This window comes from Camellia sinensis, chromosome 12 (assembly GCF_055761805.1).
Source record: "Camellia sinensis isolate YWXY chromosome 12, ASM5576180v1, whole genome shotgun sequence".
NCBI classification, from domain to species: Eukaryota; Viridiplantae; Streptophyta; class Magnoliopsida; order Ericales; family Theaceae; genus Camellia; species Camellia sinensis.
Genome location: NC_138972.1, coordinates 6,878,153 through 7,166,510, shown reverse-complemented (window position 1 = coordinate 7,166,510; position 288,358 = coordinate 6,878,153).

Below are 288,358 nucleotides of genomic sequence, written 5' to 3'. Positions count from 1 at the left end.
TTCGAGTGTTCGAACCGTAATGCGCAAGAAATGGTACGGAAACCCCGTATTTACATATCTGCCACTGTGCAGGAGAATCCGTATAGGTGTTCGAGTGTTCGAACCGTAATGCGGAAGAAATGGTACGGAAACCCCGTATTTACATATCTGCCACTGTGCAGGAGAATCCGTATAGGTGTTCGAAAGTTCGCACCGTAATGCGCAAGAAATGGTACGGAAACCCCGTATTTACATATCTGCCACTGTGCAGGAGAATCCGTATAGGTGTTCGAGTGTTCGAACCGTAATGCGCAAGAAATGGTACGGAAACCCCGTATTTACATATCTGCCACTGTGCAGGAGAATCCGTATAGGTGTTCGAGTGTTCGAACCGTAATGCGCAAGAAATGGTACGGAAACCCCGTATTTACATATCTGCCACTGTGCAGGAGAATCCGTATAGGTGTTCGAGTGTTCGAACCGTAATGCGCAAGAAATGGTACGGAAACCCCGTATTTACATATCTGCCACTGTGCAGGAGAATCCGTATAGGTGTTCGAGTGTTCGAACCGTAATGCGCAAGAAATGGTACGGAAACCCCGTATTTACATATCTGCCACTGTGCAAGAGAATCCGTATAGGTGTTCGAGTGTTCGAACCGTAATGCGCAAGAAATGGTACGGAAACCCCGTATTTACATATCTGCCACTGTGCAGGAGAATCCGTGTAGGTGTTCGAGTGTTCGAACCGTAATGCGCAAGAAATGGTACGGAAACCCCGTATTTACATATCTGCCACTGTGCAGGAGAATCCGTATAGGTGTTCGAGTGTTCGCACCGTAATGCGCAAGAAATGGTACGGAAACCCCGTATTTACATATCTGCCACTGTGCAGGAGAATCCGTATAGGTGTTCGAGTGTTCGAACCGTAATGCGCAAGAAATGGTACGGAAACCCCGTATTTACATATCTGCCACTGTGCAGGAGAATCCGTATAGGTGTTCGAGTGTTCGAACCGTAATGCGCAAGAAATGGGACGGAAACCCCGTATTTACATTTCTGCCACTGTGCAGGAGAATCCGTATAGGTGTTCGAGTGTTCGAACCGTAATGCGCAAGAAATGGTACGGAAACCCCGTATTTACATATCTGCCACTGTGCAGCAGAATCCGTATAGGTGTTCGAGTGTTCAAACCGTAATGCGCAAGAAATGGTACGGAAACCCCATATTTACATATCTGCCACTGTGCAGGAGAATCCGTATAGGTGTTCGAGTGTTCGAACCGTAATGCGCAAGAAATGGTCCGGAAACCCCGTATTTACATATCTGCCACTGTGCAGGAGAATCCGTATAGGTGTTCGAGTGTTCGAACCGTAATGCGCAAGAAATGGTACGGAAACCCCATATTTACATATCTGCCACCGTGCAGGAGAATCCGTATAGGCGTTCTAGTGTTCGAACCGTAATGCGCAAGAAATGGTACGGAAACCCCGTATTTACATATCTGCCACTGTGCAGGAGAATCCGTATAGGTGTTCGAGTGTTCGCACCGTAATGCGCAAGAAATGGTACGGAAACCCCGTATTTACATATCTGCCACTGTGCAGGAGAATCCGTATAGGTGTTCGAGTGTTCGAACCGTAATGCGCAAGAAATGGTACGGAAACCCCGTATTTACATATCTGCCACTGTGCAGGAGAATCCGTATAGATGTTCGAGTGTTCGAACCGTAATGCGCAAGAAATGGTACGGAAACCCCGTATTTACATATCTGCCACTGTGCAGGAGAATCCGTATAGGTGTTCGATTGTTCGAACCGTAATGCGCAAGAAATGGTACGGAAACCCCGTATTTACATATCTGCCACTGTGCAGGAGAATCCGTATAGGTGTTCGAGTGTTCGAACCGTAATGCGCAAGAAATGGTACGGAAACCCCGTATTTACATATCTGCCACTGTGCAGGAGAATCCGTGTAGGTGTTCGAGTGTTCGAACCGTAATGCGCAAGAAATGGTACGGAAACCCCGTATTTACATATCTGCCACTGTGCAGGAGAATCCGTATAGGTGTTCGAGTGTTCGAACCGTAATGCGCAAGAAATGGTACGGAAACCCCGTATTTACATATCTGCCACTGTGCAGGAGAATCCGTATAGGTGTTCGAGTGTTCAAACCGTAATGCGCAAGAAATGGTACGGAAACCCCATATTTACATATCTGCCACTGTGCAGGAGAATCCGTATAGGTGTTCGAGTGTTCGAACCGTAATGCGCAAGAAATGGTCCGGAAACCCCGTATTTACATATCTGCCACTGTGCAGGAGAATCCGTATAGGTGTTCGAGTGTTCGCACCGTAATGCGCAAGAAATGGTACGGAAACCCCGTATTTACATATCTGCCACCGTGCAGGAGAATCCGTATAGGCGTTCTAGTGTTCGAACCGTAATGCGCAAGAAATGGTACGGAAACCCCGTATTTACATATCTGCCACTGTGCAGGAGAATCCGTATAGGTGTTCGAGTGTTCGCACCGTAATGCGCAAGAAATGGTACGGAAACCCCGTATTTACATATCTGCCACTGTGCAGGAGAATCCGTATAGGTGTTCGAGTGTTCGAACCGTAATGCGCAAGAAATGGTACGGAAACCCCGTATTTACATATCTGCCACTGTGCAGGAGAATCCGTATAGATGTTCGAGTGTTCGAACCGTAATGCGCAAGAAATGGTACGGAAACCCCGTATTTACATATCTGCCACTGTGCAGGAGAATCCGTATAGGTGTTCGATTGTTCGAACCGTAATGCGCAAGAAATGGTACGGAAACCCCGTATTTACATATCTGCCACTGTGCAGGAGAATCCGTATAGGTGTTCGAGTGTTCGAACCGTAATGCGCAAGAAATGGTACGGAAACCCCGTATTTACATATCTGCCACTGTGCAGGAGAATCCGTGTAGGTGTTCGAGTGTTCGAACCGTAATGCGCAAGAAATGGTACGGAAACCCCGTATTTACATATCTGCCACTGTGCAGGAGAATCCGTATAGGTGTTCGACTGTTCGAACCGTAATGCGCAAGAAATGGTACGGAAACCCCATATTTACATATCTGCCACTGTGCAGGAGAATCCGTATAGGTGTTCTAGTGTTCGAACCGTAATGCGCAAGAAATGGTACGGAAACCCCGTATTTACATATCTGCCACTGTGCAGGAGAATCCGTATAGGTGTTCTAGTGTTCGAACCGTAATGCGCAAGAAATGGTACGGAAACCCCGTATTTACATATCTGCCACTGTGCAGGAGAATCCGTATAGGTGTTCGAGTGTTCGCACCGTAATGCGCAAGAAATGGTACGGAAACCCCGTATTTACATATCTGCCACTGTGCAGGAGAATCCGTGTAGGTGTTCGAGTGTTCGAACCGTAATGCGCAAGAAATGGTACGGAAACCCCGTATTTACATATCTGCCACTTGCAGGAGAATCCGTATAGGTGTTCGAGTGTTCGAACCGTAATGCGCAAGAAATGGTACGGAAACCCCATATTTACATATCTGCCACTGTGCAGGAGAATCCGTATAGGTGTTCTAGTGTTCGAACCGTAATGCGCAAGAAATGGTACGGAAACCCCGTATTTACATATCTGCCACTGTGCAGGAGAATCCGTATAGGTGTTCGAGTGTTCGAACCGTAATGCGCAAGAAATGGTACGGAAACCCCGTATTTACATATCTGCCACTGTGCAGGAGAATCCGTATAGGTGTTCGAGTGTTTGAACCGTAATGCGCAAGAATTGGTACGGAAACCCCGTATTTACATATCTGCCACTGTGCAGGAGAATCCGTATAGGTGTTCGAGTGTTCGCACCGTAATGCGCAAGAAATGGTACGGAAACCCCATATTTACATATCTGCCACCGTGCAGGAGAATCCGTATAGGCGTTCTAGTGTTCGAACCGTAATGCGCAAGAAATGGTACGGAAACCCCGTATTTACATATCTGCCACTGTGCAGGAGAATCCGTATAGGTGTTCGAGTGTTCGCACCGTAATGCGCAAGAAATGGTACGGAAACCCCGTATTTACATATCTGCCACTGTGCAGGAGAATCCGTATAGGTGTTCGATTGTTCGAACCGTAATGCGCAAGAAATGGTACGGAAACCCCGTATTTACATATCTGCCACTGTGCAGGAGAATCCGTATAGGTGTTCGAGTGTTCGAACCGTAATGCGCAAGAAATGGTACGGAAACCCCGTATTTACATATCTGCCACTGTGCAGGAGAATCCGTGTAGGTGTTCGAGTGTTCGAACCGTAATGCGCAAGAAATGGTACGGAAACCCCGTATTTACATATCTGCCACTGTGCAGGAGAATCCGTATAGGTGTTCGAGTGTTCGAACCGTAATGCGCAAGAAATGGTACGGAAACCCCATATTTACATATCTGCCACTGTGCAGGAGAATCCGTATAGGTGTTCTAGTGTTCGAACCGTAATGCGCAAGAAATGGTACGGAAACCCCGTATTTACATATCTGCCACTGTGCAGGAGAATCCGTATAGGTGTTCTAGTGTTCGAACCGTAATGCGCAAGAAATGGTACGGAAACCCCGTATTTACATATCTGCCACTGTGCAGGAGAATCCGTATAGGTGTTCGAGTGTTCGCACCGTAATGCGCAAGAAATGGTATGGAAACCCCGTATTTACATATCTGCCACTGTGCAGGAGAATCCGTATAGGTGTTCGAGTGTTCGAACCGTAATGCGCAAGAAATGGTACGGAAACCCCGTATTTACATATCTGCCACTTGCAGGAGAATCCGTATAGGTGTTCGAGTGTTCGAACCGTAATGCGCAAGAAATGGTACGGAAACCCCATATTTACATATCTGCCACTGTGCAGGAGAATCCGTATAGGTGTTCTAGTGTTCGAACCGTAATGCGCAAGAAATGGTACGGAAACCCCGTATTTACATATCTGCCACTGTGCAGGAGAATCCGTATAGGTGTTCGAGTGTTCGAACCGTAATGCGGAAGAAATGGTACGGAAACCCCGTATTTACATATCTGCCACTGTGCAGGAGAATCCGTATAGGTGTTCGAAAGTTCGCACCGTAATGCGCAAGAAATGGTACGGAAACCCCGTATTTACATATCTGCCACTGTGCAGGAGAATCCGTATAGGTGTTCGAGTGTTCGAACCGTAATGCGCAAGAAATGGTACGGAAACCCCGTATTTACATATCTGCCACTGTGCAGGAGAATCCGTATAGGTGTTCGAGTGTTCGAACCGTAATGCGCAAGAAATGGTACGGAAACCCCGTATTTACATATCTGCCACTGTGCAGGAGAATCCGTATAGGTGTTCGAGTGTCCGAACCGTAATGCGCAAGAAATGGTACGGAAACCCCGTATTTACATATCTGCCACTGTGCAGGAGAATCCGTATAGGTGTTCGAGTGTTCGAACCGTAATGCGGAAGAAATGGTACGGAAACCCCGTATTTACATATCTGCCACTGTGCAGGAGAATCCGTATAGGTGTTCGAAAGTTCGCACCGTAATGCGCAAGAAATGGTACGGAAACCCCGTATTTACATATCTGCCACTGTGCAGGAGAATCCGTATAGGTGTTCGAGTGTTCGAACCGTAATGCGCAAGAAATGGTACGGAAACCCCGTATTTACATATCTGCCACTGTGCAGGAGAATCCGTATAGGTGTTCTAGTGTTCGAACCGTAATGCGCAAGAAATGGTACGGAAACCCCGTATTTACATATCTGCCACTGTGCAGGAGAATCCGTATAGGTGTTCGAGTGTTCGAACCGTAATGCGCAAGAAATGGTACGGAAACCCCGTATTTACATATCTGCCACTGTGCAGGAGAATCCGTATAGGTGTTCGAATGTTCGCACCGTAATGCGCAAGAAATGGTACGGAAACCCCGTATTTACATATCTGCCACTGTGCAGGAGAATCCGTATAGGTGTTCGAGTGTTCGAACCGTAATGCGCAAGAAATGGTACGGAAACCCCGTATTTACATATCTGCCACTGTGCAGGAGAATCCGTATAGGTGTTCGAGTGTTCGAACCGTAATGCGCAAGAAATGGTACGGAAACCCCGTATTTACATATATGCCACTGTGCAGGAGAATCCGTATAGGTGTTCGATTGTTCGAACCGTAATGCGCAAGAAATGGTACGGAAACCCCGTATTTACATATCTGCCACTGTGCAGGAGAATCCGTATAGGTGTTCGAGTGTTCGAACCGTAATGCGCAAGAAATGGTACGGAAACCCCGTATTTACATATCTGCCACTGTGCAGGAGAATCCGTGTAGGTGTTCGAGTGTTCGAACCGTAATGCGCAAGAAATGGTACGGAAACCCCGTATTTACATATCTGCCACTGTGCAGGAGAATCCGTATAGGTGTTCGACTGTTCGAACCGTAATGCGCAAGAAATGGTACGGAAACCCCATATTTACATATCTGCCACTGTGCAGGAGAATCCGTATAGGTGTTCTAGTGTTCGAACCGTAATGCGCAAGAAATGGTACGGAAACCCCGTATTTACATATCTGCCACTGTGCAGGAGAATCCGTATAGGTGTTCGAGTGTTCGAACCGTAATGCGCAAGAAATGGTACGGAAACCCCATATTTACATATCTGCCACTGTGCAGGAGAATCCGTATAGGTGTTCGAGTGTTCGCACCGTAATGCGCAAGAAATGGTACGGAAACCCCGTATTTACATACCTACCACTGTGCAGGAGAATCCGTGTAGGTGTTCGAGTGTTCGAACCGTAATGCGCAAGAAATGGTACGGAAACCCCGTATTTACATATCTGCCACTTGCAGGAGAATCCGTATAGGTGTTCGAGTGTTCGAACCGTAATGCGCAAGAAATGGTACGGAAACCCCATATTTACATATCTGCCACTGTGCAGGAGAATCCGTATAGGTGTTCTAGTGTTCGAACCGTAATGCGCAAGAAATGGTACGGAAACCCCGTATTTACATATCTGCCACTGTGCAGGAGAATCCGTATAGGTGTTCGAGTGTTCGAACCGTAATGCGCAAGAAATGGTACGGAAACCCCGTATTTACATATCTGCCACTGTGCAGGAGAATCCGTATAGGTGTTCGAATGTTCGCACCGTAATGCGCAAGAAATGGTACGGAAACCCCGTATTTACATATCTGCCACTGTGCAGGAGAATCCGTATAGGTGTTCGAGTGTTCGAACCGTAATGCGCAAGAAATGGTACGGAAACCCCGTATTTACATATCTGCCACTGTGCAGGAGAATCCGTATAGGTGTTCGAGTGTTCGAACCGTAATGCGCAAGAAATGGTACGGAAACCCCGTATTTACATATATGCCACTGTGCAGGAGAATCCGTATAGGTGTTCGAGTGTTCGAACCGTAATGCGCAAGAAATGGTACGGAAACCCCGTATTTACATATCTGCCACTGTGCAGGAGAATCCGTATAGGTGTTCGAGTGTTCGAACCGTAATGCGCAAGAAATGGTACGGAAACCCCGTATTTACATATCTGCCACTGTGCAAGAGAATCCGTATAGGTGTTCGAGTGTTTGAACCGTAATGCGCAAGAATTGGTACGGAAACCCCGTATTTACATATCTGCCACTGTGCAGGAGAATCCGTGTAGGTGTTCGAGTGTTCGAACCGTAATGCGCAAGAAATGGTACGGAAACCCCGTATTTACATATCTGCCACTGTGCAGGAGAATCCGTATAGGTGTTCGAGTGTTCGCACCGTAATGCGCAAGAAATGGTACGGAAACCCCGTATTTACATATCTGCCACTGTGCAGCAGAATCCGTATAGGTGTTCGAGTGTTCGAACCGTAATGCGCAAGAAATGGTACGGAAACCCCGTATTTACATATCTGCCACTGTGCAGCAGAATCCGTATAGGCGTTCGAGTGTTCGAACCGTAATGCGCAAGAAATGGTACGGAAACCCCATATTTACATATCTGCCACTGTGCAGGAGAATCCGTATAGGTGTTCGAGTGTTCGAACCGTAATGCGCAAGAAATGGTCCGGAAACCCCGTATTTACATATCTGCCACTGTGCAGGAGAATCCGTATAGGTGTTCGAGTGTTCGAACCGTAATGCGCAAGAAATGGTACGGAAACCCCATATTTACATATCTGCCACCGTGCAGGAGAATCCGTATAGGCGTTCTAGTGTTCGAACCGTAATGCGCAAGAAATGGTACGGAAACCCCGTATTTACATATCTGCCACTGTGCAGGAGAATCCGTATAGGTGTTCGAGTGTTCGCACCGTAATGCGCAAGAAATGGTACGGAAACCCCGTATTTACATATCTGCCACTGTGCAGGAGAATCCGTATAGGTGTTCGAGTGTTCGAACCGTAATGCGCAAGAAATGGTACGGAAACCCCGTATTTACATATCTGCCACTGTGCAGGAGAATCCGTATAGGTGTTCGAATGTTCGCACCGTAATGCGCAAGAAATGGTACGGAAACCCCGTATTTACATATCTGCCACTGTGCAGGAGAATCCGTATAGGTGTTCGAGTGTTCGAACCATAATGCGCAAGAAATGGTCCGGAAACCCCGTATTTACATATCTGCCACTGTGCAGGAGAATCCGTATAGGTGTTCGAGTGTTCGAACCGTAATGCGCAAGAAATGGTACGGAAACCCCATATTTACATATCTGCCACCGTGCAGGAGAATCCGTATAGGCGTTCTAGTGTTCGAACCGTAATGCGCAAGAAATGGTACGGAAACCCCGTATTTACATATCTGCCACTGTGCAGGAGAATCCGTATAGGTGTTCGAGTGTTCGCACCGTAATGCGCAAGAAATGGTACGGAAACCCCGTATTTACATATCTGCCACTGTGCAGGAGAATCCGTATAGGTGTTCGAGTGTTCGAACCGTAATGCGCAAGAAATGGTACGGAAACCCCGTATTTACATATCTGCCACTGTGCAGGAGAATCCGTATAGGTGCCCGAGTGTTCGAACCGTAATGCGCAAGAAATGGTACGGAAACCCCGTATTTACATATCTGCCACCGTGCAGGAGAATCCGTATAGGCGTTCGAGTGTTCGAACCGTAATGCGCAAGAAATGGTACGGAAACCCCATATTTACATATCTGCCACTGTGCAGGAGAATCCGTATAGGTGTTCGAGTGTTCGAACCGTAATGCGCAAGAAATGGTCCGGAAACCCCGTATTTACATATCTGCCACTGTGCAGGAGAATCCGTATAGGTGTTCGAGTGTTCGAACCGTAATGCGCAAGAAATGGTACGGAAACCCCATATTTACATATCTGCCACCGTGCAGGAGAATCCGTATAGGCGTTCTAGTGTTCGAACCATAATGCGCAAGAAATGGTACGGAAACCCCGTATTTACATATCTGCCACTGTGCAGGAGAATCCGTATAGGTGTTCGAGTGTTCGCACCGTAATGCGCAAGAAATGGTACGGAAACCCCGTATTTACATATCTGCCACTGTGCAGGAGAATCCGTATAGGTGTTCGAGTGTTCGAACCGTAATGCGCAAGAAATGGTACGGAAACCCCGTATTTACATATCTGCCACTGTGCAGGAGAATCCGTATAGGTGTTCGAGTGTTCGAACCGTAATGCGCAAGAAATGGTACGGAAACCCCATATTTACATATCTGCCACTGTGCAGGAGAATCCGTATAGGTGTTCTAGTGTTCGAACCGTAATGCGCAAGAAATGGTACGGAAACCCCGTATTTACATATCTGCCACTGTGCAGGAGAATCCGTATAGGTGTTCGAGTGTTCGAACCGTAATGCGCAAGAAATGGTACGGAAACCCCATATTTACATATCTGCCACTGTGCAGGAGAATCCGTATAGGTGTTCGAGTGTTCGCACCGTAATGCGCAAGAAATGGTACGGAAACCCCGTATTTACATACCTACCACTGTGCAGGAGAATCCGTGTAGGTGTTCGAGTGTTCGAACCGTAATGCGCAAGAAATGGTACGGAAACCCCGTATTTACATATCTGCCACTTGCAGGAGAATCCGTATAGGTGTTCGAGTGTTCGAACCGTAATGCGCAAGAAATGGTACGGAAACCCCATATTTACATATCTGCCACTGTGCAGGAGAATCCGTATAGGTGTTCTAGTGTTCGAACCGTAATGCGCAAGAAATGGTACGGAAACCCCGTATTTACATATCTGCCACTGTGCAGGAGAATCCGTATAGGTGTTCGAGTGTTCGAACCGTAATGCGCAAGAAATGGTACGGAAACCCCGTATTTACATATCTGCCACTGTGCAGGAGAATCCGTATAGGTGTTCGAATGTTCGCACCGTAATGCGCAAGAAATGGTACGGAAACCCCGTATTTACATATCTGCCACTGTGCAGGAGAATCCGTATAGGTGTTCGAGTGTTCGAACCGTAATGCGCAAGAAATGGTACGGAAACCCCGTATTTACATATCTGCCACTGTGCAGGAGAATCCGTATAGGTGTTCGAGTGTTCGAACCGTAATGCGCAAGAAATGGTACGGAAACCCCGTATTTACATATATGCCACTGTGCAGGAGAATCCGTATAGGTGTTCGAGTGTTCGAACCGTAATGCGCAAGAAATGGTACGGAAACCCCGTATTTACATATCTGCCACTGTGCAGGAGAATCCGTATAGGTGTTCGAGTGTTCGAACCGTAATGCGCAAGAAATGGTACGGAAACCCCGTATTTACATATCTGCCACTGTGCAAGAGAATCCGTATAGGTGTTCGAGTGTTTGAACCGTAATGCGCAAGAATTGGTACGGAAACCCCGTATTTACATATCTGCCACTGTGCAGGAGAATCCGTGTAGGTGTTCGAGTGTTCGAACCGTAATGCGCAAGAAATGGTACGGAAACCCCGTATTTACATATCTGCCACTGTGCAGGAGAATCCGTATAGGTGTTCGAGTGTTCGCACCGTAATGCGCAAGAAATGGTACGGAAACCCCGTATTTACATATCTGCCACTGTGCAGCAGAATCCGTATAGGTGTTCGAGTGTTCGAACCGTAATGCGCAAGAAATGGTACGGAAACCCCGTATTTACATATCTGCCACTGTGCAGCAGAATCCGTATAGGCGTTCGAGTGTTCGAACCGTAATGCGCAAGAAATGGTACGGAAACCCCATATTTACATATCTGCCACTGTGCAGGAGAATCCGTATAGGTGTTCGAGTGTTCGAACCGTAATGCGCAAGAAATGGTCCGGAAACCCCGTATTTACATATCTGCCACTGTGCAGGAGAATCCGTATAGGTGTTCGAGTGTTCGAACCGTAATGCGCAAGAAATGGTACGGAAACCCCATATTTACATATCTGCCACCGTGCAGGAGAATCCGTATAGGCGTTCTAGTGTTCGAACCGTAATGCGCAAGAAATGGTACGGAAACCCCGTATTTACATATCTGCCACTGTGCAGGAGAATCCGTATAGGTGTTCGAGTGTTCGCACCGTAATGCGCAAGAAATGGTACGGAAACCCCGTATTTACATATCTGCCACTGTGCAGGAGAATCCGTATAGGTGTTCGAGTGTTCGAACCGTAATGCGCAAGAAATGGTACGGAAACCCCGTATTTACATATCTGCCACTGTGCAGGAGAATCCGTATAGGTGTTCGAATGTTCGCACCGTAATACGCAAGAAATGGTACGGAAACCCCGTATTTACATATCTGCCACTGTGCAGGAGAATCCGTATAGGTGTTCGAGTGTTCGAACCATAATGCGCAAGAAATGGTCCGGAAACCCCGTATTTACATATCTGCCACTGTGCAGGAGAATCCGTATAGGTGTTCGAGTGTTCGAACCGTAATGCGCAAGAAATGGTACGGAAACCCCATATTTACATATCTGCCACCGTGCAGGAGAATCCGTATAGGCGTTCTAGTGTTCGAACCGTAATGCGCAAGAAATGGTACGGAAACCCCGTATTTACATATCTGCCACTGTGCAGGAGAATCCGTATAGGTGTTCGAGTGTTCGCACCGTAATGCGCAAGAAATGGTACGGAAACCCCGTATTTACATATCTGCCACTGTGCAGGAGAATCCGTATAGGTGTTCGAGTGTTCGAACCGTAATGCGCAAGAAATGGTACGGAAACCCCGTATTTACATATCTGCCACTGTGCAGGAGAATCCGTATAGGTGCCCGAGTGTTCGAACCGTAATGCGCAAGAAATGGTACGGAAACCCCGTATTTACATATCTGCCACCGTGCAGGAGAATCCGTATAGGCGTTCGAGTGTTCGAACCGTAATGCGCAAGAAATGGTACGGAAACCCCATATTTACATATCTGCCACTGTGCAGGAGAATCCGTATAGGTGTTCGAGTGTTCGAACCGTAATGCGCAAGAAATGGTCCGGAAACCCCGTATTTACATATCTGCCACTGTGCAGGAGAATCCGTATAGGTGTTCGAGTGTTCGAACCGTAATGCGCAAGAAATGGTACGGAAACCCCATATTTACATATCTGCCACCGTGCAGGAGAATCCGTATAGGCGTTCTAGTGTTCGAACCGTAATGCGCAAGAAATGGTACGGAAACCCCGTATTTACATATCTGCCACTGTGCAGGAGAATCCGTATAGGTGTTCGAGTGTTCGCACCGTAATGCGCAAGAAATGGTACGGAAACCCCGTATTTACATATCTGCCACTGTGCAGGAGAATCCGTATAGGTGTTCGAGTGCTCGAACCGTAATGCGCAAGAAATGGTACGGAAACCCCGTATTTACATATCTGCCACTGTGCAGGAGAATCCGTATAGGTGTTCGAGTGTTCGAACCGTAATGCGCAAGAAATGGTACGGAAACCCCATATTTACATATCTGCCACTGTGCAGGAGAATCCGTATAGGTGTTCGATTGTTCGAACCGTAATGCGCAAGAAATGGTACGGAAACCCCGTATTTACATATCTGCCACTGTGCAGGAGAATCCGTATAGGTGTTCGAGTGTTCGAACCGTAATGCGCAAGAAATGGTACGGAAACCCCGTATTTACATATCTGCCACTGTGCAGGAGAATCCGTATAGGTGTTCGAGTGTTCGAACCGTAATGCGCAAGAAATGGTACGGAAACCCCGTATTTACATATCTGCCACTTGCAGGAGAATCCGTATAGGTGTTCGAGTGTTCGAACCGTAATGCGCAAGAAATGGTACGGAAACCCCATATTTACATATCTGCCACTGTGCAGGAGAATCCGTATAGGTGTTCTAGTGTTCGAACCGTAATGCGCAAGAAATGGTACGGAAACCCCGTATTTACATATCTGCCACTGTGCAGGAGAATCCGTATAGGTGTTCGAGTGTTCGAACCGTAATGCGGAAGAAATGGTACGGAAACCCCGTATTTACATATCTGCCACTGTGCAGGAGAATCCGTATAGGTGTTCGAAAGTTCGCACCGTAATGCGCAAGAAATGGTACGGAAACCCCGTATTTACATATCTGCCACTGTGCAGGAGAATCCGTATAGGTGTTCGAGTGTTCGAACCGTAATGCGCAAGAAATGGTACGGAAACCCCGTATTTACATATCTGCCACTGTGCAGGAGAATCCGTATAGGTGTTCGAGTGTTCGAACCGTAATGCGCAAGAAATGGTACGGAAACCCCGTATTTACATATCTGCCACTGTGTAGGAGAATCCGTATAGGTGTTCGAGTGTTCGAACCGTAATGCGCAAGAAATGGTACGGAAACCCCGTATTTACATATCTGCCACTGTGCAGGAGAATCCGTATAGGTGTTCGAGTGTTCGAACCGTAATGCGCAAGAAATGGTACGGAAACCCCGTATTTACATATCTGCCACTGTGCAAGAGAATCCGTATAGGTGTTCGAGTGTTCGAACCGTAATGCGCAAGAAATGGTACGGAAACCCCGTATTTACATATCTGCCACTGTGCAGGAGAATCCGTGTAGGTGTTCGAGTGTTCGAACCGTAATGCGCAAGAAATGGTACGGAAACCCCGTATTTACATATCTGCCACTGTGCAGGAGAATCCGTATAGGTGTTCGAGTGTTCGCACCGTAATGCGCAAGAAATGGTACGGAAACCCCGTATTTACATATCTGCCACTGTGCAGGAGAATCCGTATAGGTGTTCGAGTGTTGGAACCGTAATGCGCAAGAAATGGTACGGAAACCCCGTATTTACATATCTGCCACTGTGCAGGAGAATCCGTATAGGTGTTCGAGTGTTCAAACCGTAATGCGCAAGAAATGGTACGGAAACCCCGTATTTACATATCTGCCACTGTGCAGGAGAATCCGTATAGGTGTTCGAGTGTTCGAACCGTAATGCGCAAGAAATGGTACGGAAACCCCGTATTTACATATCTGCCACTGTGCAGCAGAATCCGTATAGGTGTTCGAGTGTTCGAACCGTAATGCGCAAGAAATGGTACGGAAACCCCGTATTTACATATCTGCCACTGTGCAGGAGAATCCGTATAGGTGTTCGAGTGTTCGAACCGTAATGCGCAAGAAATGGTACGGAAACCCCGTATTTACATATCTGCCACTTGCAGGAGAATCCGTATAGGTGTTCGAGTGTTCGAACCGTAATGCGCAAGAAATGGTACGGAAACCCCATATTTACATATCTGCCACTGTGCAGGAGAATCCGTATAGGCGTTCTAGTGTTCGAACCGTAATGCGCAAGAAATGGTACGGAAACCCCGTATTTACATATCTGCCACTGTGCAGGAGAATCCGTATAGGTGTTCGAGTGTTCGCACCGTAATGCGCAAGAAATGGTACAGAAACCCCGTATTTACATATCTGCCACTGTGCAGGAGAATCCGTATAGGTGTTCGAGTGTTCGAACCGTAATGCGCAAGAAATGGTACGGAAACCCCGTATTTACATATCTGCCACTGTGCAAGAGAATCCGTATAGGTGTTCGAGTGTTCGAACCGTAATGCGCAAGAAATGGTACGGAAACCCCGTATTTACATATCTGCCACTGTGTAGGAGAATCCGTATAGGTGTTCGAGTGTTCGAACCGTAATGCGCAAGAAATGGTACGGAAACCCCGTATTTACATATCTGCCACTGTGCAGGAGAATCCGTATAGGTGTTCGAGTGTTCGAACCGTAATGCACAAGAAATGGTACGGAAACCCCGTATTTACATATCTGCCACTGTGCAGGAGAATCCGTGTAGGTGTTCGAGTGTTCGAACCGTAATGCGCAAGAAATGGTACGGAAACCCCGTATTTACATATCTGCCACTGTGCAGGAGAATCCGTATAGGTGTTCGAGTGTTCGAACCGTAATGCGCAAGAAATGGTACGGAAACCCCGTATTTACATATCTGCCACTGTGCAGGAGAATCCGTATAGGTGTTCGAGTGTTCGAACCGTAATGCGCAAGAAATGGTACGGAAACCCCGTATTTACATATCTGCCACTGTGTAGGAGAATCCGTATAGGTGTTCTAGTGTTCGAACCGTAATGCGCAACAAATGGTACGGAAACCCCGTATTTACATATCTGCCACTGTGCAGGAGAATCCGTATAGGTGTTCGAGTGTTCGCACCGTAATGCGCAAGAAATGGTACGGAAACCCCATATTTACATATCTGCCACTGTGCAGGAGAATCCGTATAGGCGTTCTAGTGTTCGAACCGTAATGCGCAAGAAATGGTACGGAAACCCCGTATTTACATATCTGCCACTGTGCAGGAGAATCCGTATAGGTGTTCGAGTGTTCGCACCGTAATGCGCAAGAAATGGTACGGAAACCCCATATTTACATATCTGCCACTGTGCAGGAGAATCCGTATAGGTGTTCGAGTGTTCGAACCGTAATGCGCAAGAAATGGTACGGAAACCCCGTATTTACATACCTACCACTGTGCAGCAGAATCCGTATAGGTGTTCGAGTGTTCGAACCGTAATGCGCAAGAAATGGTACGGAAACCCCATATTTACATATCTGCCACTGTGCAGGAGAATCCGTATAGGTGTTCGAGTGTTCGCACCGTAATGCGCAAGAAATGGTACGGAAACCCCGTATTTACATATCTGCCACTGTGCAGGAGAATCCGTATAGGTGTTCGAGTGTTCGCACCGTAATGCGCAAGAAATGGTACGGAAACCCCGTATTTACATATCTGCCACTGTGCAGGAGAATCCGTATAGGTGTTCGAGTGTTCGAACCGTAATGCGCAAGAAATGGTACGGAAACCCCGTATTTACATATCTGCCACTGTGCAGGAGAATCCGTATAAGTGTTCGAGTGTTCGAACCGTAATGCGCAAGAAATGGTACGGAAACCCCGTATTTACATATCTGCCACTGTGCAAGAGAATCCGTATAAGTGTTCGAGTGTTCGAACCGTAATGCGCAAGAAATGGTACGGAAACCCCGTATTTACATATCTGCCACTGTGCAGGAGAATCCGTATAGGTGTTCGAGTGTTCGAACCGTAATGCGCAAGAAATGGTACGGAAACCCCGTATTTACATATCTGCCACTGTGCAGGAGAATCCGTGTAGGTGTTCGAGTGTTCGAACCGTAATGCGCAAGAAATGGTACGGAAACCCCGTATTTACATATCTGCCACTGTGCAGGAGAATCCGTATAGGTGTTCGAGTGTTCGAACTGTAATGCGCAAGAAATGGTACGGAAACCCCGTATTTACATATCTGCCACTGTGCAGGAGAATCCGTATAGGTGTTCGAGTGTTCGAACCGTAATGCGCAAGAAATGGTACGGAAACCCCGTAATTACATATCTGCCACTGTGCAGGAGAATCCGTATAGGTGTTCGAGTGTTCGCACCGTAATGCGCAAGAAATGGTACGGAAACCCCATATTTACATATCTGCCACTGTGCAGGAGAATCCGTATAGGCGTTCTAGTGTTCGAACCGTAATGCGCAAGAAATGGTACGGAAACCCCGTATTTACATATCTGCCACTGTGCAGGAGAATCCGTATAGGTGTTCGAGTGTTCGCACCGTAATGCGCAAGAAATGGTACGGAAACACCATATTTACCTGTCTGCCACTGTGCAGGAGAATCCGTATAGGTGTTCGAGTGTTCGAACCGTAATGCGCAAGAAATGGTACGGAAACCCCGTATTTACATACCTACCACTGTGCAGCAGAATCCGTATAGGTGTTCGAGTGTTCGAACCGTAATGCGCAAGAAATGGTACGGAAACCCCATATTTACATATCTGCCACTGTGCAGGAGAATCCGTATAGGTGTTCGAGTGTTCGCACCGTAATGCGCAAGAAATGGTACGGAAACCCCGTATTTACATATCTGCCACTGTGCAGGAGAATCCGTATAGGTGTTCGAGTGTTCGCACCGTAATGCGCAAGAAATGGTACGGAAACCCCGTATTTACATATCTGCCACTGTGCAGGAGAATCCGTATAGGTGTTCGAGTGTTCGAACCGTAATGCGCAAGAAATGGTACGGAAACCCCGTATTTACATATCTGCCACTGTGCAGGAGAATCCGTATAAGTGTTCGAGTGTTCAAACCGTAATGCACAAGAAATGGTACGGAAACCCCGTATTTACATATCTGCCACTGTGCACTGTGCAGGAGAATCCGTATAGGTGTTCGAGTGTTCGCACCGTAATGCGCAAGAAATGGTACGGAAACCCCGTATTTACATATCTGCCACTGTGCAGGAGAATCCGTATAGGTGTTCGAGTGTTCGCACCGTAATGCGCAAGAAATGGTACGGAAACCCCGTATTTACATATCTGCCACTGTGCAGGAGAATCCGTATAGGTGTTCGAGTGTTCGAACCGTAATGCGCAAGAAATGGTACGGAAACCCCGTATTTACATATCTGCCACTGTGCAGGAGAATCCGTATAGGTGTTCGAGTGTTCGAACCGTAATGCGCAAGAAATGGTACAGAAACCCCGTATTTACATATCTGCCACTGTGCAAGAGAATCCGTATAGGTGTTCGAGTGTTCGAACCGTAATGCGCAAGAAATGGTACGGAAACCCCGTATTTACATATCTGCCACTGTGCAGGAGAATCCGTATAGGTGTTCGAGTGTTCGAACCGTAATGCGCAAGAAATGGTACGGAAACCCCGTATTTACATATCAGCCACTGTGCAAGAGAATCCGTGTAGGTGTTCGAGTGTTCGAACCGTAATGCGCAAGAAATGGTACGGAAACCCCGTATTTACATATCTGCCACTGTGCAGGAGAATCCGTATAGGTGTTCGAGTGTTCGGACCGTAATGCGCAAGAAATGGTACGGAAACCCCGTATTTACATATCTGCCACTGTGCAGGAGAATCCGTATAGGTGTTCGAGTGTTCGAACCGTAATGCGCAAGAAATGGTACGGAAACCCCGTATTTACATATCTGCCACTGTACAGGAGAATCCGTATAGGTGTTCGAGTGTTCGAACCGTAATGCGCAAGAAATGGTACGGAAACCCCGTATTTACATATCTGCCACTGTGCAGGAGAATCCGTATAGGTGTTCGAGTGTTCGCACCGTAATGCGCAAGAAATGGTACGGAAACCCCATATTTACATATCTGCCACTGTGCAGGAGAATCCGTATAGGCGTTCTAGTGTTCGAACCGTAATGCGCAAGAAATGGTACGGAAACCCCGTATTTACATATCTGCCACTGTGCAGGAGAATCCGTATAGGTGTTCGAGTGTTCGCACCGTAATGCGCAAGAAATGGTACGGAAACCCCATATTTACATATCTGCCACTGTGCAGGAGAATCCGTATAGGTGTTCGAGTGTTCGAACCGTAATGCGCAAGAAATGGTACGGAAACCCCGTATTTACATATTTGCCACTGTGCAGGAGAATCCGTATAGGTGTTCTAGTGTTCGAACCGTAAAGCGCAAGAAATGGTACGGAAACCCCGTATTTACATATCTGCCACTGTGCAGGAGAATCCGTATAGGTGTTCGAGTGTTCGAACCGTAATGCGCAAGAAATGGTACGGAAACCCCGTATTTACATATCTGCCACTGTGCAGGAGAATCCGTATAGGTGTTCGAGTGTTCGAACCGTAATGCGCAAGAAATGGTCCGGAAACCCCGTATTTACATATCTGCCACTGTGCAGGAGAATCCGTATAGGTGTTCGAGTGTTCGAACCGTAATGCGCATGAAATGGTACGGAAACCCCATATTTACATATCTGCCACTGTGCAGGAGAATCCGTATAGGTGTTCTAGTGTTCGAACCGTAATGCACAAGAAATGGTACGGAAACCCCGTATTTACATATCTGCCACTGTGCAGGAGAATCCGTATAGGTGTTCGAGTGTTCGAACCGTAATGCGCAAGAAATGGTACGGAAACCCCGTATTTACATATCTGCCACTGTGCAGGAGAATCCGTATAGGTGTTCGAGTGTTCGAACCGTAATGCGCAAGAAATGGTCCGGAAACCCCGTATTTACATATCTGCCACTGTGCAGGAGAATCCGTATAGGTGTTCGAGTGTTCGAACCGTAATGCGCATGAAATGGTACGGAAACCCCATATTTACATATCTGCCACTGTGCAGGAGAATCCGTATAGGTGTTCTAGTGTTCGAACCGTAATGCACAAGAAATGGTACGGAAACCCCGTATTTACATATCTGCCACTGTGCAGGAGAATCCGTATAGGTGTTCGAGTGTTCGCACCGTAATGCGCAAGAAATGGTACGGAAACCCCGTATTTACATATCTGCCACTGTGCAGGAGAATCCGTATAGGTGTTCGAGTGTTCGAACCGTAATGCGCAAGAAATGGTCCGGAAACCCCGTATTTACATATCTGCCACTGTGCAGGAGAATCCGTATAGGTGTTCGAGTGTTCGAACCGTAATGCGCAAGAAATGGTACGGAAACCCGATATTTACATATCTGCCACGGTGCAGGAGAATCCGTATAGGTGTTCTAGTGTTCGAACCGTAATGCGCAAGAAATGGTACGGAAACCCCGTATTTACATATCTGCCACTGTGCAGGAGAATCCGTATAGGGGTTCGAGTGTTCGAACCGTAATGCGTAAGAAATGGTACGGAAACCCCGTATTTACATATCTGCCACTGTGCAAGAGAATCCGTATAGGTGTTCGAGTGTTCGAACCGTAATGCGCAAGAAATGGTACGGAAACCCCGTATTTACATATCTGCCACTGTGCAGGAGAATCCGTGTAGGTGTTCGAGTGTTCGAACCGTAATGCGCAAGAAATGGTACGGAAACCCCGTATTTACATATCTGCCACTGTGCAGGAGAATCCGTATAGGTGTTCGAGTGTTCGCACCGTAATGCGCAAGAAATGGTACGGAAACCCCGTATTTACATATCTGCCACTGTGTAGGAGAATCCGTATAGGTGTTCGGGTGTTTGAACCGTAATGCGCAAGAAAAGGTACGGAAACCCCGTATTTACATATCTGCCACTGTGCAGGAGAATCCGTATAGGTGTTCGAGTGTTCGAACCGTAATGCGCAAGAAATGGGACGGAAACCCCGTATTTACATATCTGCCACTGTGCAGGAGAATCCGTATAGGTGTTCGAGTGTTCGAACCGTAATGCGCAAGAAATGGTACGGAAACCCCGTATTTACATATCTGCCACTGTGCAGCAGAATCCGTATAGGTGTTCGAGTGTTCGAACCGTAATGCGCAAGAAATGGTACGGAAACCCCATATTTACATATCTGCCACTGTGCAGGAGAATCCGTATAGGTGTTCGAGTGTTCGAACCGTAATGCGCAAGAAATGGTCCGGAAACCCCGTATTTACATATCTGCCACTGTGCAGGAGAATCCGTATAGGTGTTCGAGTGTTCGAACCGTAATGCGCAAGAAATGGTCCGGAAACCCCGTATTTACATATCTGCCACTGTGCAGGAGAATCCGTATAGGTGTTCGAGTGTTCGAACCGTAATGCGCAAGAAATGGTACGGAAACCCGATATTTACATATCTGCCACGGTGCAGGAGAATCCGTATAGGTGTTCTAGTGTTCGAACCGTAATGCGCAAGAAATGGTACGGAAACCCCGTATTTACATATCTGCCACTGTGCAGGAGAATCCGTATAGGGGTTCGAGTGTTCGAACCGTAATGCGTAAGAAATGGTACGGAAACCCCGTATTTACATATCTGCCACTGTGCAAGAGAATCCGTATAGGTGTTCGAGTGTTCGAACCGTAATGCGCAAGAAATGGTACGGAAACCCCGTATTTACATATCTGCCACTGTGCAGGAGAATCCGTGTAGGTGTTCGAGTGTTCGAACCGTAATGCGCAAGAAATGGTACGGAAACCCCGTATTTACATATCTGCCACTGTGCAGGAGAATCCGTATAGGTGTTCGAGTGTTCGCACCGTAATGCGCAAGAAATGGTACGGAAACCCCGTATTTACATATCTGCCACTGTGTAGGAGAATCCGTATAGGTGTTCGAGTGTTTGAACCGTAATGCGCAAGAAAAGGTACGGAAACCCCGTATTTACATATCTGCCACTGTGCAGGAGAATCCGTATAGGTGTTCGAGTGTTCGAACCGTAATGCGCAAGAAATGGTCCGGAAACCCCGTATTTACATATCTGCCACTGTGCAGGAGAATCCGTATAGGTGTTCGAGTGTTCGAACCGTAATGCGCAAGAAATGGTACGGAAACCCCGTATTTACATATCTGCCACTGTGCAGCAGAATCCGTATAGGTGTTCGAGTGTTCGAACCGTAATGCGCAAGAAATGGTACGGAAACCCCATATTTACATATCTGCCACTGTGCAGGAGAATCCGTATAGGTGTTCGAGTGTTCGAACCGTAATGCGCAAGAAATGGTCCGGAAACCCCGTATTTACATATCTGCCACTGTGCAGGAGAATCCGTATAGGTGTTCGAGTGTTCGAACCGTAATGCGCAAGAAATGGTACGGAAACCCCATATTTACATATCTGCCACTGTGCAGGAGAATCCGTATAGGCGTTCTAGTGTTCGAACCGTAATGCGCAAGAAATGGTACGGAAACCCCGTATTTACATATCTGCCACTGTGCAGGAGAATCCGTATAGGTGTTCGAGTGTTCGCACCGTAATACGCAAGAAATGGTACGGAAACCCCGTATTTACATATCTGCCACTGTGCAGGAGAATCCGTATAGGTGTTCGAGTGTTCGAACCGTAATGCGCAAGAAATGGTACGGAAACCCCGTATTTACATGTCTGCCACTGTGCAGGAGAATCCGTATAGGTGTTCGAGTGTTCGAACCGTAATGCGCAAGAAATGGTACGGAAACCCCGTATTTACATATCTGCCACTGTGCAGGAGAATCCGTATAGGTGTTCGAGTGTTCGAACCGTAATGCGCAAGAAATGGTACGGAAACCCCGTATTTACATATCTGCCACTGTGCAGGAGAATCCGTATAGGTGTTCGAGTGTTCGAACCGTAATGCGCAAGAAATGGTACGGAAACCCCGTATTTACATATCTGCCACTGTGCAGGAGAATCCGTGTAGGTGTTCGAGTGTTCGAACCGTAATGCGCAAGAAATGGTACGGAAACCCCGTATTTACATATCTGCCACTGTGCAGGAGAATCCGTATAGGTGTTCGAGTGTTCGAACCGTAATGCGCAAGAAATGGTACGGAAACCCCATATTTACATATCTGCCACTGTGCAGGAGAATCCGTATAGGTGTTCTAGTGTTCGAACCGTAATGCGCAAGAAATGGTACGGAAACCCCGTATTTACATATCTGCCACTGTGCAGGAGAATCCGTATAGGTGTTCTAGTGTTCGAACCGTAATGCGCAAGAAATGGTACGGAAACCCCGTATTTACATATCTGCCACTGTGCAGGAGAATCCGTATAGGTGTTCGAGTGTTCGCACCGTAATGCGCAAGAAATGGTACGGAAACCCCGTATTTACATATCTGGCACTGTGCAGGAGAATCCGTATAGGTGTTCGAGTGTTCGAACCGTAATGCGCAAGAAATGGTAAGGAAACCCCGTATTTACATATCTGCCACTGTGCAGGAGAATCCGTATAGGTGTTCGAGTGTTCGAACCGTAATGCGCAAGAAATGGTACGGAAACCCCATATTTACATATCTGCCACTGTGCAGGAGAATCCGTATAGGTGTTCTAGTGTTCGAACCGTAATGCGCAAGAAATGGTACGGAAACCCCGTATTTACATATCTGCCACTGTGTAGGAGAATCCGTATAGGTGTTCGAGTGTTCGAACCGTAATGCGCAAGAAATGGTACGGAAACCCCGTATTTACATATCTGCCACTGTGCAAGAGAATCCGTATAGGTGTTCGAATGTTCGCACCGTAATGCTCAAGAAATGGTACGGAAACCCCGTATTTACATATCTGCCACTGTGCAGGAGAATCCGTATAGGTGTTCGAGTGTTCGAACCGTAATGCGCAAGAAATGGTACGGAAACCCCGTATTTACATATCTACCACTGTGCAGGAGAATCCGTATAGGTGTTCGAGTGTTCGAACCGTAATGCGCAAGAAATGGTACGGAAACCCCGTATTTACATATCTGCCACTGTGCAGGAGAATCCGTATAGGTGTTCGAGTGTTCGAACCGTAATGCGCAAGAAATGGTACGGAAACCCCGTATTTACATATCTGCCACTGTGCAGGAGAATCCGTATAGGTGTTCGAGTGTTCGAACCGTAATGCGCAAGAAATGGTACGGAAACCCCGTATTTACATATCTGCCACTGTGCAGGAGAATCCGTATAGGTGTTCGAGTGTTCGAACCGTAATGCACAAGAAATGGTACGGAAACCCCGTATTTACATATCTGCCACTGTGCAGGAGAATCCGTATAGGTGTTCGAGTGTTCGAACCGTAATGCGCAAGAAATGGTACGGAAACCCCATATTTACATATCTGCCACTGTGCAGGAGAATCCGTATAGGCGTTCTAGTGTTCGAACCGTAATGCGCAAGAAATGGTACGGAAACCCCGTATTTACATATCTGCCACTGTGCAGGAGAATCCGTATAGGTGTTCGAGTGTTCGCACCGTAATACGCAAGAAATGGTACGGAAACCCCGTATTTACATATCTGCCACTGTGCAGGAGAATCCGTATAGGTGTTCGAGTGTTCGAACCGTAATGCGCAAGAAATGGTCCGGAAACCCCGTATTTACATATCTGCCACTGTGCAGGAGAATCCGTATAGGTGTTCGAGTGTTCGAACCGTAATGCGCAAGAAATGGTACGGAAACCCCGTATTTACATATCTGCCACTGTGCAGCAGAATCCGTATAGGTGTTCGAGTGTTCGAACCGTAATGCGCAAGAAATGGTACGGAAACCCCATATTTACATATCTGCCACTGTGCAGGAGAATCCGTATAGGTGTTCGAGTGTTCGAACCGTAATGCGCAAGAAATGGTCCGGAAACCCCGTATTTACATATCTGCCACTGTGCAGGAGAATCCGTATAGGTGTTCGAGTGTTCGAACCGTAATGCGCAAGAAATGGTACGGAAACCCCATATTTACATATCTGCCACTGTGCAGGAGAATCCGTATAGGCGTTCTAGTGTTCGAACCGTAATGCGCAAGAAATGGTACGGAAACCCCGTATTTACATATCTGCCACTGTGCAGGAGAATCCGTATAGGTGTTCGAGTGTTCGCACCGTAATACGCAAGAAATGGTACGGAAACCCCGTATTTACATATCTGCCACTGTGCAGGAGAATCCGTATAGGTGTTCGAGTGTTCGAACCGTAATGCGCAAGAAATGGTACGGAAACCCCGTATTTACATGTCTGCCACTGTGCAGGAGAATCCGTATAGGTGTTCGAGTGTTCGAACCGTAATGCGCAAGAAATGGTACGGAAACCCCGTATTTACATATCTGCCACTGTGCAGGAGAATCCGTATAGGTGTTCGAGTGTTCGAACCGTAATGCGCAAGAAATGGTACGGAAACCCCGTATTTACATATCTGCCACTGTGCAGGAGAATCCGTATAGGTGTTCGAGTGTTCGAACCGTAATGCGCAAGAAATGGTACGGAAACCCCGTATTTACATATCTGCCACTGTGCAGGAGAATCCGTGTAGGTGTTCGAGTGTTCGAACCGTAATGCGCAAGAAATGGTACGGAAACCCCGTATTTACATATCTGCCACTGTGCAGGAGAATCCGTATAGGTGTTCGAGTGTTCGAACCGTAATGCGCAAGAAATGGTACGGAAACCCCATATTTACATATCTGCCACTGTGCAGGAGAATCCGTATAGGTGTTCTAGTGTTCGAACCGTAATGCGCAAGAAATGGTACGGAAACCCCGTATTTACATATCTGCCACTGTGCAGGAGAATCCGTATAGGTGTTCTAGTGTTCGAACCGTAATGCGCAAGAAATGGTACGGAAACCCCGTATTTACATATCTGCCACTGTGCAGGAGAATCCGTATAGGTGTTCGAGTGTTCGCACCGTAATGCGCAAGAAATGGTACGGAAACCCCGTATTTACATATCTGGCACTGTGCAGGAGAATCCGTATAGGTGTTCGAGTGTTCGAACCGTAATGCGCAAGAAATGGTAAGGAAACCCCGTATTTACATATCTGCCACTGTGCAGGAGAATCCGTATAGGTGTTCGAGTGTTCGAACCGTAATGCGCAAGAAATGGTACGGAAACCCCATATTTACATATCTGCCACTGTGCAGGAGAATCCGTATAGGTGTTCTAGTGTTCGAACCGTAATGCGCAAGAAATGGTACGGAAACCCCGTATTTACATATCTGCCACTGTGTAGGAGAATCCGTATAGGTGTTCGAGTGTTCGAACCGTAATGCGCAAGAAATGGTACGGAAACCCCGTATTTACATATCTGCCACTGTGCAAGAGAATCCGTATAGGTGTTCGAATGTTCGCACCGTAATGCTCAAGAAATGGTACGGAAACCCCGTATTTACATATCTGCCACTGTGCAGGAGAATCCGTATAGGTGTTCGAGTGTTCGAACCGTAATGCGCAAGAAATGGTACGGAAACCCCGTATTTACATATCTACCACTGTGCAGGAGAATCCGTATAGGTGTTCGAGTGTTCGAACCGTAATGCGCAAGAAATGGTACGGAAACCCCGTATTTACATATCTGCCACTGTGCAGGAGAATCCGTATAGGTGTTCGAGTGTTCGAACCGTAATGCGCAAGAAATGGTACGGAAACCCCGTATTTACATATCTGCCACTGTGCAGGAGAATCCGTATAGGTGTTCGAGTGTTCGAACCGTAATGCGCAAGAAATGGTACGGAAACCCCGTATTTACATATCTGCCACTGTGCAGGAGAATCCGTATAGGTGTTCGAGTGTTCGAACCGTAATGCACAAGAAATGGTACGGAAACCCCGTATTTACATATCTGCCACTGTGCAGGAGAATCCGTATAGGTGTTCGAGTGTTCGAACCGTAATGCGCAAGAAATGGTACGGAAACCCCATATTTACATATCTGCCACTGTGCAGGAGAATCCGTATAGGCGTTCTAGTGTTCGAACCGTAATGCGCAAGAAATGGTACGGAAACCCCGTATTTACATATCTGCCACTGTGCAGGAGAATCCGTATAGGTGTTCGAGTGTTCGCACCGTAATACGCAAGAAATGGTACGGAAACCCCGTATTTACATATCTGCCACTGTGCAGGAGAATCCGTATAGGTGTTCGAGTGTTCGAACCGTAATGCGCAAGAAATGGTACGGAAACCCCGTATTTACATATCTGCCACTGTGCAGGAGAATCCGTATAGGTGTTCGAGTGTTCGAACCGTAATGCGCAAGAAATGGTACGGAAACCCCGTATTTACATATCTGCCACTGTGCAGGAGAATCCGTATAGGTGTTCGAGTGTTCGAACCGTAATGCGCAAGAAATGGTACGGAAACCCCGTATTTACATATCTGCCACTGTGCAGGAGAATCCGTGTAGGTGTTCGAGTGTTCGAACCGTAATGCGCAAGAAATGGTACGGAAACCCCGTATTTACATATCTGCCACTGTGCAGGAGAATCCGTATAGGTGTTCGAGTGTTCGAACCGTAATGCGCAAGAAATGGTACGGAAACCCCATATTTACATATCTGCCACTGTGCAGGAGAATCCGTATAGGTGTTCTAGTGTTCGAACCGTAATGCGCAAGAAATGGTACGGAAACCCCGTATTTACATATCTGCCACTGTGCAGGAGAATCCGTATAGGTGTTCTAGTGTTCGAACCGTAATGCGCAAGAAATGGTACGGAAACCCCGTATTTACATATCTGCCACTGTGCAGGAGAATCCGTATAGGTGTTCGAGTGTTCGCACCGTAATGCGCAAGAAATGGTACGGAAACCCCGTATTTACATATCTGCCACTGTGCAGGAGAATCCGTATAGGTGTTCGAGTGTTCGAACCGTAATGCGCAAGAAATGGTAAGGAAACCCCGTATTTACATATCTGCCACTGTGCAGGAGAATCCGTATAGGTGTTCGAGTGTTCGAACCGTAATGCGCAAGAAATGGTACGGAAACCCCATATTTACATATCTGCCACTGTGCAGGAGAATCCGTATAGGTGTTCTAGTGTTCGAACCGTAATGCGCAAGAAATGGTACGGAAACCCCGTATTTACATATCTGCCACTGTGCAGGAGAATCCGTATAGGTGTTCGAGTGTTCGAACCGTAATGCGCAAGAAATGGTACGGAAACCCCGTATTTACATATCTGCCACTGTGCAAGAGAATCCGTATAGGTGTTCGAATGTTCGCACCGTAATGCTCAAGAAATGGTACGGAAACCCCGTATTTACATATCTGCCACTGTGCAGGAGAATCCGTATAGGTGTTCGAGTGTTCGAACCGTAATGCGCAAGAAATGGTACGGAAACCCCGTATTTACATATCTGCCACTGTGCAGGAGAATCCGTATAGGTGTTCGAGTGTTCGAACCGTAATGCGCAAGAAATGGTACGGAAATCCCGTATTTACATATCTGCCACTGTGCAGGAGAATCCGTATAGGTGTTCGAGTGTTCGAACCGTAATGCGCAAGAAATGGTACGGAAACCCCGTATTTACATATCTGCCACTGTGCAGGAGAATCCGTATAGGTGTTCGAGTGTTCGAACCGTAATGCGCAAGAAATGGTACGGAAACCCCGTATTTACATATCTGCCACTGTGCAGGAGAATCCGTATAGGTGTTCGAGTGTTCGAACCGTAATGCGCAAGAAATGGTACGGAAACCCCGTATTTACATATCTGCCACTGTGCAGGAGAATCCGTATAGGTGTTCGAGTGTTCGAACCGTAATGCGCAAGAAATGGTACGGAAACCCCATATTTACATATCTGCCACTGTGCAGGAGAATCCGTATAGGTGTTCTAGTGTTCGAACCGTAAAGCGCAAGAAATGGTACGGAAACCCCGTATTTACATATCTGCCACTGTGCAGGAGAATCCGTATAGGTGTTCGAGTGTTCGAACCGTAAGGCGCAAGAAATGGTACGGAAACCCCGTATTTACATATCTGCCACTGTGCAGGAGAATCCGTATAGGTGTTCGAGTGTTCGAACCGTAATGCGCAAGAAATGGTCTGGAAACCCCGTATTTACATATCTGCCACTGTGCAGGAGAATCCGTATAGGTGTTCGAGTGTTCGAACCGTAATGCGCAAGAAATGGTACGGAAACCCCATATTTACATATCTGCCACTGTGCAGGAGAATCCGTATAGGTGTTCTAGTGTTCGAACCGTAATGCGCAAGAAATGGTACGGAAACCCCGTATTTACATATCTGCCACTGTGCAGGAGAATCCGTATAGGTGTTCGAGTGTTCGCACCGTAATGCGCAAGAAATGGTACGGAAACCCCGTATTTACATATCTGCCACTGTGCAGGATAATCCGTATAGGTGTTCGAGTGTTCGAACCGTAATGCGCAAGAAATGGTCCGGAAACCCCGTATTTACATATCTGCCACTGTGCAGGAGAATCCGTATAGGTGTTCGAGTGTTCGAACCGTAATGCGCAAGAAATGGTACGGAAACCCCATATTTACATATCTGCCACTGTGCAGGAGAATCCGTATAGGTGTTCTAGTGTTCGAACCGTAATGCGCAAGAAATGGTACGGAAACCCCGTATTTACATATCTGCCACTGTGCAGGAGAATCCGTATAGGTGTTCGAGTGTTCGAACCGTAATGCGCAAGAAATGGTACGGAAACCCCGTATTTACATATCTGTCACTGTGCAGGAGAATCCGTATAGGTGTTCGAATGTTCGCACCGTAATGCTCAAGAAATGGTACGGAAACCCCGTATTTACATATCTGCCACTGTGCAGGAGAATCCGTATAGGTGTTCGAGTGTTCGAACCGTAATGCGCAAGAAATGGTACGGAAACCCCGTATTTACATATCTGCCACTGTGCAGGAGAATCCGTATAGGTGTTCGAGTGTTCGAACCGTAATGCGCAAGAAATGGTACGGAAACCCCGTATTTACATATCTGCCACTGTGCAGGAGAATCCGTATAGGTGTTCGAGTGTTCGAACCGTAATGCGCAAGAAATGGTCCGGAAACCCCGTATTTACATATCTGCCACTGTGCAGGAGAATCCGTATAGGTGTTCGAGTGTTCGAACCGTAATGCGCAAGAAATGGTACGGAAACTCCGTATTTACATATCTGCCACTGTGCAGGAGAATCCGTATAGGTGTTCGAGTGTTCGAACCGTAATGCGCAAGAAATGGTACGGAAACCCCATATTTACATATCTGCCACTGTGCAGGAGAATCCGTATAGGCGTTCTAGTGTTCGAACCGTAATGCGCAAGAAATGGTACGGAAACCCCGTATTTACATATCTGCCACTGTGCAGGAGAATCCGTATAGGTGTTCGAGTGTTCGCACCGTAATACGCAAGAAATGGTACGGAAACCCCGTATTTACATATCTGCCACTGTGCAGGAGAATCCGTATAGGTGTTCGAGTGTTCGAACCGTAATGCGCAAGAAATGGTACGGAAACCCCGTATTTACATATCTGCGACTGTGCAGGAGAATCCGTATAGGTGTTCGAGTGTTCGAACCGTAATGCGCAAGAAATGGTACGGAAATCCCGTATTTACATATCTGCCACTGTGCAGGAGAATCCGTATAGGTGTTCGAGTGTTCGAACCGTAATGCGCAAGAAATGGTACGGAAACCCCGTATTTACATATCTGCCACTGTGCAGGAGAATCCGTATAGGTGTTCGAGTGTTCGAACCGTAATGCGCAAGAAATGGTACGGAAACCCCGTATTTACATATCTGCCACTGTGCAGGAGAATCCGTATAGGTGTTCGAGTGTTCGAACCGTAATGCGCAAGAAATGGTACGGAAACCCCGTATTTACATATCTGCCACTGTGCAGGAGAATCCGTATAGGTGTTCGAGTGTTCGAACCGTAATGCGCAAGAAATGGTACGGAAACCCCATATTTACATATCTGCCACTGTGCAGGAGAATCCGTATAGGTGTTCTAGTGTTCGAACCGTAAAGCGCAAGAAATGGTACGGAAACCCCGTATTTACATATCTGCCACTGTGCAGGAGAATCCGTATAGGTGTTCGAGTGTTCGAACCGTAAGGCGCAAGAAATGGTACGGAAACCCCGTATTTACATATCTGCCACTGTGCAGGAGAATCCGTATAGGTGTTCGAGTGTTCGAACCGTAATGCGCAAGAAATGGTCTGGAAACCCCGTATTTACATATCTGCCACTGTGCAGGAGAATCCGTATAGGTGTTCGAGTGTTCGAACCGTAATGCGCAAGAAATGGTACGGAAACCCCATATTTACATATCTGCCACTGTGCAGGAGAATCCGTATAGGTGTTCTAGTGTTCGAACCGTAATGCGCAAGAAATGGTACGGAAACCCCGTATTTACATATCTGCCACTGTGCAGGAGAATCCGTATAGGTGTTCGAGTGTTCGCACCGTAATGCGCAAGAAATGGTACGGAAACCCCGTATTTACATATCTGCCACTGTGCAGGATAATCCGTATAGGTGTTCGAGTGTTCGAACCGTAATGCGCAAGAAATGGTCCGGAAACCCCGTATTTACATATCTGCCACTGTGCAGGAGAATCCGTATAGGTGTTCGAGTGTTCGAACCGTAATGCGCAAGAAATGGTACGGAAACCCCATATTTACATATCTGCCACTGTGCAGGAGAATCCGTATAGGTGTTCTAGTGTTCGAACCGTAATGCGCAAGAAATGGTACGGAAACCCCGTATTTACATATCTGCCACTGTGCAGGAGAATCCGTATAGGTGTTCGAGTGTTCGAACCGTAATGCGCAAGAAATGGTACGGAAACCCCGTATTTACATATCTGTCACTGTGCAGGAGAATCCGTATAGGTGTTCGAATGTTCGCACCGTAATGCTCAAGAAATGGTACGGAAACCCCGTATTTACATATCTGCCACTGTGCAGGAGAATCCGTATAGGTGTTCGAGTGTTCGAACCGTAATGCGCAAGAAATGGTACGGAAACCCCGTATTTACATATCTGCCACTGTGCAGGAGAATCCGTATAGGTGTTCGAGTGTTCGAACCGTAATGCGCAAGAAATGGTACGGAAACCCCGTATTTACATATCTGCCACTGTGCAGGAGAATCCGTATAGGTGTTCGAGTGTTCGAACCGTAATGCGCAAGAAATGGTCCGGAAACCCCGTATTTACATATCTGCCACTGTGCAGGAGAATCCGTATAGGTGTTCGAGTGTTCGAACCGTAATGCGCAAGAAATGGTACGGAAACTCCGTATTTACATATCTGCCACTGTGCAGGAGAATCCGTATAGGTGTTCGAGTGTTCGAACCGTAATGCGCAAGAAATGGTACGGAAACCCCATATTTACATATCTGCCACTGTGCAGGAGAATCCGTATAGGCGTTCTAGTGTTCGAACCGTAATGCGCAAGAAATGGTACGAAAACCCCGTATTTACATATCTGCCACTGTGCAGGAGAATCCGTATAGGTGTTCGAGTGTTCGCACCGTAATACGCAAGAAATGGTACGGAAACCCCGTATTTACATATCTGCCACTGTGCAGGAGAATCCGTATAGGTGTTCGAGTGTTCGAACCGTAATGCGCAAGAAATGGTACGGAAACCCCGTATTTACATATCTGCGACTGTGCAGGAGAATCCGTATAGGTGTTCGAGTGTTCGAACCGTAATGCGCAAGAAATGGTCCGGAAACCCCGTATTTACATATCTGCCACTGTGCAGGAGAATCCGTATAGGTGTTCGAGTGTTCGAACCGTAATGCGCAAGAAATGGTACGGAAACCACATATTTACATATCTGCCACTGTGCAGGAGAATCCGTATAGGTGTTCCAGTGTTCGAACCGTAATGCGCAAGAAATTGTACGGAAACCCCGTATTTACATATCTGCCACTGTGCAGGAGAATCCGTATAGGTGTTCGAGTGTTCGCACCGTAATGCGCAAGAAATGGTACGGAAACCCCGTATTTACATATCTGCCACTGTGCAGGAGAATCCGTATAGGTGTTCGAGTGTTCGAACCGTAATGCGCAAGAAATGGTCCGGAAACCCCGTATTTACATATCTGCCACTGTGCAGGAGAATCCGTATAGGTGTTCGAGTGTTCGAACCGTAATGCGCAAGAAATGGTACGGAAACCCCATATTTACATATCTGCCACTGTGCAGGAGAATCCGTATAGGTGTTCTAGTGTTCGAACCGTAATGCGCAAGAAATGGTACGGAAACCCCGTATTTACATATCTGCCACTGTGCAGGAGAATCCGTATAGGTGTTCGAGTGTTCGAACCGTAATGCGAAAGAAATGGTACGGAAACCCCGTATTTACATATCTGCCACTGTGCAGGAGAATCCGTATAGGTGTTCGAGTGTTCGCACCGTAATGCGCAAGAAATGGTACGGAAACCCCGTATTTACATATCTGCCACTGTGCAGGAGAATCCGTTTAGGTGTTCGAGTGTTCGAACCGTAATGCGCAAGAAATGGTAAGGAAACCCCGTATTTACATATCTGCCACTGTGCAGGAGAATCCGTATAGGTGTTCGAGTGTTCGAACCGTAATGCGCAAGAAATGGTACGGAAACCCCATATTTACATATCTGCCACTGTGCAGGAGAATCCGTATAGGTGTTCTAGTGTTCGAACCGTAATGCGCAAGAAATGGTACGGAAACCCCGTATTTACATATCTGCCACTGTGCAGGAGAATCCGTATAGGTGTTCGAGTGTTCGAACCGTAATGCGCAAGAAATGGTACGGAAATCCCGTATTTACATATCTGCCACTGTGCAGGAGAATCCGTATAGGTGTTCGAATGTTCGCACCGTAATGCGCAAGAAATGGTACGGAAACCCCGTATTTACATATCTGCCACTGTGCAGGAGAATCCGTATAGGTGTTCGAGTGTTCGAACCGTAATGCGCAAGAAATGGTACGGAAACCCCGTATTTACATATCTGCCACTGTGCAGGAGAATCCGTATAGGTGTTCGAGTGTTCGAACCGTAATGCGCAAGAAATGGTACGGAAACCCCGTATTTACATATCTGCCACTGTGCAGGAGAATCCGTATAGGTGTTCGAGTGTTCGAACCGTAATGCGCAAGAAATGGTACGGAAACCCCGTATTTACATATCTGCCACTGTGCAGGAGAATCCGTATAGGTGTTCGAGTGTTCGAACCGTAATGCGCAAGAAATGGTACGGAAACCCCGTATTTACATATCTGCCACTGTGCAGGAGAATCCGTATAGGTGTTCGAGTGTTCGAACCGTAATGCGCAAGAAATGGTACGGAAACCCCGTATTTACATATCTGCCACTGTGCAGGAGAATCCGTATAGGTGTTCGAGTGTTCGAACCGTAATGCGCAAGAAATGGTACGGAAACCCCATATTTACATATCTGCCACTGTGCAGGAGAATCCGTATAGGTGTTCTAGTGTTCGAACCGTAATGCGCAAGAAATGGTACGGAAACCCCGTATTTACATATCTGCCACTGTGCAGGAGAATCCGTATAGGTGTTCGAGTGTTCGCACCGTAATGCGCAAGAAATGGTACGGAAACCCCGTATTTACATATCTGCCACTGTGCAGGAGAATCCGTATAGGTGTTCGAGTGTTCGAACCGTAATGCGCAAGAAATGGTCCGGAAACCCCGTATTTACATATCTGCCACTGTGCAGGAGAATCCGTATAGGTGTTCGAGTGTCCGAACCGTAATGCGCAAGAAATGGTACGGAAACCCCATATTTACATATCTGCCACTGTGCAGGAGAATCCGTATAGGTGTTCTAGTGTTCGAACCGTAATGCGCAAGAAATGGTACGGAAACCCCGTATTTACATATCTGCCACTGTGCAGGAGAATCCGTATAGGTGTTCGAGTGTTCGCACCGTAATACGCAAGAAATGGTACGGAAACCCCGTATTTACATATCTGCCACTGTGCAGGAGAATCCGTATAGGTGTTCGAGTGTTCGAACCGTAATGCGCAAGAAATGGTACGGAAACCCCGTATTTACATGTCTGCCACTGTGCAGGAGAATCCGTACAGGTGTTCGAGTGTTCGAACCGTAATGCGCAAGAAATGGTACGGAAACCCCGTATTTACATATCTGCCACTGTGCAGGAGAATCCGTATAGGTGTTCGAGTGTTCGAACCGTAATGCGCAAGAAATGGTACGGAAACCCCGTATTTACATATCTGCCACTGTGCAGGAGAATCCGTATAGGTGTTCGAGTGTTCGAACCGTAATGCGCAAGAAATGGTACGGAAACCCCGTATTTACATATCTGCCACTGTGCAGGAGAATCCGTGTAGGTGTTCGAGTGTTCGAACCGTAATGCGCAAGAAATGGTACGGAAACCCCGTATTTACATATCTGCCACTGTGTAGGAGAATCCGTATAGGTGTTCGAGTGTTCGAACCGTAATGCGCAAGAAATGGTACGGAAACCCCGTATTTACATATCTGCCACTGTGCAGGAGAATCCGTATAGGTGTTCGAGTGTTCGAACCGTAATGCGCAAGAAATGGTACGGAAACCCCGTATTTACATATCTGCCACTGTGCAGGAGAATCCGTATAGGTGTTCGAGTGTTCGAACCGTAATGCGCAAGAAATGGTACGGAAACCCCGTATTTACATATCTGCCACTGTGCAGGAGAATCCGTATAGGTGTTCGAGTGTTCGAACCGTAATGCGCAAGAAATGGTACGGAAACCCCGTATTTACATATCTGCCACTGTGCAGGAGAATCCGTATAGGTGTTCGAGTGTTCGAACCGTAATGCGCAAGAAATGGTACGGAAACCCCGTATTTACATATCTGCCACTGTGCAGGAGAATCCGTATAGGTGTTCGAGTGTTCGAACCGTAATGCGCAAGAAATGGTACGGAAACCCCATATTTACATATCTGCCACTGTGCAGGAGAATCCGTATAGGCGTTCTAGTGTTCGAACCGTAATGCGCAAGAAATGGTACGGAAACCCCGTATTTACATATCTGCCACTGTGCAGGAGAATCCGTATAGGTGTTCGAGTGTTCGCACCGTAATACGCAAGAAATGGTACGGAAACCCCGTATTTACATATCTGCCACTGTGCAGGAGAATCCGTATAGGTGTTCGAGTGTTCGAACCGTAATGCGCAAGAAATGGTACGGAAACCCCGTATTTACATATCTGCCACTGTGCAGGAGAATCCGTATAGGTGTTCGAGTGTTCGAACCGTAATGCGCAAGAAATGGTACGGAAACCCCATATTTACATATCTGCCACTGTGCAGGAGAATCCGTATAGGTGTTCTAGTGTTCGAACCGTAATGCGCAAGAAATGGTACGGAAACCCCGTATTTACATATCTGCCACTGTGCAGGAGAATCCGTATAGGTGTTCGAGTGTTCGCACCGTAATGCGCAAGAAATGGTACGGAAACCCCGTATTTACATATCTGCCACTGTGCAGGAGAATCCGTATAGGTGTTCGAGTGTTCGAACCGTAATGCGCAAGAAATGGTCCGGAAACCCCGTATTTACATATCTGCCACTGTGCAGGAGAATCCGTATAGGTGTTCGAGTGTCCGAACCGTAATGCGCAAGAAATGGTACGGAAACCCCATATTTACATATCTGCCACTGTGCAGGAGAATCCGTATAGGTGTTCTAGTGTTCGAACCGTAATGCGCAAGAAATGGTACGGAAACCCCGTATTTACATATCTGCCACTGTGCAGGAGAATCCGTATAGGTGTTCGAGTGTTCGCACCGTAATACGCAAGAAATGGTACGGAAACCCCGTATTTACATATCTGCCACTGTGCAGGAGAATCCGTATAGGTGTTCGAGTGTTCGAACCGTAATGCGCAAGAAATGGTACGGAAACCCCGTATTTACATGTCTGCCACTGTGCAGGAGAATCCGTACAGGTGTTCGAGTGTTCGAACCGTAATGCGCAAGAAATGGTACGGAAACCCCGTATTTACATATCTGCCACTGTGCAGGAGAATCCGTATAGGTGTTCGAGTGTTCGAACCGTAATGCGCAAGAAATGGTACGGAAACCCCGTATTTACATATCTGCCACTGTGCAGGAGAATCCGTATAGGTGTTCGAGTGTTCGAACCGTAATGCGCAAGAAATGGTACGGAAACCCCGTATTTACATATCTGCCACTGTGCAGGAGAATCCGTGTAGGTGTTCGAGTGTTCGAACCGTAATGCGCAAGAAATGGTACGGAAACCCCGTATTTACATATCTGCCACTGTGCAGGAGAATCCGTATAGGTGTTCGAGTGTTCGAACCGTAATGCGCAAGAAATGGTACGGAAACCCCGTATTTACATATCTGCCACTGTGCAGGAGAATCCGTATAGGTGTTCGAGTGTTCGAACCGTAATGCGCAAGAAATGGTACGGAAACCCCGTATTTACATATCTGCCACTGTGCAGGAGAATCCGTATAGGTGTTCGAGTGTTCGAACCGTAATGCGCAAGAAATGGTACGGAAACCCCGTATTTACATATCTGCCACTGTGCAGGAGAATCCGTATAGGTGTTCGAGTGTTCGAACCGTAATGCGCAAGAAATGGTACGGAAACCCCGTATTTACATATCTGCCACTGTGCAGGAGAATCCGTATAGGTGTTCGAGTGTTCGAACCGTAATGCGCAAGAAATGGTACGGAAACCCCGTATTTACATATCTGCCACTGTGCAGGAGAATCCGTATAGGTGTTCGAGTGTTCGAACCGTAATGCGCAAGAAATGGTACGGAAACCCCATATTTACATATCTGCCACTGTGCAGGAGAATCCGTATAGGCGTTCTAGTGTTCGAACCGTAATGCGCAAGAAATGGTACGGAAACCCCGTATTTACATATCTGCCACTGTGCAGGAGAATCCGTATAGGTGTTCGAGTGTTCGCACCGTAATACGCAAGAAATGGTACGGAAACCCCGTATTTACATATCTGCCACTGTGCAGGAGAATCCGTATAGGTGTTCGAGTGTTCGAACCGTAATGCGCAAGAAATGGTACGGAAACCCCGTATTTACATATCTGCCACTGTGCAGGAGAATCCGTATAGGTGTTCGAGTGTTCGAACCGTAATGCGCAAGAAATGGTACGGAAACCCCGTATTTACATATCTGCCACTGTGCAGGAGAATCCGTATAGGTGTTCGAGTGTTCGAACCGTAATGCGCAAGAAATGGTACGGAAACCCCGTATTTACATATCTGCCACTGTGCAGGAGAATCCGTATAGGTGTTCGAGTGTTCGAACCGTAATGCGCAAGAAATGGTACGGAAACCCCGTATTTACATATCTGCCACTGTGCAGGAGAATCCGTATAGGTGTTCGAGTGTTCGAACCGTAATGCGCAAGAAATGGTACGGAAACCCCATATTTACATATCTGCCACTGTGCAGGAGAATCCGTATAGGCGTTCTAGTGTTCGAACCGTAATGCGCAAGAAATGGTACGGAAACCCCGTATTTACATATCTGCCACTGTGCAGGAGAATCCGTATAGGTGTTCGAGTGTTCGCACCGTAATACGCAAGAAATGGTACGGAATCCCCGTATTTACATATCTGCCACTGTGCAGGAGAATCCGTATAGGTGTTCGAGTGTTCGAACCGTAATGCGCAAGAAATGGTACGGAAACCCCGTATTTACATATCTGCCACTGTGCAGGAGAATCCGTATAGGTGTTCGAGTGTTCGAACCGTAATGCGCAAGAAATGGTACGGAAACCCCGTATTTACATATCTGCCACTGTGCAGGAGAATCCGTATAGGTGTTCGAGTGTTCGAACCGTAATGCGCAAGAAATGGTACGGAAACCCCGTATTTACATATCTGCCACTGTGCAGGAGAATCCGTGTAGGTGTTCGAGTGTTCGAACCGTAATGCGCAAGAAATGGTACGGAAACCCCGTATTTACATATCTGCCACTGTGCAGGAGAATCCGTATAGGTGTTCGAGTGTTCGAACCGTAATGCGCAAGAAATGGTACGGAAACCCCATATTTACATATCTGCCACTGTGCAGGAGAATCCGTATAGGTGTTCTAGTGTTCGAACCGTAATGCGCAAGAAATGGTACGGAAACCCCGTATTTACATATCTGCCACTGTGCAGGAGAATCCGTATAGGTGTTCTAGTGTTCGAACCGTAATGCGCAAGAAATGGTACGGAAACCCCGTATTTACATATCTGCCACTGTGCAGGAGAATCCGTATAGGTGTTCGAGTGTTCGCACCGTAATGCGCAAGAAATGGTACGGAAACCCCGTATTTACATATCTGCCACTGTGCAGGAGAATCCGTATAGGTGTTCGAGTGTTCGAACCGTAATGCGCAAGAAATGGTAAGGAAACCCCGTATTTACATATCTGCCACTGTGCAGGAGAATCCGTATAGGTGTTCGAGTGTTCGAACCGTAATGCGCAAGAAATGGTACGGAAACCCCATATTTACATATCTGCCACTGTGCAGGAGAATCCGTATAGGTGTTCTAGTGTTCGAACCGTAATGCGCAAGAAATGGTACGGAAACCCCGTATTTACATATCTGCCACTGTGCAGGAGAATCCGTATAGGTGTTCGAGTGTTCGAACCGTAATGCGCAAGAAATGGTACGGAAACCCCGTATTTACATATCTGCCACTGTGCAAGAGAATCCGTATAGGTGTTCGAATGTTCGCACCGTAATGCTCAAGAAATGGTACGGAAACCCCGTATTTACATATCTGCCACTGTGCAGGAGAATCCGTATAGGTGTTCGAGTGTTCGAACCGTAATGCGCAAGAAATGGTACGGAAACCCCGTATTTACATATCTGCCACTGTGCAGGAGAATCCGTATAGGTGTTCGAGTGTTCGAACCGTAATGCGCAAGAAATGGTACGGAAATCCCGTATTTACATATCTGCCACTGTGCAGGAGAATCCGTATAGGTGTTCGAGTGTTCGAACCGTAATGCGCAAGAAATGGTACGGAAACCCCGTATTTACATATCTGCCACTGTGCAGGAGAATCCGTATAGGTGTTCGAGTGTTCGAACCGTAATGCGCAAGAAATGGTACGGAAACCCCGTATTTACATATCTGCCACTGTGCAGGAGAATCCGTATAGGTGTTCGAGTGTTCGAACCGTAATGCGCAAGAAATGGTACGGAAACCCCGTATTTACATATCTGCCACTGTGCAGGAGAATCCGTATAGGTGTTCGAGTGTTCGAACCGTAATGCGCAAGAAATGGTACGGAAACCCCATATTTACATATCTGCCACTGTGCAGGAGAATCCGTATAGGTGTTCTAGTGTTCGAACCGTAAAGCGCAAGAAATGGTACGGAAACCCCGTATTTACATATCTGCCACTGTGCAGGAGAATCCGTATAGGTGTTCGAGTGTTCGAACCGTAAGGCGCAAGAAATGGTACGGAAACCCCGTATTTACATATCTGCCACTGTGCAGGAGAATCCGTATAGGTGTTCGAGTGTTCGAACCGTAATGCGCAAGAAATGGTCCGGAAACCCCGTATTTACATATCTGCCACTGTGCAGGAGAATCCGTATAGGTGTTCGAGTGTTCGAACCGTAATGCGCAAGAAATGGTACGGAAACCCCATATTTACATATCTGCCACTGTGCAGGAGAATCCGTATAGGTGTTCTAGTGTTCGAACCGTAATGCGCAAGAAATGGTACGGAAACCCCGTATTTACATATCTGCCACTGTGCAGGAGAATCCGTATAGGTGTTCGAGTGTTCGCACCGTAATGCGCAAGAAATGGTACGGAAACCCCGTATTTACATATCTGCCACTGTGCAGGATAATCCGTATAGGTGTTCGAGTGTTCGAACCGTAATGCGCAAGAAATGGTCCGGAAACCCCGTATTTACATATCTGCCACTGTGCAGGAGAATCCGTATAGGTGTTCGAGTGTTCGAACCGTAATGCGCAAGAAATGGTACGGAAACCCCATATTTACATATCTGCCACTGTGCAGGAGAATCCGTATAGGTGTTCTAGTGTTCGAACCGTAATGCGCAAGAAATGGTACGGAAACCCCGTATTTACATATCTGCCACTGTGCAGGAGAATCCGTATAGGTGTTCGAGTGTTCGAACCGTAATGCGCAAGAAATGGTACGGAAACCCCGTATTTACATATCTGTCACTGTGCAGGAGAATCCGTATAGGTGTTCGAATGTTCGCACCGTAATGCTCAAGAAATGGTACGGAAACCCCGTATTTACATATCTGCCACTGTGCAGGAGAATCCGTATAGGTGTTCGAGTGTTCGAACCGTAATGCGCAAGAAATGGTACGGAAACCCCGTATTTACATATCTGCCACTGTGCAGGAGAATCCGTATAGGTGTTCGAGTGTTCGAACCGTAATGCGCAAGAAATGGTACGGAAACCCCGTATTTACATATCTGCCACTGTGCAGGAGAATCCGTATAGGTGTTCGAGTGTTCGAACCGTAATGCGCAAGAAATGGTCCGGAAACCCCGTATTTACATATCTGCCACTGTGCAGGAGAATCCGTATAGGTGTTCGAGTGTTCGAACCGTAATGCGCAAGAAATGGTACGGAAACTCCGTATTTACATATCTGCCACTGTGCAGGAGAATCCGTATAGGTGTTCGAGTGTTCGAACCGTAATGCGCAAGAAATGGTACGGAAACCCCATATTTACATATCTGCCACTGTGCAGGAGAATCCGTATAGGCGTTCTAGTGTTCGAACCGTAATGCGCAAGAAATGGTACGGAAACCCCGTATTTACATATCTGCCACTGTGCAGGAGAATCCGTATAGGTGTTCGAGTGTTCGCACCGTAATACGCAAGAAATGGTACGGAAACCCCGTATTTACATATCTGCCACTGTGCAGGAGAATCCGTATAGGTGTTCGAGTGTTCGAACCGTAATGCGCAAGAAATGGTACGGAAACCCCGTATTTACATATCTGCGACTGTGCAGGAGAATCCGTATAGGTGTTCGAGTGTTCGAACCGTAATGCGCAAGAAATGGTCCGGAAACCCCGTATTTACATATCTGCCACTGTGCAGGAGAATCCGTATAGGTGTTCGAGTGTTCGAACCGTAATGCGCAAGAAATGGTACGGAAACCACATATTTACATATCTGCCACTGTGCAGGAGAATCCGTATAGGTGTTCCAGTGTTCGAACCGTAATGCGCAAGAAATGGTACGGAAACCCCGTATTTACATATCTGCCACTGTGCAGGAGAATCCGTATAGGTGTTCGAGTGTTCGCACCGTAATGCGCAAGAAATGGTACGGAAACCCCGTATTTACATATCTGCCACTGTGCAGGAGAATCCGTATAGGTGTTCGAGTGTTCGAACCGTAATGCGCAAGAAATGGTCCGGAAACCCCGTATTTACATATCTGCCACTGTGCAGGAGAATCCGTATAGGTGTTCGAGTGTTCGAACCGTAATGCGCAAGAAATGGTACGGAAACCCCATATTTACATATCTGCCACTGTGCAGGAGAATCCGTATAGGTGTTCTAGTGTTCGAACCGTAATGCGCAAGAAATGGTACGGAAACCCCGTATTTACATATCTGCCACTGTGCAGGAGAATCCGTATAGGTGTTCGAGTGTTCGAACCGTAATGCGAAAGAAATGGTACGGAAACCCCGTATTTACATATCTGCCACTGTGCAGGAGAATCCGTATAGGTGTTCGAGTGTTCGCACCGTAATGCGCAAGAAATGGTACGGAAACCCCGTATTTACATATCTGCCACTGTGCAGGAGAATCCGTTTAGGTGTTCGAGTGTTCGAACCGTAATGCGCAAGAAATGGTAAGGAAACCCCGTATTTACATATCTGCCACTGTGCAGGAGAATCCGTATAGGTGTTCGAGTGTTCGAACCGTAATGCGCAAGAAATGGTACGGAAACCCCATATTTACATATCTGCCACTGTGCAGGAGAATCCGTATAGGTGTTCTAGTGTTCGAACCGTAATGCGCAAGAAATGGTACGGAAACCCCGTATTTACATATCTGCCACTGTGCAGGAGAATCCGTATAGGTGTTCGAGTGTTCGAACCGTAATGCGCAAGAAATGGTACGGAAATCCCGTATTTACATATCTGCCACTGTGCAGGAGAATCCGTATAGGTGTTCGAATGTTCGCACCGTAATGCGCAAGAAATGGTACGGAAACCCCGTATTTACATATCTGCCACTGTGCAGGAGAATCCGTATAGGTGTTCGAGTGTTCGAACCGTAATGCGCAAGAAATGGTACGGAAACCCCGTATTTACATATCTGCCACTGTGCAGGAGAATCCGTATAGGTGTTCGAGTGTTCGAACCGTAATGCGCAAGAAATGGTACGGAAACCCCGTATTTACATATCTGCCACTGTGCAGGAGAATCCGTATAGGTGTTCGAGTGTTCGAACCGTAATGCGCAAGAAATGGTACGGAAACCCCGTATTTACATATCTGCCACTGTGCAGGAGAATCCGTATAGGTGTTCGAGTGTTCGAACCGTAATGCGCAAGAAATGGTACGGAAACCCCGTATTTACATATCTACCACTGTGCAGGAGAATCCGTATAGGTGTTCGAGTGTTCGAACCGTAATGCGCAAGAAATGGTACGGAAACCCCGTATTTACATATCTGCCACTGTGCAGGAGAATCCGTATAGGTGTTCGAGTGTTCGAACCGTAATGCGCAAGAAATGGTACGGAAACCCCATATTTACATATCTGCCACTGTGCAGGAGAATCCGTATAGGTGTTCTAGTGTTCGAACCGTAATGCGCAAGAAATGGTACGGAAACCCCGTATTTACATATCTGCCACTGTGCAGGAGAATCCGTATAGGTGTTCGAGTGTTCGCACCGTAATGCGCAAGAAATGGTACGGAAACCCCGTATTTACATATCTGCCACTGTGCAGGAGAATCCGTATAGGTGTTCGAGTGTTCGAACCGTAATGCGCAAGAAATGGTCCGGAAACCCCGTATTTACATATCTGCCACTGTGCAGGAGAATCCGTATAGGTGTTCGAGTGTCCGAACCGTAATGCGCAAGAAATGGTACGGAAACCCCATATTTACATATCTGCCACTGTGCAGGAGAATCCGTATAGGTGTTCTAGTGTTCGAACCGTAATGCGCAAGAAATGGTACGGAAACCCCGTATTTACATATCTGCCACTGTGCAGGAGAATCCGTATAGGTGTTCGAGTGTTCGCACCGTAATACGCAAGAAATGGTACGGAAACCCCGTATTTACATATCTGCCACTGTGCAGGAGAATCCGTATAGGTGTTCGAGTGTTCGAACCGTAATGCGCAAGAAATGGTACGGAAACCCCGTATTTACATGTCTGCCACTGTGCAGGAGAATCCGTATAGGTGTTCGAGTGTTCGAACCGTAATGCGCAAGAAATGGTACGGAAACCCCGTATTTACATATCTGCCACTGTGCAGGAGAATCCGTATAGGTGTTCGAGTGTTCGAACCGTAATGCGCAAGAAATGGTACGGAAACCCCGTATTTACATATCTGCCACTGTGCAGGAGAATCCGTATAGGTGTTCGAGTGTTCGAACCGTAATGCGCAAGAAATGGTACGGAAACCCCGTATTTACATATCTGCCACTGTGCAGGAGAATCCGTGTAGGTGTTCGAGTGTTCGAACCGTAATGCGCAAGAAATGGTACGGAAACCCCGTATTTACATATCTGCCACTGTGCAGGAGAATCCGTATAGGTGTTCGAGTGTTCGAACCGTAATGCGCAAGAAATGGTACGGAAACCCCATATTTACATATCTGCCACTGTGCAGGAGAATCCGTATAGGTGTTCTAGTGTTCGAACCGTAATGCGCAAGAAATGGTACGGAAACCCCGTATTTACATATCTGCCACTGTGCAGGAGAATCCGTATAGGTGTTCTAGTGTTCGAACCGTAATGCGCAAGAAATGGTACGGAAACCCCGTATTTACATATCTGCCACTGTGCAGGAGAATCCGTATAGGTGTTCGAGTGTTCGCACCGTAATGCGCAAGAAATGGTACGGAAACCCCGTATTTACATATCTGCCACTGTGCAGGAGAATCCGTATAGGTGTTCGAGTGTTCGAACCGTAATGCGCAAGAAATGGTAAGGAAACCCCGTATTTACATATCTGCCACTGTGCAGGAGAATCCGTATAGGTGTTCGAGTGTTCGAACCGTAATGCGCAAGAAATGGTACGGAAACCCCATATTTACATATCTGCCACTGTGCAGGAGAATCCGTATAGGTGTTCTAGTGTTCGAACCGTAATGCGCAAGAAATGGTACGGAAACCCCGTATTTACATATCTGCCACTGTGCAGGAGAATCCGTATAGGTGTTCGAGTGTTCGAACCGTAATGCGCAAGAAATGGTACGGAAATCCCGTATTTACATATCTGCCACTGTGCAGGAGAATCCGTATAGGTGTTCGAATGTTCGCACCGTAATGCTCAAGAAATGGTACGGAAACCCCGTATTTACATATCTGCCACTGTGCAGGAGAATCCGTATAGGTGTTCGAGTGTTCGAACCGTAATGCGCAAGAAATGGTACGGAAACCCCGTATTTACATATCTGCCACTGTGCAGGAGAATCCGTATAGGTGTTCGAGTGTTCGAACCGTAATGCGCAAGAAATGGTACGGAAACCCCGTATTTACATATCTGCCACTGTGCAGGAGAATCCGTATAGGTGTTCGAGTGTTCGAACCGTAATGCGCAAGAAATGGTACGGAAACCCCGTATTTACATATCTGCCACTGTGCAGGAGAATCCGTATAGGTGTTCGAGTGTTCGAACCGTAATGCGCAAGAAATGGTACGGAAACCCCGTATTTACATATCTGCCACTGTGCAGGAGAATCCGTATAGGTGTTCGAGTGTTCGAACCGTAATGCGCAAGAAATGGTACGGAAACCCCGTATTTACATATCTGCCACTGTGCAGGAGAATCCGTATAGGTGTTCGAGTGTTCGAACCGTAATGCGCAAGAAATGGTACGGAAACCCCATATTTACATATCTGCCACTGTGCAGGAGAATCCGTATAGGTGTTCTAGTGTTCGAACCGTAAAGCGTAAGAAATGGTACGGAAACCCCGTATTTACATATCTGCCACTGTGCAGGAGAATCCGTATAGGTGTTCGAGTGTTCGAACCGTAATGCGCAAGAAATGGTACGGAAACCCCGTATTTACATATCTGCCACTGTGCAGGGGAATCCGTATAGGTGTTCGAGTGTTCGAACCGTAATGCGCAAGAAATGGTCCGGAAACCCCGTATTTACATATCTGCCACTGTGCAGGAGAATCCGTATAGGTGTTCGAGTGTTCGAACCGTAATGCGCAAGAAATGGTACGGAAACCCCATATTTACATATCTGCCACTGTGCAGGAGAATCCGTATAGGTGTTCTAGTGTTCGAACCGTAATGCGCAAGAAATGGTACGGAAACCCCGTATTTACATATCTGCCACTGTGCAGGAGAATCCGTATAGGTGTTCGAGTGTTCGCACCGTAATGCGCAAGAAATGGTACGGAAACCCCGTATTTACATATCTGCCACTGTGCAGGAGAATCCGTATAGGTGTTCGAGTGTTCGAACCGTAATGCGCAAGAAATGGTCCGGAAACCCCGTATTTACATATCTGCCACTGTGCAGGAGAATCCGTATAGGTGTTCGAGTGTCCGAACCGTAATGCGTAAGAAATGGTACGGAAACCCCATATTTACATATCTGCCACTGTGCAGGAGAATCCGTATAGGTGTTCTAGTGTTCGAACCGTAATGCGCAAGAAATGGTACGGAAACCCCGTATTTACATATCTGCCACTGTGCAGGAGAATCCGTATAGGTGTTCGAGTGTTCGAACCGTAATGCGCAAGAAATGGTACGGAAACCCCGTATTTACATATCTGCCACTGTGCAGGAGAATCCGTATAGGTGTTCGAGTGTTCGAACCGTAATGCGCAAGAAATGGTACGGAAACCCCGTATTTACATATCTGCCACTGTGCAGGAGAATCCGTATAGGTGTTCGAGTGTTCGAACCGTAATGCGCAAGAAATGGTACGGAAACCCCGTATTTACATATCTGCCACTGTGCAGGAGAATCCGTATAGGTGTTCGAGTGTTCGAACCGTAATGCGCAAGAAATGGTACGGAAACCCCATATTTACATATCTGCCACTGTGCAGGAGAATCCGTATAGGTGTTCTAGTGTTCGAACCGTAATGCGCAAGAAATGGTACGGAAACCCCGTATTTACATATCTGCCACTGTGCAGGAGAATCCGTATAGGTGTTCTAGTGTTCGAACCGTAATGCGCAAGAAATGGTACGGAAACCCCGTATTTACATATCTGCCACTGTCCAGGAGAATCCGTATAGGTGTTCGAGTGTTCGCACCGTAATGCGCAAGAAATGGTACGGAAACCCCGTATTTACATATCTGCCACTGTGCAGGAGAATCCGTATAGGTGTTCGAGTGTTCGAACCGTAATGCGCAAGAAATGGTAAGGAAACCCCGTATTTACATATCTGCCACTGTGCAGGAGAATCCGTATAGGTGTTCGAGTGTTCGAACCGTAATGCGCAAGAAATGGTACGGAAACCCCATATTTACATATCTGCCACTGTGCAGGAGAATCCGTATAGGTGTTCTAGTGTTCGAACCGTAATGCGCAAGAAATGGTACGGAAACCCCGTATTTACATATCTGCCACTGTGCAGGAGAATCCGTATAGGTGTTCGAGTGTTCGAACCGTAATGCGCAAGAAATGGTCCGGAAACCCCGTATTTACATATCTGCCACTGTGCAGGAGAATCCGTATAGGTGTTCGAGTGTCCGAACCGTAATGCGCAAGAAATGGTACGGAAACCCCATATTTACATATCTGCCACTGTGCAGGAGAATCCGTATAGGTGTTCTAGTGTTCGAACCGTAATGCGCAAGAAATGGTACGGAAACCCCGTATTTACATATCTGCCACTGTGCAGGAGAATCCGTATAGGTGTTCGAGTGTTCGCACCGTAATACGCAAGAAATGGTACGGAAACCCCGTATTTACATATCTGCCACTGTGCAGGAGAATCCGTATAGGTGTTCGAGTGTTCGAACCGTAATGCGCAAGAAATGGTACGGAAACCCCGTATTTACATGTCTGCCACTGTGCAGGAGAATCCGTATAGGTGTTCGAGTGTTCGAACCGTAATGCGCAAGAAATGGTACGGAAACCCCGTATTTACATATCTGCCACTGTGCAGGAGAATCCGTATAGGTGTTCGAGTGTTCGAACCGTAATGCGCAAGAAATGGTACGGAAACCCCGTATTTACATATCTGCCACTGTGCAGGAGAATCCGTATAGGTGTTCGAGTGTTCGAACCGTAATGCGCAAGAAATGGTACGGAAACCCCGTATTTACATATCTGCCACTGTGCAGGAGAATCCGTGTAGGTGTTCGAGTGTTCGAACCGTAATGCGCAAGAAATGGTACGGAAACCCCGTATTTACATATCTGCCACTGTGCAGGAGAATCCGTATAGGTGTTCGAGTGTTCGAACCGTAATGCGCAAGAAATGGTACGGAAACCCCATATTTACATATCTGCCACTGTGCAGGAGAATCCGTATAGGTGTTCTAGTGTTCGAACCGTAATGCGCAAGAAATGGTACGGAAACCCCGTATTTACATATCTGCCACTGTGCAGGAGAATCCGTATAGGTGTTCTAGTGTTCGAACCGTAATGCGCAAGAAATGGTACGGAAACCCCGTATTTACATATCTGCCACTGTCCAGGAGAATCCGTATAGGTGTTCGAGTGTTCGCACCGTAATGCGCAAGAAATGGTACGGAAACCCCGTATTTACATATCTGCCACTGTGCAGGAGAATCCGTATAGGTGTTCGAGTGTTCGAACCGTAATGCGCAAGAAATGGTAAGGAAACCCCGTATTTACATATCTGCCACTGTGCAGGAGAATCCGTATAGGTGTTCGAGTGTTCGAACCGTAATGCGCAAGAAATGGTACGGAAACCCCATATTTACATATCTGCCACTGTGCAGGAGAATCCGTATAGGTGTTCTAGTGTTCGAACCGTAATGCGCAAGAAATGGTACGGAAACCCCGTATTTACATATCTGCCACTGTGCAGGAGAATCCGTATAGTTGTTCGAGTGTTCGAACCGTAATGCGCAAGAAATGGTACGGAAACCCCGTATTTACATATCTGCCACTGTGCAGGAGAATCCGTATAGGTGTTCGAATGTTCGCACCGTAATGCTCAAGAAATGGTACGGAAACCCCGTATTTACATATCTGCCACTGTGCAGGAGAATCCGTATAGGTGTTCGAGTGTTCAAACCGTAATGCGCAAGAAATGGTACGGAAACCCCGTATTTACATATCTGCCACTGTGCAGGAGGATCCGTATAGGTGTTCGAGTGTTCGAACCGTAATGCGCAAGAAATGGTACGGAAACCCCGTATTTACATATCTGCCACTGTGCAGGAGAATCCGTATAGGTGTTCGAGTGTTCGAACCGTAATGCGCAAGAAATGGTACGGAAACTCCGTATTTACATATCTGCCACTGTGCAGGAGAATCCGTATAGGTGTTCGAGTGTTTGAACCGTAATGCGCAAGAAATGGTACGGAAACCCCATATTTACATATTTGCCACTGTGCAGGAGAATCCGTATAGGTGTTCTAGTGTTCGAACCGTAATGCGCAAGAAATGGTACAGAAACCCCATATTTACATATCTGCCACTGTGCAGAAGAATCCGTATAGGTGTTCTAGTGTTCGAACCGTAATGCGCAAGAAATGGTACGGAAACCCCGTATTTACATATCTGCCACTGTGCAGGAGAATCCGTGTAGGAGTTCGAGTGTTCGAACCGTAATGCGCAAGAAATGGTACGGAAACCCCGTATTTACATATCTGCCACTGTGCAGGAGAATCCGTATAGGTGTTCGAGTGTTCGCACCGTAATGCGCAAGAAATGGTACGGAAACCCCGTATTTACATATCTGCCACTGTGCAGGAGAATCCGTATAGGTGTTCGAGTGTTTGAACCGTAATGCGCAAGAAAAGGTACGGAAACCCCGTATTTACATATCTGCCACTATGCAGGAGAATCCGTATAGGTGTTCGAGTGTTCGAACCGTAATGCGCAAGAAATGGGACGGAAACCCCGTATTTACATATCTGCAACTGTGCAGGAGAATCCGTATAGGTGTTCGAGTGTTCGAACCGTAATGCGCAAGAAATGGTACGGAAACCCCGTATTTACATATCTGCCACTGTGCAGCAGAATCCGTATAGGTGTTCGAGTGTTCGAACCGTAATGCGCAAGAAATGGTACGGAAACCCCATATTTACATATCTGCCACTGTGCAGGAGAATCCGTATAGGTGTTCGAGTGTTCGAACCGTAATGCGCAAGAAATGGTCCAGAAACCCCGTATTTACATATCTGCCACTGTGCAGGAGAATCCGTATAGGCGTTCTAGTGTTCGAACCGTAATGCGCAAGAAATGGTACGGAAACCCCGTATTTACATATCTGCCACTGTGCAGGAGAATCCGTATAGGTGTTCGAGTGTTCGAACCGTAATGCGCAAGAAATGGTACGGAAACCCCGTATTTACATATCTGCCACTGTGCAGGAGAATCCGTATAGGTGTTCGAGTGTTCGCACCGTAATACGCAAGAAATGGTACGGAAACCCCGTATTTACATATCTGCCACTGTGCAGGAGAATCCGTATAGGTGTTCGAGTGTTCGAACCGTAATGCGCAAGAAATGGTACGGAAATCCCGTATTTACATATCTGCCACTGTGCAGGAGAATCCGTATAGGTGTTCGAGTGTTCGAACCGTAAAGCGCAAGAAATGGTACGGAAACCCCGTATTTACATATCTGCCACTGTGTAGGAGAATCCGTATAGGTGTTCGAATGTTCGCACCGTAATGCGCAAGAAATGGTACGGAAACCCCGTATTTACATATCTACCACTGTGCAGGAGAATCCGTATAGGTGTTCGAGTGTTCGAACCGTAATGCGCAAGAAATGGTCCGGAAACCCCGTATTTACATATCTGCCACTGTGCAGGAGAATCCGTATAGGTGTTCGAGTGTTCGAACCGTAATGCGCAAGAAATGGTACGGAAACCCCGTATTTACATATCTGCCACTGTGCAGGAGAATCCGTGTAGGTGTTCGAGTGTTCGAACCGTAATGCGCAAGAAATGGTACGGAAACCCCGCATTTACATATCTGCCACTGTGCAGGAGAATCCGTATAGGGGTTCGAGTGTTCGAACCGTAATGCGCAAGAAATGGTACGGAAACCCCATATTTACATATCTGCCACTGTGCAGGAGAATCCGTATAGGTGTTCTAGTGTTCGAACCGTAATACGCAAGAAATGGTACGGAAACCCCGTATTTACATATCTGCCACAGTGCAGGAGAATCCGTATAGGTGTTCTAGTGTTCGAACCGTAATGCGCAAGAAATGGTACGGAAACCCCGTATTTACATATCTGCCACTGTGCAGGAGAATCCGTATAGGTGTTCGAGTGTTCGCACCGTAATGCGCAAGAAATGGTACGGAAACCCCGTATTTACATATCTGCCACTGTGCAGGAGAATCCGTATAGGTGTTCGAGTGTTCAAACCGTAATGCGCAAGAAATGGTACGGAAACCCCGTATTTACATATCTGCCACTGTGCAGGAGAATACGTATAGGCGTTCTAGTGTTCGAACCGTAATGCGCAAGAAATGGTACGGAAACCCCGTATTTACATATCTGCCACTGTGCAGGAGAATCCGTATAGGTGTTCGAGTGTTCGAACCGTAATGCGCAAGAAATGGTACGGAAACCCCATATTTACATATCTGCCACTGTGCAGGAGAATCCGTATAGGCGTTCTAGTGTTCGAACCGTAATGCGCAAGAAATGGTACGGAAACCCCGTATTTACATATCTGCCACTGTGCAGGAGAATCCGTATAGGTGTTCGAGTGTTCGAACCGTAATGCGCAAGAAATGGTACGGAAACCCCGTATTTACATATCTGCCACTGTGCAGGAGAATCCGTATAGGTGTTCGAGTGTTCGAACCGTAATGCGCAAGAAATGGTACGGAAACCCCGTATTTACATATCTGCCACTGTGCAGGAGAATCCGTATAGGTGTTCGAGTGTTCGAACCGTAATGCGCAAGAAATGGTACGGAAACCCCGTATTTACATATCTGCCACTGTGCAGGAGAATCCGTGTAGGTGTTCGAGTGTTCGAACCGTAATGCGCAAGAAATGGTACGGAAACCCCGCATTTACATATCTGCCACTGTGCAGGAGAATCCGTATAGGGGTTCGAGTGTTCGAACCGTAATGCGCAAGAAATGGTACGGAAACCCCATATTTACATATCTGCCACTGTGCAGGAGAATCCGTATAGGTGTTCTAGTGTTCGAACCGTAATACGCAAGAAATGGTACGGAAACCCCGTATTTACATATCTGCCACTATGCAGGAGAATCCGTATAGGTGTTCGAGTGTTCGAACCGTAATGCGCAAGAAATGGTACGGAAACCCCGTATTTACATATCTGCCACTGTGCAGGAGAATCCGTATAGGTGTTCGAGTGTTCGAACCGTAATGCGCAAGAAATAGTACGGAAACCCCATATTTACATATCTGCCACTGTGCAGGAGAATCCGTATAGGTGTTCGAGTGTTCGAACCGTAATGCGCAAGAAATGGTACGGAAACCCCGTATTTACATATCTGCCACTGTGCAGGAGAATCCGTATAGGTGTTCGAGTGTTCGAACCGTAATGCGCTAGAAATGGTACGGAAACCCCGTATTTACATATCTGCCACTGTGCAAGAGAATCCGTATAGGTGTTCGAGTGTTCGAACCGTAATGCGCAAGAAATGGTCCGGAAACCCCGTATTTACATATCTGCCACTGTGCAGGAGAATCCGTATAGGTGTTCGAGTGTTCGAACCGTAATGCGCAAGAAATGGTACGGAAACCCCGTATTTACATATCTGCCGCTGTGCAGGAGAATCCGTATAGGTGATCGAGTGTTCGAACCGTAATGCGCAAGAAATGGTCCGGAAACCCCGTATTTACATATCTGCCACTGTGCTGGAGAATCCGTATAGGTGTTCGAGTGTTCGAACCGTAATGCGCAAGAAATGGTACGGAAACCCCATATTTACATATCTGCCACTGTGCAGGAGAATCCGTATAGGTGTTCTAGTGTTCGAACCGTAATGCGCAAGAAATGGTACGGAAACCCCGTATTTACATATCTGCCACTGTGCAGGAGAATCCGTATAGGTGTTCTAGTGTTCGCACCGTAATGCGCAAGAAATGGTACGGAAACCCCGTATTTACATATCTGCCACTGTGCAGGAGAATCCGTATAGGTGTTCGAGTGTTCGAACCGTAATGCGCAAGAAATGGTCCGGAAACCCCGTATTTACATATCTGCCACTGTGCAGGAGAATCCGTATAGGTGTTCGAGTGTTCAAACCGTAATGCGCAAGAAATGGTACGGAAACCCCGTATTTACATATCTGCCACTGTGCAGGAGAATCCGTATAGGCGTTCGAGTGTTCGAACCGTAATGCGCAAGAAATGGTACGGAAACCCCGTATTTACATATCTGCCACTGTGCAGGAGAATCCGTATAGGTGTTCGAGTGTTCGAACCGTAATGCGCAAGAAATGGTACGGAAACCCCATATTTACATATCTGCCACTGTGCAGGAGAATCCGTATAGGGGTTCGAGTGTTCGAACCGTAATGCGCAAGAAATGGTACGGAAACCCCATATTTACATATCTGCCACTGTGCAGGAGAATCCGTATAGGTGTTCTAGTGTTCGAACCGTAATACGCAAGAAATGGTACGGAAACCCCGTATTTACATATCTGCCACTGTGCAGGAGAATCCGTATAGGTGTTCTAGTGTTCGAACCGTAATGCGCAAGAAATGGTACGGAAACCCCGTATTTACATATCTGCCACTGTGCAGGAGAATCCGTATAGGTGTTCGAGTGTTCGAACCGTAATGCGCAAGAAATGGTACGGAAACCCCGTATTTACATATCTGCCACTGTGCAGGAGAATCCGTATAGGTGTTCGAGTGTTCGAACCGTAATGCGCAAGAAATGATCCGGAAACCCCGTATTTACATATCTGCCACTATGCAGGAGAATCCGTATAGGTGTTCGAGTGTTCGAACCGTAATGCGCAAGAAATGGTACGGAAACCCCGTATTTACATATCTGCCACTGTGCAGGAGAATCCGTATAGGTGTTCGAGTGTTCGAACCGTAATGCGCAAGAAATAGTACGGAAACCCCATATTTACATATCTGCCACTGTGCAGGAGAATCCGTGTAGGTGTTCGAGTGTTCGAACCGTAATGCGCAAGAAATGGTACGGAAACCCCGTATTTACATATCTGCCACTGTGCAGGAGAATCCGTATAGGTGTTCGAGTGTTCGAACCGTAATGCGCAAGAAATGGTACGGAAACCCCGTATTTACATATCTGCCACTGTGCAGGAGAATCCGTATAGGTGTTCGAGTGTTCGAACCGTAATGCGCAAGAAATGGTCCGGAAACCCCGTATTTACATATCTGCCACTATGCAGGAGAATCCGTATAGGTGTTCGAGTGTTCGAACCGTAATGCGCAAGAAATGGTACGGAAACCCCGTATTTACATATCTGCCACTGTGCAGGAGAATCCGTATAGGTGTTCGAGTGTTCGAACCGTAATGCGCAAGAAATAGTACGGAAACCCCATATTTACATATCTGCCACTGTGCAGGAGAATCCGTATAGGTGTTCGAGTGTTCGAACCGTAATGCGCAAGAAATGGTACGGAAACCCCGTATTTACATATCTGCCACTGTGCAGGAGAATCCGTATAGGTGTTCGAGTGTTCGAACCGTAATGCGCTAGAAATGGTACGGAAACCCCGTATTTACATATCTGCCACTGTGCAAGAGAATCCGTATAGGTGTTCGAGTGTTCGAACCGTAATGCGCAAGAAATGGTCCGGAAACCCCGTATTTACATATCTGCCACTGTGCAGGAGAATCCGTATAGGTGTTCGAGTGTTCGAACCGTAATGCGCAAGAAATGGTACGGAAACCCCGTATTTACATATCTGCCGCTGTGCAGGAGAATCCGTATAGGTGATCGAGTGTTCGAACCGTAATGCGCAAGAAATGGTCCGGAAACCCCGTATTTACATATCTGCCACTGTGCTGGAGAATCCGTATAGGTGTTCGAGTGTTCGAACCGTAATGCGCAAGAAATGGTACGGAAACCCCATATTTACATATCTGCCACTGTGCAGGAGAATCCGTATAGGTGTTCTAGTGTTCGAACCGTAATGCGCAAGAAATGGTACGGAAACCCCGTATTTACATATCTGCCACTGTGCAGGAGAATCCGTATAGGTGTTCGAGTGTTCGCACCGTAATGCGCAAGAAATGGTACGGAAACCCCGTATTTACATATCTGCCACTGTGCAGGAGAATCCGTATAGGTGTTCGAGTGTTCGAACCGTAATGCGCAAGAAATGGTCCGGAAACCCCGTATTTACATATCTGCCACTGTGCAGGAGAATCCGTATAGGTGTTCGAGTGTTCGAACCGTAATGCGCAAGAAATGGTACGGAAACCCCATATTTACATATCTGCCACTGTGCAGGAGAATCCGTATAGGTGTTCTAGTGTTCGAACCGTAATGCGCAAGAAATGGTACGGAAACCCCGTATTTACATATCTGCCACTGTGCAGGAGAATCCGTATAGGTGTTCGAGTGTTCGCACCGTAATGCGCAAGAAATGGTACGGAAACCCCGTATTTACATATCTGCCACTGTGCAGGAGAATCCGTATAGGTGTTCGAGTGTTCGAACCGTAATGCGCAAGAAATGGTCCGGAAACCCCGTATTTACATATCTGCCACTGTGCAGGAGAATCCGTATAGGTGTTCGAGTGTTCGAACCGTAATGCGCAAGAAATGGTACGGAAACCCCATATTTACATATCTGCCACTGTGCAGGAGAATCCGTATAGGTGTTCTAGTGTTCGAACCGTAATGCGCAAGAAATGGTACGGAAACCCCGTATTTACATATCTGCCACTGTGCAGGAGAATCCGTATAGGTGTTCGAGTGTTCGCACCGTAATGCGCAAGAAATGGTACGGAAACCCCGTATTTACATATCTGCCACTGTGCAGGAGAATCCGTATAGGTGTTCTAGTGTTCGAACCGTAATGCGCAAGAAATGGTACGGAAACCCCGTATTTACATATCTGCCACTGTGCAGGAGAATCCGTATAGGTGTTCGAGTGTTCGCACCGTAATGCGCAAGAAATGGTACGGAAACCCCGTATTTACATATCTGCCACTGTGCAGGAGAATCCGTATAGGTGTTCGAGTGTTCAAACCGTAATGCGCAAGAAATGGTACGGAAACCCCGTATTTACATATCTGCCACTGTGCAGGAGAATCCGTATAGGTGTTCGAGTGTTCGAACCGTAATGCGCAAGAAATGGTACGGAAACCCCATATTTATATATCTGCCACTGTGCAGGAGAATCTGTATAGGTGTTCCAGTGTTCGAACCGTAATGCGCAAGAAATGGTACGGAAACCCCGTATTTACATATCTGCCACTGTGCAGGAGAATCCGTATAGGTGTTCTAGTGTTCGAACCGTAATGCGCAAGAAATGGTACGGAAACCCCGTATTTACATATCTGCCACTGTGCAGGAGAATCCGTATAGGTGTTCGAGTGTTCGCACCGTAATGCGCAAGAAATGGTACGGAAACCCCGTATTTACATATCTGCCACTGTGCAGGAGAATCCGTATAGGTGTTCGAGTGTTCGAACCGTAATGCGCAAGAAATGGTCCGGAAACCCCGTATTTACATATCTGCCACTGTGCAGGAGAATCCGTATAGGTGTTCTAGTGTTCGAACCGTAATGCGCAAAATATGGTACGGAAACCCCGTATTTACATATCTGCCACTGTGCAGGAGAATCCGTATAGGTGTTCGAGTGTTCGCACCGTAATGTGCAAGAAATGGTACGGAAACCCCGTATTTACATATCTGCCACTGTGCAGGAGAATCCGTATAGGTGTTCGAGTGTTCGAACCGTAATGCGCAAGAAATGGTCCGGAAACCCCGTATTTACATATCTGCCACTGTGCAGGAGAATCCGTATAGGTGTTCGAGTGTTCGAACCGTAATGCGCAAGAAATGGTACGGAAACCCCGTATTCTGCCACTGTGCAGGAGAATCCGTATAGGTGTTCGAGTGTTCGAACCGTAATGCGCAAGAAATGGTCCGGAAACCCCGTATTTACATATCTGCCACTGTGCAGGAGAATCCGTATAGGTGTTCGAGTGTTCGAACCGTAATGCGCAAGAAATGGTACGGAAACCCCGTATTCTGCCACTGTGCAGGAGAATCCGTATAGGTGTTCGAGTGTTCGAACCGTAATGCGCAAGAAATGGTCCGGAAACCCCGTATTTACATATCTGCCACTGTGCAGGAGAATCCGTATAGGTGTTCGAGTGTTCGAACCGTAATGCGCAAGAAATGGTACGGAAACCCCGTATTTACATATCTGCCACTGTGCAGGAGAATCCGTATAGGTGTTCGAGTGTTCGAACCGTAATGCGCAAGAAATGGTACGGAAATCCCGTATTTACATATCTGCCGCTGTGCAGGAGAATCCGTATAGGTGTTCGAGTGTTCGAACCGTAATGCGCAAGAAATGGTCCGGAAACCCCGTATTTACATATCTGCCCCTGTGCAGGAGAATCCGTATAGGTGTTCGAGTGTTCGAACCGTAATGCGCAAGAAATGGTACGGAAACCCCGTATTTACATATCTGCCACTGTGCAGGAGAATCCGTATAGGTGTTCGAGTGTTCGAACCGTAATGCGCAAGAAATGGTCCGGAAACCCCGTATTTACATATCTGCCACTATGCAGGAGAATCCGTATAGGTGTTCGAGTGTTCGAACCGTAATGCGCAAGAAATGGTACGGAAACCCCGTATTTACATATCTGCCACTGTGCAGGAGAATCCGTATAGGTGTTCGAGTGTTCGAACCGTAATGCGCAAGAAATAGTACGGAAACCCCATATTTACATATCTGCCACTGTGCAGGAGAATCCGTATAGGTGTTCGAGTGTTCGAACCGTAATGCGCAAGAAATGGTACGGAAACCCCGTATTTACATATCTGCCACTGTGCAGGAGAATCCGTATAGGTGTTCGAGTGTTCGAACCGTAATGCGCTAGAAATGGTACGGAAACCCCGTATTTACATATCTGCCACTGTGCAAGAGAATCCGTATAGGTGTTCGAGTGTTCGAACCGTAATGCGCAAGAAATGGTCCGGAAACCCCGTATTTACATATCTGCCACTGTGCAGGAGAATCCGTATAGGTGTTCGAGTGTTCGAACCGTAATGCGCAAGAAATGGTACGGAAACCCCGTATTTACATATCTGCCGCTGTGCAGGAGAATCCGTATAGGTGATCGAGTGTTCGAACCGTAATGCGCAAGAAATGGTCCGGAAACCCCGTATTTACATATCTGCCACTGTGCTGGAGAATCCGTATAGGTGTTCGAGTGTTCGAACCGTAATGCGCAAGAAATGGTACGGAAACCCCATATTTACATATCTGCCACTGTGCAGGAGAATCCGTATAGGTGTTCTAGTGTTCGAACCGTAATGCGCAAGAAATGGTACGGAAACCCCGTATTTACATATCTGCCACTGTGCAGGAGAATCCGTATAGGTGTTCGAGTGTTCGCACCGTAATGCGCAAGAAATGGTACGGAAACCCCGTATTTACATATCTGCCACTGTGCAGGAGAATCCGTATAGGTGTTCGAGTGTTCGAACCGTAATGCGCAAGAAATGGTCCGGAAACCCCGTATTTACATATCTGCCACTGTGCAGGAGAATCCGTATAGGTGTTCGAGTGTTCGAACCGTAATGCGCAAGAAATGGTACGGAAACCCCATATTTACATATCTGCCACTGTGCAGGAGAATCCGTATAGGTGTTCTAGTGTTCGAACCGTAATGCGCAAGAAATGGTACGGAAACCCCGTATTTACATATCTGCCACTGTGCAGGAGAATCCGTATAGGTGTTCGAGTGTTCGCACCGTAATGCGCAAGAAATGGTACGGAAACCCCGTATTTACATATCTGCCACTGTGCAGGAGAATCCGTATAGGTGTTCTAGTGTTCGAACCGTAATGCGCAAGAAATTGTACGGAAACCCCGTATTTACATATCTGCCACTGTGCAGGAGAATCCGTATAGGTGTTCGAGTGTTCGCACCGTAATGCGCAAGAAATGGTACGGAAACCCCGTATTTACATATCTGCCACTGTGCAGGAGAATCCGTATAGGTGTTCGAGTGTTCAAACCGTAATGCGCAAGAAATGGTACGGAAACCCCGTATTTACATATCTGCCACTGTGCAGGAGAATCCGTATAGGTGTTCGAGTGTTCGAACCGTAATGCGCAAGAAATGGTACGGAAACCCCATATTTACATATCTGCCACTGTGCAGGAGAATCTGTATAGGTGTTCCAGTGTTCGAACCGTAATGCGCAAGAAATGGTACGGAAACCCCGTATTTACATATCTGCCACTGTGCAGGAGAATCCGTATAGGTGTTCTAGTGTTCGAACCGTAATGCGCAAGAAATGGTACGGAAACCCCGTATTTACATATCTGCCACTGTGCAGGAGAATCCGTATAGGTGTTCGAGTGTTCGCACCGTAATGCGCAAGAAATGGTACGGAAACCCCGTATTTACATATCTGCCACTGTGCAGGAGAATCCGTATAGGTGTTCGAGTGTTCGAACCGTAATGCGCAAGAAATGGTCCGGAAACCCCGTATTTACATATCTGCCACTGTGCAGGAGAATCCGTATAGGTGTTCTAGTGTTCGAACCGTAATGCGCAAAATATGGTACGGAAACCCCGTATTTACATATCTGCCACTGTGCAGGAGAATCCGTATAGGTGTTCGAGTGTTCGCACCGTAATGTGCAAGAAATGGTACGGAAACCCCGTATTTACATATCTGCCACTGTGCAGGAGAATCCGTATAGGTGTTCGAGTGTTCGAACCGTAATGCGCAAGAAATGGTCCGGAAACCCCGTATTTACATATCTGCCACTGTGCAGGAGAATCCGTATAGGTGTTCGAGTGTTCGAACCGTAATGCGCAAGAAATGGTACGGAAACCCCGTATTCTGCCACTGTGCAGGAGAATCCGTATAGGTGTTCGAGTGTTCGAACCGTAATGCGCAAGAAATGGTCCGGAAACCCCGTATTTACATATCTGCCACTGTGCAGGAGAATCCGTATAGGTGTTCGAGTGTTCGAACCGTAATGCGCAAGAAATGGTACGGAAACCCCGTATTCTGCCACTGTGCAGGAGAATCCGTATAGGTGTTCGAGTGTTCGAACCGTAATGCGCAAGAAATGGTCCGGAAACCCCGTATTTACATATCTGCCACTGTGCAGGAGAATCCGTATAGGTGTTCGAGTGTTCGAACCGTAATGCGCAAGAAATGGTACGGAAACCCCGTATTTACATATCTGCCACTGTGCAGGAGAATCCGTATAGGTGTTCGAGTGTTCGAACCGTAATGCGCAAGAAATGGTACGGAAATCCCGTATTTACATATCTGCCGCTGTGCAGGAGAATCCGTATAGGTGTTCGAGTGTTCGAACCGTAATGCGCAAGAAATGGTCCGGAAACCCCGTATTTACATATCTGCCCCTGTGCAGGAGAATCCGTATAGGTGTTCGAGTGTTCGAACCGTAATGCGCAAGAAATGGTACGGAAACCCCGTATTTACATATCTGCCACTGTGCAGGAGAATCCGTATAGGTGTTCGAGTGTTCGAACCGTAATGCGCAAGAAATGGTCCGGAAACCCCGTATTTACATATCTGCCACTGTGCAGGAGAATCCATATAGGTGTTCGAGTGTTCGAACCGTAATGCGCAAGAAATGGTACGGAAACCCCGTATTTACATATCTGCCACTGTGCAAGAGAATCCGTATAGGTGTTCGAGTGTTCGAACCGTAATGCGCAAGAAATGGTCCGGAAACCCCGTATTTACATATCTGCCACTGTGTAAGAGAATCCGTACAGGTGTTCGAGTGTTCGAACCGTAATGCGCAAGAAATGGTACGGAAACCCCGTATTTACATATCTGCCACTGTGCAGGAGAATCCGTATAGGTGTTCGAGTGTTCGAACCGTAATGCGCAAGAAATGGTCCGGAAACCCCGTATTTACATATCTGCCACTGTGCAGGAGAATCCGTATAGGTGTTCGAGTGTTCGAACCGTAATGCGCAAGAAATGGTCCGGAAACCCCGTATTTACATATCTGCCACTGTGCAGGAGAATCCGTATAGGTGTTCGAGTGTTCGAACCGTAATGCGCAAGAAATGGTCCGGAAACCCCGTATTTACATATCTGCCACTGTGCAGGAGAATCCGTATAGGTGTTCGAGTGTTCGAACCGTAATGCGCAAGAAATGGTACGGAAACCCCATATTTACATATCTGCCACTGTGCAGGAGAATCCGTATAGGTGTTCTAGTGTTCGAACCGTAATGCGCAAGAAATGGTACGGAAACCCCGTATTTACGTATCTGCCACTGTGCAGGAGAATCCGTATAGGTGTTCGAGTGTTCGCACCGTAATGCGCAAGAAATGGTACGGAAACCCCGTATTTACATATCTGCCACTGTGCAGGAGAATCCGTATAGGTGTTCGAGTGTTCGAACCGTAATGCGCAAGAAATGGTACGGAAACCCCGTATTTACATATCTGCCACTGTGCAGGAGAATCCGTATAGGTGTTCGAGTGTTCGAACCGTAATGCGCAAGAAATGGTCCGGAAACCCCGTATTTACATATCTGCCACTGTGCAGGAGAATCCGTATAGGTGTTCGAGTGTTCGAACCGTAATGCGCAAGAAATGGTACGGAAACCCCATATTTACATATCTGCCACTGTGCAGGAGAATCCGTATAGGTGTTCGAGTGTTCGAACCGTAATGCGCAAGAAATGGTCCGGAAACCCCGTATTTACATATCTGCCACTGTGCAGGAGAATCCGTATAGGTGTTCGAGTGTTCGAACCGTAATGCGCAAGAAATGGTACGGAAACCCCATATTTACATATCTGCCACTGTGCAGGAGAATCCGTATAGGTGTTCTAGTGTTCGAACCGTAATGCGCAAGAAATGGTACGGAAACCCCGTATTTACGTATCTGCCACTGTGCAGGAGAATCCGTATAGGTGTTCGAGTGTTCGCACCGTAATGCGCAAGAAATGGTACGGAAACCCCGTATTTACATATCTGCCACTGTGCAGGAGAATCCGTATAGGTGTTCGAGTGTTCGAACCGTAATGCGCAAGAAATGGTCCGGAAACCCCGTATTTACATATCTGCCACTGTGCAGGAGAATCCGTATAGGTGTTCGAGTGTTCGAACCGTAATGCGCAAGAAATGGTACGGAAACCCCATATTTACATATCTGCCACTGTGCAGGAGAATCCGTCTTGGTGTTCGAGTGTTCGAACCGTAATGCGCAAGAAATGGTACGGAAACCCCGTATTTACATATCTGCCACTGTGCAGGAGAATCCGTATAGGTGTTCGAGTGTTCGAACCGTAATGCGCAAGAAATGGTCCGGAAACCCCGTATTTACATATCTGCCACTGTGCAGGAGAATCCGTATAGGTGTTCGAGTGTTCGAACCGTAATGCGCAAGAAATGGTACGGAAACCCCGTATTTACATATCTGCCACTGTGCAGGAGAATCCGTATAGGTGTTCGAGTGTTCGAACCGTAATGCGCAAGAAATGGTACGGAAACCCCGTATTTACATATCTGCCACTGTGCAGGAGAATCCGTATAGGTGTTCGAGTGTTCGAACCGTAATGCGCAAGAAATGGTCCGGAAACCCCGTATTTACATATCTGCCACTGTGCAGGAGAATCCGTATAGGTGTTCGAGTGTTCGAACCGTAATGCGCAAGAAATGGTACGGAAACCCCGTATTTACATATCTGCCACTGTGCAGGAGAATCCGTATAGGTGTTCGAGTGTTCGAACCGTAATGCGCAAGAAATGGTACGGAAATCCCGTATTTACATATCTGCCGCTGTGCAGGAGAATCCGTATAGGTGTTCGAGTGTTCGAACCGTAATGCGCAAGAAATGGTCCGGAAACCCCGTATTTACATATCTGCCCCTGTGCAGGAGAATCCGTATAGGTGTTCGAGTGTTCGAACCGTAATGCGCAAGAAATGGTACGGAAACCCCGTATTTACATATCTGCCACTGTGCAGGAGAATCCGTACAGGTGTTCGAGTGTTCGAACCGTAATGCGCAAGAAATGGTCCGGAAACCCCGTATTTACATATCTGCCACTGTGCAGGAGAATCCGTATAGGTGTTCGAGTGTTCGAACCGTAATGCGCAAGAAATGGTCCGGAAACCCCGTATTTACATATCTGCCACTGTGCAGGAGAATCCGTATAGGTGTTCGAGTGTTCGAACCGTAATGCGCAAGAAATGGTCCGGAAACCCCGTATTTACATATCTGCCACTGTGCAGGAGAATCCGTATAGGTGTTCGAGTGTTCGAACCGTAATGCGCAAGAAATGGTCCGGAAACCCCGTATTTACATATCTGCCACTGTGCAGGAGAATCCGTATAGGTGTTCGAGTGTTCGAACCGTAATGCGCAAGAAATGGTACGGAAACCCCATATTTACATATCTGCCACTGTGCAGGAGAATCCGTATAGGTGTTCTAGTGTTCGAACCGTAATGCGCAAGAAATGGTACGGAAACCCCGTATTTACGTATCTGCCACTGTGCAGGAGAATCCGTATAGGTGTTCGAGTGTTCACACCGTAATGCGCAAGAAATGGTCCGGAAACCCCGTATTTACATATCTGCCACTGTGCAGGAGAATCCGTATAGGTGTTCGAGTGTTCGAACCGTAATGCGCAAGAAATGGTACGGAAACCCCGTATTTACATATCTGCCACTGTGCAGGAGAATCCGTATAGGTGTTCGAGTGTTCGAACCGTAATGCGCAAGAAATGGTCCGGAAACCCCGTATTTACATATCTGCCACTGTGCAGGAGAATCCGTATAGGTGTTCGAGTGTTCGAACCGTAATGCGCAAGAAATGGTACGGAAACCCCGTATTTACATATCTGCCACTGTGCAGGAGAATCCGTATAGGTGTTCGAGTGTTCGAACCGTAATGCGCAAGAAATGGTCCGGAAACCCCGTATTTACATATCTGCCACTGTGCAGGAGAATCCGTATAGGTGTTCGAGTGTTCGAACCGTAATGCGCAAGAAATGGTACGGAAACCCCATATTTACATATCTGCCACTGTGCAGGAGAATCCGTATAGGTGTTCTAGTGTTCGAACCGTAATGCGCAAGAAATGGTACGGAAACCCCGTATTTACGTATCTGCCACTGTGCAGGAGAATCCGTATAGGTGTTCGAGTGTTCGCACCGTAATGCGCAAGAAATGGTACGGAAACCCCGTATTTACATATCTGCCACTGTGCAGGAGAATCCGTATAGGTGTTCGAGTGTTCGAACCGTAATGCGCAAGAAATGGTCCGGAAACCCCGTATTTACATATCTGCCACTGTGCAGGAGAATCCGTATAGGTGTTCGAGTGTTCGAACCGTAATGCGCAAGAAATGGTACGGAAACCCCATATTTACATATCTGCCACTGTGCAGGAGAATCCGTCTTGGTGTTCGAGTGTTCGAACCGTAATGCGCAAGAAATGGTACGGAAACCCCGTATTTACATATCTGCCACTGTGTAGGAGAATCCGTATAGGTGTTCGAGTGTTCGAACCGTAATGCGCAAGAAATGGTCCGGAAACCCCGTATTTACATATCTGCCACTGTGCAGGAGAATCCGTATAGGTGTTCGAGTGTTCGAACCGTAATGCGCAAGAAATGGTCCGGAAACCCCGTATTTACATATCTGCCACTGTGCAGGAGAATCCGTATAGGTGTTCGAGTGTTCGAACCGTAATGCGCAAGAAATGGTACGGAAACCCCGTATTTACATATCTGCCACTGTGCAGGAGAATCCGTACAGGTGTTCGAGTGTTCGAACCGTAATGCGCAAGAAATGGTCCGGAAACCCCGTATTTACATATCTGCCACTGTGCAGGAGAATCCGTATAGGTGTTCGAGTGTTCGAACCGTAATGCGCAAGAAATGGTCCGGAAACCCCGTATTTACATATCTGCCACTGTGCAGGAGAATCCGTATAGGTGTTCGAGTGTTCGAACCGTAATGCGCAAGAAATGGTCCGGAAACCCCGTATTTACATATCTGCCACTGTGCAGGAGAATCCGTATAGGTGTTCGAGTGTTCGAACCGTAATGCGCAAGAAATGGTCCGGAAACCCCGTATTTACATATCTGCCACTGTGCAGGAGAATCCGTATAGGTGTTCGAGTGTTCGAACCGTAATGCGCAAGAAATGGTACGGAAACCCCATATTTACATATCTGCCACTGTGCAGGAGAATCCGTATAGGTGTTCTAGTGTTCGAACCGTAATGCGCAAGAAATGGTACGGAAACCCCGTATTTACGTATCTGCCACTGTGCAGGAGAATCCGTATAGGTGTTCGAGTGTTCACACCGTAATGCGCAAGAAATGGTCCGGAAACCCCGTATTTACATATCTGCCACTGTGCAGGAGAATCCGTATAGGTGTTCGAGTGTTCGAACCGTAATGCGCAAGAAATGGTACGGAAACCCCGTATTTACATATCTGCCACTGTGCAGGAGAATCCGTATAGGTGTTCGAGTGTTCGAACCGTAATGCGCAAGAAATGGTCCGGAAACCCCGTATTTACATATCTGCCACTGTGCAGGAGAATCCGTATAGGTGTTCGAGTGTTCGAACCGTAATGCGCAAGAAATGGTACGGAAACCCCGTATTTACATATCTGCCACTGTGCAGGAGAATCCGTATAGGTGTTCGAGTGTTCGAACCGTAATGCGCAAGAAATGGTCCGGAAACCCCGTATTTACATATCTGCCACTGTGCAGGAGAATCCGTATAGGTGTTCGAGTGTTCGAACCGTAATGCGCAAGAAATGGTACGGAAACCCCATATTTACATATCTGCCACTGTGCAGGAGAATCCGTATAGGTGTTCTAGTGTTCGAACCGTAATGCGCAAGAAATGGTACGGAAACCCCGTATTTACGTATCTGCCACTGTGCAGGAGAATCCGTATAGGTGTTCGAGTGTTCGCACCGTAATGCGCAAGAAATGGTACGGAAACCCCGTATTTACATATCTGCCACTGTGCAGGAGAATCCGTATAGGTGTTCGAGTGTTCGAACCGTAATGCGCAAGAAATGGTCCGGAAACCCCGTATTTACATATCTGCCACTGTGCAGGAGAATCCGTATAGGTGTTCGAGTGTTCGAACCGTAATGCGCAAGAAATGGTACGGAAACCCCATATTTACATATCTGCCACTGTGCAGGAGAATCCGTCTTGGTGTTCGAGTGTTCGAACCGTAATGCGCAAGAAATGGTACGGAAACCCCGTATTTACATATCTGCCACTGTGTAGGAGAATCCGTATAGGTGTTCGAGTGTTCGAACCGTAATGCGCAAGAAATGGTCCGGAAACCCCGTATTTACATATCTGCCACTGTGCAGGAGAATCCGTATAGGTGTTCGAGTGTTCGAACCGTAATGCGCAAGAAATGGTACGGAAACCCCGTATTTACATATCTGCCACTGTGCAGGAGAATCCGTATAGGTGTTCGAGTGTTCGAACCGTAATGCGCAAGAAATGGTACGGAAACCCCGTATTTACATATCTGCCACTGTGCAGGAGAATCCGTATAGGTGTTCGAGTGTTCGAACCGTAATGCGCAAGAAATGGTCCGGAAACCCCGTATTTACATATCTGCCACTGTGCAGGAGAATCCGTATAGGTGTTCGAGTGTTCGAACCGTAATGCGCAAGAAATGGTACGGAAACCCCGTATTTACATATCTGCCACTGTGCAGGAGAATCCGTATAGGTGTTCGAGTGTTCGAACCGTAATGCGCAAGAAATGGTACGGAAATCCCGTATTTACATATCTGCCGCTGTGCAGGAGAATCCGTATAGGTGTTCGAGTGTTCGAACCGTAATGCGCAAGAAATGGTCCGGAAACCCCGTATTTACATATCTGCCCCTGTGCAGGAGAATCCGTATAGGTGTTCGAGTGTTCGAACCGTAATGCGCAAGAAATGGTACGGAAACCCCGTATTTACATATCTGCCACTGTGCAGGAGAATCCGTATAGGTGTTCGAGTGTTCGAACCGTAATGCGCAAGAAATGGTCCGGAAACCCCGTATTTACATATCTGCCACTGTGCAGGAGAATCCATATAGGTGTTCGAGTGTTCGAACCGTAATGCGCAAGAAATGGTACGGAAACCCCGTATTTACATATCTGCCACTGTGCAGGAGAATCCGTATAGGTGTTCGAGTGTTCGAACCGTAATGCGCAAGAAATGGTCCGGAAACCCCGTATTTACATATCTGCCACTGTGTAAGAGAATCCGTATAGGTGTTCGAGTGTTCGAACCGTAATGCGCAAGAAATGGTACGGAAACCCCGTATTTACATATCTGCCACTGTGCAGGAGAATCCGTATAGGTGTTCGAGTGTTCGAACCGTAATGCGCAAGAAATGGTACGGAAACCCCGTATTTACATATCTGCCACTGTGCAGGAGAATCCGTATAGGTGTTCGAGTGTTCGAACCGTAATGCGCAAGAAATGGTCCGGAAACCCCGTATTTACATATCTGCCACTGTGCAGGAGAATCCGTATAGGTGTTCGAGTGTTCGAACCGTAATGCGCAAGAAATGGTCCGGAAACCCCGTATTTACATATCTGCCACTGTGCAGGAGAATCCGTATAGGTGTTCGAGTGTTCGAACCGTAATGCGCAAGAAATGGTACGGAAACCCCATATTTACATATCTGCCACTGTGCAGGAGAATCCGTATAGGTGTTCTAGTGTTCGAACCGTAATGCGCAAGAAATGGTACGGAAACCCCGTATTTACGTATCTGCCACTGTGCAGGAGAATCCGTATAGGTGTTCGAGTGTTCGCACCGTAATGCGCAAGAAATGGTACGGAAACCCCGTATTTACATATCTGCCACTGTGCAGGAGAATCCGTATAGGTGTTCGAGTGTTCGAACCGTAATGCGCAAGAAATGGTCCGGAAACCCCGTATTTACATATCTGGCACTGTGCAGGAGAATCCGTATAGGTGTTCGAGTGTTCGAACCGTAATGCGCAAGAAATGGTCCGGAAACCCCGTATTTACATATCTGCCACTGTGCAGGAGAATCCGTATAGGTGTTCGAGTGTTCGAACCGTAATGCGCAAGAAATGTTACGGAAACCCCGTATTTACATATCTGCCACTGTGCAGGAGAATCCGTATAGGTGTTCGAGTGTTCGAACCGTAATGCGCAAGAAATGGTCCGGAAACCCCGTATTTACATATCTGCCACTGTGCAGGAGAATCCGTATAGGTGTTCGAGTGTTCGAACCGTAATGCGCAAGAAATGGTACGGAAACCCCATATTTACATATCTGCCACTGTGCAGGAGAATCCGTATAGGTGTTCTAGTGTTCGAACCGTAATGCGCAAGAAATGGTACGGAAACCCCGTATTTACGTATCTGCCACTGTGCAGGAGAATCCGTATAGGTGTTCGAGTGTTCGCACCGTAATGCGCAAGAAATGGTACGGAAACCCCGTATTTACATATCTGCCACTGTGCAGGAGAATCCGTATAGGTGTTCGAGTGTTCGAACCGTAATGCGCAAGAAATGGTCCGGAAACCCCGTATTTACATATCTGCCACTGTGCAGGAGAATCCGTATAGGTGTTCGTGTGTTCGAACCGTAATGCGCAAGAAATGGTACGGAAACCCCATATTTACATATCTGCCACTGTGCAGGAGAATCCGTCTTGGTGTTCGAGTGTTCGAACCGTAATGCGCAAGAAATGGTACGGAAACCCCGTATTTACATATCTGCCACTGTGCAGGAGAATCCGTATAGGTGTTCGAGTGTTCGAACCGTAATGCGCAAGAAATGGTCCGGAAACCCCGTATTTACATATCTGCCACTGTGCAGGAGAATCCGTATAGGTGTTCGAGTGTTCGAACCGTAATGCGCAAGAAATGGTACGGAAACCCCGTATTTACATATCTGCCACTGTGCAGGAGAATCCGTATAGGTGTTCGAGTGTTCGAACCGTAATGCGCAAGAAATGGTACGGAAACCCCGTATTTACATATCTGCCACTGTGCAGGAGAATCCGTATAGGTGTTCGAGTGTTCGAACCGTAATGCGCAAGAAATGGTCCGGAAACCCCGTATTTACATATCTGCCACTGTGCAGGAGAATCCGTATAGGTGTTCGAGTGTTCGAACCGTAATGCGCAAGAAATGGTACGGAAACCCCGTATTTACATATCTGCCACTGTGCAGGAGAATCCGTATAGGTGTTCGAGTGTTCGAACCGTAATGCGCAAGAAATGGTCCGGAAACCCCGTATTTACATATCTGCCACTGTGCAGGAGAATCCGTATAGGTGTTCGAGTGTTCGAACCGTAATGCGCAAGAAATGGTACGGAAACCCCGTATTTACATATCTGCCACTGTGCAGGAGAATCCGTATAGGTGTTCGAGTGTTCGAACCGTAATGCGCAAGAAATGGTACGGAAACCCCGTATTTACATATCTGCCACTGTGCAGGAGAATCCGTATAGGTGTTCGAGTGTTCGAACCGTAATGCGCAAGAAATGGTCCGGAAACCCCGTATTTACATATCTTCCACTGTGCAGGAGAATCCGTGTAGGTGTTCGAGTGTTCGAACCGTAATGCGCAAGAAATGGTACGGAAACCCCGTATTTACATATCTGCCACTGTGCAGGAGAATCCGTATAGGTGTTCGAGTGTTCGAACCGTAATGCGCAAGAAATGGTACGGAAACCCCATATTTACATATCTGCCACTGTGCAGGAGAATCCATATAGGTGTTCTAGTGTTGGAACTGTAATGCGCAAGAAATGGTACGGAAACCCCGTATTTACATATCTGCCACTGTGCAGGAGAATCCGTATAGGTGTTCTAGTGTTCGAACCGTAATGCGCAAGAAATGGTACGGAAACCCCGTATTTACATATCTGCCACTGTGCAGGAGAATCCGTATAGGTGTTCGAGTGTTCGCACCGTAATGCGCAAGAAATGGTACGGAAACCCCGAATTTACATATCTGCCACTGTGCAGGAGAATCCGTATAGGTGTTCGAGTGTTCGAACCGTAATGCGCAAGAAATGGTACGGAAACCCCGTATTTACATATCTGCCACTGTGCAGGAGAATCCGTATAGGTGTTCGAGTGTTCGAACTGTAATGCGCAAGAAATGGTACGGAAACCCCATATTTACATATCTGCCACTGTGCAGGAGAATCCGTATAGGTGTTCTAGTGTTCGAACCGTAATGCGCAAGAAATGGTACGGAAACCCCGTATTTACATATCTGCCACTGTGCAGGGGAATCCGTATAGGTGTTCGAGTGTTCGCACCGTAATGCGCAAGAAATGGTACGGAAACCCCGTATTTACATATCTGCCACTGTGCAGGAGAATCCGTACAGGTGTTCGAGTGTTCGAACCGTAATGCGCAAGAAATGGTCCGGAAACCCCGTATTTACATATCTGCCACTGTGCAGGAGAATCCGTACAGGTGTTCGAGTGTTCGAACCGTAATGCGCAAGAAATGGTCCGGAAATCCCGTATTTACATATCTGCCACTGTGCAGGAGAATCCGTATAGGTGTTCGAGTGTTCGAACCGTAATGCGCAAGAAATGGTACGGAAACCCCATATTTACATATCTGCCACTGTGCAGGAGAATCCGTATAGGTGTTCTAGTGTTCGAACCGTAATGCGCAAGAAATGGTACGGAAACCCCGTATTTACGTATCTGCCACTGTGCAGGAGAATCCGTATAGGTGTTCGAGTGTTCACACCGTAATGCGCAAGAAATGGTCCGGAAACCCCGTATTTACATATCTGCCACTGTGCAGGAGAATCCGTATAGGTGTTCGAGTGTTCGAACCGTAATGCGCAAGAAATGGTACGGAAACCCCGTATTTACATATCTGCCACTGTGCAGGAGAATCCGTATAGGTGTTCGAGTGTTCGAACCGTAATGCGCAAGAAATGGTCCGGAAACCCCGTATTTACATATCTGCCACTGTGCAGGAGAATCCGTATAGGTGTTCGAGTGTTCGAACCGTAATGCGCAAGAAATGGTCCGGAAACCCCGTATTTACATATCTGCCACTGTGCAGGAGAATCCGTATAGGTGTTCGAGTGTTCGAACCGTAATGCGCAAGAAATGGTACGGAAACCCCATATTTACATATCTGCCACTGTGCAGGAGAATCCGTCTTGGTGTTCGAGTGTTCGAACCGTAATGCGCAAGAAATGGTACGGAAACCCCGTATTTACATATCTGCCACTGTGTAGGAGAATCCGTATAGGTGTTCGAGTGTTCGAACCGTAATGCGCAAGAAATGGTCCGGAAACCCCGTATTTACATATCTGCCACTGTGCAGGAGAATCCGTATAGGTGTTCGAGTGTTCGAACCGTAATGCGCAAGAAATGGTACGGAAACCCCGTATTTACATATCTGCCACTGTGCAGGAGAATCCGTATAGGTGTTCGAGTGTTCGAACCGTAATGCGCAAGAAATGGTCCGGAAACCCCGTATTTACATATCTGCCACTGTGCAGGAGAATCCGTATAGGTGTTCGAGTGTTCGAACCGTAATGCGCAAGAAATGGTACGGAAACCCCATATTTACATATCTGCCACTGTGCAGGAGAATCCGTCTTGGTGTTCGAGTGTTCGAACCGTAATGCGCAAGAAATGGTACGGAAACCCCGTATTTACATATCTGCCACTGTGTAGGAGAATCCGTATAGGTGTTCGAGTGTTCGAACCGTAATGCGCAAGAAATGGTCCGGAAACCCCGTATTTACATATCTGCCACTGTGCAGGAGAATCCGTATAGGTGTTCGAGTGTTCGAACCGTAATGCGCAAGAAATGGTACGGAAACCCCGTATTTACATATCTGCCACTGTGCAGGAGAATCCGTATAGGTGTTCGAGTGTTCGAACCGTAATGCGCAAGAAATGGTACGGAAACCCCGTATTTACATATCTGCCACTGTGCAGGAGAATCCGTATAGGTGTTCGAGTGTTCGAACCGTAATGCGCAAGAAATGGTCCGGAAACCCCGTATTTACATATCTGCCACTGTGCAGGAGAATCCGTATAGGTGTTCGAGTGTTCGAACCGTAATGCGCAAGAAATGGTACGGAAACCCCGTATTTACATATCTGCCACTGTGCAGGAGAATCCGTATAGGTGTTCGAGTGTTCGAACCGTAATGCGCAAGAAATGGTACGGAAATCCCGTATTTACATATCTGCCGCTGTGCAGGAGAATCCGTATAGGTGTTCGAGTGTTCGAACCGTAATGCGCAAGAAATGGTCCGGAAACCCCGTATTTACATATCTGCCCCTGTGCAGGAGAATCCGTATAGGTGTTCGAGTGTTCGAACCGTAATGCGCAAGAAATGGTACGGAAACCCCGTATTTACATATCTGCCACTGTGCAGGAGAATCCGTATAGGTGTTCGAGTGTTCGAACCGTAATGCGCAAGAAATGGTCCGGAAACCCCGTATTTACATATCTGCCACTGTGCAGGAGAATCCATATAGGTGTTCGAGTGTTCGAACCGTAATGCGCAAGAAATGGTACGGAAACCCCGTATTTACATATCTGCCAATGTGCAGGAGAATCCGTATAGGTGTTCGGGTGTTCGAACCGTAATGCGCAAGAAATGGTCCGGAAACCCCGTATTTACATATCTGCCACTGTGTAAGAGAATCCGTATAGGTGTTCGAGTGTTCGAACCGTAATGCGCAAGAAATGGTACGGAAACCCCGTATTTACATATCTGCCACTGTGCAGGAGAATCCGTATAGGTGTTCGAGTGTTCGAACCGTAATGCGCAAGAAATGGTACGGAAACCCCGTATTTACATATCTGCCACTGTGCAGGAGAATCCGTATAGGTGTTCGAGTGTTCGAACCGTAATGCGCAAGAAATGGTCCGGAAACCCCGTATTTACATATCTGCCACTGTGCAGGAGAATCCGTATAGGTGTTCGAGTGTTCGAACCGTAATGCGCAAGAAATGGTCCGGAAACCCCGTATTTACATATCTGCCACTGTGCAGGAGAATCCGTATAGGTGTTCGAGTGTTCGAACCGTAATGCGCAAGAAATGGTACGGAAACCCCATATTTACATATCTGCCACTGTGCAGGAGAATCCGTATAGGTGTTCTAGTGTTCGAACCGTAATGCGCAAGAAATGGTACGGAAACCCCGTATTTACGTATCTGCCACTGTGCAGGAGAATCCGTATAGGTGTTCGAGTGTTCGCACCGTAATGCGCAAGAAATGGTACGGAAACCCCGTATTTACATATCTGCCACTGTGCAGGAGAATCCGTATAGGTGTTCGAGTGTTCGAACCGTAATGCGCAAGAAATGGTCCGGAAACCCCGTATTTACATATCTGGCACTGTGCAGGAGAATCCGTATAGGTGTTCGAGTGTTCGAACCGTAATGCGCAAGAAATGGTCCGGAAACCCCGTATTTACATATCTGCCACTGTGCAGGAGAATCCGTATAGGTGTTCGAGTGTTCGAACCGTAATGCGCAAGAAATGTTACGGAAACCCCGTATTTACATATCTGCCACTGTGCAGGAGAATCCGTATAGGTGTTCGAGTGTTCGAACCGTAATGCGCAAGAAATGGTCCGGAAACCCCGTATTTACATATCTGCCACTGTGCAGGAGAATCCGTATAGGTGTTCGAGTGTTCGAACCGTAATGCGCAAGAAATGGTACGGAAACCCCATATTTACATATCTGCCACTGTGCAGGAGAATCCGTATAGGTGTTCTAGTGTTCGAACCGTAATGCGCAAGAAATGGTACGGAAACCCCGTATTTACGTATCTGCCACTGTGCAGGAGAATCCGTATAGGTGTTCGAGTGTTCGCACCGTAATGCGCAAGAAATGGTACGGAAACCCCGTATTTACATATCTGCCACTGTGCAGGAGAATCCGTATAGGTGTTCGAGTGTTCGAACCGTAATGCGCAAGAAATGGTACGGAAACCCCATATTTACATATCTGCCACTGTGCAGGAGAATCCGTATAGGTGTTCTAGTGTTCGAACCGTAATGCGCAAGAAATGGTACGGAAACCCCGTATTTACGTATCTGCCACTGTGCAGGAGAATCCGTATAGGTGTTCGAGTGTTCGCACCGTAATGCGCAAGAAATGGTACGGAAACCCCGTATTTACATATCTGCCACTGTGCAGGAGAATCCGTATAGGTGTTCGAGTGTTCGAACCGTAATGCGCAAGAAATGGTCCGGAAACCCCGTATTTACATATCTGCCACTGTGCAGGAGAATCCGTATAGGTGTTCGTGTGTTCGAACCGTAATGCGCAAGAAATGGTATGGAAACCCCATATTTACATATCTGCCACTGTGCAGGAGAATCCGTCTTGGTGTTCGAGTGTTCGAACCGTAATGCGCAAGAAATGGTACGGAAACCCCGTATTTACATATCTGCCACTGTGCAGGAGAATCCGTATAGGTGTTCGAGTGTTCGAACCGTAATGCGCAAGAAATGGTCCGGAAACCCCGTATTTACATATCTGCCACTGTGCAGGAGAATCCGTATAGGTGTTCGAGTGTTCGAACCGTAATGCGCAAGAAATGGTACGGAAACCCCGTATTTACATATCTGCCACTGTGCAGGAGAATCCGTATAGGTGTTCGAGTGTTCGAACCGTAATGCGCAAGAAATGGTACGGAAACCCCGTATTTACATATCTGCCACTGTGCAGGAGAATCCGTATAGGTGTTCGAGTGTTCGAACCGTAATGCGCAAGAAATGGTCCGGAAACCCCGTATTTACATATCTGCCACTGTGCAGGAGAATCCGTATAGGTGTTCGAGTGTTCGAACCGTAATGCGCAAGAAATGGTACGGAAACCCCGTATTTACATATCTGCCACTGTGCAGGAGAATCCGTATAGGTGTTCGAGTGTTCGAACCGTAATGCGCAAGAAATGGTCCGGAAACCCCGTATTTACATATCTGCCACTGTGCAGGAGAATCCGTATAGGTGTTCGAGTGTTCGAACCGTAATGCGCAAGAAATGGTACGGAAACCCCGTATTTACATATCTGCCACTGTGCAGGAGAATCCGTATAGGTGTTCGAGTGTTCGAACCGTAATGCGCAAGAAATGGTACGGAAACCCCGTATTTACATATCTGCCACTGTGCAGGAGAATCCGTATAGGTGTTCGAGTGTTCGAACCGTAATGCGCAAGAAATGGTCCGGAAACCCCGTATTTACATATCTGCCACTGTGCAGGAGAATCCGTGTAGGTGTTCGAGTGTTCGAACCGTAATGCGCAAGAAATGGTACGGAAACCCCGTATTTACATATCTGCCACTGTGCAGGAGAATCCGTATAGGTGTTCGAGTGTTCGAACCGTAATGCGCAAGAAATGGTACGGAAACCCCATATTTACATATCTGCCACTGTGCAGGAGAATCCATATAGGTGTTCTAGTGTTGGAACTGTAATGCGCAAGAAATGGTACGGAAACCCCGTATTTACATATCTGCCACTGTGCAGGAGAATCCGTATAGGTGTTCTAGTGTTCGAACCGTAATGCGCAAGAAATGGTACGGAAACCCCGTATTTACATATCTGCCACTGTGCAGGAGAATCCGTATAGGTGTTCGAGTGTTCGCACCGTAATGCGCAAGAAATGGTACGGAAACCCCGTATTTACATATCTGCCACTGTGCAGGAGAATCCGTATAGGTGTTCGAGTGTTCGAACCGTAATGCGCAAGAAATGGTACGGAAACCCCGTATTTACATATCTGCCACTGTGCAGGAGAATCCGTATAGGTGTTCGAGTGTTCGAACTGTAATGCGCAAGAAATGGTACGGAAACCCCATATTTACATATCTGCCACTGTGCAGGAGAATCCGTATAGGTGTTCTAGTGTTCGAACCGTAATGCGCAAGAAATGGTACGGAAACCCCGTATTTACATATCTGCCACTGTGCAGGGGAATCCGTATAGGTGTTCGAGTGTTCGCACCGTAATGCGCAAGAAATGGTACGGAAACCCCGTATTTACATATCTGCCACTGTGCAGGAGAATCCGTACAGGTGTTCGAGTGTTCGAACCGTAATGCGCAAGAAATGGTCCGGAAACCCCGTATTTACATATCTGCCACTGTGCAGGAGAATCCGTACAGGTGTTCGAGTGTTCGAACCGTAATGCGCAAGAAATGGTCCGGAAATCCCGTATTTACATATCTGCCACTGTGCAGGAGAATCCGTATAGGTGTTCGAGTGTTCGAACCGTAATGCGCAAGAAATGGTACGGAAACCCCATATTTACATATCTGCCACTGTGCAGGAGAATCCGTATAGGTGTTCTAGTGTTCGAACCGTAATGCGCAAGAAATGGTACGGAAACCCCGTATTTACGTATCTGCCACTGTGCAGGAGAATCCGTATAGGTGTTCGAGTGTTCACACCGTAATGCGCAAGAAATGGTCCGGAAACCCCGTATTTACATATCTGCCACTGTGCAGGAGAATCCGTATAGGTGTTCGAGTGTTCGAACCGTAATGCGCAAGAAATGGTACGGAAACCCCGTATTTACATATCTGCCACTGTGCAGGAGAATCCGTATAGGTGTTCGAGTGTTCGAACCGTAATGCGCAAGAAATGGTCCGGAAACCCCGTATTTACATATCTGCCACTGTGCAGGAGAATCCGTATAGGTGTTCGAGTGTTCGAACCGTAATGCGCAAGAAATGGTACGGAAACCCCGTATTTACATATCTGCCACTGTGCAGGAGAATCCGTATAGGTGTTCGAGTGTTCGAACCGTAATGCGCAAGAAATGGTCCGGAAACCCCGTATTTACATATCTGCCACTGTGCAGGAGAATCCGTATAGGTGTTCGAGTGTTCGAACCGTAATGCGCAAGAAATGGTACGGAAACCCCGTATTTACATATCTGCCACTGTGCAGGAGAATCCGTATAGGTGTTCTAGTGTTCGAACCGTAATGCGCAAGAAATGGTACGGAAACCCCGTATTTACGTATCTGCCACTGTGCAGGAGAATCCGTATAGGTGTTCGAGTGTTCGCACCGTAATGCGCAAGAAATGGTACGGAAACCCCGTATTTACATATCTGCCACTGTGCAGGAGAATCCGTATAGGTGTTCGAGTGTTCGAACCGTAATGCGCAAGAAATGGTCCGGAAACCCCGTATTTACATATCTGCCACTGTGCAGGAGAATCCGTATAGGTGTTCGAGTGTTCGAACCGTAATGCGCAAGAAATGGTACGGAAACCCCATATTTACATATCTGCCACTGTGCAGGAGAATCCGTCTTGGTGTTCGAGTGTTCGAACCGTAATGCGCAAGAAATGGTACGGAAACCCCGTATTTACATATCTGCCACTGTGTAGGAGAATCCGTATAGGTGTTCGAGTGTTCGAACCGTAATGCGCAAGAAATGGTCCGGAAACCCCGTATTTACATATCTGCCACTGTGCAGGAGAATCCGTATAGGTGTTCGAGTGTTCGAACCGTAATGCGCAAGAAATGGTACGGAAACCCCGTATTTACATATCTGCCACTGTGCAGGAGAATCCGTATAGGTGTTCGAGTGTTCGAACCGTAATGCGCAAGAAATGGTACGGAAACCCCGTATTTACATATCTGCCACTGTGCAGGAGAATCCGTATAGGTGTTCGAGTGTTCGAACCGTAATGCGCAAGAAATGGTCCGGAAACCCCGTATTTACATATCTGCCACTGTGCAGGAGAATCCGTATAGGTGTTCGAGTGTTCGAACCGTAATGCGCAAGAAATGGTACGGAAACCCCGTATTTACATATCTGCCACTGTGCAGGAGAATCCGTATAGGTGTTCGAGTGTTCGAACCGTAATGCGCAAGAAATGGTACGGAAATCCCGTATTTACATATCTGCCGCTGTGCAGGAGAATCCGTATAGGTGTTCGAGTGTTCGAACCGTAATGCGCAAGAAATGGTCCGGAAACCCCGTATTTACATATCTGCCCCTGTGCAGGAGAATCCGTATAGGTGTTCGAGTGTTCGAACCGTAATGCGCAAGAAATGGTACGGAAACCCCGTATTTACATATCTGCCACTGTGCAGGAGAATCCGTATAGGTGTTCGAGTGTTCGAACCGTAATGCGCAAGAAATGGTCCGGAAACCCCGTATTTACATATCTGCCACTGTGCAGGAGAATCCATATAGGTGTTCGAGTGTTCGAACCGTAATGCGCAAGAAATGGTACGGAAACCCCGTATTTACATATCTGCCAATGTGCAGGAGAATCCGTATAGGTGTTCGAGTGTTCGAACCGTAATGCGCAAGAAATGGTCCGGAAACCCCGTATTTACATATCTGCCACTGTGTAAGAGAATCCGTATAGGTGTTCGAGTGTTCGAACCGTAATGCGCAAGAAATGGTACGGAAACCCCGTATTTACATATCTGCCACTGTGCAGGAGAATCCGTATAGGTGTTCGAGTGTTCGAACCGTAATGCGCAAGAAATGGTACGGAAACCCCGTATTTACATATCTGCCACTGTGCAGGAGAATCCGTATAGGTGTTCGAGTGTTCGAACCGTAATGCGCAAGAAATGGTCCGGAAACCCCGTATTTACATATCTGCCACTGTGCAGGAGAATCCGTATAGGTGTTCGAGTGTTCGAACCGTAATGCGCAAGAAATGGTCCGGAAACCCCGTATTTACATATCTGCCACTGTGCAGGAGAATCCGTATAGGTGTTCGAGTGTTCGAACCGTAATGCGCAAGAAATGGTACGGAAACCCCATATTTACATATCTGCCACTGTGCAGGAGAATCCGTATAGGTGTTCTAGTGTTCGAACCGTAATGCGCAAGAAATGGTACGGAAACCCCGTATTTACGTATCTGCCACTGTGCAGGAGAATCCGTATAGGTGTTCGAGTGTTCGCACCGTAATGCGCAAGAAATGGTACGGAAACCCCGTATTTACATATCTGCCACTGTGCAGGAGAATCCGTATAGGTGTTCGAGTGTTCGAACCGTAATGCGCAAGAAATGGTCCGGAAACCCCGTATTTACATATCTGCCACTGTGCAGGAGAATCCGTATAGGTGTTCGAGTGTTCGAACCGTAATGCGCAAGAAATGGTCCGGAAACCCCGTATTTACATATCTGCCACTGTGCAGGAGAATCCGTATAGGTGTTCGAGTGTTCGAACCGTAATGCGCAAGAAATGTTACGGAAACCCCGTATTTACATATCTGCCACTGTGCAGGAGAATCCGTATAGGTGTTCGAGTGTTCGAACCGTAATGCGCAAGAAATGGTCCGGAAACCCCGTATTTACATATCTGCCACTGTGCAGGAGAATCCGTATAGGTGTTCGAGTGTTCGAACCGTAATGCGCAAGAAATGGTACGGAAACCCCATATTTACATATCTGCCACTGTGCAGGAGAATCCGTATAGGTGTTCTAGTGTTCGAACCGTAATGCGCAAGAAATGGTACGGAAACCCCGTATTTACGTATCTGCCACTGTGCAGGAGAATCCGTATAGGTGTTCGAGTGTTCGCACCGTAATGCGCAAGAAATGGTACGGAAACCCCGTATTTACATATCTGCCACTGTGCAGGAGAATCCGTATAGGTGTTCGAGTGTTCGAACCGTAATGCGCAAGAAATGGTCCGGAAACCCCGTATTTACATATCTGCCACTGTGCAGGAGAATCCGTATAGGTGTTCGAGTGTTCGAACCGTAATGCGCAAGAAATGGTACGGAAACCCCGTATTTACATATCTGCCACTGTGCAGGAGAATCCGTATAGGTGTTCTAGTGTTCGAACCGTAATGCGCAAGAAATGGTACGGAAACCCCGTATTTACGTATCTGCCACTGTGCAGGAGAATCCGTATAGGTGTTCGAGTGTTCGCACCGTAATGCGCAAGAAATGGTACGGAAACCCCGTATTTACATATCTGCCACTGTGCAGGAGAATCCGTATAGGTGTTCGAGTGTTCGAACCGTAATGCGCAAGAAATGGTCCGGAAACCCCGTATTTACATATCTGCCACTGTGCAGGAGAATCCGTATAGGTGTTCGAGTGTTCGAACCGTAATGCGCAAGAAATGGTACGGAAACCCCATATTTACATATCTGCCACTGTGCAGGAGAATCCGTCTTGGTGTTCGAGTGTTCGAACCGTAATGCGCAAGAAATGGTACGGAAACCCCGTATTTACATATCTGCCACTGTGTAGGAGAATCCGTATAGGTGTTCGAGTGTTCGAACCGTAATGCGCAAGAAATGGTCCGGAAACCCCGTATTTACATATCTGCCACTGTGCAGGAGAATCCGTATAGGTGTTCGAGTGTTCGAACCGTAATGCGCAAGAAATGGTACGGAAACCCCGTATTTACATATCTGCCACTGTGCAGGAGAATCCGTATAGGTGTTCGAGTGTTCGAACCGTAATGCGCAAGAAATGGTACGGAAACCCCGTATTTACATATCTGCCACTGTGCAGGAGAATCCGTATAGGTGTTCGAGTGTTCGAACCGTAATGCGCAAGAAATGGTCCGGAAACCCCGTATTTACATATCTGCCACTGTGCAGGAGAATCCGTATAGGTGTTCGAGTGTTCGAACCGTAATGCGCAAGAAATGGTACGGAAACCCCGTATTTACATATCTGCCACTGTGCAGGAGAATCCGTATAGGTGTTCGAGTGTTCGAACCGTAATGCGCAAGAAATGGTCCGGAAACCCCGTATTTACATATCTGCCACTGTGCAGGAGAATCCGTATAGGTGTTCGAGTGTTCGAACCGTAATGCGCAAGAAATGGTACGGAAACCCCATATTTACATATCTGCCACTGTGCAGGAGAATCCGTCTTGGTGTTCGAGTGTTCGAACCGTAATGCGCAAGAAATGGTACGGAAACCCCGTATTTACATATCTGCCACTGTGTAGGAGAATCCGTATAGGTGTTCGAGTGTTCGAACCGTAATGCGCAAGAAATGGTCCGGAAACCCCGTATTTACATATCTGCCACTGTGCAGGAGAATCCGTATAGGTGTTCGAGTGTTCGAACCGTAATGCGCAAGAAATGGTACGGAAACCCCGTATTTACATATCTGCCACTGTGCAGGAGAATCCGTATAGGTGTTCGAGTGTTCGAACCGTAATGCGCAAGAAATGGTACGGAAACCCCGTATTTACATATCTGCCACTGTGCAGGAGAATCCGTATAGGTGTTCGAGTGTTCGAACCGTAATGCGCAAGAAATGGTCCGGAAACCCCGTATTTACATATCTGCCACTGTGCAGGAGAATCCGTATAGGTGTTCGAGTGTTCGAACCGTAATGCGCAAGAAATGGTACGGAAACCCCGTATTTACATATCTGCCACTGTGCAGGAGAATCCGTATAGGTGTTCGAGTGTTCGAACCGTAATGCGCAAGAAATGGTACGGAAATCCCGTATTTACATATCTGCCGCTGTGCAGGAGAATCCGTATAGGTGTTCGAGTGTTCGAACCGTAATGCGCAAGAAATGGTCCGGAAACCCCGTATTTACATATCTGCCCCTGTGCAGGAGAATCCGTATAGGTGTTCGAGTGTTCGAACCGTAATGCGCAAGAAATGGTACGGAAACCCCGTATTTACATATCTGCCACTGTGCAGGAGAATCCGTATAGGTGTTCGAGTGTTCGAACCGTAATGCGCAAGAAATGGTCCGGAAACCCCGTATTTACATATCTGCCACTGTGCAGGAGAATCCATATAGGTGTTCGAGTGTTCGAACCGTAATGCGCAAGAAATGGTACGGAAACCCCGTATTTACATATCTGCCAATGTGCAGGAGAATCCGTATAGGTGTTCGAGTGTTCGAACCGTAATGCGCAAGAAATGGTCCGGAAACCCCGTATTTACATATCTGCCACTGTGTAAGAGAATCCGTATAGGTGTTCGAGTGTTCGAACCGTAATGCGCAAGAAATGGTACGGAAACCCCGTATTTACATATCTGCCACTGTGCAGGAGAATCCGTATAGGTGTTCGAGTGTTCGAACCGTAATGCGCAAGAAATGGTACGGAAACCCCGTATTTACATATCTGCCACTGTGCAGGAGAATCCGTATAGGTGTTCGAGTGTTCGAACCGTAATGCGCAAGAAATGGTCCGGAAACCCCGTATTTACATATCTGCCACTGTGCAGGAGAATCCGTATAGGTGTTCGAGTGTTCGAACCGTAATGCGCAAGAAATGGTCCGGAAACCCCGTATTTACATATCTGCCACTGTGCAGGAGAATCCGTATAGGTGTTCGAGTGTTCGAACCGTAATGCGCAAGAAATGGTACGGAAACCCCATATTTACATATCTGCCACTGTGCAGGAGAATCCGTATAGGTGTTCTAGTGTTCGAACCGTAATGCGCAAGAAATGGTACGGAAACCCCGTATTTACGTATCTGCCACTGTGCAGGAGAATCCGTATAGGTGTTCGAGTGTTCGCACCGTAATGCGCAAGAAATGGTACGGAAACCCCGTATTTACATATCTGCCACTGTGCAGGAGAATCCGTATAGGTGTTCGAGTGTTCGAACCGTAATGCGCAAGAAATGGTCCGGAAACCCCGTATTTACATATCTGCCACTGTGCAGGAGAATCCGTATAGGTGTTCGAGTGTTCGAACCGTAATGCGCAAGAAATGGTCCGGAAACCCCGTATTTACATATCTGCCACTGTGCAGGAGAATCCGTATAGGTGTTCGAGTGTTCGAACCGTAATGCGCAAGAAATGTTACGGAAACCCCGTATTTACATATCTGCCACTGTGCAGGAGAATCCGTATAGGTGTTCGAGTGTTCGAACCGTAATGCGCAAGAAATGGTCCGGAAACCCCGTATTTACATATCTGCCACTGTGCAGGAGAATCCGTATAGGTGTTCGAGTGTTCGAACCGTAATGCGCAAGAAATGGTACGGAAACCCCATATTTACATATCTGCCACTGTGCAGGAGAATCCGTATAGGTGTTCTAGTGTTCGAACCGTAATGCGCAAGAAATGGTACGGAAACCCCGTATTTACGTATCTGCCACTGTGCAGGAGAATCCGTATAGGTGTTCGAGTGTTCGCACCGTAATGCGCAAGAAATGGTACGGAAACCCCGTATTTACATATCTGCCACTGTGCAGGAGAATCCGTATAGGTGTTCGAGTGTTCGAACCGTAATGCGCAAGAAATGGTCCGGAAACCCCGTATTTACATATCTGCCACTGTGCAGGAGAATCCGTATAGGTGTTCGTGTGTTCGAACCGTAATGCGCAAGAAATGGTACGGAAACCCCATATTTACATATCTGCCACTGTGCAGGAGAATCCGTCTTGGTGTTCGAGTGTTCGAACCGTAATGCGCAAGAAATGGTACGGAAACCCCGTATTTACATATCTGCCACTGTGCAGGAGAATCCGTATAGGTGTTCGAGTGTTCGAACCGTAATGCGCAAGAAATGGTCCGGAAACCCCGTATTTACATATCTGCCACTGTGCAGGAGAATCCGTATAGGTGTTCGAGTGTTCGAACCGTAATGCGCAAGAAATGGTACGGAAACCCCGTATTTACATATCTGCCACTGTGCAGGAGAATCCGTATAGGTGTTCGAGTGTTCGAACCGTAATGCGCAAGAAATGGTACGGAAACCCCGTATTTACATATCTGCCACTGTGCAGGAGAATCCGTATAGGTGTTCGAGTGTTCGAACCGTAATGCGCAAGAAATGGTCCGGAAACCCCGTATTTACATATCTGCCACTGTGCAGGAGAATCCGTATAGGTGTTCGAGTGTTCGAACCGTAATGCGCAAGAAATGGTACGGAAACCCCGTATTTACATATCTGCCACTGTGCAGGAGAATCCGTATAGGTGTTCGAGTGTTCGAACCGTAATGCGCAAGAAATGGTCCGGAAACCCCGTATTTACATATCTGCCACTGTGCAGGAGAATCCGTATAGGTGTTCGAGTGTTCGAACCGTAATGCGCAAGAAATGGTACGGAAACCCCGTATTTACATATCTGCCACTGTGCAGGAGAATCCGTATAGGTGTTCGAGTGTTCGAACCGTAATGCGCAAGAAATGGTACGGAAACCCCGTATTTACATATCTGCCACTGTGCAGGAGAATCCGTATAGGTGTTCGAGTGTTCGAACCGTAATGCGCAAGAAATGGTCCGGAAACCCCGTATTTACATATCTGCCACTGTGCAGGAGAATCCGTGTAGGTGTTCGAGTGTTCGAACCGTAATGCGCAAGAAATGGTACGGAAACCCCGTATTTACATATCTGCCACTGTGCAGGAGAATCCGTATAGGTGTTCGAGTGTTCGAACCGTAATGCGCAAGAAATGGTACGGAAACCCCATATTTACATATCTGCCACTGTGCAGGAGAATCCATATAGGTGTTCTAGTGTTGGAACTGTAATGCGCAAGAAATGGTACGGAAACCCCGTATTTACATATCTGCCACTGTGCAGGAGAATCCGTATAGGTGTTCTAGTGTTCGAACCGTAATGCGCAAGAAATGGTACGGAAACCCCGTATTTACATATCTGCCACTGTGCAGGAGAATCCGTATAGGTGTTCGAGTGTTCGCACCGTAATGCGCAAGAAATGGTACGGAAACCCCGTATTTACATATCTGCCACTGTGCAGGAGAATCCGTATAGGTGTTCGAGTGTTCGAACCGTAATGCGCAAGAAATGGTACGGAAACCCCGTATTTACATATCTGCCACTGTGCAGGAGAATCCGTATAGGTGTTCGAGTGTTCGAACTGTAATGCGCAAGAAATGGTACGGAAACCCCATATTTACATATCTGCCACTGTGCAGGAGAATCCGTATAGGTGTTCTAGTGTTCGAACCGTAATGCGCAAGAAATGGTACGGAAACCCCGTATTTACATATCTGCCACTGTGCAGGGGAATCCGTATAGGTGTTCGAGTGTTCGCACCGTAATGCGCAAGAAATGGTACGGAAACCCCGTATTTACATATCTGCCACTGTGCAGGAGAATCCGTACAGGTGTTCGAGTGTTCGAACCGTAATGCGCAAGAAATGGTCCGGAAACCCCGTATTTACATATCTGCCACTGTGCAGGAGAATCCGTACAGGTGTTCGAGTGTTCGAACCGTAATGCGCAAGAAATGGTCCGGAAACCCCGTATTTACATATCTGCCACTGTGCAGGAGAATCCGTATAGGTGTTCGAGTGTTCGAACCGTAATGCGCAAGAAATGGTATGGAAACCCCGTATTTACATATCTGCCACTGTGCAGGAGAATCCGTATAGGTGATCGAGTGTTCGAACCGTAATGCGCAAGAAATGGTACGGAAACCCCGTATTTACATATCTGCCACTGTGCTGGAGAATCCGTATAGGTGTTCGAGTGTTCGAACCGTAATGCGCAAGAAATGGTACGGAAACCCCATATTTACATATCTGCCACTGTGCAGGAGAATCCGTATAGGTGTTCTAGTGTTCGAACCGTAATGCGCAAGAAATGGTACGGAAACCCCGTATTTACATATCTGCCACTGTGCAGGAGAATCCGTATAGGTGTTCGAGTGTTCGCACCGTAATGCGCAAGAAATGGTACGGAAACCCCGTATTTACATATCTGCCACTGTGCAGGAGAATCCGTATAGGTGTTCGAGTGTTCGAACCGTAATGCGCAAGAAATGGTCCGGAAACCCCGTATTTACATATCTGCCACTGTGCAGGAGAATCCGTATAGGTGTTCGAGTGTTCGAACCGTAATGCGCAAGAAATGGTACGGAAACCCCATATTTACATATCTGCCACTGTGCAGAAGAATCCGTATAGGTGTTCTAGTGTTCGAACCGTAATGCGCAAGAAATGGTATGGAAACCCCGTATTTACATATCTGCCACTGTGTAGGAGAATCCGTATAGGTGTTCGAGTGTTCGCACCGTAATGCGCAAGAAATGGTACGGAAACCCCGTATTTACATATCTGCCACTGTGCTGGAGAATCCGTATAGGTGTTCGAGTGTTCGAACCGTAATGCGCAAGAAATGGTCCGGAAACCCCGTATTTACATATCTGCCACTGTGCAGGAGAATCCGTATAGGTGTTCGAGTGTTCGAACCGTAATGCGCAAGAAATGGTACGGAAACCCCGTATTTACATATCTGCCACTGTGCAGGAGAATCCGTATAGGTGTTCGAGTGTTCGCACCGTAATGCGCAAGAAATGGTACGGAAACCCCGTATTTACATATCTGCCACTGTGCAGGAGAATCCGTATAGGTGTTCGAGTGTTCGAACCGTAATGCGCAAGAAATGGTCCGGAAACCCCGTATTTACATATCTGCCACTGTGCAGGAGAATCCGTATAGGTGTTCGAGTGTTCGAACCGTAATGCGCAAGAAATGGTACGGAAACCCCGTATTTACATATCTGCCACTGTGCAGGAGAATCCGTATAGGTGTTCGAGTGTTCGAACCGTAATGCGCAAGAAATGGTCCGGAAACCCCGTATTTACATATCTGCCACTGTGCAGGAGAATCCGTATAGGTGTTCGAGTGTTCGAACCGTAATGCGCAAGAAATGGTACGGAAACCCCGTATTTACATATCTGCCACTGTGCAGGAGAATCCGTATAGGTGTTCGAGTGTTCGAACCGTAATGCGCAAGAAATGGTACGGAAATCCCGTATTTACATATCTGCCGCTGTGCAGGAGAATCCGTATAGGTGTTCGAGTGTTCGAACCGTAATGCGCAAGAAATGGTCCGGAAACCCCGTATTTACATATCTGCCACTGTGCAGGAGAATCCGTATAGGTGTTCGAGTGTTCGAACCGTAATGCGCAAGAAATGGTACGGAAACCCCGTATTTACATATCTGCCACTGTGCAGGAGAATCCGTATAGGTGTTCGAGTGTTCGAACCGTAATGCGCAAGAAATGGTCCGGAAACCCCGTATTTACATATCTGCCACTGTGCAGGAGAATCCGTATAGGTGTTCGAGTGTTCGAACCGTAATGCGCAAGAAATGGTACGGAAACCCCGTATTTACATATCTGCCACTGTGCAGGAGAATCCGTATAGGTGTTCGAGTGTTCGAACCGTAATGCGCAAGAAATGGTCCGGAAACCCCGTATTTACATATCTGCCACTGTGCAGGAGAATCCGTATAGGTGTTCGAGTGTTCGAACCGTAATGCGCAAGAAATGGTACGGAAACCCCGTATTTACATATCTGCCACTGTGCAGGAGAATCCGTATAGGTGTTCGAGTGTTCGAACCGTAATGCGCAAGAAATGGTACGGAAACCCCGTATTTACATATCTGCCGCTGTGCAGGAGAATCCGTATAGGTGTTCGAGTGTTCGAACCGTAATGCGCAAGAAATGGTCCGGAAACCCCGTATTTACATATCTGCCACTGTGCAGGAGAATCCGTATAGGTGTTCGAGTGTTCGAACCGTAATGCGCAAGAAATGGTACGGAAACCCCGTATTTACATATCTGCCACTGTGCAGGAGAATCCGTATAGGTGTTCGAGTGTTCGAACCGTAATGCGCAAGAAATGGTCCGGAAACCCCGTATTTACATATCTGCCACTGTGCAGGAGAATCCGTATAGGTGTTCGAGTGTTCGAACCGTAATGCGCAAGAAATGGTCCGGAAACCCCGTATTTACATATCTGCCACTATGCAGGAGAATCCGTATAGGTGTTCGAGTGTTCGAACCGTAATGCGCAAGAAATGGTCCGGAAACCCCGTATTTACATATCTGCCACTGTGCAGGAGAATCCGTATAGGTGTTCGAGTGTTCGAACCGTAATGCGCAAGAAATGGTACGGAAACCCCGTATTTACATATCTGCCACTGTGCAAGAGAATCCGTATAGGTGTTCGAGTGTTCGAACCGTAATGCGCAAGAAATGGTCCGGAAACCCCGTATTTACATATCTGCCACTGTGCAGGAGAATCCGTATAGGTGTTCGAGTGTTCGAACCGTAATGCGCAAGAAATGGTACGGAAACCCCGTATTTACATATCTGCCACTGTGCAGGAGAATCCGTATAGGTGTTCGAGTGTTCGAACCGTAATGCGCAAGAAATGGTCCGGAAACCCCGTATTTACATATCTGCCACTGTGCAGGAGAATCCGTATAGGTGTTCGAGTGTTCGAACCGTAATGCGCAAGAAATGGTACGGAAACCCCGTATTTACATATCTGCCACTGTGCAGGAGAATCCGTATAGGTGTTCGAGTGTTCGAACCGTAATGCGCAAGAAATGGTACGGAAACCCCGTATTTACATATCTGCCACTGTGCAGGAGAATCCGTATAGGTGTTCGAGTGTTCGAACCGTAATGCGCAAGAAATGGTCCGGAAACCCCGTATTTACATATCTGCCACTGTGCAGGAGAATCCGTATAGGTGTTCGAGTGTTCGAACCGTAATGCGCAAGAAATGGTACGGAAACCCCGTATTTACATATCTGCCACTGTGCAGGAGAATCCGTATAGGTGTTCGAGTGTTCGAACCGTAATGCGCAAGAAATGGTCCGGAAACCCCGTATTTACATATCTGCCACTGTGCAGGAGAATCCGTATAGGTGTTCGAGTGTTCGAACCGTAATGCGCAAGAAATGGTACGGAAACCCCGTATTTACATATCTGCCACTGTGCAAGAGAATCCGTATAGGTGTTCGAGTGTTCGAACCGTAATGCGCAAGAAATGGTCCGGAAACCCCGTATTTACATATCTGCCACTGTGCAGGAGAATCCGTATAGGTGTTCGAGTGTTCGAACCGTAATGCGCAAGAAATGGTACGGAAACCCCGTATTTACATATCTGCCACTGTGCAGGAGAATCCGTATAGGTGTTCGAGTGTTCGAACCGTAATGCGCAAGAAATGGTACGGAAACCCCGTATTTACATATCTGCCACTGTGCAGGAGAATCCGTATAGGTGTTCGAGTGTTCGAACCGTAATGCGTAAGAAATGGTACGGAAACCCCATATTTACATATCTACCACTGTGCAGGAGAATCCGTATAGGTGTTCTAGTGTTCGAACCGTAATGCGCAAGAAATGGTACGGAAACCCCGTATTTACATATCTGCCACTGTGCAGGAGAATCCGTATAGGTGTTCGAGTGTTCGAACCGTAATGCGCAAGAAATGGTACGGAAACCCCGTATTTACATATCTGCCACTGTGCAGGAGAATCCGTATAGGTGTTCGAGTGTTCGAACCGTAATGCGCAAGAAATGGTACGGAAACCCCGTATTTACATATCTGCCACTGTGTAGGAGAATCCGTATAGGTGTTCGAGTGTTCGAACCGTAATGCGCAAGAAATGGTCCGGAAACCCCGTATTTACATATCTGCCACTGTGCAGGAGAATCCGTATAGGTGTTCGAGTGTTCGAACCGTAATGCGCAAGAAATGGTACGGAAACCCCGTATTTACATATCTGCCACTGTGCAGGAGAATCCGTATAGGTGTTCGAGTGTTCGAACCGTAATGCGCAAGAAATGGTCCGGAAACCCCGTATTTACATATCTGCCACTGTGCAGGAGAATCCGTATAGGTGTTCGAGTGTTCGAACCGTAATGCGCAAGAAATGGTACGGAAACCCCATATTTACATATCTGCCACTGTGCAGGAGAATCCGTATAGGTGTTCTAGTGTTCGAACCGTAATGCGCAAGAAATGGTACGGAAACCCCGTATTTACATATCTGCCACTGTGCAGGAGAATCCGTATAGGTGTTCGAGTGTTCGAACCGTAATGCGCAAGAAATGGTCCGGAAACCCCGTATTTACATATCTGCCACTGTGCAGGAGAATCCGTATAGGTGTTCGAGTGTTCGAACCATAATGCGCAAGAAATGGTCCGGAAACCCCATATTTACATATCTGCCAATGTGCAGGAGAATCCGTATAGGCGTTCGAGTGTTCGAACCGTAATGCGCAAGAAATGGTACGGAAACCCCATATTTACATATCTGCCACTGTGCAGGAGAATCCGTATAGGCGTTCTAGTGTTCGAACCGTAATGCGCAAGAAATGGTACGGAAACCCCGTATTTACATATCTGCCACTGTGCAGGAGAATCCGTATAGGTGTTCGAGTGTTCGCACCGTAATGCGCAAGAAATGGTACGGAAACCCCGTATTTACATATCTGCCACTGTGCAGGAGAATCCGTATAGGTGTTCGAGTGTTCGAACCGTAATGCGCAAGAAATGGTACGGAAACCCCGTATTTACATATCTGCCGCTGTGCAGGAGAATCCGTATAGGTGTTCGAGTGTTCGAACCGTAATGCGCAAGAAATGGTCCGGAAACCCCGTATTTACATATCTGCCACTGTGCAGGAGAATCCGTATAGGTGTTCGAGTGTTCGAACCGTAATGCGCAAGAAATGGTACGGAAACCCCGTATTTACATATCTGCCACTGTGCAGGAGAATCCGTATAGGTGTTCGAGTGTTCGAACCGTAATGCGCAAGAAATGGTCCGGAAACCCCGTATTTACATATCTGCCACTGTGCAGGAGAATCCGTATAGGTGTTCGAGTGTTCGAACCGTAATGCGCAAGAAATGGTACGGAAACCCCGTATTTACATATCTGCCACTGTGCAGGAGAATCCGTATAGGTGTTCGAGTGTTCGAACCGTAATGCGCAAGAAATGGTACGGAAACCCCGTATTTACATATCTGCCACTGTGCAGGAGAATCCGTATAGGTGTTCGAGTGTTCGAACCGTAATGCGCAAGAAATGGTACGGAAACCCCGTATTTACATATCTGCCACTGTGCAGGAGAATCCGTATAGGTGTTCGAGTGTTCGAACCGTAATGCGCAAGAAATGGTCCGGAAACCCCGTATTTACATATCTGCCACTGTGCAGGAGAATCCGTATAGGTGTTCGAGTGTTCGAACCGTAATGCGCAAGAAATGGTACGGAAACCCCGTATTTACATATCTGCCACTGTGCAAGAGAATCCGTATAGGTGTTCGAGTGTTCGAACCGTAATGCGCAAGAAATGGTCCGGAAACCCCGTATTTACATATCTGCCACTGTGCAGGAGAATCCGTATAGGTGTTCGAGTGTTCGAACCGTAATGCGCAAGAAATGGTACGGAAACCCCGTATTTACATATCTGCCACTGTGCAGGAGAATCCGTATAGGTGTTCGAGTGTTCGAACCGTAATGCGCAAGAAATGGTACGGAAACCCCGTATTTACATATCTGCCACTGTGCAGGAGAATCCGTATAGGTGTTCGAGTGTTCGAACCGTAATGCGCAAGAAATGGTACGGAAACCCCATATTTACATATCTACCACTGTGCAGGAGAATCCGTATAGGTGTTCTAGTGTTCGAACCGTAATGCGCAAGAAATGGTACGGAAACCCCGTATTTACATATCTGCCACTGTGCAGGAGAATCCGTATAGGTGTTCGAGTGTTCGAACCGTAATGCGCAAGAAATGGTACGGAAACCCCGTATTTACATATCTGCCACTGTGCAGGAGAATCCGTATAGGTGTTCGAGTGTTCGAACCGTAATGCGCAAGAAATGGTACGGAAACCCCGTATTTACATATCTGCCACTGTGTAGGAGAATCCGTATAGGTGTTCGAGTGTTCGAACCGTAATGCGCAAGAAATGGTCCGGAAACCCCGTATTTACATATCTGCCACTGTGCAGGAGAATCCGTATAGGTGTTCGAGTGTTCGAACCGTAATGCGCAAGAAATGGTACGGAAACCCCGTATTTACATATCTGCCACTGTGCAAGAGAATCCGTATAGGTGTTCGAGTGTTCGAACCGTAATGCGCAAGAAATGGTACGGAAACCCCGTATTTACATATCTGCCACTGTGCAGGAGAATCCGTATAGGTGTTCGAGTGTTCGAACCGTAATGCGCAAGAAATGGTACGGAAACCCCGTATTTACATATCTGCCACTGTGCAGGAGAATCCGTATAGGTGTTCGAGTGTTCGAACCGTAATGCGCAAGAAATGGTACGGAAACCCCGTATTTACATATCTGCCACTGTGCAAGAGAATCCGTATAGGTGTTCGAGTGTTCGAACCGTAATGCGCAAGAAATGGTCCGGAAACCCCGTATTTACATATCTGCCACTGTGCAGGAGAATCCGTATAGGTGTTCGAGTGTTCGAACCGTAATGCGCAAGAAATGGTACGGAAACCCCGTATTTACATATCTGCCACTGTGCAGGAGAATCCGTATAGGTGTTCGAGTGTTCGAACCGTAATGCGCAAGAAATGGTACGGAAACCCCGTATTTACATATCTGCCACTGTGCAGGAGAATCCGTATAGGTGTTCGAGTGTTCGAACCGTAATGCGCAAGAAATGGTACGGAAACCCCATATTTACATATCTACCACTGTGCAGGAGAATCCGTATAGGTGTTCTAGTGTTCGAACCGTAATGCGCAAGAAATGGTACGGAAACCCCGTATTTACATATCTGCCACTGTGCAGGAGAATCCGTATAGGTGTTCGAGTGTTCGAACCGTAATGCGCAAGAAATGGTACGGAAACCCCGTATTTACATATCTGCCACTGTGCAGGAGAATCCGTATAGGTGTTCGAGTGTTCGAACCGTAATGCACAAGAAATGGTACGGAAACCCCGTATTTACATATCTGCCACTGTGTAGGAGAATCCGTATAGGTGTTCGAGTGTTCGAACCGTAATGCGCAAGAAATGGTCCGGAAACCCCGTATTTACATATCTGCCACTGTGCAGGAGAATCCGTATAGGTGTTCGAGTGTTCGAACCGTAATGCGCAAGAAATGGTACGGAAACCCCGTATTTACATATCTGCCACTGTGCAGGAGAATCCGTATAGGTGTTCGAGTGTTCGAACCGTAATGCGCAAGAAATGGTCCGGAAACCCCGTATTTACATATCTGCCACTGTGCAGGAGAATCCGTATAGGTGTTCGAGTGTTCGAACCGTAATGCGCAAGAAATGGTACGGAAACCCCATATTTACATATCTGCCACTGTGCAGGAGAATCCGTATAGGTGTTCTAGTGTTCGAACCGTAATGCGCAAGAAATGGTACGGAAACCCCGTATTTACATATCTGCCACTGTGCAGGGGAATCCGTATAGGTGTTCGAGTGTTCGAACCGTAATGCGCAAGAAATGGTCCGGAAACCCCGTATTTACATATCTGCCACTGTGCAGGAGAATCCGTATAGGTGTTCGAGTGTTCGAACCGTAATGCGCAAGAAATGGTCCGGAAACCCCATATTTACATATCTGCCAATGTGCAGGAGAATCCGTATAGGCGTTCGAGTGTTCGAACCGTAATGCGCAAGAAATGGTACGGAAACCCCATATTTACATATATGCCACTGTGCAGGAGAATCCGTATAGGCGTTCTAGTGTTCGAACCGTAATGCGCAAGAAATGGTACGGAAACCCCGTATTTACATATCTGCCACTGTGCAGGAGAATCCGTATAGGTGTTCGAGTGTTCGCACCGTAATGCGCAAGAAATGGTACGGAAACCCCGTATTTACATATCTGCCACTGTGCAGGAGAATCCGTATAGGTGTTCGAGTGTTCGAACCGTAATGCGCAAGAAATGGTACGGAAACCCCGTATTTACATATCTGCCGCTGTGCAGGAGAATCCGTATAGGTGTTCGAGTGTTCGAACCGTAATGCGCAAGAAATGGTCCGGAAACCCCGTATTTACATATCTGCCACTGTGCAGGAGAATCCGTATAGGTGTTCGAGTGTTCGAACCGTAATGCGCAAGAAATGGTACGGAAACCCCGTATTTACATATCTGCCACTGTGCAGGAGAATCCGTATAGGTGTTCGAGTGTTCGAACCGTAATGCGCAAGAAATGGTCCGGAAACCCCGTATTTACATATCTGCCACTGTGCAGGAGAATCCGTATAGGTGTTCGAGTGTTCGAACCGTAATGCGCAAGAAATGGTACGGAAACCCCGTATTTACATATCTGCCACTGTGCAGGAGAATCCGTATAGGTGTTCGAGTGTTCGAACCGTAATGCGCAAGAAATGGTACGGAAACCCCGTATTTACATATCTGCCACTGTGCAAGAGAATCCGTATAGGTGTTCGAGTGTTCGAACCGTAATGCGCAAGAAATGGTCCGGAAACCCCGTATTTACATATCTGCCACTGTGCAGGAGAATCCGTATAGGTGTTCGAGTGTTCGAACCGTAATGCGCAAGAAATGGTCCGGAAACCCCGTATTTACATATCTGCCACTGTGCAGGAGAATCCGTATAGGTGTTCGAGTGTTCGAACCGTAATGCGCAAGAAATGGTACGAAAACCCCGTATTTACATATCTGCCACTGTGCAGGAGAATCCGTATAGGTGTTCGAGTGTTCGAACCGTAATGCGCAAGAAATGGTCCGGAAACCCCGTATTTACATATCTGCCACTGTGCAGGAGAATCCGTATAGGTGTTCGAGTGTTCGAACCGTAATGCGCAAGAAATGGTACGGAAACCCCATATTTACATATCTGCCACTGTGCAGGAGAATCCGTATAGGTGTTCTAGTGTTCGAACCGTAATGCGCAAGAAATGGTACGGAAACCCCGTATTTACGTATCTGCCACTGTGCAGGAGAATCCGTATAGGTGTTCGAGTGTTCGCACCGTAATGCGCAAGAAATGGTACGGAAACCCCGTATTTACATATCTGCCACTGTGCAGGAGAATCCGTATAGGTGTTCGAGTGTTCGAACCGTAATGCGCAAGAAATGGTACGGAAACCCCGTATTTACATATCTGGCACTGTGCAGGAGAATCCGTATAGGTGTTCGAGTGTTCGAACCGTAATGCGCAAGAAATGGTCCGGAAACCCCGTATTTACATATCTGCCACTGTGCAGGAGAATCCGTATAGGTGTTCGAGTGTTCGAACCGTAATGCGCAAGAAATGGTACGGAAACCCCGTATTTACATATCTGCCACTGTGCAGGAGAATCCGTATAGGTGTTCGAGTGTTCGAACCGTAATGCGCAAGAAATGGTCCGGAAACCCCGTATTTACATATCTGCCACTGTGCAGGAGAATCCGTATAGGTGTTCGAGTGGTCGAACCGTAATGCGCAAGAAATGGTACGGAAACCCCATATTTACATATCTGCCACTGTGCAGGAGAATCCGTATAGGTGTTCTAGTGTTCGAACCGTAATGCGCAAGAAATGGTACGGAAACCCCGTATTTACGTATCTGCCACTGTGCAGGAGAATCCGTATAGGTGTTCGAGTGTTCGCACCGTAATGCGCAAGAAATGGTACGGAAACCCCGTATTTACATATCTGCCACTGTGCAGGAGAATCCGTATAGGTGTTCGAGTGTTCGAACCGTAATGCGCAAGAAATGGTCCGGAAACCCCGTATTTACATATCTGCCACTGTGCAGGAGAATCCGTATAGGTGTTCGAGTGTTCGAACCGTAATGCGCAAGAAATGGTACGGAAACCCCATATTTACATATCTGCCACTGTGCAGGAGAATCCGTCTTGGTGTTCGAGTGTTCGAACCGTAATGCGCAAGAAATGGTACGGAAACCCCGTATTTACATATCTGCCACTGTGCAGGAGAATCCGTATAGGTGTTCGAGTGTTCGAACCGTAATGCGCAAGAAATGGTCCGGAAACCCCGTATTTACATATCTGCCACTGTGCAGGAGAATCCGTATAGGTGTTCGAGTGTTCGAACCGTAATGCGCAAGAAATGGTACGGAAACCCCGTATTTACATATCTGCCACTGTGCAGGAGAATCCGTATAGGTGTTCGAGTGTTCGAACCGTAATGCGCAAGAAATGGTACGGAAACCCCGTATTTACATATCTGCCACTGTGCAGGAGAATCCGTATAGGTGTTCGAGTGTTCGAACCGTAATGCGCAAGAAATGGTCCGGAAACCCCGTATTTACATATCTGCCACTGTGCAGGAGAATCCGTATAGGTGTTCGAGTGTTCGAACCGTAATGCGCAAGAAATGGTACGGAAACCCCGTATTTACATATCTGCCACTGTGCAGGAGAATCCGTATAGGTGTTCGAGTGTTCGAACCGTAATGCGCAAGAAATGGTCCGGAAACCCCGTATTTACATATCTGCCACTGTGCAGGAGAATCCGTATAGGTGTTCGAGTGTTCGAACCGTAATGCGCAAGAAATGGTACGGAAACCCCGTATTTACATATCTGCCACTGTGCAGGAGAATCCGTATAGGTGTTCGAGTGTTCGAACCGTAATGCGCAAGAAATGGTACGGAAACCCCGTATTTACATATCTGCCACTGTGCAGGAGAATCCGTATAGGTGTTCGAGTGTTCGAACCGTAATGCGCAAGAAATGGTCCGGAAACCCCGTATTTACATATCTGCCACTGTGCAGGAGAATCCGTGTAGGTGTTCGAGTGTTCGAACCGTAATGCGCAAGAAATGGTACGGAAACCCCGTATTTACATATCTGCCACTGTGCAGGAGAATCCGTATAGGTGTTCGAGTGTTCGAACCGTAATGCGCAAGAAATGGTACGGAAACCCCATATTTACATATCTGCCACTGTGCAGGAGAATCCATATAGGTGTTCTAGTGTTCGAACTGTAATGCGCAAGAAATGGTACGGAAACCCCGTATTTACATATCTGCCACTGTGCAGGAGAATCCGTATAGGTGTTCTAGTGTTCGAACCGTAATGCGCAAGAAATGGTACGGAAACCCCGTATTTACATATCTGCCACTGTGCAGGAGAATCCGTATAGGTGTTCGAGTGTTCGCACCGTAATGCGCAAGAAATGGTACGGAAACCCCGTATTTACATATCTGCCACTGTGCAGGAGAATCCGTATAGGTGTTCGAGTGTTCGAACCGTAATGCGCAAGAAATGGTACGGAAACCCCGTATTTACATATCTGCCACTGTGCAGGAGAATCCGTATAGGTGTTCGAGTGTTCGAACTGTAATGCGCAAGAAATGGTACGGAAACCCCATATTTACATATCTGCCACTGTGCTGGAGAATCCGTATAGGTGTTCTAGTGTTCGAACCGTAATGCGCAAGAAATGGTACGGAAACCCCGTATTTACATATCTGCCACTGTGCAGGGGAATCCGTATAGGTGTTCGAGTGTTCGCACCGTAATGCGCAAGAAATGGTACGGAAACCCCGTATTTACATATCTGCCACTGTGCAGGAGAATCCGTACAGGTGTTCGAGTGTTCGAACCGTAATGCGCAAGAAATGGTCCGGAAACCCCGTATTTACATATCTGCCACTGTGCAGGAGAATCCGTACAGGTGTTCGAGTGTTCGAACCGTAATGCGCAAGAAATGGTCCGGAAACCCCGTATTTACATATCTGCCACTGTGCAGGAGAATCCGTATAGGTGATCGAGTGTTCGAACCGTAATGCGCAAGAAATGGTACGGAAACCCCGTATTTACATATCTGCCACTGTGCTGGAGAATCCGTATAGGTGTTCGAGTGTTCGAACCGTAATGCGCAAGAAATGGTACGGAAACCCCATATTTACATATCTGCCACTGTGCAGGAGAATCCGTATAGGTGTTCTAGTGTTCGAACCGTAATGCGCAAGAAATGGTACGGAAACCCCGTATTTACATATCTGCCACTGTGCAGGAGAATCCGTATAGGTGTTCGAGTGTTCGCACCGTAATGCGCAAGAAATGGTACGGAAACCCCGTATTTACATATCTGCCACTGTGCAGGAGAATCCGTATAGGTGTTCGAGTGTTCGAACCGTAATGCGCAAGAAATGGTCCGGAAACCCCGTATTTACATATCTGCCACTGTGCAGGAGAATCCGTATAGGTGTTCGAGTGTTCGAACCGTAATGCGCAAGAAATGGTACGGAAACCCCATATTTACATATCTGCCACTGTGCAGGAGAATCCGTATAGGTGTTCTAGTGTTCGAACCGTAATGCGCAAGAAATGGTATGGAAACCCCGTATTTACATATCTGCCACTGTGTAGGAGAATCCGTATAGGTGTTCGAGTGTTCGCACCGTAATGCGCAAGAAATGGTACGGAAACCCCGTATTTACATATCTGCCACTGTGCTGGAGAATCCGTATAGGTGTTCGAGTGTTCGAACCGTAATGCGCAAGAAATGGTCCGGAAACCCCGTATTTACATATCTGCCACTGTGCAGGAGAATCCGTATAGGTGTTCGAGTGTTCGAACCGTAATGCGCAAGAAATGGTACGGAAACCCCGTATTTACATATCTGCCACTGTGCAGGAGAATCCGTATAGGTGTTCGAGTGTTCGCACCGTAATGCGCAAGAAATGGTACGGAAACCCCGTATTTACATATCTGCCACTGTGCAGGAGAATCCGTATAGGTGTTCGAGTGTTCGAACCGTAATGCGCAAGAAATGGTCCGGAAACCCCGTATTTACATATCTGCCACTGTGCAGGAGAATCCGTATAGGTGTTCGAGTGTTCGAACCGTAATGCGCAAGAAATGGTACGGAAACCCCGTATTTACATATCTGCCACTGTGCAGGAGAATCCGTATAGGTGTTCGAGTGTTCGAACCGTAATGCGCAAGAAATGGTCCGGAAACCCCGTATTTACATATCTGCCACTGTGCAGGAGAATCCGTATAGGTGTTCGAGTGTTCGAACCGTAATGCGCAAGAAATGGTACGGAAACCCCGTATTTACATATCTGCCACTGTGCAGGAGAATCCGTATAGGTGTTCGAGTGTTCGAACCGTAATGCGCAAGAAATGGTACGGAAATCCCGTATTTACATATCTGCCGCTGTGCAGGAGAATCCGTATAGGTGTTCGAGTGTTCGAACCGTAATGCGCAAGAAATGGTCCGGAAACCCCGTATTTACATATCTGCCACTGTGCAGGAGAATCCGTATAGGTGTTCGAGTGTTCGAACCGTAATGCGCAAGAAATGGTACGGAAACCCCGTATTTACATATCTGCCACTGTGCAGGAGAATCCGTATAGGTGTTCGAGTGTTCGAACCGTAATGCGCAAGAAATGGTCCGGAAACCCCGTATTTACATATCTGCCACTGTGCAGGAGAATCCGTATAGGTGTTCGAGTGTTCGAACCGTAATGCGCAAGAAATGGTACGGAAACCCCGTATTTACATATCTGCCACTGTGCAGGAGAATCCGTATAGGTGTTCGAGTGTTCGAACCGTAATGCGCAAGAAATGGTCCGGAAACCCCGTATTTACATATCTGCCACTGTGCAGGAGAATCCGTATAGGTGTTCGAGTGTTCGAACCGTAATGCGCAAGAAATGGTACGGAAACCCCGTATTTACATATCTGCCACTGTGCAGGAGAATCCGTATAGGTGTTCGAGTGTTCGAACCGTAATGCGCAAGAAATGGTACGGAAACCCCGTATTTACATATCTGCCGCTGTGCAGGAGAATCCGTATAGGTGTTCGAGTGTTCGAACCGTAATGCGCAAGAAATGGTCCGGAAACCCCGTATTTACATATCTGCCCCTGTGCAGGAGAATCCGTATAGGTGTTCGAGTGTTCGAACCGTAATGCGCAAGAAATGGTACGGAAACCCCGTATTTACATATCTGCCACTGTGCAGGAGAATCCGTATAGGTGTTCGAGTGTTCGAACCGTAATGCGCAAGAAATGGTCCGGAAACCCCGTATTTACATATCTGCCACTGTGCAGGAGAATCCGTATAGGTGTTCGAGTGTTCGAACCGTAATGCGCAAGAAATGGTACGGAAACCCCGTATTTACATATCTGCCACTGTGCAGGAGAATCCGTATAGGTGTTCGAGTGTTCGAACCGTAATGCGCAAGAAATGGTCCGGAAACCCCGTATTTACATATCTGGCACTGTGCAGGAGAATCCGTATAGGTGTTCGAGTGTTCGAACCGTAATCCGCAAGAAATGGTACGGAAACCCCGTATTTACATATCTGCCACTGTGCAAGAGAATCCGTATAGGTGTTCGAGTGTTCGAACCGTAATGCGCAAGAAATGGTCCGGAAACCCGTATTTACATATCTGCCACTGTGCAGGAGAATCCGTATAGGTGTTCGAGTGTTCGAACCGTAATGCGCAAGAAATGGTACGGAAACCCCGTATTTACATATCTGCCACTGTGCAGGAGAATCCGTATAGGTGTTCGAGTGTTCGAACCGTAATGCGCAAGAAATGGTCCGGAAACCCCGTATTTACATATCTGCCACTGTGCAGGAGAATCCGTATAGGTGTTCGAGTGTTCGAACCGTAATGCGCAAGAAATGGTACGGAAACCCCGTATTTACATATCTGCCACTGTGCAGGAGAATCCGTATAGGTGTTCGAGTGTTCGAACCGTAATGCGCAAGAAATGGTCCGGAAACCCCGTATTTACATATCTGCCACTGTGCAGGAGAATCCGTATAGGTGTTCGAGTGTTCGAACCGTAATGCGCAAGAAATGGTACGGAAACCCCGTATTTACATATCTGCCACTGTGCAAGAGAATCCGTATAGGTGTTCGAGTGTTCGAACCGTAATGCGCAAGAAATGGTCCGGAAACCCCGTATTTACATATCTGCCACTGTGCAGGAGAATCCGTATAGGTGTTCGAGTGTTCGAACCGTAATGCGCAAGAAATGGTACGGAAACCCCGTATTTACATATCTGCCACTGTGCAGGAGAATCCGTATAGGTGTTCGAGTGTTCGAACCGTAATGCGCAAGAAATGGTACGGAAACCCCGTATTTACATATCTGCCACTGTGCAGGAGAATCCGTATAGGTGTTCGAGTGTTCGAACCGTAATGCGCAAGAAATGGTACGGAAACCCCATATTTACATATCTGCCACTGTGCAGGAGAATCCGTATAGGTGTTCTAGTGTTCGAACCGTAATGCGCAAGAAATGGTACGGAAACCCCGTATTTACATATCTGCCACTGTGCAGGAGAATCCGTATAGGTGTTCGAGTGTTCGAACCGTAATGCGCAAGAAATGGTACGGAAACCCCGTATTTACATATCTGCCACTGTGCAGGAGAATCCGTATAGGTGTTCGAGTGTTCGAACCGTAATGCGCAAGAAATGGTACGGAAACCCCGTATTTACATATCTGCCACTGTGCAGGAGAATCCGTATAGGTGTTCGAGTGTTCGAACCGTAATGCGCAAGAAATGGTCCGGAAACCCCGTATTTACATATCTGCCACTGTGTAGGAGAATCCGTATAGGTGTTCGAGTGTTCGAACCGTAATGCGCAAGAAATGGTACGGAAACCCCGTATTTACATATCTGCCACTGTGCAGGAGAATCCGTATAGGTGTTCGAGTGTTCGAACCGTAATGCGCAAGAAATGGTCCGGAAACCCCGTATTTACATATCTGCCACTGTGCAGGAGAATCCGTATAGGTGTTCGAGTGTTCGAACCGTAATGCGCAAGAAATGGTACGGAAACCCCATATTTACATATCTGCCACTGTGCAGGAGAATCCGTATAGGTGTTCTAGTGTTCGAACCGTAATGCGCAAGAAATGGTACGGAAACCCCGTATTTACATATCTGCCACTATGCAGGAGAATCCGTATAGGTGTTCGAGTGTTCGAACCGTAATGCGCAAGAAATGGTCCGGAAACCCCGTATTTACATATCTGCCACTGTGCAGGAGAATCCGTATAGGTGTTCGAGTGTTCGAACCGTAATGCGCAAGAAATGGTCCGGAAACCCCATATTTACATATCTGCCAATGTGCAGGAGAATCCGTATAGGTGTTCGAGTGTTCGAACCGTAATGCGCAAGAAATGGTACGGAAACCCCATATTTACATATCTGCCACTGTGCAGGAGAATCCGTATAGGCGTTCTAGTGTTCGAACCGTAATGCGCAAGAAATGGTACGGAAACCCCGTATTTACATATCTGCCACTGTGCAGGAGAATCCGTATAGGTGTTCGAGTGTTCGCACCGTAATGCGCAAGAAATGGTACGGAAACCCCGTATTTACATATCTGCCACTGTGCAGGAGAATCCGTATAGGTGTTCGAGTGTTCGAACCGTAATGCGCAAGAAATGGTACGGAAACCCCGTATTTACATATCTGCCGCTGTGCAGGAGAATCCGTATAGGTGTTCGAGTGTTCGAACCGTAATGCGCAAGAAATGGTCCGGAAACCCCGTATTTACATATCTGCCACTGTGCAGGAGAATCCGTATAGGTGTTCGAGTGTTCGAACCGTAATGCGCAAGAAATGGTACGGAAACCCCATATTTACATATCTGCCACTGTGCAGGAGAATCCGTATAGGTGTTCTAGTGTTCGAACCGTAATGCGCAAGAAATGGTACGGAAACCCCGTATTTACATATCTGCCACTGTGCAGGAGAATCCGTATAGGTGTTCGAGTGTTCGAACCGTAATGCGCAAGAAATGGTCCGGAAACCCCGTATTTACATATCTGCCACTGTGCAGGAGAATCCGTATAGGTGTTCGAGTGTTCGAACCGTAATGCGCAAGAAATGGTCCGGAAACCCCATATTTACATATCTGCCAATGTGCAGGAGAATCCGTATAGGTGTTCGAGTGTTCGAACCGTAATGCGCAAGAAATGGTACGGAAACCCCATATTTACATATCTGCCACTGTGCAGGAAAATCCGTATAGGCGTTCTAGTGTTCGAACCGTAATGCGCAAGAAATGGTACGGAAACCCCGTATTTACATATCTGCCACTGTGCAGGAGAATCCGTATAGGTGTTCGAGTGTTCGCACCGTAATGCGCAAGAAATGGTACGGAAACCCCGTATTTACATATCTGCCACTGTGCAGGAGAATCCGTATAGGTGTTCGAGTGTTCGAACCGTAATGCGCAAGAAATGGTACGGAAACCCCGTATTTACATATCTGCCGCTGTGCAGGAGAATCCGTATAGGTGTTCGAGTGTTCGAACCGTAATGCGCAAGAAATGGTCCGGAAACCCCGTATTTACATATCTGCCACTGTGCAGGAGAATCCGTATAGGTGTTCGAGTGTTCGAACCGTAATGCGCAAGAAATGGTACGGAAACCCCATATTTACATATCTGCCACTGTGCAGGAGAATCCGTATAGGTGTTCTAGTGTTCGAACCGTAATGCGCAAGAAATGGTACGGAAACCCCGTATTTACATATCTGCCACTGTGCAGGAGAATCCGTATAGGTGTTCGAGTGTTCGAACCGTAATGCGCAAGAAATGGTACGGAAACCCCGTATTTACATATCTGCCACTGTGCAGGAGAATCCGTATAGGTGTTCGAGTGTTCGAACCGTAATGCGCAAGAAATGGTACGGAAACCCCGTATTTACATATCTGCCACTGTGCAGGAGAATCCGTATAGGTGTTCGAGTGTTCGAACCGTAATGCGCAAGAAATGGTCCGGAAACCCCGTATTTACATATCTGCCACTGTGTAGGAGAATCCGTATAGGTGTTCGAGTGTTCGAACCGTAATGCGCAAGAAATGGTACGGAAACCCCGTATTTACATATCTGCCACTGTGCAGGAGAATCCGTATAGGTGTTCGAGTGTTCGAACCGTAATGCGCAAGAAATGGTCCGGAAACCCCGTATTTACATATCTGCCACTGTGCAGGAGAATCCGTATAGGTGTTCGAGTGTTCGAACCGTAATGCGCAAGAAATGGTACGGAAACCCCATATTTACATATCTGCCACTGTGCAGGAGAATCCGTATAGGTGTTCTAGTGTTCGAACCGTAATGCGCAAGAAATGGTACGGAAACCCCGTATTTACATATCTGCCACTGTGCAGGAGAATCCGTATAGGTGTTCGAGTGTTCGAACCGTAATGCGCAAGAAATGGTCCGGAAACCCCGTATTTACATATCTGCCACTGTGCAGGAGAATCCGTATAGGTGTTCGAGTGTTCGAACCGTAATGCGCAAGAAATGGTCCGGAAACCCCATATTTACATATCTGCCAATGTGCAGGAGAATCCGTATAGGTGTTCGAGTGTTCGAACCGTAATGCGCAAGAAATGGTACGGAAACCCCATATTTACATATCTGCCACTGTGCAGGAGAATCCGTATAGGCGTTCTAGTGTTCGAACCGTAATGCGCAAGAAATGGTACGGAAACCCCGTATTTACATATCTGCCACTGTGCAGGAGAATCCGTATAGGTGTTCGAGTGTTCGCACCGTAATGCGCAAGAAATGGTACGGAAACCCCGTATTTACATATCTGCCACTGTGCAGGAGAATCCGTATAGGTGTTCGAGTGTTCGAACCGTAATGCGCAAGAAATGGTACGGAAACCCCGTATTTACATATCTGCCGCTGTGCAGGAGAATCCGTATAGGTGTTCGAGTGTTCGAACCGTAATGCGCAAGAAATGGTCCGGAAACCCCGTATTTACATATCTGCCACTGTGCAGGAGAATCCGTATAGGTGTTCGAGTGTTCGAACCGTAATGCGCAAGAAATGGTACGGAAACCCCGTATTTACATATCTGCCACTGTGCAGGAGAATCCGTATAGGTGTTCGAGTGTTCGAACCGTAATGCGCAAGAAATGGTCCGGAAACCCCGTATTTACATATCTGCCACTGTGCAGGAGAATCCGTATAGGTGTTCGAGTGTTCGAACCGTAATGCGCAAGAAATGGTACGGAAACCCCGTATTTACATATCTGCCACTGTGCAGGAGAATCCGTATAGGTGTTCGAGTGTTCGAACCGTAATGCGCAAGAAATGGTACGGAAACCCCGTATTTACATATCTGCCACTGTGCAAGAGAATCCGTATAGGTGTTCGAGTGTTCGAACCGTAATGCGCAAGAAATGGTACGGAAACCCCGTATTTACATATCTGCCACTGTGCAGGAGAATCCGTATAGGTGTTCGAGTGTTCGAACCGTAATGCGCAAGAAATGGTCCGGAAACCCCGTATTTACATATCTGCCACTGTGCAGGAGAATCCGTATAGGTGTTCGAGTGTTCGAACCGTAATGCGCAAGAAATGGTACGAAAACCCCGTATTTACATATCTGCCACTGTGCAGGAGAATCCGTATAGGTGTTCGAGTGTTCGAACCGTAATGCGCAAGAAATGGTCCGGAAACCCCGTATTTACATATCTGCCACTGTGCAGGAGAATCCGTATAGGTGTTCGAGTGTTCGAACCGTAATGCGCAAGAAATGGTACGGAAACCCCATATTTACATATCTGCCACTGTGCAGGAGAATCCGTATAGGTGTTCTAGTGTTCGAACCGTAATGCGCAAGAAATGGTACGGAAACCCCGTATTTACGTATCTGCCACTGTGCAGGAGAATCCGTATAGGTGTTCGAGTGTTCGCACCGTAATGCGCAAGAAATGGTACGGAAACCCCGTATTTACATATCTGCCACTGTGCAGGAGAATCCGTATAGGTGTTCGAGTGTTCGAACCGTAATGCGCAAGAAATGGTCCGGAAACCCCGTATTTACATATCTGCCACTGTGCAGGAGAATCCGTATAGGTGTTCGAGTGTTCGAACCGTAATGCGCAAGAAATGGTACGGAAACCCCATATTTACATATCTGCCACTGTGCAGGAGAATCCGTATTGGTGTTCTAGTGTTCGAACCGTAATGCGCAAGAAATGGTACGGAAACCCCGTATTTACATATCTGCCACTGTGCAGGAGAATCCGTATAGGTGTTCGAGTGTTCGAACCGTAATGCGCAAGAAATGGTCCGGAAACCCCGTATTTACATATCTGCCACTGTGCAGGAGAATCCGTATAGGTGTTCGAGTGTTCGAACCGTAATGCGCAAGAAATGGTACGGAAACCCCGTATTTACATATCTGCCACTGTGCAGGAGAATCCGTATAGGTGTTCGAGTGTTCGCACCGTAATGCGCAAGAAATGGTACGGAAACCCCGTATTTACATATCTGCCACTGTGCAGGAGAATCCGTATAGGTGTTCTAGTGTTCGAACCGTAATGCGCAAGAAATGGTACGGAAACCCCGTATTTACATATCTGCCACTGTGCAGGAGAATCCGTATAGGTGTTCGAGTGTTCGAACCGTAATGCGCAAGAAATGGTCCGGAAACCCCGTATTTACATATCTGCCACTGTGCAGGAGAATCCGTATAGGTGTTCGAGTGTTCGAACCGTAATGCGCAAGAAATGGTACGGAAACCCCGTATTTACATATCTGCCACTGTGCAGGAGAATCCGTATAGGTGTTCGAGTGTTCGAACCGTAATGCGCAAGAAATGGTCCGGAAACCCCGTATTTACATATCTGCCACTGTGCAGGAGAATCCGTATAGGTGTTCGAGTGTTCGAACCGTAATGCGCAAGAAATGGTACGGAAACCCCATATTTACATATCTGCCACTGTGCAGGAGAATCCGTATAGGTGTTCTAGTGTTCGAACCGTAATGCGCAAGAAATGGTACGGAAACCCCGTATTTACATATCTGCCACTGTGCAGGAGAATCCGTATAGGTGTTCGAGTGTTCGAACCGTAATGCGCAAGAAATGGTCCGGAAACCCCGTATTTACATATCTGCCACTGTGCAGGAGAATCCGTATAGGTGTTCGAGTGTTCGAACCGTAATGCGCAAGAAATGGTCCGGAAACCCCATATTTACATATCTGCCAATGTGCAGGAGAATCCGTATAGGTGTTCGAGTGTTCGAACCGTAATGCGCAAGAAATGGTACGGAAACCCCATATTTACATATCTGCCACTGTGCAGGAGAATCCGTATAGGCGTTCTAGTGTTCGAACCGTAATGCGCAAGAAATGGTACGGAAACCCCGTATTTACATATCTGCCACTGTGCAGGAGAATCCGTATAGGTGTTCGAGTGTTCGCACCGTAATGCGCAAGAAATGGTACGGAAACCCCGTATTTACATATCTGCCACTGTGCAGGAGAATCCGTATAGGTGTTCGAGTGTTCGAACCGTAATGCGCAAGAAATGGTACGGAAACCCCGTATTTACATATCTGCCGCTGTGCAGGAGAATCCGTATAGGTGTTCGAGTGTTCGAACCGTAATGCGCAAGAAATGGTCCGGAAACCCCGTATTTACATATCTGCCACTGTGCAGGAGAATCCGTATAGGTGTTTGAGTGTTCGAACCGTAATGCGCAAGAAATGGTACGGAAACCCCGTATTTACATATCTGCCACTGTGCAGGAGAATCCGTATAGGTGTTCGAGTGTTCGAACCGTAATGCGCAAGAAATGGTCCGGAAACCCCGTATTTACATATCTGCCACTGTGCAGGAGAATCCGTATAGGTGTTCGAGTGTTCGAACCGTAATGCGCAAGAAATGGTACGGAAACCCCGTATTTACATATCTGCCACTGTGCAGGAGAATCCGTATAGGTGTTCGAGTGTTCGAACCGTAATGCGCAAGAAATGGTACGGAAACCCCGTATTTACATATCTGCCACTGTGCAAGAGAATCCGTATAGGTGTTCGAGTGTTCGAACCGTAATGCGCAAGAAATGGTACGGAAACCCCGTAGTTACATATCTGCCACTGTGCAGGAGAATCCGTATAGGTGTTCGAGTGTTCGAACCGTAATGCGCAAGAAATGGTCCGGAAACCCCGTATTTACATATCTGCCACTGTGCAGGAGAATCCGTATAGGTGTTCGAGTGTTCGCACCGTAATGCGCAAGAAATGGTACGGAAACCCCGTATTTACATATCTGCCACTGTGCAGGAGAATCCGTATAGGTGTTCGAGTGTTCGAACCGTAATGCGCAAGAAATGGTCCGGAAACCCCGTATTTACATATCTGCCACTGTGCAGGAGAATCCGTATAGGTGTTCGAGTGTTCGAACCGTAATGCGCAAGAAATGGTACGGAAACCCCATATTTACATATCTGCCACTGTGCAGGAGAATCCGTATAGGTGTTCTAGTGTTCGAACCGTAATGCGCAAGAAATGGTACGGAAACCCCGTATTTACGTATCTGCCACTGTGCAGGAGAATCCGTATAGGTGTTCGAGTGTTCGCACCGTAATGCGCAAGAAATGGTACGGAAACCCCGTATTTACATATCTGCCACTGTGCAGGAGAATCCGTATAGGTGTTCGAGTGTTCGAACCGTAATGCGCAAGAAATGGTCCGGAAACCCCGTATTTACATATCTGCCACTGTGCAGGAGAATCCGTATAGGCGTTCTAGTGTTCGAACCGTAATGCGCAAGAAATGGTACGGAAACCCCATATTTACATATCTGCCACTGTGCAGGAGAATCCGTATTGGTGTTCTAGTGTTCGAACCGTAATGCGCAAGAAATGGTACGGAAACCCCGTATTTACATATCTGCCACTGTGCAGGAGAATCCGTATAGGTGTTCGAGTGTTCGAACCGTAATGCGCAAGAAATGGTACGGAAACCCCGTATTTACATATCTGCCACTGTGCAGGAGAATCCGTATAGGTGTTCGAGTGTTCGAACCGTAATGCGCAAGAAATGGTACGGAAACCCCGTATTTACATATCTGCCACTGTGCAGGAGAATCCGTATAGGTGTTCGAGTGTTCGAACCGTAATGCGCAAGAAATGGTCCGGAAACCCCATATTTACATATCTGCCACTGTGCAGGAGAATCCGTATAGGCGTTCTAGTGTTCGAACCGTAATGCGCAAGAAATGGTACGGAAACCCCGTATTTACATATCTGCCACTGTGCAGGAGAATCCGTGTAGGTGTTCGAGTGTTCGAACCGTAATGCGCAAGAAATGGTACGGAAACCCCGTATTTACATATCTGCCACTGTGCAGGAGAATCCGTATAGGTGTTCGAGTGTTCGAACCGTAATGCGCAAGAAATGGTACGGAAACCCCATATTTACATATCTGCCACTGTGCAGGAGAATCCGTATAGGTGTTCTAGTGTTCGAACCGTAATGCGCAAGAAATGGTACGGAAACCCCGTATTTACATATCTGCCACTGTGCAGGAGAATCCGTATAGGTGTTCGAGTGTTCGAACCGTAATGCGCAAGAAATGGTCCGGAAACCCCGTATTTACATATCTGCCACTGTGCAGGAGAATCCGTATAGGTGTTCGAGTGTTCGAACCGTAATGCGCAAGAAATGGTCCGGAAACCCCATATTTACATATCTGCCAATGTGCAGGAGAATCCGTATAGGTGTTCGAGTGTTCGAACCGTAATGCGCAAGAAATGGTACGGAAACCCCATATTTACATATCTGCCACTGTGCAGGAGAATCCGTATAGGCGTTCTAGTGTTCGAACCGTAATGCGCAAGAAATGGTACGGAAACCCCGTATTTACATATCTGCCACTGTGCAGGAGAATCCGTATAGGTGTTCGAGTGTTCGCACCGTAATGCGCAAGAAATGGTACGGAAACCCCGTATTTACATATCTGCCACTGTGCAGGAGAATCCGTATAGGTGTTCGAGTGTTCGAACCGTAATGCGCAAGAAATGGTACGGAAACCCCGTATTTACATATCTGCCGCTGTGCAGGAGAATCCGTATAGGTGTTCGAGTGTTCGAACCGTAATGCGCAAGAAATGGTCCGGAAACCCCGTATTTACATATCTGCCACTGTGTAGGAGAATCCGTATAGGTGTTCGAGTGTTCGAACCGTAATGCGCAAGAAATGGTACGGAAACCCCGTATTTACATATCTGCCACTGTGCAGGAGAATCCGTATAGGTGTTCGAGTGTTCGAACCGTAATGCGCAAGAAATGGTCCGGAAACCCCGTATTTACATATCTGCCACTGTGCAGGAGAATCCGTATAGGTGTTCGAGTGTTCGAACCGTAATGCGCAAGAAATGGTACGGAAACCCCGTATTTACATATCTGCCACTGTGCAGGAGAATCCGTATAGGTGTTCGAGTGTTCGAACCGTAATGCGCAAGAAATGGTCCGGAAACCCCGTATTTACATATCTGCCACTGTGCAAGAGAATCCGTATAGGTGTTCGAGTGTTCGAACCGTAATGCGCAAGAAATGGTACGGAAACCCCGTAGTTACATATCTGCCACTGTGCAGGAGAATCCGTATAGGTGTTCGAGTGTTCGAACCGTAATGCGCAAGAAATGGTCCGGAAACCCCGTATTTACATATCTGCCACTGTGCAGGAGAATCCGTATAGGTGTTCGAGTGTTCGCACCGTAATGCGCAAGAAATGGTACGGAAACCCCGTATTTACATATCTGCCACTGTGCAGGAGAATCCGTATAGGTGTTCGAGTGTTCGAACCGTAATGCGCAAGAAATGGTCCGGAAACCCCGTATTTACATATCTGCCACTGTGCAGGAGAATCCGTATAGGTGTTCGAGTGTTCGAACCGTAATGCGCAAGAAATGGTACGGAAACCCCGTAGTTACATATCTGCCACTGTGCAGGAGAATCCGTATAGGTGTTCGAGTGTTCGAACCGTAATGCGCAAGAAATGGTCCGGAAACCCCGTATTTACATATCTGCCACTGTGCAGGAGAATCCGTATAGGTGTTCGAGTGTTCGCACCGTAATGCGCAAGAAATGGTACGGAAACCCCGTATTTACATATCTGCCACTGTGCAGGAGAATCCGTATAGGTGTTCGAGTGTTCGAACCGTAATGCGCAAGAAATGGTCCGGAAACCCCGTATTTACATATCTGCCACTGTGCAGGAGAATCCGTATAGGTGTTCGAGTGTTCGAACCGTAATGCGCAAGAAATGGTACGGAAACCCCATATTTACATATCTGCCACTGTGCAGGAGAATCCGTATAGGTGTTCTAGTGTTCGAACCGTAATGCGCAAGAAATGGTACGGAAACCCCGTATTTACGTATCTGCCACTGTGCAGGAGAATCCGTATAGGTGTTCGAGTGTTCGCACCGTAATGCGCAAGAAATGGTACGGAAACCCCGTATTTACATATCTGCCACTGTGCAGGAGAATCCGTATAGGTGTTCGAGTGTTCGAACCGTAATGCGCAAGAAATGGTCCGGAAACCCCGTATTTACATATCTGCCACTGTGCAGGAGAATCCGTATAGGCGTTCTAGTGTTCGAACCGTAATGCGCAAGAAATGGTACGGAAACCCCATATTTACATATCTGCCACTGTGCAGGAGAATCCGTATTGGTGTTCTAGTGTTCGAACCGTAATGCGCAAGAAATGGTACGGAAACCCCGTATTTACATATCTGCCACTGTGCAGGAGAATCCGTATAGGTGTTCGAGTGTTCGAACCGTAATGCGCAAGAAATGGTACGGAAACCCCGTATTTACATATCTGCCACTGTGCAGGAGAATCCGTATAGGTGTTCGAGTGTTCGAACCGTAATGCGCAAGAAATGGTACGGAAACCCCGTATTTACATATCTGCCACTGTGCAGGAGAATCCGTATAGGTGTTCGAGTGTTCGAACCGTAATGCGCAAGAAATGGTCCGGAAACCCCATATTTACATATCTGCCACTGTGCAGGAGAATCCGTATAGGCGTTCTAGTGTTCGAACCGTAATGCGCAAGAAATGGTACGGAAACCCCGTATTTACATATCTGCCACTGTGCAGGAGAATCCGTGTAGGTGTTCGAGTGTTCGAACCGTAATGCGCAAGAAATGGTACGGAAACCCCGTATTTACATATCTGCCACTGTGCAGGAGAATCCGTATAGGTGTTCGAGTGTTCGAACCGTAATGCGCAAGAAATGGTACGGAAACCCCATATTTACATATCTGCCACTGTGCAGGAGAATCCGTATAGGTGTTCTAGTGTTCGAACCGTAATGCGCAAGAAATGGTACGGAAACCCCGTATTTACATATCTGCCACTGTGCAGGAGAATCCGTATAGGTGTTCGAGTGTTCGAACCGTAATGCGCAAGAAATGGTCCGGAAACCCCGTATTTACATATCTGCCACTGTGCAGGAGAATCCGTATAGGTGTTCGAGTGTTCGAACCGTAATGCGCAAGAAATGGTACGGAAACCCCATATTTACATATCTGCCACTGTGCAGGAGAATCCGTATAGGTGTTCTAGTGTTCGAACCGTAATGCGCAAGAAATGGTACGAAAACCCCGTATTTACATATCTGCCACTGTGCAGGAGAATCCGTATAGGTGTTCGAGTGTTCGAACCGTAATGCGCAAGAAATGGTCCGGAAACCCCGTATTTACATATCTGCCACTGTGCAGGAGAATCCGTATAGGTGTTCGAGTGTTCGAACCGTAATGCGCAAGAAATGGTACGGAAACCCCGTATTTACATATCTGCCACTGTGCAGGAGAATCCGTATAGGTGTTCGAGTGTTCGAACCGTAATGCGCAAGAAATGGTCCGGAAACCCCGTATTTACATATCTGCCACTGTGCAGGAGAATCCGTATAGGTGTTCGAGTGTTCGAACCGTAATGCGCAAGAAATGGTACGGAAACCCCGTATTTACATATCTGCCACTGTGCAGGAGAATCCGTATAGGTGTTCGAGTGTTCGAACCGTAATGCGCAAGAAATGGTCCGGAAACCCCGTATTTACATATCTGCCACTGTGCAGGAGAATCCGTATAGGTGTTCGAGTGTTCGAACCGTAATGCGCAAGAAATGGTACGGAAACCCCATATTTACATATCTGCCACTGTGCAGGAGAATCCGTATAGGTGTTCTAGTGTTCGAACCGTAATGCGCAAGAAATGGTACGGAAACCCCGTATTTACATATCTGCCACTGTGCAGGAGAATCCGTATAGGTGTTCGAGTGTTCGAACCGTAATGCGCAAGAAATGGTCCGGAAACCCCGTATTTACATATCTGCCACTGTGCAGGAGAATCCGTATAGGTGTTCGAGTGTTCGAACCGTAATGCGCAAGAAATGGTCCGGAAACCCCATATTTACATATCTGCCAATGTGCAGGAGAATCCGTATAGGTGTTCGAGTGTTCGAACCGTAATGCGCAAGAAATGGTACGGAAACCCCATATTTACATATCTGCCACTGTGCAGGAGAATCCGTATAGGCGTTCTACTGTTCGAACCGTAATGCGCAAGAAATGGTACGGAAACCCCGTATTTACATATCTGCCACTGTGCAGGAGAATCCGTATAGGTGTTCGAGTGTTCGCACCGTAATGCGCAAGAAATGGTACGGAAACCCCGTATTTACATATCTGCCACTGTGCAGGAGAATCCGTATAGGTGTTCGAGTGTTCGAACCGTAATGCGCAAGAAATGGTACGGAAACCCCGTATTTACATATCTGCCGCTGTGCAGGAGAATCCGTATAGGTGTTCGAGTGTTCGAACCGTAATGCGCAAGAAATGGTCCGGAAACCCCGTATTTACATATCTGCCACTGTGCAGGAGAATCCGTATAGGTGTTCGAGTGTTCGAACCGTAATGCGCAAGAAATGGTACGGAAACCCCGTATTTACATATCTGCCACTGTGCAGGAGAATCCGTATAGGTGTTCGAGTGTTCGAACCGTAATGCGCAAGAAATGGTCCGGAAACCCCGTATTTAGATATCTGCCACTGTGCAGGAGAATCCGTATAGGTGTTCGAGTGTTCGAACCGTAATGCGCAAGAAATGGTACGGAAACCCCGTATTTACATATCTGCCACTGTGCAGGAGAATCCGTATAGGTGTTCGAGTGTTCGAACCGTAATGCGCAAGAAATGGTCCGGAAACCCCGTATTTAGATATCTGCCACTGTGCAGGAGAATCCGTATAGGTGTTCGAGTGTTCGAACCGTAATGCGCAAGAAATGGTACGGAAACCCCGTATTTACATATCTGCCACTGTGCAAGAGAATCCGTATAGGTGTTCGAGTGTTCGAACCGTAATGCGCAAGAAATGGTACGGAAACCCCGTAGTTACATATCTGCCACTGTGCAGGAGAATCCGTATAGGTGTTCGAGTGTTCGAACCGTAATGCGCAAGAAATGGTCCGGAAACCCCGTATTTACATATCTGCCACTGTGCAGGAGAATCCGTATAGGTGTTCGAGTGTTCGAACCGTAATGCGCAAGAAATGGTACGGAAACCCCGTATTTACATATCTGCCACTGTGCAGGAGAATCCGTATAGGTGTTCGAGTGTTCGAACCGTAATGCGCAAGAAATGGTCCGGAAACCCCGTATTTACATATCTGCCACTGTGCAGGAGAATCCGTATAGGTGTTCGAGTGTTCGAACCGTAATGCGCAAGAAATGGTACGGAAACCCCGTATTTACATATCTGCCACTGTGCAGGAGAATCCGTATAGGTGTTCGAGTGTTCGAACCGTAATGCGCAAGAAATGGTACGGAAACCCCATATTTACATATCTGCCACTGTGCAGGAGAATCCGTATAGGTGTTCTAGTGTTCGAACCGTAATGCGCAAGAAATGGTACGGAAACCCCGTATTTACATATCTGCCACTGTGCAGGAGAATCCGTATAGGTGTTCGAGTGTTCGAACCGTAATGCGCAAGAAATGGTCCGGAAACCCCATATTTACATATCTGCCACTGTGCAGGAGAATCCGTATAGGCGTTCTAGTGTTCGAACCGTAATGCGCAAGAAATGGTACGGAAACCCCGTATTTACATATCTGCCACTGTGCAGGAGAATCCGTGTAGGTGTTCGAGTGTTCGAACCGTAATGCGCAAGAAATGGTACGGAAACCCCGTATTTACATATCTGCCACTGTGCAGGAGAATCCGTATAGGTGTTCGAGTGTTCGAACCGTAATGCGCAAGAAATGGTACGGAAACCCCATATTTACATATCTGCCACTGTGCAGGAGAATCCGTATAGGTGTTCTAGTGTTCGAACCGTAATGCGCAAGAAATGGTACGGAAACCCCGTATTTACATATCTGCCACTGTGCAGGAGAATCCGTATAGGTGTTCGAGTGTTCGAACCGTAATGCGCAAGAAATGGTCCGGAAACCCCGTATTTACATATCTGCCACTGTGCAGGAGAATCCGTATAGGTGTTCGAGTGTTCGAACCGTAATGCGCAAGAAATGGTACGGAAACCCCATATTTACATATCTGCCACTGTGCAGGAGAATCCGTATAGGTGTTCTAGTGTTCGAACTGTAATGCGCAAGAAATGGTACGAAAACCCCGTATTTACATATCTGCCACTGTGCAGGAGAATCCGTATAGGTGTTCGAGTGTTCGAACCGTAATGCGCAAGAAATGGTACGGAAACCCCATATTTACATATCTGCCACTGTGCAGGAGAATCCGTATAGGTGTTCTAGTGTTCGAACCGTAATGCGCAAGAAATGGTACGGAAACCCCGTATTTACATATCTGCCACTGTGCAGGAGAATCCGTATAGGTGTTCGAGTGTTCGAACCGTAATGCGCAAGAAATGGTCCGGAAACCCCATATTTACATATCTGCCACTGTGCAGGAGAATCCGTATAGGTGTTCGAGTGTTCGAACCGTAATGCGCAAGAAATGGTACGGAAACCCCATATTTACATATCTGCCACTGTGCAGGAGAATCCGTATAGGTGTTCTAGTGTTCGAACCGTAATGCGCAAGAAATGGTACGGAAACCCCGTATTTACATATCTGCCACTGTGCAGGAGAATCCGTATAGGTGTTCGAGTGTTCGAACCGTAATGCGCAAGAAATGGTCCGGAAACCCCGTATTTACATATCTGCCACTGTGCAGGAGAATCCGTATAGGTGTTCGAGTGTTCGAACCGTAATGCGCAAGAAATGGTACGGAAACCCCATATTTACATATCTGCCACTGTGCAGGAGAATCCGTATAGGTGTTCTAGTGTTCGAACCGTAATGCGCAAGAAATGGTACGGAAACCCCGTATTTACATATCTGCCACTGTGCAGGAGAATCCGTATAGGTGTTCGAGTGTTCGAACCGTAATGCGCAAGAAATGGTCCGGAAACCCCGTATTTACATATCTGCCACTGTGCAGGAGAATCCGTATAGGTGTTCGAGTGTTCGAACCGTAATGCGCAAGAAATGGTCCGGAAACCCCATATTTACATATCTGCCAATGTGCAGGAGAATCCGTATAGGTGTTCGAGTGTTCGAACCGTAATGCGCAAGAAATGGTACGGAAACCCCATATTTACATATCTGCCACTGTGCAGGAGAATCCGTATAGGCGTTCTACTGTTCGAACCGTAATGCGCAAGAAATGGTACGGAAACCCCGTATTTACATATCTGCCACTGTGCAGGAGAATCCGTATAGGTGTTCGAGTGTTCGCACCGTAATGCGCAAGAAATGGTACGGAAACCCCGTATTTACATATCTGCCACTGTGCAGGAGAATCCGTATAGGTGTTCGAGTGTTCGAACCGTAATGCGCAAGAAATGGTACGGAAACCCCGTATTTACATATCTGCCGCTGTGCAGGAGAATCCGTATAGGTGTTCGAGTGTTCGAACCGTAATGCGCAAGAAATGGTCCGGAAACCCCGTATTTACATATCTGCCACTGTGCAGGAGAATCCGTATAGGTGTTCGAGTGTTCGAACCGTAATGCGCAAGAAATGGTACGGAAACCCCGTATTTACATATCTGCCACTGTGCAGGAGAATCCGTATAGGTGTTCGAGTGTTCGAACCGTAATGCGCAAGAAATGGTCCGGAAACCCCGTATTTAGATATCTGCCACTGTGCAGGAGAATCCGTATAGGTGTTCGAGTGTTCGAACCGTAATGCGCAAGAAATGGTACGGAAACCCCGTATTTACATATCTGCCACTGTGCAGGAGAATCCGTATAGGTGTTCGAGTGTTCGAACCGTAATGCGCAAGAAATGGTACGGAAACCCCGTATTTACATATCTGCCACTGTGCAAGAGAATCCGTATAGGTGTTCGAGTGTTCGAACCGTAATGCGCAAGAAATGGTACGGAAACCCCGTAGTTACATATCTGCCACTGTGCAGGAGAATCCGTATAGGTGTTCGAGTGTTCGAACCGTAATGCGCAAGAAATGGTCCGGAAACCCCGTATTTACATATCTGCCACTGTGCAGGAGAATCCGTATAGGTGTTCGAGTGTTCGCACCGTAATGCGCAAGAAATGGTACGGAAACCCCGTATTTACATATCTGCCACTGTGCAGGAGAATCCGTATAGGTGTTCGAGTGTTCGAACCGTAATGCGCAAGAAATGGTCCGGAAACCCCGTATTTACATATCTGCCACTGTGCAGGAGAATCCGTATAGGTGTTCGAGTGTTCGAACCGTAATGCGCAAGAAATGGTACGGAAACCCCATATTTACATATCTGCCACTGTGCAGGAGAATCCGTATAGGTGTTCTAGTGTTCGAACCGTAATGCGCAAGAAATGGTACGGAAACCCCGTATTTACATATCTGCCACTGTGCAGGAGAATCCGTATAGGTGTTCGAGTGTTCGCACCGTAATGCGCAAGAAATGGTACGGAAACCCCGTATTTACATATCTGCCACTGTGCAGGAGAATCCGTATAGGTGTTCGAACCCCGTATTTACGTATCTGCCACTGTGCAGGAGAATCCGTATAGGTGTTCGAGTGTTCGCACCGTAATGCGCAAGAAATGGTACGGAAACCCCGTATTTACATATCTGCCACTGTGCAGGAGAATCCGTATAGGTGTTCGAGTGTTCGAACCGTAATGCGCAAGAAATGGTCCGGAAACCCCGTATTTACATATCTGCCACTGTGCAGGAGAATCCGTATAGGCGTTCTAGTGTTCGAACCGTAATGCGCAAGAAATGGTACGGAAACCCCATATTTACATATCTGCCACTGTGCAGGAGAATCCGTATTGGTGTTCTAGTGTTCGAACCGTAATGCGCAAGAAATGGTACGGAAACCCCGTATTTACATATCTGCCACTGTGCAGGAGAATCCGTATAGGTGTTCGAGTGTTCGAACCGTAATGCGCAAGAAATGGTACGGAAACCCCGTATTTACATATCTGCCACTGTGCAGGAGAATCCGTATAGGTGTTCGAGTGTTCGAACCGTAATGCGCAAGAAATGGTACGGAAACCCCGTATTTACATATCTGCCACTGTGCAGGAGAATCCGTATAGGTGTTCGAGTGTTCGAACCGTAATGCGCAAGAAATGGTCCGGAAACCCCATATTTACATATCTGCCACTGTGCAGGAGAATCCGTATAGGCGTTCTAGTGTTCGAACCGTAATGCGCAAGAAATGGTACGGAAACCCCGTATTTACATATCTGCCACTGTGCAGGAGAATCCGTGTAGGTGTTCGAGTGTTCGAACCGTAATGCGCAAGAAATGGTACGGAAACCCCGTATTTACATATCTGCCACTGTGCAGGAGAATCCGTATAGGTGTTCGAGTGTTCGAACCGTAATGCGCAAGAAATGGTACGGAAACCCCATATTTACATATCTGCCACTGTGCAGGAGAATCCGTATAGGTGTTCTAGTGTTCGAACCGTAATGCGCAAGAAATGGTACGGAAACCCCGTATTTACATATCTGCCACTGTGCAGGAGAATCCGTATAGGTGTTCGAGTGTTCGAACCGTAATGCGCAAGAAATGGTCCGGAAACCCCGTATTTACATATCTGCCACTGTGCAGGAGAATCCGTATAGGTGTTCGAGTGTTCGAACCGTAATGCGCAAGAAATGGTACGGAAACCCCATATTTACATATCTGCCACTGTGCAGGAGAATCCGTATAGGTGTTCTAGTGTTCGAACCGTAATGCGCAAGAAATGGTACGAAAACCCCGTATTTACATATCTGCCACTGTGCAGGAGAATCCGTATAGGTGTTCGAGTGTTCGAACCGTAATGCGCAAGAAATGGTCCGGAAACCCCGTATTTACATATCTGCCACTGTGCAGGAGAATCCGTATAGGTGTTCGAGTGTTCGAACCGTAATGCGCAAGAAATGGTCCGGAAACCTCATATTTACATATCTGCCACTGTGCAGGAGAATCCGTACAGGTGTTCGAGTGTTCGAACCGTAATGCGCAAGAAATGGTACGGAAACCCCATATTTACATATCTGCCACTGTGCAGGAGAATCCGTATAGGCGTTCTAGTGTTCGAACCGTAATGCGCAAGAAATGGTACGGAAACCCCGTATTTACATATCTGCCACTGTGCAGGAGAATCCGTATAGGTGTTCGAGTGTTCGCACCGTAATGCGCAAGAAATGGTACGGAAACCCCGTATTTACATATCTGCCACTGTGCAGAAGAATCCGTATAGGTGTTCGAGTGTTCGAACCGTAATGCGCAAGAAATGGTACGGAAACCCCGTATTTACATATCTGCCACTGTGCAGGAGAATCCGTATAGGCGTTCTAGTGTTCGAACCGTAATGCGCAAGAAATGGTACGGAAACCCCGTATTTACATATCTGCCACTGTGCAGGAGAATCCGTATAGGTGTTCGAGTGTTCGCACCGTAATGCGCAAGAAATGGTACGGAAACCCCGTATTTACATATCTGCCACTGTGCAGGAGAATCCGTATAGGTGTTCGAGTGTTCGAACCGTAATGCGCAAGAAATGGTCCGGAAACCCCGTATTTACATATCTGCCACTGTGCAGGAGAATCCGTATAGGTGTTCGAGTGTTCGAACCGTAATGCGCAAGAAATGGTACGGAAACCCCGTATTTACATATCTGCCACTGTGCAGGAGAATCCGTATAGGTGTTCGAGTGTTCGAACCGTAATGCGCAAGAAATGGTCCGGAAACCCCGTATTTACATATCTGCCACTGTGCAGGAGAATCCGTATAGGTGTTCGAGTGTTCGAACCGTAATGCGCAAGAAATGGTACGGAAACCCCATATTTACATATCTGCCACTGTGCAGGAGAATCCGTATAGGTGTTCTAGTGTTCGAACCGTAATGCGCAAGAAATGGTACGGAAACCCCGTATTTACATATCTGCCACTGTGCAGGAGAATCCGTATAGGTGTTCGAGTGTTCGAACCGTAATGCGCAAGAAATGGTACGGAAACCCCGTATTTACATATCTGCCACTGTGCAGGAGAATCCGTATAGGTGTTCGAGTGTTCGAACCGTAATGCGCAAGAAATGGTACGGAAACCCCGTATTTACATATCTGCCACTGTGCAGGAGAATCCGTATAGGTGTTCGAGTGTTCGAACCGTAATGCGCAAGAAATGGTCCGGAAACCCCGTATTTACATATCTGCCACTGTGCAGGAGAATCCGTATAGGTGTTCGAGTGTTCGAACCGTAATGCGCAAGAAATGGTACGGAAACCCCGTATTTACATATCTGCCACTGTGCAGGAGAATCCGTATAGGTGTTCGAGTGTTCGAACCGTAATGCGCAAGAAATGGTCCGGAAACCCCGTATTTACATATCTGCCACTGTGCAGGAGAATCCGTATAGGTGTTCGAGTGTTCGAACCGTAATGCGCAAGAAATGGTACGGAAACCCCGTATTTACATATCTGCCACTGTGCAGGAGAATCCGTATAGGTGTTCGAGTGTTCGAACCGTAATGCGCAAGAAATGGTCCGGAAACCCCGTATTTACATATCTGCCACTGTGCAGGAGAATCCGTATAGGTGTTCGAGTGTTCGAACCGTAATGCGCAAGAAATGGTACGGAAACCCCATATTTACATATCTGCCACTGTGCAGGAGAATCCGTATAGGTGTTCGAGTGTTCGAACCGTAATGCGCAAGAAATGGTACGGAAACCCCGTATTTACATATCTGCCACTGTGCAGGAGAATCCGTATAGGTGTTCGAGTGTTCGCACCGTAATGCGCAAGAAATGGTACGGAAACCCCGTATTTACATATGTGCCACTGTGCAGGAGAATCCGTATAGGTGTTCGAGTGTTCGAACCGTAATGCGCAAGAAATGGTACGGAAACCCCGTATTTACATATCTGCCACTGTGCAGGAGAATCCGTATAGGTGTTCGAGTGTTCGAACCGTAATGCGCAAGAAATGGTCCGGAAACCCCGTATTTACATATCTGCCACTGTGCAGGAGAATCCGTATAGGTGTTCGAGTGTTCGAACCGTAATGCGCAAGAAATGGTACGGAAACCCCGTATTTACATATCTGCCACTGTGTAGGAGAATCCGTATAGGTGTTCGAGTGTTCGAACCGTAATGCGCAAGAAATGGTCCGGAAACCCCGTATTTACATATCTGCCACTGTGCAGGAGAATCCGTATAGGTGTTCGAGTGTTCGAACCGTAATGCGCAAGAAATGGTACGGAAACCCCATATTTACATATCTGCCACTGTGCAGGAGAATCCGTATAGGTGTTCTAGTGTTCGAACCGTAATGCGCAAGAAATGGTACGGAAACCCCGTATTTACATATCTGCCACTGTGCAGGAGAATCCGTATAGGTGTTCGAGTGTTCGAACCGTAATGCGCAAGAAATGGTCCGGAAACCCCGTATTTACATATCTGCCACTGTGCAGGAGAATCCGTATAGGTGTTCGAGTGTTCGAACCGTCATGCGCAAGAAATGGTCCGGAAACCCCATATTTACATATCTGCCAATGTGCAGGAGAATCCGTATAGGTGTTCGAGTGTTCGAACCGTAATGCGCAAGAAATGGTACGGAAACCCCATATTTACATATCTGCCACTGTGCAGGAGAATCCGTATAGGCGTTCTAGTGTTCGAACCGTAATGCGCAAGAAATGGTACGGAAACCCCGTATTTACATATCTGCCACTGTGCAGGAGAATCCGTATAGGTGTTCGAGTGTTCGCACCGTAATGCGCAAGAAATGGTACGGAAACCCCGTATTTACATATCTGCCACTGTGCAGGAGAATCCGTATAGGTGTTCGAGTGTTCGAACCGTAATGCGCAAGAAATGGTACGGAAACCCCGTATTTACATATCTGCCGCTGTGCAGGAGAATCCGTATAGGTGTTCGAGTGTTCGAACCGTAATGCGCAAGAAATGGTCCGGAAACCCCGTATTTACATATCTGCCACTGTGCAGGAGAATCCGTATAGGTGTTCGAGTGTTCGAACCGTAATGCGCAAGAAATGGTACGGAAACCCCGTATTTACATATCTGCCACTGTGCAGGAGAATCCGTATAGGTGTTCGAGTGTTCGAACCGTAATGCGCAAGAAATGGTACGGAAACCCCGTATTTACATATCTGCCGCTGTGCAGGAGAATCCGTATAGGTGTTCGAGTGTTCGAACCGTAATGCGCAAGAAATGGTCCGGAAACCCCGTATTTACATATCTGCCACTGTGCAGGAGAATCCGTATAGGTGTTCGAGTGTTCGAACCGTAATGCGCAAGAAATGGTACGGAAACCCCGTATTTACATATCTGCCACTGTGCAGGAGAATCCGTATAGGTGTTCGAGTGTTCGAACCGTAATGCGCAAGAAATGGTCCGGAAACCCCGTATTTACATATCTGCCACTGTGCAGGAGAATCCGTATAGGTGTTCGAGTGTTCGAACCGTAATGCGCAAGAAATGGTACGGAAACCCCGTATTTACATATCTGCCACTGTGCAGGAGAATCCGTATAGGTGTTCGAGTGTTCGAACCGTAATGCGCAAGAAATGGTACGGAAACCCCGTATTTACATATCTGCCACTGTGCAAGAGAATCCGTATAGGTGTTCGAGTGTTCGAACCGTAATGCGCAAGAAATGGTACGGAAACCCCGTAGTTACATATCTGCCACTGTGCAGGAGAATCCGTATAGGTGTTCGAGTGTTCGAACCGTAATGCGCAAGAAATGGTCCGGAAACCCCGTATTTACATATCTGCCACTGTGCAGGAGAATCCGTATAGGTGTTCGAGTGTTCGCACCGTAATGCGCAAGAAATGGTACGGAAACCCCGTATTTACATATCTGCCACTGTGCAGGAGAATCCGTATAGGTGTTCGAGTGTTCGAACCGTAATGCGCAAGAAATGGTCCGGAAACCCCGTATTTACATATCTGCCACTGTGCAGGAGAATCCGTATAGGTGTTCGAGTGTTCGAACCGTAATGCGCAAGAAATGGTACGGAAACCCCATATTTACATATCTGCCACTGTGCAGGAGAATCCGTATAGGTGTTCTAGTGTTCGAACCGTAATGCGCAAGAAATGGTACGGAAACCCCGTATTTACGTATCTGCCACTGTGCAGGAGAATCCGTATAGGTGTTCGAGTGTTCGCACCGTAATGCGCAAGAAATGGTACGGAAACCCCGTATTTACATATCTGCCACTGTGCAGGAGAATCCGTATAGGTGTTCGAGTGTTCGAACCGTAATGCGCAAGAAATGGTCCGGAAACCCCGTATTTACATATCTGCCACTGTGCAGGAGAATCCGTATAGGCGTTCTAGTGTTCGAACCGTAATGCGCAAGAAATGGTACGGAAACCCCATATTTACATATCTGCCACTGTGCAGGAGAATCCGTATTGGTGTTCTAGTGTTCGAACCGTAATGCGCAAGAAATGGTACGGAAACCCCGTATTTACATATCTGCCACTGTGCAGGAGAATCCGTATAGGTGTTCGAGTGTTCGAACCGTAATGCGCAAGAAATGGTACGGAAACCCCGTATTTACATATCTGCCACTGTGCAGGAGAATCCGTATAGGTGTTCGAGTGTTCGAACCGTAATGCGCAAGAAATGGTACGGAAACCCCGTATTTACATATCTGCCACTGTGCAGGAGAATCGGTATAGGTGTTCGAGTGTTCGAACCGTAATGCGCAAGAAATGGTCCGGAAACCCCATATTTACATATCTGCCACTGTGCAGGAGAATCCGTATAGGCGTTCTAGTGTTCGAACCGTAATGCGCAAGAAATGGTACGGAAACCCCGTATTTACATATCTGCCACTGTGCAGGAGAATCCGTGTAGGTGTTCGAGTGTTCGAACCGTAATGCGCAAGAAATGGTACGGAAACCCCGTATTTACATATCTGCCACTGTGCAGGAGAATCCGTATAGGTGTTCGAGTGTTCGAACCGTAATGCGCAAGAAATGGTACGGAAACCCCATATTTACATATCTGCCACTGTGCAGGAGAATCCGTATAGGTGTTCTAGTGTTCGAACCGTAATGCGCAAGAAATGGTACGGAAACCCCGTATTTACATATCTGCCACTGTGCAGGAGAATCCGTATAGGTGTTCGAGTGTTCGAACCGTAATGCGCAAGAAATGGTCCGGAAACCCCGTATTTACATATCTGCCACTGTGCAGGAGAATCCGTATAGGTGTTCGAGTGTTCGAACCGTAATGCGCAAGAAATGGTACGGAAACCCCATATTTACATATCTGCCACTGTGCAGGAGAATCCGTATAGGTGTTCTAGTGTTCGAACCGTAATGCGCAAGAAACGGTACGAAAACCCCGTATTTACATATCTGCCACTGTGCAGGAGAATCCGTATAGGTGTTCGAGTGTTCGAACCGTAATGCGCAAGAAATGGTCCGGAAACCCCGTATTTACATATCTGCCACTGTGCAGGAGAATCCGTATAGGTGTTCGAGTGTTCGAACCGTAATGCGCAAGAAATGGTCCGGAAACCTCATATTTACATATCTGCCACTGTGCAGGAGAATCCGTATAGGGGTTCGAGTGTTCGAACCGTAATGCGCAAGAAATGGTACGGAAACCCCATATTTACATATCTGCCACTGTGCAGGAGAATCCGTATAGGCGTTCTAGTGTTCGAACCGTAATGCGCAAGAAATGGTACGGAAACCCCGTATTTACATATCTGCCACTGTGCAGGAGAATCCGTATAGGTGTTCGAGTGTTCGCACCGTAATGCGCAAGAAATGGTACGGAAACCCCGTATTTACATATCTGCCACTGTGTAGAAGAATCCGTATAGGTGTTCGAGTGTTCGAACCGTAATGCGCAAGAAATGGTACGGAAACCCCGTATTTACATATCTGCCACTGTGCAGGAGAATCCGTATAGGTGTTCGAGTGTTCGAACCGTAATGCGCAAGAAATGGTACGGAAACCCCGTATTTACATATCTGCCACTGTGCAGGAGAATCCGTATAGGCGTTCTAGTGTTCGAACCGTAATGCGCAAGAAATGGTACGGAAACCCCGTATTTACATATCTGCCACTGTGCAGGAGAATCCGTATAGGTGTTCGAGTGTTCGCACCGTAATGCGCAAGAAATGGTACGGAAACCCCGTATTTACATATCTGCCACTGTGCAGGAGAATCCGTATAGGTGTTCGAGTGTTCGAACTGTAATGCGCAAGAAATGGTCCGGAAACCCCGTATTTACATATCTGCCACTGTGCAGGAGAATCCGTATAGGTGTTCGAGTGTTCGAACCGTAATGCGCAAGAAATGGTACGGAAACCCCGTATTTACATATCTGCCACTGTGCAGGAGAATCCGTATAGGTGTTCGAGTGTTCGAACCGTAATGCGCAAGAAATGGTCCGGAAACCCCGTATTTACATATCTGCCACTGTGCAGGAGAATCCGTATAGGTGTTCGAGTGTTCGAACCGTAATGCGCAAGAAATGGTACGGAAACCCCATATTTACATATCTGCCACTGTGCAGGAGAATCCGTATAGGTGTTCTAGTGTTCGAACCGTAATGCGCAAGAAATGGTACGGAAACCCCGTATTTACGTATCTGCCACTGTGCAGGAGAATCCGTATAGGTGTTCGAGTGTTCGCACCGTAATGCGCAAGAAATGGTACGGAAACCCCGTATTTACATATCTGCCACTGTGCAGGAGAATCCGTATAGGTGTTCGAGTGTTCGAACCGTAATGCGCAAGAAATGGTCCGGAAACCCCGTATTTACATATCTGCCACTGTGTAGGAGAATCCGTATAGGTGTTCGAGTGTTCGAACCGTAATGCGCAAGAAATGGTACGGAAACCCCATATTTACATGTCTGCCACTGTGCAGGAGAATCCGTATTGGTGTTCTAGTGTTCGAACCGTAATGCGCAAGAAATGGTACGGAAACCCCGTATTTACATATCTGCCACTGTGCAGGAGAATCCGTATAGGTGTTCGAGTGTTCGAACCGTAATGCGCAAGAAATGGTCCGGAAACCCCGTATTTACATATCTGCCACTGTGCAGGAGAATCCGTATAGGTGTTCGAGTGTTCGAACCGTAATGCGCAAGAAATGGTACGGAAACCCCGTATTTACATATCTGCCACTGTGCAGGAGAATCCGTATAGGTGTTCGAGTGTTCGAACCGTAATGCGCAAGAAATGGTCCGGAAACCCCGTATTTACATATCTGCCACTGTGCAGGAGAATCCGTATAGGTGTTCGAGTGTTCGAACCGTAGTGCGCAAGAAATGGTACGGAAACCCCGTATTTACATATCTGCCACTGTGCAGGAGAATCCGTATAGGTGTTCGAGTGTTCGAACCGTAATGCGCAAGAAATGGTCCGGAAACCCCGTATTTACATATCTGCCACTGTGCAGGAGAATCCGTATAGGTGTTCGAGTGTTCGAACCGTAATGCGCAAGAAATGGTACGGAAACCCCATATTTACATATCTGCCACTGTGCAGGAGAATCCGTATAGGTGTTCTAGTGTTCGAACCGTAATGCGCAAGAAATGGTACGGAAACCCCGTATTTACGTATCTGCCACTGTGCAGGAGAATCCGTATTGGTGTTCGAGTGTTCGCACCGTAATGCGCAAGAAATGGTACGGAAACCCCGTATTTACATATCTGCCACTGTGCAGGAGAATCCGTATAGGTGTTCGAGTGTTCGAACCGTAATGCGCAAGAAATGGTCCGGAAACCCCGTATTTACATATCTGCCACTGTGCAGGAGAATCCGTATAGGTGTTCGAGTGTTCGAACCGTAATGCGCAAGAAATGGTACGGAAACCCCATATTTACATATCTGCCACTGTGCAGGAGAATCCGTATTGGTGTTCTAGTGTTCGAACCGTAATGCGCAAGAAATGGTCCGGAAACCCCGTATTTACATATCTGCCACTGTGCAGGAGAATCCGTATAGGTGTTCGAGTGTTCGAACCGGAATGCGCAAGAAATGGTACGGAAACCCCGTATTTACATATCTGCCACTGTGCAGGAGAATCCGTATAGGTGTTCGAGTGTTCGAACCGTAATGCGCAAGAAATGGTACGGAAACCCCGTATTTACATATCTGCCACTGTGCAGGAGAATCCGTATAGGTGTTCGAGTGTTCGCACCGTAATGCGCAAGAAATGGTACGGAAACCCCGTATTTACATATCTGCCACTGTGCAGGAGAATCCGTATAGGTGTTCGAGTGTTCGAACCGTAATGCGCAAGAAATGGTACGGAAACCCCGTATTTACATATCTGCCACTGTGCAGGAGAATCCGTATAGGTGTTCGAGTGTTCGAACCGTAATGCGCAAGAAATGGTACGGAAACCCCGTATTTACATATCTGCCACTGTGCAGGAGAATCCGTATAGGTGTTCGAGTGTTCGAACCGTAATGCGCAAGAAATGGTCCGGAAACCCCGTATTTACATATCTGCCACTGTGCAGGAGAATCCGTATAGGTGTTCGAGTGTTCGAACCGTAATGCGCAAGAAATGGTACGGAAACCCCATATTTACATATCTGCCACTGTGCAGGAGAATCCGTATAGGTGTTCTAGTGTTCGAACCGTAATGCGCAAGAAATGGTACGAAAACCCCGTATTTACATATCTGCCACTGTGCAGGAGAATCCGTATAGGTGTTCGAGTGTTCGAACCGTAATGCGCAAGAAATGGTCCGGAAACCCCATATTTACATATCTGCCACTGTGCAGGAGAATCCGTATAGGTGTTCGAGTGTTCGAACCGTAATGCGCAAGAAATGGTCCGGAAACCTCATATTTACATATCTGCCACTGTGCAGGAGAATCCGTATAGGTGTTCGAGTGTTCGAACCGTAATGCGCAAGAAATGGTCCGGAAACCCCATATTTACATATCTGCCACTGTGCAGGAGAATCCGTATAGGCGTTCTAGTGTTCGAACCGTAATGCGCAAGAAATGGTACGGAAACCCCGTATTTACATATCTGCCACTGTGCAGGAGAATCCGTATAGGTGTTCGAGTGTTCGCACCGTAATGCGCAAGAAATGGTACGGAAACCCCGTATTTACATATCTGCCACTGTGCAGGAGAATCCGTATAGGTGTTCGAGTGTTCGAACCGTAATGCGCAAGAAATGGTACGGAAACCCCGTATTTACATATCTGCCACTGTGCAGGAGAATCCGTATAGGTGTTCGAGTGTTCGAACCGTAATGCGCAAGAAATGGTACGGAAACCCCGTATTTACATATCTGCCACTGTGCAGGAGAATCCGTATAGGTGTTCGAGTGTTCGAACCGTAATGCGCAAGAAATGGTACGGAAACCCCGTATTTACATATCTGCCACTGTGCAGGAGAATCCGTGTAGGTGTTCGAGTGTTCGAACCGTAATGCGCAAGAAATGGTACGGAAACCCCGTATTTACATATCTGCCACTGTGCAGGAGAATCCGTATAGGTGTTCGAGTGTTCGAACCGTAATGCGCAAGAAATGGTACGGAAACCCCATATTTACATATCTGCCACTGTGCAGGAGAATCCGTATAGGTGTTCTAGTGTTCGAACCGTAATGCGCAAGAAATGGTACGGAAACCCCGTATTTACATATCTGCCACTGTGCAGGAGAATCCGTATAGGTGTTCGAGTGTTCGAACCGTAATGCGCAAGAAATGGTCCGGAAACCCCGTATTTACTTATCTGCCACTGTGCAGGAGAATCCGTATAGGTGTTCGAGTGTTCGAACCGTAATGCGCAAGAAATGGTCCGGAAACCCCATATTTACATATCTGCCACTGTGCAGGAGAATCCGTATAGGCGTTCTAGTGTTCGAACCGTAATGCGCAAGAAATGGTACGGAAACCCCGTATTTACATATCTGCCACTGTGCAGGAGAATCCGTATAGGTGTTCGAGTGTTCGCACCGTAATGCGCAAGAAATGGTACGGAAACCCCGTATTTACATATCTGCCACTGTGCAGGAGAATCCGTATAGGTGTTCGAGTGTTCGAACCGTAATGCGCAAGAAATGGTACGGAAACCCCGTATTTACATATCTGCCACTGTGCAGGAGAATCCGTATAGCTGTTCGAGTGTTCGAACCGTAATGCGCAAGAAATGGTACGGAAACCCCGTATTTACATATCTGCCACTGTGCAGGAGAATCCGTATAGGTGTTCGAGTGTTCGAACCGTAATGCGCAAGAAATGGTACGGAAACCCCGTATTTACATATCTGCCACTGTGCAGGAGAATCCGTATAGGTGTTCGAGTGTTCGAACCGTAATGCGCAAGAAATGGTACGGAAACCCCGTATTTACATATCTGCCACTGTGCAGGAGAATCCGTGTTGGTGTTCGAGTGTTCGAACCGTAATGCGCAAGAAATGGTACGGAAACCCCGTATTTACATATCTGCCACTGTGCAGGTGAATCCGTATAGGTGTTCGAGTGTTCGAACCGTAATGCGCAAGAAATGGTACGGAAACCCCATATTTACATATCTGCCACTGTGCAGGAGAATCCGTATAGGTGTTCTAGTGTTCGAACCGTAATGCGCAAGAAATGGTACGGAAACCCCGTATTTACGTATCTGCCACTGTGCAGGAGAATCCGTATAGGTGTTCGAGTGTTCGCACCGTAATGCGCAAGAAATGGTCCGGAAACCCCGTATTTACATATCTGCCACTGTGCAGGAGAATCCGTATAGGTGTTCGAGTGTTCGAACCGTAATGCGCAAGAAATGGTACGGAAACCCCGTATTTACATATCTGCCACTGTGCAGGAGAATCCGTATAGGTGTTCGAGTGTTCGAACCGTAATGCGCAAGAAATGGTACGGAAACCCCGTATTTACATATCTGCCACTGTGCAGGAGAATCCGTGTAGGTGTTCGAGTGTTCGAACCGTAATGCGCAAGAAATGGTACGGAAACCCCGTATTTACATATCTGCCACTGTGCAGGAGAATCCGTATAGGTGTTCGAGTGTTCGAACCGTAATGCGCAAGAAATGGTACGGAAACCCCATATTTACATATCTGCCACTGTGCAGGAGAATCCGTATAGGTGTTCTACTGTTCGAACCGTAATGCGCAAGAAATGGTACGGAAACCCCGTATTTACATATCTGCCACTGTGCAGGAGAATCCGTATAGGTGTTCGAGTGTTCGCACCGTAATGCGCAAGAAATGGTACGGAAACCCCGTATTTACATATCTGCCACTGTGCAGGAGAATCCGTGTAGGTGTTCGAGTGTTCGAACCGTAATGCGCAAGAAATGGTACGGAAACCCCGTATTTACATATCTGCCACTGTGCAGGTGAATCCGTATAGGTGTTCGAGTGTTCGAACCGTAATGCGCAAGAAATGGTACGGAAACCCCGTATTTACATATCTGCCACTGTGCAGGAGAATCCGTATAGGTGTTCGAGTGTTCGAACCGTAATGCGCAAGAAATGGTACGGAAACCCCGTATTTACATATCTGCCACTGTGCAGGAGAATCCGTATAGGTGTTCGAGTGTTCGAACCGTAATGCGCAAGAAATGGTCCGGAAACCCCGCATTTACATATCTGCCACTGTGCAGGAGAATCCGTATAGGTGTTCGAGTGTTCGAACCGTAATGCGCAAGAAATGGTACGGAAACCCCATATTTACATATCTGCCACTGTGCAGGAGAATCCGTATAGGTGTTCTAGTGTTCGAACCGTAATGCGCAAGAAATGGTACGGAAACCCCGTATTTACGTATCTGCCACTGTGCAGGAGAATCCGTATAGGTGTTCGAGTGTTCGCACCGTAATGCGCAAGAAATGGTACGGAAACCCCGTATTTACATATCTGCCATTGTGCAGGAGAATCCGTATAGGTGTTCGAGTGTTCGAACCGTAATGCGCAAGAAATGGTACGGAAACCCCATATTTACATATCTGCCACTGTGCAGGAGAATCCGTATAGGTGTTCGAGTGTTCGAACCGTAATGCGCAAGAAATGGTCCGGAAACCCCGTATTTACATATCTGCCACTGTGCAGGAGAATCCGTATAGGTGTTCGAGTGTTCGAACCGTAATGCGCAAGAAATGGTACGGAAACCCCGTATTTACATATCTGCCACTGCGCAGGAGAATCCGTATAGGTGTTCGAGTGTTCGAACCGTAATGCGCAAGAAATGGTCCGGAAACCCCATATTTACATATCTGCCACTGTGCAGGAGAATCCGTATAGGTGTTCGAGTGTTCGAACCGTAATGCGCAAGAAATGGTACGGAAACCCCGTATTTACATATCTACCACTGTGCAGGAGAATCCGTATAGGTGTTCGAGTGTTCGAACCGTAATGCGCAAGAAATGGTACGGAAACCCCGTATTTACATATCTGCCACTGTGTAGGAGAATCCGTATAGGTGTTCGAGTGTTCGAACCGTAATGCGCAAGAAATGGTACGGAAACCCCATATTTACATATCTGCCACTGTGCAGGAGAATCTGTATAGGTGTTCTAGTGCTCGAACCGTAATGCGCAAGAAATGGTCCGGAAACCCCGTATTTACATATCTGCCACTGTGCAGGAGAATCCGTATAGGTGTTCGAGTGTTCGAACCGTAATGCGCAAGAAATGGTCCGGAAACCCCATATTTACATATCTGCCACTGTGCAGGAGAATCCGTATAGGTGTTCGAGTGTTCGAACCGTAATGCGCAAGAAATGGTACGGAAACCCCGTATTTACATATCTACCACTGTGCAGGAGAATCCGTATAGGTGTTCGAGTGTTCGAACCGTAATGCGCAAGAAATGGTACGGAAACCCCGTATTTACATATCTGCCACTGTGTAGGAGAATCCGTATAGGTGTTCGAGTGTTCGAACCGTAATGCGCAAGAAATGGTACGGAAACCCCATATTTACATATCTGCCACTGTGCAGGAGAATCTGTATAGGTGTTCTAGTGCTCGAACCGTAATGCGCAAGAAATGGTACGGAAACCCCGTATTTACATATCTGCCACTGTGCAGGAGAATCCGTATAGGTGTTCGAGTGTTCGAACCGTAATGCGCAAGAAATGGTACGGAAACCCCGTATTTACATATCTGCCACTGTGCAGGAGAATCCGTATAGGTGTTCGAGTGTTCGAACCGTAATGCGCAAGAAATGGTCCGGAAACCCCGTATTTACATATCTGCCACTGTGCAGGAGAATCCGTATAGGTGTTCGAGTGTTCGAACCGTAATGCGCAAGAAATGGTCCGGAAACCCCGTATTTACATATCTGCCACTGTGCAGGAGAATCCGTATAGGTGTTCGAGTGTTCGAACCGTAATGCGCACGAAATGGTCCGGAAACCCCATATTTACATATCTGCCACTGTGCAGGAGAATCCGTATAGGTGTTCGAGTGTTCGAACCGTAATGCGCAAGAAATGGTACGGAAACCCCGTATTTACATATCTACCACTGTGCAGGAGAATCCGTATAGGTGTTCGAGTGTTCGAACCGTAATGCGCAAGAAATGGTACGGAAACCCCGTATTTACATATCTGCCACTGTGTAGGAGAATCCGTATAGGTGTTCGAGTGTTCGAACCGTAATGCGCAAGAAATGGTACGGAAACCCCATATTTACATATCTGCCACTGTGCAGGAGAATCTGTATAGGTGTTCTAGTGTTCGAACCGTAATGCGCAAGAAATGGTACGGAAACCCCGTATTTACATATCTGCCACTGTGCAGGAGAATCCGTATATGTGTTCGAGTGTTCGAACCGTAATGCGCAAGAAATGGTACGGAAACCCCGTATTTACATATCTGCCACTGTGCAGGAGAATCCGTATAGGTGTTCGAGTGTTCGAATCGTAATGCGCAAGAAATGGTCCGGAAACCCCGTATTTACATATCTGCCACTGTGCAGGAGAATCCGTATAGGTGTTCGAGTGTTCGAACCGTAATGCGCAAGAAATGGTCCGGAAACCCCGTATTTACATATCTGCCACTGTGCAGGAGAATCCGTATAGGTGTTCGAGTGTTCGAACCGTAATGCGCAAGAAATGGTACGGAAACCCCGTATTTACATATCTGCCACTGTGCAGGAGAATCCGTATAGGTGTTCGAGTGTTCGAACCGTAATGCGCAAGAAATGGTACGGAAAACCCGTATTTACATATCTGCCACTGTGCAGGAGAATCCGTATAGGTGTTCGAGTGTTCGAACCGTAATGCGCAAGAAATGGTACGGAAACCCCGTATTTACATATCTGCCACTGTGCAGGAGAATCCGTATAGGTGTTCGAGTGTTCGAACCGTAATGCGCTAGAAATGGTCCGGAAACCCCGTATTTACATATCTGCCACTGTGCAGGAGAATCCGTATAGGTGTTCGAGTGTTCGAACCGTAATGCGCAAGAAATGGTACGGAAACCCCGTATTTACATATCTGCCACTGTGCAGGAGAATCCGTGTAGGTGTTCGAGTGTTCGAACCGTAATGCGCAAGAAATGGTCCGGAAACCCCGTATTTACATATCTGCCACTGTGCAGGAGAATCCGTATAGGTGTTCGAGTGTTTGAACCGTAATGCGCAAGAAATGGTACGGAAACCCCATATTTACATATCTGCCACTGTGCAGGAGAATCCGTATAGGTGTTCTAGTGTTCGAACCGTAATGCGCAAGAAATGGTACGGAAACCCCGTATTTACGTATCTGCCACTGTGCAGGAGAATCCGTATAGGTGTTCGAGTGTTCGCACCGTAATGCGCAAGAAATAGTACGGAAACCCCGTATTTACATATCTGCCACTGTGCAGGAGAATCCGTATAGGTATTCGAGTGTTCGAACCGTAATGCGCAAGAAATGGTCCGGAAACCCCGTATTTACATATCTGCCACTGTGCAGGTGAATCCGTATAGGTGTTCGAGTGTTCGAACCGTAATGCGTAAGAAATGGTACGGAAACCCCATATTTACATATCTGCCACTGTGCAGGAGAATCCGTATAGGTGTTCTAGTGTTCGAACCGTAATGCGCAAGAAATGGTACGGAAACCCCGTATTTACATATCTGCCATTGTGCAGGAGAATCCGTATAGGTGTTCGAGTGTTCGCACCGTAATGCGCAAGAAATGGTACGGAAACCCCGTATTTACATATCTGCCACTGTGCAGGAGAATCCGTATAGGTGTTCGAGTGTTCGAACCGTAATGCGCAGGAAATGGTCCGGAAACCCCGTATTTACATATCTGCCACTGTGCAGGAGAATCCGTATAGGTGTTCGAGTGTTCGAACCGTAATGCGCAAGAAATGGTACGGAAACCCCGTATTTACATATCTGCCACTGTGCAGGAGAATCCGTATAGGTGTTCGAGTGTTCGAACCGTAATGCGCAAGAAATGGTCCGGAAACCCCGTATTTACATATCTGCCACTGTGCAGGAGAATCCGTATAGGTGTTCGAGTGTTCGAACCGTAATGCGCAAGAAATGGTACGGAAACCCCGTATTTACATATCTGCCACTGTGTAGGAGAATCCGTATAGGTGTTCGAGTGTTCGAACCGTAATGCGCAAGAAATGGTCCGGAAACCCCGTATTTACATATCTGCCACTGTGCAGGAGAATCCGTATAGGTGTTCGGGGGTTCGAACCGTAATGCGCAAGAAATGGTACGGAAACCCCATATTTACATATCTGCCACTGTGCAGGAGAATCCGTATAGGTGTTCTAGTGTTCGAACCGTAATGCGCAAGAAATGGTACGGAAACCCCGTATTTACATATCTGCCACTGTGCAGGAGAATCCGTATAGGTGTTCGAGTGTTCGCACCGTAATGCGCAAGAAATGGTACGGAAACCCCGTATTTACATATCTGCCACTGTGCAGGAGAATCCGTATAGGTGTTCGAGTGTTCGAACCGTAATGCGCAAGAAATGGTCCGGAAACCCCGTATTTACATATCTGCCACTGTGCAGGAGAATTCGTATAGGTGTTCGTGTTCGAATCGTAATGCGCAAGAAATGGTCCGGAAACCCCATATTTACATATCTGCCACTGTGCAGGAGAATCCGTATAGGTGTTCGAGTGTTCGAACCGTAATGCGCAAGAAATGGTACGGAAGCCCCATATTTACATATCTGCCACTGTGCAGGAGAATCCGTATAGGCGTTCTAGTGTTCGAACCGTAATGCGCAAGAAATGGTACGGAAACCCCGTATTTACATATCTGCCACTGTGCAGGAGAATCCGTATAGGTGTTCGAGTGTTCGCACCGTAATGCGCAAGAAATGGTACGGAAACCCCGTATTTACATATCTGCCACTGTGCAGGAGAATCCGTATAGGTGTTCGAGTGTTCGAACCGTAATGCGCAAGAAATGGTACGAAAACCCCGTATTTACATATCTGCCACTGTGCAGGAGAATCCGTATAGGTGTTCGGGTGTTCGAACCGTAATGCGCAAGAAATGGTACGGAAACCCCATATTTACATATCTGCCACTGTGCAGGAGAATCTGTATAGGTGTTCTAGTGTTCGAACCGTAATGCGCAAGAAATGGTACGGAAACCCCGTATTTACATATCTGCCACTGTGGAGGAGAATCCGTATAGGTGTTCGAGTGTTCGAACCGTAATGCGCAAGAAATGGTACGGAAACCCCGTATTTACATATCTGCCAGTGTGCAGGAGAATCCGTATAGGTGTTCGAGTGTTCGAACCGTAATGCGCAAGAAATGGTCCGGAAACCCCGTATTTACATATCTGCCACTGTGCAGGAGAATCCGTATAGGTGTTCGAGTGTTCGAACCGTAATCCGCAAGAAATGGTACGGAAACCCCATATTTACATATCTGCCACTGTGCAGGAGAATCCGTATAGGTGTTCTAGTGTTCGAACCGTAATGCGCAAGAAATGGTACGGAAACCCCGTATTTACATATCTGCCACTGTGCAGGAGAATCCGTATAGGTGTTCGAGTGTTCGCAAAGTAATGCGCAAGAAATGGTACGGAAACCCCGTATTTACATATCTGCCACTGTGCAGGAGAATCCGTATAGGTGTTCGAGTGTTCGAACCGTAATGCGCAAGAAATGGTCCGGAAACCCCGTATTTACATATCTGCCACTGTGCAGGAGAATCCGTATAGGTGTTCTAGTGTTCGAACCGTAATGCGCAAGAAATGGTACGGAAACCCCATATTTACATATCTGCCACTGTGCAGGAGAATCCGTATAGGTGTTCTAGTGTTCGAACCGTAATGCGCAAGAAATGGTACGGAAACCCCGTATTTACATATCTGCCACTGTGCAGGAGAATCCGTATAGGTGTTCGAGTGTTCGCACCGTAATGCGCAAGAAATGGTACGGAAACCCCGTATTTACATATCTGCCACTGTGCAGGAGAATCCGTATAGGTGTTCGAGTGTTCGAACCGTAATGCGCAAGAAATGGTCCGGAAACCCCGTATTTACATATCTGCCACTGTGCAGGAGAATCCGTATAGATGTTCGAGTGTTCGAACCGTAATGCGCAAGAAATGGTACGGAAACCCCGTATTTACATATCTGCCACTGTGCAGGAGAATCCGTATAGGTGTTCGAGTGTTCGAACCGTAATGCGCAAGAAATGGTACGGAAACCCCGTATTTACATATCTGCCACTGTGCAGGAGAATCCGTATAGGTGTTCGAGTGTTCGAACCGTAATGCGCAAGAAATGGTACGGAAACCCCATATTTACATATCTGCCACTGTGCAGGAGAATCCGTATAGGTGTTCTAGTGTTCGAACCGTAAAGCGCAAGAAATGGTACGGAAAACCCGTATTTACATATCTGCCACTGTGCAGGAGATCCGTATAGGTGTTCGAGTGTTCGAATCGTAATGCGCAAGAAATGGTACGGAGACCCCGTATTTACATATCTGCCACTGTGCAGGAGAATCCGTATAGGTGTTCGAGTGTTCGAACCGTAATGCGCAAGAAATGGTCCGGAAACCCCGTATTTACATATCTGCCACTGTGTAGGAGAATCCGTATAGGTGTTCGAGTGTTCGAACCGTAATGCGCAAGAAATGGTACGGAAACCCCATATTTACATATCTGCCACTGTGCAGGAGAATCCGTATAGGTGTTCTAGTGTTCGAACCGTAATGCGCAAGAAATGGTACGGAAACCCCGTATTTACATATCTGCCACTGTGCAGGAGAATCCGTATAGGTGTTCGAGTGTTCGCACCGTAATGCGCAAGAAATGGTACGGAAACCCCGTATTTACATATCTGCCACTGTGCAGGAGAATCCGTATAGGTGTTCGAGTGTTCGAACCGTAATGCGCAAGAAATGGTCCGGAAACCCCGTATTTACATATCTGCCACTGTGCAGGAGAATCTGTATAGGTGTTCGAGTGTTCGAACCGTAATGCGCAAGAAATGGTACGGAAACCCCATATTTACATATCTGCCACTGTGCAGGAGAATCCGTATAGGTGTTCTAGTGTTCGAACCGTAATGCGCAAGAAATGGTACGGAAACCCCGTATTTACATATCTGCCACTGTGCAGGAGAATCCGTATAGGTGTTCGAGTGTACGAACTGTAATGCGCAAGAAATGGTACAGAAACCCCGTATTTACATATCTGCCACTGTGCAGGAGAATCCGTATAGGTGTTCGAGTGTTCGAACCGTAATGCGCAAGAAATGGTACGGAAACCCCGTATTTACATATCTGCCACTGTGCAGGAGAATCCGTGTAGGTGTTCGAGTGTTCGAACCGTAATGCGCAAGAAATGGTACGGAAACCCCGTATTTACATATCTGCCACTGTGCAGGAGAAACCGTATAGGTGTTCGAGTGTTGGAACCGTAATGCGCAAGAAATGGTACGGAAACCCCGTATTTACATATCTGCCACTGTGCAGGAGAATCCGTATAGGTGTTCGAGTGTTCGAACCGTAATGCGCAAGAAATGGTACGGAAACCCCGTATTTACATATCTGCCACTGTGCAGGAGAATCCGTATAGGTGTTCGAGTGTTCGAACCGTAATGCGCAAGAAATGGTACGGAAACCCCGTATTTACATATCTGCCACTGTGCAGGAGAATCCGTATAGGTGTTCGAGTGTTCGAACCGTAATGCGCATGAAATGGTACAGAAACCCCGTATTTACATATCTGCCACTGTGCTGGAGAATCCGTATAGGTGTTCGAGTGTTCGAACCGTAATGCGCAAGAAATGGTACGGAAACCCCGTATTTACATATCTGCCACTGTGCAGCAGAATCCGTATAGGTGTTCGAGTGTTCGAACCGTAATGCGCAAGAAATGGTACGGAAACCCCGTATTTACATATCTGCCGCTGTGCAGGAGAATCCGTATAGGTGTTCGAGTGTTCGAACCGTAATGAGCTAGAAATGGTACGGAAACCCCGTATTTACATATCTGCCACTGTGCAGGAGAATCCGTATAGGTGTTCGAGTGTTCGAACCGTAATGCGCAAGAAATGGTACGGAAACCCCGTATTTACATATCTGCCACTGTGCAGGAGAATCCGTATAGGTGTTCGAGTGTTCGAACCGTAATGCGCAAGAAATGGTACGGAAACCCCGTATTTACATATCTGCCACTGTGCAGGAGAATCCGTGTAGGTGTTCGAGTGTTCGAACCGTAATGCGCAAGAAATGGTACGGAAACCCCGTATTTACCTCTCTGCCACTGTGCAGGAGAATCCGTATAGGTGTTCGAGTGTTCGCACCGTAATGCGCAAGAAATGGTACGGAAACCCCGTATTTACATTTCTGCCACTGTGCAGGAGAATCCGTATAGGTGTTCGAGTGTTCGAACCGTAATGCGCAAGAAATGGTCCGGAAACCCCGTATTTACATATCTGCCACTGTGCAGGAGAATCTGTATAGGTGTTCGAGTGTTCGAACCGTAATGCGCAAGAAATGGTACGGAAACCCCATATTTACATATCTGCCACTGTGCAGGAGAATCCGTATAGGTGTTCTAGTGTTCGAACCGTAATGCGCAAGAAATGGTACGGAAACCCCGTATTTACATATCTGCCACTGTGCAGGAGAATCCGTATAGGTGTTCGAGTGTACGAACTGTAATGCGCAAGAAATGGTACAGAAACCCCGTATTTACATATCTGCCACTGTGCAGGAGAATCCGTATAGGTGTTCGAGTGTTCGAACCGTAATGCGCAAGAAATGGTACGGAAACCCCGTATTTACATATCTGCCACTGTGCAGGAGAATCCGTGTAGGTGTTCGAGTGTTCGAACCGTAATGCGCAAGAAATGGTACGGAAACCCCGTATTTACATATCTGCCACTGTGCAGGAGAAACCGTATAGGTGTTCGAGTGTTGGAACCGTAATGCGCAAGAAATGGTACGGAAACCCCGTATTTACATATCTGCCACTGTGCAGGAGAATCCGTATAGGTGTTCGAGTGTTCGAACCGTAATGCGCAAGAAATGGTACGGAAACCCCGTATTTACATATCTGCCACTGTGTAGGAGAATCCGTATAGGTGTTCGAGTGTTCGAACCGTAATGCGCAAGAAATGGTACGGAAACCCCGTATTTACATATCTGCCACTGTGCAGGAGAATCCGTATAGGTGTTCGAGTGTTCGAACCGTAATGCGCATGAAATGGTACAGAAACCCCGTATTTACATATCTGCCACTGTGCTGGAGAATCCGTATAGGTGTTCGAGTGTTCGAACCGTAATGCGCAAGAAATCGTACGGAAACCCCGTATTTACATATCTGCCACTGTGCAGCAGAATCCGTATAGGTGTTCGAGTGTTCGAACCGTAATGCGCAAGAAATGGTACGGAAACCCCGTATTTACATATCTGCCGCTGTGCAGGAGAATCCGTATAGGTGTTCGAGTGTTCGAACCGTAATGAGCTAGAAATGGTACGGAAACCCCGTATTTACATATCTGCCACTGTGCAGGAGAATCCGTATAGGTGTTCGAGTGTTCGAACCGTAATGCGCAAGAAATGGTACGGAAACCCCGTATTTACATATCTGCCACTGTGCAGGAGAATCCGTATAGGTGTTCGAGTGTTCGAACCGTAATGCGCAAGAAATGGTACGGAAACCCCGTATTTACATATCTGCCACTCTGCAGGAGAATCCGTGTAGGTGTTCGAGTGTTCGAACCGTAATGCGCAAGAAATGGTACGGAAACCCCGTATTTACCTCTCTGCCACTGTGCAGGAGAATCCGTATAGGTGTTCGAGTGTTCGCACCGTAATGCGCAAGAAATGGTACGGAAACCCCGTATTTACATTTCTGCCACTGTGCAGGAGAATCCGTATAGGTGTTCGAGTGTTTGAACCGTAATGCGCAAGAAATGGTACGGAAACCCCGTATTTACATATCTGCCACTGTGCAGGAGAATCCGTATAGGTGTTCGAGTGTTCGAACCGTAATGCGCAAGAAATGGTACGGAAACCCCGTATTCACATATCTGCCACTGTGCAGCAGAATCCGTATAGGTGTTCGAGTGTTCGAACCGTAATGCGCAAGAAATGGTACGGAAACCCTATATTTACATATCTGCCACTGTGCAGGAGAATCCGTATAGGTGTTCGAGTGTTCGAACCGTAATGCGCAAGAAATGGTCCGGAAACCCCGTATTCACATATCTACCACTGTGCAGGAGAATCCGTATAGGTGTTCGAGTGTTCGAACCGTAATGCGCAAGAAATGGTACGGAAACCCCATATTTACATATCTGCCACTGTGCAGGAGAATCCGTATAGGTGTTCTAGTGTTCGAACCGTAATGCGCAAGAAATGGTACGGAAACACCGTATTTACATATCTGCCACTGTGCAGGAGAATCCGTATAGGTGTTCGAGTGTTCGCACCGTAATGCGCAAGAAATGGTACGGAAACCCCGTATTTACATATCTGCCACTGTGCAGGAGAATCCGTATAGGTGTTCGAGTGTTCGAACCGTAATGCGCAAGCAATGGTACGGAAACCCCATATTTACATATCTGCCACTGTGCCGGAGAATCCGTATAGGTGTTCTAGTGTTCGAACCGTAATGCGCAAGAAATGGTACGGAAACCCCGTATTTACATATCTGCCACTGTGCAGGAGAATCCGTATAGGTGTTCGAGTGTTCGCACCGTAATGCGCAAGAAATGGTCCGGAAACCCCGTATTTACATATCTGCCACTGTGCAGGAGAATCCGTATAGATGTTCGAGTGTTCGAACCGTAATGCGCAAGAAATGGTACGGAAACCCCGTATTTATATATCTGCCACTGTGCAGGAGAATCCGTATAGGTGTTCGAGTGTTCGAACCGTAATGAGCTAGAAATGGTACGGAAACCCCGTATTTACATATCTGCCACTGTGCAGGAGAATCCGTATAGGTGTTCGAGTGTTCGAACCGTAATGCGCAAGAAATGGTACGGAAACCCCGTATTTACATATCTGCCACTGTGCAGGAGAATCCGTATAGGTGTTCGAGTGTTCGAACCGTAATGCGCAAGAAATGGTACGGAAACCCCGTATTTACATATCTGCCACTGTGCAGGAGAATCCGTGTAGGTGTTCGAGTGTTCGAACCGTAATGCGCAAGAAATGGTACGGAAACCCCGTATTTACCTCTCTGCCACTGTGCAGGAGAATCCGTATAGGTGTTCGAGTGTTCGCACCGTAATGCGCAAGAAATGGTACGGAAACCCCGTATTTACATTTCTGCCACTGTGCAGGAGAATCCGTATAGGTGTTCGAGTGTTTGAACCGTAATGCGCAAGAAATGGTACGGAAACCCCGTATTTACATATCTGCCACTGTGCAGGAGAATCCGTATAGGTGTTCGAGTGTTCGAACCGTAATGCGCAAGAAATGGTACGGAAACCCCGTATTCACATATCTGCCACTGTGCAGCAGAATCCGTATAGGTGTTCGAGTGTTCGCACCGTAATGCGCAAGAAATGGTACGGAAACCCCGTATTTACATATCTGCCACTGTGCAGGAGAATCCGTATAGGTGTTCGAGTGTTCGAACCGTAATGCGCAAGAAATGGTCCGGAAACCCCGTATTCACATATCTGCCACTGTGCAGGAGAATCCGTATAGGTGTTCGAGTGTTCGAACCGTAATGCGCAAGAAATGGTACGGAAACCCCGTATTTACATATCTGCCACTCTGCAGGAGAATCCGTGTAGGTGTTCGAGTGTTCGAACCGTAATGCGCAAGAAATGGTACGGAAACCCCGTATTTACCTCTCTGCCACTGTGCAGGAGAATCCGTATAGGTGTTCGAGTGTTCGCACCGTAATGCGCAAGAAATGGTACGGAAACCCCGTATTTACATTTCTGCCACTGTGCAGGAGAATCCGTATAGGTGTTCGAGTGTTTGAACCGTAATGCGCAAGAAATGGTACGGAAACCCCGTATTTACATATCTGCCACTGTGCAGGAGAATCCGTATAGGTGTTCGAGTGTTCGAACCGTAATGCGCAAGAAATGGTACGGAAACCCCGTATTCACATATCTGCCACTGTGCAGCAGAATCCGTATAGGTGTTCGAGTGTTCGAACCGTAATGCGCAAGAAATGGTACGGAAACCCTATATTTACATATCTGCCACTGTGCAGGAGAATCCGTATAGGTGTTCGAGTGTTCGAACCGTAATGCGCAAGAAATGGTCCGGAAACCCCGTATTCACATATCTACCACTGTGTAGGAGAATCCGTATAGGTGTTCGAGTGTTCGAACCGTAATGCGCAAGAAATGGTACGGAAACCCCATATTTACATATCTGCCACTGTGCAGGAGAATCCGTATAGGTGTTCTAGTGTTCGAACCGTAATGCGCAAGAAATGGTACGGAAACACCGTATTTACATATCTGCCACTGTGCAGGAGAATCCGTATAGGTGTTCGAGTGTTCGCACCGTAATGCGCAAGAAATGGTACGGAAACCCCGTATTTACATATCTGCCACTGTGCAGGAGAATCCGTATAGGTGTTCGAGTGTTCGAACCGTAATGCGCAAGCAATGGTACGGAAACCCCATATTTACATATCTGCCACTGTGCCGGAGAATCCGTATAGGTGTTCTAGTGTTCGAACCGTAATGCGCAAGAAATGGTACGGAAACCCCGTATTTACATATCTGCCACTGTGCAGGAGAATCCGTATAGGTGTTCGAGTGTTCGCACCGTAATGCGCAAGAAATGGTCCGGAAACCCCGTATTTACATATCTGCCACTGTGCAGGAGAATCCGTATAGATGTTCGAGTGTTCGAACCGTAATGCGCAAGAAATGGTACGGAAACCCCGTATTTACATATCTGCCACTGTGCAGGAGAATCCGTATAGGTGTTCGAGTGTTCGAACCGTAATGAGCTAGAAATGGTACGGAAACCCCGTATTTACATATCTGCCACTGTGCAGGAGAATCCGTATAGGTGTTCGAGTGTTCGAACCGTAATGCGCAAGAAATGGTACGGAAACCCCGTATTTACATATCTGCCACTGTGCAGGAGAATCCGTGTAGGTGTTCGAGTGTTCGAACCGTAATGCGCAAGAAATGGTACGGAAACCCCGTATTTACCTCTCTGCCACTGTGCAGGAGAATCCGTATAGGTGTTCGAGTGTTCGCACCGTAATGCGCAAGAAATGGTACGGAAACCCCGTATTTACATTTCTGCCACTGTGCAGGAGAATCCGTATAGGTGTTCGAGTGTTTGAACCGTAATGCGCAAGAAATGGTACGGAAACCCCGTATTTACATATCTGCCACTGTGCAGGAGAATCCGTATAGGTGTTCGAGTGTTCGAACCGTAATGCGCAAGAAATGGTACGGAAACCCCGTATTCACATATCTGCCACTGTGCAGCAGAATCCGTATAGGTGTTCGAGTGTTCGCACCGTAATGCGCAAGAAATGGTACGGAAACCCCGTATTTACATATCTGCCACTGTGCAGGAGAATCCGTATAGGTGTTCGAGTGTTCGAACCGTAATGCGCAAGAAATGGTCCGGAAACCCCGTATTCACATATCTGCCACTGTGCAGGAGAATCCGTATAGGTGTTCGAGTGTTCGAACCGTAATGCGCAAGAAATGGTACGGAAACCCCGTATTTACATATCTGCCACTGTGCAGGAGAATCCGTATAGGTGTTCGAGTGTTCGAACCGTAATGCGCAAGAAATGGTACGGAAACCCCGTATTCACATATCTGCCACTGTGCAGCAGAATCCGTATAGGTGTTCGAGTGTTCGCACCGTAATGCGCAAGAAATGGTACGGAAACCCCGTATTTACATATCTGCCACTGTGCAGGAGAATCCGTATAGGTGTTCGAGTGTTCGAACCGTAATGCGCAAGAAATGGTCCGGAAACCCCGTATTCACATATCTACCACTGTGCAGGAGAATCCGTATAGGTGTTCGAGTGTTCGAACCGTAATGCGCAAGAAATGGTACGGAAACCCCATATTTACATATCTGCCACTGTGCCGGAGAATCCGTATAGGTGTTCTAGTGTTCGAACCGTAATGCGCAAGAAATGGTACGGAAACCCCGTATTTACATATCTGCCACTGTGCAGGAGAATCCGTATAGGTGTTCGAGTGTTCGCACCGTAATGCGCAAGAAATGGTACGGAAACCCCGTATTTACATATCTGCCACTGTGCAGGAGAATCCGTATAGGTGTTCGAGTGTTCGAACCGTAATGCGCAAGCAATGGTACGGAAACCCCATATTTACATATCTGCCACTGTGCCGGAGAATCCGTATAGGTGTTCTAGTGTTCGAACCGTAATGCGCAAGAAATGGTACGGAAACCCCGTATTTACATATCTGCCACTGTGCAGGAGAATCCGTATAGGTGTTCGAGTGTTCGCACCGTAATGCGCAAGAAATGGTCCGGAAACCCCGTATTTACATATCTGCCACTGTGCAGGAGAATCCGTATAGATGTTCGAGTGTTCGAACCGTAATGCGCAAGAAATGGTACGGAAACCCCGTATTTACATATCTGCCACTGTGCAGGAGAATCCGTATAGGTGTTCGAGTGTTCGAACCGTAATGCGCAAGAAATGGTACGGAAACCCCGTATTTACATATCTGCCACTATGCAGGAGAATCCGTATAGGTGTTCGAGTGTTCGAACCGTAATGCGCAAGAAATGGTACGGAAACCCCATATTTACATATCTGCCACTGTGCAGGAGAATCCGTATAGGTGTTCTAGTGTTCGAACCGTAAAGCGCAAGAAATGGTACGGAAAACCCGTATTTACATATCTGCCACTGTGCAGGAGAATCCGTATAGGTGTTCGAGTGTTCGAATCGTAATGCGCAAGAAATGGTACGGAAACCCCGTATTTACATATCTGCCACTGTGCAGGAGAATCCGTATAGGTGTTCGAGTGTTCGAACCGTAATGCGCAAGAAATGGTCCGGAAACCCCGTATTTACATATCTGCCACTGTGTAGGAGAATCCGTATAGGTGTTCGAGTGTTCGAACCGTAATGCGCAAGAAATGGTACGGAAACCCCATATTTACATATCTGCCACTGTGCAGGAGAATCCGTATAGGTGTTCTAGTGTTCGAACCGTAATGCGCAAGAAATGGTACGGAAACCCCGTATTTACATATCTGCCACTGTGCAGGAGAATCCGTATAGGTGTTCGAGTGTTCGCACCGTAATGCGCAAGAAATGGTACGGAAACCCCGTATTTACATATCTGCCACTGTGCAGGAGAATCCGTATAGGTGTTCGAGTGTTCGAACCGTAATGCGCAAGAAATGGTCCGGAAACCCCGTATTTACATATCTGCCACTGTGCAGGAGAATCTGTATAGGTGTTCGAGTGTTCGAACCGTAATGCGCAAGAAATGGTACGGAAACCCCATATTTACATATCTGCCACTGTGCAGGAGAATCCGTATAGGTGTTCTAGTGTTCGAACCGTAATGCGCAAGAAATGGTACGGAAACCCCGTATTTACATATCTGCCACTGTGCAGGAGAATCCGTATAGGTGTTCGAGTGTACGAACTGTAATGCGCAAGAAATGGTACAGAAACCCCGTATTTACATATCTGCCACTGTGCAGGAGAATCCGTATAGGTGTTCGAGTGTTCGAACCGTAACGCGCAAGAAATGGTACGGAAACCCCGTATTTACATATCTGCCACTGTGCAGGAGAATCCGTGTAGGTGTTCGAGTGTTCGAACCGTAATGCGCAAGAAATGGTACGGAAACCCCGTATTTACATATCTGCCACTGTGCAGGAGAAACCGTATAGGTGTTCGAGTGTTGGAACCGTAATGCGCAAGAAATGGTACGGAAACCCCGTATTTACATATCTGCCACTGTGCAGGAGAATCCGTATAGGTGTTCGAGTGTTCGAACCGTAATGCGCAAGAAATGGTACGGAAACCCCGTATTTACATATCTGCCGCTGTGCAGGAGAATCCGTATAGGTGTTCGAGTGTTCGAACCGTAATGCGCAAGAAATGGTACGGAAACCCCGTATTTACATATCTGCCACTGTGCAGGAGAATCCGTATAGGTGTTCGAGTGTTCGAACCGTAATGCGCATGAAATGGTACAGAAACCCCGTATTTACATATCTGCCACTGTGCTGGAGAATCCGTATAGGTGTTCGAGTGTTCGAACCGTAATGCGCAAGAAATGGTACGGAAACCCCGTATTTACATATCTGCCACTGTGCAGCAGAATCCGTATAGGTGTTCGAGTGTTCGAACCGTAATGCGCAAGAAATGGTACGGAAACCCCGTATTTACATATCTGCCGCTGTGCAGGAGAATCCGTATAGGTGTTCGAGTGTTCGAACCGTAATGCGCTAGAAATGGTACGGAAACCCCGTATTTACATATCTGCCACTGTGCAGGAGAATCCGTATAGGTGTTCGAGTGTTCGAACCGTAATGCGCAAGAAATGGTACGGAAACCCCGTATTTACATATCTGCCACTGTGCAGGAGAATCCGTATAGGTGTTCGAGTGTTCGAACCGTAATGCGCAAGAAATGGTACGGAAACCCCGTATTTACATATCTGCCACTGTGCAGGAGAATCCGTGTAGGTGTTCGAGTGTTCGAACCGTAATGCGCAAGAAATGGTACGGAAACCCCGTATTTACCTCTCTGCCACTGTGCAGGAGAATCCGTATAGGTGTTCGAGTGTTCGCACCGTAATGCGCAAGAAATGGTACGGAAACCCCGTATTTACATTTCTGCCACTGTGCAGGAGAATCCGTATAGGTGTTCGAGTGTTTGAACCGTAATGCGCAAGAAATGGTACGGAAACCCCGTATTTACATATCTGCCACTGTGCAGGAGAATCCGTATAGGTGTTCGAGTGTTCGAACCGTAATGCGCAAGAAATGGTACGGAAACCCCGTATTTACATATCTGCCACTGTGCAGCAGAATCCGTATAGGTGTTCGAGTGTTCGAACCGTAATGCGCAAGAAATGGTACGGAAACCCTATATTTACATATCTGCCACTGTGTAGGAGAATCCGTATAGGTGTTCGAGTGTTCGAACCGTAATGCGCAAGAAATGGTCCGGAAACCCCGTATTCACATATCTACCACTGTGCAGGAGAATCCGTATAGGTGTTCGAGTGTTCGAACCGTAATGCGCAAGAAATGGTACGGAAACCCCATATTTACATATCTGCCACTGTGCAGGAGAATCCGTATAGGTGTTCTAGTGTTCGAACCGTAATGCGCAAGAAATGGTACGGAAACACCGTATTTACATATCTGCCACTGTGCAGGAGAATCCGTATAGGTGTTCGAGTGTTCGCACCGTAATGCGCAAGAAATGGTACGGAAACCCCGTATTTACATATCTGCCACTGTGCAGGAGAATCCGTATAGGTGTTCGAGTGTTCGAACCGTAATGCGCAAGAAATGGTACGGAAACCCCATATTTACATATCTGCCACTGTGCCGGAGAATCCGTATAGGTGTTCTAGTGTTCGAACCGTAATGCGCAAGAAATGGTACGGAAACCCCGTATTTACATATCTGCCACTGTGCAGGAGAATCCGTATAGGTGTTCGAGTGTTCGCACCGTAATGCGCAAGAAATGGTACGGAAACCCCGTATTTACATATCTGCCACTGTGCAGAAGAATCCGTATAGGTGTTCGAGTGTTCGAACCGTAATGCGCAAGAAATGGTACGGAAACCCCGTATTTACATATCTGCCACTGTGCCGGAGAATCCGTATAGGTGTTCTAGTGTTCGAACCGTAATGCGCAAGAAATGGTACGGAAACCCCGTATTTACATATCTGCCACTGTGCAGGAGAATCCGTATAGGTGTTCGAGTGTTCGCACCGTAATGCGCAAGAAATGGTACGGAAACCCCGTATTTACATATCTGCCACTGTGCAGGAGAATCCGTATAGGTGTTCGAGTGTTCGAACCGTAATGCGCAAGAAATGGTACGGAAACCCCGTATTTACATATCTGCCACTGTGCAGGAGAATCCGTATAGGTGTTCGAGTGTTCGAACCGTAATGCGCAAGAAATGGTACGGAAACCCCACTGTGCAGGAGAACAGTGGCAGATACCCCACTGTGCAGGAGAACAGTGGCAGATATATCTGGTTCTTCCGTACCATTTCTTGCGCATTACGGTTCGAACACTCGAACACCTATACGGATTCTCCTGCACAGTGGCAGATATGTAAATACGGGGTTTCCGTACCATTTCTTGCGCATTACGGTTCGAACACTCGAACACCTATACGGATTCTCCTGCACAGTGGCAGATATGTAAATACGGGGTTTCCGTACCATTTCTTGCGCATTACGGTTCGAACACTCGAACACCTATACGGATTCTCCTGTACAGTGGCAGATATGTAAATACGGGGTTTCCGTACCATTTCTTGCGCATTACGGTTCGAACACTCGAACACCTATACGGATTCTCCTGCACAGTGGCAGATATGTAAATATGGGGTTTCCGTACCATTTCTTGCGCATTACGGTTCGAACACTCGAACACCTATACGGATTCTCCTGCACAGTGGCAGATATGTAAATACGGGGTTTCCGTACCATTTCTTGCGCATTACGGTTCGAACACTCGAACACCTATACGGGTTCTCCTGCACAGTGGCAGATATGTAAATACGGGGTTTCCGTACCATTTCTTGCGCATTACGGTTTGAACACTCGAACACCTGTACGGATTTTCCTGCACAGTGGCAGATACCATTTCTTGCGCATTACGGTTCGAACACTCGAACACCTATACGGATTCTCCTGCACAGTGGCAGATTTGTAAATACGGGGTTTCCGTACCATTTCTTGCGCATTACGGTTCGAACACTCGAACACCTATACGGATTCTCCTGCACAGTGGCAGATATGTAAATACGGGGTTTCCGTACCATTTCTTGCGCATTACGGTTCGAACACTCGAACACCTATACGGATTCTCCTGCACAGTGGCAGATATGTAAATATGGGGTTTCCGTACCATTTCTGGCGCATTACGGTTCGAACACTCGAACACCTATATGGTTTCTCCTGCACAGTGGCAGATATGTAAATACGGGGTTTCCGTACCATTTCTTGCGCATTACGGTGCGAACACTCGAACACCTATACGGATTCTCCTGCACAGTGGCAGATATGTAAATACGGGGTTTTCGTACCATTTCTTGCGCATTACGGTTCGAACACTCGAACACCTATACGGATTCTCCTGCACAGTGGCAGATATGTAAATACGGGGTTTCCGTACCATTTCTTGCGCATTACGGTTCGAACACTCGAACACCTATACGGATTCTCCTGCACAGTGGCAGATATGTAAATACGGGGTTTCCGTACCATTTCTTGCGCATTACAGTTCGAACACTCGAACACCTATACGGATTCTCCTACACAGTGGCAGATATGTAAATACGGGGTTTCCGTGCCATTTCTTGCGCATTACGGCTCGAACACTCGAACACCTATACGGATTCTCCTGCACAGTGGCAGATATGTAAATACGGGGTTTCCGTACCATTTCTTGCGCATTACGGTTCGAACACTCGAACACCTTTACGGATTCTCCTGCACAGTGGCAGATATGTAAATACGGGGTTTCCGTACCATTTCTTGCGCATTACGGTTCGAACACTCGAACACCTATACAGATTCTCCTGCACAGTGGCAGATATGTAAATACGGGGTTTCCGTACCATTTCTTGCGCATTACGGTTCGAACACTCGAACACCTATACGGATTCCCCTGCACAGTGGCAGATATGTAAATACGGGGTTTCCGAACCATTTCTTGCGCATTACGGTTCGAACACTCGAACACCTATACGGATTCTCCTGCACAGTGGCAGATATGTAAATACGGGGTTTCCGAACCATTTCTTGCGCATTACGGTTCGAACACTCGAACACCTATACGGATTCTCCTGCACAGTGGCAGATATGTAAATATGGAGTTTCCGTACCATTTCTTGCGCATTACGGTTCGAACACTCGAACACCTATACGGATTCTCCTGCACAGTGGCAGATATGTAAATACGGGGTTTCCGTACCATTTGTTGCGCATTACGGTTCGAACACTCGAACACCTATACGGATTCTCCTGCACAGTGGCAGATATGTAAATACGGGGTTTCCGTACCATTTCTTGCGCATTACGGTTCGAACACTCGAACACCTATACGGACTCTCCTGCACAGTGGCAGATATGTAAATACGGGGTTTCCGTACCATTTCTTGCGCATTACGGTTCGAACACTCGAACACCTATACGGATTCTCCTGCACAGTGGCAGATATGTAAATACGGGGTTTCCGTACCATTTCTTGCGCATTACGGTTCGAACACTCGAACACCTATACGGATTCTCCTGCACAGTGCAGATATGTAAATACGGGGTTTCCGTACCATTTCTTGCGCATTACGGTTCGAACACTCGAACACCTATAAGGATTCCCCTGCACAGTGGCAGATATGTAAATACGGGGTTTCCGTACCATTTCTTGCGCATTACGGTTTGAACACTCGAACACCTATACGGATTCTCCTGCACAGTGGCAGATATGTAAATACGGGGTTTCCGTACCATTTGTTGCGCATTACGGTTCGAACACTCGAACACCTATACGGATTCTCCTGCACAGTGGCAGATATGTAAATACGGGGTTTCCGTACCATTTCTTGCGCATTATGGTTCGAACACTCGAACACCTATACGGACTCTCCTGCACAGTGGCAGATATGTAAATACGGGGTTTCCGTACCATTTCTTGCGCATTACGGTTCGAACACTCGAACACCTATACGGATTCTCCTGCACAGTGGCAGATATGTAAATACGGGGTTTCCGTACCATTTCTTGCGCATTACGGTTCGAACACTCGAACACCTATACGGATTCTCCTGCACAGTGCAGATATGTAAATACGTGGTTTCCGTACCATTTCTTGCGCATTACGGTTCGAACACTCGAACACCTATAAGGATTCCCCTACACAGTGGCAGATATGTAAATACGGGGTTTCCGTACCATTTCTTGCGCATTACGGTTTGAACACTCGAACACCTATACGGATTCTCCTGCACAGTGGCAGATATGTAAATACGGGGTTTCCGTACCATTTCTTGCGCATTACGGTTCGAACACTCGAACAACTATACGGACTCTCCTGCACAGTGGCAGATATGTAAATACGGGGTTTCCGTACCATTTCTTGCGCATTACGGTTCGAACACTCGAACACCTATACGGATTCTCCTGCACAGTGGCAGATATGTAAATATGGGGTTTCCGTACCATTTCTTGCGCATTACGGTTCGAACAATCGAACACCTATACGGATTCTCCTGCACAGTGGCAGATATAAATACGGGGTTTCCGTACCATTTCTTGCGCATTACGGTTCGAACACTCGAACACCTATACGGATTCTCCTGCACAGTGGCAGATATGTAAATACGGGGTTTCCGTACCATTTCTTGCGTATTACGGTTCGAACACTCGAACACCTATACGGTTTCTCCTGCACAGTGGCAGATATGTAAATACGGGGTTTCCGTACCATTTCTTGCGCGTTACGGTTCGAACAGTCGAACACCTATACGGATTCTCCTGCACAGTGGCAGATATGTAAATACGGGGTTTCCGTACCATTTGTTGCGCATTACGGTTCGAACACTCGAACACCTATACGGATTCTCCTGCACAGTGGCAGATATGTAAATACGGGGTTTCCGTACCATTTCTTGCGCATTACGGTTCGAACACTCGAACACCTATACGGATTCTCCTGCACAGTGGCAGATATGTAAATACGGGGTTCCCGTACCATTTCTTGCGCATTACGGTTCGAACACTCGAACACCTATACGGATTCTCCTGCACAGTGGCAGATATGTAAGTACGGGGTTTCCGTAACATTTCTTGCGCATTACGGTGCGAACACTCGAACACCTATACGGATTCTCCTGCACAGTGGCGGATATGTAAATACGGGGTTTCCGAACCATTTCTTGCGCATTACGGTTCGAACACTCGAACACCTATACGGATTCTCCTGCACAGTGGCAGATATGTAAATACGGGGTTTCCGTACCATTTCTTGCGCATTACGGTTCGAACACTCGAACACCTATACGGATTCCCCTGCACAGTGGCAGATATGTAAACACGGGGTTTCCGTACCATTTCTTGCGCAATACGGTTCGAACACTCGAACACCTATACGGATTCTCCTGCACAGTGGCAGATATGTAAATACGGGGTTTCCGAACCATTTCTTGCGCATTACGGTTCGAACACTCGAACACCTATACGGATTCTCCTGCACAGTGGCAGATATGTAAATACGGGGTTTCCGTACCATTTCTTGCGCATTACGGTTCGAACACTCGAACACCTATACGGATTCTCCTGCACAGTGGCAGATATGTAAATATGGGGTTTCCGTACCATTTCTTGCGCATTACGGTTCGAACACTCGAACACCTATACGGATTCTCCTGCACAGTGGCAGATATGTAAATACGGGGTTTCCGTACCATTTCTTGCGCATTACGGTTCGAACACTCGAACACCTATACGGATTCTCCTGCACAGTGGCAGATATGTAAATACGGGGTTTCCGTACCATTTCTTGCGCATTACGGTTCGAACACTAGAACACCTATACGGATTCCCCTGCACAGTGGCAGATATGTAAATACGGGGTTTCCGTACCATTTCTTGCGCATTACGATTCGAACACTCGAACACCTATATGGATTCTCCTGCACAGTGGCAGATATGTAAATACGGGGTTTCCGTACCATTTCTTGCGCATTACGGTTCGAACACTCGAACACCTATACGGATTCTCCTGCACAGTGGCAGATATGTAAATACGGGGTTTCCGAACCATTTCTTGCGCATTACGGTTCGAACACTCGAACACCTATACGGATTCTCCTGCACAGTGGCAGATATGTAAATACGGGGTTTCCGTACCATTTCTTGCGCATTACGGTTCGAACACTCGAACACCTATACGGATTCTCCTGCACAGTGGCAGATATGTAAATACGGGGTTTCCGTACCATTCCTTGCGCATTACGGTTCGAACACTCGAACACCTATACGGATTCTCCTGCACAGTGGCAGATATGTAAATACGGGGTTTCCGTACCATTTCTTGCGCATTACGGTTCGAACACTCGAACACCTATACGGATTCTCCTGCACAGTGGCAGATATGTAAATGCGGGGTTTCCGTACCATTTCTTGCGCATTACGGTTCGAACACTCGAACACCTATACGGATTACCCTGCACAGTGGCAGATATGTAAACACGGGGTTTCCGTACCATTTCTTGCGCATTACGGTTCGAACACTCGAACACCTATACGGATTCTCCTGCACAGTGGCAGATATGTAAATACGGGGTTTCCGTACCATTTCTTGCGCATTACGGTTCGAACACTCGAACACCTATACGGATTCTCCTGCACAGTGGCAGATATGTAAATACGGGGTTTCCGTACCATTTCTTGCGCATTACGGTTCGAACACTCGAACACCTATACGGATTCTCCTGCACAGTGGCAGATATGTAAATACGGGGTTTCCGTACCATTTCTTGCGTATTACGGTTCGAACACTCGAACAGCTATACGGTTTCTCCTGCACAGTGGCAGATATGTAAATACGGGGTTTCCGTACCATTTCTTGCGCATTACGGTTCGAACACTCGAACACCTATACGGATTCTCCTGCACAGTGGCAGATATGTAAATACGGGGTTTCCGTACCATTTCTTGCGCATTACGGTTCGAACACTCGAACACCTATACGGATTCTCCTGCACAGTGGCAGATATGTAAATACGGGGTTTCCGTACCATTTCTTGCGCATTACGGTTCGAACACTCGAACACCTATACGGATTCTCCTGCACAGTGGCAGATATGTAAATACGGGGTTTCCGTACCATTTCTTGCGCATTACGGTTCGAACACTCGAACACCTATACGGATTCTCCTGCACAGTGGCAGATATGTAAATACGGGGTTTCCGTACCATTCCTTGCGCATTACGGTTCGAACACTCGAACACCTATACGGATTCTCCTGCACAGTGGCAGATATGTAAATACGGGGTTTCCGTACCATTTCTTGCGCATTACGGTTCGAACACTCGAACACCTATACGGATTCTCCTGCACAGTGGCAGATATGTAAATGCGGGGTTTCCGTACCATTTCTTGCGCATTACGGTTCGAACACTCGAACACCTATACGGATTACCCTGCACAGTGGCAGATATGTAAACACGGGGTTTCCGTACCATTTCTTGCGCATTACGGTTCGAACACTCGAACACCTATACGGATTCTCCTGCACAGTGGCAGATATGTAAATACGGGGTTTCCGTACCATTTCTTGCGCATTACGGTTCGAACACTCGAACACCTATACGGATTCTCCTGCACAGTGGCAGATATGTAAATACGGGGTTTCCGTACCATTTCTTGCGCATTACGGTTCGAACACTCGAACACCTATACGGATTCTCCTGCACAGTGGCAGATATGTAAATACGGGGTTTCCGTACCATTTCTTGCGTATTACGGTTCGAACACTCGAACAGCTATACGGTTTCTCCTGCACAGTGGCAGATATGTAAATACGGGGTTTCCGTACCATTTCTTGCGCATTACGGTTCGAACACTCGAACACCTATACGGATTCTCCTGCACAGTGGCAGATATGTAAATACGGGGTTTCCGTACCATTTCTTGCGCATTACGGTTCGAACACTCGAACACCTATACGGATTCTCCTGCACAGTGGCAGATATGTAAATACGGGGTTTCCGTACCATTTCTTGCGCATTACGGTTCGAACACTCGAACACCTATACGGATTCTCCTGCACAGTGGCAGATATGTAAATACGGGGTTTCCGTACCATTCCTTGCGCATTACGGTTCGAACACTCGAACACCTATACGGATTCTCCTGCACAGTGGCAGATATGTAAATACGGGGTTTCCGTACCATTTCTTGCGCATTACGGTTCGAACACTCGAACACCAATACGGATTCTCCTGCACAGTGGCAGATATGTAAATGCGGGGTTTCCGTACCATTTCTTGCGCATTACGGTTCGAACACTCGAACACCTATACGGATTACCCTGCACAGTGGCAGATATGTAAACACGGGGTTTCCGTACCATTTCTTGCGCATTACGGTTCGAACACTCGAACACCTATACGGATTCTCCTGCACAGTGGCAGATATGTAAATACGGGGTTTCCGTACCATTTCTTGCGCATTACGGTTCGAACACTCGAACACCTATACGGATTCTCCTGCACAGTGGCAGATATGTAAATACGGGGTTTCCGTACCATTTCTTGCGCATTACGGTTCGAACACTCGAACACCTATACGGATTCTCCTGCACAGTGGCAGATATGTAAATACGGGGTTTCCGTACCATTTCTTGCGTATTACGGTTCGAACACTCGAACACCTATACGGTTTCTCCTGCACAGTGGCAGATATGTAAATACGGGGTTTCCGTACCATTTCTTGCGCATTACGGTTCGAACACTCGAACACCTATACGGATTCTCCTGCACAGTGGCAGATATGTAAATACGGGGTTTCCGTACCATTTCTTGCGCATTACGGTTCGAACACTCGAACACCTATACGGATTCTCCTGCACAGTGGCAGATATGTAAATACGGGGTTTCCGTACCATTTCTTGCGCATTACGATTCGAACACTTGAACACCTATACGGATTCTCCTGCACAGTGGCAGATATGTAAATACGGGGTTTCCGTACCATTTCTTGCGCATTACGGTTCGAACACTCGAACACCTATACGGATTCTCCTGCACAGTGGCAGATATGTAAATACGGGGTTTCCGAACCATTTCTTGCGCATTACGGTTCGAACACTCGAACACCTATACGGATTCTCCTGCACAGTGGCAGATATGTAAATACGGGGTTTCCGTACCATTTCTTGCGCATTACGGTTCGAACACTCGAACACCTATACGGATTCTCCTGCACAGTGGCAGATATGTAAATGCGGGGTTTCCGTACCATTTCTTGAGCATTACGGTTCGAACACTCGAACACCTATACGGATTCCCCTGCACAGTGGCAGATATGTAAACACGGGGTTTCCGTACCATTTCTTGCGCATTACGGTTCGAACACTCGAATACCTATACGGATTCTCCTGCACAGTGGCAGATATGTAAATACGGGGTTTCCGAACCATTTCTTGCGCATTACGGTTCGAACACTCGAACACCTATACGGATTCTCCTGCACAGTGGCAGATATGTAAATACGGGGTTTCCGTACCATTTCTTGCGCATTACGGTTCGAACACTCGAACACCTATACGGATTCTCCTGCACAGTGGCAGATATGTAAATACGGGGTTTCCGAACCATTTCTTGCGCATTACGGTTCGAACACTCGAACACCTATACGGATTCTCCTGCACAGTGGCAGATATGTAAATACGGGGTTTCCGTACCATTTCTTCCGCATTACGGTTCGAACACTCGAACACCTATACGGATTCTCCTGCACAGTGGCAGATATGTAAATACGGGGTTTCCGTACCATTTCTTGCGCATTACGGTTCGAACACTCGAACACCTATACGGATTCTCCTGCACAGTGGCAGATATGTAAATACGGGGTTTCCGTACCATTTCTTGCGCATTACGGTTCGAACACTCGAACACATATACGGATTCTCCTGCACAGTGGCAGATATGTAAATACGGGGTTTTCGTACCATTTCTTGCGCATTACGGTTCGAACACTCGAACACCTATACGGATTCTCCTGCACAGTGGCAGATATGTAAATACGGCGTTTCCGTACCATTTCTTGCGCATTACGGTTCGAACACTCGAACACCTATACGGATTCTCCTGCACAGTGGCAGATATGTAAATACGGGGTTTCCGTACCATTTCTTGCGCATTACGGTTCGAACACTAGAACACCTATACGGATTCCCCTGCACAGTGGCAGATATGTAAATACGGGGTTTCCGTACCATTTCTTGCGCATTACGATTCGAACACTCGAACACCTATACGGATTCTCCTGCACAGTGGCAGATATGTAAATACGGGGTTTCCGTACCATTTCTTGCGCATTACGGTTCGAACACTCGAACACCTATACGGATTCTCCTGCACAGTGGCAGATATGTAAATACGGGGTTTCCGAACCATTTCTTGCGCATTACGGTTCGAACACTCGAACACCTATACGGATTCTCCTGCACAGTGGCAGATATGTAAATACGGGGTTTCCGTACCATTTCTTGCGCATTACGGTTCGAACACTCGAACACCTATACGGATTCTCCTGCACAGTGGCAGATATGTAAATACGGGGTTTCCGTACCATTCCTTGCGCATTACGGTTCGAACACTCGAACACCTATACGGATTCTCCTGCACAGTGGCAGATATGTAAATACGGGGTTTCCGTACCATTTCTTGCGCATTACGGTTCGAACACTCGAACACCTATACGGATTCTCCTGCACAGTGGCAGATATGTAAATGCGGGGTTTCCGTACCATTTCTTGCGCATTACGGTTCGAACACTCGAACACCTATACGGATTCCCCTGCACAGTGGCAGATATGTAAACACGGGGTTTCCGTACCATTTCTTGCGCATTACGGTTCGAACACTCGAATACCTATACGGATTCTCCTGCACAGTGGCAGATATGTAAATACGGGGTTTCCGAACCATTTCTTGCGCATTACGGTTCGAACACTCGAACACCTATACGGATTCTCCTGCACAGTGGCAGATATGTAAATACGGGGTTTCCGTACCATTTCTTGCGCATTACGGTTCGAACACTCGAACACCTATACGGATTCTCCTGCACAGTGGCAGATATGTAAATACGGGGTTTCCGTACCATTTCTTGCGCATTACGGTTCGAACACTCGAACACCTATACGGATTCTCCTGCACAGTGGCAGATATGTAAATACAGGGTTTCCGTACCATTCCTTGCGCATTACGGTTCGAACACTCGAACACCTATACGGATTCTCCTGCACAGTGGCAGATATGTAAATACGGGGTTTCCGTACCATTTCTTGCGCATTACGGTTCGAACACTCGAACACCAATACGGATTCTCCTGCACAGTGGCAGATATGTAAATGCGGGGTTTCCGTACCATTTCTTGCGCATTACGGTTCGAACACTCGAACACCTATACGGATTACCCTGCACAGTGGCAGATATGTAAACACGGGGTTTCCGTACCATTTCTTGCGCATTACGGTTCGAACACTCGAACACCTATACGGATTCTCCTGCACAGTGGCAGATATGTAAATACGGGGTTTCCGTACCATTTCTTGCGCATTACGGTTCGAACACTCGAACACCTATACGGATTCTCCTGCACAGTGGCAGATATGTAAATACGGGGTTTCCGTACCATTTCTTGCGCATTACGGTTCGAACACTCGAACACCTATACGGATTCTCCTGCACAGTGGCAGATATGTAAATACGGGGTTTCCGTACCATTTCTTGCGTATTACGGTTCGAACACTCGAACACCTATACGGTTTCTCCTGCACAGTGGCAGATATGTAAATACGGGGTTTCCGTACCATTTCTTGCGCATTACGGTTCGAACACTCGAACACCTATACGGATTCTCCTGCACAGTGGCAGATATGTAAATACGGGGTTTCCGTACCATTTCTTGCGCATTACGGTTCGAACACTCGAACACCTATACGGATTCTCCTGCACAGTGGCAGATATGTAAATACGGGGTTTCCGTACCATTTCTTGCGCATTACGATTCGAACACTCGAACACCTATACGGATTCTCCTGCACAGTGGCAGATATGTAAATACGGGGTTTCCGTACCATTTCTTGCGCATTACGGTTCGAACACTCGAACACCTATACGGATTCTCCTGCACAGTGGCAGATATGTAAATACGGGGTTTCCGAACCATTTCTTGCGCATTACGGTTCGAACACTCGAACACCTATACGGATTCTCCTGCACAGTGGCAGATATGTAAATACGGGGTTTCCGTACCATTTCTTGCGCATTACGGTTCGAACACTCGAACACCTATACGGATTCTCCTGCACAGTGGCAGATATGTAAATGCGGGGTTTCCGTACCATTTCTTGCGCATTACGGTTCGAACACTCGAACACCTATACGGATTCCCCTGCACAGTGGCAGATATGTAAACACGGGGTTTCCGTACCATTTCTTGCGCATTACGGTTCGAACACTCGAATACCTATACGGATTCTCCTGCACAGTGGCAGATATGTAAATACGGGGTTTCCGAACCATTTCTTGCGCATTACGGTTCGAACACTCGAACACCTATACGGATTCTCCTGCACAGTGGCAGATATGTAAATACGGGGTTTCCGTACCATTTCTTGCGCATTACGGTTCGAACACTCGAACACCTATACGGATTCTCCTGCACAGTGGCAGATATGTAAATACGGGGTTTCCGTACCATTTCTTGCGCATTACGGTTCGAACACTCGAACACCTATACGGATTCTCCTGCACAGTGGCAGATATGTAAATACAGGGTTTCCGTACCATTCCTTGCGCATTACGGTTCGAACACTCGAACACCTATACGGATTCTCCTGCACAGTGGCAGATATGTAAATACGGGGTTTCCGTACCATTTCTTGCGCATTACGGTTCGAACACTCGAACACCAATACGGATTCTCCTGCACAGTGGCAGATATGTAAATGCGGGGTTTCCGTACCATTTCTTGCGCATTACGGTTCGAACACTCGAACACCTATACGGATTACCCTGCACAGTGGCAGATATGTAAACACGGGGTTTCCGTACCATTTCTTGCGCATTACGGTTCGAACACTCGAACACCTATACGGATTCTCCTGCACAGTGGCAGATATGTAAATACGGGGTTTCCGTACCATTTCTTGCGCATTACGGTTCGAACACTCGAACACCTATACGGATTCTCCTGCACAGTGGCAGATATGTAAATACGGGGTTTCCGTACCATTTCTTGCGCATTACGGTTCGAACACTCGAACACCTATACGGATTCTCCTGCACAGTGGCAGATATGTAAATACGGGGTTTCCGTACCATTTCTTGCGTATTACGGTTCGAACACTCGAACACCTATACGGTTTCTCCTGCACAGTGGCAGATATGTAAATACGGGGTTTCCGTACCATTTCTTGCGCATTACGGTTCGAACACTCGAACACCTATACGGATTCTCCTGCACAGTGGCAGATATGTAAATACGGGGTTTCCGTACCATTTCTTGCGCATTACGGTTCGAACACTCGAACACCTATACGGATTCTCCTGCACAGTGGCAGATATGTAAATACGGGGTTTCCGTACCATTTCTTGCGCATTACGATTCGAACACTCGAACACCTATACGGATTCTCCTGCACAGTGGCAGATATGTAAATACGGGGTTTCCGTACCATTTCTTGCGCATTACGGTTCGAACACTCGAACACCTATACGGATTCTCCTGCACAGTGGCAGATATGTAAATACGGGGTTTCCGAACCATTTCTTGCGCATTACGGTTCGAACACTCGAACACCTATACGGATTCTCCTGCACAGTGGCAGATATGTAAATACGGGGTTTCCGTACCATTTCTTGCGCATTACGGTTCGAACACTCGAACACCTATACGGATTCTCCTGCACAGTGGCAGATATGTAAATGCGGGGTTTCCGTACCATTTCTTGCGCATTACGGTTCGAACACTCGAACACCTATACGGATTCCCCTGCACAGTGGCAGATATGTAAACACGGGGTTTCCGTACCATTTCTTGCGCATTACGGTTCGAACACTCGAATACCTATACGGATTCTCCTGCACAGTGGCAGATATGTAAATACGGGGTTTCCGAACCATTTCTTGCGCATTACGGTTCGAACACTCGAACACCTATACGGATTCTCCTGCACAGTGGCAGATATGTAAATACGGGGTTTCCGTACCATTTCTTGCGCATTACGGTTCGAACACTCGAACACCTATACGGATTCTCCTGCACAGTGGCAGATATGTAAATACGGGGTTTCCGAACCATTTCTTGCGCATTACGGTTCGAACACTCGAACACCTATACGGATTCTCCTGCACAGTGGCAGATATGTAAATACGGGGTTTCCGTACCATTTCTTCCGCATTACGGTTCGAACACTCGAACACCTATACGGATTCTCCTGCACAGTGGCAGATATGTAAATACGGGGTTTCCGTACCATTTCTTGCGCATTACGGTTCGAACACTCGAACACCTATACGGATTCTCCTGCACAGTGGCAGATATGTAAATACGGGGTTTCCGTACCATTTCTTGCGCATTACGGTTCGAACACTCGAACACATATACGGATTCTCCTGCACAGTGGCAGATATGTAAATACGGGGTTTTCGTACCATTTCTTGCGCATTACGGTTCGAACACTCGAACACCTATACGGATTCTCCTGCACAGTGGCAGATATGTAAATACGGGGTTTCCGTACCATTTCTTGCGCATTACGGTTCGAACACTCGAACACCTATACGGATTCTCCTGCACAGTGGCAGATATGTAAATACGGGGTTTCCGTACCATTTCTTGCGCATTACGGTTCGAACACTCGAACACCTATACGGATTCTCCTGCACAGTGGCAGATATGTAAATACGGGGTTTCCGAACCATTTCTTGCGCATTACGGTTCGAACACTCGAACACCTATACGGATTCTCCTGCACAGTGGCAGATATGTAAATACGGGGTTTCCGTACCATTTCTTGCGCATTACGGTTCGAACACTCGAACACCTATACGGATTCTCCTGCACAGTGGCAGATATGTAAATGCGGGGTTTCCGTACCATTTCTTGCGCATTACGGTTCGAACACTCGAACACCTATACGGATTCCCCTGCACAGTGGCAGATATGTAAACACGGGGTTTCCGTACCATTTCTTGCGCATTACGGTTCGAACACTCGAATACCTATACGGATTCTCCTGCACAGTGGCAGATATGTAAATACGGGGTTTCCGAACCATTTCTTGCGCATTACGGTTCGAACACTCGAACACCTATACGGATTCTCCTGCACAGTGGCAGATATGTAAATACGGGGTTTCCGTACCATTTCTTGCGCATTACGGTTCGAACACTCGAACACCTATACGGATTCTCCTGCACAGTGGCAGATATGTAAATACGGCGTTTCCGAACCATTTCTTGCGCATTACGGTTCGAACACTCGAACACCTATACGGATTCTCCTGCACAGTGGCAGATATGTAAATACGGGGTTTCCGTACCATTTCTTCCGCATTACGGTTCGAACACTCGAACACCTATACGGATTCTCCTGCACAGTGGCAGATATGTAAATATGGGGTTTCCGTACCATTTCTTGCGCATTACGGTTCGAACACTCGAACACCTATACGGATTCTCCTGCACAGTGGCAGATATGTAAATACGGGGTTTCCGTATCATTTCTTGCGCATTACGGTTCGAACACTCGAACACCTATACGGATTCTCCTGCACAGTGGCAGATATGTAAATACGGGGTTTCCGTACCATTTCTTGCGCATTACGGTTCGAACACTCGAACACCTATACGGATTCTCCTGCACAGTGGCAGATATGTAAATACGGCGTTTCCGTACCGTTTCTTGCGCATTACGGTTCGAACACTCGAACACCTATACGGATTCTCCTGCACAGTGGCAGATATGTAAATACGGGGTTTCCGTACCATTTCTTGCGCATTACGGTTCGAACACTCGAACACCTATACGGATTCTCCTGCACAGTGGCAGATATGTAAATACGGGGTTTCCGTACCATTTCTTGCGCATTACGGTTCGAACACTCGAACACCTATACGGATTCCCCTGCACAGTGGCAGATATGTAAATACGGGGTTTCCGTACCATTTCTTGCGCATTACGATTCGAACACTCGAACACCTATACGGATTCTCCTGCACAGTGGCAGATATGTAAATACGGGGTTTCCGTACCATTTCTTGCGCATTACGGTTCGAACACTCGAACACCTATACGGATTCTCCTGCACAGTGGCAGATATGTAAATACGGGGTTTCCGAACCATTTCTTGCGCATTACGGTTCGAACACTCGAACACCTATACGGATTCTCCTGCACAGTGGCAGATATGTAAATACGGGGTTTCCGTACCATTTCTTGCGCATTACGGTTCGAACACTCGAACACCTATACGGATTCTCCTGCACAGTGGCAGATATGTAAATGCGGGGTTTCCGTACCATTTCTTGCGCATTACGGTTCGAGCACTCGAACACCTATACGGATTCCCCTGCACAGTGGCAGATATGTAAACACGGGGTTTCCGTACCATTTCTTGCGCATTACGGTTCGAACACTCGAATACCTATACGGATTCTCCTGCACAGTGGCAGATATGTAAATACGGGGTTTCCGAACCATTTCTTGCGCATTACGGTTCGAACACTCGAACACCTATACGGATTCTCCTGCACAGTGGCACATATGTAAATATGGGGTTTCCGTACCATTTCTTGCGCATTACGGTTCGAACACTCGAACACCTATACGGATTCTCCTGCACAGTGGCAGATATGTAAATACGGGGTTTCCGTACCATTTCTTGCGCATTACGGTTCGAACACTCGAACACCTATACGGATTCTCCTGCACAGTGGCAGATATGTAAATACGGGGTTTCCGTACCATTTCTTGCGCATTACGGTTCGAACACTCGAACACCTATACGGATTCTCCTGCACAGTGGCAGATATGTAAATACGGCGTTTTCGTACCATTTCTTGCGCATTACGGTTCGAACACTCGAACACCTATACGGATTCTCCTGCACAGTGGCAGATATGTAAATACGGCGTTTCCGTACCATTTCTTGCGCATTACGGTTCGAACACTCGAACACCTATACGGATTCTCCTGCACAGTGGCAGATATGTAAATACGGGGTTTCCGTACCATTTCTTGCGCATTACGGTTCGAACACTCGAACACCTATACGGATTCTCCTGCACAGTGGCAGATATGTAAATACGGGGTTTCCGTACCATTTCTTGCGCATTACGGTTCGAACACTCGAACACCTATACGGATTCTCCTGCACAGTGGCAGATATGTAAATACGGGGTTTCCGTACCATTTCTTGCGCATTACGGTTCGAACACTCGAACACCTATACGGATTCCCCTGCACAGTGGCAGATATGTAAATACGGGGTTTCCGTACCATTTCTTGCGCATTACGATTCGAACACTCGAACACCTATACGGATTCTCCTGCACAGTGGCAGATATGTAAATACGGGGTTTCCGGACCATTTCTTGCGCATTACGGTTCGAACACTCGAACACCTATACGGATTCTCCTGCACAGTGGCAGATATGTAAATACGGGGTTTCCGTACCATTTCTTGCGCATTACGGTTCGAACACTCGAACACCTATACGGATTCTCCTGCACAGTGGCAGATATGTAAATACGGCGTTTTCGTACCATTTCTTGCGCATTACGGTTCGAACACTCGAACACCTATACGGATTCTCCTGCACAGTGGCAGATATGTAAATACGGCGTTTCCGTACCATTTCTTGCGCATTACGGTTCGAACACTCGAACACCTATACGGATTCTCCTGCACAGTGGCAGATATGTAAATACGGGGTTTCCGTACCATTTCTTGCGCATTACGGTTCGAACACTCGAACACCTATACGGATTCTCCTGCACAGTGGCAGATATGTAAATACGGCGTTTTCGTACCATTTCTTGCGCATTACGGTTCGAACACTCGAACACCTATACGGATTCTCCTGCACAGTGGCAGATATGTAAATACGGCGTTTCCGTACCATTTCTTGCGCATTACGGTTCGAACACTCGAACACCTATACGGATTCTCCTGCACAGTGGCAGATATGTAAATACGGGGTTTCCGTACCATTTCTTGCGCATTACGGTTCGAACACTCGAACACCTATACGGATTCTCCTGCACAGTGGCAGATATGTAAATACGGGGTTTCCGTACCATTTCTTGCGCATTACGGTTCGAACACTCGAACACCTATACGGATTCTCCTGCACAGTGGCAGATATGTAAATACGGGGTTTCCGTACCATTTCTTGCGCATTACGGTTCGAACACTCGAACACCTATACGGATTCCCCTGCACAGTGGCAGATATGTAAATACGGGGTTTCCGTACCATTTCTTGCGCATTACGATTCGAACACTCCAACACCTATACGGATTCTCCTGCACAGTGGCAGATATGTAAATACGGGGTTTCCGGACCATTTCTTGCGCATTACGGTTCGAACACTCGAACACCTATACGGATTCTCCTGCACAGTGGCAGATATGTAAATACGGGGTTTCCGTACCATTTCTTGCGCATTACGGTTCGAACACTCGAACACCTATACGGATTCTCCTGCACAGTGGCAGATATGTAAATACGGCGTTTTCGTACCATTTCTTGCGCATTACGGTTCGAACACTCGAACACCTATACGGATTCTCCTGCACAGTGGCAGATATGTAAATACGGCGTTTCCGTACCATTTCTTGCGCATTACGGTTCGAACACTCGAACACCTATACGGATTCTCCTGCACAGTGGCAGATATGTAAATACGGGGTTTCCGTACCATTTCTTGCGCATTACGGTTCGAACACTCGAACACCTATACGGATTCTCCTGCACAGTGGCAGATATGTAAATACGGGGTTTCCGTACCATTTCTTGCGCATTACGGTTCGAACACTCGAACACCTATACGGATTCTCCTGCACAGTGGCAGATATGTAAATACGGGGTTTCCGTACCATTTCTTGCGCATTACGGTTCGAACACTCGAACACCTATACGGATTCCCCTGCACAGTGGCAGATATGTAAATACGGGGTTTCCGTACCATTTCTTGCGCATTACGATTCGAACACTCGAACACCTATACGGATTCTCCTGCACAGTGGCAGATATGTAAATACGGGGTTTCCGGACCATTTCTTGCGCATTACGGTTCGAACACTCGAACACCTATACGGATTCTCCTGCACAGTGGCAGATATGTAAATACGGGGTTTCCGTACCATTTCTTGCGCATTACGGTTCGAACACTCGAACACCTATACGGATTCTCCTGCACAGTGGCAGATATGTAAATGCGGGGTTTCCGTACCATTTCTTGCGCATTACGGTTCGAGCACTCGAACACCTATACGGATTCCCCTGCACAGTGGCAGATATGTAAACACGGGGTTTCCGTACCATTTCTTGCGCATTACGGTTCGAACACTCGAATACCTATACGGATTCTCCTGCACAGTGGCAGATATGTAAATACGGGGTTTCCGAACCATTTCTTGCGCATTACGGTTCGAACACTCGAACACCTATACGGATTCTCCTGCACAGTGGCAGATATGTAAATATGGGGTTTCCGTACCATTTCTTGCGCATTACGGTTCGAACACTCGAACACCTATACGGATTCTCCTGCACAGTGGCAGATATGTAAATACGGGGTTTCCGTACCATTTCTTGCGCATTACGGTTCGAACACTCGAACACCTATACGGATTCTCCTGCACAGTGGCAGATATGTAAATACGGGGTTTCCGTACCATTTCTTGCGCATTACGGTTCGAACACTCGAACACCTATACGGATTCTCCTGCACAGTGGCAGATATGTAAATACGGGGTTTTCGTACCATTTCTTGCGCATTACGGTTCGAACACTCGAACACCTATACGGATTCTCCTGCACAGTGGCAGATATGTAAATACGGCGTTTCCGTACCATTTCTTGCGCATTACGGTTCGAACACTCGAACACCTATACGGATTCTCCTGCACAGTGGCAGATATGTAAATACGGGGTTTCCGTACCATTTCTTGCGCATTACGGTTCGAACACTCGAACGCCTATACGGATTCTCCTGCACAGTGGCAGATATGTAAATACGGGGTTTCCGTACCATTTCTTGCGCATTACGGTTCGAACACTCGAACACCTATACGGATTCTCCTGCACAGTGGCAGATATGTAAATACGGGGTTTCCGTACCATTTCTTGCGCATTACGGTTCGAACACTCGAACACCTATACGGATTCCCCTGCACAGTGGCAGATATGTAAATACGGGGTTTCCGTACCATTTCTTGCGCATTACGATTCGAACACTCGAACACCTATACGGATTCTCCTGCACAGTGGCAGATATGTAAATACGGGGTTTCCGTACCATTTCTTGCGCATTACGGTTCGAACACTCGAACACCTATACGGATTCTCCTGCACAGTGGCAGATATGTAAATACGGGGTTTCCGAACCATTTCTTGCGCATTACGGTTCGAACACTCGAACACCTATACGGATTCTCCTGCACAGTGGCAGATATGTAAATACGGGGTTTCCGTACCATTTCTTGCGCATTACGGTTCGAACACTCGAACACCTATACGGATTCTCCTGCACAGTGGCAGATATGTAAATGCGGGGTTTCCGTACCATTTCTTGCGCATTACGGTTCGAGCACTCGAACACCTATACGGATTCCCCTGCACAGTGGCAGATATGTAAACACGGGGTTTCCGTACCATTTCTTGCGCATTACGGTTCGAACACTCGAATACCTATACGGATTCTCCTGCACAGTGGCAGATATGTAAATACGGGGTTTCCGAACCATTTCTTGCGCATTACGGTTCGAACACTCGAACACCTATACGGATTCTCCTGCACAGTGGCAGATATGTAAATATGGGGTTTCCGTACCATTTCTTGCGCATTACGGTTCGAACACTCGAACACCTATACGGATTCTCCTGCACAGTGGCAGATATGTAAATACGGGGTTTCCGTACCATTTCTTGCGCATTACGGTTCGAACACTCGAACACCTATACGGATTCTCCTGCACAGTGGCAGATATGTAAATACGGGGTTTCCGTACCATTTCTTGCGCATTACGGTTCGAACACTCGAACACCTATACGGATTCTCCTGCACAGTGGCAGATATGTAAATACGGGGTTTCCGTACCATTTCTTGCGCATTACGGTTCGAACACTCGAACACCTATACGGATTCTCCTGCACAGTGGCAGATATGTAAATACGGGGTTTCCGTACCATTTCTTGCGCATTACGGTTCGAACACTCGAACACCTATACGGATTCTCCTGCACAGTGGCAGATATGTAAATACGGGGTTTCCGTACCATTTCTTGCGCATTACGGTTCGAACACTCGAACACCTATACGGATTCACCTGCACAGTGGCAGATATGTAAATGCGGGGTTTCCGTACCATTTCTTGCGCATTACGGTTCGAACACTCGAACACCTATACGGATTCCCCTGCACAGTGGCAGATATGTAAACACGGGGTTTCCGTACCATTTCTTGCGCATTACGGTTCGAACACTCGAACACCTATACGGATTCTCCTGCACAGTGGCAGATATGTAAATACGGGGTTTCCGAACCATTTCTTGCGCATTACGGTTCGAACACTCGAACACCTATACAGATTCTCCTGCACAGTGGCAGATATGTAAATACGGGGTTTCCGTACCATTTCTTGCGCATTACGGTTCGAACACTCGAACACCTATACGGATTCTCCTGCACAGTGGCAGATATGTAAATACGGGGTTTCCGTACCATTTCTTGCGCATTACGGTTCGAACACTCGAACACCTATACGGATTCTCCTGCACAGTGGCAGATATGCAAATGCGGGGTTTCCGTACCATTTCTTGCGCATTACGGTTCGAACACTCGAACACCTATACGGATTCCCCTGCACAGTGGCAGATATGTAAACACGGGGTTTCCGTACCATTTCTTGCGCATTACGGTTCGAACACTCGAACACCTATACGGATTCTCCTGCACAGTAGCAGATATGTAAATACGGGGTTTCCGAACCATTTCTTGCGCATTACGGTTCGAACACTCGAACACCTATACGGATTCTCCTGCACAGTGGCAGATATGTAAATACGGGGTTTCCGTACCATTTCTTGCGCATTACGGTTCGAACACTCGAACACCTATACGGATTCTCCTGCACAGTGGCAGATATGTAAATACGGGGTTTCCGTACCATTTCTTGCGCATTACGGTTCGAGCACTCGAACACCTATACGGATTCTCCTGCACAGTGGCAGATATGTAAATACGGGGTTTCCGTACCATTTCTTGCGCATTACGGTTCGAACACTCGAACACCTATACGGATTCCCCTGCACAGTGGCAGATATGTAAATACGGGGTTTCCGTACCATTTCTTGCGCATTACGATTCGAACACTCGAACACCTATACGGATTCTCCTGCACAGTGGCAGATATGTAAATACGGGGTTTCCGTACCATTTCTTGCGCATTACGGTTCGAACACTCGAACACCTATACGGATTCTCCTGCACAGTGGCAGATATGTAAATACGGGGTTTCCGAACCATTTCTTGCGCATTACGGTTCGAACACTCGAACACCTATACGGATTCTCCTGCACAGTGGCAGATATGTAAATACGGGGTTTCCGTACCATTTCTTGCGCATTACGGTTCGAACACTCGAACACCTATACGGATTCTCCTGCACAGTGGCAGATATGTAAATGCGGGGTTTCCGTACCATTTCTTGCGCATTACGGTTCGAGCACTCGAACACCTATACGGATTCCCCTGCACAGTGGCAGATATATAAACACGGGGTTTCCGTACCATTTCTTGCGCATTACGGTTCGAACACTCGAATACCTATACGGATTCTCCTGCACAGTGGCAGATATGTAAATACGGGGTTTCCGAACCATTTCTTGCGCATTACGGTTCGAACACTCGAACACCTATACGGATTCTCCTGCACAGTGGCAGATACGTAAATACGGGGTTTCCGTACCATTTCTTCCGCATTACGGTTCGAACACTCGAACACCTATACGGATTCACCTGCACAGTGGCAGATATGTAAATGCGGGGTTTCCGTACCATTTCTTGCGCATTACGGTTCGAACACTCGAACACCTATACGGATTCTCCTGCACAGTGGCAGATATGTAAATACGGGGTTTCCGTACCATTTCTTGCGCATTACGGTTCGAACACTCGAACACCTATACGGATTCTCCTGCACAGTGGCAGATATGTAAATACGGGGTTTCCGTACCATTTCTTGCGCATTACGGTTCGAACACTCGAACACCTATACGGATTCTCCTGCACAGTGGCAGATATGTAAATGCGGGGTTTCCGTACCATTTCTTGCGCATTACGGTTCGAACACTCGAACACCTATACGGATTCCCCTGCACAGTGGCAGATATGTAAACACGGGGTTTCCGTACCATTTCTTGCGCATTACGGTTCGAACACTCGAACACCTATACGGATTCTCCTGCACAGTGGCAGATATGTAAATACGGGGTTTCCGAACCATTTCATGCGCATTACGGTTCGAACACTCGAACACCTATACAGATTCTCCTGCACAGTGGCAGATATGTAAATACGGGGTTTCCGTACCATTTCTTGCGCATTACGGTTCGAACACTCGAACACCTATACGGATTCTCCTGCACAGTGGCAGATATGTAAATACGGGGTTTCCGTACCATTTCTTGCGCATTACGGTTCGAACACTCGAACACCTATACGGATTCTCCTGCACAGTGGCAGATATGCAAATGCGGGGTTTCCGTACCATTTCTTGCGCATTACGGTTCGAACACTCGAACACCTATACGGATTCCCCTGCACAGTGGCAGATATGTAAACACGGGGTTTCCGTACCATTTCTTGCGCATTACGGTTCGAACACTCGAACACCTATACGGATTCTCCTGCACAGTAGCAGATATGTAAATACGGGGTTTCCGAACCATTTCTTGCGCATTACGGTTCGAACACTCGAACACCTATACGGATTCTCCTGCACAGTGGCAGATATGTAAATACGGGGTTTCCGTACCATTTCTTGCGCATTACGGTTCGAACACTCGAACACCTATACGGATTCTCCTGCACAGTGGCAGATATGTAAATACGGGGTTTCCGTACCATTTCTTGCGCATTACGGTTCGAGCACTCGAACACCTATACGGATTCTCCTGCACAGTGGCAGATATGTAAATACGGGGTTTCCGTACCATTTCTTGCGCATTACGGTTCGAACACTCGAACACCTATACGGATTCCCCTGCACAGTGGCAGATATGTAAATACGGGGTTTCCGTACCATTTCTTGCGCATTACGATTCGAACACTCGAACACCTATACGGATTCTCCTGCACAGTGGCAGATATGTAAATACGGGGTTTCCGTACCATTTCTTGCGCATTACGGTTCGAACACTCGAACACCTATACGGATTCTCCTGCACAGTGGCAGATATGTAAATACGGGGTTTCCGAACCATTTCTTGCGCATTACGGTTCGAACACTCGAACACCTATACGGATTCTCCTGCACAGTGGCAGATATGTAAATACGGGGTTTCCGTACCATTTCTTGCGCATTACGGTTCGAACACTCGAACACCTATACGGATTCTCCTGCACAGTGGCAGATATGTAAATGCGGGGTTTCCGTACCATTTCTTGCGCATTACGGTTCGAGCACTCGAACACCTATACGGATTCCCCTGCACAGTGGCAGATATATAAACACGGGGTTTCCGTACCATTTCTTGCGCATTACGGTTCGAACACTCGAATACCTATACGGATTCTCCTGCACAGTGGCAGATATGTAAATACGGGGTTTCCGAACCATTTCTTGCGCATTACGGTTCGAACACTCGAACACCTATACGGATTCTCCTGCACAGTGGCAGATACGTAAATACGGGGTTTCCGTACCATTTCTTCCGCATTACGGTTCGAACACTCGAACACCTATACGGATTCTCCTGCACAGTGGCAGATATGTAAATATGGGGTTTCCGTACCATTTCTTGCGCATTACGGTTCGAACACTCGAACACCTATACGGATTCTCCTGCACAGTGGCAGATATGTAAATACGGGGTTTCCGTACCATTTCTTGCGCATTACGGTTCGAACACTCGAACACCTATACGGATTCTCCTGCACAGTGGCAGATATGTAAATACGGGGTTTCCGTACCATTTCTTGCGCATTACGGTTCGAACACTCGAACACCTATACGGATTCTCCTGCACAGTGGCAGATATGTAAATACGGGGTTTCCGTACCATTTCTTGCGCATTACGGTTCGAACACTCGAACACCTATACGGATTCTCCTGCACAGTGGCAGATATGTAAATACGGGGTTTCCGTACCATTTCTTGCGCATTACGGTTCGAACACTCGAACACCTATACGGATTCTCCTGCACAGTGGCAGATATGTAAATACGGGGTTTCCGTACCATTTCTTGCGCATTACGGTTCGAACACTCGAACACCTATACGGATTCTCCTACACAGTGGCAGATATGTAAATGCGGGGTTTCCGTACCATTTCTTGCGCATTACGGTTCGAACACTCGAACACCTATACGGATTCTCCTGCACAGTGGCAGATATGTAAACACGGGGTTTCCGTACCATTTCTTGCGCATTACGGTTCGAACACTCGAACACCTATACGGATTCTCCTGCACAGTGGCAGATATGTAAATACGGGGTTTCCGTACCATTTCTTGCGCATTACGGTTCGAACACTCGAACACCTATACGGATTCTCCTGCACAGTGGCAGATATGTAAATACGGGGTTTCCGTACCATTTCTTGCGCATTACGGTTCGAACACTCGAACACCTATACGGATTCTCCTGCACAGTGGCAGATATGTAAATACGGGGTTTCCGAACCATTTCTTGCGCATTACGGTTCGAACACTCGAACACCTATACGGATTCTCCTGCACAGTGGCACATATGTAAATACGGGGTTTCCGTACCATTTCTTGCGCATTACGGTTCGAACACTCGAACACCTATACGGATTCTCCTGCACAGTGGCAGATATGTAAATACGGGGTTTCCGTACCATTTCTTGCGCATTACGGTTCGAACACTCGAACACCTATACGGATTCTCCTGCACAGTGGCAGATATGTAAATACGGGGTTTCCGTACCATTTCTTGCGCATTACGGTTCGAACACTCGAACACCTATACGGATTCTCCTGCACAGTGGCAGATATGTAAATACGGGGTTTCCGTACCATTCCTTGCGCATTACGGTTCGAACACTCGAACACCTATACGGATTCTCCTGCACAGTGGCAGATATGTAAATACGGGGTTTCCGTACCATTTCTTGCGCATTACGGTTCGAACACTCGAACACCTATACGGATTCTCCTGCACAGTGGCAGATATGTAAATGCGGGGTTTCCGTACCATTTCTTGCGCATTACGGTTCGAACACTCGAACACCTATACGGATTCTCCTGCACAGTGGCAGATATGTAAACACGGGGTTTCCGTACCATTTCTTGCGCATTACGGTTCGAACACTCGAACACCTATACGGATTCTCCTGCACAGTGGCAGATATGTAAATACGGGGTTTCCGAACCATTTCTTGCGCATTACGGTTCGAACACTCGAACACCTATACGGATTCTCCTGCACAGTGGCAGATATGTAAATACGGGGTTTCCGTACCATTTCTTCCGCATTACCGTTCGAACACTCGAACACCTATACGGATTCTCCTGCACAGTGGCAGATATGTAAATATGGGGTTTCCGTACCATTTCTTGCGCATTACGGTTCGAACACTCGAACACCTATACGGATTCTCCTGCACAGTGGCAGATATGTAAATACGGGGTTTCCGTATCATTTCTTGCGCATTACGGTTCGAACACTCGAACACCTATACGGATTCTCCTACACAGTGGCAGATATGTAAATGCGGGGTTTCCGTACCATTTCTTGCGCATTACGGTTCGAACACTCGAACACCTATACGGATTCTCCTGCACAGTGGCAGATATGTAAACACGGGGTTTCCGTACCATTTCTTGCGCATTACGGTTCGAACACTCGAACACCTATACGGATTCTCCTGCACAGTGGCAGATATGTAAATACGGGGTTTCCGAACCATTTCTTGCGCATTACGGTTCGAACACTCGAACACCTATACGGATTCTCCTGCACAGTGGCAGATATGTAAATACGGGGTTTCCGTACCATTTCTTCCGCATTACGGTTCGAACACTCGAACACCTATACGGATTCTCCTGCACAGTGGCAGATATGTAAATATGGGGTTTCCGTACCATTTCTTGCGCATTACGGTTCGAACACTCGAACACCTATACGGATTCTCCTGCATAGTGGCAGATATGTAAATACGGGGTTTCCGTATCATTTCTTGCGCATTACGGTTCGAACACTCGAACACCTATACGGATTCTCCTGCACAGTGGCAGATATGTAAATACGGGGTTTCCGTACCATTTCTTGCGCATTATGGTTCGAACACTCGAACACCTATACGGATTCTCCTGCACAGTGGCAGATATGTAAATACGGCGTTTCCGTACCATTTCTTGCGCATTACGGTTCGAACACTCGAACACCTATACGGATTCTCCTGCACAGTGGCAGATATGTAAATACGGGGTTTCCGTACCATTTCTTGCGCATTACGGTTCGAACACTCGAACACCTATACGGATTCTCCTGCACAGTGGCAGATATGTAAATACGGGGTTTCCGTACCATTTCTTGCGCATTACGGTTCGAACACTCGAACACCTATACGGATTCACCTGCACAGTGGCAGATATGTAAATACGGGGTTTCCGTACCATTTCTTGCGCATTACGGTTCGAACACTCGAACACCTATACGGATTTCCCTGCACAGTGGCAGATATGTAAATACGGGGTTTCCGTACCATTTCTTGCGCATTATGGTTCGAACACTCGAACACCTATACGGATTCTCCTGCACAGTGGCAGATATGTAAATACGGGGTTTCCGAACCATTTCTTGCGCATTACGGTTCGAACACTCGAACACCTATACGGATTCTCCTGCACAGTGGCAGATATGTAAATACGGGGTTTCCGTACCATTTCTTGCGCATTACGGTTCGAACACTCGAACACCTATACGGATTCTCCTGCACAGTGGCAGATATGTAAATACGGGGTTTCCGTACCATTTCTTGCGCATTACGGTTCGAACACTCGAACACCTATACGGATTCTCCTGCACAGTGGCAGATATGTAAATGCGGGGTTTCCGTACCATTTCTTGCGCATTACGGTTCGAACACTCGAACACCTATACGGATTCCCCTGCACAGTGGCAGATATGTAAACACGGGGTTTCCGTACCATTTCTTGCGCATTACGGTTCGAACACTCGAACACCTATACGGATTCTCCTGCACAGTGGCAGATATGTAAATACGGGGTTTCCGTACCATTTCTTGCGCATTACGGTTCGAACACTCGAACACCTATACGGATTCTCCTGCACAGTGGCAGATATGTAAATATGGGGTTTCCGTACCATTTCTTGCGCATTACGGTTCGAACACTCGAACACCTATACGGATTGTCCTGCACAGTGGCAGATATGTAAATACGGGGTTTCCGTACCATTTCTTGCGCATTATGGTTCGAACACTCGAACACCTATACGGATTCTCCTGCACAGTGGCAGATATGTAAATACGGGGTTTCCGAACCATTTCTTGCGCATTACGGTTCGAACACTCGAACACCTATACGGATTCTCCTGCACAGTGGCAGATATGTAAATACGGGGTTTCCGTACCATTTCTTGCGCATTACGGTTCGAACACTCGAACACCTATACGGATTCTCCTGCACAGTGGCAGATATGTAAATACGGGGTTTCCGTACCATTTCTTGCGCATTACGGTTCGAACACTCGAACACCTATACGGATTCTCCTGCACAGTGGCAGATATGTAAATACGGGGTTTCCGTACCATTTCTTGCGCATTACGGTTCGAACACTCGAACACCTATACGGATTCTCCTGCACAGTGGCAGATATGTAAATACGGGGTTTCCGAACCATTTCTTGCGCATTACGGTTCGAACACTCGAACACCTATACGGATTCTCCTGCACAGTGGCACATATGTAAATACGGGGTTTCCGTACCATTTCTTGCGCATTACGGTTCGAACACTCGAACACCTATACGGATTCTCCTGCACAGTGGCAGATATGTAAATACGGGGTTTCCGTACCATTTCTTGCGCATTACGGTTCGAACACTCGAACACCTATACGGATTCTCCTGCACAGTGGCAGATATGTAAATACGGGGTTTCCGTACCATTTCTTGCGCATTACGGTTCGAACACTCGAACACCTATACGGATTCTCCTGCACAGTGGCAGATATGTAAATACGGGGTTTCCGTACCATTCCTTGCGCATTACGGTTCGAACACTCGAACACCTATACGGATTCTCCTGCACAGTGGCAGATATGTAAATACGGGGTTTCCGTACCATTTCTTGCGCATTACGGTTCGAACACTCGAACACCTATACGGATTCTCCTGCACAGTGGCAGATATGTAAATGCGGGGTTTCCGTACCATTTCTTGCGCATTACGGTTCGAACACTCGAACACCTATACGGATTCTCCTGCACAGTGGCAGATATGTAAACACGGGGTTTCCGTACCATTTCTTGCGCATTACGGTTCGAACACTCGAACACCTATACGGATTCTCCTGCACAGTGGCAGATATGTAAATACGGGGTTTCCGAACCATTTCTTGCGCATTACGGTTCGAACACTCGAACACCTATACGGATTCTCCTGCACAGTGGCAGATATGTAAATACGGGGTTTCCGTACCATTTCTTCCGCATTACCGTTCGAACACTCGAACACCTATACGGATTCTCCTGCACAGTGGCAGATATGTAAATATGGGGTTTCCGTACCATTTCTTGCGCATTACGGTTCGAACACTCGAACACCTATACGGATTCTCCTGCACAGTGGCAGATATGTAAATACGGGGTTTCCGTATCATTTCTTGCGCATTACGGTTCGAACACTCGAACACCTATACGGATTCTCCTGCACAGTGGCAGATATGTAAATACGGGGTTTCCGTACCATTTCTTGCGCATTATGGTTCGAACACTCGAACACCTATACGGATTCTCCTGCACAGTGGCAGATATGTAAATACGGCGTTTCCGTACCATTTCTTGCGCATTACGGTTCGAACACTCGAACACCTATACGGATTCTCCTGCACAGTGGCAGATATGTAAATACGGGGTTTCCGTACCATTTCTTGCGCATTACGGTTCGAACACTCGAACACCTATACGGATTCTCCTGCACAGTGGCAGATATGTAAATACGGGGTTTCCATACCATTTCTTGCGCATTACGGTTCGAACACTCGAACACCTATACGGATTCACCTGCACAGTGGCAGATATGTAAATACGGGGTTTCCGTACCATTTCTTGCGCATTACGGTTCGAACACTCGAACACCTATACGGATTTCCCTGCACAGTGGCAGATATGTATATACGGGGTTTCCGTACCATTTCTTGCGCATTATGGTTCGAACACTCGAACACCTATACGGATTCTCCTGCACAGTGGCAGATATGTAAATACGGGGTTTCCGAACCATTTCTTGCGCATTACGGTTCGAACACTCGAACACCTATACGGATTCTCCTGCACAGTGGCAGATATGTAAATACGGGGTTTCCGTACCATTTCTTGCGCATTACGGTTCGAACACTCGAACACCTATACGGATTCTCCTGCACAGTGGCAGATATGTAAATACGGGGTTTCCGTACCATTTCTTGCGCATTACGGTTCGAACACTCGAACACCTATACGGATTCTCCTGCACAGTGGCAGATATGTAAATGCGGGGTTTCCGTACCATTTCTTGCGCATTACGGTTCGAACACTCGAACACCTATACGGATTCCCCTGCACAGTGGCAGATATGTAAACACGGGGTTTCCGTACCATTTCTTGCGCATTACGGTTCGAACACTCGAACACCTATACGGATTCTCCTGCACAGTGGCAGATATGTAAATACGGGGTTTCCGTACCATTTCTTGCGCATTACGGTTCGAACACTCGAACACCTATACGGATTCTCCTGCACAGTGGCAGATATGTAAATATGGGGTTTCCGTACCATTTCTTGCGCATTACGGTTCGAACATTCGAACACCTATACGGATTGTCCTGCACAGTGGCAGATATGTAAATACGGGGTTTCCGTACCATTTCTTGCGCATTATGGTTCGAACACTCGAACACCTATACGGATTCTCCTGCACAGTGGCAGATATGTAAATACGGGGTTTCCGAACCATTTCTTGCGCATTACGGTTCGAACACTCGAACACCTATACGGATTCTCCTGCACAGTGGCAGATATGTAAATACGGGGTTTCCGTACCATTTCTTGCGCATTACGGTTCGAACACTCGAACACCTATACGGATTCTCCTGCACAGTGGCAGATATGTAAATACGAGGTTTCCGTACCATTTCTTGCGCATTACGGTTCGAACACTCGAACACCTATACGGATTCTCCTGCACAGTGGCAGATATGTAAATACGGGGTTTCCGTACCATTTCTTGCGCATTACGGTTCGAACACTCGAACACCTATACGGATTCTCCTGCACAGTGGCAGATATGTAAATACGGGGTTTCCGAACCATTTCTTGCGCATTACGGTTCGAACACTCGAACACCTATACGGATTCTCCTGCACAGTGGCAGATATGTAAATACGGGGTTTCCGTACCATTTCTTGCGCATTACGGTTCGAACACTCGAACACCTATACGGATTCTCCTGCACAGTGGCAGATATGTAAATACGGGGTTTCCGTACCATTTCTTGCGCATTACGGTTCGAACACTCGAACACCTATACGGATTCTCCTGCACAGTGGCAGATATGTAAATACGGGGTTTCCGTACCATTTCTTGCGCATTACGGTTCGAACACTCGAACACCTATACGGATTCTCCTGCACAGTGGCAGATATGTAAATACGGGGTTTCCGAACCATTTCTTCCGCATTACGGTTCGAACACTCGAACACCTATACGGATTCTCCTGCACAGTGGCAGATATGTAAATACGGGGTTTCCGTACCATTTCTTGCGCATTACGGTTCGAACACTCGAACACCTATACGGATTCTCCTGCACAGTGGCAGATATGTAAATACGGGGTTTCCGTACCATTTCTTGCGCATTACGGTTCGAACACTCGAACACCTATACGGATTCTCCTGCACAGTGGCAGATATGTAAATGCGGGGTTTCCGTACCATTTCTTGCGCATTACGGTTCGAACACTCGAACACCTATACGGATTCCCCTGCACAGTGGCAGATATGTAAACACGGGGTTTCCGTACCATTTCTTGCGCATTACGGTTCGAACACTCGAACACCTATACGGATTCTCCTGCACAGTGGCAGATATGTAAATACGGGGTTTCCGTACCATTTCTTGCGCATTACGGTTCGAACACTCGAACACCTATACGGATTCTCCTGCACAGTGGCAGATATGTAAATATGGGGTTTCCGTACCATTTCTTGCGCATTACGGTTCGAACACTCGAACACCTATACGGATTGTCCTGCACAGTGGCAGATATGTAAATACGGGGTTTCCGTACCATTTCTTGCGCATTATGGTTCGAACACTCGAACACCTATACGGATTCTCCTGCACAGTGGCAGATATGTAAATACGGGGTTTCCGAACCATTTCTTGCGCATTACGGTTCGAACACTCGAACACCTATACGGATTCTCCTGCACAGTGGCAGATATGTAAATACGGGGTTTCCGTACCATTTCTTGCGCATTACGGTTCGAACACTCGAACACCTATACGGATTCTCCTGCACAGTGGCAGATATGTAAATACGAGGTTTCCGTACCATTTCTTGCGCATTACGGTTCGAACACTCGAACACCTATACGGATTCTCCTGCACAGTGGCAGATATGTAAATACGGGGTTTCCGTACCATTTCTTGCGCATTACGGTTCGAACACTCGAACACCTATACGGATTCTCCTGCACAGTGGCAGATATGTAAATACGGGGTTTCCGTACCATTCCTTGCGCATTACGGTTCGAACACTCGAACACCTATACGGATTCTCCTGCACAGTGGCAGATATGTAAATACGGGGTTTCCGTACCATTTCTTGCGCATTACGGTTCGAACACTCGAACACCTATACGGATTCTCCTGCACAGTGGCAGATATGTAAATGCGGGGTTTCCGTACCATTTCTTGCGCATTACGGTTCGAACACTCGAACACCTATACGGATTCTCCTGCACAGTGGCAGATATGTAAACACGGGGTTTCCGTACCATTTCTTGCGCATTACGGTTCGAACACTCGAACACCTATACGGATTCTCCTGCACAGTGGCAGATATGTAAATACGGGGTTTCCGAACCATTTCTTGCGCATTACGGTTCGAACACTCGAACACCTATACGGATTCTCCTGCACAGTGGCAGATATGTAAATACGGGGTTTCCGTACCATTTCTTCCGCATTACCGTTCGAACACTCGAACACCTATACGGATTCTCCTGCACAGTGGCAGATATGTAAATATGGGGTTTCCGTACCATTTCTTGCGCATTACGGTTCGAACACTCGAACATCTATACGGATTCTCCTGCACAGTGGCAGATATGTAAATACGGGGTTTCCGTATCATTTCTTGCGCATTACGGTTCGAACACTCGAACACCTATACGGATTCTCCTGCACAGTGGCAGATATGTAAATACGGGGTTTCCGTACCATTTCTTGCGCATTATGGTTCGAACACTCGAACACCTATACGGATTCTCCTGCACAGTGGCAGATATGTAAATACGGCGTTTCCGTACCATTTCTTGCGCATTACGGTTCGAACACTCGAACACCTATACGGATTCTCCTGCACAGTGGCAGATATGTAAATACGGGGTTTCCGTACCATTTCTTGCGCATTACGGTTCGAACACTCGAACACCTATACGGATTCTCCTGCACAGTGGCAGATATGTAAATACGGGGTTTCCATACCATTTCTTGCGCATTACGGTTCGAACACTCGAACACCTATACGGATTCACCTGCACAGTGGCAGATATGTAAATACGGGGTTTCCGTACCATTTCTTGCGCATTACGGTTCGAACACTCGAACACCTATACGGATTTCCCTGCACAGTGGCAGATATGTATATACGGGGTTTCCGTACCATTTCTTGCGCATTATGGTTCGAACACTCGAACACCTATACGGATTCTCCTGCACAGTGGCAGATATGTAAATACGGGGTTTCCGAACCATTTCTTGCGCATTACGGTTCGAACACTCGAACACCTATACGGATTCTCCTGCACAGTGGCAGATATGTAAATACGGGGTTTCCGTACCATTTCTTGCGCATTACGGTTCGAACACTCGAACACCTATACGGATTCTCCTGCACAGTGGCAGATATGTAAATACGGGGTTTCCGTACCATTTCTTGCGCATTACGGTTCGAACACTCGAACACCTATACGGATTCTCCTGCACAGTGGCAGATATGTAAATGCGGGGTTTCCGTACCATTTCTTGCGCATTACGGTTCGAACACTCGAACACCTATACGGATTCCCCTGCACAGTGGCAGATATGTAAACACGGGGTTTCCGTACCATTTCTTGCGCATTACGGTTCGAACACTCGAACACCTATACGGATTCTCCTGCACAGTGGCAGATATGTAAATACGGGGTTTCCGTACCATTTCTTGCGCATTACGGTTCGAACACTCGAACACCTATACGGATTCTCCTGCACAGTGGCAGATATGTAAATATGGGGTTTCCGTACCATTTCTTGCGCATTACGGTTCGAACATTCGAACACCTATACGGATTGTCCTGCACAGTGGCAGATATGTAAATACGGGGTTTCCGTACCATTTCTTGCGCATTATGGTTCGAACACTCGAACACCTATACGGATTCTCCTGCACAGTGGCAGATATGTAAATACGGGGTTTCCGAACCATTTCTTGCGCATTACGGTTCGAACACTCGAACACCTATACGGATTCTCCTGCACAGTGGCAGATATGTAAATACGGGGTTTCCGTACCATTTCTTGCGCATTACGGTTCGAACACTCGAACACCTATACGGATTCTCCTGCACAGTGGCAGATATGTAAATACGAGGTTTCCGTACCATTTCTTGCGCATTACGGTTCGAACACTCGAACACCTATACGGATTCTCCTGCACAGTGGCAGATATGTAAATACGGGGTTTCCGTACCATTTCTTGCGCATTACGGTTCGAACACTCGAACACCTATACGGATTCTCCTGCACAGTGGCAGATATGTAAATACGGGGTTTCCGAACCATTTCTTGCGCATTACGGTTCGAACACTCGAACACCTATACGGATTCTCCTGCACAGTGGCAGATATGTAAATACGGGGTTTCCGTACCATTTCTTGCGCATTACGGTTCGAACACTCGAACACCTATACGGATTCTCCTGCACAGTGGCAGATATGTAAATACGGGGTTTCCGTACCATTTCTTGCGCATTACGGTTCGAACACTCGAACACCTATACGGATTCTCCTGCACAGTGGCAGATATGTAAATACGGGGTTTCCGTACCATTTCTTGCGCATTACGGTTCGAACACTCGAACACCTATACGGATTCTCCTGCACAGTGGCAGATATGTAAATACGGGGTTTCCGAACCATTTCTTCCGCATTACGGTTCGAACACTCGAACACCTATACGGATTCTCCTGCACAGTGGCAGATATGTAAATACGGGGTTTCCGTACCATTTCTTGCGCATTACGGTTCGAACACTCGAACACCTATACGGATTCTCCTGCACAGTGGCAGATATGTAAATACGGGGTTTCCGTACCATTTCTTGCGCATTACGGTTCGAACACTCGAACACCTATACGGATTCTCCTGCACAGTGGCAGATATGTAAATGCGGGGTTTCCGTACCATTTCTTGCGCATTACGGTTCGAACACTCGAACACCTATACGGATTCCCCTGCACAGTGGCAGATATGTAAACACGGGGTTTCCGTACCATTTCTTGCGCATTACGGTTCGAACACTCGAACACCTATACGGATTCTCCTGCACAGTGGCAGATATGTAAATACGGGGTTTCCGTACCATTTCTTGCGCATTACGGTTCGAACACTCGAACACCTATACGGATTCTCCTGCACAGTGGCAGATATGTAAATATGGGGTTTCCGTACCATTTCTTGCGCATTACGGTTCGAACACTCGAACACCTATACGGATTGTCCTGCACAGTGGCAGATATGTAAATACGGGGTTTCCGTACCATTTCTTGCGCATTATGGTTCGAACACTCGAACACCTATACGGATTCTCCTGCACAGTGGCAGATATGTAAATACGGGGTTTCCGAACCATTTCTTGCGCATTACGGTTCGAACACTCGAACACCTATACGGATTCTCCTGCACAGTGGCAGATATGTAAATACGGGGTTTCCGTACCATTTCTTGCGCATTACGGTTCGAACACTCGAACACCTATACGGATTCTCCTGCACAGTGGCAGATATGTAAATACGAGGTTTCCGTACCATTTCTTGCGCATTACGGTTCGAACACTCGAACACCTATACGGATTCTCCTGCACAGTGGCAGATATGTAAATACGGGGTTTCCGTACCATTTCTTGCGCATTACGGTTCGAACACTCGAACACCTATACGGATTCTCCTGCACAGTGGCAGATATGTAAATACGGGGTTTCCGAACCATTTCTTGCGCATTACGGTTCGAACACTCGAACACCTATACGGATTCTCCTGCACAGTGGCAGATATGTAAATACGGGGTTTCCGTACCATTTCTTGCGCATTACGGTTCGAACACTCGAACACCTATACGGATTCTCCTGCACAGTGGCAGATATGTAAATACGGGGTTTCCGTACCATTTCTTGCGCATTACGGTTCGAACACTCGAACACCTATACGGATTCTCCTGCACAGTGGCAGATATGTAAATACGGGGTTTCCGTACCATTTCTTGCGCATTACGGTTCGAACACTCGAACACCTATACGGATTCTCCTGCACAGCGGCAGATATGTAAATACGGGGTTTCCGTACCATTTCTTGCGCATTACGGTTCGAACACTCGAACACCTATACGGATTCCCCTGCACAGTGGCAGATATGTAAATACGGGGTTTCCGTACCATTTCTTGCGCATTACGATTCGAACACTCGAACACCTATACGGATTCTCCTGCACAGTGGCAGATATGTAAATACGGGGTTTCCGTACCATTTCTTGCGCATTACGGTTCGAACACTCGAACACCTATACGGATTCTCCTGCACAGTGGCAGATATGTAAATACGGGGTTTCCGAACCATTTCTTGCGCATTACGGTTCGAACACTCGAACACCTATACGGATTCTCCTGCACAGTGGCAGATATGTAAATACGGGGTTTCCGTACCATTTCTTGCGCATTACGGTTCGAACACTCGAACACCTATACGGATTCTCCTGCACAGTGGCAGATATGTAAATGCGGGGTTTCCGTACCATTTCTTGCGCATTACGGTTCGAACACTCGAACACCTATACGGATTCTCCTGCACAGTGGCAGATATGTAAATACGGGGTTTCCGTACCATTTCTTGCGCATTACGGTTCGAACACTCGAACACCTATACGGATTCTCCTGCACAGTGGCAGATATGTAAATACGGGGTTTCCGTACCATTTCTTGCGCATTACGGTTCGAACACTCGAACACCTATACGGATTGTCCTGCACAGTGGCAGATATATAAATACGGGGTTTCCGTACCATTTCTTGCGCATTACGGTTCGAACACTCGAACACCTATACGGATTCTCCTGAACAGTGGCAGATATGTAAATACGGGGTTTCCGTACCATTTCTTGCGCATTACGGTTCGAACACTCGAACACCTATACGGATTCTCCTGAACAGTGGCAAATATGTAAATACGGGGTTTCCGTACGATTTCTTGCGCATTACGGTTCGAACACTCGAACACCTATACGGATTCCCCTGCACAGTGGAAGATATGTAAATACGGGGTTTCCGTACCATTTCTTGCGCATTATGGTTCGAACACTCGAACCCCTATACGGATTCTCCTGCACAGTGGCAGATATGTAAATACGGGGTTTCCGAACCATTTCTTGCGCATTACGGTTCGAACACTCGAACACCTATACGGATTCTCCTGCACAGTGGCAGATATGTAAATACGGGGTTTCCGTACCATTTCTTGCGCATTACGGTTCGAACACTCGAACACCTATACGGATTCTCCTGCACAGTGGCAGATATGTAAATGGGGGGTTTCCGTACCATTTCTTGCGCATTACGGTTCGAACACTCGAACACCTATACGGATTCCCCTGCACAGTGGCAGATATGTAAACACGGGGTTTCCGTACCATTTCTTGCGCATTACGGTTCGAACACTCGAACACCTATACGGATTCTCCTGCACAGTGGCAGATATGTAAATACGGGGTTTCCGAACCATTTCTTGCGCATTACGGTTCGAACACTCGAACACCTATACGGATTCTCCTGCACAGTGGCAGATATGTAAATACGGGGTTTCCGTACCATTTCTTCCGCATTACGGTTCGAACACTCGAACACCTATACGGATTCTCCTGCACAGTGGCAGATATGTAAATATGGGGTTTCCGTACCATTTCTTGCGCATTACGGTTCGAACACTCGAACACCTATACGGATTCTCCTGCACAGTGGTAGATATGTAAATGCGGGGTTTCCGTACCATTTCTTGCGCATTACGGTTCGAACACTCGAACACCTATACGGATTCCCCTGCACAGTGGCAGATATGTAAACACGGGGTTTCCGTACCATTTCTTGCGCATTACGGTTCGAACACTCGAACACCTATACGGATTCTCCTGCACAGTGGCAGATATGTAAATACGGGGTTTCCGAACCATTTCTTGCGCATTACGGTTCGAACACTCGAACACCTATACAGATTCTCCTGCACAGTGGCAGATATGTAAATACGGGGTTTCCGTACCATTTCTTGCGCATTACGGTTCGAACACTCGAACACCTATACGGATTCTCCTGCACAGTGGCAGATATGTAAATACGGGGTTTCCGTACCATTTCTTGCGCATTACGGTTCGAACACTCGAACACCTATACGGATTCCCCTGCACAGTGGCAGATATGTAAACACGGGGTTTCCGTACCATTTCTTGCGCATTACGGTTCGAACACTCGAACACCTATACGGATTCTCCTGCACAGTGGCAGATATGTAAATACGGGGTTTCCGTACCATTTCTTGCGCATTACGGTTCGAACACTGGAACACCTATACGGATTCTCCTGCACAGTGGCAGATATGTAAATACGGGGTTTCCGTACCATTTCTTGCGCATTACGGTTCGAACACTCGAACACCTATACGGATTCTCCTGCACAGTGGCAGATATGTAAATACGGGGTTTCCGTACCATTTCTTGCGCATTACGGTTCGAACACTCGAACACCTATACGGATTCTCCTGCACAGTGGCAGATATGTAAATACGGGGTTTCCGTACCATTTCTTGCGCATTACGGTTCGAACACTCGAACACCTATACGGATTCACCTGCACAGTGGCAGATATGTAAATGCGTGGTTTCCGTACCATTTCTTGCGCATTACGGTTCGAACACTCGAACACCTATACGGATTCCCCTGCACAGTGGCAGATATGTAAACACGGGGTTTCCGTACCATTTCTTGCGCATTACGGTTCGAACACTCGAACACCTATACGGATTCTCCTGCACAGTGGCAGATATGTAAATACGGGGTTTCCGAACCATTTCTTGCGCATTACGGTTCGAACACTCGAACACCTATACAGATTCTCCTGCACAGTGGCAGATATGTAAATACGAGGTTTCCGTACCATTTCTTGCGCATTACGGTTCGAACACTCGAACACCTATACGGATTCTCCTGCACAGTGGCAGATATGTAAATACGGGGTTTCCGTACCATTTCTTGCGCATTACGGTTCGAACACTCGAACACCTATACGGATTCTCCTGCACAGTGGCAGATATGCAAATGCGGGGTTTCCGTACCATTTCTTGCGCATTACGGTTCGAACACTCGAACACCTATACGGATTCCCCTGCACAGTGGCAGATATGTAAACACGGGGTTTCCGTACCATTTCTTGCGCATTACGGTTCGAACACTCGAACACCTATACGGATTCTCCTGCACAGTAGCAGATATGTAAATACGGGGTTTCCGAACCATTTCTTGCGCATTACGGTTCGAACACTCGAACACCTATACGGATTCTCCTGCACAGTGGCAGATATGTAAATACGGGGTTTCCGTACCATTTCTTGCGCATTACGGTTCGAACACTCGAACACCTATACGGATTCTCCTGCACAGTGGCAGATATGTAAATACGGGGTTTCCGTACCATTTCTTGCGCATTACGGTTCGAACACTCGAACACCTATACGGATTCACCTGCACAGTGGCAGATATGTAAATACGGGGTTTCCGTACCATTTCTTGCGCATTACGGTTCGAACACTCGAACACCTATACGGATTTCCCTGCACAGTGGCAGATATGTAAATACGGGGTTTCCGTACCATTTCTTCCGCATTATGGTTCGAACACTCGAACACCTATACGGATTCTCCTGCACAGTGGCAGATATGTAAATACGGGGTTTCCGAACCATTTCTTGCGCATTACGGTTCGAACACTCGAACACCTATACGGATTCTCCTGCACAGTGGCAGATATGTAAATACGGGGTTTCCGTACCATTTCTTGCGCATTACGGTTCGAACACTCGAACACCTATACGGATTCTCCTGCACAGTGGCAGATATGTAAATACGGGGTTTCCGTACCATTTCTTGCGCATTACGGTTCGAACACTCGAACACCTATACGGATTCTCCTGCACAGTGGCAGATATGTAAATACGGGGTTTCCGTACCATTTCTTGCGCATTACGGTTCGAACACTCGAACACCTATACGGATTCTCCAGCACAGTGGCAGATATGTAAATGCGGGGTTTCCGTACCATTTCTTGCGCATTACGGTTCGAGCACTCGAACACCTATACGGATTCCCCTGCACAGTGGCAGATATGTAAACACGGGGTTTACGTACCATTTCTTGCGCATTACGGTTCGAACACTCGAATACCTATACGGATTCTCCTGCACAGTGGCAGATATGTAAATACGGGGTTTCCGAACCATTTCTTGCGCATTACGGTTCGAACACTCGAACACCTATACGGATTCTCCTGCACAGTGGCAGATATGTAAATACGGGGTTTCCGTACCATTTCTTCCGCATTACGGTTCGAACACTCGAACACCTATACGGATTCTCCTGCACAGTGGCAGATATGTAAATATGGGGTTTCCGTACCATTTCTTGCGCATTACGGTTCGAACACTCGAACACCTATACGGATTCTCCTGCACAGTGGCAGATATGTAAATACGGGGTTTCCGTACCATTTCTTGCGCATTACGGTTCGAACACTCGAACACCTATACGGATTCTCCTGCACAGTGGCAGATATGTAAATACGGGGTTTCCCTACCATTTCTTGCGCATTACGGTTCGAACACTCGAACACCTATACGGATTCTCCTGCACAGTGGCAGATATGTAAATACGGGGTTTCCGTACCATTTCTTCCGCATTACGGTTCGATCACTCGAACACCTATACGGATTCTCCTGCATAGTGGCAGATATGTAAATATGGGGTTTCCGTACCATTTCTTGCGCATTACGGTTCGAACACTCGAACACCTATACGGATTCTCCTGCACAGTGGCAGATATGTAAATACGGGGTTTCCGTACCATTTCTTGCGCATTACGGTTCGAACACTCGAACACCTATACGGATTCTCCTGCACAGTGGCAGATATGTAAATACGGGGTTTCCGTACCATTTTTTGCGCATTACGGTTCGAACACTCGAACACCTATACGGATTCACCTGCACAGTGGCAGATATGTAAATACGGGGTTTCCGTACCATTTCTTGCGCATTACGGTTCGAACACTCGAACACCTATACGGATTTCCCTGCACAGTGGCAGATATGTAAATACGGGGTTTCCGTACCATTTCTTGCGCATTATGGTTCGAACACTCGAACACCTATACGGATTCTCCTACACAGTGGCAGATATGTAAATACGGGGTTTCCGAACCATTTCTTGCGCATTACGGTTCGAACACTCGAACACCTATACGGATTCTCCTGCACAGTGGCAGATATGTAAATACGGGGTTTCCGTACCATTTCTTGCGCATTACGGTTCGAACACTCGAACACCTATACGGATTCTCCTGCACAGTGGCAGATATGTAAATACGGGGTTTCCGTACCATTTCTTGCGCATTACGGTTCGAACACTCGAACACCTATACGGATTCTCCTGCACAGTGGCAGATATGTAAATGCGGGGTTTCCGTACCATTTCTTGCGCATTACGGTTCGAACACTCGAACACCTATACGGATTCCCCTGCACAGTGGTAGATATGTAAACACGGGGTTTCCGTGCCATTTCTTGCGCATTACGGTTCGAACACTCGAACACCTATACGGATTCTCCTGCACAGTGGCAGATATGTAAATACGGGGTTTCCGTACCATTTCTTGCGCATTACGGTTCGAACACTCGAACACCTATACGGATTCTCCTGCACAGTGGCAGATATGTAAATACGGGGTTTCCGTACCATTTCTTGCGCATTACGGTTCGAACACTCGAACACCTATACGGATTGTCCTGCACAGTGGCAGATATGTAAATACGGGGTTTCCGTACCATTTCTTGCGCATTATGGTTCGAACACTCGAACACCTATACGGATTCTCCTGCACAGTGGCAGATATGTAAATACGGGGTTTCCGAACCATTTATTGCGCATTACGGTTCGAACACTCGAACACCTATACGGATTCTCCTGCACAGTGGCAGATATGTAAATACGGGGTTTCCGTACCATTTCTTGCGCATTACGGTTCGAACACTCGAACACCTATACGGATTCTCCTGCACAGTGGCAGATATGTAAATACGGGGTTTCCGTACCATTTCTTGCGCATTACGGTTCGAACACTCGAACACCTATACAGATTCTCCTGCACAGTGGCAGATATGTAAATACGGGGTTTCCGAACCATTTCTTGCGCATTACGGTTCGAACACTCGAACACCTATACGGATTCTCCTGCACAGTGGCAGATATGTAAATACGGGGTTTCCGTACCATTTCTTCCGCATTACGGTTCGATCACTCGAACACCTATACGGATTCTCCTGCACAGTGGCAGATATGTAAATATGGGGTTTCCGTACCATTTCTTGCGCATTACGGTTCGAACACTCGAACACCTATACGGATTCTCCTGCACAGTGGCAGATATGTAAATACGGGGTTTCCGTACCATTTCTTGCGCATTACGGTTCGAACACTCGAACACCTATACGGATTCTCCTGCACAGTGGCAGATATGTAAATACGGGGTTTCCGTACCATTTCTTGCGCATTACGGTTCGAACACTCGAACACCTATACGGATTCACCTGCACAGTGGCAGATATGTAAATACGGGGTTTCCGTACCATTTCTTGCGCATTACGGTTCGAACACTCGAACACCTATACGGATTTCCCTGCACAGTGGCAGATATGTAAATACGGGGTTTCCGTACCATTTCTTCCGCATTATGGTTCGAACACTCGAACACCTATACGGATTCTCCTGCACAGTGGCAGATATGTAAATACGGGGTTTCCGAACCATTTCTTGCGCATTACGGTTCGAACACTCGAACACCTATACGGATTCTCCTGCACAGTGGCAGATATGTAAATACGGGGTTTCCGTACCATTTCTTGCGCATTACGGTTCGAACACTCGAACACCTATACGGATTCTCCTGCACAGTGGCAGATATGTAAATACGGGGTTTCCGTACCATTTCTTGCGCATTACGGTTCGAACACTCGAACACCTATACGGATTCTCCTGCACAGTGGCAGATATGTAAATGCGGGGTTTCCGTACCATTTCTTGCGCATTACGGTTCGAACACTCGAACACCTATACGGATTCCCCTGCACAGTGGCAGATATGTAAACACGGGGTTTCCGTACCATTTCTTGCGCATTACGGTTCGAACACTCGAACACCTATACGGATTCTCCTGCACAGTGGCAGATATGTAAATACGGGGTTTCCGTACCATTTCTTGCGCATTACGGTTCGAACACTCGAACACCTATACGGATTCTCCTGCACAGTGGCAGATATGTAAATATGGGGTTTCCGTACCATTTCTTGCGCATTACGGTTCGAACACTCGAACACCTATACGGATTGTCCTGCACAGTGGCAGATATGTAAATACGGGGTTTCCGTACCATTTCTTGCGCATTATGGTTCGAACACTCGAACACCTATACGGATTCTCCTGCACAGTGGCAGATATGTAAATACGGGGTTTCCGAACCATTTCTTGCGCATTACGGTTCGAACACTCGAACACCTATACGGATTCTCCTGCACAGTGGCAGATATGTAAATACGGGGTTTCCGTACCATTTCTTGCGCATTACGGTTCGAACACTCGAACACCTATACGGATTCTCCTGCACAGTGGCAGATATGTAAATACGGGGTTTCCGTACCATTTCTTGCGCATTACGGTTCGAACACTCGAACACCTATACGGATTCTCCTGCACAGTGGCAGATATGTAAATACGCGGTTTCCGTACCATTTCTTGCGCATTACGGTTCGAACACTCGAACACCTATACGGATTCTCCTGCACAGTGGCAGATATGTAAATACGGGGTTTCCGAACCATTTCTTGCGCATTACGGTTCGAACACTCGAACACCTATACGGATTCTCCTGCACAGTGGCAGATATGTAAATACGGGGTTTCCGTACCATTTCTTGCGCATTACGGTTCGAACACTCGAACACCTATACGGATTCTCCTGCATAGTGGCAGATATGTAAATACGGGGTTTCCGTACCATTTCTTGCGCATTACGGTTCGAACACTCGAACACCTATACGGATTCTCCTGCACAGTGGCAGATATGTAAATACGGGGTTTCCGAACCATTTCTTGCGCATTACGGTTCGAACACTCGAACACCTATACGGATTCTCCTGCACAGTGGCAGATATGTAAATACGGGGTTTCCGTACCATTTCTTGCGCATTACGGTTCGAACACTCGAACACCTATACGGATTCCCCTGCACAGTGGCAGATATGTAAATACGGGGTTTCCGTACCATTTCTTGCGCATTACGATTCGAACACTCGAACACCTATACGGATTCTCCTGCACAGTGGCAGATATGTAAATACGGGGTTTCCGTACCATTTCTTGCGCATTACGGTTCGAACACTCGAACACCTATACGGATTCTCCTGCACAGTGGCAGATATGTAAATACGGGGTTTCCGAACCATTTCTTGCGCATTACGGTTCGAACACTCGAACACCTATACGGATTCTCCTGCACAGTGGCAGATATGTAAATACGGGGTTTCCGTACCATTTCTTGCGCATTACGGTTCGAACACTCGAACACCTATACGGATTCTCCTGCACAGTGGCAGATATGTAAATGCGGGGTTTCCGTACCATTTCTTGCGCATTACGGTTCGAACACTCGAACACCTATACGGATTCTCCTGCACAGTGGCAGATATGTAAATACGGGGTTTCCGTACCATTTCTTGCGCATTACGGTTCGAACACTCGAACACCTATACGGATTCTCCTGCACAGTGGCAGATATGTAAATACGGGGTTTCCGTACCATTTCTTGCGCATTACGGTTCGAACACTCGAACACCTATACGGATTGTCCTGCACAGTGGCAGATATGTAAATACGGGGTTTCCGTACCATTTCTTGCGCATTATGGTTCGAACACTCGAACACCTATACGGATTCTCCTGCACAGTGGCAGATATGTAAATACGGGGTTTCCGAACCATTTCTTGCGCATTACGGTTCGAACACTCGAACACCTATACGGATTCTCCTGCACAGTGGCAGATATGTAAATACGGGGTTTCCGTACCATTTCTTGCGCATTACGGTTCGAACACTCGAACACCTATACGGATTCTCCTGCACAGTGGCAGATATGTAAATACGGGGTTTCCGTACCATTTCTTGCGCATTACGGTTCGAACACTCGAACACCTATACGGATTCTCCTGCACAGTGGCAGATATGTAAATACGGGGTTTCCGTACCATTTCTTGCGCATTACGGTTCGAACACTCGAACACCTATACGGATTCTCCTGCACAGTGGCAGATATGTAAATACGGGGTTTCCGAACCATTTCTTGCGCATTACGGTTCGAACACTCGAACACCTATACGGATTCTCCTGCACAGTGGCAGATATGTAAATACGGGGTTTCCGTACCATTTCTTGCGCATTACGGTTCGAACACTCGAACACCTATACGGATTCTCCTGCACAGTGGCAGATATGTAAATACGGGGTTTCCGTACCATTTCTTGCGCATTACGGTTCGAACACTCGAACACCTATACGGATTCTCCTGCACAGTGGCAGATATGTAAATACGGGGTTTCCGAACCATTTCTTGCGCATTACGGTTCGAACACTCGAACACCTATACGGATTCTCCTGCACAGTGGCAGATATGTAAATACGGGGTTTCCGTACCATTTCTTGCGCATTACGGTTCGAACACTCGAACACCTATACGGATTCCCCTGCACAGTGGCAGATATGTAAATACGGGGTTTCCGTACCATTTCTTGCGCATTACGATTCGAACACTCGAACACCTATACGGATTCTCCTGCACAGTGGCAGATATGTAAATACGGGGTTTCCGTACCATTTCTTGCGCATTACGGTTCGAACACTCGAACACCTATACGGATTCTCCTGCACAGTGGCAGATATGTAAATACGGGGTTTCCGAACCATTTCTTGCGCATTACGGTTCGAACACTCGAACACATATACGGATTCTCCTGCACAGTGGCAGATATGTAAATACGGGGTTTCCGTACCATTTCTTGCGCATTACGGTTCGAACACTCGAACACCTATACGGATTCTCCTGCACAGTGGCAGATATGTAAATGCGGGGTTTCCGTACCATTTCTTGCGCATTACGGTTCGAACACTCGAACACCTATACGGATTCTCCTGCACAGTGGCAGATATGTAAATACGGGGTTTCCGTACCATTTCTTGCGCATTACGGTTCGAACACTCGAACACCTATACGGATTCTCCTGCACAGTGGCAGATATGTAAATACGGGGTTTCCGTACCATTTCTTGCGCATTACGGTTCGAACACTCGAACACCTATACGGATTCTCCTGCACAGTGGCAGATATATAAATACGGGGTTTCCGTACCATTTCTTGCGCATTACGGTTCGAACACTCGAACACCTATACGGATTCTCCTGAACAGTGGCAGATATGTAAATACGGGGTTTCCGTACCATTTCTTGCGCATTACGGTTCGAACACTCGAACACCTATACGGATTCTCCTGAACAGTGGCAGATATGTAAATACGGGGTTTCCGTACCATTTCTTGCGCATTACGGTTCGAACACTCGAACACCTATACGGATTCCCCTGCACAGTGGCAGATATGTAAATACGGGGTTTCCGTACCATTTCTTGCGCATTATGGTTCGAACACTCGAACCCCTATACGGATTCTCCTGCACAGTGGCAGATATGTAAATACGGGGTTTCCGAACCATTTCTTGCGCATTACGGTTCGAACACTCGAACACCTATACGGATTCTCCTGCACAGTGGCAGATATGTAAATACGGGGTTTCCGTACCATTTCTTGCGCATTACGGTTCGAACACTCGAACACCTATACGGATTCTCCTGCACAGTGGCAGATATGTAAATGGGGGGTTTCCGTACCATTTCTTGCGCATTACGGTTCGAACACTCGAACACCTATACGGATTCCCCTGCACAGTGGCAGATATGTAAACACGGGGTTTCCGTACCATTTCTTGCGCATTACGGTTCGAACACTCGAACACCTATACGGATTCTCCTGCACAGTGGCAGATATGTAAATACGGGGTTTCCGTACCATTTCTTGCGCATTACGGTTCGAACACTCGAACACCTATACGGATTCTCCTGCACAGTGGCAGATATGTAAATACGGGGTTTCCGAACCATTTCTTGCGCATTACGGTTCGAACACTCGAACACCTATACGGATTCTCCTGCACAGTGGCAGATATGTAAATACGGGGTTTCCGTACCATTTCTTGCGCATTACGGTTCGAACACTCGAACACCTATACGGATTCCCCTGCACAGTGGCAGATATGTAAATACGGGGTTTCCGTACCATTTCTTGCGCATTACGATTCGAACACTCGAACACCTATACGGATTCTCCTGCACAGTGGCAGATATGTAAATACGGGGTTTCCGTACCATTTCTTGCGCATTACGGTTCGAACACTCGAACACCTATACGGATTCTCCTGCACAGTGGCAGATATGTAAATACGGGGTTTCCGAACCATTTCTTGCGCATTACGGTTCGAACACTCGAACACATATACGGATTCTCCTGCACAGTGGCAGATATGTAAATACGGGGTTTCCGTACCATTTCTTGCGCATTACGGTTCGAACACTCGAACACCTATACGGATTCTCCTGCACAGTGGCAGATATGTAAATGCGGGGTTTCCGTACCATTTCTTGCGCATTACGGTTCGAACACTCGAACACCTATACGGATTCTCCTGCACAGTGGCAGATATGTAAATACGGGGTTTCCGTACCATTTCTTGCGCATTACGGTTCGAACACTCGAACACCTATACGGATTCTCCTGCACAGTGGCAGATATGTAAATACGGGGTTTCCGTACCATTTCTTGCGCATTACGGTTCGAACACTCGAACACCTATACGGATTCTCCTGCACAGTGGCAGATATATAAATACGGGGTTTCCGTACCATTTCTTGCGCATTACGGTTCGAACACTCGAACACCTATACGGATTCTCCTGAACAGTGGCAGATATGTAAATACGGGGTTTCCGTACCATTTCTTGCGCATTACGGTTCGAACACTCGAACACCTATACGGATTCTCCTGAACAGTGGCAGATATGTAAATACGGGGTTTCCGTACCATTTCTTGCGCATTACGGTTCGAACACTCGAACACCTATACGGATTCCCCTGCACAGTGGCAGATATGTAAATACGGGGTTTCCGTACCATTTCTTGCACATTATGGTTCGAACACTCGAACCCCTATACGGATTCTCCTGCACAGTGGCAGATATGTAAATACGGGGTTTCCGAACCATTTCTTGCGCATTACGGTTCGAACACTCGAACACCTATACGGATTCTCCTGCACAGTGGCAGATATGTAAATACGGGGTTTCCGTACCATTTCTTGCGCATTACGGTTCGAACACTCGAACACCTATACGGATTCTCCTGCACAGTGGCAGATATGTAAATGGGGGGTTTCCGTACCATTTCTTGCGCATTACGGTTCGAACACTCGAACACCTATACGGATTCCCCTGCACAGTGGCAGATATGTAAACACGGGGTTTCCGTACCATTTCTTGCGCATTACGGTTCGAACACTCGAACACCTATACGGATTCTCCTGCACAGTGGCAGATATGTAAATACGGGGTTTCCGAACCATTTCTTGCGCATTACGGTTCGAACACTCGAACACCTATACGGATTCTCCTGCACAGTGGCAGATATGTAAATACGGGGTTTCCGTACCATTTCTTCCGCATTACGGTTCGAACACTCGAACACCTATACGGATTCTCCTGCACAGTGGCAGATATGTAAATATGGGGTTTCCGTACCATTTCTTGCGCATTACGGTTCGAACACTCGAACACCTATACGGATTCTCCTGCACAGTGGCAGATATGTAAATGCGGGGTTTCCGTACCATTTCTTGCGCATTACGGTTCGAACACTCGAACACCTATACGGATTCCCCTGCACAGTGGCAGATATGTAAACACGGGGTTTCCGTACCATTTCTTGCGCATTACGGTTCGAACACTCGAACACCTATACGGATTCTCCTGCACAGTGGCAGATATGTAAATACGGGGTTTCCGAACCATTTCTTGCGCATTACGGTTCGAACACTCGAACACCTATACAGATTCTCCTGCACAGTGGCAGATATGTAAATACGGGGTTTCCGTACCATTTCTTGCGCATTACGGTTCGAACACTCGAACACCTATACGGATTCTCCTGCACAGTGGCAGATATGTAAATACGGGGTTTCCGTACCATTTCTTGCGCATTACGGTTCGAACACTCGAACACCTATACGGATTCTCCTGCACAGTGGCAGATATGTAAACACGGGGTTTCCGTACCATTTCTTGCGCATTACGGTTCGAACACTCGAACACCTATACGGATTCTCCTGCACAGTGGCAGATATGTAAATACGGGGTTTCCGTACCATTTCTTGCGCATTACGGTTCGAACACTCGAACACCTATACGGATTCTCCTGCACAGTGGCAGATATGTAAATACGGGGTTTTCGTACCATTTCTTGCGCATTACGGTTCGAACACTCGAACACCTATACGGATTCTCCTGCACAGTGGCAGATATGTAAATACGGGGTTTCCGTACCATTTCTTGCGCATTACGGTTCGAACACTCGAACACCTATACGGATTCTCCTGCACAGTGGCAGATATGTAAATACGGGGTTTCCGTACCATTTCTTGCGCATTACGGTTCGAACACTCGAACACCTATACGGATTCACCTGCACAGTGGCAGATATGTAAATGCGGGGTTTCCGTACCATTTCTTGCGCATTACGGTTCGAACACTCGAACACCTATACGGATTCCCCTGCACAGTGGCAGATATGTACACACGGGGTTTCCGTACCATTTCTTGCGCATTACGGTTCGAACACTCGAACACCTATACGGATTCTCCTGCACAGTGGCAGATATGTAAATACGGGGTTTCCGAACCATTTCTTGCGCATTACGGTTCGAACACTCGAACACCTATACAGATTCTCCTGCACAGTGGCAGATATGTAAATACGAGGTTTCCGTACCATTTCTTGCGCATTACGGTTCGAACACTCGAACACCTATACGGATTCTCCTGCACAGTGGCAGATATGTAAATACGGGGTTTCCGTACCATTTCTTGCGCATTACGGTTCGAACACTCGAACACCTATACGGATTCTCCTGCACAGTGGCAGATATGCAAATGCGGGGTTTCCGTACCATTTCTTGCGCATTACGGTTCGAACACTCGAACACCTATACGGATTCCCCTGCACAGTGGCAGATATGTAAACACGGGGTTTCCGTACCATTTCTTGCGCATTACGGTTCGAACACTCGAACACCTATACGGATTCTCCTGCACAGTAGCAGATATGTAAATACGGGGTTTCCGAACCATTTCTTGCGCATTACGGTTCGAACACTCGAACACCTATACGGATTCTCCTGCACAGTGGCAGATATGTAAATACGGGGTTTCCGTACCATTTCTTGCGCATTACGGTTCGAACCCTCGAACACCTATACGGATTCTCCTGCACAGTGGCAGATATGTAAATACGGGGTTTCCGTACCATTTCTTGCGCATTACGGTTCGAACACTCGAACACCTATACGGATTCTCCTGCACAGTGGCAGATATGTAAATACGGGGTTTCCGTACCATTTCTTGCGCATTACGGTTCGAACACTCGAACACCTATACGGATTCCCCTGCACAGTGGCAGATATGTAAATACGGGGTTTCCGTACCATTTCTTGCGCATTACGATTCGAACACTCGAACACCTATACGGATTCTCCTGCACAGTGGCAGATATGTAAATACGGGGTTTCCGTACCATTTCTTGCGCATTACGGTTCGAACACTCGAACACCTATACGGATTCTCCTGCACAGTGGCAGATATGTAAATACGGGGTTTCCGAACCATTTCTTGCGCATTACGGTTCGAACACTCGAACACCTATACGGATTCTCCTGCACAGTGGCAGATATGTAAATACGGGGTTTCCGTACCATTTCTTGCGCATTACGGTTCGAACACTCGAACACCTATACGGATTCTCCTGCACAGTGGCAGATATGTAAATGCGGGGTTTCCGTACCATTTCTTGCGCATTACGGTTCGAGCACTCGAACACCTATACGGATTCCCCTGCACAGTGGCAGATATGTAAACACGGGGTTTCCGTACAATTTCTTGCGCATTACGGTTCGAACACTCGAATACCTATACGGATTCTCCTGCACAGTGGCAGATATGTAAATACGGGGTTTCCGAACCATTTCTTGCGCATTACGGTTCGAACACTCGAACACCTATACGGATTCTCCTGCACAGTGGCAGATATGTAAATACGGGGTTTCCGTACCATTTCTTCCGCATTACGGTTCGAACACTCGAACACCTATACGGATTCTCCTGCACAGTGGCAGATATGTAAATATGGGGTTTCCGTACCATTTCTTGCGCATTACGGTTCGAACACTCGAACACCTATACGGATTCTCCTGCACAGTGGCAGATATGTAAATACGGGGTTTCCGTACCATTTCTTGCGCATTACGGTTCGAACACTCGAACACCTATACGGATTCTCCTGCACAGTGGCAGATATGTAAATACGGGGTTTCCGTACCATTTCTTGCGCATTACGGTTCGAACACTCGAACACCTATACGGATTCTCCTGCACAGTGGCAGATATGTAAATACGGGGTTTCCGTACCATTTCTTGCGCATTACGGTTCGAACACTCGAACACCTATACGGATTCTCCTGCACAGTGGCAGATATGTAAATACGGGGTTTCCGTACCATTTCTTGCGCATTACGGTTCGAACACTCGAACACCTATACGGATTCTCCTGCACAGTGGCAGATATGTAAATACGGGGTTTCCGTACCATTTCTTGCGCATTACGGTTCGAACACTCGAACACCTATACGGATTCTCCTGCACAGTGGCAGATATGTAAATGCGGGGTTTCCGTACCATTTCTTGCGCATTACGGTTCGAACACTCGAACACCTATACGGATTCTCCTGCACAGTGGCAGATATGTAAACACGGGGTTTCCGTACCATTTCTTGCGCATTACGGTTCGAACACTCGAACACCTATACGGATTCTCCTGCACAGTGGCAGATATGTAAATACGGGGTTTCCGAACCATTTCTTGCGCATTACGGTTCGAACACTCGAACACCTATACGGATTCTCCTGCACAGTGGCAGATATGTAAATACGGGGTTTCCGTACCATTTCTTCCGCATTACGGTTCGAACACTCGAACACCTATACGGATTCTCCTGCACAGTGGCAGATATGTAAATATGGGGTTTCCGTACCATTTCTTGCGCATTACGGTTCGAACACTCGAACACCTATACGGATTCTCCTGCACAGTGGCAGATATGTAAATACGGGGTTTCCGTATCATTTCTTGCGCATTACGGTTCGAACACTCGAACACCTATACGGATTCTCCTGCACAGTGGCAGATATGTAAATACGGGGTTTCCGTACCATTTCTTGCGCATTATGGTTCGAACACTCGAACACCTATACGGATTCTCCTGCACAGTGGCAGATATGTAAATACGGCGTTTCCGTACCATTTCTTGCGCATTACGGTTCGAACACTCGAACACCTATACGGATTCTCCTGCACAGTGGCAGATATGTAAATACGGGGTTTCCGTACCATTTCTTGCGCATTACGGTTCGAACACTCGAACACCTATACGGATTCTCCTGCACAGTGGCAGATATGTAAATACGGGGTTTCCGTACCATTTCTTGCGCATTACGGTTCGAACACTCGAACACCTATACGGATTCACCTGCACAGTGGCAGATATGTAAATACGGGGTTTCCGTACCATTTCTTGCGCATTACGGTTCGAACACTCGAACACCTATACGGATTTCCCTGCACAGTGGCAGATATGTAAATACGGGGTTTCCGTACCATTTCTTGCGCATTATGGTTCGAACACTCGAACACCTATACGGATTCTCCTGCACAGTGGCAGATATGTAAATACGGGGTTTCCGAACCATTTCTTGCGCATTACGGTTCGAACACTCGAACACCTATACGGATTCTCCTGCACAGTGGCAGATATGTAAATACGGGGTTTCCGTACCATTTCTTGCGCATTACGGTTCGAACACTCGAACACCTATACGGATTCTCCTGCACAGTGGCAGATATGTAAATACGGGGTTTCCGTACCATTTCTTGCGCATTACGGTTCGAACACTCGAACACCTATACGGATTCTCCTGCACAGTGGCAGATATGTAAATGCGGGGTTTCCGTACCATTTCTTGCGCATTACGGTTCGAACACTCGAACACCTATACGGATTCCCCTGCACAGTGGCAGATATGTAAACACGGGGTTTCCGTACCATTTCTTGCGCATTACGGTTCGAACACTCGAACACCTATACGGATTCTCCTGCACAGTGGCAGATATGTAAATACGGGGTTTCCGTACCATTTCTTGCGCATTACGGTTCGAACACTCGAACACCTATACGGATTCTCCTGCACAGTGGCAGATATGTAAATATGGGGTTTCCGTACCATTTCTTGCGCATTACGGTTCGAACACTCGAACACCTATACGGATTGTCCTGCACAGTGGCAGATATGTAAATACGGGGTTTCCGTACCATTTCTTGCGCATTATGGTTCGAACACTCGAACACCTATAAGGATTCTCCTGCACAGTGGCAGATATGTAAATACGGGGTTTCCGAACCATTTCTTGCGCATTACGGTTCGAACACTCGAACACCTATACGGATTCTCCTGCACAGTGGCAGATATGTAAATACGGGGTTTCCGTACCATTTCTTGCGCATTACGGTTCGAACACTCGAACACCTATACGGATTCTCCTGCACAGTGGCAGATATGTAAATACGGGGTTTCCGTACCATTTCTTGCGCATTACGGTTCGAACACTCGAACACCTATACGGATTCTCCTGCACAGTGGCAGATATGTAAATACGGGGTTTCCGTACCATTTCTTGCGCATTACGGTTCGAACACTCGAACACCTATACGGATTCTCCTGCACAGTGGCAGATATGTAAATACGGGGTTTCCGAACCATTTCTTGCGCATTACGGTTCGAACACTCGAACACCTATACGGATTCTCCTGCACAGTGGCAGATATGTAAATACGGGGTTTCCGTACCATTTCTTGCGCATTACGGTTCGAACACTCGAACACCTATACGGATTCTCCTGCACAGTGGCAGATATGTAAATACGGGGTTTCCGTACCATTTCTTGCGCATTACGGTTCGAACACTCGAACACCTATACGGATTCTCCTGCACAGTGGCAGATATGTAAATACGGGGTTTCCGTACCATTTCTTGCGCATTACGGTTCGAACACTCGAACACCTATACGGATTCTCCTGCACAGTGGCAGATATGTAAATACGGGGTTTCCGTACCATTTCTTGCGCATTACGGTTCGAACACTCGAACACCTATACGGATTCCCCTGCACAGTGGCAGATATGTAAATACGGGGTTTCCGTACCATTTCTTGCGCATTACGATTCGAACACTCGAACACCTATACGGATTCTCCTGCACAGTGGCAGATATGTAAATACGGGGTTTCCGTACCATTTCTTGCGCATTACGGTTCGAACACTCGAACACCTATACGGATTCTCCTGCACAGTGGCAGATATGTAAATACGGGGTTTCCGAACCATTTCTTGCGCATTACGGTTCGAACACTCGAACACCTATACGGATTCTCCTGCACAGTGGCAGATATGTAAATACGGGGTTTCCGTACCATTTCTTGCGCATTACGGTTCGAACACTCGAACACCTATACGGATTCTCCTGCACAGTGGCAGATATGTAAATGCGGGGTTTCCGTACCATTTCTTGCGCATTACGGTTCGAACACTCGAACACCTATACGGATTCTCCTGCACAGTGGCAGATATGTAAATACGGGGTTTCCGTACCATTTCTTGCGCATTACGGTTCGAACACTCGAACACCTATACGGATTCTCCTGCACAGTGGCAGATATGTAAATACGGGGTTTCCGTACCATTTCTTGCGCATTACGGTTCGAACACTCGAACACCTATACGGATTCTCCTGCACAGTGGCAGATATATAAATACGGGGTTTCCGTACCATTTCTTGCGCATTACGGTTCGAACACTCGAACACCTATACGGATTCTCCTGAACAGTGGCAGATATGTAAATACGGGGTTTCCGTACCATTTCTTGCGCATTACGGTTCGAACACTCGAACACCTATACGGATTCTCCTGAACAGTGGCAGATATGTAAATACGGGGTTTCCGTACCATTTCTTGCGCATTACGGTTCGAACACTCGAACACCTATACGGATTCCCCTGCACAGTGGCAGATATGTAAATACGGGGTTTCCGTACCATTTCTTGCGCATTATGGTTCGAACACTCGAACCCCTATACGGATTCTCCTGCACAGTGGCAGATATGTAAATACGGGGTTTCCGAACCATTTCTTGCGCATTACGGTTCGAACACTCGAACACCTATACGGATTCTCCTGCACAGTGGCAGATATGTAAATACGGGGTTTCCGTACCATTTCTTGCGCATTACGGTTCGAACACTCGAACACCTATACGGATTCTCCTGCACAGTGGCAGATATGTAAATGTGGGGTTTCCGTACCATTTCTTGCGCATTACGGTTCGAACACTCGAACACCTATACGGATTCCCCTGCACAGTGGCAGATATGTAAACACGGGGTTTCCGTACCATTTCTTGCGCATTACGGTTCGAACACTCGAACACCTATACGGATTCTCCTGCACAGTGGCAGATATGTAAATACGGGGTTTCCGAACCATTTCTTGCGCATTACGGTTCGAACACTCGAACACCTATACGGATTCTCCTGCACAGTGGCAGATATGTAAATACGGGGTTTCCGTACCATTTCTTCCGCATTACGGTTCGAACACTCGAACACCTATACGGATTCTCCTGCACAGTGGCAGATATGTAAATATGGGGTTTCCGTACCATTTCTTGCGCATTACGGTTCGAACACTCGAACACCTATACGGATTCTCCTGCACAGTGGCAGATATGTAAATACGGGGTTTCCGTACCATTTCTTGCGCATTACGGTTCGAACACTCGAACACCTATACGGATTTTCCTGCACAGTGGCAGATATGTAAATACGGGGTTTCCGTACCATTTCTTGCGCATTACGGTTCGAACACTCGAACACCTATACGGATTCTCCTGCACAGTGGCAGAAATGTAAATACGGGGTTTCCGTACCATTTCTTCCGCATTACGGTTCGAACACTCGAACACCTATACGGATTCTCCTGCACAGTGGCAGATATATAAATACGGGGTTTCCGTGCCATTTCTTGCGCATTACGGTTCGAACACTCGAACACCTATACGGATTCTCCTGCACAGTGGCAGATATGTAAATACGGGGTTTCCGTACCATTTCTTGCGCATTACGGTTCGAACACTCGAACACCTATACGGATTCCCCTGCACAGTGGCAGATATGTAAATACGGGGTTTCCGTACCATTTCTTGCGCATTATGGTTCGAACACTCGAACACCTATACGGATTCTCCTGCACAGTGGCAGATATGTAAATACGGGGTTTCCGTACCATTTCTTGCGCATTACGGTTCGAACACTCGAACACCTATACGGATTCTCCTCCACAGTGGCAGATATGTAAATATGGGGTTTCCGTACCATTTCTTGCGCATTACGGTTCGAACACTCGAACACCTATACGGATTCTCCTGCACAGTGGCAGATATGTAAATACGGGGTTTCCGTACCATTTCTTGCGCATTAGGGTTCGAACACTCGAACACCTATACGGATTCTCCTGCACAGTGGCAGATATGTAAATACGGGGTTTCCGAACCATTTCTTGCGCATTACGGTTCGAACACTCGAACACCTATACGGATTCTCCTGCACAGTGGCAGATATGTAAATACGGGGTTTCCGTACCATTTCTTGCGCATTACGGTTCGAACACTCGAACACCTATACGGATTCTCCTGCACCGTGGCAGATATGTAAATACGGGGTTTCCGTACCATTTCTTGCGCATTACGGTTCGAACACTCGAACACCTATACGGATTCTCCTGCACAGTGGCAGATATGTAAATACGGGGTTTCCGTACCATTTCTTGCGCATTACGGTTCGAACACTCGCACACCTATACGGATTTCCCTGCACAGTGGCAGATATGTAAATACGGGGTTTCCGTACCATTTCTTGCGCATTACGGTTCGAACACTCGAACACCTATACGGATTCTCCTGCACAGTGGCAGATATGTAAATATGGGGTTTCCGAACCATTTCTTGCGCATTACGGTTCGAACACTCGAACACCTATACGGATTCTCCTGCACAGTGGCAGATATGTAAATACGGGGTTTCCGTACCATTTCTTGCGCATTACGGTTCGAACACTCGAACACCTATACGGATTCTCCTGCACAGTGGCAGATATGTAAATATGGGGTTTCCGTACCATTTCTTGCGCATTACGGTTCGAACACTCGAACACCTATACGGATTCTCCTGCACAGTGGCAGATATATAAATACGGGGTTTCCGTGCCATTTCTTGCGCATTACGGTTCGAACACTCGAACACCTATACGGATTCTCCTGCACAGTGGCAGATATGTAAATACGGGGTTTCCGTACCATTTCTTGCGCATTACGGTTCGAACACTCGAACACCTATACGGATTCCCCTGCACAGTGGCAGATATGTAAATACGGGGTTTCCGTACCATTTCTTGCGCATTATGGTTCGAACACTCGAACACCTATACGGATTCTCCTGCATAGTGGCAGATATGTAAATACGGGGTTTCCGTACCATTTCTTGCGCATTACGGTTCGAACACTCGAACACCTATACGGATTCTCCTCCACAGTGGCAGATATGTAAATATGGGGTTTCCGTACCATTTCTTGCGCATTACGGTTCGAACACTCGAACACCTATACGGATTCTCCTGCACAGTGGCAGATATGTAAATACGGGGTTTCCGTACCATTTCTTGCGCATTAGGGTTCGAACACTCGAACACCTATACGGATTCTCCTGCACAGTGGCAGATATGTAAATACGGGGTTTCCGAACCATTTCTTGCGCATTACGGTTCGAACACTCGAACACCTATACGGATTCTCCTGCACAGTGGCAGATATGTAAATACGGGGTTTCCGTACCATTTCTTGCGCATTACGGTTCGAACACTCGAACACCTATACGGATTCTCCTGCACCGTGGCAGATATGTAAATACGGGGTTTCCGTACCATTTCTTGCGCATTACGGTTCGAACACTCGAACACCTATACGGATTCTCCTGCACAGTGGCAGATATGTAAATACGGGGTTTCCGTACCATTTCTTGCGCATTACGGTTCGAACACTCGCACACCTATACGGATTCCCCTGCACAGTGGCAGATATGTAAATACGGGGTTTCCGTACCATTTCTTGCGCATTACGGTTCGAACACTCGAACACCTATACGGATTCTCCTGCACAGTGGCAGATATGTAAATACGGGGTTTCCGAACCATTTCTTGCGCATTACGGTTCGAACACTCGAACACCTATACGGATTCTCCTGCACAGTGGCAGATATGTAAATACGGGGTTTCCGTACCATTTCTTGCGCATTACGGTTCGAACACTCGAACACCTATACGGATTCCCCTGCACAGTGGCAGATATGTAAATACGGGGTTTCCGTACCATTTCTTGCGCATTATGGTTCGAACACTCGAACACCTATACGGATTCTCCTGCACAGTGGCAGATATGTAAATACGGGGTTTCCGTACCATTTCTTGCGCATTACGGTTCGAACACTCGAACACCTATACGGATTCTCCTGCACAGTGGCAGATATGTAAATACGGGGTTTCCGTACCATTTCTTGCGCATTACGGTTCGAACACTCGAACACCTATACGGATTGTCCTGCACAGTGGCAGATATGTAAATACGGGGTTTCCGTACCATTTCATGCGCATTATGGTTCGAACACTCGAACACCTATACGGATTCTCCTGCACAGTGGCAGATATGTAAATACGGGGTTTCCGAACCATTTCTTGCGCATTACGGTTCGAACACTCGAACACCTATACGGATTCTCCTGCACAGTGGCAGATATGTAAATACGGGGTTTCCGTACCATTTCTTGCGCATTACGGTTCGAACACTCGAACACCTATATGGATTCTCCTGCACAGTGGCAGATATGTAAATACGGGGTTTCCGTACCATTTCTTGCGCATTACGGTTCGAACACTCGAACACCTATACGGATTCTCCTGCATAGTGGCAGATATGTAAATACGGGGTTTCCGTACCATTTCTTGCGCATTACGGTTCGAACACTCGAACACCTATACGGATTCTCCTGCACAGTGGCAGATATGTAAATACGGGGTTTCCGAACCATTTCTTGCGCATTACGGTTCGAACACTCGAACACCTATACGGATTCTCCTGCACAGTGGCAGATATGTAAATACGGGGTTTCCGTACCATTTCTTGCGCATTACGGTTCGAACACTCGAACACCTATACGGATTCTCCTGCACAGTGGCAGATATGTAAATACGGGGTTTCCGTACCATTTCTTGCGCATTACGGTTCGAACACTCGAACACCTATACGGATTCTCCTGCACAGTGGCAGATATGTAAATACGGGGTTTCCGTACCATTTCTTGCGCATTACGGTTCGAACACTCGAACACCTATACGGATTCTCCTGCACAGTGGCAGATATGTAAATACGGGGTTTCCGTACCATTTCTTGCGCATTACGGTTCGAACACTCGAACACCTATACGGATTCCCCTGCACAGTGGCAGATATGTAAATACGGGGTTTCCGTACCATTTCTTGCGCATTACGATTCGAACACTCGAACACCTATACGGATTCTCCTGCACAGTGGCAGATATGTAAATACGGGGTTTCCGTACCATTTCTTGCGCATTACGGTTCGAACACTCGCACACCTATACGGATTCCCCTGCACAGTGGCAGATATGTAAATACGGGGTTTCCGTACCATTTCTTGCGCATTACGGTTCGAACACTCGAACACCTATACGGATTCTCCTGCACAGTGGCAGATATGTAAATACGGGGTTTCCGAACCATTTCTTGCGCATTACGGTTCGAACACTCGAACACCTATACGGATTCTCCTGCACAGTGGCAGATATGTAAATACGGGGTTTCCGTACCATTTCTTGCGCATTACGGTTCGAACACTCGAACACCTATACGGATTCCCCTGCACAGTGGCAGATATGTAAATACGGGGTTTCCGTACCATTTCTTGCGCATTATGGTTCGAACACTCGAACACCTATACGGATTCTCCTGCACAGTGGCAGATATGTAAATACGGGGTTTCCGTACCATTTCTTGCGCATTACGGTTCGAACACTCGAACACCTATACGGATTCTCCTGCACAGTGGCAGATATGTAAATATGGGGTTTCCGTACCATTTCTTGCGCATTACGGTTCGAACACTCGAACACCTATACGGATTCTCCTGCACAGTGGCAGATATGTAAATATGGGGTTTCCGTACCATTTCTTGCGCATTACGGTTCGAACACTCGAACACCTATACGGATTCTCCTGCACAGTGGCAGATATGTAAATACGGGGTTTCCGTACCATTTCTTGCGCATTACGGTTCGAACACTCGAACACCTATACGGATTCTCCTGAACAGTGGCAGATATGTAAATACGGGGTTTCCGTACCATTTCTTGCGCATTACGGTTCGAACACTCGAACACCTATACGGATTCTCCTGAACAGTGGCAGATATGTAAATACGGGGTTTCCGTACCATTTCTTGCGCATTACGGTTCGAACACTCGAACACCTATACGGATTCCCCTGCACAGTGGCAGATATGTAAATACGGGGTTTCCGTACCATTTCTTGCGCATTATGGTTCGAACACTCGAACACCTATACGGATTCTCCTGCACAGTGGCAGATATGTAAATACGGGGTTTCCGAACCATTGCGCATTACGGTTCGAACACTCGAACACCTATACGGATTCTCCTGCACAGTGGCAGATATGTAAATACGGGGTTTCCGTACCATTTCTTGCGCATTACGGTTCGAACACTCGAACACCTATACGGATTCTCCTGCACAGTGGCAGATATGTAAATGGGGGGTTTCCGTACCATTTCTTGCGCATTACGGTTCGAACACTCGAACACCTATACGGATTCCCCTGCACAGTGGCAGATATGTAAACACGGGGTTTCCGTACCATTTCTTGCGCATTACGGTTCGAACACTCGAACACCTATACGGATTCTCCTGCACAGTGGCAGATATGTAAATACGGGGTTTCCGAACCATTTCTTGCGCATTACGGTTCGAACACTCGAACACCTATACGGCTTCTCCTGCACAGTGGCAGATATGTAAATACGGGGTTTCCGTACCATTTCTTCCGCATTACGGTTCGAACACTCGAACACCTATACGGATTCTCCTGCACAGTGGCAGATATGTAAATATGGGGTTTCCGTACCATTTCTTGCGCATTACGGTTCGAACACTCGAACACCTATACGGATTCTCCTGCACAGTGGCAGATATGTAAATACGGGGTTTCCGTACCATTTCTTGCGCATTACGGTTCGAACACTCGAACACCTATACGGATTCTCCTGCACAGTGGCAGATATGTAAATACGGGGTTTCCGTACCATTTCTTGCGCATTACGGTTCGAACACTCGAACACCTATACGGATTTTCCTGCACAGTGGCAGATATGTAAATACGGGGTTTCCGTACCATTTCTTGCGCATTACGGTTCGAACACTCAAACACCTATACGGATTCTCCTGCACAGTGGCAGAAATGTAAATACGGGGTTTCCGTACCATTTCTTCCGCATTACGGTTCGAACACTCGAACACCTATACGGATTCTCCTGCACAGTGGCAGATATATAAATACGGGGTTTCCGTGCCATTTCTTGCGCATTACGGTTCGAACACTCGAACACCTATACGGATTCTCCTGCACAGTGGCAGATATGTAAATACGGGGTTTCCGTACCATTTCTTGCGCATTACGGTTCGAACACTCGAACACCTATACGGATTCTCCTGCACAGTGGCAGTTATGTAAATACGGGGTTTCCGTACCATTTCTTGCGCATTACGGTTCGAACACTCGAACACCTATACGGATTCTCCTGCACAGTGGCAGATATGTAAATACGGGGTTTCCGAACCATTTCTTGCGCATTACGGTTCGAACACTCGAACACCTATACGGATTCTCCTGCACAGTGGCAGATATGTAAATACGGGGTTTCCGTACCATTTCTTGCGCATTACGGTTCGAACACTCGAACACCTATACGGATTCTCCTGCACAGTGGCAGATATGTAAATACGGGGTTTCCGTACCATTTCTTGCGCATTACGGTTCGAACACTCGAACACCTATACGGATTCTCCTGCACAGTGGCAGATATGTAAATACGGGGTTTCCGTACCATTTCTTGCGCATTACGGTTCGAACACTCGAACACCTATACGGATTCTCCTGCACAGTGGCAGATATGTAAATACGGGGTTTCCGTACCATTTCTTGCGCATTACGGTTCGAACACTCGAACACCTATACGGATTCTCCTGCACAGTGGCAGATATGTAAATACGGGGTTTCCGTACCATTTCTTGCGCATTACGGTTCGAACACTCGAACACCTATACGGATTCTCCTGCACAGTGGCAGATATGTAAATACGGGGTTTCCGTACCATTTCTTGCGCATTACGGTTCGAACACTCGAACACCTATACGGATTCTCCTGCACAGTGGCAGATATGTAAATACGGGGTTTCCGTACCATTTCTTGCGCATTACGGTTCGAACACTCGAACACCTATACGGATCCTCCTGCACAGTGGCAGATATGTAAATACGGGGTTTCCGTACCATTTCTTGCGCATTACGGTTCGAACACTCGAACACCTATACGGATTCTCCTGCACAGTGGCAGATATGTAAATACGGGGTTTCCGTACCATTTCTTGCGCATTACGGTTCGAACACTCGAACACCTATACGGATTCTCCTGCACAGTGGCAGATATGTAAATACGGGGTTTCCGTACCATTTCTTGCGCATTACGGTTCGAACACTCGAACACCTATACGGATTCTCCTGCACAGTGGCAGATATGTAAATACGGGGTTTCCGTACCATTTCTTGCGCATTACGGTTCGAACACTCGAACACCTATACGGATTCTCCTGCACAGTGGCAGATATGTAAATACGGGTTTTCCGTACCATTTCTTGCGCATTACGGTTCGAACACTCGAACACCTATACGGATTCTCCTGCACAGTGGCAGATATGTAAATACGGGGTTTCCGAACCATTTCTTGCGCATTACGGTTCGAACACTCGAACACCTATACGGATTCTCCTGCACAGTGGCAGATATGTAAATACGGGGTTTCCGTACCATTTCTTGCGCATTACGGTTCGAACACTCGAACACCTATACGGATTCTCCTGCACAGTGGCAGATATGTAAATACGGGGTTTCCGTACCATTTCTTGCGCATTACGGTTCGAACACTCGAACACCTATACGGATTCTCCTGCACAGTGGCAGATATGTAAATACGGGGTTTCCGTACCATTTCTTGCGCATTACGGTTCGAACACTCGAACACCTATACGGATTCTCCTGCACAGTGGCAGATATGTAAATACGGGGTTTCCGTACCATTTCTTGCGCATTACGGTTCGAACACTCGAACACCTATACGGGTTCTCCTGCACAGTGGCAGATATGTAAATACGGGGTTTCCGTACCATTTCTTGCGCATTACGGTTCGAACACTCGAACACCTATACGGATTCTCCTGCACAGTGGCAGATATGTAAATACGGGGTTTCCGTACCATTTCTTGCGCATTACGGTTCGAACACTCGAACACCTATACGGATTCTCCTGCACAGTGGCAGATATGTAAATACGGGGTTTCCGTACCATTTCTTGCGCATTACGGTTCGAACACTCGAACACCTATACGGATTCTCCTGCACAGTGGCAGATATGTAAATACGGGGTTTCCGTACCATTTCTTGCGCATTACGGTTCGAACACTCGAACACCTATACGGATTCCCCTGCACAGTGGCAGATATGTAAATACGGGGTTTCCGTACCATTTCTTGCGCATTACGATTCGAACACTCGAACACCTATACGGATTCTCCTGCACAGTGGCAGATATGTAAATACGGGGTTTCCGTACCATTTCTTGCGCATTACGGTTCGAACACTCGCACACCTATACGGATTCCCCTGCACAGTGGCAGATATGTAAATACGGGGTTTCCGTACCATTTCTTGCGCATTACGGTTCGAACACTCGAACACCTATACGGATTCTCCTGCACAGTGGCAGATATGTAAATACGGGGTTTCCGAACCATTTCTTGCGCATTACGGTTCGAACACTCGAACACCTATACGGATTCTCCTGCACAGTGGCAGATATGTAAATACGGGGTTTCCGTACCATTTCTTGCGCATTACGGTTCGAACACTCGAACACCTATACGGATTCTCCTGCACAGTGGCAGATATGTAAATACGGGGTTTCCGTACCATTTCTTGCGCATTACGGTTCGAACACTCGAACACCTATACGGATTCTCCTGCACAGTGGCAGATATGTAAATACGGGGTTTCCGTACCATTTCTTGCGCATTACGGTTCGAACACTCGAACACCTATACGGATCCTCCTGCACAGTGGCAGATATGTAAATACGGGGTTTCCGTACCATTTCTTGCGCATTACGGTTCGAACACTCGAACACCTATACGGATTCTCCTGCACAGTGGCAGATATGTAAATACGGGGTTTCCGTACCATTTCTTCCGCATTACGGTTCGAACACTCGAACACCTATACGGATTCTCCTGCACAGTGGCAGATATGTAAATATGGGGTTTCCGTACCATTTCTTGCGCATTACGGTTCGAACACTCGAACACCTATACGGATTCTCCTGCACAGTGGCAGATATGTAAATACGGGGTTTCCGTACCATTTCTTGCGCATTACGGTTCGAACACTCGAACACCTATACGGATTCTCCTGCACAGTGGCAGATATGTAAATACGGGGTTTCCGTACCATTTCTTGCGCATTACGGTTCGAACACTCGAACACCTATACGGATTTTCCTGCACAGTGGCAGATATGTAAATACGGGGTTTCCGTACCATTTCTTGCGCATTACGGTTCGAACACTCGAACACCTATACGGATTCTCCTGCACAGTGGCAGAAATGTAAATACGGGGTTTCCGTACCATTTCTTCCGCATTACGGTTCGAACACTCGAACACCTATACGGATTCTCCTGCACAGTGGCAGATATATAAATACGGGGTTTCCGTGCCATTTCTTGCGCATTACGGTTCGAACACTCGAACACCTATACGGATTCTCCTGCACAGTGGCAGATATGTAAATACGGGGTTTCCGTACCATTTCTTGCGCATTACGGTTCGAACACTCGAACACCTATACGGATTCTCCTGCACAGTGGCAGATATGTAAATACGGGGTTTCCGTACCATTTCTTGCGCATTACGGTTCGAACACTCGAACACCTATACGGATTCTCCTGCACAGTGGCAGATATGTAAATACGGGGTTTCCGAACCATTTCTTGCGCATTACGGTTCGAACACTCGAACACCTATACGGATTCTCCTGCACAGTGGCAGATATGTAAATACGGGGTTTCCGTACCATTTCTTGCGCATTACGGTTCGAACACTCGAACACCTATACGGATTCTCCTGCACAGTGGCAGATATGTAAATACGGGGTTTCCGTACCATTTCTTGCGCATTACGGTTCGAACACTCGAACACCTATACGGATTCTCCTGCACAGTGGCAGATATGTAAATACGGGGTTTCCGTACCATTTCTTGCGCATTACGGTTCGAACACTCGAACACCTATACGGATTCTCCTGCACAGTGGCAGATATGTAAATACGGGGTTTCCGTACCATTTCTTGCGCATTACGGTTCGAACACTCGAACACCTATACGGATTCTCCTGCACAGTGGCAGATATGTAAATACGGGGTTTCCGTACCATTTCTTGCGCATTACGGTTCGAACACTCGAACACCTATACGGATTCTCCTGCACAGTGGCAGATATGTAAATACGGGGTTTCCGTACCATTTCTTGCGCATTACGGTTCGAACACTCGAACACCTATACGGATGCTCCTGCACAGTGGCAGATATGTAAATACGGGGTTTCCGTACCATTTCTTGCGCATTACGGTTCGAACACTCGAACACCTATACGGATCCTCCTGCACAGTGGCAGATATGTAAATACGGGGTTTCCGTACCATTTCTTGCGCATTACGGTTCGAACACTCGAACACCTATACGGATTCTCCTGCACAGTGGCAGATATGTAAATACGGGGTTTCCGTACCATTTCTGGCGCATTACGGTTCGAACACTCGAACACCTATACGGATTCTCCTGCACAGTGGCAGATATGTAAATACGGGGTTTCCGTACCATTTCTCGCGCATTACGGTTCGAACACTCGAACACCTATACGGATTCTCCTGCACAGTGGCAGATATGTAAATACGGGGTTTCCGTACCATTTCTTGCGCATTACGGTTCGAACACTCGAACACCTATACGGATTCTCCTGCACAGTGGCAGATATGTAAATACGGGGTTTCCGTACCATTTCTTGCGCATTACGGTTCGAACACTCGAACACCTATACGGATTCTCCTGCACAGTGGCAGATATGTAAATACGGGGTTTCCGTACCATTTCTTGCGCATTACGGTTCGAACACTCGAACACCTATACGGATTCCCCTGCACAGTGGCAGATATGTAAATACGGGGTTTCCGTACCATTTCTTGCGCATTACGATTCGAACACTCGAACACCTATACGGATTCTCCTGCACAGTGGCAGATATGTAAATACGGGGTTTCCGTACCATTTCTTGCGCATTACGGTTCGAACACTCGAACACCTATACGGATTCTCCTGCACAGTGGCAGATATGTAAATACGGGTTTTCCGTACCATTTCTTGCGCATTACGGTTCGAACACTCGAACACCTATACGGATTCTCCTGCACAGTGGCAGATATGTAAATACGGGGTTTCCGAACCATTTCTTGCGCATTACGGTTCGAACACTCGAACACCTATACGGATTCTCCTGCACAGTGGCAGATATGTAAATACGGGGTTTCCGTACCATTTCTTGCGCATTACGGTTCGAACACTCGAACACCTATACGGATTCTCCTGCACAGTGGCAGATATGTAAATACGGGGTTTCCGTACCATTTCTTGCGCATTACGGTTCGAACACTCGAACACCTATACGGATTCTCCTGCACAGTGGCAGATATGTAAATACGGGGTTTCCGTACCATTTCTTGCGCATTACGGTTCGAACACTCGAACACCTATACGGATTCTCCTGCACAGTGGCAGATATGTAAATACGGGGTTTCCGTACCATTTCTTGCGCATTACGGTTCGAACACTCGAACACCTATACGGGTTCTCCTGCACAGTGGCAGATATGTAAATACGGGGTTTCCGTACCATTTCTTGCGCATTACGGTTCGAACACTCGAACACCTATACGGATTCTCCTGCACAGTGGCAGATATGTAAATACGGGGTTTCCGTACCATTTCTTGCGCATTACGGTTCGAACACTCGAACACCTATACGGATTCTCCTGCACAGTGGCAGATATGTAAATACGGGGTTTCCGTACCATTTCTTGCGCATTACGGTTCGAACACTCGAACACCTATACGGATTCTCCTGCACAGTGGCAGATATGTAAATACGGGGTTTCCGTACCATTTCTTGCGCATTACGGTTCGAACACTCGAACACCTATACGGATTCCCCTGCACAGTGGCAGATATGTAAATACGGGGTTTCCGTACCATTTTTTGCGCATTACGATTCGAACACTCGAACACCTATACGGATTCTCCTGCACAGTGGCAGATATGTAAATACGGGGTTTCCGTACCATTTCTTGCGCATTACGGTTCGAACACTCGCACACCTATACGGATTCCCCTGCACAGTGGCAGATATGTAATTACGGGGTTTCCGTACCATTTCTTGCGCATTACGGTTCGAACACTCGAACACCTATACGGATTCTCCTGCACAGTGGCAGATATGTAAATACGGGGTTTCCGAACCATTTCTTGCGCATTACGGTTCGAACACTCGAACACCTATACGGATTCTCCTGCACAGTGGCAGATATGTAAATACGGGGTTTCCGTACCATTTCTTGCGCATTACGGTTCGAACACTCGAACACCTATACGGATTCTCCTGCACAGTGGCAGATATGTAAATACGGGGTTTCCGTACCATTTCTTGCGCATTACGGTTCGAACACTCGAACACCTATACGGATTCTCCTGCACAGTGGCAGATATGTAAATACGGGGTTTCCGTACCATTTCTTGCGCATTACGGTTCGAACACTCGAACACCTATACGGATCCTCCTGCACAGTGGCAGATATGTAAATACGGGGTTTCCGTACCATTTCTTGCGCATTACGGTTCGAACACTCGAACACCTATACGGATTCTCCTGCACAGTGGCAGATATGTAAATACGGGGTTTCCGTACCATTTCTTGCGCATTACGGTTCGAACACTCGAACACCTATACGGATTCTCCTGCACAGTGGCAGATATGTAAATACGGGGTTTCCGTACCATTTCTTGCGCATTACGGTTCGAACACTCGAACACCTATACGGATTCTCCTGCACAGTGGCAGATATGTAAATACGGGGTTTCCGTACCATTTCTTGCGCATTACGGTTCGAACACTCGAACACCTATACGGATTCTCCTGCACAGTGGCAGATATGTAAATACGGGGTTTCCGTACCATTTCTTGCGCATTACGGTTCGAACACTCGAACACCTATACGGATTCTCCTGCACAGTGGCAGATATGTAAATACGGGGTTTCCGTACCATTTCTTGCGCATTACGGTTCGAACACTCGAACACCTATACGGATTCTCCTGCACAGTGGCAGATATGTAAATACGGGGTTTCCGTACCATTTCTTGCGCATTACGGTTCGAACACTCGAACACCTATACGGATTCTCCTGCACAGTGGCAGATATGTAAATACGGGGTTTCCGTACCATTTCTTGCGCATTACGGTTCGAAAACTCGAACACCTATACGGATTCCCCTGCACAGTGGCAGATATGTAAATACGGGGTTTCCGTACCATTTCTTGCGCATTATGGTTCGAACACTCGAACACCTATACGGATTCTCCTGCACAGTGGCAGATATGTAAATACGGGGTTTCCGAACCATTTCTTGCGCATTACGGTTCGAACACTCGAACACCTATACGGATTCTCCTGCACAGTGGCAGATATGTAAATACGGGGTTTCCGTACCATTTCTTGCGCATTACGGTTCGAAAACTCGAACACCTATACGGATTCCCCTGCACAGTGGCAGATATGTAAATACGGGGTTTCCGTACCATTTCTTGCGCATTATGGTTCGAACACTCGAACACCTATACGGATTCTCCTGCACAGTGGCAGATATATAAATACGGGGTTTCCGTACCATTTCTTGCGCATTACGGTTCGAACACTCGAACACCTATACGGATTCTCCTGCACAGTGGCAGATATGTAAATACGGGGTTTCCGTACCATTTCTTGCGCATTACGGTTCGAACACTCGAACACCTATACGGATTCTCCTGCACAGTGGCAGATATGTAAATGCGGGGTTTCCGTACCATTTCTTGCGCATTACGGTTCGAACCATCGAACACCTATACGGATTCCCCTGCACAGTGGCAGATATGTAAACACGGGGTTTCCGTACCATTTCTTGCGCATTCCGGTTCGAACACTCGAACACCTATACGGATTCTCCTGCACAGTGGCAGATATGTAAATACGGGGTTTCCGAACCATTTCTTGCGCATTACGGTTCGAACACTCGAACACCTATACGGATTCTCCTGCACAGTGGCAGATATGTAAATACGGGGTTTCCGTACCATTTCTTGCGCATTACGGTTCGAACACTCGAACACCTATACGGATTCTCCAGCACAGTGGCAGATATGTAAATGCGGGGTTTCCGTACCATTTCTTGCGCATTACGGTTCGAACACTCGAACACCTATACGGATTCTCCTGCACAGTGGCAGATATGTAAATACGGGGTTTCCGTACCATTTCTTGCGCATTACGGTTCGAACACTCGAACACCTATACGGATTCTCCTGCACAGTTGCAGATATGTAAATACGGGGTTTCCGTACCATTTCTTACGCATTACGGTTCGAACACTCGAACACCTATACGGATTCTCCTGCACAGTGGCAGATATATAAATACGGGGTTTCTGTACCATTTCTTGCGCATTACGGTTCGAACACTCGAACACCTATACGGATTCTCCTGAACAGTGGCAGATATGTAAATACGGGGTTTCCGTACCATTTCTTGCGCATTACGGTTCGAAAACTCGAACACCTATACGGATTCCCCTGCACAGTGGCAGATATGTAAATACGGGGTTTCCGTACCATTTCTTGCGCATTATGGTTCGAACACTCGAACACCTATACGGATTCTCCTGCACAGTGGCAGATATGTAAATACGGGGTTTCCGAACCATTTCTTGCGCATTACGGTTCGAACACTCGAACACCTATACGGATTCTCCTGCACAGTGGCAGATATGTAAATACGGGGTTTCCGTACCATTTCTTGCGCATTACGGTTCGAACACTCGAACACCTATACGGATTCTCCTGCACAGTGGCAGATATGTAAATACGGGGTTTCCGTACCATTTCTTGCGCATTACGGTTCGAACACTCGAACACCTATACGGATTCTCCTGCACAGTGGCAGATATATAAATACGGGGTTTCTGTACCATTTCTTGCGCATTACGGTTCGAACACTCGAACACCTATACGGATTCTCCTGCACAGTGGCAGATATGTAAATACGGGGTTTCCGTACCATTTCTTCCGCATTACGGTTCGAACACTCGAACACCTATACGGATTTTCCTGCACAGTGGCAGATATGTAAATACGGGGTTTCCGTACCATTTCTTGCGCATTACGGTTCGAACACTCGAACACCTATACGGATTCTCCTGCACAGTGGCAGAAATGTAAATACGGGGTTTCCGTACCATTTCTTCCGCATTACGGTTCGAACACTCGAACACCTATACGGATTCTCCTGCACAGTGGCAGATATATAAATACGGGGTTTCCGTACCATTTCTTGCGCATTACGGTTCGAACACTCGAACACCTATACGGATTCTCCTGCACAGTGGCAGATATGTAAATACGGGGTTTCCGTACCATTTCTTGCGCATTACGGTTCGAACACTCGAACACCTATACGGATTCCCCTGCACAGTGGCAGATATGTAAATACGGGGTTTCCGTACCATTTCTTGCGCATTATGGTTCGAACACTCGAACACCTATACGGATTCTCCTGCACAGTGGCAGATATGTAAATACGGGGTTTCCGTACCATTTCTTGCGCATTACGGTTCGAACACTCGAACACCTATACGGATTCTCCTACACAGTGGCAGATATGTAAATATGGGGTTTCCGTACCATTTCTTGCGCATTACGGTTCGAACACTCGAACACCTATACGGATTCTCCTGCACAGTGGCAGATATGTAAATACGGGGTTTCCGTACCATTTCTTGCGCATTATGGTTCGAACACTCGAACACCTATACGGATTCTCCTGCACAGTGGCAGATATGTAAATACGGGGTTTCCGAACCTTTTCTTGCGCATTACGGTTCGAACACTCGAACACCTATACGGATTCTCCTGCACAGTGGCAGATATGTAAATACGGGGTTTCCGTACCATTTCTTGCGCATTACGGTTCGAACACTCGAACACCTATACGGATTCTCCTGCACAGTGGCAGATATGTAAATACGGGGTTTCCGTACCATTTCTTGCGCATTACGGTTCGAACACTCGAACACCTATACGGATTCTCCTGCACAGTGGCAGATATGTAAATACGGGGTTTCCGTACCATTTCTTCCGCATTACGGTTCGAACACTCGAACACCTATACGGATTCTCCTGCACAGTGGCAGATATGTAAATATGGGGTTTCCGTACCATTTCTTGCGCATTACGGTTCAAACACTCGAACACCTATACGGATTCTCCTGCACAGTGGCAGATATGTAAATACGGGGTTTCCGTACCATTTCTTGCGCATTACGGTTCGAACACTCGAACACCTATACGGATTTTCCTGCACAGTGGCAGATATTTAAATACGGGGTTTCCGTACCATTTCTTGCGCATTACGGTTCGAACACTCGAACACCTATACGGATTCTCCTGCACAGTGGCAGAAATGTAAATACGGGGTTTCCGTACCATTTCTTCCGCATTACGGTTCGAACACTCGAACACCTATACGGATTCTCCTGCACAGTGGCAGATATATAAATACGGGGTTTCCGTACCATTTCTTGCGCATTACGGTTCGAACACACGAACACCTATACGGATTCTCCTGAACAGTGGCAGATATGTAAATACGGGGTTTCCGTACCATTTCTTGCGCATTACGGTTCGAACACTCGAACACCTATACGGATTCCCCTGCACAGTGGCAGATATGTAAATACGGGGTTTCCGTACCATTTCTTGCGCATTATGGTTCGAACACTCGAACACCTATACGGATTCTCCTGCACAGTGGCAGATATGTAAATACGGGGTTTCCGAACCATTTCTTGCGCATTACGGTTCGAACACTCGAATACCTATACGGATTCTCCTGCACAGTGGCAGATATGTAAATACGGGGTTTCCGTACCATTTCTTGCGCATTACGGTTCGAACACTCGAACACCTATACGGATTCTCCTGCACAGTGGCAGATATGTAAATACGGGGTTTCCGAACCATTTCTTGCGCATTACGGTTCGAACACTCGAACACCTATACGGATTCTCCTGCACAGTGGCAGATATGTAAATACGGGGTTTCCGTACCATTTCTTCCGCATTACGGTTCGAACACTCGAACACCTATACGGATTCTCCTGAACAGTGGCAGATATGTAAATACGGGGTTTCCGTACCATTTCTTGCGCATTACGGTTCGAACACTCGAACACCTATACGGATTCCCCTGCACAGTGGCAGATATGTAAATACGGGGTTTCCGTACCATTTCTTGCGCATTACGGTTCGAACACTCGAACACCTATACGGATTCTCCTGCACAGTGGCAGATATGTAAATACGGGGTTTCCGAACCATTTCTTGCGCATTACGGTTCGAACACTCGAACACCTATACGGATTCTCCTGCACAGTGGCAGATATGTAAATACGGGGTTTCCGTACCATTTCTTGCGCATTACGGTTCGAACACTCGAACACCTATACGGATTCTCCTGCACAGTGGCAGATATGTAAATGCGGGGTTTCCGTACCATTTCTTGCGCATTACGGTTCGAACCATCGAACACCTATACGGATTCCCCTGCACAGTGGCAGATATGTAAACACGGGGTTTCCGTACCATTTCTTGCGCATTCCGGTTCGAACACTCGAACACCTATACGGATTCTCCTGCACAGTGGCAGATATGTAAATACGGGGTTTCCGAACCATTTCTTGCGCATTACGGTTCGAACACTCGAACACCTATACGGATTCTCCTGCATAGTGGCAGATATGTAAATACGGGGTTTCCGTACCATTTCTTGCGCATTACGGTTCGAACACTCGAACACCTATACGGATTCTCCTGCACAGTGGCAGATATGTAAATGCGGGGTTTCCGTACCATTTCTTGCGCATTACGGTTCGAACACTCGAACACCTATACGGATTCTCCTGCACAGTGGCAGATATGTAAATACGGGGTTTCCGTACCATTTCTTGCGCATTACGGTTCGAAAACTCGAACACCTATACGGATTCCCCTGCACAGTGGCAGATATGTAAATACGGGGTTTCCGTACCATTTCTTGCGCATTATGGTTCGAACACTCGAACACCTATACGGATTCTCCTGCACAGTGGCAGATATGTAAATACGGGGTTTCCGAACCATTTCTTGCGCATTACGGTTCGAACACTCGAACACCTATACGGATTCTCCTGCACAGTGGCAGATATGTAAATACGGGGTTTCCGTACCATTTCTTGCGCATTACGGTTCGAAAACTCGAACACCTATACGGATTCCCCTGCACAGTGGCAGATATGTAAATACGGGGTTTCCGTACCATTTCTTGCGCATTACGGTTCGAACACTCGAACACCTATACGGATTCTCCTGAACAGTGGCAGATATGTAAATACGGGGTTTCCGTACCATTTCTTGCGCATTACGGTTCGAACACTCGAACACCTATACGGATTCCCCTGCACAGTGGCAGATATGTAAATACGGGGTTTCCGTACCATTTCTTGCGCATTATGGTTCGAACACTCGAACACCTATACGGATTCTCCTGCACAGTGGCAGATATGTAAATCCGGGGTTTCCGAACCATTTCTTGCGCATTACGGTTCGAACACTCGAATACCTATACGGATTCTCCTGCACAGTGGCAGATATGTAAATACGGGGTTTCCGTACCATTTCTTGCGCATTACGGTTCGAACACTCGAACACCTATACGGATTCTCCTGCACAGTGGCAGATATGTAAATACGGGGTTTCCGAACCATTTCTTGCGCATTACGGTTCGAACACTCGAACACCTATACGGATTCTCCTGCACAGTGGCAGATATGTAAATACGGGGTTTCCGTACCATTTCTTCCGCATTACGGTTCGAACACTCGAACACCTATACGGATTCTCCTGAACAGTGGCAGATATGTAAATACGGGGTTTCCGTACCATTTCTTGCGCATTACGGTTCGAACACTCGAACACCTATACGGATTCTCCTACACAGTGGCAGATATGTAAATGCGGGGTTTCCGTACCATTTCTTGCGCATTACGGTTCGAACACTCGAACACCTATACGGATTCTCCTGCAGAGTGGCAGATATGTAAATACGGGGTTTCCGTACCATTTCTTGCGCATTACGGTTCGAACACTCGAACACCTATACGGATTCTCCTGCACAGTGGCAGATATGTAAATACGGGGTTTCCGTACCATTTCTTGCGCATTACGGTTCGAACACTCGAACACCTATACGGATTCTCCTGCACAGTGGCAGATATATAAATACGGGGTTTCCGTACCATTTCTTGCGCATTACGGTTCGAACACTCGAACACCTATACGGATTCTCCTGCACAGTGGCAGATATGTAAATACGGGGTTTCCGTACCATTTCTTGCGCATTATGGTTCGAACACTCGAACACCTATACGGATTCCCCTGCACAGTGGCAGATATGTAAATACGGGGTTTCCGAACCATTTCTTGCGCATTACGGTTCGAACACTCGAACACCTATACGGATTCTCCTGCACAGTGGCAGATATGTAAATACGGGGTTTCCGAACCATTTCTTGCGCATTACGGTTCGAACACTCGAACACCTATACGGATTCTCCTGCACAGTGGCAGATATGTAAATGCGGGGTTTCCGTACCATTTCTTGCGCATTACGGTTCGAACACTCGAACACCTATACGGATTCCCCTGTACAGTGGCAGATATGTAAACACGGAGTTTCCGTACCATTTCTTGCGCATTACGGTTCGAACACTCGAACACCTATACGGATTCTCCTGCACAGTGGCAGATATGTAAATACGGGGTTTCCGTACCATTTCTTGCGCATTACGGTTCGAACACTCGAACTCCTATACGGATTCCCCTGCACAGTGGCAGATATGTAAATACGGGGTTTCCGTACCATTTCTTGCGCATTACGATTCGAACACTCGAACACCTATACGGATTCTCCTGCACAGTGGCAGATATGTAAATACGGGGTTTCCGTACCAATTCTTGCGCATTACGGTTCGAACACTCGAACACCTATACGGATTCTCCTGCACAGTGGCAGATATGTAAATACGGGGTTTCCGTACCATTTCTTGCGCATTACGGTCCGAACACTCGAACACCTATACGGATTCTCCTGCACAGTGGCAGATATGTAAATGCGGGGTTTCCGTACCATTTCTTGCGCATTACAGTTCGAACACTCGAACACCTATACGGATTCTCCTGCACAGTGGCAGATATGTAAATACGGGGTTTCCGTACCATTTCTTGCGCATTACGGTTCGAACACTCGAACACCTATACGGATTCTCCTGCACAGTGGCAGATATGTAAATACGGGGTTTCCGTACCATTTCTTACGCATTACGGTTCGAACACTCGAACACCTATACGGATTCTCCTGCACAGTGGCAGATATATAAATACGGGGTTTCTGTACCATTTCTTGCGCATTACGGTTCGAACACTCGAACACCTATACGGATTCTCCTGAACAGTGGCAGATATGTAAATACGGGGTTTCCGTACCATTTCTTGCGCATTACGGTTCGAAAACTCGAACACCTATACGGATTCCCCTGCACAGTGGCAGATATGTAAATACGGGGTTTCCGTACCATTTCTTGCGCATTATGGTTCGAACACTCGAACACCTATACGGATTCTCCTGCACAGTGGCAGATATGTAAATACGGGGTTTCCGAACCATTTCTTGCGCATTACGGTTCGAACACTCGAACACCTATACGGATTCTCCTGCACAGTGGCAGATATGTAAATACGGGGTTTCCGTACCATTTCTTGCGCATTACGGTTCGAACACTCGAACACCTATACGGATTCTCCTGCACAGTGGCAGATATGTAAATGCGGGGTTTCCGTACCATTTCTTGCGCATTACGGTTCGAACACTCGAACACCTATACGGATTCCCCTGTACAGTGGCAGATATGTAAACACGGAGTTTCCGTACCATTTCTTGCGCATTACGGTTCGAACACTCGAACACCTATACGGATTCTCCTGCACAGTGGCAGATATGTAAATACGGGGTTTCCGAACCATTTTTTGCGCATTACGGTTCGAACACTCGAACACCTATACGGATTCTCCTGCACAGTGGCAGATATGTAAATACGGGGTTTCCGTACCATTTCTTCCGCATTACGGTTCGAACACTCGAACACCTATACGGATTCTCCTGCACAGTGGCAGATATGTAAATACGGGGTTTCCGAACCATTTCTTGCGCATTACGGTTCGAACACTCGAATACCTATACGGATTCTCCTGCACAGTGGCAGATATGTAAATACGGGGTTTCCGTACCATTTCTTGCGCATTACGGTTCGAACACTCGAACACCTATACGGATTCTCCTGCACAGTGGCAGATATGTAAATGCGGGGTTTCCGTACCATTTCTTGCGCATTACGGTTCGAACACTCGAACACCTATACGGATTCTCCTGCACAGTGGCAGATATGTAAATACGGGGTTTCCGTACCATTTCTTGCGCATTACGGTTCGAACACTCGAACACCTATACGGATTCTCCTGCACAGTGGCAGATATATAAATACGGGGTTTCCGTACCATTTCTTGCGCATTACGGTTCGAACACTCGAACACCTATACGGATTCTCCTGAACAGTGGCAGATATGTAAATACGGGGTTTCCGTACCATTTCTTGCGCATTACGGTTCGAACACTCGAACACCTATACGGATTCCCCTGCACAGTGGCAGATATGTAAATACGGGGTTTCCGTACCATTTCTTGCGCATTACGGTTCGAACACTCGAACACCTATACGGATTCTCCTGCACAGTGGCAGATATGTAAATACGGGGTTTCCGTACCATTTCTTGCGCATTACGGTTCGAACACTCGAACACCTATACGGATTCTCCTGCACAGTGGCAGATATATAAATACGGGGTTTCCGTACCATTTCTTGCGCATTACGGTTCGAACACTCGAACACCTATACGGATTCTCCTGAACAGTGGCAGATATGTAAATACGGGGTTTCCGTACCATTTCTTGCGCATTACGGTTCGAACACTCGAACACCTATACGGATTCCCCTGCACAGTGGCAGATATGTAAATACGGGGTTTCCGTACCATTTCTTGCGCATTATGGTTCGAACACTCGAACACCTATACGGATTCTCCTGCACAGTGGCAGATATGTAAATACGGGGTTTCCGAACCATTTCTTGCGCATTACGGTTCGAACACTCGAATACCTATACGGATTCTCCTGCACAGTGGCAGATATGTAAATACGGGGTTTCCGTACCATTTCTTGCGCATTACGGTTCGAACACTCGAACACCTATACGGATTCTCCTGCACAGTGGCAGATATGTAAATGCGGGGTTTCCGTACCATTTCTTGCGCATTACGGTTCGAACACTCGAACACCTATACGGATTCCCCTGCACAGTGGCAGATATGTAAACACGGAGTTTTCGTACCATTTCTTGCGCATTACGGTTCGAACACTCGAACACCTATACGGATTCTCCTGCACAGTGGCAGATATGTAAATACGGGGTTTCCGAACCATTTCTTGCGCATTACGGTTCGAACACTCGAACACCTATACGGATTCTCCTGCACAGTGGCAGATATGTAAATACGGGGTTTCCGTACCATTTCTTGCGCATTACGGTTCGAACACTCGAACACCTATACGGATTCTCCTGCACAGTGGCAGATATGTAAATGCGGGGTTTCCGTACCATTTCTTGCGCATTACGGTTCGAACCATCGAACACCTATACGGATTCCCCTGCACAGTGGCAGATATGTAAACACGGGGTTTCCGTACCATTTCTTGCGCATTCCGGTTCGAACACTCGAACACCTATACGGATTCTCCTGCACAGTGGCAGATATGTAAATACGGGGTTTCCGAACCATTTCTTGCGCATTACGGTTCGAACACTCGAACACCTATACGGATTCTCCTGCACAGTGGCAGATATGTAAATACGGGGTTTCCGTACCATTTCTTCCGCATTACGGTTCGAACACTCGAACACCTATACGGATTCTCCTGCACAGTGGCAGATATGTAAATACGGGGTTTCCGTACCATTTCTTGCGCATTACGGTTCGAACACTCGCACACCTATACGGATTCCCCTGCACAGTGGCAGATATGTAAATACGGGGTTTCCGTACCATTTCTTGCGCATTACGGTTCGAACACTCGAACACCTATACGGATTCTCCTGCACAGTGGCAGATATGTAAATACGGGGTTTCCGAACCACTTCTTGCGCATTACGGTTCGAACACTCGAACACCTATACGGATTCTCCTGCACAGTGGCAGATATGTAAATACGGGGTTTCCGTACCATTTCTTGCGCATTACGGTTCGAACACTCGAACACCTATACGGATTCTCCTGCACAGTGGCAGATATGTAAATGCGGGGTTTCCGTACCATTTCTTGCGCATTACGGTTCGAACACTCGAACACCTATACGGATTCTCCTGCACAGTGGCAGATATGTAAATACAGGGTTTCCGTACCATTTCTTGCGCATTACGGTTCGAACACTCGAACACCTATACGGATTCTCCTGCAAAGTGGCAGATATGTAAATACGGGGTTTCCGTACCATTTCTTACGCATTACGGTTCGAACACTCGAACACCTATACGGATTCTCCTGCACAGTGGCAGATATATAAATATTGGGTTTCTGTACCATTTCTTGCGCATTACGGTTCGAACACTCGAACACCTATACGGATTCTCCTGAACAGTGGCAGATATGTAAATACGGGGTTTCCGTACCATTTCTTGCGCATTACGGTTCGAAAACTCGAACACCTATACGGATTCCCCTGCACAGTGGCAGATATGTAAATACGGGGTTTCCGTACCATTTCTTGCGCATTATGGTTCGAACACTCGAACACCTATACGGATTCTCCTGCACAGTGGCAGATATGTAAATACGGGGTTTCCGAACCATTTCTTGCGCATTACGGTTCGAACACTCGAACACCTATACGGATTCTCCTGCACAGTGGCAGATATGTAAATACGGGGTTTCCGTACCATTTCTTGCGCATTACGGTTCGAACACTCGAACACCTATACGGATTCTCCTGCACAGTGGCAGATATGTAAATGCGGGGTTTCCGTACCATTTCTTGCGCATTACGGTTCGAACACTCGAACACCTATACGGATTCCCCTGTACAGTGGCAGATATGTAAACACGGAGTTTCCGTACCATTTCTTGCGCATTACGGTTCGAACACTCGAACACCTATACGGATTCTCCTGCACAGTGGCAGATATGTAAATACGGGGTTTCCGAACCATTTTTTGCGCATTACGGTTCGAACACTCGAACACCTATACGGATTCTCCTGCACAGTGGCAGATATGTAAATACGGGGTTTCCGTACCATTTCTTCCGCATTACGGTTCGAACACTCGAACACCTATACGGATTCTCCTGCACAGTGGCAGATATGTAAATATGGGGTTTCCGTACCATTTCTTGCGCATTACGGTTCGAACACTCGAACACCTATACGGATTCTCCTGCACAGTGGCAGATATGTAAATACGGGGTTTCCGTACCATTTCTTGCGCATTACGGTTCGAACACTCGAACACCTATACGGATTTTCCTGCACAGTGGCAGATATGTAAATACGGGGTTTCCGTACCATTTCTTGCGCATTACGGTTCGAACACTCGAACACCTATACGGATTCTCCTGCACAGTGGCAGATATGTAAATACGGGGTTTCCGTACCATTTCTTGCGCATTACGGTTCGAACACTCGAACACCTATACGGATTCTCCTGCACAGTGGCAGATATATAAATACGGGGTTTCCGTACCATTTCTTGCGCATTACGGTTCGAACACTCGAACACCTATACGGATTCTCCTGCACAGTGGCAGATATGTAAATACGGGGTTTCCGTACCATTTCTTGCGCATTACGGTTCGAACACTCGAACACCTATACGGATTCCCCTGCACAGTGGCAGACAAGTAAATACGGGGTTTCCGTACCATTTCTTGCGCATTATGGTTCGAACACTCGAACACCAATACGGATTCTCCTGCACAGTGGCAGATATGTAAATACGGGGTTTCCGTACCATTTCTTGCGCATTACGGTTCGAACACTCGAACACCTATACGGATTCTCCTGCACAGTGGCAGATATGTAAATATGGGGTTTCCGTACCATTTCTTGCGCATTACGGTTCGAACACTCGAACACCTATACGGATTCTCCTGCACAGTGGCAGATATGTAAATACGGGGTTTCCGTACCATTTCTTGCGCATTACGGTTCGAACACTCGAACACCTATACGGATTCTCCTGCACAGTGGCAGATATGTAAATACGGGGTTTCCGAACCATTTCTTGCGCATTACGGTTCGAACACTCGAACACCTATACGGATTCTCCAGCATAGTGGCAGATATGTAAATACGGGGTTTCCGTACCATTTCTTGCGCATTACGGTTCGAACACTCGAACACCTATACGGATTCTCCTGCACAGTGGCAGATATGTAAATGCGGGGTTTCCGTACCATTTCTTGCGCATTACGGTTCGAACACTCGAACACCTATACGGATTCCCCTGCACAGTGGCAGATATGTAAACACGGAGTTTTCGTACCATTTCTTGCGCATTACGGTTCGAACACTCGAACACCTATACGGATTCTCCTGCACAGTGGCAGATATGTAAATACGGGGTTTCCGAACCATTTCTTGCGCATTACGGTTCGAACACTCGAACACCTATACGGATTCTCCTGCACAGTGGCAGATATGTAAATACGGGGTTTCCGTACCATTTCTTGCGCATTACGGTTCGAACACTCGAACACCTATACGGATTCTCCTGCACAGTGGCAGATATGTAAATGCGGGGTTTCCGTACCATTTCTTGCGCATTACGGTTCGAACCATCGAACACCTATACGGATTCCCCTGCACAGTGGCAGATATGTAAACACGGGGTTTCCGTACCATTTCTTGCGCATTCCGGTTCGAACACTCGAACACCTATACGGATTCTCCTGCACAGTGGCAGATATGTAAATACGGGGTTTCCGAACCATTTCTTGCGCATTACGGTTCGAACACTCGAACACCTATACGGATTCTCCTGCACAGTGGCAGATATGTAAATACGGGGTTTCCGTACCATTTCTTCCGCATTACGGTTCGAACACTCGAACACCTATACGGATTCTCCTGCACAGTGGCAGATATGTAAATACGGGGTTTCCGTACCATTTCTTGCGCATTACGGTTCGAACACTCGCACACCTATACGGATTCCCCTGCACAGTGGCAGATATGTAAATACGGGGTTTCCGTACCATTTCTTGCGCATTACGGTTCGAACACTCGAACACCTATACGGATTCTCCTGCACAGTGGCAGATATGTAAATACGGGGTTTCCGAACCATTTCTTGCGCATTACGGTTCGAACACTCGAACACCTATACGGATTCTCCTGCACAGTGGCAGATATGTAAATACGGGGTTTCCGTACCATTTCTTGCGCATTACGGTTCGAACACTCGAACACCTATACGGATTCTCCTGCACAGTGGCAGATATGTAAATGCGGGGTTTCCGTACCATTTCTTGCGCATTACGGTTCGAACACTCGAACACCTATACGGATTCTCCTGCACAGTGGCAGATATGTAAATACGGGGTTTCCGTACCATTTCTTGCGCATTACGGTTCGAACACTCGAACACCTATACGGATTCTCCTGCACAGTGGCAGATATGTAAATACGGGGTTTCCGTACCATTTCTTACGCATTACGGTTCGAACACTCGAACACCTATACGGATTCTCCTGCACAGTGGCAGATATATAAATACGGGGTTTCTGTACCATTTCTTGCGCATTACGGTTCGAACACTCGAACACCTATACGGATTCTCCTGAACAGTGGCAGATATGTAAATACGGGGTTTCCGTACCATTTCTTGCGCATTACGGTTCGAAAACTCGAACACCTATACGGATTCCCCTGCACAGTGGCAGATATGTAAATACGGGGTTTCCGTACCATTTCTTGCGCATTATGGTTCGAACACTCGAACACCTATACGGATTCTCCTGCACAGTGGCAGATATGTAAATACGGGGTTTCCGAACCATTTCTTGCGCATTACGGTTCGAACACTCGAACACCTATACGGATTCTCCTGCACAGTGGCAGATATGTAAATACGGGGTTTCCGTACCATTTCTTGCGCATTACGGTTCGAACACTCGAACACCTATACGGATTCTCCTGCACAGTGGCAGATATGTAAATGCGGGGTTTCCGTACCATTTCTTGCGCATTACGGTTCGAACACTCGAACACCTATACGGATTCCCCTGTACAGTGGCAGATATGTAAACACGGAGTTTCCGTACCATTTCTTGCGCATTACGGTTCGAACACTCGAACACCTATACGGATTCTCCTGCACAGTGGCAGATATGTAAATACGGGGTTTCCGAACCATTTCTTGCGCATTACGGTTCGAACACTCGAACACCTATACGGATTCTCCTGCACAGTGGCAGATATGTAAATACGGGGTTTCCGTACCATTTCTTGCGCATTACGGTTCGAACACTCGAACACCTATACGGATTCTCCTGCACAGTGGCAGATATGTAAATGCGGGGTTTCCGTACCATTTCTTGCGCATTACGGTTCGAACCATCGAACACCTATACGGATTCCCCTGCACAGTGGCAGATATGTAAACACGGGGTTTCCGTACCATTTCTTGCGCATTCCGGTTCGAACACTCGAACACCTATACGGATTCTCCTGCACAGTGGCAGATATGTAAATACGGGGTTTCCGAACCATTTCTTGCGCATTACGGTTCGAACACTCGAACACCTATACGGATTCTCCTGCACAGTGGCAGATATGTAAATACGGGGTTTCCGTACCATTTCTTCCGCATTACGGTTCGAACACTCGAACACCTATACGGATTCTCCTGCACAGTGGCAGATATGTAAATACGGGGTTTCCGTACCATTTCTTGCGCATTACGGTTCGAACACTCGCACACCTATACGGATTCCCCTGCACAGTGGCAGATATGTAAATACGGGGTTTCCGTACCATTTCTTGCGCATTACGGTTCGAACACTCGAACACCTATACGGATTCTCCTGCACAGTGGCAGATATGTAAATACGGGGTTTCCGAACCATTTCTTGCGCATTACGGTTCGAACACTCGAACACCTATACGGATTCTCCTGCACAGTGGCAGATATGTAAATACGGGGTTTCCGTACCATTTCTTGCGCATTACGGTTCGAACACTCGAACACCTATACGGATTCTCCTGCACAGTGGCAGATATGTAAATGCGGGGTTTCCGTACCATTTCTTGCGCATTACGGTTCGAACACTCGAACACCTATACGGATTCTCCTGCACAGTGGCAGATATGTAAATACGGGGTTTCCGTACCATTTCTTGCGCATTACGGTTCGAACACTCGAACACCTATACGGATTCTCCTGCACAGTGGCAGATATGTAAATACGGGGTTTCCGTACCATTTCTTACGCATTACGGTTCGAACACTCGAACACCTATACGGATTCTCCTGCACAGTGGCAGATATATAAATACGGGGTTTCTGTACCATTTCTTGCGCATTACGGTTCGAACACTCGAACACCTATACGGATTCTCCTGAACAGTGGCAGATATGTAAATACGGGGTTTCCGTACCATTTCTTGCGCATTACGGTTCGAAAACTCGAACACCTATACGGATTCCCCTGCACAGTGGCAGATATGTAAATACGGGGTTTCCGTACCATTTCTTGCGCATTATGGTTCGAACACTCGAACACCTATACGGATTCTCCTGCACAGTGGCAGATATGTAAATACGGGGTTTCCGAACCATTTCTTGCGCATTACGGTTCGAACACTCGAACACCTATACGGATTCTCCTGCACAGTGGCAGATATGTAAATACGGGGTTTCCGTACCATTTCTTGCGCATTACGGTTCGAACACTCGAACACCTATACGGATTCTCCTGCACAGTAGCAGATATGTAAATGCGGGGTTTCCGTACCATTTCTTGCGCATTACGGTTCGAACACTCGAACACCTATACGGATTCCCCTGTACAGTGGCAGATATGTAAACACGGAGTTTCCGTACCATTTCTTGCGCATTACGGTTCGAACACTCGAACACCTATACGGATTCTCCTGCACAGTGGCAGATATGTAAATACGGGGTTTCCGAACCATTTTTTGCGCATTACGGTTCGAACACTCGAACACCTATACGGATTCTCCTGCAGAGTGGCAGATATGTAAATACGGGGTTTCCGTACCATTTCTTCCGCATTACGGTTCGAACACTCGAACACCTATACGGATTCTCCTGCACAGTGGCAGATATGTAAATATGGGGTTTCCGTACCATTTCTTGCGCATTACGGTTCGAACACTCGAACACCTATACGGATTCTCCTGCACAGTGGCAGATATGTAAATACGGGGTTTCCGTACCATTTCTTGCGCATTACGGTTCGAACACTCGAACACCTATACGGATTTTCCTGCACAGTGGCAGATATGTAAATACGGGGTTTCCGTACCATTTCTTGCGCATTACGGTTCGAACACTCGAACACCTATACGGATTCTCCTGCACAGTGGCAGATATGTAAATACGGGGTTTCCGTACCATTTCTTGCGCATTACGGTTCGAACACTCGAACACCTATACGGATTCTCCTGCACAGTGGCAGATATATAAATACGGGGTTTCCGTACCATTTCTTGCGCATTACGGTTCGAACACTCGAACACCTATACGGATTCTCCTGCACAGTGGCAGATATGTAAATACGGGGTTTCCGTACCATTTCTTGCGCATTACGGTTCGAACACTCGAACACCTATACGGATTCCCCTGCACAGTGGCAGATATGTAAATACGGGGTTTCCGTACCATTTCTTGCGCATTATGGTTCGAACACTCGAACACCAATACGGATTCTCCTGCACAGTGGCAGATATGTAAATACGGGGTTTCCGTACCATTTCTTGCGCATTACGGTTCGAACACTCGAACACCTATACGGATTCTCCTGCACAGTGGCAGATATGTAAATATGGGGTTTCCGTACCATTTCTTGCGCATTACGGTTCGAACACTCGAACACCTATACGGATTCTCCTGCACAGTGGCAGATATGTAAATACGGGGTTTCCGTACCATTTCTTGCGCATTACGGTTCGAACACTCGAACACCTATACGGATTCTCCTGCAGAGTGGCAGATATGTAAATACGGGGTTTCCGAACCATTTCTTGCGCATTACGGTTCGAACACTCGAACACCTATACGGATTCTCCAGCACAGTGGCAGATATGTAAATACGGGGTTTCCGTACCATTTCTTGCGCATTACGGTTCGAACACTCGAACACATATACGGATTCTCCTGCACAGTGGCAGATATGTAAATGCGGGGTTTCCGTACCATTTCTTGCGCATTACGGTTCGAACACTCGAACACCTATACGGATTCTCCTGCACAGTGGCAGATATGTAAATACGGGGTTTCCGTACCATTTCTTGCGCATTACGGTTCGAACACTCGAACACCTATACGGATTCTCCTGCACAGTGGCAGATATGTAAATACGGGGTTTCCGTACCATTTCTTGCGCATTACGGTTCGAACACTCGAACACCTATACGGATTCTCCTGCACAGTGGCAGATATGTAAACACGGAGTTTCCGTACCATTTCTTCCGCATTACGGTTCGAACACTCGAACACCTATACGGATTCTCCTGAACAGTGGCAGATATGTAAATACGGGGTTTCCGTACCATTTCTTGCGCATTACGGTTCGAACACTCGAACACCTATACGGATTCCCCTGCACAGTGGCAGATATGTAAATACGGGGTTTCCGTACCATTTCTTGCGCATTACGGTTCGAACACTCGAACACCTATACGGATTCTCCTGCACAGTGGCAGATATGTAAATACGGGGTTTCCGTACCATTTCTTGCGCATTACGGTTCGAACACTCGAACACCTATACGGATTCTCCTGCACAGTGGCAGATATGTAAATACGGGGTTTCCGTACCATTTCTAGCGCATTACGGTTCGAACACTCGAACACCTATACGGATTCTCCTGCACAGTGGCAGATATATAAATACGGGGTTTCCGTACCATTTCTTCCGCATTACGGTTCGAACACTCGAACACCTATACGGATTCTCCTGAACAGTGGCAGATATGTAAATACGGGGTTTCCGTACCATTTCTTGCGCATTACGGTTCGAACACTCGAACACCTATACGGATTCCCCTGCACAGTGGCAGATATGTAAATACGGGGTTTCCGTACCATTTCTTGCGCATTATGGTTCGAACACTCGAACACCTATACGGATTCTCCTGTACAGTGGCAGATATGTAAATACGGGGTTTCCGAACCATTTCTTGCGCATTACGGTTCGAACACTCGAACACCTATACGGATTCTCCTGCACAGTGGCAGATATGTAAATACGGGGTTTCCTACCATTTCTTGCGCATTACGGTTCGAACACTCGAACACCTATACGGATTCTCCTGCACAGTGGCAGATATGTAAATACGGGGTTTCCGTACCATTTCTTGCGCATTACGGTTCGAACACTCGAACACCTATACGGATTCTCCTGCACAGTGGCAGATATGTAAATACGGGGTTTTCGTACCATTTCTTGCGCATTACGGTTCGAACACTCGAACACCTATACGGATTCTCCTGCACAGTGGCAGATATGTAAATACGGGGTTTCCGTACCATTTCTTGCGCATTACGGTTCGAACACTCGAACACCTATACGGATTCTCCTCCACAGTGGCAGATATGTAAATACGGGGTTTCCGTACCATTTCTTGCGCATTACGGTTCGAACACTCGAACACCTATACGGATTCCCCTGCACAGTGGCAGATATGTAAATACGGGGTTTCCGTACCATTTCTTGCGCATTATGGTTCGAACACTCGAACACCTATACGGATTCTCCTGCACAGTGGCAGATATGTAAATACGGGGTTTCCGTACCATTTCTTGCGCATTACGGTTCGAACACTCGAACACCTATACGGATTCTCCTGCACAGTGGCAGATATGTAAATATGGGGTTTCCGTACCATTTCTTGCGCATTACGGTTCGAACACTCGAACACCTATACGGATTCTCCTGCACAGTGGCAGATATGTAAATACGGGGTTTCCGTACCATTTCTTGCGCATTACGGTTCGAACACTCGAACACCTATACGGATTCTCCTGCACAGTGGCAGATATGTAAATACGGGGTTTCCGAACCATTTCTTGCGCATTACGGTTCGAACACTCGAACACCTATACGGATTCTCCAGCACAGTGGCAGATATGTAAATACGGGGTTTCCGTACCATTTCTTGCGCATTACGGTTCGAACACTCGAACACCTATACGGATTCTCCTGCACAGTGGCAGATATGTAAATGCGGGGTTTCCGTACCATTTCTTGCGCATTACGGTTCGAACACTCGAACACCTATACGGATTCTCCTGCACAGTGGCAGATATGTAAATACGGGGTTTCCGTACCATTTCTTGCGCATTACGGTTCGAACACTCGAACACCTATACGGATTCTCCTGCACAGTGGCAGATATGTAAATACGGGGTTTCCGTACCATTTCTTGCGCATTACGGTTCGAACACTCGAACACCTATACGGATTCTCCTGCACAGTGGCAGATATATAAATACGGGGTTTCCGTACCATTTCTTCCGCATTACGGTTCGAACACTCGAACACCTATACGGATTCTCCTGAACAGTGGCAGATATGTAAATACGGGGTTTCCGTACCATTTCTTGCGCATTACGGTTCGAACACTCGAACACCTATACGGATTCCCCTGCACAGTGGCAGATATGTAAATACGGGGTTTCCGTACCATTTCTTGCGCATTATGGTTCGAACACTCGAACACCTATACGGATTCTCCTGCACAGTGGCAGATATGTAAATACGGGGTTTCCGAACCATTTCTTGCGCATTACGGTTCGAACACTCGAACACCTATACGGATTCTCCTGCACAGTGGCAGATATGTAAATACGGGGTTTCCTACCATTTCTTGCGCATTACGGTTCGAACACTCGAACACCTATACGGATTCTCCTGCACAGTGGCAGATATGTAAATACGGGGTTTCCGTACCATTTCTTGCGCATTACGGTTCGAACACTCGAACACCTATACGGATTCTCCTGCACAGTGGCAGATATGTAAATACGGGGTTTCCGTACCATTTCTTGCGCATTACGGTTCGAACACTCGAACACCTATACGGATTCTCCTGCACAGTGGCAGATATGTAAATACGGGGTTTCCGTACCATTTCTTGCGCATTACGGTTCGAACACTCGAACACCTATACGGATTCTCCTGAACAGTGGCAGATATGTAAATACGGGGATTTCGTACCATTTCTTGCGCATTACGGTTCGAACACTCGAACACCTATACGGATTCCCCTGCACAGTGGCAGATATGTAAATACGGGGTTTCCGTACCATTTCTTGCGCATTACGGTTCGAACACTCGAACACCTATACGGATTCTCCTGCACAGTGGCAGATATGTAAATACGGGGTTTCCGTACCATTTCTTGCGCATTACGGTTCGAACACTCGAACACCTATACGGATTCTCCTGCACAGTGGCAGATATGTAAATACGGGGTTTCCGTACCATTTCTTGCGCATTACGGTTCGAACACTCGAACACCTATACGGATTCTCCTGCACAGTGGCAGATATGTAAATACGGGGTTTCCGTACCATTTCTTGCGCATTACGGTTCGAACACTCGAACACCTATACGGATTCTCCTGCACAGTGGCAGATATATAAATACGGGGTTTCCGTACCATTTCTTCCGCATTACGGTTCGAACACTCGAACACCTATACGGATTCTCCTGAACAGTGGCAGATATGTAAATACGGGGTTTCCGTACCATTTCTTGCGCATTACGGTTCGAACACTCGAACACCTATACGGATTCCCCTGCACAGTGGCAGATATGTAAATACGGGGTTTCCGTACCATTTCTTGCGCATTATGGTTCGAACACTCGAACACCTATACGGATTCTCCTGCACAGTGGCAGATATGTAAATACGGGGTTTCCGAACCATTTCTTGCGCATTACGGTTCGAACACTCGAACACCTATACGGATTCTCCTGCACAGTGGCAGATATGTAAATACGGGGTTTCCTACCATTTCTTGCGCATTACGGTTCGAACACTCGAACACCTATACGGATTCTCCTGCACAGTGGCAGATATGTAAATACGGGGTTTCCGTACCATTTCTTGCGCATTACGGTTCGAACACTCGAACACCTATACGGATTCTCCAGCACAGTGGCAGATATGTAAATACGGGGTTTCCGTACCATTTCTTGCGCATTACGGTTCGAACACTCGAACACCTATACGGATTCTCCTGCACAGTGGCAGATATGTAAATACGGGGTTTCCGAACCATTTCTTGCGCATTACGGTTCGAACACTCGAACACCTATACGGATTCTCCAGCACAGTGGCAGATATGTAAATACGGGGTTTCCGTACCATTTCTTGCGCATTACGGTTCGAACACTCGAACACCTATACGGATTCTCCTGCACAGTGGCAGATATGTAAACACGGAGTTTCCGTACCATTTCTTCCGCATTACGGTTCGAACACTCGAACACCTATACGGATTCTCCTGAACAGTGGCAGATATGTAAATACGGGGTTTCCGTACCATTTCTTGCGCATTACGGTTCGAACACTCGAACACCTATACGGATTCCCCTGCACAGTGGCAGATATGTAAATACGGGGTTTCCGTACCATTTCTTGCGCATTACGGTTCGAACACTCGAACACCTATACGGATTCTCCTGCACAGTGGCAGATATGTAAATACGGGGTTTCCGTACCATTTCTTGCGCATTACGGTTCGAACACTCGAACACCTATACGGATTCTCCTGCACAGTGGCAGATATGTAAATACGGGGTTTCCGTACCATTTCTTGCGCATTACGGTTCGAACACTCGAACACCTATACGGATTCTCCTGCACAGTGGCAGATATATAAATACGGGGTTTCCGTACCATTTCTTCCGCATTACGGTTCGAACACTCGAACACCTATACGGATTCTCCTGAACAGTGGCAGATATGTAAATACGGGGTTTCCGTACCATTTCTTGCGCATTACGGTTCGAACACTCGAACACCTATACGGATTCCCCTGCACAGTGGCAGATATGTAAATACGGGGTTTCCGTACCATTTCTTGCGCATTACGGTTCGAACACTCGAACACCTATACGGATTCCCCTGCACAGTGGCAGATATGTAAATACGGGGTTTCCGTACCATTTCTTGCGCATTATGGTTCGAACACTCGAACACCTATACGGATTCTCCTGCACAGTGGCAGATATGTAAATACGGGGTTTCCGTACCATTTCTTGCGCATTACGGTTCGAACACTCGAACACCTATACGGATTCTCCTGCACAGTGGCAGATATGTAAATATGGGGTTTCCGTACCATTTCTTGCGCATTACGGTTCGAACACTCGAACACCTATACGGATTCTCCTGCACAGTGGCAGATATGTAAATACGGGGTTTCCGTACCATTTCTTGCGCATTACGGTTCGAACACTCGAACACCTATACGGATTCTCCTGCACAGTGGCAGATATGTAAATACGGGGTTTCCGAACCATTTCTTGCGCATTACGGTTCGAACACTCGAACACCTATACGGATTCTCCAGCACAGTGGCAGATATGTAAATACGGGGTTTCCGTACCATTTCTTGCGCATTACGGTTCGAACACTCGAACACCTATACGGATTCTCCTGCACAGTGGCAGATATGTAAATGCGGGGTTTCCGTACCATTTCTTGCGCATTACGGTTCGAACACTCGAACACCTATACGGATTCTCCTGCACAGTGGCAGATATGTAAATACGGGGTTTCCGTACCATTTCTTGCGCATTACGGTTCGAACACTCGAACACCTATACGGATTCTCCTGCACAGTGGCAGATATGTAAATACGGGGTTTCCGTACCATTTCTTGCGCATTACGGTTCGAACACTCGAACACCTATACGGATTCTCCTGCACAGTGGCAGATATATAAATACGGGGTTTCCGTACCATTTCTTCCGCATTACGGTTCGAACACTCGAACACCTATACGGATTCTCCTGAACAGTGGCAGATATGTAAATACGGGGTTTCCGTACCATTTCTTGCGCATTACGGTTCGAACACTCGAACACCTATACGGATTCCCCTGCACAGTGGCAGATATGTAAATACGGGGTTTCCGTACCATTTCTTGCGCATTATGGTTCGAACACTCGAACACCTATACGGATTCTCCTGCACAGTGGCAGATATGTAAATACGGGGTTTCCGAACCATTTCTTGCGCATTACGGTTCGAACACTCGAACACCTATACGGATTCTCCTGCACAGTGGCAGATATGTAAATACGGGGTTTCCTACCATTTCTTGCGCATTACGGTTCGAACACTCGAACACCTATACGGATTCTCCTGCACAGTGGCAGATATGTAAATACGGGGTTTCCGTACCATTTCTTGCGCATTACGGTTCGAACACTCGAACACCTATACGGATTCTCCTGCACAGTGGCAGATATGTAAATACGGGGTTTCCGTACCATTTCTTGCGCATTACGGTTCGAACACTCGAACACCTATACGGATTCTCCTGCACAGTGGCAGATATGTAAATACGGGGTTTCCGTACCATTTCTTGCGCATTACGGTTCGAACACTCGAACACCTATACGGATTCTCCTCCACAGTGGCAGATATGTAAATACGGGGTTTCCGTACCATTTCTTGCGCATTACGGTTCGAACACTCGAACACCTATACGGATTCTCCTGAACAGTGGCAGATATGTAAATACGGGGTTTTCGTACCATTTCTTGCGCATTACGGTTCGAACACTCGAACACCTATACGGATTCCCCTGCACAGTGGCAGATATGTAAATACGGGGTTTCCGTACCATTTCTTGCGCATTACGGTTCGAACACTCGAACACCTATACGGATTCTCCTGCACAGTGGCAGATATGTAAATACGGGGTTTCCGTACCATTTCTTGCGCATTACGGTTCGAACACTCGAACACCTATACGGATTCTCCTGCACAGTGGCAGATATGTAAATACGGGGTTTCCGTACCATTTCTTGCGCATTACGGTTCGAACACTCGAACACCTATACGGATTCTCCTGCACAGTGGCAGATATGTAAATACGGGGTTTCCGTACCATTTCTTGCGCATTACGGTTCGAACACTCGAACACCTATACGGATTCTCCTGCACAGTGGCAGATATATAAATACGGGGTTTCCGTACCATTTCTTCCGCATTACGGTTCGAACACTCGAACACCTATACGGATTCTCCTGAACAGTGGCAGATATGTAAATACGGGGTTTCCGTACCATTTCTTGCGCATTACGGTTCGAACACTCGAACACCTATACGGATTCCCCTGCACAGTGGCAGATATGTAAATACGGGGTTTCCGTACCATTTCTTGCGCATTATGGTTCGAACACTCGAACACCTATACGGATTCTCCTGCACAGTGGCAGATATGTAAATACGGGGTTTCCGAACCATTTCTTGCGCATTACGGTTCGAACACTCGAACACCTATACGGATTCTCCTGCACAGTGGCAGATATGTAAATACGGGGTTTCCTACCATTTCTTGCGCATTACGGTTCGAACACTCGAACACCTATACGGATTCTCCTGCACAGTGGCAGATATGTAAATACGGGGTTTCCGTACCATTTCTTGCGCATTACGGTTCGAACACTCGAACACCTATACGGATTCTCCTGCACAGTGGCAGATATGTAAATACGGGGTTTCCGTACCATTTCTTGCGCATTACGGTTCGAACACTCGAACACCTATACGGATTCTCCTGCACAGTGGCAGATATGTAAATACGGGGTTTCCGTACCATTTCTTGCGCATTACGGTTCGAACACTCGAACACCTATACGGATTCTCCTCCACAGTGGCAGATATGTAAATACGGGGTTTCCGTACCATTTCTTGCGCATTACGGTTCGAACACTCGAACACCTATACGGATTCTCCTGAACAGTGGCAGATATGTAAATACGGGGTTTTCGTACCATTTCTTGCGCATTACGGTTCGAACACTCGAACACCTATACGGATTCCCCTGCACAGTGGCAGATATGTAAATACGGGGTTTCCGTACCATTTCTTGCGCATTACGGTTCGAACACTCGAACACCTATACGGATTCTCCTGCACAGTGGCAGATATGTAAATACGGGGTTTCCGTACCATTTCTTGCGCATTACGGTTCGAACACTCGAACACCTATACGGATTCTCCAGCACAGTGGCAGATATGTAAATACGGGGTTTCCGTACCATTTCTTGCGCATTACGGTTCGAACACTCGAACACCTATACGGATTCCCCTGCACAGTGGCAGATATGTAAATACGGGGTTTCCGTACCATTTCTTGCGCATTACGATTCGAACACTCGAACACCTATACAGATTCTCCTGCACAGTGGCAGATATGTAAATACGGGGTTTCCGTACCATTTCTTGCGCATTACGGTTCGAACACTCGAACACCTATACGGATTCTCCAGCACAGTGGCAGATATGTAAATACGGGGTTTCCGAACCATTTCTTGCGCATTACGGTTCGAACACTCGAACACCTATACGGATTCTGCTGCACAGTGGCAGATATGTAAATACGGGGTTTCCGTACCATTTCTTGCGCATTACGGTTCGAACACTCGAACACCTATACGGATTCTCCTGCACAGTGGCAGATATGTAAATGCGGGGTTTCCGTACCATTTCTTGCGCATTACGGTTCGAACACTCGAACACCTATACGGATTCTCCTGCACAGTGGCAGATATGTAAATCCGGGGTTTCCGTACCATTTCTTGCGCATTACGGTTCGAACACTCGAACACCTATACGGATTCCCCTGCGCAGTGGCAGATATGTAAACACGGGGTTTCCGTACCATTTCTTGCGCATTACGGTTCGAACACTCGGACACCTATACGGATTCTCCTGCACAGTGGCAGATATGTAAATACGGGGTTTCCGAACCATTTCTTGCGCATTACGGTTCGAACACTCGAACACCTATACGGATTCTCCTGCACAGTGGCAGATATGTAAATACGGGGTTTCCGTACCATTTCTTCCGCATTACGGTTCGAACACTCGAACACCTATACGGATTCTCCTGCACAGTGGCAGATATGTAAATATGGGGTTTCCGTACCATTTCTTGCGCATTACGGTTCGAACACTCGAACACCTATACGGATTCTCCTGCACAGTGGCAGATATGTAAATACAGGGTTTCCGTACCATTTCTTTCGCATTACGGTCCGAACACTCGAACACCTATTCGGATTCTGCTGCACAGTGGCAGATATGTAAATACGGGGTTTCCGTACCATTTCTTGCGCATTACGGTTCGAACACTCGAACACCTATACGGATTCTCCTGCACAGTGGCAGATATGTAAATACGGGGTTTCCGTACCATTTCTTGCGCATTACGGTTCGAACACTCGAACACCTATACGGATTCACCTGCACAGTGGCAGATATGTAAATACGGGGTTTCCGTACCATTTCTTGCGCATTACGGTTCGAACACTCGAACACCTATACGGATTCCCCTACACAGTGGCAGATATGTAAATACGGGGTTTCCGTACCATTTCTTGCGCATTATGGTTCGAACACTCGAACACCTATACGGATTCTCCTGCACAGTGGCAGATATGTAAATACGGGGTTTCCGAACCGTTTCTTGCGCATTACGGTTCGAACACTCGAACACCTATACGGATTCTCCTGCACAGTGGCAGATATGTAAATACGGGGTTTCCGTACCATTTCTTGCGCATTACGGTTCGAACACTCGAACACCTATACGGATTCTCCTGCACAGTGGCAGATATGTAAATACGGGGTTTCCGTACCATTTCTTGCGCATTACGGTTCGAACACTCGAACAGCTATACGGATTCTCCTGCACAGTGGCAGATATGTAAATACGGGGTTTCCGTACCATTTCTTGCGCATTACGGTTCGAACACTCGAACACCTATACGGATTCTCCTGCACAGTGGCAGATATGTAAATACGGGGTTTCCGTACCATTTCTTGCGCATTACGGTTCGAACACTCGAACACCTATACGGATTCTCCAGCACAGTGGCAGATATGTAAATACGGGGTTTCCGTACCATTTCTTGCGCATTACGGTTCGAACACTCGAACACCTATACGGATTCCCCTGCACAGTGGCAGATATGTAAATACGGGGTTTCCGTACCATTTCTTGCGCATTACGATTCGAACACTCGAACACCTATACAGATTCTCCTGCACAGTGGCAGATATGTAAATACGGGGTTTCCGTACCATTTCTTGCGCATTACGGTTCGAACACTCGAACACCTATACGGATTCTCCAGCACAGTGGCAGATATGTAAATACGGGGTTTCCGAACCATTTCTTGCGCATTACGGTTCGAACACTCGAACACCTATACGGATTCTGCTGCACAGTGGCAGATATGTAAATACGGGGTTTCCGTACCATTTCTTGCGCATTACGGTTCGAACACTCGAACACCTATACGGATTCTCCTGCACAGTGGCAGATATGTAAATGCGGGGTTTCCGTACCATTTCTTGCGCATTACGGTTCGAACACTCGAACACCTATACGGATTCTCCTGCCCAGTGGCAGATATGTAAATCCGGGGTTTCCGTACCATTTCTTGCGCATTACGGTTCGAACACTCGAACACCTATACGGATTCCCCTGCGCAGTGGCAGATATGTAAACACGGGGTTTCCGTACCATTTCTTGCGCATTACGGTTCGAACACTCGGACACCTATACGGATTCTCCTGCACAGTGGCAGATATGTAAATACGGGGTTTCCGAACCATTTCTTGCGCATTACGGTTCGAACACTCGAACACCTATACGGATTCTCCTGCACAGTGGCAGATATGTAAATACGGGGTTTCCGTACCATTTCTTCCGCATTACGGTTCGAACACTCGAACACCTATACGGATTCTCCTGCACAGTGGCAGATATGTAAATATGGGGTTTCCGTACCATTTCTTGCGCATTACGGTTCGAACACTCGAACACCTATACGGATTCTCCTGCACAGTGGCAGATATGTAAATACAGGGTTTCCGTACCATTTCTTTCGCATTACGGTCCGAACACTCGAACACCTATTCGGATTCTGCTGCACAGTGGCAGATATGTAAATACGGGGTTTCCGTACCATTTCTTGCGCATTACGGTTCGAACACTCGAACACCTATACGGATTCTCCTGCACAGTGGCAGATATGTAAATACGGGGTTTCCGTACCATTTCTTGCGCATTACGGTTCGAACACTCGAACACCTATACGGATTCACCTGCACAGTGGCAGATATGTAAATACGGGGTTTCCGTACCATTTCTTGCGCATTACGGTTCGAACACTCGAACACCTATACGGATTCCCCTACACAGTGGCAGATATGTAAATACGGGGTTTCCGTACCATTTCTTGCGCATTATGGTTCGAACACTCGAACACCTATACGGATTCTCCTGCACAGTGGCAGATATGTAAATACGGGGTTTCCGAACCGTTTCTTGCGCATTACGGTTCGAACACTCGAACACCTATACGGATTCTCCTGCACAGTGGCAGATATGTAAATACGGGGTTTCCGTACCATTTCTTGCGCATTACGGTTCGAACACTCGAACACCTATACGGATTCTCCTGCACAGTGGCAGATATGTAAATACGGGGTTTCCGTACCATTTCTTGCGCATTACGGTTCGAACACTCGAACACCTATACGGATTCTCCTGCACAGTGGCAGATATGTAAATACGGGGTTTCCGTACCATTTCTTGCGCATTACGGTTCGAACACTCGAACACCAATACGGATTCTCCAGCACAGTGGCAGATATGTAAATACGGGGTTTCCGTACCATTTCTTGCGCATTACGGTTCGAACACTCGAACACCTATACGGATTCCCCTGCACAGTGGCAGATATGTAAATACGGGGTTTCCGTACCATTTCTTGCGCATTACGATTCGAACACTCGAACACCAATACGGATTCTCCTGCACAGTGGCAGATATGTAAATACGGGGTTTCCGTACCATTTCTTGCGCATTACGGTTCGAACACTCGAACACCTATACGGATTCTCCTGCATAGTGGCAGATATGTAAATACGGGGTTTCCGAACCATTTCTTGCGCATTACGGTTCGAACACTCGAACACCTATACGGATTCTGCTGCACAGTGGCAGATATGTAAATACGGGGTTTCCGTACCATTTCTTGCGCATTACGGTTCGAACACTCGAACACCTATACGGATTCTCCTGCACAGTGGCAGATATGTAAATGCGGGGTTTCCGTACCATTTCTTGCGCATTACGGTTCGAACACTCGAACACCTATACGGATTCTCCTGCACAGTGGCAGATATGTAAATCCGGGGTTTCCGTACCATTTCTTGCGCATTACGGTTCGAACACTCGAACACCTATACGGATTCCCCTGCGCAGTGGCAGATATGTAAACACGGGGTTTCCGTACCATTTCTTGCGCATTACGGTTCGAACACTGGAACACCTATACGGATTCTCCTGCACAGTGGCAGATATGTAAATACGGGGTTTCCGAACCATTTCTTGCGCATTACGGTTCGAACACTCGAACACCTATACGGATTCTCCTGCACAGTGGCAGATATGTAAATACGGGGTTTCCGTACCATTTCTTCCGCATTACGGTTCGAACACTCGAACACCTATACGGATTCTCCTGCACTGTGGCAGATATGTAAATATGGTGTTTCCGTACCATTTCTTGCGCATTACGGTTCGAACACTCGAACACCTATACGGATTCTCCTGCACAGTGGCAGATATGTAAATACAGGGTTTCCGTACCATTTCTTGCGCATTACGGTTCGAACACTCGAACACCTATACGGATTCTCCTGCACAGTGGCAGATATGTAAATACGGGGTTTCCGTACCATTTCTTGCGCATTACGGTTCGAACACTCGAACACCTATACGGATTCTCCTGCACAGTGGCAGATATGTAAATACGGGGTTTCCGTACCATTTCTTGCGCATTACGGTTCGAACACTCGAACACCTATACGGATTCTCCTGCACAGTGGCAGATATATAAATACGGGGTTTCCGTACCATTTCTTGCGCATTACGGTTCGAACACTCGAACAGCTATACGGATTCTCCTGCACAGTGGCAGATATGTAAATACGGGGTTTCCGTACCATTTCTTGCGCATTACGGTTCGAACACTCGAACACCTATACGGATCTCCTGCACAGTGGCAGATATGTAAATACGGGGTTTCCGTACCATTTCTTGCGCATTACGGTTCGAACACTCGAACACCTATACGGATTCTCCTGCACAGTGGCAGATATGTAAATACGGGGTTTCCGTACCATTTCTTGCGCATTACGGTTCGAACACTCGAACACCTATACGGATTCTCCTGCACAGTGGCAGATATGTAAATACGGGGTTTCCGTACCATTTCTTGCGCATTACGGTTCGAACACTCGAACACCTATACGGATTCCCCTGCACAGTGGCAGATATGTAAATACGGGGTTTCCGTACCATTTCTTGCGCATTACGATTCGAACACTCGAACACCTATACAGATTCTCCTGCACAGTGGCAGATATGTAAATACGGGGTTTCCGTACCATTTCTTGCGCATTACGGTTCGAACACTCGAACACCTATACGGATTCTCCTGCACAGTGGCAGATATGTAAATACGGGGTTTCCGAACCATTTCTTGCGCATTACGGTTCGAACACTCGAACACCTATACGGATTCTGCTGCACAGTGGCAGATATGTAAATACGGGGTTTCCGTACCATTTCTTGCGCATTACGGTTCGAACACTCGAACACCTATACGGATTCTCCTGCACAGTGGCAGATATGTAAATGCGGGGTTTCCGTACCATTTCTTGCGCATTACGGTTCGAACACTCGAACACCTATACGGATTCTCCTGCACAGTGGCAGATATGTAAATCCGGGGTTTCCGTACCATTTCTTGCGCATTACGGTTCGAACACTCGAACACCTATACGGATTCCCCTGCGCAGTGGCAGATATGTAAACACGGGGTTTCCATACCATTTCTTGCGCATTACGGTTCGAACACTCGGACACCTACACGGATTCTCCTGCACAGTGGCAGATATGTAAATACGGGGTTTCCGAACCATTTCTTGCGCATTACGGTTCGAACACTCAAACACCTATACGGATTCTCCTGCACAGTGGCAGATATGTAAATACGGGGTTTCCGTACCATTTCTTCCGCATTACGGTTCGAACACTCGAACACCTATACGGATTCTCCTGCACAGTGGCAGATATGTAAATATGGGGTTTCCGTACCATTTCTTGCGCATTACGGTTCGAACACTCGAACACCTATACGGATTCTCCTGCACAGTGGCAGATATGTAAATACAGGGTTTCCGTACCATTTCTTTCGCATTACGGTCCGAACACTCGAACACCTATACGGATTCTGCTGCACAGTGGCAGATATGTAAATACGGGGTTTCCGTACCATTTCTTGCGCATTACGGTTCGAACACTCGAACACCTATACGGATTCTCCTGCACAGTGGCAGATATGTAAATACGGGGTTTCCGTACCATTTCTTGCGCATTACGGTTCGAACACTCGAACACCTATACGGATTCTCCTGCACAGTGGCAGATATGTAAATACGGGGTTTCCGTACCATTTCTTGCGCATTACGGTTCGAACACTCGAACACCTATACGGATTCCCCTACACAGTGGCAGCTATGTAAATACGGGGTTTCCGTACCATTTCTTGCGCATTATGGTTCGAACACTCGAACACCTATACGGATTCTCCTGCACAGTGGCAGATATGTAAATACGGGGTTTCCGAACCATTTCTTGCGCATTACGGTTCGAACACTCGAACACCTATACGGATTCTCCTGCACAGTGGCAGATATGTAAATACGGTGTTTCCGTACCATTTCTTGCGCATTACGGTTCGAACACTCGAACACCTATACGGATTCTCCTGCACAGTGGCAGATATGTAAATACGGGGTTTCCGTACCATTTCTTGCGCATTACGGTTCGAACACTCGAACACCTATACGGATTCTCCTACACAGTGGCAGATATGTAAATACGGGGTTTCCGTACCATTTCTTGCGCATTACGGTTCGAACACTCGAACACCTATACGGATTCTCCAGCACAGTGGCAGATATGTAAATACGGGGTTTCCGTACCATTTCTTGCGCATTACGGTTCGAACACTCGAACACCTATACGGATTCCCCTGTACAGTGGCAGATATGTAAATACGGGGTTTCCGTACCATTTCTTGCGCATTACGATTCGAACACTCGAACACCTATACGGATTCTCCTGCACAGTGGCAGATATGTAAATACGGGGTTTCCGTACCATTTCTTGCGCATTACGGTTCGAACACTCGAACACCTATACGGATTCTCCTGCACAGTGACAGATATGTAAATACGGGGTTTCCGAACCATTTCTTGCGCATTACGGTTCGAACACTCGAACACCTATACGGATTCTGCTGCACAGTGGCAGATATGTAAATACGGGGTTTCCGTACCATTTCTTGCGCATTACGGTTCGAACACTCGAACACCTATACGGATTCTCCTGCACAGTGGCAGATATGTAAATGCGGGGTTTCCGTACCATTTCTTGCGCATTACGGTTCGAACACTCGAACACCTATACGGATTCTCCTGCACAGTGGCAGATATGTAAATCCGAGGTTTCCGTACCATTTCTTGCGCATTACGGTTCGAACACTCGAACACCTATACGGATTCCCCTGCGCAGTGGCAGATATGTAAACACGGGGTTTCCGTACCATTTCTTGCGCATTACGGTTCGAACACTCGAACACCTATACGGATTCTCCTGCACAGTGGCAGATATGTAAATACGGGGTTTCCGAACCATTTCTTGCGCATTACGGTTCGAACACTCGAACACCTATACGGATTCTCCTGCACAGTGGCAGATATGTAAATACGGGGTTTCCGTACCATTTCTTCCGCATTACGGTTCGAACACTCGAACACCTATACGGATTCTCCTGCACAGTGGCAGATATGTAAATATGGTGTTTCCATACCATTTCTTGCGCATTACGGTTCGAACACTCGAACACCTATATGGATTCTCCTGCACAGTGGCAGATATGTAAATACAGGGTTTCCGTACCATTTCTTGCGCATTACGGTTCGAACACTCGAACACCTATACGGATTCTCCTGCACAGTGGCAGATATGTAAATACGGGGTTTCCGTACCATTTCTTGCGCATTACGGTTCGAACACTCGAACACCTATACGGATTCTCCTGCACAGTGGCAGATATGTAAATACGGGGTTTCCGTACCATTTCTTGCGCATTACGGTTCGAACACTCGAACACCTATACGGATTCTCCTGCACAGTGGCAGATATATAAATACGGGGTTTCCGTACCATTTCTTGCGCATTACGGTTCGAACACTCGAACAGCTATACGGATTCTCCTGCACAGTGGCAGATATGTAAATACGGGGTTTCCGTACCATTTCTTGCGCATTACGGTTCGAACACTCGAACACCTATACGGATTCTCCTGCACAGTGGCAGATATGTAAATACGGGGTTTCCATACCATTTCTTGCGCATTACGGTTCGAACACTCGAACACCTATACGGATTCTCCTGCACAGTGGCAGATATGTAAATACGGGGTTTCCGTACCATTTCTTGCGCATTACGGTTCGAACACTCGAACACCTATACGGATTCTCCTGCACAGTGGCAGATATGTAAATACGGGGTTTCCGTACCATTTCTTGCGCATTACGGTTCGAACACTCGAACACCTATGCGGATTCCCCTGCACAGTGGCAGATATGTAAATACGGGGTTTCCGTACCATTTCTTGCGCATTACGATTCGAACACTCGAACACCTATACGGATTCTCCTGCACAGTGGCAGATATGTAAATACGGGGTTTCCGTACCATTTCTTGCGCATTACGGTTCGAACACTCGAACACCTATACGGATTCTCCTGCACAGTGGCAGATATGTAAATACGGGGTTTCCGAACCATTTCTTGTGCATTACGGTTCGAACACTCGAACACCTATACGGATTCTCCTGCACAGTGGCAGATATGTAAATACGGGGTTTCCGTACCATTTCTTGCGCATTACGGTTCGAACACTCGAACACCTATACGGATTCTCCTGCACAGTGGCAGATATGTAAATACAGGGTTTCCGTACCATTTCTTTCGCATTACGGTCCGAACACTCGAACACCTATACGGATTCTGCTGCACAGTGGCAGATATGTAAATACGGGGTTTCCATACCATTTCTTGCGCATTACGGTTCGAACACTCGAACACCTATACGGATTCTCCTGCACAGTGGCAGATATGTAAATACGGGGTTTCCGTACCATTCCTTGCGCATTACGGTTCGAACACTCGAACACCTATACGGATTCACCTGCACAGTGGCAGATATGTAAATACGGGGTTTCCGTACCATTTCTTGCGCATTACGGTTCGAACACTCGAACACCTATACGGATTCCCCTGCACAGTGGCTGATATGTAAATACGGGGTTTCCGTACCATTTCTTGCGCATTATGGTTCGAACACTCGAACACCTATACGGATTCTCCTGCACAGTGGCAGATATGTAAATACGGGGTTTCCGAACCATTTCTTGCGCATTACGGTTCGAACACTCGAACACCTATACGGATTCTCCTGCACAGTGGCAGATATGTAAATACGGGGTTTCCATACCATTTCTTGCACATTACGGTTCGAACACTCGAACACCTATACCGATTCTCCTGCACAGTGGCAGATATGTAAATACGGGGTTTCCGTACCATTTCTTGCGCATTACGGTTCGAACACTCGAACACCTATACGGATTCCCCTGCACAGTGGCAGATATGTAAATACGGGGTTTCCGTACCATTTCTTGCGCATTACGATTTGAACACTCGAACACCTATACGGATTCTCCTGCACAGTGGCAGATATGTAAATACGGGGTTTCCGTACCATTTCTTGCGCATTACGGTTCGAACACTCGAACACCTATACGGATTCTCCTGCACAGTGGCAGATATGTAAATACGGGGTTTCCGAACCATTTCTTGCGCATTACGGTTCGAACACTCGAACACCTATACGGATTCTCCTGCACAGTGGCAGATATGTAAATACGGGGTTTCCATACCATTTCTTGCGCATTACGGTTCGAACACTCGAACACCTATACGGATTCTCCTGCACAGTGGCAGATATGTAAATACAGGGTTTCCGTACCATTTCTTTCGCATTACGGTCCGAACACTCGAACACCTATACGGATTCTGCTGCACAGTGGCAGATATGTAAATACGGGGTTTCCGTACCATTTCTTGCGCATTACGGTTCGAACACTCGAACACCTATACGGATTCTCCTGCACAGTGGCAGATATGTAAATAAGGGGTTTCCGTACTATTTCTTGCGCATTACGGTTCGAACACTCGAACACCTATACGGATTCACCTGCACAGTGGCAGATATGTAAATACGGGGTTTCCGTACCATTTCTTGCGCATTACGGTTCGAACACTCGAACACCTATACGGATTCCCCTGCACAGTGGCAGATATGTAAATACGGGGTTTCCGTACCATTTCTTGCGCATTATGGTTCGAACACTCGAACACCTATACGGATTCTCCTGCACAGTGGCAGATATGTAAATACGGGGTTTCCGAACCATTTCTTGCGCATTACGGTTCGAACACTCGAACACCTATACGGATTCTCCTGCACAGTGGCAGATATGTAAATACGGGGTTTCCGTACCATTTCTTGCGCATTACGGTTCGAACACTCGAACACCTATACGGATTCTCCTGCACAGTGGCAGATATGTAAATACGGGGTTTCCGTACCATTTCTTGCGCATTACGGTTCGAACACTCGAACACCTATACGGATTCTCCTGCACAGTGGCAGATATGTAAATACGGGGTTTCCGTACCATTTCTTGCGCATTACGGTTCGAACACTCGAACACCTATACGGATTCTCCAGCACAGTGGCAGATATGTAAATACGGGGTTTCCGTACCATTTCTTGCGCATTACGGTTCGAACACTCGAACACCTATACGGATTCCCCTGCACAGTGGCAGATATGTAAATACGGGGTTTCCGTACCATTTCTTGCGCATTACGATTCGAACACTCGAACACCTATACGGATTCTCCTGCACAGTGGCAGATATGTAAATACGGGGTTTCCGTACCATTTCTTGCGCATTACGGTTCGAACACTCGAACACCTATACGGATTCTCCTGCACAGTGGCAGATATGTAAATACGGGGTTTCCGAACCATTTCTTGCGCATTACGGTTCGAACACTCGAACACCTATACGGATTCTGCTGCACAGTGGCAGATATGTAAATACGGGGTTTCCGTACCATTTCTTGCGCATTACGGTTCGAACACTCGAACACCTATACGGATTCTCCTGCACAGTGGCAGATATGTAAATGCGGGGTTTCCGTACCATTTCTTGCGCATTACGGTTCGAACACTCGAACACCTGTACGGATTCTCCTGCACAGTGGCAGATATGTAAATCCGGGGTTTCCGTACCATTTCTTGCGCATTACGGTTCGAACACTCGAACACCTATACGGATTCCCCTGCACAGTGGCAGATATGTAAACACGGGGTTTCCGTACCATTTCTTGCGCATTACGGTTCGAACACTCGAACACCTATACGGATTCTCCTGCACAGTGGCAGATATGTAAATACGGGGTTTCCGAACCATTTCTTGCGCATTACGGTTCGAACACTCGAACACCTATACGGATTCTCCTGCACAGTGGCAGATATGTAAATACGGGGTTTCCGTACCATTTCTTCCGCATTACGGTTCGAACACTCGAACACCTATACGGATTCTCCTGCACAGTGGCAGATATGTAAATACGGGGTTTCCGTACCATTTCTTGCGCATTACGGTTCGAACACTCGAACACCTATACGGATTCCCCTGCACAGTGGCAGATATGTAAATACGGGGTTTCCGTACCATTTCTTGCGCATTACGATTCGAACACTCGAACACCTATACGGATTCTCCTGCACAGTGGCAGATATGTAAATACGGGGTTTCCGTACCATTTCTTGCGCATTACGGTTCGAACACTCGAACACCTATACGGATTCTCCTGCACAGTGGCAGATATGTAAATACGGGGTTTCCGAACCATTTCTTGCGCATTACGGTTCGAACACTCGAACACCTATACGGATTCTGCTGCACAGTGGCAGATATGTAAATACGGGGTTTCCGTACCATTTCTTGCGCATTACGGTTCGAACACTCGAACACCTATACGGATTCTCCTGCACAGTGGCAGATATGTAAATGCGGGGTTTCCGTACCATTTCTTGCGCATTACGGTTCGAACACTCGAACACCTATACGGATTCTCCTGCACAGTGGCAGATATGTAAATGCGGGGTTTCCGTACCATTTCTTGCGCATTACGGTTCGAACACTCGAACACCTATACGGATTCTCCTGCACAGTGGCAGATATGTAAATCCGGGGTTTCCGTACCATTTCTTGCGCATTACGGTTCGAACACTCGAACACCTATACGGATTCCCCTGCACAGTGGCAGATATGTAAACACGGGGTTTCCGTACCATTTCTTGCGCATTACGGTTCGAACACTCGAACACCTATACGGATTCTCCTGCACAGTGGCAGATATGTAAATACGGGGTTTCCGAACCATTTCTTGCGCATTACGGTTCGAACACTCGAACACCTATACGGATTCTCCTGCACAGTGGCAGATATGTAAATACGGGGTTTCCGTACCATTTCTTGCGCATTACGGTTCGAACACTCGAACACCTATACGGATTCCCCTGCACAGTGGCAGATATGTAAATACGGGGTTTCCGTACCATTTCTTGCGCATTACGATTCGAACACTCGAACACCTATACGGATTCTCCTGCACAGTGGCAGATATGTAAATACGGGGTTTCCGTACCATTTCTTGCGCATTACGGTTCGAACACTCGAACACCTATACGGATTCTCCTGCACAGTGGCAGATATGTAAATACGGGGTTTCCGAACCATTTCTTGCGCATTACGGTTCGAACACTCGAACACCTATACGGATTCTCCTGCACAGTGGCAGATATGTAAATACGGGGTTTCCGTACCATTTCTTGCGCATTACGGTTCGAACACTCGAACACCTATACGGATTCTCCTGCACAGTGGCAGATATGTAAATACAGGGTTTCCGTACCATTTCTTTCGCATTACGGTCCGAACACTCGAACACCTATACGGATTCTGCTGCACAGTGGCAGATATGTAAATACGGGGTTTCCGTACCATTTCTTGCGCATTACGGTTCGAACACTCGAACACCTATACGGATTCTCCTGCACAGTGGCAGATATGTAAATACGGGGTTTCCGTACCATTTCTTGCGCATTACGGTTCGAACACTCGAACACCTATACGGATTCACCTGCACAGTGGCAGATATGTAAATACGGGGTTTCCGTACCATTTCTTGCGCATTACGGTTCGAACACTCGAACACCTATACGGATTCCCCTGCACGGTGGCAGATATGTAAATACGGGGTTTCCGTACCATTTCTTGCGCATTATGGTTCGAACACTCGAACACCTATACGGATTCTCCTGCACAGTGGCAGATATGTAAATACGGGGTTTCCGAACCATTTCTTGCGCATTACGGTTCGAACACTCGAACACCTATACGGATTCTCCTGCACAGTGGCAGATATGTAAATACGGGGTTTCCGTACCATTTCTTGCGCATTACGGTTCGAACACTCGAACACCTATACGGATTCTCCTGCACAGTGGCAGATATGTAAATACGGGGTTTCCGTACCATTTCTTGCGCATTACGGTTCGAACACTCGAACACCTATACGGATTCTCCTGCACAGTGGCAGATATGTAAATACGGGGTTTCTGTACCATTTCTTGCGCATTACGGTTCGAACACTCGAACACCTATACGGATTCTCCAGCACAGTGGCAGATATGTAAATACGGGGTTTCCGTACCATTTCTTGCGCATTACGGTTCGAACACTCGAACACCTATACGGATTCCCCTGCACAGTGGCAGATATGTAAATACGGGGTTTCCGTACCATTTCTTGCGCATTACGATTCGAACACTCGAACACCTATACGGATTCTCCTGCACAGTGGCAGATATGTAAATACGGGGTTTCCGTACCATTTCTTGCGCATTACGGTTCGAACACTCGAACACCTATACGGATTCTCCTGCACGGTGGCAGATATGTAAATACGGGGTTTCCGAACCATTTCTTGCGCATTACGGTTCGAACACTCGAACACCTATACGGATTCTGCTGCACAGTGGCAGATATGTAAATACGGGGTTTCCGTACCATTTCTTGCGCATTACGGTTCGAACACTCGAACACCTATACGGATTCTCCTACACAGTGGCAGATATGTAAATGCGGGGTTTCCGTACCATTTCTTGCGCATTACGGTTCGAACACTCGAACACCTATACGGATTCTCCTGCACAGTGGCAGATATGTAAATCCGGGGTTTCGGTACCATTTCTTGCGCATTACGGTTCGAACACTCGAACACCTATACGGATTCCCCTGCACAGTGGCAGATATGTAAACACGGGGTTTCCGTACCATTTCTTGCGCATTACGGTTCGAACACTCGAACACCTATACGGATTCTCCTGCACAGTGGCAGATATGTAAATACGGGGTTTCCGAACCATTTCTTGCGCATTACGGTTCGAACACTCGAACACCTATACGGATTCTCCTGCACAGTGGCAGATATGTAAATACGGGGTTTCCGTACCATTTCTTCCGCATTACGGTTCGAACACTCGAACACCTATACGGATTCTCCTGCACAGTGGCAGATATGTAAATATGGGGTTTCCGTACCATTTCTTGCGCATTACGGTTCGAACACTCGAACACCTATACGGATTCTCCTGCACAGTGGCAGATATGTAAATACGGGGTTTCCGTACCATTTCTTGCGCATTACGGTGCGAACACTCAAACACCTATACGGATTCTCCTGCACAGTGGCAGATATGTAAATACGGGGTTTCCGTACCATTTCTTGCGCATTACGGTCCGAACACTCGAACACCTATACGGATTCTGCTGCACAGTGGCAGATATGTAAATACGGGGTTTCCGTACCATTTCTTGCGCATTACGGTTCGAACACTCGAGCACCTATACGGATTCTCCTGCACAGTGGCAGATATGTAAATACGGGGTTTCCGTACCATTTCTTGCGCATTACGGTTCGAACACTCGAACACCTATACGGATTCTCCTGCACTGTGGCAGATATGTAAATACGGGGTTTCCGTACCATTTCTTGCGCATTACGGTTCGAACACTAGAACACCTATACGGATTCTCCTGCACAGTGGCAGATATGTAAATACGGGGTTTCCGTACCATTTCTTGCGCATTACGGTCCGAACACTCGAACACCTATACGGATTCTGCTGCACAGTGGCAGATATGTAAATACGGGGTTTCCGTACCATTTCTTGCGCATTACGGTTCAAACATTCGAATACCTATACGGATTCTCCTGCACAGTGGCAGATATGTAAATACGGGGTTTCCGTACCATTTCTTGCGCATTACGGTTCAAACACTCTGTAGGAGAGGGTTCAAGAAAAGAGTTGGAAAATTCGAAGATCTTCAAAGATCCTTGAAGAACAACTTCGAATTCTCTAGAATATGATGAGAGGCTTAGATTCTTCAATAATCTCCACTTAGGAACACAACAATAAAAGAGATGATGGAGATAAGAGATTGGGTGAAGAAGAAGGCAAAATGGCTAGAGAATAGAATAATGGCAAGGCTCTCCCAGGGATCTCCCACTTTCACTCTCAAGGTTGATAATGGAGATGGGAAATTAGTTCTTTCCCAAGAGTTGAAAAATCTCCAAAATCCATCCCTTGTAAAGCTATGGGTGGGTGCTATTTATAGGCACCTCATGATGTAGGATGGAGCCCATGTGCAAGGCACATGGGGGATATTCTCTCTAACCACCTTGTCCGAGGAGGTGACCTCTCCGAGGAGGTGACTTCTCCGAGGATGAGAAAACCCCGAAGAGGAGATCAATCCCTCGGCGAACCCTTCTTCTTAGCCACACCTAACCAATGATCCCCAATCATCCCAAAGGGTCAGGGGTAGTCCCAGAGGACGTCCTGCCGCAAAGTATTGCCGAGTCTCATGGACCCCCCGGGGTCGTGCCACCTCGACCCGGGTATAGGCTAGTTTAACCGAAGAGTGAATTTATCTCCACTCACCGTCCTCGGGATCGGGTCCTTTGTTCGGACTCCATTACGCCTATGGTTCTGGTACGTAGATCCCGGAAAGCTCCGAGCCCGCAAGTGTTCTGGGACTCATTAACGGAGCGACTTCTAGATTGCGTCTGAATCCGCTCGAAGCCAAGTATTTCGGATCTCTAGATTCGTGGGTCCGAATCCTTTCGAGTCCGAGTGCCTCGGATCTCTAGGCTTGCTTAATACCCTTTCGAGTCCGGGCCCGAGTAAGTCTCTAGGTTCGTGGACCCGAACCCTTTCGAGGCTTACAGCGATTCAATCCGTTTGATGGCAATAAATCTGGGCCCACCGATTCTTGGACTTGCGATAAATTCGGGCCCACTAATCTTGGGCTATTGGGCCTAAATAATTTAGTGGGCTCAAATTAGCCCCTCTTACACACTCGAACACCTATACGGATTCTCCTGCACAGTGGCAGATATGTAAATACGGGGTTTCCGTACCATTTCTTGCGCATTACGGTGCGAACACTCGAACACCTATACGGATTCTCTTGCACAGTGGCAGATATGTAAATACGGGGTTTCCGTACCATTTCTTGCGCATTACGGTCCGAACACTCGAGCACCTATACGGATTCTGCTGCACAGTGGCAGATATGTAAATACGGGGTTTCCGTACCATTTCTTGCGCATTACGGTTCGAACACTCGAGCACCTATACGGATTCTCCTGCACAGTGGCAGATATGTAAATATGGGGTTTCCGTACCATTTCTTGCGCATTACGGTTCGAACACTCGAACACCTATACGGATTCTCCTGCACAGTGGCAGATATGTAAATACGGGGTTTCCGTACCATTTCTTGCGCATTACGGTTCAAACACTCGAACACCTATACGGATTCTCCTGCACAGTGGCAGATATGTAAATACGGGGTTTCCGTACCATTTCTTGCGCATTACGGTGCGAACACTCGAACACCTATACGGATTCTCCTGCACAGTGGCAGATATGTAAATACGGGGTTTCCGTACCATTTCTTGCGCATTACGGTTCGAACACTCGAACACCTATACGGATTCTCCTGCACAGTGGCAGATATATAAATACGGGGTTTCCGTACCATTTCTTGCGCATTACGGTTCAAACACTCGAACACCTATACGGATTCTCCTGCACAGTGGCAGATATGTAAATACGGGGTTTCCGTACCATTTCTTGCGCATTACGGTGCGAACACTCGAACACCTATACGGATTCTCTTGCACAGTGGCAGATATGTAAATACGGGGTTTCCGTACCATTTCTTGCGCATTACGGTCCGAACACTCGAGCACCGATACGGATTCTGCTGCACAGTGGCAGATATGTAAATACGGGGTTTCCGTACCATTTCTTGCGCATTACGGTTCGAACACTCGAGCACCTATACGGATTCTCCTGCACAGTGGCAGATATGTAAATATGGGGTTTCCGTACCATTTCTTGCGCATTACGGTTCGAACACTCGAACACCTATACGGATTCTCCTGCACAGTGGCAGATATGTAAATACGGGGTTTCCGTACCATTTCTTGCGCATTACGGTTCAAACACTCGAACACCTATACGGATTCTCCTGCACAGTGGCAGATATATAAATACGGGGTTTCCGTACCATTTCTTGCGCATTACGGTGTGAACACTCGAACACCTATACGGATTCTCCTGCACAGTGGCAGATATGTAAATACGGGGTTTCCGTACCATTTCTTGCGCATTACGGTTCGAACACTCGAACACCTATACGGATTCTCCTGCACAGTGGCAGATATATAAATACGGGGTTTCCGTACCATTTCTTGCGCATTACGGTTCAAACACTCGAACACCTATACGGATTCTCCTGCACAGTGGCAGATATGTAAATACGGGGTTTCCGTACCATTTCTTGCGCATTACGGTTCAAACACTCGAACACATATACGGATTCTCCTGCACAGTGGCAGATATGTAAATACGGGGTTTCCGTACCATTTCTTGCGCATTACGGTGCGAACACTCGAACACCTATACGGATTCTCCTGCACAGTGGCAGATATGTAAATACGGGGTTTCCGTACCATTTCTTGCGCATTACGGTCCGAACACTCGAACACCTATATGGATTCTGCTGCACAGTGGCAGATATGTAAATACGGGGTTTCCGTACCATTTCTTGCGCATTACGGTTCGAACACTCGAGCACCTATACGGATTCTCCTGCACAGTGGCAGATATGTAAATACGGGGTTTCCGTACCATTTCTTGCGCATTACGGTTCGAACACTCGAACACCTATACGGATTCTCCTGCACAGTGGCAGATATGTAAATACGGGGTTTCCGTACCATTTCTTGCGCATTACGGTTCAAACACTCGAACACCTATACGGATTCTCCTGCACAGTGGCAGATATGTAAATACGGGGTTTCCGTACCATTTCTTGCGCATTACGGTGCGAACACTCGAACACCTATACGGATTCTCCTGCATAGTGGCAGATATGTAAATACGGGGTTTCCGTACCATTTCTTGCGCATTACGGTTCGAACACTCGAACACCTATACGGATTCTCCTGCACAGTGGCAGATATGTAAATACGGGGTTTCCGTACCATTTCTTGCGCATTACGGTTCGAACACTCGAACACCTATACGGATTCTCCTGCACAGTGGCAGATATGTAAATACGGGGTTTCCGTACCATTTCTTGCGCATTACGGTGCGAAAACTCGAACACCTATACGGATTCTCCTGCACAATGGCAGATATGTAAATACGGGGTTTCCGTACCATTTCTTGCGCATTACGGTTCGAACACTCGAACACCTATACGGATTCTCCTGCACAGTGGCAGATATGTAAATACGGGGTTTCCGTACTATTTCTTGCGCATTACGGTTCCAACACTCGAACACCTGTACGGATTCTCCTGCACAGTGGCAGATATGTAAATACGGGGTTTCCGTACCATTTCTTGCGCATTACGGTGCGAACACTCGAACACCTATACGGATTCTCCTGCACAGTGGCAGATATGTAAATACGGGGTTTCCGTACCATTTCTTACGCATTACGGTTCGAACACTCGAACACCTATACGGATTCTCCTGCACAGTGGCAGATATGTAAATACGGGGTTTCCGTACCATTTCTTGCGCATTACGGTTCAAACACTCGAACACTTATACGGATTCTCCTGCACAGTGGCAGATATGTAAATACGGGGTTTCCATACCATTTCTTGCCCATTACGGTGCGAACACTCGAACACCTATACGGATTCTCCTGCACAGTGGCAGATATGTAAATATGGGGTTTCCGTACCATTTCTTGGGCATTACGGTTCGAACACTCGAACACCTATACGGATTCTCCTGCACAGTGGCAGATATGTAAATACGGGGTTTCCGTACCATTTCTTGCGCATTACGGTTCGAACACTCGAACACCTATACGGATTCTCCTGCACAGTGGTAGATATGTAAATACGGGGTTTCCGTACCATTTCTTGCGCATTACGGTTCGAACACTCGAACACCTATACGGATTCTCCTGCACAGTGGCAGATATGTAAATACGGGGTTTCCGTACCATTTCTTGCGCATTACGGTCCGAACACTCGAACACCTATACGGATTCTCCTGCACAGTGGCAGATATGTAAATACGGGGTTTCCGTACCATTTCTTGCGCATTACGGTTCGAACACTCGAACACCTATACGGATTCTCCTGCACAGTGGCAGATATGTAAATACGGGGTTTCCGTACCATTTCTTGCGCATTACGGTTCGAACACTCGAACACCTATACGGATTCTCCTGCACAGTGGCAGATATGTAAATACGGGGTTTCCGTACCATTTCTTGCGCATTACGGTGCGAACATTCGAACACCTATACGGATTCTCCTGCACAGTGGCAGATTTGTAAATACGGGGTTTCCGTACCATTTCTTGCGCATTACGGTCCGAACACTCGAACACCTATACGGATTCTCCTGCACAGTGGCAGATATGTAAATACGGGGTTTCCGTACCATTTCTTGCGCATTACGGTTCGAACACTCGAACACCTATACGGATTCTCCTGCACAGTGGCAGATATGTAAATACGGGGTTTCCGTACCATTTCTTGCGCATTACGGTGCGAACACTCGAACACCTATACGGATTCTCCTGCACAGTGGCAGATATGTAAATACGGGGTTTCCGTACCATTTCTTGCGCATTACGGTTCGAACACTCGAACACCTATACGGATTCTCCTGCACAGTGGCAGATACGTAAATACGGGGTTTCCGTACCATTTCTTGCGCATTACGGTTCGAACACTCGAACACCTATACGGATTCTCCTGCACAGTGGCAGATATGTAAATACGGGGTTTCCGTACCATTTCTTGCGCATTACGGTTCGAACACTCGAACACCTATACGGATTCTTCTGCACAGTGGCAGATATGTAAATACGGGGTTTCCGTACCACTTCTTGCGCATTACGGTTCGAACACTCGAACACCTATACGGATTCTCCTGCACAGTGGCAGATATGTAAATACGGGGTTTCCGTACCATTTCTTGCGCATTACGGTTCGAACACTCGAACACCTATACGGATTCTCCTGCACAGTGGCAGATATGTAAATACGGGGTTTCCGTACCATTTCTTGCGCATTACGGTTCAAACACTCGAACACCTATACGGATTCTCCTGCACAGTGGCAGATATGTAAATACGGGGTTTCCGTACCATTTCTTGCGCATTACGGTGCGAACACTCGAACACCTATACGGATTCTCCTGCACAGTGGCAGATATGTAAATACGGGGTTTCCGTACCATTTCTTGCGCATTACGGTTCAAACACTCGAACACTTATACGGATTCTCCTGCACAGTGGCAGATATGTAAATACGGGGTTTCCGTACCATTTCTTGCCCATTACGGTGCGAACACTCGAACACCTATACGGATTCTCCTGCACAGTGGCAGATATGTAAATATGGGGTTTCCGTACCATTTCTTGGGCATTACGGTTCGAACACTCGAACACCTATACGGATTCTCCTGCACAGTGGCAGATATGTAAATACGGGGTTTCCGTACCATTTCTTGCGCATTACGGTTCGAACACTCGAACACCTATACGGATTCTCCTGCACAGTGGTAGATATGTAAATACGGGGTTTCCGTACCATTTCTTGCGCATTACGGTTCGAACACTCGAACACCTATACGGATTCTCCTGCACAGTGGCAGATATGTAAATACGGGGTTTCCGTACCATTTCTTGCGCATTACGGTCCGAACACTCGAACACCTATACGGATTCTCCTGCACAGTGGCAGATATGTAAATACGGGGTTTCCGTACCATTTCTTGCGCATTACGGTTCGAACACTCGAACACCTATACGGATTCTCCTGCACAGTGGCAGATATGTAAATACGGGGTTTCCGTACCATTTCTTGCGCATTACGGTTCGAACACTCGAACACCTATACGGATTCTCCTGCACAGTGGCAGATATGTAAATACGGGGTTTCCGTATCATTTCTTGCGCATTACGGTGCGAACATTCGAACACCTATACGGATTCTCCTGCACAGTGGCAGATTTGTAAATACGGGGTTTCCGTACCATTTCTTGCGCATTACGGTCCGAACACTCGAACACCTATACGGATTCTGCTGCACAGTGGCAGATATGTAAATACGGGGTTTCCGTACCATTTCTTGCGCATTACGGTTCGAACACTCGAACACCTATACGGATTCTCCTGCACAGTGGCAGATATGTAAATACGGGGTTTCCGTACCATTTCTTGCGCATTACGGTCCGAACACTCGAACACCTATACGGATTCTGCTGCACAGTGGCAGATATGTAAATACGGGGTTTCCGTACCATTTCTTGCGCATTACGGTTCAAACATTCGAATACCTATACGGATTCTCCTGCACAGTGGCAGATATGTAAATACGGGGTTTCCGTACCATTTCTTGCGCATTACGGTGCGAACACTCGAACACCTATACGGATTCTCCTGCACAGTGGCAGATATGTAAATACGGGGTTTCCGTACCATTTCTTGCGCATTACGGTCCGAACACTCGAACACCTATACGGATTCTGCTGCACAGTGGCAGATATGTAGATACGGGGTTTCTGTACCATTTCTTGCGCATTACGGTTCAAACACTCGAACACCTATACGGATTCTCCTGCACAGTGGCAGATATGTAAATACGGGGTTTCCGTACCATTTCTTGCGCATTACGGTGCGAACACTCGAACACCTATACGGATTCTCCTTCACAGTGGCAGATATGTAAATACGGGGTTTCCGTACCATTTCTTGCGCATTACGGTTCGAACACTCGAACACCTATACGGATTCTCCTGCACAGTGGCAGATATGTAAATACGGGGTTTCCGTACCATTTCTTGCGCATTACGGTGCGAACACTCGAACACCTATACGGATTCTCCTGCACAGTGGCAGATATGTAAATACGGGGTTTCCGTACCATTTCTTGCGCATTACGGTTCAAACACTCGAACACTTATACGGATTCTCCTGCACAGTGGCAGATATGTAAATACGGGGTTTCCGTACCATTTCTTGCCCATTACGGTGCGAACACTCGAACACCTATACGGATTCTCCTGCACAGTGGCAGATATGTAAATATGGGGTTTCCGTACCATTTCTTGGGCATTACGGTTCGAACACTCGAACACCTATACGGATTCTCCTGCACAGTGGCAGATATGTAAATACGGGGTTTCCGTACCATTTCTTGCGCATTACGGTTCGAACACTCGAACACCTATACGGATTCTCCTGCACAGTGGTAGATATGTAAATACGGGGTTTCCGTACCATTTCTTGCGCATTACGGTTCGAACACTCGAACACCTATACGGATTCTCCTGCACAGTGGCAGATATGTAAATACGGGGTTTCCGTACCATTTCTTGCGCATTACGGTCCGAACACTCGAACACCTATACGGATTCTCCTGCACAGTGGCAGATATGTAAATACGGGGTTTCCGTACCATTTCTTGCGCATTACGGTTCGAACACTCGAACACCTATACGGATTCTCCTGCACAGTGGCAGATATGTAAATACGGGGTTTCCGTACCATTTCTTGCGCATTACGGTTCGAACACTCGAACACCTATACGGATTCTCCTGCACAGTGGCAGATATGTAAATACGGGGTTTCCGTACCATTTCTTGCGCATTACGGTGCGAACATTCGAACACCTATACGGATTCTCCTGCACAGTGGCAGATTTGTAAATACGGGGTTTCCGTACCATTTCTTGCGCATTACGGTCCGAACACTCGAACACCTATACGGATTCTGCTGCACAGTGGCAGATATGTAAATACGGGGTTTCCGTACCATTTCTTGCGCATTACGGTTCGAACACTCGAACACCTATACGGATTCTCCTGCACAGTGGCAGATATGTAAATACGGGGTTTCCGTACCATTTCTTGCGCATTACGGTCCGAACACTCGAACACCTATACGGATTCTGCTGCACAGTGGCAGATATGTAAATACGGGGTTTCCGTACCATTTCTTGCGCATTACGGTTCAAACATTCGAATACCTATACGGATTCTCCTGCACAGTGGCAGATATGTAAATACGGGGTTTCCGTACCATTTCTTGCGCATTACGGTGCGAACACTCGAACACCTATACAGATTCTCCTGCACAGTGGCAGATATGTAAATACGGGATTTCCGTACCATTTCTTGCGCATTACGGTCCGAACACTCGAACACCTATACGGATTCTGCTGCACAGTGGCAGATATGTAGATACGGGGTTTCTGTACCATTTCTTGCGCATTACGGTTCAAACACTCGAACACCTATACGGATTCTCCTGCACAGTGGCAGATATGTAAATACGGGGTTTCCGTACCATTTCTTGCGCATTACGGTGCGAACACTCGAACACCTACACGGATTCTCCTGCACAGTGGCAGATATGTAAATACGGGGTTTCCGTACCATTTCTTGCGCATTACGGTTCGAACACTCGAACACCTATACGGATTCTCCTGCACAGTGGCAGATACGTAAATACGGGGTTTCCGTACCATTTCTTGCGCATTACGGTTCGAACACTCGAACACCTATACGGATTCTCCTGCACAGTGGCAGATATGTAAATACGGGGTTTCCGTACCATTTCTTGCGCATTACGGTTCGAACACTCGAACACCTATACGGATTCTTCTGCACAGTGGCAGATATGTAAATACGGGGTTTCCGTACCACTTCTTGCGCATTACGGTTCGAACACTCGAACACCTATACGGATTCTCCTGCACAGTGGCAGATATGTAAATACGGGGTTTCCGTACCATTTCTTGCGCATTACGGTTCGAACACTCGAACACCTATACAGATTCTCCTGCACAGTGGCAGATATGTAAATACGGGGTTTCCGTACCATTTCTTGCGCATTACGGTTCAAACACTCGAACACCTATACGGATTCTCCTGCACAGTGGCAGATATGTAAATACGGGGTTTCCGTACCATTTCTTGCGCATTACGGTTCAAACATTCGAATACCTATACGGATTCTCCTGCACAGTGGCAGATATGTAAATACGGGGTTTCCGTACCATTTCTTGCGCATTACGGTTCGAACACTCGAACACCTATACGGATTCTCCTGCACAGTGGCACATATGTAAATACGGGGTTTTCGTACTATTTCCTGCGCATTACGGTTCCAACACTCGAACACCTATACGGATTCTCCTGCACAGTGGCAGATATGTAAATACGGGGTTTCCGTACCATTTCTTGCGCATTACGGTGCGAACACTCGAACACCTATACGGATTCTCCTGCACAGTGGCAGATATGTAAATACGGGGTTTCCGTACCATTTCTTTCGCATTACGGTTCGAACACTCGAACACCTATACGGATTCTCCTGCACAGTGGCAGATATGTAAATACGGGGTTTCCGTACCATTTCTTGCGCATTACGGTTCAAACACTCGAACACCTATACGGATTCTCCTGCACAGTGGCAGATATGTAAATACGGGGTTTCCGTACCATTTCTTGCGCATTACGGTGCGAACACTCGAACACCTATACGGATTCTCCTGCACAGAGGCAGATATGTAAATATGGGGTTTCCGTACCATTTCTTGGGCATTACGGTTCGAACACTCGAACACCTATACGGATTCTCCTGCACAGCGGCAGATATGTAAATACGGGGTTTCCGTACCATTTCTTGCGCATTACGGTTCGAACACTCGAACACCTATACGGATTCTCCTGCACAGTGGTAGATATGTAAATACGGGGTTTCCGTACCATTTCTTGCGCATTACGGTTCGAACACTCGAACACCTATACGGATTCTCCTGCACAGTGGCAGATATGTAAATACGGGGTTTCCGTACCATTTCTTGCGCATTACGGTCCGAACACTCGAACACCTATACGGATTCTCCTGCACAGTGGCAGATATGTAAATACGGGGTTTCCGTACCATTTCTTGCGCATTACGGTTCGAACACTCGAACACCTATACGGATTCTCCTGCACAGTGGCAGATATGTAAATACGGGGTTTCCGTACCATTTCTTGCGCATTACGGTCCGAACACTCGAACACCTATACGGATTCTCCTGCACAGTGGCAGATATGTAAATACGGGGTTTCCGTACCATTTCTTGCGCATTACGGTTCGAACACTCGAACACCTATACGGATTCTCCTGCACAGTGGCAGATATGTAAATACGGGGTTTCCGTACCATTTCTTGCGCATTACGGTTCGAACACTCGAACACCTATACGGATTCTCCTGCACAGTGGCAGATATGTAAATACGGGGTTTCCGTACCATTTCTTGCGCATTACGGTGCGAACATTCGAACACCTATACGGATTCTCCTGCACAGTGGCAGATTTGTAAATACGGGGTTTCCGTACCATTTCTTGCGCATTACGGTCCGAACACTCGAACACCTATACGGATTCTGCTGCACAGTGGCAGATATGTAAATACGGGGTTTCCGTACCATTTCTTGCGCATTACGGTTCGAACACTCGAACACCTATACGGATTCTCCTGCACAGTGGCAGATATGTAAATACGGGGTTTCCGTACCATTTCTTGCGCATTACGGTCCGAACACTCGAACACCTATACGGATTCTGCTGCACAGTGGCAGATATGTAAATACGGGGTTTCCGTACCATTTCTTGCGCATTACGGTTCAAACATTCGAATACCTATACGGATTCTCCTGCACAGTGGCAGATATGTAAATACGGGGTTTCCGTACCATTTCTTGCGCATTACGGTGCGAACACTCGAACACCTATACAGATTCTCCTGCACAGTGGCAGATATGTAAATACGGGATTTCCGTACCATTTCTTGCGCATTACGGTCCGAACACTCGAACACCTATACGGATTCTGCTGCACAGTGGCAGATATGTAGATACGGGGTTTCTGTACCATTTCTTGCGCATTACGGTTCAAACACTCGAACACCTATACGGATTCTCCTGCACAGTGGCAGATATGTAAATACGGGGTTTCCGTACCATTTCTTGCGCATTACGGTGCGAACACTCGAACACCTACACGGATTCTCCTGCACAGTGGCAGATATGTAAATACGGGGTTTCCGTACCATTTCTTGCGCATTACGGTTCGAACACTCGAACACCTATACGGATTCTCCTGCACAGTGGCAGATACGTAAATACGGGGTTTCCGTACCATTTCTTGCGCATTACGGTTCGAACACTCGAACACCTATACGGATTCTCCTGCACAGTGGCAGATATGTAAATACGGGGTTTCCGTACCATTTCTTGCGCATTACGGTTCGAACACTCGAACACCTATACGGATTCTTCTGCACAGTGGCAGATATGTAAATACGGGGTTTCCGTACCACTTCTTGCGCATTACGGTTCGAACACTCGAACACCTATACGGATTCTCCTGCACAGTGGCAGATATGTAAATACGGGGTTTCCGTACCATTTCTTGCGCATTACGGTTCGAACACTCGAACACCTATACAGATTCTCCTGCACAGTGGCAGATATGTAAATACGGGGTTTCCGTACCATTTCTTGCGCATTACGGTTCAAACACTCGAACACCTATACGGATTCTCCTGCACAGTGGCAGATATGTAAATACGGGGTTTCCGTACCATTTCTTGCGCATTACGGTGCGAAAACTCGAACACCTATACGGATTCTCCTGCACAGTGGCAGATATGTAAATACGGGGTTTCCGTACCATTTCTTGCGCATTACGGTTCGAACACTCGAACACCTATACGGATTCTCCTGCACAGTGGCACATATGTAAATACGGGGTTTTCGTACTATTTCTTGCGCATTACGGTTCCAACACTCGAACACCTATACGGATTCTCCTGCACAGTGGCAGATATGTAAATACGGGGTTTCCGTACCATTTCTTGCGCATTACGGTGCGAACACTCGAACACCTATACGGATTCTCCTGCACAGTGGCAGATATGTAAATACGGGGTTTCCGTACCATTTCTTTCGCATTACGGTTCGAACACTCGAACACCTATACGGATTCTCCTGCACAGTGGCAGATATGTAAATACGGGGTTTCCGTACCATTTCTTGCGCATTACGGTTCAAACACTCGAACACCTATACGGATTCTCCTGCACAGTGGCAGATATGTAAATACGGGGTTTCCGTACCATTTCTTGCGCATTACGGTGCGAACACTCGAACACCTATACGGATTCTCCTGCACAGAGGCAGATATGTAAATATGGGGTTTCCGTACCATTTCTTGGGCATTACGGTTCGAACACTCGAACACCTATACGGATTCTCCTGCACAGCGGCAGATATGTAAATACGGGGTTTCCGTACCATTTCTTGCGCATTACGGTTCGAACACTCGAACACCTATACGGATTCTCCTGCACAGTGGTAGATATGTAAATACGGGGTTTCCGTACCATTTCTTGCGCATTACGGTTCGAACACTCGAACACCTATACGGATTCTCCTGCACAGTGGCAGATATGTAAATACGGGGTTTCCGTACCATTTCTTGCGCATTACGGTCCGAACACTCGAACACCTATACGGATTCTCCTGCACAGTGGCAGATATGTAAATACGGGGTTTCCGTACCATTTCTTGCGCATTACGGTTCGAACACTCGAACACCTATACGGATTCTCCTGCACAGTGGCAGATATGTAAATACGGGGTTTCCGTACCATTTCTTGCGCATTACGGTTCGAACACTCGAACACCTATACGGATTCTCCTGCACAGTGGCAGATATGTAAATACGGGGTTTCCGTACCATTTCTTGCGCATTACGGTGCGAACATTCGAACACCTATACGGATTCTCCTGCACAGTGGCAGATATGTAAATACGGGGTTTCCGTACCATTTCTTGCGCATTACGGTCCGAACACTCGAACACCTATACGGATTCTGCTGCACAGTGGCAGATATGTAAATACGGGGTTTCCGTACCATTTCTTGCGCATTACGGTTCGAACACTCGAACACCTATACGGATTCTCCTGCACAGTGGCAGATATGTAAATACGGGGTTTCCGTACCATTTCTTGCGCATTACGGTCCGAACACTCGAACACCTATACGGATTCTGCTGCACAGTGGCAGATATGTAAATACGGGGTTTCCGTACCATTTCTTGCGCATTACGGTTCAAACATTCGAATACCTATACGGATTCTCCTGCACAGTGGCAGATATGTAAATACGGGGTTTCCGTACCATTTCTTGCGCATTACGGTGCGAACACTCGAACACCTATACGGATTCTCCTGCACAGTGGCAGATATGTAAATACGGGGTTTCCGTACCATTTCTTGCGCATTACGGTTCGAACACTCGAACACCTATACGGATTCTCCTGCACAGTGGCAGATATGTAAATACGGGGTTTCCGTACCATTTCTTGCGCATTACGGTTCGAACACTCGAACACCTATACGGATTCTCCTGCACAGTGGCAGATATGTAAATACGGGGTTTCCGTACCATTTCTTGCGCATTACGGTTCGAACACTCGAACACCTATACGGATTCTCCTGCACAGTGGCAGATATGTAAATGCGGGGTTTCCGTACCATTTCTTGCGCATTACGGTTCAAACACTCGAACACCTATACGGATTCTCCTGCACAGTGGCAGATATGTAAATACGGGGTTTCCGTACCATTTCTTGCGCATTACGGTTCGAACACTCGAACACCTATACGGATTCTTCTGCACAGTGGCAGATATGTAAATACGGGGTTTCCGTACCACTTCTTGCGCATTACGGTTCGAACACTCGAACACCTATACGGATTCTCCTGCACAGTGGCAGATATGTAAATACGGGGTTTCCGTACCATTTCTTGCGCATTACGGTTCGAACACTCGAACACCTATACGGATTCTCCTGCACAGTGGCAGATATGTAAATACGGGGTTTCCGTACCATTTCTTGCGCATTACGGTTCAAACACTCGAACACCTATACGGATTCTCCTGCACAGTGGCAGATATGTAAATACGGGGTTTCCGTACCATTTCTTGCGCATTACGGTGCGAACACTCGTACACCTATACGGTTTCTCCTGCACAGTGGCAGATATGTAAATACGGGGTTTCCGTACCATTTCTTGCGCATTACGGTCCGAACACTCGAACACCTATACGGATTCTGCTGCACAGTGGCAGATATGTAAATACGGGGTTTCCGTACCATTTCTTGCGCATTACGGTTCGAACACTCGAACACCTATACAGATTCTCCTGCACAGTGGCAGATATGTAAATACGGGGTTTCCGTACCATTTCTTGCGCATTACGGTCCGAACACTCGAACACCTATACGGATTCTGCTGCACAGTGGCAGATATGTAAATATTGGGTTTCCGTACTATTTCTTGCACATTACGGTGCGAACAGTCGAACACCTATACGGATTCTGCTGCACAGTGGAAGATATGTAAATACGGGGTTTCCGTACCATTTCTTGCGCATTACGGTTCAAACATTCGAATACCTATACGGATTCTCCTGCACAGTGGCAGATATGTAAATACGGGGTTTCCGTACCATTTCTTGCGCATTACGGTGCGAACACTCGAACACCTATACGGATTCTCCTGCACAGTGGCAGATATGTAAATACGGGGTTTCCGTACCATTTCTTGCGCATTACGGTCCGAACACTCGAACACCTATACGGTTTCTCCTGCACAGTGGCAGATATGTAAATACGGGGTTTCCGTACCATTTCTTGCGCATTACGGTCCGAACACTCGAACACCTATACGGATTCTGCTGCACAGTGGCAGATATGTAAATACGGGGTTTCCGTACCATTTCTTGCGCATTACGGTTCGAACACTCGAACACCTATACAGATTCTCCTGCACAGTGGCAGATATGTAAATACGGGGTTTCCGTACCATTTCTTGCGCATTACGGTTCGAACACTCGAACACCTATACGGATTCTCCTGCACAGTGGCAGATATGTAAATACGGGGTTTCCGTACCATTTCTTGCGCATTACGGTTCAAACACTCGAACACCTATACGGATTCTCCTGCACAGTGGCAGATATGTAAATACGGGGTTTCCGTACCATTTCTTGCGCATTACGGTGCGAACACTCGAACACCTATACGGTTTCTCCTGCACAGTGGCAGATATGTAAATACGGGGTTTCTGTACCATTTCTTGCGGATTACGGTCCGAACACTCGAACACCTATACGGATTCTGCTGCACAGTGGCAGATATGTAAATACGGGGTTTCCGTACCATTTCTTGCGCATTACGGTTCGAACACTCGAACACCTATACAGATTCTCCTGCACAGTGGCAGATATGTAAATACGGGGTTTCCGTACCATTTCTTGCGCATTACGGTCCGAACACTCGAACACCTATACGGATTCTGCTGCACAGTGGCAGATATGTAAATATTGGGTTTCCGTACCATTTCTTGCACATTACGGTGCGAACAGTCGAACACCTATACGGATTCTGCTGCACAGTGGAAGATATGTAAATACGGGGTTTCCGTACCATTTCTTGCGCATTACGGTTCAAACATTCGAATACCTATACAGATTCTCCTGCACAGTGGCAGATATGTAAATACGGGGTTTCCGTACCATTTCTTGCGCATTACGGTGCGAACACTCGAACACCTATACGGATTCTCCTGCACAGTGGCAGATATGTAAATACGGGGTTTCCGTACCATTTCTTGCGCATTACGGTCCGAACACTCGAACACCTATACGGATTCTGCTGCATAGTGGCAGATATGTAAATACGGGGTTTTCGTACCATTTCTTGCGCATTACGGTTCAAACACTCGAACACCTATACGGATTCTCCTGCACAGTGGCAGATATGTAAATACGGGGTTTCCGTACCATTTCTTGCGCATTACGGTGCGAACACTCGAACACCTATACGGATTCTCCTGCACAGTGGCAGATATGTAAATACGGGGTTTCCGTACCATTTCTTGCGCATTACGGTTCGAACACTCGAACACCTATACGGATTCTCCTGCACAGTGGCAGATATGTAAATACGGGGTTTCCGTACCATTTCTTGCGCATTACGGTTCGAACACTCGAACACCTATACGGATTCTCCTGCACAGTGGCAGATATGTAAATACGGGGTTTCCGTACCATTTCTTGCGCATTACGGTTCGAACACTCGAACACCTATACGGATTCTCCTGCACAGTGGCAGATATGTAAATACGGGGTTTCCGTACCATTTCTTGCGCATTACGGTTCCAACACTCGAACACCTATACGGATTCTCCTGCACAGTGGCAGATATGTAATTACGGGGTTTCCGTACCATTTCTTGCGCATTACGGTTCGAACACTCGAACACCTATACGGATTCTTCTGCACAGTGGCAGATATGTAAATACGGGGTTTCCGTACCACTTCTTGCGCATTACGGTTCGAACACTCGAACACCTATACGGATTCTCCTGCACAGTGGCAGATATGTAAATACAGGGTTTCCGTACCATTTCTTGCGCATTACGGTGCGAACACTCGAACACCTATACGGATTCTCCTGCACAGTGGCAGATATGTAAATACGGGGTTTCCGTACCATTTCTTGCGCATTACGGTTCGAACACTCGAACACCTATACGGATTCTCCTGCACAGTGGCAGATATGTAAATACGGGGTTTCCGTACCATTTCTTGCGCATTACGGTTCGAACACTCGAACACCTATACGGATTCTCCTGCACAGTGGCAGATATGTAAATACGGGGTTTCCGTACCATTTCTTGCGCATTACGGTCCGAACACTCGAACACCTATACGGATTCTCCTGCACAGTGGCAGATATGTAAATACGGGGTTTCCGTACCATTTCTTGCGCATTACGGTTCGAACACTCGAACACCTATACGGATTCTCCTGCACAGTGGCAGATATGTAAATACGGGGTTTCCGTACCATTTCTTGCGCATTACGGTTCGAACACTCGAACACCTATACGGATTCTCCTGCACAGTGGCAGATATGTAAATACGGGGTTTCCGTACCATTTCTTGCGCATTACGGTGCGAACATTCGAACACCTATACGGATTCTCCTGCACAGTGGCAGATATGTAAATACGGGGTTTCCGTACCATTTCTTGCGCATTACGGTCCGAACACTCGAACACCTATACGGATTCTGCTGCACAGTGGCAGATATGTAAATACGGGGTTTCCGTACCATTTCTTGCGCATTACGGTTCGAACACTCGAACACCTATACGGATTCTCCTGCACAGTGGCAGATATGTAAATACGGGGTTTCCGTACCATTTCTTGCGCATTACGGTCCGAACACTCGAACACCTATACGGATTCTGCTGCACAGTGGCAGATATGTAAATACGGGGTTTCCGTACCATTTCTTGCGCATTACGGTTCAAACATTCGAATACCTATACGGATTCTCCTGCACAGTGGCAGATATGTAAATACGGGGTTTCCGAACCATTTCTTGCGCATTACGGTGCGAACACTCGAACACCTATACGGATTCTCCTGCACAGTGGCAGATATGTAAATACGGGGTTTCCGTACCATTTCTTGCGCATTACGGTCCGAACACTCGAACACCTATACGGATTCTGCTGCACAGTGGCAGATATGTAGATACGGGGTTTCCGTACCATTTCTTGCGCATTACGGTTCAAACACTCGAACACCTATACGGATTCTCCTGCACAGTGGCAGATATGTAAATACGGGGTTTCCGTACCATTTCTTGCGCATTACGGTGCGAACACTCGAACACCTATACGGATTCTCCTGCACAGTGGCAGATATGTAAATACGGGGTTTCCGTACCATTTCTTGCGCATTACGGTTCGAACACTCGAACACCTATACGGATTCTCCTGCACAGTGGCAGATATGTAAATACGGGGTTTCCGTACCATTTCTTGCGCATTACGGTGCGAACATTCGAACACCTATACGGATTCTCCTGCACAGTGGCAGATATGTAAATACGGGGTTTCCGTACCATTTCTTGCGCATTACGGTCCGAACACTCGAACACCTATACGGATTCTGCTGCACAGTGGCAGATATGTAAATACGGGGTTTCCGTACCATTTCTTGCGCATTACGGTTCGAACACTCGAACACCTATACGGATTCTCCTGCACAGTGGCAGATATGTAAATACGGGGTTTCCGTACCATTTCTTGCGCATTACGGTCCGAACACTCGAACACCTATACGGATTCTGCTGCACAGTGGCAGATATGTAAATACGGGGTTTCCGTACCATTTCTTGCGCATTACGGTTCAAACATTCGAATACCTATACGGATTCTCCTGCACAGTGGCAGATATGTAAATACGGGGTTTCCGAACCATTTCTTGCGCATTACGGTGCGAACACTCGAACACCTATACGGATTCTCCTGCACAGTGGCAGATATGTAAATACGGGGTTTCCGTACCATTTCTTGCGCATTACGGTCCGAACACTCGAACACCTATACGGATTCTGCTGCACAGTGGCAGATATGTAGATACGGGGTTTCCGTACCATTTCTTGCGCATTACGGTTCAAACACTCGAACACCTATACGGATTCTCCTGCACAGTGGCAGATATGTAAATACGGGGTTTCCGTACCATTTCTTGCGCATTACGGTGCGAACACTCGAACACCTATACGGATTCTCCTGCACAGTGGCAGATATGTAAATACGGGGTTTCCGTACCATTTCTTGCGCATTACGGTTCGAACACTCGAACACCTATACGGATTCTCCTGCACAGTGGCAGATATGTAAATACGGGGTTTCCTTACCATTTCTTGCGCATTACGGTTCGAACACTCGAACACCTATACGGATTCTCCTGCACAGTGGCAGATATGTAAATACGGGGTTTCCGTACCATTTCTTGCGCATTACGGTTCGAACACTCGAACACCTATACGGATTCTCCTGCACAGTGGCAGATATGTAAATGCGGGGTTTCCGTACCATTTCTTGCGCATTACGGTTCAAACACTCGAACACCTATACGGATTCTCCTGCACAGTGGCAGATATGTAAATACGGGGTTTCCGTACCATTTCTTGCGCATTACGGTTCGAACACTCGAACACCTATACGGATTCTTCTGCACAGTGGCAGATATGTAAATACGGGGTTTCCGTACCACTTCTTGCGCATTACGGTTCGAACACTCGAACACCTATACGGATTCTCCTGCACAGTGGCAGATATGTAAATACGGGGTTTCCGTACCATTTCTTGCGCATTACGGTCCGAACACTCGAACACCTATACGGATTCTCCTGCACAGTGGCAGATATGTAAATACGGGGTTTCCGTACCATTTCTTGCGCATTACGGTTCGAACACTCGAACACCTATACGGATTCTCCTGCACAGTGGCAGATATGTAAATACGGGGTTTCCGTACCATTTCTTGCGCATTACGGTTCGAACACTCGAACACCTATACGGATTCTCCTGCACAGTGGCAGATATGTAAATACGGGGTTTCCGTACCATTTCTTGCGCATTACGGTGCGAACATTCGAACACCTATACGGATTCTCCTGCACAGTGGCAGATATGTAAATACGGGGTTTCCGTACCATTTCTTGCGCATTACGGTCCGAACACTCGAACACCTATACGGATTCTGCTGCACAGTGGCAGATATGTAAATACGGGGTTTCCGTACCATTTCTTGCGCATTACGGTTCGAACACTCGAACACCTATACGGATTCTCCTGCACAGTGGCAGATATGTAAATACGGGGTTTCCGTACCATTTCTTGCGCATTACGGTCCGAACACTCGAACACCTATACGGATTCTGCTGCACAGTGGCAGATATGTAAATACGGGGTTTCCGTACCATTTCTTGCGCATTACGGTTCAAACATTCGAATACCTATACGGATTCTCCTGCACAGTGGCAGATATGTAAATACGGGGTTTCCGAACCATTTCTTGCGCATTACGGTGCGAACACTCGAACACCTATACGGATTCTCCTGCACAGTGGCAGATATGTAAATACGGGGTTTCCGTACCATTTCTTGCGCATTACGGTCCGAACACTCGAACACCTATACGGATTCTGCTGCACAGTGGCAGATATGTAGATACGGGGTTTCCGTACCATTTCTTGCGCATTACGGTTCAAACACTCGAACACCTATACGGATTCTCCTGCACAGTGGCAGATATGTAAATACGGGGTTTCCGTACCATTTCTTGCGCATTACGGTGCGAACACTCGAACACCTATACGGATTCTCCTGCACAGTGGCAGATATGTAAATACGGGGTTTCCGTACCATTTCTTGCGCATTACGGTTCGAACACTCGAACACCTATACGGATTCTCCTGCACAGTGGCAGATATGTAAATACGGGGTTTCCGTACCATTTCTTGCGCATTACGGTGCGAACATTCGAACACCTATACGGATTCTCCTGCACAGTGGCAGATATGTAAATACGGGGTTTCCGTACCATTTCTTGCGCATTACGGTCCGAACACTCGAACACCTATACGGATTCTGCTGCACAGTGGCAGATATGTAAATACGGGGTTTCCGTACCATTTCTTGCGCATTACGGTTCGAACACTCGAACACCTATACGGATTCTCCTGCACAGTGGCAGATATGTAAATACGGGGTTTCCGTACCATTTCTTGCGCATTACGGTCCGAACACTCGAACACCTATACGGATTCTGCTGCACAGTGGCAGATATGTAAATACGGGGTTTCCGTACCATTTCTTGCGCATTACGGTTCAAACATTCGAATACCTATACGGATTCTCCTGCACAGTGGCAGATATGTAAATACGGGGTTTCCGAACCATTTCTTGCGCATTACGGTGCGAACACTCGAACACCTATACGGATTCTCCTGCACAGTGGCAGATATGTAAATACGGGGTTTCCGTACCATTTCTTGCGCATTACGGTCCGAACACTCGAACACCTATACGGATTCTGCTGCACAGTGGCAGATATGTAGATACGGGGTTTCCGTACCATTTCTTGCGCATTACGGTTCAAACACTCGAACACCTATACGGATTCTCCTGCACAGTGGCAGATATGTAAATACGGGGTTTCCGTACCATTTCTTGCGCATTACGGTGCGAACACTCGAACACCTATACGGATTCTCCTGCACAGTGGCAGATATGTAAATACGGGGTTTCCGTACCATTTCTTGCGCATTACGGTTCGAACACTCGAACACCTATACGGATTCTCCTGCACAGTGGCAGATATGTAAATACGGGGTTTCCGTACCATTTCTTGCGCATTACGGTTCGAACACTCGAACACCTATACGGATTCTCCTGCACAGTGGCAGATATGTAAATACGGGGTTTCCGTACCATTTCTTGCGCATTACGGTTCGAACACTCGAACACCTATACGGATTCTCCTGCACAGTGGCAGATATGTAAATGCGGGGTTTCCGTACCATTTCTTGCGCATTACGGTTCAAACACTCGAACACCTATACGGATTCTCCTGCACAGTGGCAGATATGTAAATACGGGGTTTCCGTACCATTTCTTGCGCATTACGGTTCGAACACTCGAACACCTATACGGATTCTTCTGCACAGTGGCAGATATGTAAATACGGGGTTTCCGTACCACTTCTTGCGCATTACGGTTCGAACACTCGAACACCTATACGGATTCTCCTGCACAGTGGCAGATATGTAAATACGGGGTTTCCGTACCATTTCTTGCGCATTACGGTTCGAACACTCGAACACCTATACGGATTCTCCTGCACAGTGGCAGATATGTAAATACGGGGTTTCCGTACCATTTCTTGCGCATTACGGTTCAAACACTCGAACACCTATACGGATTCTCCTGCACAGTGGCAGATATGTAAATACGGGGTTTCCGTACCATTTCTTGCGCATTACGGTGCGAACACTCGAACACCTATACGGTTTCTCCTGCACAGTGGCAGATATGTAAATACGGGGTTTCCGTACCATTTCTTGCGCATTACGGTCCGAACACTCGAACACCTATACGGATTCTGCTGCACAGTGGTAGATATGTAAATACGGGGTTTCCGTACCATTTCTTGCGCATTACGGTTCGAACACTCGAACACCTATACAGATTCTCCTGCACAGTGGCAGATATGTAAATACGGGGTTTCCGTACCATTTCTTGCGCATTACGGTCCGAACACTCGAACACCTATACGGATTCTGCTGCACAGTGGCAGATATGTAAATATTGGGTTTCCGTACCATTTCTTGCACATTACGGTGCGAACAGTCGAACACCTATACGGATTCTGCTGCACAGTGGAAGATATGTAAATACGGGGTTTCCGTACCATTTCTTGCGCATTACGGTTCAAACATTCGAATACCTATACGGATTCTCCTGCACAGTGGCAGATATGTAAATACGGGGTTTCCGTACCATTTCTTGCGCATTACGGTGCGAACACTCGAACACCTATACGGATTCTCCTGCACAGTGGCAGATATGTAAATACGGGGTTTCCGTACCATTTCTTGCGCATTACGGTCCGAACACTCGAACACCTATACGGATTCTGCTGCATAGTGGCAGATATGTAAATACGGGGTTTCCGTACCATTTCTTGCGCATTACGGTTCAAACACTCGAACACCTATACGGATTCTCCTGCACAGTGGCAGATATGTAAATACGGGGTTTCCGTACCATTTCTTGCGCATTACGGTGCGAACACTCGAACACCTATACGGATTCTCCTGCACAGTGGCAGATATGTAAATGCGGGGTTTCCGTACCATTTCTTGCGCATTACGGTTCAAACACTCGAACACCTATACGGATTCTCCTGCACAGTGGCAGATATGGAAATACGGGGTTTCCGTACCATTTCTTGCGCATTACGGTTCGAACACTCGAACAACTATACGGATTCTTCTGCACAGTGGCAGATATGTAAATACGGGGTTTCCGTACCACTTCTTGCGCATTACGGTTCGAACACTCGAACACCTATACGGATTCTCCTGCACAGTGGCAGATATGTAAATACGGGGTTTCCGTACCATTTCTTGCGCATTACGGTTCGAACACTCGAACACCTATACGGATTCTCCTGCACAGTGGCAGATATGTAAATACGGGGTTTCCGTACCATTTCTTGCGCATTACGGTTCAAACACTCGAACACCTATACGGATTCTCCTGCACAGTGGCAGATATGTAAATACGGGGTTTCCGTACCATTTCTTGCGCATTACGGTGCGAACACTCGAACACCTATACGGTTTCTCCTGCACAGTGGCAGATATGTAAATACGGGGTTTCCGTACCATTTCTTGCGCATTACGGTGCGAACACTCGAACACCTATACGGATTCTCCTGCACAGTGGCAGATATGTAAATACGGGGTTTCCGTACCATTTCTTGCGCATTACGGTTCGAACACTCGAACACCTATACGGATTCTCCTGCACAGTGGCAGATATGTAAATACGGGGTTTCCGTACCATTTCTTGCGCATTACGGTTCGAACACTCGAACACCTATACGGATTCTCCTGCACAGTGGCAGATATGTAAATGCGGGGTTTCCGTACCATTTCTTGCGCATTACGGTTCAAACACTCGAACACCTATACGGATTCTCCTGCACAGTGGCAGATATGTAAATACGGGGTTTCCGTACCATTTCTTGCGCATTACGGTTCGAACACTCGAACACCTATACGGATTCTTCTGCACAGTGGCAGATATGTAAATACGGGGTTTCCGTACCACTTCTTGCGCATTACGGTTCGAACACTCGAACACCTATACGGATTCTCCTGCACAGTGGCAGATATGTAAATACGGGGTTTCCGTACCATTTCTTGCGCATTACGGTTCGAACACTCGAACACCTATACGGATTCTCCTGCACAGTGGCAGATATGTAAATACGGGGTTTCCGTACCATTTCTTGCGCATTACGGTTCAAACACTCGAACACCTATACGGATTCTCCTGCACAGTGGCAGATATGTAAATACGGGGTTTCCGTACCATTTCTTGCGCATTACGGTGCGAACACTCGAACACCTATACGGTTTCTCCTGCACAGTGGCAGATATGTAAATACGGGGTTTCCGTACCATTTCTTGCGCATTACGGTCCGAACACTCGAACACCTATACGGATTCTGCTGCACAGTGGCAGATATGTAAATACGGGGTTTCCGTACCATTTCTTGCGCATTACGGTTCGAACACTCGAACACCTATACAGATTCTCCTGCACAGTGGCAGATATGTAAATACGGGGTTTCCGTACCATTTCTTGCGCATTACGGTCCGAACACTCGAACACCTATACGGATTCTGCTGCATAGTGGCAGATATGTAAATACGGGGTTTCCGTACCATTTCTTGCGCATTACGGTTCAAACACTCGAACACCTATACGGATTCTCCTGCACAGTGGCAGATATGTAAATACGGGGTTTCCGTACCATTTCTTGCGCATTACGGTTCGAACACTCGAACACCTATACGGATTCTCCTGCACAGTGGCAGATATGTAAATACGGGGTTTCCGTACCATTTCTTGCGCATTACGGTTCGAACACTCGAACACCTATACGGATTCTCCTGCACAGTGGCAGATATGTAAATGCGGGGTTTCCGTACCATTTCTTGCGCATTACGGTTCAAACACTCGAACACCTATACGGATTCTCCTGCACAGTGGCAGATATGTAAATACGGGGTTTCCGTACCATTTCTTGCGCATTACGGTTCGAACACTCGAACACCTATACGGATTCTTCTGCACAGTGGCAGATATGTAAATACGGGGTTTCCGTACCACTTCTTGCGCATTACGGTTCGAACACTCGAACACCTATACGGATTCTCCTGCACAGTGGCAGATATGTAAATACGGGGTTTCCGTACCATTTCTTGCGCATTACGGTTCGAACACTCGAACACCTATACGGATTCTCCTGCACAGTGGCAGATATGTAAATACGGGGTTTCCGTACCATTTCTTGCGCATTACGGTTCAAACACTCGAACACCTATACGGATTCTCCTGCACAGTGGCAGATATGTAAATACGGGGTTTCCGTACCATTTCTTGCGCATTACGGTGCGAACACTCGAACACCTATACGGTTTCTCCTGCACAGTGGCAGATATGTAAATACGGGGTTTCCGTACCATTTCTTGCGCATTACGGTCCGAACACTCGAACACCTATACGGATTCTGCTGCACAGTGGCAGATATGTAAATACGGGGTTTCCGTACCATTTCTTGCGCATTACGGTTCGAACACTCGAACACCTATACAGATTCTCCTGCACAGTGGCAGATATGTAAATACGGGGTTTCCGTACCATTTCTTGCGCATTACGGTCCGAACACTCGAACACCTATACGGATTCTGCTGCACAGTGGCAGATATGTAAATATTGGGTTTCCGTACCATTTCTTGCACATTACGGTGCGAACAGTCGAACACCTATACGGATTCTGCTGCACAGTGGAAGATATGTAAATACGGGGTTTCCGTACCATTTCTTGCGCATTACGGGTCAAACATTCGAATACCTATACGGATTCTCCTGCACAGTGGCAGATATGTAAATACGGGGTTTCCGTACCATTTCTTGCGCATTACGGTGCGAACACTCGAACACCTATACGGATTCTCCTGCACAGTGGCAGATATGTAAATACGGGGTTTCCGTACCATTTCTTGCGCATTACGGTCCGAACACTCGAACACCTATACGGATTCTCCTGCACAGTGGCAGATATGTAAATACGGGGTTTCCGTACCATTTCTTGCGCATTACGGTTCAAACACTCGAACACCTATACGGATTCTCCTGCACAGTGGCAAATATGTAAATACGGGGTTTCCGTACCATTTCTTGCGCATTACGGTGCGAACACTCGAACACCTATACGGATTCTCCTGCACAGTGGCAGATATGTAAATGCGGGGTTTCCGTACCATTTCTTGCGCATTACGGTTCAAACACTCGAACACCTATACGGATTCTCCTGCACAGTGGCAGATATGTAAATACGGGGTTTCCGTACCATTTCTTGCGCATTACGGTTCGAACACTCGAACAACTATACGGATTCTTCTGCACAGTGGCAGATATGTAAATACGGGGTTTCCGTACCACTTCTTGCGCATTACGGTTCGAACACTCGAACACCTATACGGATTCTCCTGCACAGTGGCAGATATGTAAATACGGGGTTTCCGTACCATTTCTTGCGCATTACGGTTCGAACACTCGAACACCTATACGGATTCTCCTGCACAGTGGCAGATATGTAAATACGGGGTTTCCGTACCATTTCTTGCGCATTACGGTTCAAACACTCGAACACCTATACGGATTCTCCTGCACAGTGGCAGATATGTAAATACGGGGTTTCCGTACCATTTCTTACGCATTACGGTGCGAACACTCGAACACCTATACGGTTTCTCCTGCACAGTGGCAGATATGTAAATACGGGGTTTCCGTACCATTTCTTGCGCATTACGGTCCGAACACTCGAACACCTATACGGATTCTGCTGCACAGTGGCAGATATGTAAATACGGGGTTTCCGTACCATTTCTTGCGCATTACGGTTCGAACACTCGAACACCTATACAGATTCTCCTGCACAGTGGCAGATATGTAAATACGGGGTTTCCGTACCATTTCTTGCGCATTACGGTCCGAACACTCGAACACCTATACGGATTCTGCTGCACAGTGGCAGATATGTAAATATTGGGTTTCCGTACCATTTCTTGCACATTACGGTGCGAACAGTCGAACACCTATACGGATTCTGTTGCACAGTGGAAGATATGTAAATACGGGGTTTCCGTACCATTTCTTGCGCATTACGGTTCAAACATTCGAATACCTATACGGATTCTCCTGCACAGTGGCAGATATGTAAATACGGGGTTTCCGTACCATTTCTTGCGCATTACGGTGCGAACACTCGAACACCTATACGGATTCTCCTGCACAGTGGCAGATATGTAAATACGGGGTTTCCGTACCATTTCTTGCGCATTACGGTCCGAACACTCGAACACCTATACGGATTCTGCTGCAAAGTGGCAGATATGTAAATACGGGGTTTCCGTACCATTTCTTGCGCATTACGGTTCAAACACTCGAACACCTATACGGATTCTCCTGCACAGTGGCAGATATGTAAATACGGGGTTTCCGTACCATTTCTTGCGCATTACGGTGCGAACACTCGAACACCTATACGGATTCTCCTGCACAGTGGCAGATATGTAAATACGGGGTTTCCGTACCATTTCTTGCGCATTACGGTTCGAACACTCGAACACCTATATGGATTCTCCTGCACAGTGGCAGATATGTAAATACGGGGTTTCCGTACCATTTCTTGCGCATTACGGTTCGAACACTCGAACACCTATACGGATTCTCCTGCACAGTGGCAGATATGTAAATACGGGGTTTCCGTACCATTTCTTGCGCATTACGGTTCGAACACTCGAACACCTATACGGATTCTCCTGCACAGTGGCAGATATGTAAATACGGGGTTTCCGTACCATTTCTTGCGCATTACGGTTCCAACACTCGAACACCTATACGGATTCTCCTGCACAGTGGCAGATATGTAAATACGGGGTTTCCGTACCATTTCTTGCGCATTACGGTTCGAACACTCGAACACCTATACGGATTCTTCTGCACAGTGGCAGATATGTAAATACGGGGTTTCCGTACCACTTCTTGCGCATTACGGTTCGAACACTCGAACACCTATACGGATTCTCCTGCACAGTGGCAGATATGTAAATACGGGGTTTCCGTACCATTTCTTGCGCATTACGGTGCGAACACTCGAACACCTATACGGATTCTCCTGCACAGTGGCAGATATGTAAATACGGGGTTTCCGTACCATTTCTTGCGCATTACGGTTCGAACACTCGAACACCTATACGGATTCTCCTGCACAGTGGCAGATATGTAAATACGGGGTTTCCGTACCATTTCTTGCGCATTACGGTTCGAACACTCGAACACCTATACGGATTCTCCTGCACAGTGGCAGATATGTAAATACGGGGTTTCCGTACCATTTCTTGCGCATTACGGTTCCAACACTCGAACACCTATACGGATTCTCCTGCACAGTGGCAGATATGTAAATACGGGGTTTCCGTACCATTTCTTGCGCATTACGGTTCGAACACTCGAACACCTATACGGATTCTTCTGCACAGTGGCAGATATGTAAATACGGGGTTTCCGTACCACTTCTTGCGCATTACGGTTCGAACACTCGAACACCTATACGGATTCTCCTGCACAGT